The sequence below is a fragment of the Trachypithecus francoisi genome, unplaced genomic scaffold, assembly GCF_009764315.1.
Source record: "Trachypithecus francoisi isolate TF-2019V2 unplaced genomic scaffold, Tfra_2.0 Lachesis_group5, whole genome shotgun sequence".
Taxonomy (NCBI): domain Eukaryota; kingdom Metazoa; phylum Chordata; class Mammalia; order Primates; family Cercopithecidae; genus Trachypithecus; species Trachypithecus francoisi.
Genome location: NW_022681470.1, coordinates 80,192,835 through 80,481,192, shown reverse-complemented (window position 1 = coordinate 80,481,192; position 288,358 = coordinate 80,192,835). Strand labels below are relative to the sequence as shown.

The 288,358-nt window shown below is 39.7% G+C and overlaps 1 protein-coding gene and 1 non-coding gene across 10 annotated transcripts; one reads left to right on the top strand and one right to left on the bottom strand.

Annotated features, from left to right (window-relative positions):
- Window positions 1-52,478: 52,478 nt before the first annotated feature.
- Window positions 52,479-259,185, bottom strand: DISP1 (dispatched RND transporter family member 1). 9 transcript variants are annotated; one of them, XM_033195279.1, is made up of 9 exons: window positions 259,002-259,163; window positions 250,004-250,065; window positions 113,324-113,849; window positions 75,680-75,709; window positions 68,062-68,185; window positions 67,157-67,284; window positions 66,687-66,784; window positions 63,798-63,895; window positions 52,479-56,086 (listed from the first exon to the last, which is right to left on the bottom strand). In XM_033195279.1, the coding sequence occupies exons 3-9, from the start codon at window positions 113,830-113,832 to the stop codon at window positions 52,502-52,504; spliced, it is 4,572 nt and encodes a 1,523-aa protein (XP_033051170.1). In that variant the 5' UTR covers window positions 113,833-113,849; window positions 250,004-250,065; window positions 259,002-259,163; the 3' UTR covers window positions 52,479-52,501. The 9 variants fall into 9 exon arrangements, 5 of the variants coding, with proteins under 5 accessions (XP_033051170.1, XP_033051174.1, XP_033051171.1 ...); XM_033195281.1 differs by having other exon boundaries at window positions 52,502-56,086; window positions 259,095-259,171; XM_033195283.1 differs by lacking the exon at window positions 250,004-250,065 and having other exon boundaries at window positions 52,501-56,086; window positions 259,002-259,087.
- On the top strand, window positions 145,593-145,696 carry LOC117077096. The gene has a single exon (XR_004434680.1). It is a non-coding gene; the product is annotated as a small nucleolar RNA U13 (small nucleolar RNA).
- Window positions 259,186-288,358: the final 29,173 nt, after the last annotated feature.

Sequence of the window (288,358 nt, the reverse complement as noted above, 5' to 3'; positions counted from 1 at the left end):
CGAGACCATCCTGGCTAACACGGTGAAACCCCGTCTCTACTAAAAATACAAAAAATTAGCCAGGCGTGGTGGCAGGCGCCTGTAGTCCCACCTACTTGGGAGGCTGAGGCAGGAGAATGGTGTGAACCCGGGAGGCAGAGCTTGCAGTAAGCTGAGATCCACTGCACTCCAGCCTGGGCAACAGAGCCAGACTCCGTCTCAAAAAACAAAACAAAACAAAACAAAAACACCGTTTTGGAGATGGCGATGTGAGATACTATGATTACTAGTATAACTCAGGTTTCAAGAAATCAAGGGAATCATTATTTTGTTAGTGTGTCAGTTGGATCTCTCTGGGAGGCAGACTCTAAGAGGAAATTAGAAATGCAAATTCACTGGGGTAATGCCTGCAAAAGGTACAGATTGTGATGGAGGGAGGAGACGGAGAAGAAAGGAGGATTGAGTAGGAAAAGCCTCAGACTCAGATGCAGCCCCAAGAAAGCCTTGGCCAGTCCAAGGGGGTACTCCAACAAAAAACTGCCCTTAGTGGGGTCCCAAGTTGGACAGAAAGAGTCAGGCCCTAAGACCCTTACCCTGTTCTGTCCTTGGCTGGAGTCTTCCTGGGAAGAACCTGGCCTCAGGTAAACACTGTGCCTGGGGGAATGACAGCTTATTGCACTTCTCATGGCTGATTGGCAAGTTCCTTCTTGGAGGGAGATCCAGTGGATACATTTCCATGGTTGTTGCAGGAAGCCTACAAGCTCTTCTTGAAAGATGAAATTTCCCACTATGAAATTCTACAAAGAAAGCATTACATGAGCCTCTTACAAGAAGCAGTGAAAAATACAGGAAGAGATACAGGAAGAGACATGGGAGCAAGGCATGATTTGGTGGTTTACTGTAGCCTTTGTTTTCATTTTCTAATCCATTTTGTGAGTAAGCATATTGAGTAAAGGGTTTCCTTACTATTAGCTAGGGTATATCCTGTAAATTTCACATTAATTTGATAAAGTCCATTTTTCCTACAGACCCTTCGGCACCCACAAGCCCTCCTACAAATACAAAACTAATCAAAGAGGACTTTTTTTTCTTTTTTCTTTTTTTTTTTGAGACAAAGTCTCACACTGTTGCCTGGACTGGAGTGCAGTGGTGCAGTCTCAGCTCACTGCCATCTGTGCCTCCCAGGTTCAACTGATTCTTCTGCCTCAGCCTTTCGAGTAGTTGGGATTACAGGCACCCACCACCACGGCCAGCTAATTTTTGTATTTTTAGTAGAGATGGGGTTTAACTATGTTGGCCAGGCTGGTCTCGAATGCCTAAACTTGTGATCCACCCACCTTGGCCTCCCAAAGTACTAGGATTACAAGTGTGAGCCACTGCACCCACCACAAGGAGGACTTAAATAGCAGGGCAGCTGGCCACATAGGGTCTGGGTCAACAGTGGCTTCCTGATATCACAGCTGGGAGTAAATAAGTCCATGGGAGCCTCATGGGTTCTCCAAGCCCTGCACAGTCTCCAGTCTCCCCCACACATACACATAGGGCCACTGACTGTCTGCAGCTTTCCAAAGGAAGCATCTAGAGTCCACCCTCTCACCTCTGAGTTCCATCCTCTTTCTGATGAAATTTGAAGAAATCCATGGTCTAAGTCAAATTACCTATGATAACCCATCAATTATCAGCGCTATGCACCTAATTTGGAGAAACAATTGGTATTGAAGAGGATATAAGTCTAATGTTAATTAAGCGTGGACTCATGGAGAACCAGGACAGCCACATTGTTCTTCCTGAGTCCTTAAAGCTTTTGTTATTAAAAGTTCTGCATTCCATGATTCATCATGGGAAAGATAAAATAATCCAAATTAAATATATTGGTCTAGTAACTTATAAATTGCTAAAATAGTTTATAACCAATGTTTGGTTTGTCATATCCATATTCCTGGGAAAAACAATCAAAGCTTCAGGTAAATTTGGTTAGGATGGGCCATTTAAACATTTTATAAAACATTTTATCAAAGGATTTCATTCAATTGTTATTTTCAGTGCATGTTTTCCGGTTGTATAAAAGCTCTTCCATGCAAGAGTGCTGATATTATTGAGCATATTATTATGCTACATATATGTAATAATATGTACATATGTGTAATAATGTATAATAATAATATGTAATTATAATAATAATAAGATGTAATAGATTATTATGCTACAGTGTATTTTCACCAGGTAAAGTGAAAATTTTTATGAATTTATGAGATTCACCAGTAAAGTGAATTTTTATGATTCACTGAGGACAGTCAACCCCTTCATAATCTACAACCTGAAAACTGGATCTTCCGAAAACATCAGAGAAAGACTGTCCTTGCCATCCACACTGCAACAAAACTTTAGGATCTTGAAACTTGGGTTCATAATCACACAACTGAGAAGGGTCCCTCCACACTCTTGGAACTCTACACCCACTGGAACCCTGAAGGTAAAGCTAACCAAGGAAGTCTCTCCCCAGACGAATATGGCAGCCTTGATGTGAACAACGTTTTCCTAAGATTGTGGATGAAGACTTCTACTGTCATGAGACTCTTATCTTTTAATATTTTTTCCTTGCTTATGCCTCTATGAACAATAGAAATGAAGAGGGGGTCTGCTGCATGCACTTATGGGTATACTTTTATTTGTGAAGGATTTTGCAGATAGCCTTATACATGGATAACCTTATACTTTGAGAGACAAAAGATGAAGGCCTGATGTAGGTAAGAAATGTTAATGGTACATACATTGCCTCATAGTCAGCCAGAAACAGTATATTGGTTCACTCTTCTTAACCCACATCATGGATTAAAGAGAACATTGCCAGGATGCCTTCACTCTTCTAAAAGGGCATCATTTGTTAGGTGTTTTTTCCATGTTTTGGAATAAAAGAGGCAGTGATCAGAGATGTATCCCTTATGATAGGTTCTGTAGCAGATTTTACTGTAAAGGCTATAGTTAGAAGACTTTCAATTCTCTTGTGAAAGTTAAGGTAAATAATAGAACTAGCTATACAGAACAGTGTCTATGTTTCTGCTGGCACTTCTGGCCTAGGAAGAAATATATCAGGTATTACAGAGATTCAGTTGTAGGCGATTAACCAAAAGACCACTTAGTTAAGTGAGTAGACTCTATCTAGCTCATTCATTGATCTATTTGATTTTAGGTGGTTTGATTTTTGGGAAGCCTGGGTAAGGAGCATATTCCAGACTCTTGGTATTATCCTCTAGACAGTCATAATAACAGTCTCTCTGGTGCTCTGTGTTCTCTCAAAGGTTTTAATGTTTGCGTGCAGCCATCTCTAGAATGTTAAATGGTCTCTATTCAACTGGAATGACAAAAGCTGAAAGAAATGTGTGACCAGGAGGACACTGTAAGCTATGAATGACATGCTGAGACGGGAAACCCAAAATGGTGGTAACCGAGAGTGGCGCTAAAGCCCTAAGTTTTGGTCGCACTCTCACCTAAGTGAGAACCTGGCCAAAAAGGGGGAATTTTTAAAAATAAAATTATGGGAGTCCATTGTTTTGGACTGAACTCATGCGCTAGACCTCAATAGACCAAACCAGACAAAACTGGAGTCACTCATAATAAAAATGACATAATCAAACTAAGACTTTAAGGAAACATAGATCCTAGGCCAGAACAGACCAGGTTTTGTTTTTCTCCTGTATACAAGACATTCCAACATAAGGAGGTACTCTCTACTCAATCCTTGTTCCTGTCTTTGCAAAACTCACTGTTCTACTGTTTCCTAGGGAGCTTCAAGGCCAAACAAGTACATTTACGATGGTGATAGTAACATCAAGCATAAAAGTTTTGGTCAATCTCTCAAAATTGAGAAAATGACCAAAATGGGGGAATTGTCAAAGCAAACTAAATATGGCTTGAGAAGGACTCCCTACTTCTAAATTTCAGTCCTCGTGAATGAACTTCAGCCTAATAGGCAGATAGAATTGAAACCCTAATTTAGGATTTAGAGTATGCTCCTGTAACAACTGCTGAGTCTTGGCCAATCCCAGCAGCCATACTTCAGTCACTCATACACTGCTGAGTGTTCAGACTGTGTTCAAATAAGGCAAATATTGATCTGTAAACAACCCAACTGTTTCTGTACCTCACCTCTGATTTCTGTATGTCACTTCCCTTTTTTTGTCTATAGATTTATTCTGACCATGAGGCATCCCTGGAGTCTGTGTGAATCTGCTGTGATTCTGAAGGCTGCCCGACTACTGAATCGTTCATTGCTCAATTAAACTCTTCTAAACTTAATTCAGTTGAGGTTTTTCTTTTAACACATTTCAGGACACCACTGAAAGAGAAAAATCCCTGAGGGGTTTTCAGGAAGAGAACAAAAACATAACAAGAAGTCCACCACAAAGAAACCAGAAACTTACTGGCACAAGACTTCCTGTCTCCAAGATGAGGCAGTAATATAGTCCCCAGAATTCAGCACCTGGCAAAAGACCATTCTTTTTTTCTTTTTCTTTTTTTCTTTTTTGGAGACCAAGTTTCACTCTCGTTGCCCACACTGGAGTGCAATGGCATGATCTTAGCTCACTGCAACCTCCGCCTCCCGGGTTCAAGTTATTCTCCGGCCTCAGCCTCCCGAGTAGCTTGGATTACAGGCATGCGCCACCACACCTGGTTAATTTTGTATTTTTAGTAGAGATGGGGTTTCTGCATGTTGGTCAGGCTGGTCTTGAACTCCCAACCTCAGGTGATCCGCCCACCTCAGCTTCCCAAAGTGCTGGGATTATAGGCGTGAGCCACCTTGCTTGGCCTAAAAGACCATTCTTATGCAAAATAAAAACTTTAGACAAATAAGGACTCAAAAAGTTCTTCACTGGAAAAGTAAAATTTCTAAGAGTAAATAGAGTATCTTTCAATTTATAGAAAAGTAAATAAAAAATGGATAAAGAAATGGCACATAGTAAAGATAAGAAAGTATGGGTAGGCATGGCTAGCTGTAAAAATAGTATTAGAACGTCTAATGTACCTGGTAAGAAAGAACCCTTAAAAGAAGCATAAAGGAAGAACAAGAATGATAGAAAAATAAGGAAATACATAAATTATAGACAAATAAATAGAGCATTTGGAATGGTAACTCAGCAGGCTGAGTAGAATTTCCTTAATTACAGAGGCAAGGGTGTGAAATGTTTAGAAGAATTTATTCTGTTAAATGTAGAACGAATGGACCATGAATTCAAGAACATGTGATTTTCATTTCAACACCAAATTACCTAATATACTCCCCAAACAATATGGTTTGCTTATTAGAGTTCAAGGATTAATCCAAGGTAGGCTCCCAAATGTACATTCTGGAAAAACTGCATATTAAGGAAAACCCAATAAACTATAAGTGTTTCTTTGCTGGCACAAGACATAGGAAAATATAGCCATGGCTGGAAGGCACTAAATAAACTAAAGTCTCCATGAATTCCACTACCCATAAATAGTCAGTGTTCCCATTTGGACGTATTTCCTTCAGGGTGTCTTCAGGGTACATGAGGTCCACCCATGCACACATCTGACCAGGCTGAGATCCTGCCAGGGGCACTGGGCCACATGATTTCTCATCTGTGATTGGGTGGTCACCTTCTGCATCTGCAGGGACACCTGCTGACTGTCCACAACGCTGCCACTCTCCTGAAGTGTTCGTCTAAGGTCCAGGAGAGTAGTTGCCTCTCAGGGTGGTGATGAGCAGATATTGACCAGAAGGAGCAGGTGGGAGCCTTCCTGAGAGCTGGCATTGTTGGATGTCTTGATCTGGGCGATGACCACGTGGGCATATACATCTGTAAAATGACATTGAGCTGTACACTTAGGATTCATGCACTTTACTGTATGTATGTGACTACCAAAAACAAGCAAACAAACAAAAAACAAAACCAAAAAAAAAAAAAAAACAGAAAAAGAAAAAGGAAAGAGAAGGGGAGGAGACGAATGGGAGGTGGCAAGTAAAGGCTCTCTTGAAGAGTTTTGCTATAAGGGGGAGCAAAGAAATGGGTCAGTGGCTGGAGGCAGATGTAAGATCAAGGGAAAGTTGATGAACATGGGAGCTATTCCAGCACATTTCTGTACAACTGGAATGTTTCAGAAGAGAGCAGATATTGATTATGAAGAATAGAGTGGTATAATTGCTGAGCAGGGAGTCTAGCAGAGAAATGCAGCTCTTGGTCTTTGATGGGCAGTTCCTCCATAACAACAGAAGGAAGGCTGAGAAGTAGGGCATAAATGAAGGAGGGGTCTAGACAGGATGGTGACAGCATGTGGCATCCTCTTCTGATTGTTTCTCATTTCTCATTTGTTAATAAGCTGTCCACTGAGAATGAGCACAGTGAAGGAGGTGTGACGGAATGAGAGAAGCAGAGGTGCAACATAATGCTCTGGAGGGTGGGAAAGTGAATGGACTGGGCTTGCCAGGCAGCACTCAGGGTCCACCTGAGGTTAATGGACATAAACTTGAGATGAGACTGCTCTGCATGGTGGGTTCTTTCTTCAGCCCTGTGCTGTTGCTGCACAGAGTAGGCTGGGATTTGGCTTTCACCAGATGACTAACACACAAGGGAGCAAGGGAGTTCCAGGTGTTTGGAAAGGAGGGAATTCTACTGATAGGCCATGGAACCTCAGCTGGAAAAGGGGGTAACTGAACACAAAGGTGGGTGACAGCTGTGAAAAGATGGTGGAAGGAATGGACTATAATCCCAGTACAGCCACAAAGAGTAGGTACTAGACGGAGTGATCAGGAAAGTGGTTGGAGAGAGATAAAACTTTCAGTTGAGACACAATTGAGATTATGGAGGGGGTGCTTTAATTGGTAATAAATGGCAGGGTCTAGGATATGCCCACTGGAGCCTGGGACTGAAGCTCAGTGGAGGCCAACATGAGTAAGGAGAGAAGTTCAAGGAAGGAAAGGTCACAGTCTAAGAAAAATCCTCCCAGTGCTCAATCAGGAGTGGTGTTGAGATTGATGGCAATCTAGGCACTAAACATCAAGGAATGAAAGGGGAAAGCTCAGGGCATCTATAAATGACTGTTGGGGGCATCTCAGAGAGTCTCTCTAATGACACAAGATTAACTTCTAGGTGTTTTAGGGAGAAGCAGCAGCAGAGTGGAGAAAAGAAGACCCCCACCTCTCCTCTAGGTTTAGCAGGATGATCTCATTGAGTAGAAAAGATTCACCATATGAGGGAGTTTTAGGGAACTGGTGATCTCGGGGGAGAACAGGTTTCCATCAGAGCAAGGAGAAAAAGAGACTGCTCAGAGAAGAACATCTGGGATCTAGGGAATGCTGGATGGTGATTCCCAGAAGGCACAGTATTGAAAGTGTGGGAGATGGAGTCAGATAAGGGATTGTACAGTGCTTTACGGGGACAAGAGTCCTGGGCTGAGGGATGTCCTGGGAGCCACTGTCCTCTGAAGTCCTGCTCCACTCCCAGAATCTGGCCTAGGAAGCAACAAGATATTCTCAGTGACCCTGGGAAGACCCCCAAGCCCCTGCCCGAGTTTACAGACCTTCCCCAACCCCACCAGGCTCCACTTCCCACACCACCCCCATTCCTGCAGCTCTTCCCTCCATTCCCCCCACGCCTGGGAGAATGCCAGGCAATCCTCCTATATCAGTCCATTCTCACATTGCTATAAAGAAATACCTGAGACTGGGTAATTTATAAAGGAAAGAGGCTTAATTGACTCACAGTTCAGCATGGCTGGGTGGGCGGGCCTCAGGAAACTTACAGTCATGATGGAAGGTGAAGGGGAAGCAAGGCAACTACTTCACAAGGCGGCAGGAAGGAGAAGTGTTGAGCAAAGGTGGGAAGAGCCCCTTATAAAACCATCAGATCTCATGAGAACTCACTCACTATCACGAGAATAGCATGGAGGAAACCACCCCATGGTTCAATTACCTCCACCTGGTCTCTCCCTTGACACATGGGGATTGTGGGGACTAAATTCAAGATGAGATTTTGGGTGGGGCAGAGCCAAACCATATCACTTCCCTTGTGACTTTGAGCCATAGGCTGCTGCTCCCGGGAGCATGGGTCAGGAGCCTGACTCAAGTCCGTGTCTGTTCTCACCAAATCCCTCTCACACAAGGATAGAGTCAGCTAGAGAAGATTCCATTGCCCAACGCTTCTGAGGTTGACTGGCATAAAAACAGCAGAAATCCAGTATTAAAACCTTGTTTTAAGTGTGACGATGGACAACTTACTTCTCTCAGTTTCCCCTTCTGTAAAATGCGGTGATTTCCGAGGTCTTTTCAGCTCTGATCTTCCAAGCCAGTGAGTCCCAGGACCAGCCTGTTTGGGTGCTGTGGACGCAGCCTGCTTCGGTGGATGCCTGGTGCCTGGCTGCTTGGGACTCACAGCCCCCGGATCAAAGTCCACAGCCACCAAGTCTGAAAACCAGTTTATAAATTAAGAACAGAAGGCAAACAAGCATTTGTGAACAAGACAGGACACTGGGGCTGATGTTGGGGCCTGTGCTGTGGACACAGCCAGGCATAAGACAGAAGTGGTGCCCCAGAGAGGGGCTGGCCTGCAGCAAGCTCAGAATACACACCCAAGCCAGCGGCCTTGTCTGCCAGGTGGGGAGGAAGTGTGAGAAGAAATTCAATGGGGACTTTATTGGGTATTGGGCTTAGGGACTGTTTTCATTTGGAATCTAGTCATAAATTAAAATCCTACACATAACCGTTCCCGAGGAGAAAACCCAGGAAAAATATTTCAAATTTAGGAGAGATGGAATAATACTCTGTTTCCAAGGCCCAACAGAGTTCTTCTTGCTCTCAGCCTCTGTCTCTCTCTCTCTCTCTCTCTCTTCTCTCTCTCTCCATGTCCAGGGCCTGAAGACAGGACCTATTCTTCCAGGAGGGAGAGGAGGAGGGAGCAGGAAGGCCGGCAGTGATCACGGCCAGGGAAGGCAGATGAAGCTGTGTGATTTGGCTACACTTGCCAGGCCTTGGTCCCTGCCCAGACCTTCAAAAATAGAACCTGCCAGGCCTGTGGAAGGAAGAGGACAAATGTAGAAACGCACATAAACAAATTTTAAAGAGAAACGTGAGAGAGAACAGGCGGCCCTGGGAAGGTGGCTGCTGCACGGTTACTCCCTCCTGCTCTGGGTCCCCCTCTCGCAGGGCCCAGGCAGCACCAAACACAGTCCTGACAGCGCATGAAAGAGGTGTAAAGAGGAGTACTGTCAGCCAGGCGGCTTGAGGTAGAAGTGGAAGTGGAAGAATTTTGTGAGTGGCATGGGACCCCAACTAGGGGGCTCTGCACTGCTTCCAGTGGAAAAACTCTGCAGAGACCCTAAGCCACGGCCCACAGGGGTCACTCCCACTTTTTCTTTGTGCTACGAAAGGCCTAGGGGGTCTTCCCTTCCACCCTTCCACAAGAGGGGGTTTCTGCCTGAGACCCAAGCTTTACAAGGCCCCCCTTCATCCTCCTCAGGCCACAGTCCTTCTCAGCAGAAGAAGAGTCCATAGGACCAACAGGATGTTACTACTAGAACCCAGGCTCTGTTTTCTAGAACCTAGACCATGGTTGGTGGACCCAGGACCCCCAAATTATCTATCCAAAGGGCCCCAAGTCAGCTTCCAGGCCCTGCATGAGACTCTTCTCCAGGCCTGTCTCTCCCAAGTGATGGCCAAAAAGCAGTATTTGTGCGGATGTGAGCAGAGCTGAGACATGTGGGCCCAGGGTGCTGGAAAGAGAGGCTAGGAAGATAAAGAGGGGCTGTGGCCAGTGCTTCTTGCGCCTCTGGCTTCTGACACAGAACTCCAGAGAATCGACAAGTCTAACCTCCAATCTGGCTTTCCAGGTTGATACAAAAGCATAGTTGAAGCCGGGCATGGTGACTCACACCTGTAATCCCAGCACTTTGGGAGGCTGAGGCAGGCAGATCACCTGAGGTCAGGAGTTCAAGACCAGCCTGGCCAACATGATGAAAACCCATTCCAAGAAAAATACAAAAATTAGCCAGGCATGATGGTGGGTGCCGGTAATCCCAGCTATTAGGGAGGCTGAGATGGGAGAATCGCTTGAATCCTGGAGGCAGAGGCTGCAGTGAGCTGAGATTGTGCCACTGCACTCCAGCCTGGGCAACAGGGCAAGACTCCATCTCAAAAGAAAAAGCATATTTGAGCTAGGTGCAATGTCTCCCGTGTGTAATCCCAGAGATTTGGGAGGCCAAAACCAGAGGATTGAGGCCAGGGTTTCAAGACAGCACGGGCAACATAGTGAGACCCCATCTCTATGAAAGTAAAATTTAAAAATCACCCTGGTATAATGGCACACTCCTATAGTTCCAGCTACTTGGGAGGCTGAGGTGGGAGGATCACGTGAGCTCAGGAGGTCGAGGCTGCAGTAAGCCGTGATTGCACCACTGAACTCCAGCCTGGGTGACAGAGCAAGACCCTGTTTCATTTTTTTTTAAAGTGTATTTGTGAAGGATGGAGACTAGAACACATTATATGTAATGGTTTGTTGGCTTCTTATAACTTTTAAATATTTAGACATATGGTATGGGGGCCCCTCTGTGAGCCCTTGCCCTGAATCCCACAGGGGAGAGCAAGTCTGCTAGAAATGAGTAAAAGAAGGGCTCTTTCTGGAGAGTTGGCGCAACCCTCTGTTAAAAGAAAAACTTCAGCCGAATTAAATTTAAAGGCGTTTAGTTGAGCAATGAACAATTCGTGAATCGGGCAGCCCCCAGAATCACAGCAGATTCACACAGACTCCAGGGATGCCTCATAGTCAGAACAAATTTATAGACAACAAAAGGGAAGTGACGTACAGAAATCGGCGGTGAGCTGCAGAAACAGCTGGACTGGTTACAGGTTGGCTTTTGCCTTATTTGAACACAGTTTGAACACTCAGCAACGTATGAGTGACTGAAGTATGGCTGCTGGGATTGGCCAAGACTCAGCAGTTGTTACAGGTGCATATTCCTAAGTTAGGTTCTCAATCTTGTCTGCCTATTAGGTTACAGTCTGTCCACAAGGACTCAAATATAGAAGCACGGAGTCCTTCTCAGGCCACCCCTTTGCATTGGTTACTCCATGAGCTCACTCAAAGTCAGACTAAGAGAAAGCAGATTAGCGTGTGACCAGAGCAGATGCAAATCTCATGGTGTCATCATGTACTTAAAACCCTTCAATGCCCCTGGCTTCCAGGTGACATGCTTTGGTGTGGCATTCAGGACCCTTTCCATCCTCCTTGTCTCCTCAAATTCATCCCTCACTTTCCACCTACACCCACCCAATGTTCCCCACAACTTTCCTGTCCCCTCTTCCTCCCACGGTCCCACATTTTGGCCCTTCACTCCTGCTTCTTCACAGGCCACTTCCTATTTGTCCTTCCTGACCCAGCTGAAATGTCACCTCCTTCAGAGTGTCTTTCCTGAGTCGGACAGCCCTCTCAGGTTCATAGGACTGCTCACCCAGTCCTCCAGCGATTTCTTGGTCTTTCTCTCTCATAGACAGTGGGCATCTCCGGAAGATCCATGTCCTCTCTGCACTGCTAGGCTGAGGGCCTGCTTGATAAGGGAACAGACACGTAAATCTGTGGAGGTCTCTGACCCACCCTGTGGGCAATGTCCTTCCTCTCATAGCATTTGGGAACTAAGATTCCTCAGGGAAGAAAGATTCTGTTCCTAATGCACAGGAAGCTGCCTAGTCGAGATGTTGGGGGTTCTGGAATGTTCATGGGGTCTATCCAGGGGACATATAAGCACCAAAGGGATCTCCACTGATTGATGCAAGCTGGCTATGCCTGGAGTCCATCATGGATCCTCCACGCTGAGGAGCACAACAAGACCCCAGGTCTTTTGGATGCATAGAACTGGTCCTTGCTAGTCTCTCCCAACGTGTTTTACCCAGACCACAGCTGCACTCCTGTGGCCTCAGAAACAGACTCTCTAGTGTGGAAGGGGGGCAAGATCTATTAGGCTTAACCTGAGACAGTGCCATATTATGGTCAGAAAGCATGTTCCACATCCACAGCCTTGTGACCATTCCCAGAACCCCCTCTTCCACACGGTGGAGACCTCAGATATTCAAGTCCCATTGTGGAGATGCATGAAACAGGTAGGAATGCACAAAAATGAAAGAGAGCAGTGCTTGCCAGGCTCAGTGGCTCATCCCTGTAATCCCAGCACTTTGGGAGGCTGAGGCAGGTGGATCACGAGGTCAGGAGTTTGAGACCAGCCTGGCCAACATAGTGAAACCCTGTCTCTACTAAAAATACAAAAATTAGCCTGGCATGGTGGTGCACACCTGTAGTCCCAGCTACTCGGGAGGCTGAGGCAGGACAATCACTTGAACCCAGGAGGCTGAGGTTGTGGTGAGCTGAGATCACGCCACTGCACTCCAGATTGGGCCAGAGGGTGAGACTCTGTCTCAAAAAAAAAAAAAAGAAAAAAGAGAGCAGTGTTAAGGAATTCCAGAAAGAGTCAGGAAACATAAAGCCCCTCTGATGGCTGATTTGCCCAGGGCTCTGGATGGTCTTGAAGAGTCTTTCTTAGATGCACGAAGGTCTGGAAGGCTTCTATTAGAGGTTCCTTCACACTTTCCTTCATTCAGGGTCAGACTCACACTATGGTCTGATGATTCTTCTCTTCTCTTTCCCCTTCCCCTTCCCATTTTCTCTCACAGGTATTTCCCCTAATAAAATCTATGCAGGTTTAATCCCATCTTGGTCTCTGCTTCTTGGAGGACCCAGACTAGCACATTGACCTTGGGTAAGTAGGTCAATGTGTGCTGCACCCTCAGGATCCACATCCCTCATTTGTTACATAAAAGAGATTTAATCATAACTCTCGTATTAATACAATGAATGCAATAAATATGTGTCAAATATTTATTTAACTCACTAATTAATGAGGAAACCAATATGATGTTGTGTCTGTATGTATATACACACACATATACACAATTATATATTTATATTTTATATACATACGTATATAAAGAACGCCGAAATGAATTTACAGAGAGATCCAAAACAGGTCAATAATCAGTTGCATTCCACTGTTTTAATTTGCTTCTTTGCAAGCAAAAAACCATTTGCATTATTGCCAATTTTCTACAACTTAGAGTTGTAAAATAGCTCTGAGATAATGAAAGGCAGATTCCTTGGAAAGTACACTACATAGGATACTCAGTCATCTTTTTTTGCACATGTCATCAGTCTTTCACAATTTCTGACGGAAGGGAAGGGATTGGATGAGATGATTTCTGAATTTTCTTCTAGCCCATGTGACCATGCCCCCAAGGCTCACCTGTCATGCTGAAAATCTGGTTTCTCTGCCTACTGCATGCATCTCCCCACCCCTCCCCACCCCAGGAGAATCAACCCATAGCCTGCCTTTGAGCACTGCCCCCTTGATTAGGAATTGGCACTCTGTGGATTCTAAGTCAAATGTTAGCTGATACTTAAAAATAAAAAGCAGGCTGGGTGCAGTGGCTCACTCCTGTAATCCCAGCACTTTGGGAGGCCGAAGCGGGCAGATCACTAGGTCAAAAGTTCGAGACCAGTATGACTAAAATGGTGAAACCTTGTCTCTACTAAAAATACAAAAATTAGCCAGCCATGGTGGCACACACCTATAGTCTCAGCTACTCGGGAGGCTGAGGCAGGAGAATCTCTTGAACCTGGGATGCAGAGGTTGTGGTAAGCCAAGATTGAGCTACTGCACTCCAGCCTGGTGACAGAGCAAGACTCTGTCTCAAATAAATAAATAAAATAAAAATTATAAAAAGATAAAATAAATAAAAATAAAAAGCATGGAGAGTATTCATCCTTTACAGATTGTAAAGCACTAGTCAGTGTTCTGTTCCAAAGAACAGAAATTGGCTCTGGTTAACATAGTAGAGAAGGGTCAGTAGCTCATAGAATCATGGGAAGGCCAGAAAACATGCCCAGGCAGGAAATAGTTGGGAGCAGGGGAACGGTGTCAGCTGGAATGTTGCTACAGCAGCCAGCAGGACCATGCTAACTGTCCTGGTGACACTGCAGGGCACCAGCTGCTGAGCCATCAGACTGTCCACTTTGCCACAGTTACTATTTTAAAAAGTCTCTAACTAACCTGGAGGCTTGGTTTACTTCCTCCAAATTCAGAAATAGTGGCAGGAATATCCAATTGGCTGTGTTTAGGGGACATCCTCACAGTCAAGTTGCCTGGAGTTGGGAAAAGAGTATCTAGTCCTGTGATGCTTACTATTGGGGTCAACTTGAATGGACTGAAGGATGCCTAGACAGCTGATAAAGTATTGTTTCTGGGTGTGTCTGTGAGGGTGTTGAGGTTGTTGCCAGAGGAGACTGACATTTGAGTCAGTGAACTGGGAGAGGCAGATCCACCCTCAGTGAGGGTGGGCACCATCCAATCGGCTGCTAGTGCAACTAAAACAAAGCAGGCAGAAGAAGGTGGGATAGGCTGGCTTGCTGGGTCTTCTGGCTGCTTTCTTTCCCCCATGCTGGATGCTTCCTTCTGCTCCTCCTGCCCTTGAACATCAGCCTCCAGGTTCTTCAGCCTTGGGATTCTTGGACTTTGCCGGAGGTTCTTGGACCTTCAGCCACAGACTGAAGTCTGCACTGTCAGCTTCTCTGCTTTTGAGGCTTTTGGACTCATACTGAGCCATCAGTGGCTTCTTTCTTCCCCAGCTTCCAGACAGCCTCCCGCGGGACTTCGCCTAGTGATCATGTGAGCCAGTTCTCCCTGATAAACTCCCTTTTGTATATACATACATCCTGTGTCCCATGGGACAATTCCATGTCTCATTTTGACAATCAGAAAAGCTCACACCTTCTTCTCATTTTTTTAGAGAAATGTTAAGAGATTCAAAGTCACACATGCCCACTGTGCTCATTTCTGAAGACTGCTATAACTAGGTACCACAAACTGGGTACATAAAACCAAAACCAAAGAAATTTATCATCTCACAATTCTTAAGTCCAAAGTTAAGGTGTCAGCAGGGCCACACTCCCTGATACCTATAGGGCAAGTCTTCCTTTCCTCTTCCTAGTTTCAGGTGGTTTACTGGCAATCTTTGACATCCCTTGGCTTGTAGCTGCATCACTCCAATCTTCAGTCTTTAGAGATGGTTCTCCCCGTGTCCCTGTCTTCTTGTAAGGACACCAGTCGCATGGAGTAGGGGTCCACTCTACTCTGGTATGACTTGATCTTAATATAACTAACTACATCTGCTGTGATTCTATTTTCCAAAAGATCACATTTTGAGATGCTGAGGGTTAGAACTTCAATATATCATTTTGACTCACTAATATGGTTTGGCTGTGTCCCCACCCAAATCTCATCTTGAATTGTAGGTCCCATAATTCCCATGTGTTGTGGGAGGGACCCAGTGGAAGGTAATTGAATCACAGGGACGGGTTTTTCCCTTGCTGTTCTCATGATAGTGAATAAGTCTCATGAGATCTGATGGTTTTATAAAAACGAGTTCCCCTGCACAGGTTCTCTTGCCTGCCTCCAAGTAGGACATGCCTTTGCTCCTCCTTTGCCTTCTGCCATGATTGTGAGGCCTCCCCAGTCATGTGGAACTGTGAGTCCTTTGAACCTCCTTTTCTTTATAAATTATCCAGCCTTGGGTATGTCTTTATTAGTAGCATGAAAACAAGCTAACACACCCATCAACAAGAGCTTCCTATTCTGTGTTTTTTAACCTTTTCTCATCCATGTCCCATTTTGACAATCAGAAAAGCTCACACCTTCTTTTCATTTTTTTAGAGAAATGTTAGATTCAGTGACAACCTCAATAGTAAGTTGGAAGTCTTCTAGATCACTTTTAAACTATAATCACCCCCCACTTCCAAGGACACACACTGCTCCTGTTAGAAGCAACCTCCCTCTTAAGTAAACAAAGCCCAGTATGAGTCCAAAGGACAAAACCAGAACCTGACCCATAACTTCTGTTTTTGCCCACTGTTCTTTCATAACACACCACAGCCAATGGCAGAAACCACAGCCACACCAACATCTCTCAGAGAAAGGAAAGTAAGAGCAAAAGAGCCTTACAACTGATTCACTGGCTGAGTTCTTCCTTAAGCTAAAGAGGTTCTTCCACAGCCCAGAGTCCTTCCCCAACTCAACAGCTCTTTCTATCCAAGACAGGAGGCATCTCTAGTTTTCTGAAACTGAGGGCAAGTTCTGATGTAATCCGCCTTGTAACCTGGGACCCTCCCCATATCAGGAAATTGTCTCTTTCCCAGACCCTACTTAATAGCCCCTAATGTGCAGCTGTCTCTGTCATTGGAAGCAGCTTCCAAGGAACTCAGAAACTTTTTCGTGGGAGCACAAAGCGGGAAGGGTCCCAGTTAGCAGACCAAGCACTGATGCTTTAATCTGCTGCCAAGTGAGCTGGCCTTGAACTAGGTCTCCTAATCTTTGACATGCATCTCCTCATCTGTCAAAGGTCTTACGTTTGATATATTTATAGACTATAAAAGACTTCATACAACATAAAATGCTAAATGAAAATAAGGTATCCTTATTGTTGCTGCTGTTACTGAATTTAGCACAAGAATTTAAAAGGACACGAGTAAGGTGGAGGGGTCCTTGGCTGGCATTTGGCAGATCTCCATAGTGCTCCCTCCAATGCATCTTGATGTAAATTTATTTATATTTATCCTGCTGATGATTCATTATTTCCTGAATCTCAGAATTCATGTCTTTCATCAATTTGGGAGCATTCTCAGAAAAAAGCAAAAATATCATTGAACATTGTCCCTCTCCCAATCTCTATTGTCTCTTTCTGGCACTCTAGTTATATGTATATTTGATCATTTTATAATATCCTCCATGTTATTCATTTCTTCTTCATATTTTCCATCTGCCTTTTCTTCTTCTTTTGTTTGCTTTTTTTTTTTTTTTGAGACAGGATCTTACTCTCTTGTCCGGGCTGCAGTGCAGTGGCATGATCATGGCTCACTATAGCCTTGACTTCCTGGTCTCAAGTGATCCTCCTAAGGAGGAGCAAAGGCATGTCCTACATGGAGGCAGGCAAGACAGCCTGTGCAGGGGAACTCCCTTTTATAAAACTATCAGATCTTGTGAGACTTGTTCACTATCACGAGAACAGAATGGGAAAAACCCATCCCAGAGATTCATTTACCTCCTACTGGGTCCCTCCTACGATACATGAGAAGAGACCCAGGAACTACGGGCACATGACACTATGCCCAACTAATTTTTGTTTTTTGTGTTTTGGGTTTTTTTTTTTTTTGGTAGAGACAGGGTTTTGCTATGTTGCCCAGGCTGGTCTAAAACTCCTGGGCTCGGCCGGGCGCGGTGGCTCAAGCCTGTAATCCCAGCACTTTGGGAGGCCGAGACAGGCGGATCACAAGGTCAGGAGATTGAGACCATCCTGGCTAACACGGTGAAACCCCGTCTCTACTGAAATACAAAAAAAAACTAGCCGGGTGAGGTGGCGGACGCCTGTAGTCCCAGCTACTCGGGAGGCTGAGGCAGGAGAATGGCGTGAACCTGGGAGGTGGAGCTTGCAGTGAGCTGAGATCCGGCCACTGCACTCCAGCCTGGACGACAGAGCGAGACTCCGTCTCAAAAAAAAAAAAAAAAAAAAAACAAGCAAAAAACTCCTGGGCTCAAGTGATCCACTCACCTCAGCCTCTCAAAGTGCTGGGATTATAGGCACAGCCACTGCACCAGCCACCATCATCTTTCTTCTTTGCACCAAGTTTTGAGTAATTTTTCAGATATATCTTCCAGGTAATTAATTATCTTTTCTGTTATTTACTCTTTCTGTTGTGTTTTTAAATTCCTCTGGCTACTTTTCTTAATTTTTAGAAGTATTTTATTTTTCAATTGACCTGGTATTTTTTTATAGAGAGAGTAAGCTTATCCTTTTCTTGTGTTTTTTGTTTGTTTGTTGTTTAGTTTTGTTTTTTGTGAAACGGAGTCTCACTCTGTCACCTGGGCTGAAGTGCAGTGGTGCAATCTTGGCTCACTGTAACCTCTGCCTCCTGCTTCAAGCGATTCTCCTGCCTCAGCCTCTCAAGTAGCTGGGATTACAGGTGCCTGCCACTACACCCAGCTATTTTTTTTAATTTTTAGTAGAGACAGGGTTTCATCATGTTGGCCAGGCTGTTCTCGAACTCCTGACCTGGTGATTTGCCTGCCTCAGCCTCCCAGTGTGCTGGGATTACAGGCATGAGCCACCACGCCTGGCCTTTTTCTCGTATTTTCAACTTTACTTTTAAGTTTCTGTAGTAAGTTTAGGCATATCTATTTTATAATCTACATTTGATAATGTGAATATTTTATTTTCTTGGGAATTTAATTCTTAGTTGTTGTTTTTGCTGGTTCTTGTTCTTTGTAGCTTATTTTTCATTTGAAATTTTGAGCTCATATATATATTTTTTGACACAAGGTCTCACTATGGTTTCCCAGGCTGGAGTGCAGTGGTGTGATCTCGGCTCACTGCAACCTCTGCCTCCTGGGCTCAAGTGGTTCTCCTGCCTCAGTCTCCCGAGTAGCTGGGACCACAGGCATATACCAGCATGCTCAGCCAATCTTTTGTATTTTTTGTAGAGACTGGGTTTCACCATGTTGCTCAGGCCAGTGAGTTCATACTTATAGGCTTATGAGAGGACTCCTAGCCTGGAGTAAAGTCATCACCTGTCAGAAGGGATATGAGTCTGTTTCTGTCAGGCACCCCAAGAGCATTGCCAACCACTGTTCATCTTTTAGTTTTCATTCTTAGAGGTTACAAGGCCCCATCTTACTGGTTCTCTCATTTACTAATGAGTGAAACAGTCTTTGTTCATTTTACTTTTCATTTTTTATTTATTTTTTATTTTTTATTTTTTTTAAGACTGAGTCTCACTGTCACCCAGGCTAGAGTGCAGTGGTACAATCTCGGCTCACCACAACCTCCACCTCCTGGATTCAAGCGATCCTCCTGCCTCAGCCTCCAGAGTAGCTGGGATTACAAGTGCCCACCAGTCCCAGATAATGTTGGTAATTTTAGTAGAGATGGGGTTTCACCATGTTGGCCAGGCTAGTCTCGAACTCCTGACCTCAAGGGATCCACCCACGTCGGCCTGCCAAAGTGCTGGGATTACAGGGGTGAGCCACCGTTTTACTTTTTAATACTTTATGTGTGGTTTTGTGTGTGTTCATTGATTTGATTCTTGCAGCATCAAAGAACTAGAAATAACCTAACTATGCATTGTAGGGAACTAGATAAGAAAATAATAGTATAGGCGGGGTGCGGTGGCTCAAGCCTGTAATCCCAGCACTTTGGGAGGCCGAGACAGGAGGATCACGAGGTCAGGAGATCGAGACCGTCCTGGCTAACACGGTGAAACCTCGTCTCTACTAAAAAACACAAAAAACTAGCCGGGCGAGGTGGCGGGCGCCTGTAGTCCCAGCTACTCGGGAGGCTGAGGCAGGAGAATGATGTAAACCCGGAGGCGGAGCTTGCAGTGAGCTGAGATCTGGCCACTGCACTCCAGCCTGGGCGACAGAGGGAGACTCCGTCTCAAAAAAAAAAAAAAAAAAAAAAAAAAAGAAAATAATAGTATATCCGTTAGATGGAGTACTTGTCAGTCACTGAAAAGAAAGGTGATTTATGTATGTTGATATAAAACATTCTAAAAAGTTATGTAAAAAAAATAAGAAGATGCAAAAGAGCCTTACAATTTGCTGGCATATTCATTTTAAAATACTTATTTTATATATATATCTATGTGTATATTTAATTATGTATAAACTATGATTTTTTTTTTTTTTTGAGATAGGGTCTTGCTCTTGTAGCCCAGGCTGGAGGGCAGTGGTGTGATCTTGGCTCACTGCAACCTCCACCTCCTGGGTTCAAGCGATCCTTGTGCCTCAGTCTCCCAAGTACCTGGGATTACGGGCATGTGCCACCACACCTGGTTGATTTTTATATTTTTAGTAGAGACAAGGTTTCACCAAGTAGTCCAGGCTAGTCTCGAACTCCTGGCCTCAAGTGATCCTCCTGCCTCGGCCTCCCAGAGTGCTGGGATTACAGGTGTGAGCCACCGTGCCTGACAACTATGATTTTTTATCCATCAAAAATGTCTAGAAGAATGTTTTTGTCACTGGTAGTTAACTCTGGGTAATGAGACCAAATAGTTGTGGGACATTTGAACTGTTTGAATTTTTTAAATGAGAATTATATTGTTTAACCTAGGGGTTTTTGTTCATTTTGTTTGTTTGTTTAAACATGATAAAGTAAGAGGAGAAACATAAAAAAGACCAGTTTACTGTATTATAACTACGTCATGTATTGTTGCTTCATTCCCACATTCAAAGCCAACAGCCAAACATAGGAACTGGTATCGAAGGAACAATTTTTTTTTTTGAGATAGAGTCTTGCCTGTTGCCAGGCTGGAGTGCAGTGGTGCAATCTTGGCTCACTGCAACCTCTGCTTCCTGGGTTCAAGCGATGCCCCTGCCTCAGCCTCCCGAGTAGCTGGGACTACAGGTGCATACCACCACGCCTGGCTAATTTTTTGTATTTTGGTAGAGACGGGGTTTCACCATGTTGGCCAGGATGGTGTTGACCTCCTGATCTGGTTGGTGATCCGCCTGCCTCGGCCTCCCAGAGTGCTGGGATTACAGACGTGAGCCACTGCGCCCGGCCGAAAGGAACAATTTTAATATATCTTGGCAGAACACCTCTTACCCATGCTCCTAACCAAGTCTGCCTCTCCCCACCCCAGCGTCTTTACCCATCATTTTATTAGTTCTTTAATCATTCTCCCCACAAGGTCTTGAGAACAGGAGTAAGAACAGGTATTCTCCCTCTTGGCAAAGAGGAACCTGAACCCAGGGTTAGCCCTAAATCCTTAGGGAGCAAGCCAGGCACAGCTGCTGTGCTCCTCAAAGCTCTGCCCAGACAAATACCTCATTGGGGGCTTTAGGAACTTCTAAGAGCCCCCTTTACCCCTGTTGGTCAGCCTGTGGAGTGTCCAACGACTTTGAGGCCAAGGCAAATCCTATTTCTAGTGTAGCCTTAGGAGCCCTTCCACTCAAAACTGGACATCAGAGAGCTCTCAACATGCTCTAAATTCTTGCATAGATGCCAGGCATAATGCCTGCCTTCAGGGCAAAATTAACCTCCTGATCTTCTCCAGCTTGATCAGATGCCAGTAGAGACTGTCAAAACCAACAGTCACAAACCACAGCCTCTGGGCATGCGGTGGGAAGCAGACAGGTGAGCTCTCCCTCTCCTCCTCCTCCCAACCCCCAACCCTTGCCTCCCACAGACTCATGTGGACACTTCTCCAGTCAAAAGAAAAAAGAGTGATGAGGGGGGACAAGAGCCTCAGGGGCCCGGTGTCCTACCCAACTTCATGAAGAAAGACCTCTCAGGAAAACTGAGAGGGAACAAAATCTCTTGCTATTTCCATTTAGAGATTCCACTGCTGTCTGGCTCTTCATGACATTTGGACTTTCTCAAGGTGAAAGCACAGGAGTTATTCTTGATTGCTCTGGCGTCACCTTCCACAAACAATTCCTTTTCAAGCCTCATCAGACGCTACATCCAAAGTACTTCCCAAATGTGTTTACTTCTCTCCCTTTCACTGCCACATTCCTAGTCAAAACCATCACTCTCTCTCTCTCAGTCCTATAGCCAATTCTACCAATAGCCAATGGGTAATCAGAGGACGTCACTGCTGTGCTACAAGCCCTCTAAGAACTTGCCAACATGGCCTGGCGCGGTGGCTCATGCCTGTAATCCCAGCACTTTGGGAGGCCGAGGCAGGCAGATCCCTTGAGATCAGGAGTTTGAGACCAGCCTTGACAACACGGTGAAACCCCATCTCTACTAAAAATGCTAAAAATAGCCAGGCATGGTGGTGCATGCTTGTAATCCCAGCTACTCAGGAGGCAGAGGTGGGAAAATCGCTTGAACTCGGAAGGTGGAGGTTGCAGTGAGCCAAGATTGCACCACTGCACTCCAACCTAGGTGACAGAATGAGACTGTCTCAAAAAAAGAAAAAAAAAAAAGAAAAAAAAAAAAAGAACTTCCCAACAGCACTTAGAAGCCATCCCAGCTGTGTATGTGGTCCCCATGATCTTCCCTTGCTGCTCCCTCCAACCTTCCCCTCCCCCTGCCCCTTGCCCATGACACTGCAGCAACACACAGGACCCCTCTCTGTCCCTCAAGCATGCCAAATGTGTCTTAGCCCTGGGGTGTTCTTCTCCCTCCTCGCCTGGCTGACTCCTTATCCTCATTCCATTCTCAGCTCAGGAGAGGCCCTTGACACCCCTCTGGTCTCCTGTCACCCCTTCATGTGCACTGCTCAGTTCTATTTTCATCAAAGCACTCCGCGCCATCTGCAATTAACACATTGTTTTATTTACTTGTGTGTCTGGGTCCCCCAAGGAGGTAGGCTCCAAAAGAGCAGGACCCTCATTGCTCGCCTGTTTTGTCCACTTCGTGTCCTCAACAGCTGGGATGCTGCCCGGTAACACAATGGAAATGTTGCCAGTGAATGAGTTCTCTTTCCAGAAGTGGAAACGGCATGATTGAAGCCATCCACATCCTCTTGCTGCTGACCAGAATCAGCGTCTCTGCTGGAGCGAGCTTTGTGCCTGTTGTACAAAGTTAACTGGCCCAGCCAGGAGGCTCATCAGGGGTTGTGCCTGAGTCTCTCCATGCAGAGAATTTCAGGGGCAAGAGGTCTTGCTTATATCAGACACAGACATACTCTCAGAGCGGGAAAAGAGCACATGGAAAATCACACACTGGCTCTGGAAGCCTCTGTCCAGTGAGGTGACACACATCACCTCCACTGAGCGTTCATTGGCCAAGCAAGTATTGTGGCTGCGTCTGGTTTCATAGGGCCAAAATGAGTAATCCACCTCTTTCTATTTTTCTGTCTTTCCTTGTGTTTCCTTAATTATTAATTTTAGAGTCAGAAAACTAAGCAATGTTCAATGAAGAACTGTATGGCACCCCTTTATAGACTGGGCCATGTCCTCTCCAAGACTCATGGGAGAGATGACATTAGATCTGAGTTTTAGGAAGGCCAGGAATGGATTCGAGGGGCAGGGCTGGAGAGAGGGAGACCAGTTAGGAACCTGGCCCAGCTGTCTCAGTGGGAAGGAAAAAAGAGGAGGAACTGAGTCCCAAGGATCTGTTTTGGGCAGCTGGATAAATGGATGCCCTTCCCTGACCCAGGGAAGTAGTTGTTGAGAACGTGTTGAAAGATCCCACCAGGAAGGGTGCCTAAACCCAGGTAGAGACCCCAACCACCCCCAGAATCTGTGAACTCAGCCCGTCGGTGCTGTTATGTGGAACCAAAGGGGCAGCCGTCTGGGTTAGCAAAGGCACAACCTGCAGGGCTAGGGTTGAGGGGAGGTGAGGGAGGTGCCAAGGTGCAGAATTGAAGGAAGCTCCTCTCCTAGGTCTCAGGGCCATGCAACGGCAGGCTGGTCCTGGGAGTGATGCCTCCTTAGAGTTGACATCCTTGCTCCTCACTCGCCTCATCCTAATCTTGGCCTGATCACAAAATATGTCAGGCCTGAGACATTCTTCCCAGGGGTCCTGTGAGCACAGTCTCCTACCTGCTGGGCTGAGACTCTCCAGGACCCCTTGTATGAAGGGATGGTGGACACTGACTTGGCCTTTCTGGTCCAATTTCCCCACCACCTGCTGCTTCTTCTGACCCTGAGATCTTGCCATCTGGATTCCTGTGTCCCCTGCGTGGTCTGTAATAAGCAACCTGGACTTGACAGCCCCCCACCAGACTCCACACATTCCTCTGTGCCCCAGGGACCCGGCCTTGCAGCTGCTTTTGGGTCCCTGCTCCGACCTGACTCCATCATGATCATGGCCTAGAGAGCTCTGTGCATGCTGCTGACCGTACAAAGGCCCCTCTGCGAATGCCAAATAAAGTGAGCAGCTCAGGGGCAGCCGATGCCAAGCAGGGCCCTGGGGCCTTGGGCCAGCCCCAGTGCCAATCCATGTCAGGCAACCATGGCATTTACACAGGCGGGCTGCCATCCTCTACGAATCTGGAAATGGGTCTGCCTGGTTACAGGAATCCCATAAACAGCCATGCAGAGGCAGGCAGGGCCAAAGGCCCAGAAGGCTCCCAATGTTGTTTGAGAGGAGAAACACCCAGTCCCCAAAGCCACTGAGCAAAACATGTTATCCCCACCTTTAAACACTGCAGAGACTCTGTCTCAGTGAGGAGGAGGCGCACACATGGGAGCTGTAGGGAGACTCAGGCGCAGAGCCCAACCATGCCCCGGGCCCAACCACATCCGGAGCCCACCACGGCCAGAGCCCGCCCTCCCTGAGCAAGAACTGTTCTGCCCCAGGATTTGGGCTTCACCTTTGCCGGCACAGTGCAGACAGGAGGTAAAGTCACCAATGGTCAGTCTCGACAGTCCAGAAGTGATGAGATGTAGACACACAGCCTCGGGAGCCCCACACCCCGCACTTCTCTGTCCCCAGAACTGCTGCTCTGGACAGAAGGTGTGAGGCCAACAGAATTCCTGGGTCCTCCTCCTTTGGATGGCATGAATTCCTGGGCCTACCTCAGAGCCTACACTGCAGCAGAGAGCACCAGCAGGAATCTCCCCTCCTCTGTCCTCTGCCCTGGAGGATGGCCTCCTGGAGGCCTGGGAGGAGGGAGGAGGCACTATCTTCCCATCTTGAGATTCCTCACCACTGGCTCCTGAAAACAGCCTGGACAGCTCAGGGGGAAGACCCAGTAGTGCAGACACAGGGGCAGGGAAGTGCTGGATAGAGAAGGGCAGGGTCCCTTGCCAGGGCTCCGCCCTCAGGCCTGTGCCTGCGGACCTAAGTGAGAACAAGCACTCCTGTTTTTGTGCCCAAATGTTGCGTTTTCCAAGACCACTCTGGCCTGCCATGCCCCCCATCCTGTGCCCATATAAACCCCAGACCTTAGCAGGCTCAGACACACAGGCTGAACACAGAGAGGAGCAGAGGAATAGAGCAACAAAAAGCAGTGGGGCAGCACGGCAGAGAAGGACGGAATGGGCCGAGAAGAGCTGGACTTCAGGGGAAGACCACCTTCCCACTCCGTCCGTGCCTCCTCCCAGCTCTCCATCCATCTTGCTGAGAGGCACCTCCACCACTCAGTAAAACCTTGCACGCATCCTTTGAGACCGTGTGCGATCCGATTTTTCCAGCACACTAGGCAAGAGCTCCAGATAGAGAAAGCTGTCACACTTTGTCCATTGAGCTGATTAACACATAAGCCATCTGCAGACGGCAAACCTGAAAGCGCCTGTAACACATGCTCACTTGGGCTTCGGGAGGCTCGGACATCCGCCCCTCGATGCTGCCTGGGGTGGGAGCCCAAAAGCACTCGCCCCGGCCTTTGTACCTGCCTGTCTGCATGCTCCCCGCAGTGGTTTGTCCTGCAGGGTGACCAAATAGGCAACACCCCTGTCGCACGCCCTGCGAGGGGAATCAGAGAACTCTCCCATTTCACCAGCAGCCACATGGCCCTCCTTGCCCATGATTTGCTGGTGGGGTAGACACAGGAGGAAGGTGGTCAGTGGAGTGGGGCTTCATGCCAACCATCTGAGAAGGCCAGGACTTCTTGTGTGGTTTTGGGAGATGAGAATCCAGCTGCTCTCTGGTCTGTTGGGCCCTGGGCAGTGCCTGGACCTGAGATGGAATGGGCAGAGGTGCAGGAAGGTTGAGAAGCACACCTGGCCTTGCTGGTCCAAAGCGGGCCCATTCCTGTCTCCATTGCTCGCAACTTCTCGCTGACAGCCTTTCTTGCTGCTGCTTCTTGGCTGCAGCAGCTATAATTTCCCCATATAGCATCTAATTTGAACTTCTACAAGCCTCCTCCCCTTAAAATGCTTAATTATTATGTTCTTCTAAAATATCAGAGGGAATCTTCCCAGCCATAAGAATTTCCTTGGAGGAGAAAAGGATAAACCAGCAATTAGTGCCATGAACTCAGATCCTGGAAAGTCCACGTGGGTCCAGGGGATGTGTTCAGCCCCGACTCCACCTGGGAGAGCCCCTGGAGTTTCCCAGGAAACCAAGGGCATGCTGACTTGCCTGAAAGGCTGTTAGGGTGGCAAGCATGGCATGGGGCTAAAGTGCACCTCTGCCTTCACTTCCGCTGCTTCTTACTCATGATTCTCCCTCTTTCTCTGACAGCACAAAGCCACTCTCGCCCCCAAAGCCCGCCAAGCCACAGTGCTTGAAGCAGGATTAGTCCTTTACTGCTTTACTTGTTTTTCCAGAACATTACCTTTACCTTCATTCAAAAATCTCGTTTTTAAAAAAATTCTAGGTCTCCTGGTTACATCATGTCATGCCTTGAGTCACTTGTCCTTGGAATGACCCATGGCCCTCTGCTTCCCTCTCAGCCTGTTGACTTCCTCCTTACTTATGACAGTCCCATTCCATCTTGGCCACACTGTCCCCTGAACATGCCCCAGGTCATGTCATGACTCACCAAGACCACCAATGACTTCTCCAAAACCAAAACATCGCCCTCTGGCTCTGAACACAATTCCCATCTCCTCCTTGTCTTGCACCCTCAATTTCACTATTCCTACTCGGGGACGTCAGTGAGTCCTGTGCACGCACGCGCACACACACACACACACACACACCCCTCTTCCACTTTCTCCCCATGTAACAAGCCTTCTTTTGATGAGAACAATGCTCTCATGAACATGTCACCTACCTCATGTCCCTAAGACTCCCAACCAGCCTGGGCTGGTTTTGATGTTCTCCAGAGAATTAGATGCTCTGTCCCAGCTTCTGTGCACAAATGGCTTTCTCTGCCCTTCCACCTTCTGGCTGAGTGGGAGAAAATCTAACCAAAGCATGCACTAGAGCAACTTCTCACTGCAGCGCCACTAACCAATCCTTTCATTCCTGTTTGTTTAGATACCCAGCATTGGGCCCTAGTGGTAGAGGAGCTAGAAAGAAATTATTTAGGCAGATAGTGAGGGTAAGAGTCCTTGGCAGAATTTCCCTTTTAACAAAAACCAGCCCCCAAATAATTTATTTTCTAACAAAAAGCAACCTGAAAAATTGAACTGCAGACATAGATAAGCAAGCTGGAAGCTTGCACGAGCGAATGCCGGCAGCTGTGGCAAAAGGGCGACCCGGAAGCCAGGCGTGTTCAGTTCGGAGGCTCCATCTTCCCTTTTCTTTGTCACCACATGTATAGTAAAGAAGCAGGTAACATGGCTCCTGCCAGGTAGAGAACACACCCGCATAATAAAACATCAGAGTAGGGCGGCCAACTTTTTCATGCCCTATGCAAATGGCACACCGAGTCCTAACCAGTTTTTTGTGCCTTATGCAAATGGCACACTTGGTCCAACAAATCTTTCATGCGCTGTGTAAATCAGACACCACCTCCTCAAGCTCATCTATAAAATCCCTTGCATTTTGCCACAGACCAGAAAACCCCCTCAGGACCCCTCTCTCTGCGGGAAAGAGCTTTTCTTTTTCTTTCGCCTATTAAACTTCCACTCTGAAGCTCGCTCCTTGTGTGTCCGTGTCCTAGTTTTCTATGGCTGTGAGATAACGAATCTTGGGTATTTGCCCCAGACAATGACACCACTTCACTAGGACCCTAGGACAACCTGGGCTGGCCTCCTGTATGGGCAAGCAGAGCAGTGCAGGGACCCACCAAATTCCCACAGAGATTTGATTCCCAGGCTGGCATCTTTCGCTGGTACAGGCTTGTAAGAGCAGAATGTGAGTATCCTGTTCCAACCTAGGTCAGTGTTGTCACTCTGGTGACCTGAAATCACTTTGGTGGGAATATTTACACCATGGAAATGGGCAGATGCTATGAATTGGTCCTGTCTGTATTCCAGAGGGCCACTAGCTAGCACACCACTGCCAGTACCTGCCACAGAGGCCAGAACCCAAGGCTTTGCCACAGTGATTGCCTAGTTTTGCTGCGGACAAACAGCTGCTATGGGCTGCGAGGTAACGGAGACTCTCTCTCTCTTAGGGAAAGAGATTGCACTAGGTGCTACAGAGTGAACCAATCACTTTTACTTATTTTGTTTTAATTTTTTTTAGAGACAGGGCCCACTCTGTCACCTAGGCTGGACAGCAGTGGCATAATCATGAAACCACTTTTGCAAAAATCATAGCAGTGAGAAAATTATGACAGTGAATGAGATCTCATCTAACCAACTCCATCTTGCCTTTAATCTTCAAACTGCCCTTGGTCATTCCTGGGCATAAGCCAAGTTAACTTGTTGAGAAATTTAGTTTATAGTTTAAATGATAATAGCCCTGTCCAAAATTAATTCGTCTTTATAAAACTAATAAAAGATCACCAGGTTAGGAGGATGAGAGGGGCTTGAATTCTGCTAGAATACAGATGTAGTTAAATAATTACCAACCATTATTCCAGAAGTCACAGCATTTGTATCTTCCCCAATTACTCCTGCAGATAACATCACTGTTGTAGAACCTAAGATGGGCCTTTTGAGATGTCTTTTCAGGCTTTTGCCGATCGCCTCACCTGGACCAGACCCTCCTCTGTGGCTCCCGCCCAGAAGTGGTTCAGTGCTCACCAGGGCGGTTTTCCACACCCCTGATTCCATCCCCAATGAGTCAGCCTTCCCCTTCCTTCGCCCTGTGCCTGCCAAACTACACTTCAAAAACCCTAGCCTCTGAATTGCTGGGGAGGTTGATTTGAGTAATAATAAAATTCATCTCACATTTGGCTAGCTCTGTGTGTATTAAATGCTTTTCCTGTTGCAATTCCCTGTCTTGATGAATCTGCTCTATCTAGGCAGCAGGCAAGATGAACCCACTGGGCAGTTATACTCACAGCTCAATGAAGCCTCCAACTCTTGGCCTCAAGCAATCCTCCCACCTCAGTCTCCTAAGCAGCTAGAACTACAAGCACAAACCACTACACCTGGCTAAGTTTTTTGTTTTTTGTAGAGATGGGGTCTTGCTATATTGCCAGGCTGGTCTCAAACTCCTGGCTTCAAGCTGTCTCCCCACCTCGGTCTCCCAGATTTCTGGGGTTATAGGTGTGAGCCACTATGCCTGGCCTTAAATATGTTAATTCTCTCTGGTGACCAATATAATGCAAATGCTTTAGATATTTCATTTTTTCTCATTGGTAGGTACTTCAGACAGCCCACCAAAATGCCCAAACTCAGAAATACTGTCTTATAATCAGATAAACTGACTGCATTTGAATAGTTAATTTCTGATGATAGCACAACTTAAGTCAGTACTTTGAAATACTCTGTTTATAAGGCCTATGACATGTCCCCTTAAAAGTGTTACAGGAAAGGGGTCCTCATCCAGAGCCTAAAAGAGGGTTCTTGGATCTCGCACAAGAAAGAGTTCAGGGCAAGTCCATAAAGTGAAAGCAAGTTTATTAAGAAAGTAGAGGAATAAAAGAATGGCTACTCCATAGACAGAGCAGCCCCGAGGGCCACTGGTTGTCCATTTTTATGGTTATTTCTTGATTATATGCTAGACAAGGGGTGAGTTAGTCATATCTTCCCTTTTTAGACCATACCGGGTAACTTCATGACATGGCCATGGCATTTGTAAACTGTCATGGCGCTGGTGGGAGTGTAGCAGTAAGGACCACCAGAGGTCACTCTTGTTGTCATCTTGTTTTTGGTGGGTTTTGGCTGGTTTCTTTACTGCAACCTGTTTCATCAGCAAGGTCCTTATGTCCTGTATCTTGTGCTGACCTCCTATCCCATCCTGTGACTTAGAATGCCTTAACCGTCTGGGAATGCAGCCCAGTAGGTCTCAGCCTCATTTTACCCAGCCCCTATTCAAGATGGAGTTGCTCTGGTTCAAACGCCGCTGACAAAAGCAATAATGCAGTGAGGCTTATAATGTCCCTTGTCAGGACACACTGGCCTTTCTACGGGATTTTATAGAACCCCTGGATCTGGGCACTGTGGCAGACCAGAAGCTGAGGCCTAAGCACAAGGTTAAGTGTCTCATCCAATCCTCTCAGCAAGTCTGTGAGGTGGGCACTATTATTATTCCCACTTTACAGATGAGGAAACTGAGACCCAGAGAGGTTAAGGAACTGAGGCAAAGTCACACAGCTTGTAAGTGGATGAGCTGGGTATGAGTCAGGCTGTCTGTCCACAGAATCTGCACTAGAATCCACAACCCAGGAGGATTAAGGAGGGGAGAGCCTGAGCAATGCCTGGACCAGGAGGCCTGGAGGGGTGCGGATCTTGACTTTCACTTTCCACAATAGGGTGAGAGCATTTGCTTCCAGGAAGGAAGGGTCAGGATGTGAGGTTTAGGAATACAAGGACTTTGCCCCCGTTCCTAGGGAGGAAGAAAGATGCAAGGAAGTTACAGGAAAAGAGGTGATCAGACCCTGCTGGCCACTTGGATTTTTTTCAGCAACTGCTGCAGGATGGGGCTTATTCTATCCCCAGGGCCATCAGCGGATTTGATGACTTCCTAAACATGTGCCTCAGAAGCGAGGCTGCCTGAGGATCCAAGAGATGACTGCTGCGAGTGACTCACTCCCAATAACTGGAGGCCCGCACCTCCACCCAGAACTGATGAAGGAAACAAACCAACCCACGCGGACGCCATCGTCAGCCCCAGGAATGGAAGTCAATGCCAGGGAGGACTTGGGCCAGAGGAGGCTGTCCAAGCTGAGGATACTTCCACACCCTTCTCTGCTGCTTTTTAACCAATAAGATTGAACATCTTTGGTGTGGAAAGGACACTTTTTGTCCAACTGTGCCCAGAGGCAGAGAAGTGAGCCCTAGGGCTTCCAGCCCGGACCTCTTCCAGACCGGGATCCCATTGCTCCACTTACTCCAGGCCAGCCAGGTCTCAAGGCATTTCCCATGGGGAGTTTCACTCCAGTGCCCATTTCCCATTCACCACAGCCTAGAAGGAGCGGTTATCAATCTACCCTAAGCAGCCTGCAGCTTCCCAGCTCCCAAATCTTCCGCTTCTCTTTTTGCTTCAAGGCAGAGTCTCCCCTGACCTCCCCACTGACCACCATCAACCCACAGAGACTACTGCATTGCTTTGGGGGCTTTACTATTTCTGTGAATTGTGCCATAACATCTGTCGGTTGCTTCTGTTCTCTAGTTGTTTTTGTTATGCTTGTTGAATATGCATGAGAAGTAAAGGGTTGAAGTGTTCTGCTCTCTCTGCCTCCTCTAAAAGCTTAATCAATGGTGGTGGTGTTTACATGAAAGAGTGAGAGAGGGCATGTGTGAACCAATGAGCTTGGGTGCCATTTCCTCGTCTAGACCAATGGTTCTTTCCTTGCCTGCATGTTAGAATCACCCCAGAACTTTCAAAAACCCTGATGCCTGGGAGCGTCCTAAACAATTACATCAAAATCCATGGGGAGGGACCCAGACACCTGTATGTTTCAAGCTCCCCAGCCGAAGCTGAAAAGCAGCACACGGGCCCTGCTTCTGAAACCACCTTTGCAAAAAGCATATCAGTGAGAAAAATTGTAACAGTGAGCTGAGCTAAGCCACTCCCCATCTTGCTTTTCCCTTAATTATTCCTGAGCTTTTGAGCTGAGCTAACATTGGAAGACATTTAGGTTATAGTTTAAATGATAATAGCTCTTCCCCCAAATTCAACCAGCTTTGTAAAGGTAATGAAAGACCGTCAGTCTAGGGGGCAGAAAGCAGCCTGATCCTGCTGAGATGCAGACATAAATTGCCAGCCATTCCCGCAGATAACACCACTACTGCAGATTAGCCTTTGAGATACCTTTTCAAGTGTTTTTGCATGTCTGACACTGATGATTGCACCTGAACCTGCCAAACTGCTCCTGTAACCCCACCCAGGAGTGATTCCGCTCAGGAGGACAGCTTCTACCCGCTGTGATTTCATCTCTGCCTCAACCAGTCAGTAGCAAGCCTAGCCACCCCCACCTCTTCCCCACACTGCCTTTAAAAAACCCTGACCTACAAATTTTGGATAAGATTGATTTGAGTAGTAACTCCATCTCCCATGTTGCGTGGCCAGCCTCTTGTCTATTAAATGCCTCTTTACTGCTGTGACAGGAAAATAAACCTTGGGACCCCCAAGTCACTAAGCTAAAGGGAAAAGTCAAGCTGGGAGCTGCTTAGGGCAAACCTGCCTCCCACTCTATTGAGTCATCCCTCTACTCACTGAGATAGATACGTATCTGATTGCCTCTTTTGGAAAGGCTAACTCAAAACTCAGAGGAACACAACCATTTGTCTCTCACCTACCTATAACCTGGAGGCTCCCTCTCCACTTCCTTTACTTCCAGTTGTCCCACCTTTCCCTACCGAACTGATGTTCATCTTACATATATTGGTTGATATCTCATGTCTCCCCAAAATGTACAAAACTAAGCTGTACCCCAACCACCTGGGGCACATGTCGTCAGGACCTCCTAAGGCTGTATCATGGGTGCACATCCTTAACAGTGGCAAAATAAAAGTTCTAAATTGACTGGGACCTGTCTCAGATATTCGGGGTTTGCACTGCAATGCTGCAGTCTTTATTTGTGCAGCAGGCAGGAAGAACCTGTTGAGCGGTTACACTGCTCCAACATTACTTTGTATGTAAACCCCACACAGATCGTATTGAAGGGAAGATTGTGATTCTGCAGGGAGGAAATGGAGCTGAGATTCTGCATTGCTAACAAGCGCCCAGGTTGGGGGCCTGCTGCTGGCCCCATAGGCCTCACTTTGAGTGGCAAGACACTAGATTTCTTGGAACTTTTTAGAACTGCCCTGCGTACCACCCCATCTTGGCCCTCTCACACGTTTTGTGGTTGCTTGATTAACCTCTCACTAGACTGAGGGCAAGGATACTCTCTGGCTCTCCACTGCATTCCGGGGTTGATAGCACAGGGTAGCGTTTCATTGTTGCATGCGTGCATGAAGTGATTAAATGAATAGAATGAATTTCAAAATGCCCCCAAAGCATGGTCTGTTAAATGTCCCCAGCCCAAACAGACCCAAGTGCCTATTGCTTGTGGACTGCACCCAGTATTCTCTCCTTGGGACTGCCCAGAGCCCACCTGGTTGATGCCTGAGCTGCTGACCACCTGAGGCCAGGAGCTTAGAGACTCAGAAGCCAGATAGGTATATCCTGGACTGAAATAGAAACCAGTGAGGCTGCCTGAAGCTTCCTAAGGAAGGGTGGGCCCAGCCCAGATGGGAAAGGAGAGAAGAGCGGAAGGTTAGACTAGGGGAGGAGGAAAGGGCAGGGCAGGAGGGCTGGCCCCAGGGGAGAAGGCTTCTGATGATGGTAACATCTGATCTGCCTCTCCTTCCTGCTAATCCTAAATCACAACAGTGTGAAATCTGAGCAAGTGTGAATGCCTCAGGCTCCAGCTGTTTTTCATATCAAGCCCCAGTTCCAGCCTGTCACAGAGAGAAGCCCCCATGCTGAGGATGCAGCAGTGAGAGGCTGCAGGGCTGGGGACTAATCCCTGCAAAGTGGTGGGGAGACACCACAGGCTGCGGGGACACCCGTGGGGAACCTGGCCAGTCTCTCTAGTCCAACTGCCACTGTGGCTCTGGGTGAACAGCCCCCATTTCTGCCCCTGGAGACAACTGGTTCTGCCTTCCTGCTCGTGTGAGTGTCTCGGGGCCTCTGGGATGCAAACCAGGCAGGCAGGGGATGGGCAGGGGATGGGCAGAAACAGCTGCCTCCCTCGGAAGCTGCAACCCTGGGGGAGTCAAACAGAGACAAACCCCAGCCAGGGCTAAGCCACAGGCCAAGGAATCAGCTGGGGGCAGCTCAGTTGCTGGGGCTGGATTAGCCAGAGGAGACAAACAAAGGAGGCTTCAGAGGGATTACCGGGCACATTAGATGGGCTGGGCCATTAACCCAGATGGAATTGCTCTCAGGGAGGAAGCACCTGGGGCTGGAGGTGTTGGGGAAGTGCCTGCTGGCACTGGTGTCTAACTGTGGCACTGTGCGGAGGCTGGGGCTCCTGTTACCTTCTCTGGAATTCGCTCCTTGAATAAGGGCCTGGGTGGGACTGAGGGAGCAGCAGGCTGGGGCAAGAGTTTCCTGCTGCCTGTAAGGAGAGACAGGACCCAGCCACCTTGTATTTTCATTTATCACACCTCAAGCCCTGCCAGGGCACTGACAGGTAAATGTAGGGACGCGCTGTTCGGCCTCAGAGCTGACGGGAATGTTGGTCTTGACCTGCGACAGATGCCTTTCCGAGGTGTCTTCTCCACCTTCCTTCGGCTGCCCAGGGAGAAGCCAGCGTGATGTTCTCATGGCTCTGCTCCTCCTTGGCTGTAATGGTTGAACATCATCCTGCAGAGATCTGACCCCGGGGAACTGACCCAGAGGCCAGACTGGCCCAATCAGATTGTCGCTCTTGAAATTTGCAACTTGGACTCTAAAAGCCTGGGTCAGTTTGCTGCTGGAGCTGGGTGATGCGGACCCAGGGCTGAAGGCACCATTTTGGAGTAGCCCTGACAAGCCAAGTGCAAACTGAGCAAAGGAAGCCAAGCCAGGAGAGGGAGGAGAAAGAGAGACAGAGAGAGAGAGAGAGAGAGAGAGAGAGAGAGAGAGAGAGAGGGAAACAGACACAGAGACAGAGAGAGACAGCAGAGACAGAGACCGGGGAGAGATTTCTTGCTTTCAGCCCCTTGGGAAGCCTGCCCGTGGGTTCCATGAGCCACCCAATTTTTCTCACAAAAATCTTTTACTCTGCTTAAAATAGACCAAGCTAGTTTCCGTTCCATAAAAGCCCATCATTCAGGGCCGAGTGTAGTGGCTCACGCCTATAATCCCAGCACTTTGGGAGGCCTAGAAAGTCAGATCACTTGAGGTCAGGAGATCAAGACCAGCCTGGCCAACACGGTGAAACCCCATCTCTACGAAAAATACAAAAATTAACCGGGTGTGGTGGCATGCACCTGTAATCTCAGCACATGGGAGGCTGAGGCAGGAGAATCATGTGAACTTTGGAGGCAGAAATTGCAGTGAACCGAGACTGTGCCACTGCACTCCAACCTGGGAGAGAGACCAAGACTCTGTCTCAAAAAATAAAATGTCCGTCATTCAAATAAAGTTCATCCATGGAGGTAGCTAAGGCCAGGCCGCAGGACAGTGCTGAGCCCAGAGACCAGGTCAGAACCAGGGATGTCCAGCCTGGATGGTGCTTCGTCTGTCTCCAAGGAGTCCTGGGAGCTGAGGGGAGCACAAAGATCACAGACTGGCCTTGACTTTGGTCCTGATGTGGGTGGGGGCATATGTAGATCCTGTGAGGACTACAAGCCGCCTCTTCCTTCAGGAGTCCATGACTTCGTCCAGCCCATTAGCCTCCAGCACTGCTCCTGGCCATCAGAGGAGATTTTGGGCAATGAGACCTGCTACCCCCACCCCAGCTCCTTCCTGATATCAAGGAGCAATTGGCCAGGCAATAGCCCAATATGCAGTTTCTGGGAAAGGTGGACAACATTATTTGAACCTGAAACATGCCAGAGGTAATCAGATCAGTCACAGAAAACTGAGAAGCCTGTAATTTATGGAGAAGAGCTTGGAGACAGGAACCACCAGCCCTCTCTGGTTGTCTCCAGGGGGTGGGGAAGGTGCCGAGATGAAAGAGTCACCTCCCCCTGGCAGAGTGACCCTCTCTCACTGCGGGAGCATGGGTCTGAGCCGTAGGCAGGGATGGAGGGCTGCACGACTTCACGAGTTTCTGCTCCCACCAGGCCAGATCGAGACTGGCTCCAGGGACAGATCCTAACTAAGTCTCAGCGGTTGTTTCTGAGGTCCTGGAGTTCCAGATGGCTGCTCGGGGGTTCTGAGGATCTTTGTCATCCCAGATTCCCCTGTGATGCCCATGTTAAGTGACTGAGCCACTGGGCTTCCCAAAGGTCTCTGGGCTATTTCTGGCTGTTTTAATCCACCATGATGGGGGCACCTTCTCCTCAACTCCATCTCCTGGAGAAAGCCCTGGTCAGGATTTTCCCAGCCCAAACCTCAGTTTACTGGCCAACTACTTTCCTATGAGAACTCCAAAAGTTCAGAATTCAAAGATGTTGAGGGACAAACAGAAGTTGTGTTTATAAGGAGGGAAAAAAGGATGCTGGTGGTGGATCTTTGGTCCCATCACAGAGATGAGGGGAGACGGGTTACTTGCAGGCCTCGTCTCTAGGTGCTGGTTTACTGGAAGGGAACAGGAGAGCGTGAGGGATTGAAGAATGCAGACAGGAACTCACCTTTATTGGATTCCTACAAAATTCCATTTAATCCTTGAAGTCTTCTTATAAAGCATTACTGCATTCCCTTTCAGATGAGGAAACTGAGGCTTAAAGAATTGAGTAATACGTCTATGCTCACGGGTGTGTCCTACTCTACCACCATAGGCAGACATACCCGGGTCTGGCCTCCCCACCTCACCCCTCACCATCAGCCTCCCATTGAAGTTTGGCAGCACTCATTAAGCCATTTAATAAGATTTACATACAGTCATGTGCATAGCAGCATTTCTGTCAATGACTGGCCACTTATATGACGGTGGTCCCATGAGATTACAATGGAACCAAAAAACTCCCTGCCACCTAGGGATGCCACAGCACAACCCATTACCTTTTCTATGTTTAGATGCACAACACTTACCATTGTGTTCCAATCACCTGCAGTATTCAATACAGTAGCGTGCTGTACAGGTTTGTAGCCTCAGGGCAATAGGCTGTACCCTATAGCCTACGTGTTTAGTAGGTGACACCATTTAGCTTATGTAAGTACACACAATGATGTTTGCACAATGTAAACCCAATGTATCTGAGACAGGTCTCAATTTAGAAAGTTTATTTTGCAGCCGGGCATGGTGGCTCACGCCTGTAATCCCAGCACCGAGGAGGGTGGATCACGAGGTCAGGAGATCGAGACCACGGCGAAACCCCGTCTCTACTAAAAATACACACACACACAAAAATTAGCTGGGCATGGTGATGGGCACCTGTAGTCCCAGCTACTCGGGAGGCTGAGGCAGGAGAATGGTGTGAACCCGGGAGGTGGAGCTTGCAGTGAGCTGAGATCTCGCCACTGTACTCCAGCCTGGGTGACAGAGAGAGACTTCGTCTCAAAAAAAAAAAAAAAAAAAGAAACGAAAAGAAAGTTTATTTTGCCAAGGCTGAGGCCACGCCTGTGACACAGCCTCAGGAAGTCCTGATAACATTTCCCCAAGGCTGTGGGGTAGAGCTTGGTTTTATTCATTTTAGGGAGACATGAGACATCAATCAATACACGTAACAGGTACATTGGTTTGGTCCAGAAAGGCAGGATAACTCAAAGCAAGGGCTTCCAAGTTATAAGTAGATTTAAAGATTTTTGGATTGGCAATTGGTTGAGTTATTATCAATAGAAGGGAATGTCTGGGTTAAGATAAGGGGTTGTGGATGCCAAGGTTTGATCATTCAGATGAAGCTTTCAGGTAGCAGGCTTCAGGGAGACCAGATTGTAAGTGTTTCTTATCAGACTTAAAGGGTCTGTTCTGTCAGTAATTCCAAAAGGGAGGAGGGAATGATGAGGTATGTCCAGCTCCCGCTTCCCGTCAAGACCTGAACTAGTTTTTCAGGTTAACTTTGGAAGGCCCTTGGCTGAGAGCAGGAGTCCATTCAGATGGTTGGTGGGGTCTTACAATTTTATTTTTGGTCTGCAACAATATCAAAATTACCTAATGACACACTTCTTAGAACATACCCCTGTTGTTAAGTGACACATAATTGTAGATAGATGGAATGGAATGGAATGGAAATAAAATGATGAAGGCCAAGGCTCAGAATGAGAAGAGAGTAAAAGAGAAAGCTGGGCTGGGAAGAAAGAAAGGAGGAGGAGGAGGAGGGAACAGATGGCCAGGTGGCCCCTAAATCAGAGTGTGGACTGCCTATTAAGGTGGGACTCCAGAGCCTCTCCCCTGACCGGCTGAACCCAAATCTTTGAGTCCGCTTTTCAACAAGCTCCTTGGGTGATTCTTATGCTCATGAAAGTTTGGGAACCACTGCAGCCTAGCCTGGGTTAGCCAAGGCAGCAGCAACTAAGTGTGGCCATTTAAATGGGAATAAGCTAAAATTAAAGATTCACTTCTCCCCTCACCTGAGCCCCATGTTAAGTGCTCAATAGGCGCATGCAGCCGGGGCTATCAGGCCCCGCCGTCCATGTGCTGTGTTGATTCCCGGCTCTCTCCAGGTACCTGACACAGGAAGGGATGACTGTCCCATCCTTAGTCAGGCAGTTCTCTCTGCATCCTCAGAGGGCTCCCGCAGGCCTGGTGACTATAGGATTTGGCAGGAGTCTTCCATGTGTCTAACAGTGATGTGGGTCAGACTCCCAACTGTATCCCCAGCTCCACCCAAGCCCCAACCCAGACCTATGGTTCCTGATCCGCTACAGAGAAGGCAGGTCATTGAGTGGCCACAACATCTTCTTAGGCCCTGTCCTGCAAGGTCTCTGCAGAGAAGGGGCCGGTGTTGAAGACTGAGCAATTTGGGCAAAGTCTTCTCTTATTCTTGTCCCCACCCACACAGGCAAGCTGTGGCTTCAGAATGACCGAGTGGAACCAGGCTGTGCAGTTTCCTAGCAAATGCCCACCTGGGGCCTGAATGTGGTGTGTGGAGGGTATGCACACTGTCACAGGCAGCCCAGGGAGGCAAGCAGTGCGACATCCGTCCACAGATGAGACTCAGAGAGGCTAAGGTGTGGGCTTAGCTCACACTGGTGAGGGGTGGGTCTGGATTTGAATCCAGGCCTAGCTGATCCTCAGACAGTGCTCCTATGATCCTGATTTCTCTCTGCTTTGTCTCCCAAAGCCTGGCCTCGAGGGGCCTCGGGTCCTGGCTCCAATCCTGAGAGCATCCTGGCCATCGGTCCCCAAAATCAAATGTGCATCTCACCCCTTCCTACTGTGGGTCTGGAAGGATTCCTGACTGAGACCATCTTGATAATCAATGTTAAGATAATATAGTTTGGCTGTGTCCCCACCAAAATCGCAACTTGAATTGTATCTCGCAGAATTCCCACATGTTGTAGGAGGGACCCAGGTGCAGTCATTGACTCATGGGGGCCGGTCTTTCCCATGCTATTCTCATGAATAAGTCTCATAAGATCTGATGGGATTTCTGCTTTGGCTTCTTCCTTATTTTTCTCTTGCCACCACCATGTAAGAAGTTCCTTTTACCTTCCACCATGATTCTGAGGCCTCCCTAGCCATGTGGAACTATAAGTCCAATTAAACCTCTTTTTCTTCCCAGTCTCAGGTATGTCTTTACCAGCAGCATGAAAACAGACTAATACACAGGATATCCCTTCCTTCCAGTTAAAGAGGAACACCTCATCCAGGAATTCCCAGTGCTGGGACAGCCTCCTGTTTACCCCTCGGCCTGCTCTGTCCCGGCAGTAAGGAAGAGCCACCCATTCTCTCCGTTACACCAGTGCAGGTTTCCTGCCGGACTCCAGGCAACTGCTTCCTAGCCAGGCTTTTTCCCAGGGGCTGGGGGTGGAGGCCACAGGCTCTTCAGCTTGTGAGAAAGTAGGAGAGAGGGAGCTCTAGAGAAATACCAGCAGGTGGGGAGGTGGCGAGAAGGGGCCCCAGCCTGCCTGTGGTGGGCTCTGCATGGCCCATGGGCCCTGCCCTCTAGCACACACAGAAAGTCCCTTGGCTTTCCACAGAAGACTGACCGCTTTTCTCCAGCCATGACCCCTTTGCCCCTGCACCTGATGGAAAGCCAGAGGCAGAGCCACACAAGAAGCAGACTGACCCCACTGACCACCTGGCTGGCCAGCACTGGGCAGATCTGCAGGGCTGGCTCCCCCTGGATGCACCAAGATCCAGCAGTGGGCACCGTAGGGACTGCCCACCAACAACAAACCTCCAGCCAGCCTGGAGCCTGCCTTCTCAGTAAGGCTGATGTCACCAGACAGCCACTAATCATCTCAGAAGCCTTGCTTCCAAAGAGACAGGGTGCACATTGTTGGCTTGAAAAGCTTGCCCCATTTCTCTTCCTCCAACCTCATCTCCCAGATAGGTGCAGGTCCCTGTCGGGCAGTAAAACTTCCCTACCCAACATCCACTTGTTGGTCTTCTAGTCTTTATTTCTGTTTTCATAAAGCTCTGCTTACTACATGAGGAAGAATAATTCTTCCTCTACCTCCAAAGATGACAGAGAGCTAGGAAATCATTATAACTATAGACTGGCCTCACATGGCCTCAGTGAGCAAATCCCAACTCCAGGCTCCCCAACTAACTCCCGTGCTAGCATCTCAGCAGGAAGGCCCAGTTCTCCTAAATTCCCCTGGGCAGATGGGAAGCTCTCCCAGGCCTTTTTCCTTAAGATATGACTCCTCTAATGCACAACAACCTGCACGAGAACCTCTTTGTATGTTTAGTCCTCTGAATCCACGTCCCATTATTAGAGTGGGCAAAGAGCCTAGGACCAGCCCAGCAGGCTGCGTGTACTCCAGCCATACTTCTCGGTGATGTCCTTCCCCAGTGCCTGCATCAACAGGTCATCTTCTCTTAAGAAATCAAAGGTCCTAGTCATTTTAGAAAGTTTGTTTTGCCGCTGGGCGTGGTGGCTCATGCCTGTTGACACAGAGACAAACAGAGAGAGACAGCAGAGACAGAGACCAGGGGAGAGATCTCCTGCCTTCCAACCCCATGGGAAGCCTGTCCGTGGGTTCCATGAGGCACCCCAATTCTTCTCACAAAAATCTTTTCACTCTACTTAAAATAGCTGAAGCTAGCTTCTATTTCATCAAAGTCCATCATTCAGGGCTGAGTGTAGTGGTTCACGCCTATAATCCCAGCACTTTGGGAGGCCGAGGCGGGTAGATCACTTGAGGTCAGGAGATCAAGACCAGCCTGGCCAACATGGTGAAACCCTGTCTCTACGAAAAACACAAAAATTATCCAGGTGTGGTGGCATGCCCCTGTAATTTCAGCTACTCTGGAGGCTGAGGCAGGAGAACTGCTTGAACCCGGGAACGGAGGTTGCAGTAAGCAGAGATGGCCCCACTGCACTCCAGCCTGGGCAACAGAATGAAACTCTGTCTGAAAAAAAAAAAAAAAAATCAAAGGACTTGAAAGCTATCTTCTCACCTGTCTGCCTCCCCTCCTCGGTTCTCAGTCTTCTTTTCAGATAGGTGGGCATTCTAGGGAACTCCCTGCAGGAGTTAGGCATAGCCCCTGCCTCTCTTCTATCAGTTATGCATTTTGGCTGAGTTGTTTCCATGGTTAGCATTTGCTGGGGAAGTAAATGTTTCAGAGGCTATGAGGTCAAGACATTACTACTAGAGTATTTATAAACAAATGAAAGATGTAATTGCCTTGGGGCAGAATTTAAAGCTAAGGGAAATTCTGAACATGATTAGAACTCATTAACCTTAAGGAAGTGAAGACAAAGTGTTAATAAAGAGGCCAGCACACTTTATTTCATAGCTTTCTCCATTCCTTGTTTGAAGCTAAGACCAGTAGGGTGATAGGATGGCTCTTCCTCTCCCCTTAGAGTCCTTAGAGTCCCTGTGTTATGTTGGTCATGGTCCTGAGTTGCAGACAATAGAATCTATTCTAGCCGGTTTTCATCAGAAGAGCATTTATTAAGGACATTAGAAAACTCACTGAAATGTTGCGAGGACTGGAGGCACCCAAGCTTCTAGAACAACTTCCAGCACGGCACTGAAGAATGGTCCTGGTAAGGGAGCTACTGACATCGACAACCCCCAAATCACATGCATTTGCAAGTCTGAGCCCTGGTCCCTGCTGGTTTCATCACCTTTTTTTTTTTTTGAAACAGAGTCTCGTTCTGTCAACTGGGCTGGAGTGCAGTGGTGCAATCTCAGCTCACTGAAACCTCTGCCTCCCGGGTTCAAGCGATTCTCCTGCCACAGCCTCCTGAATAGCTGGGATTACAGGTGTGAGCCACCACATCCAGCTAATTTTTATATTTTTAGTAGAGACGGGGGTTTCACCATGTTGGCCAAGATGGTCTCGATCTCTTGACCTCATGATCTCCTGCCTTGGCTTCCCAAAGTGCTGGGATTACAGGCGTGAGCCACCGCGCCCGGCCTGTTTCATCACTTTCAAACCAAAGACTAAGTCACATGTGGGCCGCCTTACGGCGAGTGAGGCTGGGAATCCATGTCTGGCTGCCATGCTGGGAAGGTAGATCCACAACATGAGGGAAGCTTTTGAAATATGGAGAGGCTGTTGAAATGTGGATACCCAGGAATGATCACAGTCTACCACACACACAGAATTCCCCTTTCCACAAATCACTGTGTGAGACAGGAAGTCTAGATTCAGATCTGCCTTCTTTCTAGAAGCCCCTGTTCAAGCCCTTAGTTCTAGAGCAAATAAAGCTGTAGAAAACAGATTTTAATTTTAGTGTGACTTGAAGACTCTTTTATAGTCTTCTTGTTATCAGGTATGAGAAATTTTTACAACTTCTCCCTGTTGTTAGAAATGTTCCTGTGATGGGCTAAATTCTTTGAAGTCTCTGACTTTTATCTGCAGTTTCCTCTGCCTGGATTGCAGCTCTGGCCTCTGGTCACATCTATAATACCTGGCCTAAACATTCAGGTGGGAGCTTGCTAAACAGGCCTGGGCTAAAATCTATCTCTGCTGCTACACAGTTGTGTGACCTTAGAACTGTTACCTAATTTTTCTTATCCTCAGTTTATGCATCTGTAAAATGGGGTAATACTACTGACTTCCTAGATTGTCCAGGGATTAAATGGATAAAAGACGAAAAGAGACCACATAAATAGTAAACACACAGGATTCTGTCCCTTCTTCTTTTTTATGACGTTTTGTACACTCCTGGGTTACAATACTTACACTAAACTGTGCCATTTGGACGTTCACCTATTTTTTTTTTTTTTTTTTTTTGAGAGGGAGTCTCACTCTGTCGCCCAGGCTGGAGTGCAGTGGTGCAATCTTGGCTCACTGCGAGCTCCGCCTCCCGGGTTCACGCCATTCTCCTGCCTCAGCCTCCCGAGTAGCTGGGATTACAGGCGCCCGCCACCTCGCCCGGCTAGTTTTTTTGTATTTTTAGTAGAGACAGGGTTTCACCGTGTTAGCCAGGATGTGCTCAATCTCCTGACCTCGTGATCCACCCGCCTCGGCCTCCCGAAGTGCTGGGATTACAGGCTTGAGCCACTGCGCCCGGCCGGATGTTCACCTATTTTTAAAATATCGGGTAGACAGCCCCTTCTCTGCTGTGTGGCCCGTTGCTTTCTTGCAATGTAAAAAAATACACAAAATACAATATTGAAAAACACATGAAGGAAAGCTAAAATCACCTATTTTCCAAGCACATTAAACAAATTATGAAATAATGTTAAATTACTCCATCATTTGCAGGTAGTCTTATATCTGGCTCTATTCGCTAGAGGAAACCTTGCTAAAAGTTTTGTTGTATCATTCTATTTTATTTGCAACTTATTTTTTTTCCTTAACGATGTACCATGAATATCTTTACAGGTGAGTTCATACAAATCTACATCATTCTTTTAAAGGGCTACCACGTATTCCATAGCTTTCTTTAACCTTTAATAGTATTCCAGGGCTCTTCTGGTGGACAGCATTTGTTTTGAATTCTTGTGATGAGCACTCCCATACATACACATGGCACACACATATGCCCTCATTTCTGGAGGGGAGATTTCTAGAAATAAGACTCTTCTATCACAGACTGTAAACATCCACAGTGTTGTCAGAAACTACCCTTTCAAAATATTGTGTTGATTTTCAGCCATCCAAACGGTATCTCTTTCGCCCACATCCTTTCCAACACTGGAAGCCATCTATCTAAAATTCTGGACAACTGTGTAAGTTAAAATGGTAAGTCAACTAGTGAATAGATTGTCCATTTGTATCCCTCCTGTCGAGTGCCTGGCTATTTGCCCACTTTTCTACTAGTTCTCTTTTCTTTTACATTGCATGATAGAGATATTAATGCTTTGTTTGTGAGGGCTGTTGTAAAACTGATTTTTCTTCCGAGTAGTCATTTATCTTGTAATGGTTTGTTTACTACACTGCACTTTTGGAATGGAGGGGCCGTGTCTTATTCAGGCTCTAGTAACTAAGACAGTAGCTGGCTTATTGCAGGCTCTCGGCAGTGTCTGTTGGATTAATGAGTAAATCTATACATGGATGGCAGACAAATCAAGGAAACTTCAGTGTGCATTAGCAAAAGCACCGAGTTAGGGGATTTTAAAATAAAACGTGTACTCTGGAAAATGTCCATTGTGTCTACCCATTTTCTCAAAGATTCATCTAAAGTTCAGCTTATTGTAGCAGAAACCACTGCAGATCTTGGGTTTCGCTTTTCAATTTCTGAGTATTATGAGACCCTCAAAATGAACATGAAACTAATATTATGTGACAAAACCCATTAGCATAAGTAGCAAATAAAAAACTAGAAAAATATGTATCTACCTTGAATAAGAACTAAGTCAAGAGAAATAGACTAGTGAATAATTCTATCAGAAGAGGGGTCATGGGATGGTTAAAACTAAAATGATATCAAGGAATCATGAACCATTTTTTTAATGACTTCATCATGGTAGGATTATATTGTGGAAAAAACTCTGGACTCCTACTTTAAAACTTGTCAGGCAAGTGATCAAGTCCCTTCACCTCAAGTTCATCTGTAAACAAGGGAAAACTATTTGCCCCGGCTACTTCAATAGTCTGTCTATCCTTTCATCCATTTACTCATTCATTCCTTCAAAATTTTTTGGCAGACAACTTATAGTGAAGACCGACTTAATTAATTTATTCATTTATTTTTGAGACGGAGTCTCACTCTGTAGCCCAAGCTGGAGTCAATGGAGCAATCTCGGCTCACTGCAACCTCTGCCTCCTGGGCTCAAGAGATTCTCATGCCTCAGTCTCCTGGGTAGCTGGGACTACAGGCACGCACCACCACGCTCGGCTAACTTTTTTTTTAATTTTAGTAGAGACAGGGTTTCACCGTGTTGCCCAGGGTAGTCTTGAACTCCTGAGCTCAGGTGATCTGCCCGCCTTGGCCTCCCAAAGTGCTGGGATTACAGGCGTGAGCCACCGCGCCCATCCGAAGACTGATTTAATTTAGATAAGTGTGCATGGAAAAGGGACTTGTAAACTATAAAAAAAAAATGCTACAACCAGAATATGAAGGATATCCTTAACATTATTTAGCTTATAAAGTCAGAGTAGAAAATGCCTCTATGGTACCCCAAGAATATAGTGAATGGATACACTGATACAGCTTCTGGAACATAAATAAAAACACCTTATTTAAAACACAGCAGAGGTCACAGTGAGACAGACTAGAGTAGAATACAGTTTTTATTATATTGAAGTATTTGCAGCAAATCTATACATTGAAAATATGTATGTACATACATTTACATACTATATATATGTAATGTTTGCAATATAGGCAAATACATATGTAGCATCTATATGACAGGGAATCAGCTGACAAAGGATGGCCTGCTCGAATGTTTGCAGGATGAGCTTTAATGAGTAGAATCGAATGACGTGATGACGAGCATAAAAGCTATTGGATAGTAATAGTTACACCACAGCCTCTTTAATGCGTCGCATCTCATTTAACCTTTGCAACCCTGTAAGGTAGGTCTCATACATTTCATAGATGAGAGAGCTGAGGTATTAGAAAGTGGCTGGTCTTGCTCTTCAACCCAGGTCTTTGTTGTCAAAAACAAAGGGATTTAAAAAAAAAAAAAAAAAAGCCCTCAATTTTTTAAAAGACCTTGGAGTTGCAAACAGGAGTGACTGTAAAATGTTCATGACTATCTGAATCCCAGTTTTGTTTTCGTTTTTTAAATTTTGTTGTTGTTTATGAGGGTCTCATTTTGCTGCCCAGGTTGGTCTCAAACTCTGAGCTTCAAGCAATCCTTCTGCCTCAGCCTCCCAAAATGCTGAGATTACAGGCATGAGCCACAGCACCTGGCCATGAATTCTAGTTTCAACATATTTGCCTCTTATTTTTAAAAGTCTTACTTGTGCAATATGTGCTTTGCAAATCCTTTCTTTTTGGAGGTCTTTGATCTAGCTTTTTCAGGACAGTAGCTTTCTTGAAGGCAGAGGCTCTTGGTCATCAGAGGCCCTGCAAAGGGAGGCACAAAGTGCCCTGAATGCAATGGACTTTCAGTTGAATTTTGTCACTTCAGTGCAACAAGGTGCTGACGAGAATGCCTCCTCTCTAGGAGTTAGTCTAGTGAGGGAGACGGATCAATCATCGAACAGTTATCATATGAGGCAATAGATGCTGATGGTGAAACCTGGTGTCGGAGCAAAGGCCTAGGTAGTTTATCTGCTCCCTTCTCTAAAGGAGTTTGGAGTGCAAGCAGGTGAGGTTACCTGTAGTTTCCTTCAGGATGGCCCAAACTGCTCTAAAAAAAAAGACCTATCAACCCAATTCACCCGAGACCCAAATATGACATCAAAACATAGAGAATAGAAAACTGTCCCTCCAGCTCTGTGGGGCTGAAGGTAAATACTTCCACTCCCACGTGGTTTGTAATGATCAACCCACAGATGAGAAAAATCAGTTTTTGTTTCCAGGATAGGAGATGTGCCTAAATGTTTTCTGAATCACAGTGACTTAGAGGAAGGATTGAAGTTTTGTCTCAAAATTGGCTTTTCTGACCTCTGCTTCCTCTCGGTTGGCATCGTGCAGATATTTACTAGAGAGCTGTGTAATTTGTCATGATTGGCAGGGAAGCCATTCACTGAAGGGAATTCCCCTTTATCTGCCAGAGCCCAGGGTCCTTTTCAGGGCAGGGCAAGGCAAAGAAATTCAAATTGGGATCTGTGACAGAATTATTCAGCAATTCAAGATTATTCGGTATATATCTACTCCCACCCCACATATATGACGAATAACACATGCACTGTTGAGGAAACTAAAAGTAAAGAGAAGAGATCGCCGGGCGCGGTGGCTCAAGCCTGTAATCCCAGCACTTTGGGAGGCCGAGACGGGTGGATCACGAGGTCAGGAGATCGAGACCATCCTGGCTAACACGGTGAAACCCCGTCTCTACTAAAAATACAAAAACTAGCCGGGCGAGGTGGCGGGCGCCTGTAGTCCCAGCTACTCAGGAGGCTGAGGCAGGAGAATGGCGTAAACCCGGGAGGCGGAGCTTGCAGTGAGCTGAGATCTGGCCACTGCACTCCAGTCCGGGCGACAGAGTGAGACTCCGCCTCAAAAAAAAAAAAAAAAAAAAAAAAGAGACGAGATCAAGCTCTAGAAAAGAACAAACACTGGTGAACTTCAGTCTGAGTGAGGATATTGTCAGAGATTTGCTTGTTTCACAAAGCCTTTCCTCAGATCTCTTTACAAACAGAAATTTTACTGGAGGGAGAGGAATGCTTGTGGCTTCACACACCCCATGGTTTAAAGCTCCAGTGAATTAAGCTCTTGATTGCTGCCACAAAAGAGAGAAATAGAAGTCACTCTGTGGGTGAGAGTTTCCCAAGATAGAAGAATGCAGCTGGTGGGAGTGGGGAGAATCTCAGAAAGACCACATTGAGGACCATCTGAAAACACATGCTATTTTCCCATTCTCACCTAGTATTTAAAACATCTGGTAAAGTTTTGCCTAGAGATTATCCCACAGGACCCTTTTAAAAATTAATAAGATTTGTAATGATCATGTTATGTTGCAAAGACAGTAACACAACAGTTTTTTAAACTCTAGAGGTTGTTTTCTTAGGCAGGCTAAACAGGTTCTTTGTAATCCTGTTTAGATTATTGGTTTATTTAGCAAATCCTTTCTCCTTTAAATAGTGGAAAGTTAAAAATCCAATGCATTGATCGAAAATGGCCAATTAGTGGATAGAGATTGAGCCAATTTTGTTACTTTGCCTCAAATTAAAACCGGCTCTTATAAGAACCTTATTGGATTCCAAAGAAAAATATTTTTCTTTTCCTTTTCTTGGAGATGGAGTCTCACTCTGTTACCCAGGCTGGAGTGTAGTGGCACGATCTTAGCTCATCCCAACCTCCTCCTTCCATGTTCAAGTGATTCTCCTGCCTCAGCCTCCTGAGTAGCTGGGATTACAGGCACCATCACGCCTGGCTAATTTTTGTATTTTTAGTAGAGACAGGGTTTCACCATGTTGGCCAGGCCAGTCTCAAACTCCTGACCTCAAGTGATCTGCCTGCCTCGGCCTCCCAAAATGCTGAGATTACAGGTGTGAGCCACCATGCCCGGCCCCAAAGAAAATTATTTCTTGCTAAAAATAATCTGCCCTTAATTTTTTAGGAAAGTGTAGATTACATTACAGAAAGTTATGTAAAAAAAAAAAAAAAGAGATTCGAAAATGTAAATGTTGAAGTTTAGCTATTGCAGTTGATTTAAGAACATGGAATTGAACTATTTCACTGTGATTGTCCCAGGGTCGTGAATATCACAGTCACTAAAGGAAGTACAAAGTCAAGAAGTGTAGTCACTTTATGGGTCAGATGAGAGCAGCAGAGGTGTTGACTGTTATTTCAAATGTTGGCTTAAATCCCTTCAGAAGGGAAACTGTTTTCTACAGCATCACTTTGAATAATTTGGGCCACTGATTGATCTTCTTATTGGAAAAAAAAGTATATGGTTCTCAAGGTTACCTAAAACCATAAGAATAGGCAAGCTAGAAAGAGCTCCTTCTTGGACTGACTTCTGAATGCAGACCATCATTGCTGTATTTCCTGTCCCCCTCCCTAAAACTGAAAACAGCACTCACGGCCCCAGAATCTCAGGAAAGCATACTTATGTGCAACAAATGCCCATCAGGCTCCACTGAGTGAGTGAACTGTGTCCTAGTTGTCCCCTGTATTGTCAACTTCATGTTCTAACTGATGGTTTAGGGGATCTGATGGAAACTCTTGTTGACCCTGATTACTTAGTTGTTTTTGGGTGAGCACCCTTTGGTTTACAAAGCTAACAAAAAGAGAAGTGACATCTTTTCTTTACACACACACACACACACACACAAGCACACACGCACATGCAAATCCAAAATTAAGGCAATTAAAACACTGTTAAGAACAAAGGGCACAAGATTCCACTAATCAACCTTCCACATTCGTTACCTTTTTCTTTATATTTAATGCAAAGATATGAAACCTTAGTGTACAAAACCAAACATTAATGAAAATGTCTAACAAAAAAAGTAGGTTAATGTAACAATAATTAGAGATAAACTAAATGCCAGCAAAAATTTCAGGACGCTCCACTATGGCATCCAGCGAATTTGGAAGTGATAGTTTCTTCTGCATAAAAAACAATCCCCTTGTGATTTAAACACATTTCTATTTTTGTGGTTATGTTTGAACCTTATGAAAAAATCCCGAGTCTGGATTTTTTAAAACACAGGTTTAATTTTTCTTCTAAAATGACTCTCCTCATTAAAGTGAAAAGATGCAGCTGTTTTCAAAGACACTGTTTGCTGCTATTTCATTCAGAAACTATCCTAACTGCTGGTGGAAAGATGGTTCCCATGTGAGACAATGGGAACCGGGAACATTTTCTAATCTCCTGTAAGATCACATTTGTAAACTACTCTTCACATCACCCCATGCAAAAGTTTAAAAATTTAGAATGATTGAAGCTCAGGCATAGATTATTACAATAACATTTAATAGCAGCTTAGTCTACCTTCAAAGAATATTGTTCTAGGAGGATGTGCATTTTACAGCAATTACACACAAGAAATGAATACACACAGATGAAGCAGTGTGGTTATTTCAAACACAGCTTGTCTCTGTGAAAAAATCCTTGCTCTTGGCCTCTTCCACTTTTCAATAAAATAGGGGTTTAAAAAGTGACCTTGCAGGGAAGAAGTCAGGAACAAATTTGATAACATAGACTCAAACCTCAGAGATGTTCTCTGTTGTAGTGAGTCTGCAAATTCTTTCCATAACCAAATACCTTCCAAGTTACAAGTATTTCACAGACAGAGGAAAGGGATCGTTTCCCTATGTATAATGTAACCTCTTATCTGTTTTGAAAATTACCTAGAAGATTGGATGAATTTTTTTGTGAAACACTACTAGAAACAGTGATCCTCTGCTGCCCAGTAATTAAAAAAAAACAAAAAACAAAAACAACAGCAACAAAAAAAACTTTCTAGCCCCAGCAAATGAACACTTTTTTAAAAAAAGAAATCCATTTGCGAAAAACATAGTCAATTCAAAGTCCCAAATCTGGAGATGAAATAAATGTGAAAAGGGTTCACTGCTGCATTCAAAGTTCAGGGTAATTAATCAGAGATGGGGGATGGGGGATGGGGGAGGCCCCTCCAGCCCCCTGGAGCCAGAGCAGGCAAGGTGCACCGTAACCATGCCTCCCTGATGGAACCCAGGGAGAAGACATAGGATGTTCCCCCTCCTCCCTCTAGTCTTCATTTTCAAATCAAATGACACTTAGCTTACCTGAAAGTCTTACAGGTTAGGTCATCTGTAAACAAATTGTTTTTTTTTTTTTTTTTTTAATGCCTTTAAATTCAATCTGTGTGTGTGCCCAAGAAAAAAGTGCTTTTGGGCCACTAAATTTTCACGTAACTTTGTGATTACACATTTCAGAGGGAAATCAAAGACTCTAGTGTTGGGTTTGTGAGTCCTGTTTTCAAGTGCTGCTTCTCCTCCATGTCCCCGTATTTATCTAACAGAATTAAGTGCGATGGGAATGGACATAAATTCCTGAATGTCAGTGTTAAAAAAATCTAACTGGTTTGGAGAGACAGCTTAGCAACAGAACATGTGAGACACCTAGAGGGTCTAGTTCCCTGTACGCTGCCTGAAAGTTGGCTGTAATACTTGAGCAAAAGTTATTTCCATCCCTGTGTGAACTAGCGGGAGTGCCATCCACGCTCCTGGGGGCTGGTCCCCCTTCTTGCGGTGTAATCAGAGTCTGTGTATTTCAGCTACACAGTGTGTAGATGCTCAATCCGTGTTCACGGGATGAACTCAGTGAACTGCGAATGTTAGCAGGAGGGATGTTTGCTTTCACTTCAGAGAACAGAATGAGGGCAAATTGGTAGAAAAACTACAGGACAACAGATTCTGGTTCAACCAAGGTAGACATGTAGTGAGCTACTGGTCACTGGAGTGTTCAAGCAAAAGCTGGAAAGTTACTTAACAAATCTGTGGTTTAGTGGATGTGGGCTGGAGTCAATGCCCCATAAGATCCCTTCCTGCTCCTGACAGCTTTTTTTTCAGGCCCTGGAATAAGATGCAGATCTAATTTGGAAAACTATTCTTAGAAAATAACCAATATAACGTTTGGAGGGAACATTGTATTTACAAATATTTCCACTGTTTTCTTTGGAGGACCAAATTGGAGGTAGAACTCCAGAGGGAAGCAGAATGCAGAGGAACACTTCCAGGATGGGGCTGGAATGCACAAAGGATCAGATGACACCCTATGATGACGGCTGTCATCTGAAGCCTTATCCAGAAAGCATACTCCAACAGCTCAATTACTGTCGACTGATCTAACATGAGATACATAAGTGTCATTTAAGATGCTGCCTGAAGGCTCAGTATTTCCAGGTGTTAGCTGCACAAGAAAATAATCCTTAAGTGTCTTGAGACACTCTTTAACAAAGAAGAAAGAAGCCTTCTAAACATGGCCCCTTAGGGGCAGAGTTGGAAGCAAGACTTCATCCACGTTCCCTTGCTCTGAATGCTCACCTGACCTGGATCTGTCTCTGGCATCAGGCAATGTATCCTGGGAAGTGCAGCACTGTTTTGTGTGATCACATCTCTTCATTCATGCCCTTCCTTCTGTGCCTCTAACATAATTGTGGCCTGACACAGATGATGCTCATGGCTCCTGGGTTAACAACTAAAATAACTGAACAACTGTACATTTTGGCTAAAGTGGAAAAGACACTGGTGTGGATATGTGTGTTCTTGGCTTCATGTAAAGTCTACTGAAGCAGACATGTGGGATGCATTATTAAGGTGCTTGGCAATTGATTTTTTTACATGAGGCCTCACCAAAAATGTAAATTTTAATGTTGTTTAGTTCTTGGATCCCAAATGAAGTGGCTCAATTAAAATTAGAGCAATTCCTAGTATTCGTGTTGAGTGATCCAAAGTCCTGATCACTGCCCACAAAATACACTAGAATGAGGATACCAGGTGAATATGATGGCCCAGGAGAACAGAAACTTTAATTCAAACTTTAAACCTCCAATTCACTGCAGTGGGAGGTTAGAAAGAGATATAAATATATAAATATTTATATATTTCTATATTTCAAGCTGGGCATAAATGTAAAAAACAACTGTACTTTTTGAAAATATAAAATCCAACAATTATCCAATCTAATAACGTAACGCACTCAGATTTATAAGTTTATTGTTCCTACGGAATGTAAAAATATTCTATAATTGTTAATGTGAAACACGCTTGTTGCTGTATTTTTGGGCTTCTTTTCTAAACTTCTGGATTTTACTTCCATGTTAAAAGAATAATTGAGGCACTGGTTCTGAATTGAATGCTGTATTAATTATAGTGTTTTTATTAACAAACTTTCACCAGAAAGTTCCGAGTGTGTTAATACAGCAGGCACATTGGCTTCCATGTTTGGCATTTGACAGTCCACAGAATTGCACTTCACTCTCACAATTCCGCCACAGCTTTGTGAATTATTTGGGCAGGACCTACAACCAGCCTCCCCCATTAAATGATTAAATATGATTTTTGGTTCATTCTGATTGAAATGTTCTGAGTTCACACTTGTATCCATCTGTGACAAGCTCAGCTCCACTTTCCCTCCTGCCTTGTTTTCAGTCCCTCCACTGCTCTCCATATTGCTCATGTCTCTATTTTTACAGAGCTCCTTTTGTTTATTCTCGGGGTCGCAACACGTTTTGAGAAATGATCCAGTGCTTCTGCAGACAAGTGATGATGGCTCTGCCATCTTTGGAAGATGCTCTTCTATGCTCCTCTGAAGACTGTGTACATTGGTGTGGCCAATTTTTTCTTGGGCCTGAATGTGCTGCACTGGCTGGAAGAAAAAATTCCTAGGCAGAGAATTCTGCATTCCAGCTGGCTTTACTCTGCCCTGCAGGCAGGGACAGTGGTGGATGTGTGTGATGGGGTGCACAAAGCCCTCGGCAGCTTGGTGTGTGGCCTTCAGAGGTGCCATGCTGTTTTGGATCTGGACAAAGCTGCTAGCGGTAGGAGTGCACTGGTGGCACACGCAGTCCCCCATCTGCTGGCAAGAGTGTGGGCCATATTTCAAGCGTTTGTAGGCATTTGGGCAGCCACATCTCTGATTCAGAGAGAAGAAGTGACACATGGTGTGCTGCTCAAGAGAGGGCTGTAACAAGGCAGAGCCAGTGTCATTTTTAGTGCTTTTGCTGAGTTCACTGTTGTAAGCTGCATGCACAGGCATCCCTAAATTCTTTGCTTGGCTGTTGAAAAATTGAGAGCAGATGTGGGTCTCTTCATAAGTGGTCTTCTCAGAGGCAGTGCAGTTGTGGGAAGCCAGAGGTTCTAATTCATAAAACTCATGCTCCAGTTCAGATTTGGGGCCCCTGGGATCTAAATAAGCATTTACGGTATGTGTTTTGCTTTGTCCCTTGTCACTAGGACTTGTAGACAGGGCATGGGAAAAGGCACTGCACTGTAGTTTTTTAGGTAAGGGAATCTGACCACAGGTCCCCTGTGGTCCAAGGCACCGGCACATGCACTGGAAAAAGAAGGTGGCGAAAGCCCAGCTGATACACATGATGAGCATCATGAAGGTGCCCAGCTGGGTGTATGCTAGAACTGTGGAGGGCATCATCATGGCCCCTGCCACGAAGGTGGTCAGGGCAGCCATGGCAATCGCTGAGCCCATGCGACTCAGAGAGAAGATCACCTTACCTTCTCGGTCGGGATCTGGAGCCAAGCGGTAGGCAACCCCATAATGGACGGCAAAGTCTACAGACAAGCCAACGGCAACGGAAATGGTGACAGATTCCAACACATTTAGTTCCCAACCCAGCAGGACGAGAGAACCAACAGTGACAAATATCGTTCCAGCAATTGAAATGATGGCATAAAGGCTTATGATGATGTTCCAAGTTGTCAGCAGCATCACACTAAATGCAACAGCAACTGAAAGCCCCATGGCAATGAGGGTGCCATCAGAGAGGCTATCCTGGAGGTCATAGAACTCCAGATTGCTGACAAACCAACCATTGCTGAGGCCTTCAGGGGCCGAACTCAGCTCATTGGATATCCATGAGTCCACCTCTTTATAAAACTGATGCATCTTTTCATAAGCCAGTGTGAAGAGGTAGGTACTCTGGAACTCTAACACCACTGCCCTGATAGTATCATTAATATCAAACCTCGGCCCTGGGGTTTTGCTATCCAAATGGTACCCTGTACTCCTTTCCAGCTCCATGATAGCTCTCTTGATGCACAGTTCAAAAATCTCTTGCTTGTAGGGGAAGCTCCAGTGGCTGCAGCATGGGTACAGGGCAGGCTCATCACAGTCCTGGTTCTCCATCCACTGTTTGAACGTCTCAATGAAGCAGCTGGTGAAGTCCTGTTCATCAGTCTGGTAAAAGAATGTTTGGTTTCTCAGTTTTTGACAGAAGTGCAAAATCCAGGCCTGGGAAGCTGGGCTGGCGATGTTAAAACTGCTATCTAATGTCAACTTCCCTTTACTCTTGGGATTTAGTGGATTGCCATTGTCTTCTGGGGACACGCCCCAGATTACTGTGATGGGCATGTGGAGCTCCTCACCATGGTGAACACGTTCAAACATGAAAAGCTTTTTGTATTCAGCATCATAACGCTCAAAAGGATGAGACGACCTGAACACCTGAAACTCGGATAACTCCAGTGAGGGCAGTTTCATCTTTGGATTTATACATACAATGTAGGCCCCACCTACAGTTAAGGCAAGGAACCCAAACAGCCAAAGGTAGCGAAACTTAATGACAATGCATGGCAATACTTTTTCAAAAAAAATTCGAGATGCTTCTGAAATGGCAAAGAGTACTTTGTGGCACTTCTGGCAAGCCACTGTCCAGCAGCTTTTGTTATCATATATTTGGGGCTGGGGCTTTTTGAAGCAAGTGAATATATTAAGAAGATACCGTTCATGCAGCACAACAACTGCTGGAAGCCATGTGACCATCAAAACATAATTCACCAAAATAGCTGTCCCTGCATAAACTCCAAAGCATCGGATTGCTGTAATGTTGCTAACATAGTTAGCATAAAAGGCAGCAGCAGTGGTAAAACTGGTGACGAACATGGAGAGGGCAGCGTGCTGCAAGGTGATGCTTACAGTTTCTGAGGTTTCAGCATGAGGCTTATCAAATTTTGTGTAGTTCCAAACATCACACAGGACAAAAGCATCATCTGCTCCAATTCCAACCAAAATAATGAGGGCAGTGAGGTTCATAAAAGGAAAAAATTCGAAGTGAAATACTACACGATAGAGAAAATAGGAAACAATCAAAGAACTGATTATTGCAAACATTGTCATCAGAGTGATAAACATGGACTTGGTGTAGACACACATGACTAAAAGGACAATCACAATGGCTATGGCAGGATACACAGTATCCATTAGAAGATAATCCTGAAACAAACTGTGTTTGATACCAAACTCAATCCCGGTGATGGTAGTCACGCCGTCAGAAGAGTTCCAGTTTTCAAAGTTGTCCAAGTAAATGTTCATCATGCTCTCCCCTTTCTCTGTGGGAGAGAAGAGCATGCTGTATTTTAAAGCTGGCGTGGCATAGTCAGCCATCTTTGGGGTCATAAAGTCTTTGTCCACCAAGTAATGGAGGATCTGGTACACGGCATTGTACTTGGTACATTTGCGTGGCACATTGGTACACTTGAGCTGGTCCTTTCTTCTGGCTGCCATGTCCCAGCAGTCTGGCCCGAGAGTGCCATTTTGGTAGTGTTTGGCACAAGTCCGAAGCAGCTTCAAGGTATGAGAAACGTCTCGCTCGACTATCTTCTGACAGGACGATCTATTGTTCAGAATGGCGATGTAGTTTCCCAGCGTCCAGCTGGGGCAGCAGGAGGCAGCAGTGGTCCTCTGGCAGAGATCACCAAACTGGGGGTGAGATCTGATCTGCAGAGACAGAGACAGGCAGAAGGACTACAGTTTAAGTTGGTTCACAATCGTTCACAACTGGAAAGATCTGCACTAAGGTGACCTTGAGGGACAGGGAAAGTTACAAAAGCTAAATAATTATGCTCTTCAATTAGGAATCAGTTTGAAAACAGGGTGAAATTTCCCCCTAAATGGCCTCATGTTACAGGATGCCCTTTAGGTTACTTTATTTTGAATTAAAAACTACAAACAACATGCAAGTGTGAAACAACTTCAACCAGTGCTAGTTTTGTTTACAAAAGGAGATCAAATGAACACCGACTTAGTCAACAAGACTTTTTAAAGTCACTTTAAAAAGCAATGAAGTGGACAGGTTGTGAAACTCAGGTATGTACCTGTATAGGATGAAGAAAACAACTGTATAATTGACAAATTTGTGGTTTTGCCTAAAATTCTGGTTATCAGCATGAAATTGTTGGTGACTAAAGTACTATATTTCAATCAACAGTTAGAAGCAAAGATGATATTCCCTAGAGAACTGCTTTGGCCTGAATGTTTGTGCTTCTCCCAAATTCAAGTTGAAACCTAATCCCCAGTGTGTTAGGGGGTGTGGCTTTTTTGGAGGTGACTAAATTATGAGGGAGGAGCCCTCATGAATGGGAGTAGTGCTTTTATAAGAGTCCATGAGGACGCATAGAACGCCCCGTCTATGAGGAACAGGTCCTCACCAGACTGAATCTGCTAATTCCTTGATCTTGCACTTCTCAGACTCTAGAACTATAAGAAATAAATTTTTGTTGTTTATAAATTACCCAGTCCGAGGTGTTTTGCCATAGAAGGCCAAACAGATTAAGACAAAAACTGCTTGGTGTATCAAAAAGTGACCACAGTAATATCAAAAGTGCTGATGTCAAGAAGCATCAACCAGGCACGGTGGCTCACGCCTATAATCCCAGCACTTTGGGAGACCGAGGCGGGTAGATCACCTGAGGTCGGAAGTTCGAGATCAGCCTGGCAAACATGGTGAAACCTTGTCTCTACTAAATATACAAAATTAGCTGGACGTGGTGGGCGCATGCCTGTAATGCCAGCTACATGGGAGGCTGACGCAGAAGAATCGCTTGAAGCCAGGAGGCGGAAGTTGCAGTGAGCCGGGATTGTGCCACCGCACTCCAGCCTAGGCAACGGAGTGAGACTCCATCTCCAAAAAAGAAGCATAAAAGTCTGGAATAAGATTGTTTCCTGAAGTATGAGTAGAAAAGGGTTATGTTTCTAGATTAAAATATGATTTATATCTGATTTTTAAATTGGTATATGCAATAAAATAAATGCTGAAGAATTTAATTATTTCTTCCATAAAGTTTATTCAAATTGGCAAAAATCCTTTTTTGGAGAACTTTCTCTTTTGGTAAATGAGGGTCTGCTGCATATTAGCAAGTATGATAATTCTGGATTTGGTGTGGAAAGTATTTCATTTAAAACACTATTCCTGGAGAAGGCTTTCCATCTTATGGCTATTGTTGTAAAAAGCTGAAAAATTGTTCCATCACTGGTTTGCTAGATTATGGTAAAGTCTATACCATTCCATTCTGTAAATTAGTTGAGTAGCCCCTCTTTTCTGAGGTGAGAATAAGAAATATTCCTCTTCTCCTGAGCCTGACCAGAGAGTTCTCTTTAGGAGAACTAGAACTAAAGATGACCTGGTCCTATCAGTTTCCCTCATCTCTATTTACCAAAGGCTGTTACAGGCAAGAAACTCCAAAGTTCAAAGAGGAAGTGAATATATATATTTTTTCTAGTAGGATTAAAACACTCTTTACCTTGATTAAACTAGGCTTTATCAATCATATATTGAAATGTCTTCTCAAAGTAGAGCAACAGCTGGCATGAGTCACCTCTTTAGAACTTGGACTTACCCAAGAACCAAGTTACCTATGATCCCTGAACTCTGTTTATCAGGATACTTTCCTGGGATTAATCCTGTGGGGGTGGGGTGTAGATGAAACAGGACTAGCCACGTGTTGAGAACTGTGGAAGTTGGGTGACCTATTCCGACAGTCCATTACACTATTTATCTACTTTTGTATATGCTGGAGAATTTACATAATAAAAAGTTGTTTGTTTTTCTAAAGATAACGCTATTGAGGGTAAAGAAAAATGAACCCAAAAAGTTATTGTTCAAATGTATTAAAATAATATTTACTTTAACAAAGGCTTCATTTTAAAGCTCATTTTTGAGGAACAATCGTAGACATCCCATAAACTAGGATAACTCATACTTGACTGTTTCCAGGTAAAAACATTCACATATGCTAACTTAGGGAAAAATGAACCACCTAACAACAGGAAACCCTGGAATGGCATCTCACTGGTTTTCATGGCAGATTACCAGTTTTACTTTACAAAGAAGTAACATACAAACCACTAGGGTCAGCTTGATGAACTGAATGAAAGGTAATGCAACCCCAATGTCTGACAGTTTTCAGATGGAAGAAAATGAACTGTATCCATTGTGAAAATCCATTATCAGCTAGAAGGAAAATGACCTGTAGTTGCTGAAATAATCAAATGTCAAAGATAAAGGACATGGAGTTGCCAACTAAAACTGGGAGAGAAAGCATAGAATTCTGTCCTTGAATAATCTTTTCAAATAATAGCACATTTTTAGATGTGTATAGTTGACCAAAGATTAAGAAGTTAGACATTATAAACACAGACTAAATACTATTTTGATGGCTGCTATTAAAAACAAGTGCTAGTAAGTCACTGGGGAGCCAATTCTCCAATTGAAAGATGGTACTGATTGATGTTCAACCTTTGGGAAACCAGTTTTCGAGAACGCATACGGGGTAAGAAACAAGGACAGAGAAAAGACATCATGACTGGTTTTCTCTACCCTGAGTTGGACGCCAGCACTCTGAATTTAAAGGAATGGAGTTCAAGGAATTGTCTATACTTTTAGGGAGTAAGGTCATATGTTCTTGATCTATTCATCCATTCAAAAGCAAATTTACTGAGCATCTACACAAGATGAGTAAGGCACAGTTGTCCTTCCTCTCAAATGGTTCACGGTGTGGCAGGGAAATCAGACACAAACATAAATAACTGTAATTCAAAGCGAGAAGTATGGTATTATATGTAAGGGCTTATGGTGACCTACAGAGAAAGTACCCAAGTCTGTAAGCGTGATGTGACAATGGCACTACCTTAGTCACATGTGACTGCGATACAGAAACACAGAAGCATGTATTATATTATGGGGCTTAAAGAGACTGGAAAGCAGGTATGTCTTCACACAGAACACAGATATGTTTTTGCCATATTTTTGGAAGAGGGATTCATATGAATAATTTCAAAATCTTTGAAGTTTATAAAAATAAAAATGGAGTTAGTGGAAGCAACTTCTTATAACTCTCATGAGGAATATAGCCCTTCTAATTCTAGCTATTCACAAGATCGGTGCTTAGGGGAACCACTGTGCTTATGTGGTTATAACATGTCTTTGCGCACTTCCCTAGTTAGATAGTGGCAGGGGTGGAGTTGACTTAAAATAGAGGGTAAAGGAAGAGAAGAGAGAAAAAGAAGAAACCAGCAGAGAGTTTTAAATGATACCTTAACTTTTAAAACTATTGGCTAAGTTGAAGATATTTTAAGAAGCTGAGAAAAGAACAAAAGGGAGGAAAATTAAGCCCTTAATACCAGGTTCAATTGATTGCTGGATCCTCCTCCCTGCGTAACAAAGTTCCCTATGTATTAAACATTTAAGGGGAGCCTAGGGAGAAAAGAAAAAGCAAGGGCTCTGTAGCCCTCTTTAAAACAAGAATAGGAAAACATGTTTCTGAGATCTTCTAAGCTTCAGGGGTTTTCCAGCTGTTCGCAAAAGTCACCCTAGTAAACAGTCTCTGACACCAAATTTCAAATCCCTTTACAAGCTGAGTCCTCAGAGCTCCAACTTCTACATTGTACAAAGACTACAGAACAAATAAATGGTTTCCAGCAGTCAAAATTACAGAGACTCACTTCTGGTTACTAATGACACCAGTCTGTCCTTTAGGATGTCAAAGGGTAGAAAGAGGCAATGAAGAAGAGTAGGGGAATCAACTGATTTCCTTTTGAAAGTGTGTAAGAAAACAAGCATTTCTGTTAGGAGGTAGAAAACAGGATCAGAAACAGAAGCACTTCACTTTGGAAATCAACGCTGTCTGAATTATGGGTATAAATGGCATGTAATTTAAAGAAAATCTAGAGTTTGAACTAAATGTGCTGTAAACACAGGCAAGCGACAGTTGAAACATCTGGTCTCACTGGGATATTATACTAATTACCAGACGTTTTCTGGAGTCAACCCCCCAACAATTAAGGTCTTCTGCTTGCTATCACTTGGTTGTGCCCCATTTAACTTCAGAGTTGTTAATAATCAAGTGCTTCCATATAACAACCAGGATCTGGGGGCTGGGGGAGAGGAACAACTGCCAAGTAGTCTTAGGACAACTCGGCTCAAACCACTGTAACAAATAAAAATCCTAACAGTGTCTTGAACTGGGAGACTAAAAAAAGTACAGTAATAATCTGAAAGCTGAACTGTTAACCAATAGTTATTATTTAAGATAGCAGATGAATATATCATCTCTATGAGAAAGGTATATTATTCCAGGTTCATAGAGTTTGAGACTAGAATACAAAGGTGTTTATAATTGGTAAAAATAATATTTAACAAGTTAAAATGATAACCATACTCTTTCAGGTAGACTTTTGGGGCTCTGATCACCTATTTATTCATTTGTTGGTATGGATTTATAATTGGCCATACCAACCATTCATTTTGACATGTGTCTTGAGTCTGGTTTTCAAATTCTCACAAGAGGACCACAATACTACTCTCTTTCTAATTAACTGCCAAAGCATATAGATAATGCTCTTAGTTGGTGACTTACAAAGTGTGTACTAAAAACATGTAGTTGTCCTGTTCTTGCCAGGGATTACAAACTTAAACTCACAGCTGTCCAATCCTTACCATCAACTCAGTAGAAAGACAGACTTAGACAAGCAGAGTACATCTGTTCCTTTAGATAGTCTAAATTATGCAAATGCAAAAAGCTAAACCATTAGAAAGCCACATACTTAGACTCCATTGCTTTGATCTCTTACAGAAATGCTTTTGCTATAATGTTTTCTTGCTACCAGCCTACCTATGTTTTGCAAATCAGCTGAACTTTAATATTGTATCTCTTCGAAGCATGCTGTTAACAATTTTGTATACAGCATCATATTTCTTTTACGAAGACTATGGGGGAACTGTCTCCTCCTGTCTTAGCAGGAGGAAAAGCTGGGCTTCTAAAAAACAAATTTGTTACCCTATTTATATGACTTGTTACTGATTGTGAAATTCTTTTTGCTCTGGCTGCTGGGAGGTTAGAGATAAGTTTGCAGCTCCCATGAGCAAATGTACAATATTGTGGGGTGTGCATTATTATAAATCTCATCTTAGCTTTATTATTTTCCTCCCATTGTTTTCCCTTCATGTAATTCATTCAACTTATGTATCCTGTCCTTTGCATATGCTTTTCTGTAAACTACCTCAACATGATGATTTTTATCATCCATCGATCTACATAAATCATGTTGAGGTAGTTACAAATATATATATACAAATACATACATATATATATATATAGAGAGAGAGATGAAAGAATATACTACTTTTGTTTATGAAACCCACCATGGCATACTATTGCTTACTAGCTTTTGAGTCTCAGAGTCTAACATGCACTCATGGAATAAATTGCTAGCTCTTTAAGAAAAAAAAGGATATTTATTCCGGACCACAATGACTTTTTAAGCTTCATTTCTGTGGGAAATGGCACTGTATAAGGAAACAAAATAGGGGAGGTATCTTCCTCACTAGAAGCATAAAGCAGGGTGGGTAAAGGCAGACTCTGGAGTTCAACTTGGCTGGGTTCCAATCCTGGAAGTGCCCGACCACAGATGTAAACTTTCCTCAACTAAAAAACGGGCTATTTAGTATTTAATTCATAACACTGTCATTGGGATTAAATGAAATAATGTATTAAAGTATTTAGAACACTTCCTGGCACACGATAAATACGCACTAAATATCAGCTATTAATTAACTGAGTGAATTCAATCACTTCAGAGTCTTCAGGAAAGGGAAGGTCTAAAGATCAACCAAAGGTAGAATAATGAGGACAAAAAGGGATAGAAGTTAATGAACTGCACTCATCCAAGGTGTGATTATAAAGTAACCAGACTGGCTTAGCTTCTCTAAGCTTAATTTATCATCCGTGTAAAACACATTATAAATTCCAAGGTCATAGATCCATTGTGAATGATGTACAAGTACCCAGCATAAAATCTTGCACATAGTAAATATCACTACACATTTACAACTTTAGAGTTAACTTTCTGTATAAGAAGTATCCTAATGCATGACAAGGAGAAATAGGTTCATAGCCTTCAAATAAGGAACTGATAGCTGTAGAAGAAAATATCGCAAATAAAGATTGATCACCAACTAAGAAACTTTGGTCTGTTTATAGATCTTTTGTGGTTTTGTCTATGTGAAAGGAAGATGGCACTGACAGAAAATCCCAATACCTCAGTCGATTGGAAAGTCATTTTCAAAATGTACCAACAGCCTCTTAGAATGAAGGATGGGGTAAATCTGGGAGATCTGGGACCAACTAACTAGGTTACCTGGTGATACGTATTTCTTAGAAGGTACTCATATTAGCACAATGAGACTGCTGGTTTGGGTGATCTCTTCTTTCCTTTCTACTGCCTATTTCTACTGCCTATTTCATTAAGACATTTCCCTGTTGATAGAACTGGTGATTGCATCAGGTTGTCAGGCTAGCTCTCAGCAGGGCACATGATTCGATTTTTAACTAACCAGTTATTTTACATTTTAGAGTTATGTGAGAACACAAAGTGTTCCTTTTATGCCAGTTGCTTTGCTTGGACAAGTTCATTAGTGACATGAGATAGCAGTTTCTATTTAGAGAAACTATCTCTGAATATAAGAAATTGACAGCTCTTCCAAACCCAGAAGCTCACTACATTTTCTGATGCTGACATGTTTTTGGCTCTAGAGAAGACTGAGAGACAAAGCACCTGTCTTCTTGCATTCTGGTGTCTCCCAAAGCAACAAGGTGTTTAGCATTCAGGGCAGTCTGGATTGGATTACTCTGGCCATTTACATAGATACTGTATTTATGCTCTTTGATGTCCCCTTTCCCAGCCTGCTCCCTAAATTTCCCTTTGAGGTCACTGGCCCAAATGACCCAGTGACTGCCAGAGAGGCAGACATTTCATTGCACAATTAAGATGCTGACAATTGCCTCAGGGCAGGAAATAGGGACCGATGAAACTAGGTTAGGAAATCAAAAATACAACAAAAGAAGAAAAACAGTCTTAAATATTATACCGAAAAGAAATATTCTGTGAAATAACAGAAAACACCACCAACAGCCAGAGACCATGAATGGGAAAGAAAAAGGAAGATGGTATGTTTTAAAGTTAGAGAAGGAAACGCGGATACTTTGATCCTGGGATCTGAGAGAATGCAAAGCTGGCCTGCTGGAGCTCACTCCTCAGTAGGTAAAGCCTCTTCAGTACTCTCATCTGATCAGACACCAGGGTCAGCAGTAAAAGGACTTTCAATAATACAACCTTATTTGTGCTAAGGAGATTTTAGTTTTATTTTACATACCCTGGAATTATCTACATTGCACATCGATTTAATTGCAGGTAAATTCCATAATGTCTCTCCTCCAGATGAAGTAAATACCACTCTGGAATATCGGTCACCTGGTGATATGAAAAAAAAAAAAAAGGAAAGAAAAAGGTTTACAAATTATTCATTTATTTCATAAGACTCAGGATTCGGAAATAACTCAAACTGGGAAACCACATGGACGATTCATTAGCAGCAGGAAATTCTTTCCTTTGATAAATTCCAGGAGAAAATGTTAAAAGAAACCAAAAAAAAAGCAATGCCATAATATTGTCTTAGCGCAAAGCCTTTGTCTACTCACTACATCTTAAAATTGTATGAAATATATAGCAAATCTATTTTTGGTCAGACTATAGGAAGAAAAATCCATAGGAATTTACAATAGGAAACTAAATGAATATATCCCTTTTAATTTCACAACACATCACCATAATAAAAAAAGATGCACTAGGGAATACCAAGAATGGATTATAGGGATGTTCTCCCTGGCAGCTAACTAGAGAGGAAAGATGGTGGGTGATCTATTTAAAATCACTAAAAACAGTCAACTAAGTACAGAATGCTGGCCATATTCCGGTTGAGTACATGGTCTCTCTGGTATACCAGAATCTAGAAAAAATATTTTGAAAATCAGATTAACAAAAAATATGTTTCTGAATAAGGGAGGTTGTATGATATACCAGAAAGAGCATGCATGGTCTTTAAAGTCAGATTAGGATATAACCAGGTCCTGTCATTTACTAGCTATGTGACCTTAGGCAACTAACAACTTCTCTGAGCCTTGGTTCCTCATTTGTAAAATGCAGACAGCAATATCTATCTCAAATAGCTGTGAGAATTAGATGATAACAGATGCCCAACAATATTGTTTCTGTATCCTTAGAACAGAAACAACATGAACCACATATTAAAAAATATGAACCACATAAAACAAAGAAGATTAATTTCATGTTAGTTAAAATGCCTAATTGTGCTAACAAATCAGCTGGTAAATTTATGAATAAAGCTTTATTAGAAAAGGTTTTATCTATGATCATGAAGTTTTGGCTATTATCTTATGTTGACTAATTTTGGAGAGCAAAATCAGCCTGGTGGAAACTGAAACGTTTCATTTACACAGAGTTGGTAATGGCTTTAGTTAAGGCAGAATCTACTTATGAGACAATATTTAGCATTGACTATTGAAATGTAATGTTTTTCCTGGTTAAGAGCATAACTGACAGATGTTGGTTAAGCAATAATATATAGTAACACTTTGATTGAGAGAAATAAACCAGCCAGAACATGCAAGTAACCAGAGTTCAACTTCCTAACGTTTTTTAAGAGAAGAGACAGAAAAGGAAACATGTATTGCTTTCTGGGATCAGTATAAGATTCTGCCTAATCTCCTACTATCTATTACTATACAGAGTAAGAGATCAAAATAAAGACCCTGAGACTTGGTAAGCTCCAGAAACATCAATGATCCAATCAGGTCATCTAGTGTTCTATTAAGTGTTCTAATAAGACAGGAAAACATACATTTAAGAGGGATTTTCAACAACAACAGCAAAAGCTGAAATCAAAAGAGCTTTAATGTTAATATTTACTTAATTAGAAATTACACTATCCACAATTCCTCAATCCTAATCACTATGGCTAATCAATGGCTTACATACTTATATTCATGTCCTCTAGGCTGTGCCTTCCTTCTTCCCTGGCAGCTGCAGAGTAATCAGGTTGACTCCATGTTACAGCAAATTTTGGGTAGTGAATTTGTTGTCAACATTTAGAGATCTGATGATTCCACATTCAAATCTGGATTTTTGGCCAGGTGCAGTGGCTCATGCCTGTAATCCCAGCACTTTGGGAAGTCGAGGCGGCAGGATCACCTGAGTTCAGGAGTTTGACCTGAACCTGGCAGCCTGACCAACAAGGAGAAACCCCATCTCTACTAAAAATATAAAATTAGCCAGGCATGGTGGCACATGCCTGTTATCCCAGCTACTTGGGAAGGCTGAGGCAGGAGAATCACTTGAACCTGGGAGGCGGAGGTTGCAGTGAGCTGAGATCGCGCCATTGTACTCCAGCCTGGGCAACAAGAGCAAAACTCCATCTCAAAAAAAAAAAAAAAATCTGGATTTTTGACCTCTGGCAAGTTCTTGCAACATCTGGGTCCTCATTTCTAGAACCCCACCTTTTGTTGCAGCTAAGTAGCAGCTGATTTCTTTAGACAGGGCAGATGTTCCTTAGTGTTCCACAATCACCATCACTTCTCTTGTCATACCTAGCTAGCTTTATTCACTTGTATTATATGACAGGCCCGAGGTATTCAAACTTTGAATCTCTAGACTTTATTTTTTTCACCTCTCTACCTCTACTGCCTAGTGATGAGGCAGCACACAGATGGCTCTTAATACAGTATTGCTTTTTGAATGAATCAGAACTTTAAGTCATTTTCTGATTCATTTTAGAATGAATCAAAACTTTAAATGATTTTTAAATAATTCAACAGATTATTTCAAGGTTCAATCCAAAAATATGTACCTGTATTTGATCTAGAAATAAACAGTACAAGGAATGTTTAAAAAGACTTCAAATGTTGGGCGAGGTCGAGAATTTCATTAGATTTATATCTTCCTTAAAATAAGAACACTCAATCATTACTTTTTTCATTAATTTTAATAATATAATAAACTCAGACTAGTAGTTGACTAAACTAGAAAAGTAAAAGAAAAAGTTAATTAGCCAAAATTTCTTTAGGTTCAACAGCAACAGTGAAGCTGTGTGACTAGCCACACATGACTATCAGTCTAGACTGTGATCATGTTCAATTTTAAATGCCAGCAAACCGCTGAGCGTTTGTTCATCTACGATGCCACTCACTTGGAACGTCGCAGAAAAAGCTGTCCTTGTGGAAATTCCAGTCAACTTCTCTTTTTTCTCTTTCATAATGATCATCTGACCATCTATCATCCCGATGGCTGAAATGGAACGACAATTTGATCTTCAATAAAGTTCTTGCTATTTCAAGGCTGATAAGCATACTGGAAACAGTACTTCCTCAAAGCCATGACCTGCTTAGTTCTTGATATTAAGGATTTCTTGAAAGGATTAAAAGAAGCAATCAACATTAATTTTCTCACTTCTAAAAAAGAAAAAAAAAAAGAAAATCTCACCTTTTCATCCTACTACAACAAAATCTTCAAACACAATGACAAATTAAACAAATTCAGTGGCAAAGATTTTGAGCCACACATTTTATATTTAAATTTTTTGTTCAGGCAGTATTTTAAGAGGAATTCAGTAAGCAATGTTTTATCTTAAAAGTTATATAAAAATAAATAATTGATTACCTTTTAGCTTGTTCATCTGCATATTTAAAGGGATAATTTGCTAATGTTGCTTTGTATCCTGTATTTTTCACCATATTATTCCATGTGACCAGTCTCTGGCCTATTGCTGTACCTCTCGGTTCAAAACCCTAAGGCAAAATTACAAGTGCTCGTTAGTGTATTTCATTTCAGGCTAAGTATAGTTACAATGAAAGCTTGGGAAAGCAATGTCAAAGTGATGTATAGCTTTCAACAGAAAATATAGCTGTTCCTCACAGCTACTCCAGAGGTGACTGCATTAAAACAAGATGCCTTGAGATGATAATCATCACCTATTTGCTGTGACAAAACAGTTTGATTCTTTGGTATGTTACATGTCTAAGGAAAGTTTATCTTTTCAACTCATGCCTAACTAAGCATTTAGTAAATACTTATTTTTATCTTATAAAAATTATGATAATATTAAATCATGTTACACATTGTTAGTATTTTTACAAGAGTGTTTCATTATCCTTGATCATATTTTCCTCATAATTCCACTCCAGAGAAACATTTACTTAAAAACAGACTCCGCTATCTGTTAGTAATACTGAAATTCCTTTAACTTCTTCGGGAGAAAACAGAGACAGTGTTAAAGACTTTATGAGAATAATTTTATAGAAGGCAGATTCTCCAATTTATTGCTTTTTAGCTTAAACATGGGGACCAAGAAGCAAACCTTCCAGATTTTTGAGGGTAAGCAAGTTCCTTGATCTTTTAACAAGCTGATAATACAGATAAAGTAATGTCTTTACTTTTCAGAAAGAGAATTGTTGCTTGAGAAGTTTTTAAAGAAATGGGTTACTAAATAACATAAGGCAACTTGTATTAAAATACACAATATTTGAAGATGATTTTAGGCTAAAGAAAACACAAATGCTACTTACCAGCAATGGATCGGAGAAGTCAGGAAGCTCTGGCACTAATACTCCAACCAAGGCACAGACCACGATGAACATGGTGCACATGCCCAAGACCACCACTGGCCAGTCAGCTATCAGGGCTGCATAACTACAGAAACACAAAGAAGGCCCTTTGCAGAAATATTTTTGGTACCTAAGAGAGCAATTTATTAAATCCTCATATTGTAGACCAAATACAGGTATTTATCAATACAATATCTAACGAGGTTATAAGTATTTGTATGTAATTGTAGAAGAAAGTTACAAGATCATTCTCCCTTCATTTTTGTGATCAAGTAGCACTTTATGCCACAGGCTACTGAGAGTCAGAATAATGTTCATATATGACAAGTAACATTTTATATCTACATCTATGCCTGTAAAAGATATAAAATACATACTTCATTAGTGGAAAAAAAATAAATTTTAACAGAGGATCCATTCTCCATGCAGTGTCTTCCAGAACTTTTGTTTCTCTAGTTATTCCCTTTCTCCACACCTTTACTCTCACAGTTCTTAAAGAAGAACTCAGTCTATAAACAGGTTCATATAGTGCAAATCTTAAAAATAACCAAACTGAGGGCCAAGCACGATGGCTCACACTTGTAATCCCAGCACTTTGGGAGGCCGAGGCAGGCGGATCACAAGGTCAGGAGTTCGAGACCATTCTGACTAACATGGTGAAACCCTGTCTCTACTAAAAATACAAAAAATTAGCCGGGCATGGTGGCACACACCTGTAGTCCTAGCTACTTGGGAGGCTGAGGCAGAAGAATCATTTGAACCCAGGAGGCGGAGGTTGCAGTGAGCCGAGATCGTGCCACTGCACTCCAGCCTGGGCGACAGAGTGAGATTCTGTCTCAAAAAACAAACAAACAAACAAATGAACAAACAAAAACAAACTAAACATTTCCCACAAATCGGTAACTTTCCTTCTAGCTAAAACTAGTGAACATATCAACTAGATATGTGAGTTCCATGAGGGCAGAAATTCTTGTCAGATTCATTTAGTGTATTATCGGTGGAAGGTGATCAATATCTATTGACTAAATGAACAAACACCTGGTGCTTGTACTCTCCAGCTACTACAATCTGGCTTTAGTCTCTTCCCACATGTGGGGAACTGTCTCTATTACCAAATCCTACCACCAGGCCCTTTCTTCCAGATGTGCTTTCCACACCCTCATTTGTTACCTCAAATTGGAAGATCTGTTTCTGTATTCCTTCCATGAGGTCCTGGATCACATGTTATTATTTTGACACTTTCAAGTCTTGATATGAGCTGAGTACCCAACAGCAGCTGACTAAACTGAACTTTTTCTAAAATTCAAAATGCATCCTGCAAACTTCTGGTTTCTTGAATCTTTATTAGAAGAAAAGCAAGACAAAATATTTAACTTGTGGACCACTACTCTCAAATTCTCAGCAATGTTAGCTCATTTGGCTGCTACAATGGCTACTTCTGGCTCATTTGAGATAGGATTCTTACTCATATATTTTTGAGTTATTTCTTCAAAATCATGCTAGTAGTTACAAATAATTCTGGTGGCTCTAAATGTCAGTCTGAAAAAAAGCTACTATATATCTCTAAGAATAGACTGCCAATTTTTATACTCTGATGTCTTAACTTTATTGATCTGGCTTTGTGGGGATATTTGCTTCAAATTATAACTCTAGTAAGGATATTAAAATATAGTGTAATTATGCTTTAAGGGAGCATGTGCACAGGCACTTTTCACTGCTGCTCTTTTAAAGTAATCTTATAAGGCCAGACGCAGTGGCTGTATAAGTGGCCTGTAATCACAATACTTTGGGAGGCTGAGGGAGTCAGATCACCTGAGATCAGGAGTTTGAGACCAGCCTGGCCAACATGGTGAAACTCTGGCTCTACAAAAATACAAAAAAAATACAAAAAATACAGGCATGGTGGCACACGCCTGTAGTCCCAGCTACTTGGGAGGCTAAGGCAGGAGAATTACTTGAACCCAGGAGGCGGAGGCTGCAGTGAGCAGAGATCACATCAGTGCACTCCAGCCTGGGTGAGCAACACTCTGTCAAAAAAAAAAAAAAAGAGAAAGAAAGAAAGCAATAAAGGAAGGAAGGAAAACGAAAGAAAGAAAGGAAAGGAAAGGAGAAATCTTATAAAAATAAACAAATAAATACAAGCTCGTCCTTATTCAGAATACCAGTTGCTCTTATGCTTTACATAAATTATCATCTCGTTCAATTCTCACAACAACCCTTGGAGATGAAACTGAGGCACAGACAAGTTATAGAACTTATTCAACGTCACAAAACTAGGAACCTAGATAGTCTGCTTCTAGTGTCAGGCCTTTTAATCTCCGGGCTGTCATTTCTTTCTTCAGACACAACAGTAACTAGAAACATTAGGAATAACTACACTTGGCACAAATGTCTGCTTCCCAAAACTTACAATTAAACATTCCTAGCCCTACTTATAGTTAATTTCTCTATGCAAAATCATATGGGTTCTAAGTTTGAACATTATTCACTAGACTGCAAATTTTGGATTTAAAAACTCATTCAGGAAAAGTGATGCTAGATAAGACAGAATAACCTTTTAGAATAATTCTGAATATAATAAAAACATATAAGTGACAATAAGCTGATTGTGGTTGTTCAAATGTAAACACCAAGTGGCTAGAAGCTTTCACGCTTCTAGGACACACCCTGTGCAAAAACATTCTCCTTACTTTATTTCCTCCTCCACCAAATGCAAACTAAGATGAAAGTAACTAGTTTTGAAGCCATAAAGTCCTCTGTGTCAATAGCACATTTGAGACTACATTCATTGCTTCAGACTTAAAAAGAGTCCTTTACATTTTAGACCATTAAAATATCAGCCCTGTGAAATGAAAATGGCCCCAGGCTTATACAATTATTCATTACACTTTATTTTAAATGGATTCATTTTCTCTCAAATGAATCAGAAGTTATGCATTTTTACCTGCTAAAGTTATCAATAGAGGGCAATAGGCCCCAAATTGCTTAGTATTCATACTGTGGTTTAATTTACCCATATAATGATTTTTTATTTTGTGTTCTTGAAAATCTGCACACACATGTATAGCAACCTTAAAAGCCTCATTCAATAATTGCTTTTCTTCCCTTTGAAAACATTTGGTTTTGATTTTACAGCACTGCTACATACCATATATGTGCACTGACTACATATGGAAACTTTACGGCATTAGTGATTTCAGCACATTTCTTCCAAACACGTTTAACCTTGCTTACTACAATTCCACTTCCTTACACGCCTGATGTTTCCCATGCTAACCTTTCTTAGAGACAACTGTTCACATTTAAGTAATGGGATCACCATCCTGAGTATATAACACACCATGGGGGAAAGCCCAATCATTCTGAGTAAATTTTACTCAAACAAGTGTTTCTCCTCAACACCACAAAGTTGCTGAGGCTAATTCTACTCCTCCTGCTATCTATGCAAAGATACAGTATAGCTGTGGGTACCACATGGGAAACCGAGTTGCATGCGCAATATGAAATCCAGACAAATGGTTGTAATATGAAGATAAAAATCCAATAAAGTAGGAAAATTGGAGAAGTAAAGGAAATTAAAAATGGCCTATAAATCTCACATATATATATATATATATATCCATATCCTGTGCATTATTCTCTTTGAAAAGTGGACCACATGTGCAGTAGAAGAATTTTCAAAGGAACCATTCTTTTAACTATCATGTATTCTTCTCCATATCAAATAATATTTGTCTTTCATCCACCTGCTCTAATATTGAAAATCTTTAGACACCACAATATAACTGTAAATGTGGCCCACCTCTGTAACACCTGGCTTAGTCATTTTCCAATGAAAGATCGTTTTCCCGGAGGCCCTATTGCTGCACGAGCTGCTGAGGTTAGGGCCCACAGCTCTTTACAGGGCACTGCTGTATAAAAGTTCACATCATCTTCTCAATAGGTTAAGTCTCAAATAGGAGACAGATCTGAAGGGCTCGTTCTCCCTTTACAGAAGAAGAAACAGAAGCAGCAGAGGTAATGAAACGTGTTTGTGGGTGAACCGTGGATCTGAGTTAGCAGGCATGCTGCCTGGCATTCTGGTCCAGGGTGTTACGGCCATGCTGGAGTTTTCACTGCTACTCAGTGGAAGCCCCTCAAACATAGTCAAGAGATTTTCAGTCACCTTATTATTGGGTTCACTCTAGAAACAGATCAGAAATAACTGTTAAAACAAATAAACGAAGTATCTTATAGAGCCAACTTATGCTCAAGTGACATTAAAATAGGGGCCAATTTTAAGTGGGTCATTTATATTATAACATTCCCCCATAATAAATTTTCCCCTTAGCTTACAAAGATTTTTTTTCTCCCTTGCTCTTTGCTGCCTTTCTCAAAACACTCGTCTTTTTTCTCTTTCCTCTGAGCAGAAAGTCATGTTTCAGATGGTGTAAGTCAGTCCCCATGCCAGAGGCTTCCTTTTCGTCACCAACCACCGGATCTTTAACCCCTTATAGCCTGGCTTTTGCTCTCATGACTCTTCTGAACTGCCCAAGTCAAGTAACTGTTCTTGGTTTTTATCTTTCTTGACCTGAGCAGAATTTAACACTGTTAGCTACCTCTTTCTTCCTAAAAATCCTTTCCCCTTTGGTTTATTCCTTTCTATTTCCCTTAATAGCTCTTTCTTATTTCTCTTGTCCCTTAAAGACAGACATTTCAAAATATTATTAAGTCATAACTTTTCCAGTGGTATCAACTATCAACTTACTGGGAAGAGTGATTGAAGTTTGAGAAAATTAAAAAAAAAATATATATATATACAACTCTTTTTTTCTTGTGAAGTAACAAATTCATCCAACAATTAGCTTTAAACAGTAAGTAAGGATGCAAGGAATTCTGGGAATACAAAATGGCAGACTTGGATCTTGCTCTAAGGGAATTTACAGCCTAATACAGAAAATAAGACAGGCACATGAATATCTACAAGACAGGTTAAAAAAATATATATGTGTTTGTGTTTTTTTTTTCTTTCCCCCCTGAGATACAGTCTTGCTCTGTCACCCAGGCTAGAGTGCAGTGGCATGATCTTGACTCACTGCAAGTTCCACCTCCCGGGTTCAAGCAATTCTCCCACCTCAGCCTCTGAGTAGCTGGGATTCCAGGCACCCACCACCACACCCAGCTAATTTTTGTATTTTTAGTAGAGACGGGGGTTTCACCATGTTGGCCAGGCTGGTTTCAAACTCCTGACCTCGTGATCTGCCCACCTCGGCCTCCCAAAGTGGTGGGATTATAGGCTTGAGCCACTGTGCCTGTCCAAAAATATGTGTTTTTTAGAGGGGTACAGATGAAATGTTTTGTGAATTCAATAAGGGAAGCAATAAGTTCCAGCCAAGGTGGGAAAGGGGAATCAGGAAAGGCTTTGTTGAAGAAGTTATAGTTATATGCATATATACTTATAAGAAATTATAACTGTTTTAATAATACCAATTTAATAACAGAGAAAGAAATGAATTTTTTCAAAGTAAAATTTTTAGTCATTTGAGAAACCCTATTTATAGAAAAGTAGAAATTCATTTTTTTAGTATGCCATATTTACTTGCATACCTCTTTCCTTTATTCTTTCTTTCTCTCTTCTTTTTTTGCAAAAACGAAAAGGGAATTGTTAAACAAAATGTGGTATATACATACAATGGAATATTATTCCAGCCTTAAGAAAAGGGGGTTCTAATACATGCTACAACATGAATGAACCTGGAAGACATCATACTAAGTGAAATAAGCCAGTCACAAAAGGACAAATACTGTAGGATTCAACTCATACAAGGTACTTAGAGCAGTCAAACCCATAGAGACAGAAAGCAGAATGATGGTTGCTAGGGCCCAGGGGTAGGAGAAAATGGGGAGTTAATGTATAATGGATAAAGAATTTAAGTTTTACAAGAGAAAAAAAGTTCTGGAAATGGATGGTGGTAATGGTTATACAACAATATGAATGTACATAATGCCAAAGAACTGTACTCTTAAAAATGGTTAAAAGGCAACATATATGTTATATATACAACAAATATAAACATGTTATATATACAACACATATAACATATAAACATGTTATAACATTTAAAGTATGCCAATATTTTTAAACTATCATATAAACCTGTTTTATATAACATATAAACCTATGTTATATATAACACATAAACCTATGTTATATAACATGAATGTGTGTGCTCTCTCTCTCTCTACATATATATATATATATATATATATATTTTTTTTTTTTTTTTTTTTTTTGAGACAGGGTCTGGCTCTGTCACCCAGGCTTGAGTGCGGTGGTATATTTCAGCTAAGTAAAAACTCTGCTTCCTAGGCTCAAGACATCCTCTGACCACAGCCTTCTGAGTAGCTGGGACTACAGGTGCAAACCATCATGCTTGGCTAACTTTTTGTAATTCTTTGTAGACACAGGTGTCCCCATGTTGCCTTGGCTGGTCTTAAACTCCTGACCTCAAGTGATCCGCCTGCCTCAGCCTCCCAAAGTGCTGGGATTATAGGCGTGAGCCACTGTGCCTGGCCTATTACGTATATTTTACCACAATTTTAAAAATATATTTTTTTAAAATAGAAGGATAGTTTACTAATTAATATTTATGTAGTAATTTCACTTCAAAGAAAGGATAACTCCCTTGAGGCAGGCATCAGTGTTATCAGCATCTGAGCTTCTTTGGCAACTGAATTTCAAAGATCGCTTAGAATTTCTTAAGTGTAATGACATTGTATCTGGAATTACAATGTGTAAGAACATCTGGTGAGAAAATGCTTTTTTAAGGAACTCTTATCTCGTCAAAATTTTCTCTGTTGAAAGACAAGCCTTAAACATTTCCACATAAAGAAATACTTCCATTGGTAACAAGATTTTTAAAAAGAAAGACAACCCCTCTGAAATAAATTGCCATGAATTCAAGTCCTGGTAGTTGGCAGAACAGTATCTCTCGCCTCACTAAGTAAGCCACTGAGAAGCCAATCCATTGCAGGAAGGAATGCAAAATAAACAAATATAAATGTTTACGCACAAATATAATTTTTTTTTTTTGAGACAGAGTCTCACTCTGTCCCCCAGGCTGGAGTACAGTGGCACAATCTTGGCTCACTGCAACTGCTACCTCCCAGGTTCAAGTGATTCTCCTGCCTCAGCCTCCTGAGTAGCTGGAACTAAAGGCACGTGCCACCATGCTTGGCTAATTTTTGTGTTTCTGGTAGAGATGGGGTTTTGCCATGTTGGCCAGGATGGTCTCAAACTCCTGACCTCAGGTGATCCACCCACCTTGGCTTCCCAAAGTGCTGGGATTACAAGCATGAGCCACTACACCTAGCCCTAGACACAAATAGAATTTAATACGGTCAGAAATCTACCTTAAGATTAAAACCACTTTTGGAGATATGGAATTCCTCAAGCAGCCAACTCATGGGAATTTCTTTTTCTTTCATAAAAATATGAATGAGGAAAGTGAAAAGAACAGCAAAATATGGAGAAAATACTAGACTGGAAAAAGCATGCAGGTAAGTTTATTATTTAACAAGATGACCCAGATTACTTTACCTTTTTGGCAACTTGAAAGGTCTGGATGGTCTGGAAAAAAAAAACAACAAAGGAAAAATGATCAAAAACAAAGCATCATAACATAAACAAAGGCTTTACATATGTATTGAACATTTTACTTGTTATCTCTATTACAAAGAATCCTGGAAGCATAAAAAAAAAAAAAGGCAATCTATTTGAGAGATTTTAAACGATGAATGTTGGCTACTTTACATACTAGTAGAGACTGCTCAAGTGGCTACTCAGGAGGCAGAACCTTCCCAGACTCCGTATTACCGTCTCCTGATGGAATCATAGTCACACTGCATAATATTCTTCTCTGAGATCTACAGCTACCAGATTCAGTCTTCTCTCTCATAGCAGGAATCCACATCCCTAAGCCTCCAATCTAAGCTGCTTCCTTACATAGCAAAGATCCTAACACTTAAAAAAATAGGATATTAATACCTTCTTTTAGGTATTCTATTCCCTCTTCAAGATACCAGTTGCTTCTCCAGTTTTCAATTTCTTAATATCTAACTTTGCAATCCACTTCAACAGATATGGGCTTGTGTTTCCAATCAGCTCTTTCCCATACTCTGTTTTATTATTCCCACTCATCCTTTATACCTTACCTCCCAGATATAGGATGAGCTTGCTAAAGAAACTCCAAACTCAGTCTCAACCTCCAAACTCTGTATTCCTATCAGATTATTTTTTTCCTATTTACTGGAAAGCATTTAATAATTTGTTGAACAAACAAAAGTACACTGGTTATCACATCGTGGTCTAAAGACAGATGGGAGTTCCTGAGACTCTTTCATGGGGTTTGTGAGACCTCCCTTTTCCAACTACAGATCTGTGTAAAGCCAGATTTTCTTCATATACTTCATATATTTCAACCAAATGGCATATTGCCATAGATTACAGAATATGAGAATCCTGCTATCTTCTAGTAAGTCACATGTCAAATAGATTTGCAAAAATGTAAAACAATGATACTTACCTTGCTAAACTTTTTTGTTTTGAAAAATGTAATTATTATTCACAAAAAGTGTTATTTATGTTCACATGTAATGGGCTTATTATTAATTTTAATGAGTTTCATAATTGAATATTTGTCAGTTCTAATTCCGATATGGTACATACAGCTATAAGACATAAACAAAAGCTCTTTGAAGATTCTTAACAATTTTTGAAACTGAAAGGGGTTGTGTGACCCAAAGTTTAAGAACCACTACACTAATTTATTGAGGATATATAAATATTTGCTGACTGAATAATTGAATTGCCTAGCTACATACTCTTTCTGAAAATGAAATATTTTACCAGACTGTACCATACTTGGAGGGAACAAAACAAAATGTAAAATCCTGTCCTCCAAACTTTCTATTTTAAGCTATTACTCTTCCAATAGTTGGAACCCTACCTTGGAATTTCTTGAAGATCTAAAGTTCTCTTTCCTATTTTCTCTCTCTGTTTACGTTTCTCACTCAGATACATGTATGCACTCTTACAAAGAAACATTTATCTAATTCCTAGTATATCCATGAACAAGACAAACAGGGTTCCCAACTACACAGAGCTAACATTCTAGAACGCACTTTGTATTAAACTGTTGAACAAAAGAGGCATGTGTTCTAAATTTCAAGCTTTATTTACATGCCCTCATTATGGATTCTACGCCCATTAAAATATTAAAACCAAGGAGATGGAACAATCTCAGAAGTTGCAAGCACTGAAAATAATTTTAGGGAATATATATTCGAATTCCACTGCAGCCTCATTTTCAGAGATGGGCCTCAGTTTGCCTTTGGTCTCTCAGCGTCTGAATAATGGAGCTGTAGTGAGAACTCAAGTCTCTTGATGCCTAATTTGCTGTTCTCTGTACTGTGAGTATTTGTCTGTAAAACCAAGGAAGAAAAGCCCATAGGGAAAAGAAAAAGTATTAATCTCTTATACAGAAAATAATTGTCTTTTCTTTTGGCAGATGTGGAGCTTAAAGTCTGAGTTTCCACTAAGAACAGCATAAGATAACTCGTTTTTGTTTTGTTTTGTTTTTGAGACAGAGTCTTGCTCTGTCGCCTAGGCTGGAGTGCAGTGGCTCAGTCTCTGCGGGTTCCAGTCTTCTCTGCGGGTTCCAATCTCCTCTCGGGTTCCAGTGATCCTCCTGCCTCAGTCACCTAGGTAGTTGAGACTACAGGCGCATACCACCATGCCCGGCTAATTTTTGCATTTTTAGTAGAGCTGGTGTTTCACCATGTTGGCCAGGCTGGCCTCGAACTCCTGGCCTCAGGTGATCCACCTGCCTGGGCCTCCCAAAGTGCTGGAATTGCAGGCCTGAGCCACTATGCCTGGCCGAGAACTTGTTACTTTAAGAAAAAAGATGGGACTGAATATTTACAGCATTATAAAGGACACCAAAAATGCATTCTTTTTATATATATACAGTAAAGATAATTCATTTTTAAAAATCTAAAAAAAGACATTAGATACATAAAAAGGAAACATATCTTATTTGTATTCATATCTCCATAACTAGTATAATGTATGGACCTTAGTGGATGTCAGATCAGTGTGTGTTGGATTAATGAATGGGGATATTTCATTACTTTTCTCATACTCAACAGCTTTGAAATCAGTAGACAAGGAATTAAAAAAAGCAAGAAGCTAGGGACATAAATATTAACATAGGTACATTTTATTTTGTTTTTTTCTCTTAGACACACACACACACACACACACACACACACACACATACGCTTTGTTACATCAGCCCATTCCTATCTGTCAATCCTAAACTCTTTCAATATTTTACTAAACTTTGTAAGTTTCTCTTTGTGCCTCTGTATCCTATAGTATAGGCTCTCTGTTCAATGCTGCAGGAACCATTAGTTTGTTGGTTAATCAGAAAGGTTAATTAAAGAGAAACATTTTTTGAAGTTCTACATACATTCCTTAAATATCTAATAGTAACTTAAACATAAATGTCAATCTGTTCTTACATAAACCATAGAACTGCTACATTGTCTATGACTGAGTTTTTGAGGACTTAGGATACTTGTGAGTATCCTGGGTATACTGACTCCAATACACATCTAAATTTTGATGATTTTTTCCCAAATCTTTTACAATTTTTTCTCCTGTGCCTAATTCAACAGTATACATTTTTTGTAGCAATTAACCTTTTTTCCCTAAGGCTACAATTTTCTTTTCATGAAAACAACTTTTTCTTTTAGCATCTATATATAAGTGAACTAAAAAATTTAATCAGATGATATAATTACCAAAACAAGCCAACTGGCATGCATGGGTTTGGTAAGCACACTTGTCAAATGCCGGGAGCAGAAGTGTGTGGCTGCAGGAGAGAGCAGCCTCCTGACCTGCAGCACTCAGCTAGTCAGGGCCATCCAAGTGTGCAGAGAGGGATGGAGCGCAGGGCCACTCCAGTGAGCTGGTGAGGGCTCAGCAGCTTTACACAGACTGGGCTTTCAGTGAACACGTTCACATCTGAAGAAGCCACGAAGCATGCTTAGTTTTCTGGTGAATCTACAAAATACCAAAAACCCCCAAAACCTGTATTTTCAAATACAATTACATATTGATTTTTCAATATGAGTTTTATAGGGATATAATTCATATACCATATAATTCACCCAATTAAAGTGTACAATTCCATGGTTTTTAGTACTCTCATGAGTTATGCGACCATCACTACAACTATATGTTGATTTTATTTAAAAAGTTTTTAATTTAAATTCTTTTCTTTTGAGATAAGGTCTTGCTCTGTCACCCAGGCTGGAGTGCAGTGGGCCAGCTCACTACAGTCTCCATTTCCTGGGCTCAAGTAATCCTCCCACCTCAATCTCCTGAGTAGTTGGGACCATAGGTGTGCGCCACCACACCCAGTTAATTTTTTAGATTTTTTATTTGTAGATGTGGGGTCTCCCTATGCTGCCTAGGCTGGTCTTAAACTCCTGGGCTCAAGTGACCCTCTCGCCCAGGCTCCCAAAGTGCTGGGATTACAGGCATGAGCCACTGTGCCTGGCTTATACATTGATTTTAAAATAATATGCTGACTGGGCACGGTGGCTCACGCCTGTAATCCCAGCACTTTGGGAGGCCAGGGCGGGCAGATCACCTGAGGTTGGGAGTTCAAGATCAGCCTGACCAACATGGAGAAACCTCGTCTCTACTAAAAATACAAAATTAGCCAGGCATGGTGGTACACGCATATAATCCCAGCTACTCGGGAGGCTGAGGCAGGAGAATCAGTTGAACCTGGGAGGTGGAGGTTGTGGTGAGCTGAGATCGCACCATTGCACTCCAGCCTGGGCAACAAGAGCGAAACTCTGTCTCAAAAAATAAATAAATAAATAAATAAAAAGAATATGCTATCTGAACATCAGTGATGAAACTATTAATGAGCTATGAAAGCAAATGTATTTTTCCAGAGAGTAAGGCACTGGACAAGGAAGCAAATCACTTGTCTACAAAAATCTTAATTTTTCACTTATGCATCCTTAAAAGTACATGTCGAATTTCCAAGAGAAATCACGAGATTTTGCTATCTTTAGAACTAAAATTATCCTCACAGCCATAAGTCTGGAACATGTACTGAGCAAAGAAATGGTATTATGCTATAGACATTTGGGTTGTAACAAATGTAAACCCTCTCTCTGCCACTAACTTTTTCTTTTAACTAAATAGAAATTCATGTATCTATGACTAACTTATTCCCTAGAGAGAAACAACTAAAGATCATCATAGTCTTTCTGCTTGAGTATAAAGATTTCATTTTATGTTAAATTTGAGTAAGTAAGTAGAGATTGTCAACATCAGTTGGAAAAGAAAAATTGAGGTTACCACAAAGAAACCTCCTGGGAAAACATTAGATCCCTCTGAAGTTTCTATACTAATGGACAGGACAAACAGATGATGGAAACACCAAAAACACGCTACAGGAAAAACATGAAACCTGTTTGATTTACAGTGGTGCCTTCTTTAACTCTGCTTTTGCAATCTCTTACCAGAAACACCTGTGAAAGGAGGCTAGCAAGGGAGTCTACTACATACTTTCATAGATCAAAAGCAGTCTTCCTCCATTTGTAAAATCCTTTGGATTTGCTATTTTTAATATCTACCTAATAAAACCTGTGGATGACTTTCACCCTAACTTCAGTCTTGTGTTGATAAATAACTAGTAAAAACAAACAAATCTAACCTCGGAGAGAGAAACTATCTTTTTCCAACATTCACCTTTTAATAAAAACAAACCCAAATAAGCAACAATAATCTTCAGTGGGAACATTTTCCTCTTCTTTGATTAGGTTTTTAGCCTTTTTTTTCTGAAGGGAATAGGCCCAAGGAAAGATGACCTTTGCGTGTCCCACCACACACTCCCACAGGCTGTGGTGTAGGTAAGCTTCGGTCCCCAGAGAGTCCATCAGTTGCAGTGTCATTCTCTCCCACTCAAGAAAGCATTTCTGTATGCAAGTGAGTGACAGTGACATTATTTTAGGGCTAAACTCACATCTGTTTTTTGAAAAAGCAAAGCATGTACAAACTGGGGTACTCATAATTAGTAATAAATTGCCCTTGGCACTTCACACTTGAGAACTGTAACAGCAGTTGAGAACCTTGGCTATAGTACTCTGATGACCAGTGAACTGCGGTATATGTACATATATCGGTCACGAGGACAACTAATGAGACTGTAAAGTTCTCAGAAGGAGGAAGAGTGGGAGGTACCAAGTGGAGTAATCAAGATAATGGGGTAGATACAGAGGCAAGGAAATTTTTTAAAAAGGTAATAGAAAAAAAGGAGTGTGAAAGGGGTAAAGTCAAGAAACAGAAAAAAATGTGGAAAAGCTCCAAATCGTCTATTTCTTTGTTTTGCTCAACTTTTCCCTCTTTTAATAATTTTTGGAAAGAGAAGGGGAGCTTGTAGAGTAAAGGAAATGAGAATACTGAAATACAAAAACTTTCCCATCAGTCTAGAGAATTCTATTCTAGACATAACTGCAGAATTAATACCACAACTTACAAAGGGACAGTTTCAGGCGGGTGCAGTAGCTCACGCGTGCAAATGTCAGTACTTTGGGAGGCCAGGCAGGAGGACTGCTTGAGGCCAGGAGTTCAAGACCAGCCTAGGCCTGATAGTGAGACCCTATCTCTATTAAAAAAAAAAAAAAAAAAAAAATTAGCTGGCCTGGTGGCATGTACCTTTAGTCCCAGCTACTCAGGAGGCTGAGGAGGGAGGATTGCTCAAGCCCAGGAGGTCAGTGCTGCTGCGAGGCAAGATTGCACCATGAAGAAAACATACTTTCAGCTTTATGATAAACTTTTTTTTTGCTTAAAAACTTAAAATTTTTAAGCAAAAAAATGCTGTAAGTAGCACATTTTAACCTCAAAAGTCACATTGGATTGTGTTATATTCTCTTTCTGTGAGAGGCTATTCTGCAAGTAGTAACTTCAGTTCAGCACTGGTAGGTTAGGAAGAAAGTATTTGAAAATAAAAAAAATCCACCCTTTGATGCATATTCTTTAAAAGATTCCCAACAAAAACAAAGCCATTCTTCATATTAAGTATTTCCATGAAACATCACTGGCACACTTGGGTTCTATCATGAAGATGAAACAGATACCCTGCAGACAAGCTAAGCTTGGCCTCTAACTCATTTTTCATGCACCAGAGCTAAATGTTTATGGTCTGTGTCAAGTGATTTTAAGGATAACAAAAACCACAACTACTTGTGTGATGTATTTCCTAAATGCTTACGAGATGCTGACTCAAAAGTGTTGGTCATCTTGATGTCTAGAACTGTTAAAACTGAACAAAGTGCCAGCTTCTATATAAAATAAACTAGGAGGCATGAGAGAAAGGTTGGGAATGGCGAGACTAACATTTAAAGAGCGCCTTATAAATACTATGCACTTTATAAATGTTAAAAAAAGAAATATAGTATATATTGAATAACCATTTTGAGTATCAGAAAAATACTTTTTTTCTCTTTAAGAGAACAGTGAACTTAGAAATGAAAAGGTGTGAAGTTAAAGTCTGGGCCCTGAAACTTATTAGTTGAATGATCTTGATGATCTTGAGCAATTCCTTTAAGTACTCAGGATTTGTGAGAATGAGATAATACTTTAAAATGAGCTGGTGTGTGTAACAGTTTTCTACAAACTGTTGAGAATTATCCAAGAGAAAAAAGGTACTACTACCACACTTTTATTTTTTCATCCAAACATGGCATTCAAATATCAGTTAGGAGTAACGCAAAGACTCATTTAGAGTAAAGCATAAGGTCCCTTTATTCGTCAGCACTGTACACTTTTATGATTTACTTAACAAGATCAACTGATTCTTGCTACTAGCTGAATGTAACATAAAAATCAATGTCACACCCATAAGCCTAATTAGAATAAGAGACTGTCAGAACTGCAAGAAACCGTAAAAGTCATCCCACTTAATACCTTTATGAAACAAAGGAGAAAAGGGTCCAAGATCATAGAGCAAGTCAATGGCAGAGCCAGGTCTAGAATCCAAATATCTTGACTTGAACCTGTGCTTTATTGGCCACATACTGAAAAGGAAAACCTGCACACTGACGCAGGCTATGAGGTATTGCTTGTGAACTAAAAATGAAAAGGAACGCAGAAATGGGAAGAGCTTCCTAAACAAAAGCAAATGGCACTTGTGCACAAGAGGGCATATGCAACGATGTCCACTGAAGTGTGATTTACAACAAGGAAAATATGTGAGAGCAACCTTAATGTTCACTTATTAGGAAGAAGATTCTTAAATAACCTTAATGTTCACTTATTAATAAGAAGATTATTAAATAAATGGTGGCACATCCATGTAATGGGGCACTACACAATGTGAATACACATTCATATACAAACATATACATACGCATATACTGATATGGAAAGAATTTTAAAACAAAATAATAAGTTTCAAAACAACTCATACTGTATTCATATGAAAAAAGAAAACTAAATACAAAATACGTAAATGTATTTTAGAAGCTCAGAAGGGAACTTGGCAAATCAATAGACCTGTTTACCAGAGGAAAGAAAAGGATTAGGAAAAGAATCAAGAGTGACTTTCATTTTGTATTTTTGAATTCCTCATGAGCATATGTTCATAAATTAGTCATATAATTAAAAAGTGAACTGAATTTTTGTAAAGGGTAACTGCATATGTATTCATTTATGTACATGTGATAGAAACATTTTATTTGAAAATTTCTCACTTCTACATAATTTGAGGAGAATGGGGTATCCTGGCTAACTCTAATTTAGATGAAAAGAAGTAACATACATCATACATTTCCAAAAACTTAAAATACATTTAATACAATCTATAGTTAATTCACTGCCAGTTTAAGTGACACCAAGTAATTTGATGACCACCGGAATCACCTGGGTAGCTAACTAACTAGAGATTGCCAACACCCTCCCCAGGGATCTGGTTCAGTAGGTCTTGAAATAGAGACTACATAGTCAGAGCTTGAACCACTGTCTTGGACAATCTGCCAGGAAAATATGACCTCCAGACAAGAAACAATTAGAGAATAATACAAGAAAGTAATTATAACATATAGGTATAGTACAAACATTAAGTGAATGGGAAATAGGAAGATAATATTGGACCAGAGTAGTCCAAAGACTAGCCCCTGAAACTTGACCTAAGAAACAGAATTTGAATTAAGGTTTGACAGAAGTAGGTTTCAGATAGAGAAACAGAAAGCAGAGGGAAAGGAAACAAACCTTGTGTCAACACCTATAAGCAAAGTCAGTGAGGATTTACTATGAAGGAACAGTGAGGATGACAACTTACTGGATTAGGGGTTGTCTGAGGGGAAGCAAGAGACTGAAGCAAGCGGCTAAAGTTGCTTGAGTAACAACTGATAGGATAAAACCACTATTTTCAGAGGACTGATTTGGTAGTGATGTGCAGGATGAATTAGCCAGAGGAAACGCTAATGGGAAGGAGAAGCAGGTTAGGAGTTACTGTAGCGACCTAGGATAAATAGAGAGAAAAAAAGGAAAATAATCTTTTAATAATTCAGAAAGCCTCTGACAATCTTATCAATATGTGAATCAAAATTATAAGCATCTATTGTCATAAATATGTATGGTATTACAAGAAAATAATTCTGGTGACATTTTGGATAAACCAAAGTTTATGTATCCTATGCATGTTATAACAACATATTTTTATATTCACTATTATTTAATATTTGATATAATTATGTAAGTACAATTAGAAGTGCCTCAAACTATAATTGAAAATAATATCAGTGCCTACTGGTGAAGTTAGTGATAATTTGAGTTACAACACAAATAAGTTGTTCAAAAGATTAGTCTACAGATTGAGGGTACGGTTGTATAAGCATATTTTGGGACTTACATTAAGCCTAATTCAAATATATTTTATTACCTTCATTAAGATAAGGTACACACACATTTCTCACTTTCAAAATTTTATGGATCTTACATAAAATACTAAAACCTTTCTGCATTTTCACTAGAAACTATACAAATTGCATAAAGAGCTTGTGTGTTAATTATAACCTCAGTGAAGGTATGTTTGCATTTCTGAAAGTAAGTTTAAATTATGTATTTTATATCTAAGATTCCATCTCAAATTTGCTCATTTATTAACAGGACAAGGCCTTTATCAATGAAACCACACATCAAAAGTATAAACACAATCATAATTCATAAATGTGTGAATTCTCTTTTCCTCCAACATTTGCTTAGTTTCAATTTTTAGTTTGTCTGCACTGTTCAATGTAAGAACTGTTACTTGAGCTCAAAATTACAGAAACATTATTAATCTTTCTTAAGTTCATTTCTCACATATCTTGGATCATTTTGCCCCTACAAAATTACTCAGTATTGTACAAGGTTGAGTTTGGAAGTGTAAAAGTCACACCTGCTATCAAAAAAAAAAAAAAAAAAAAAAAAAACCAAAAAACAAAAACGTGGGGGGGGGGGGGGTGGGGGTTAAAAAATAATAAAAAATCCACTATATCAAAATGAATTCCAACGGTGTAACCAATACCTTGCAGCTGTTGTGATATCTTCATTTTACAGGCTGGGAGGAGAGACACTTCCCTCAAACTTGTATAGAAATTCTTTAGTTATGCTTCTAAGGACAAAAATATATGGTGAAATTGATTTTTCTTCCTGATCTAAATGTTCTCATGCTTAATCTCTAACTTAAAATTTTTGTAACTCAAATCATTGTCAAAAACTTTAATAAGGGTCAAAGCAAAACTCTAACAATCAGCGTTAATAAAAATAATATTGATTTAGAAAAAGGTTTTCTTCTCAAAATCTGAGATTAGAAAAGAAAAAAAAATCAACTAAACTTAAAATAATTAAACTGAGGAAATAATGAGACTTTTCTGAAGAAAAATAGGGAAAGCCCCAACATGGTAGGGCTGCATGATCTCAAACTGTAGTAATGTCCTTGTTACACTTTGGCACTAGGGCAACCAGGGAAAACTTTAAATTCATTGTATTCAATTTGTCACGGCATAGATTCTGTTTGCAACTCCAGAGTCTATTATATATGCCAGTGACACCCAAATACTATGTGACAACTTTTAGAAACGAATTCTAAAGTATAATGTATTTTTTAATAGATGGCAATGAGAAATCAGAGGACCAGTTTCAAACTGGGTGTTAATCTTGGGTTTTAACCTCTTTGGCTTCAATTTCATCTGTAGAACAAGGAGAGTTGGATTAAATTATTTCTAAGGTTCTTTCCTGCTGTGAGATTGTATTGTATTTTCCTGTGGAATTTTAGATAATTCAAATCACCACATATTTTAGTCTCCTAAAGTATTTCAACACTCTGGCATGGCTAAAGCTGGTGAGCCGGGTTCCTGTAATCTAAATTTGATGGTAAAATATTTCACGTGAATAGGCAATAAAAATGATCCCTCCATAAGGTAGGCAAGAACTAGTATTTTAAAATGCTTTGAAATATAATGCTGGCTCTTTATGTGAACGGCTAGAGACAGACTTTTTAAATGACTAGATAAATGGCTTAATAATAAAAAAAAGTGTTCAAAAATGCTTGTTAGGAAGACAGGGCAGAATTCTCCATCTGTTTGCTTTAGATGAAGGTGGAGATTGATGAACGGGTGACACCAGTAACACATCTGTGTTGGTGCATGTCACACTGTAGGAATTAATGCCAGGTTACTAAAGACGGTCATGTTGAGATTGCTCAGGAATCATCCAGTTTACCAACCAAGTGAGTTTTATCAGAAGAGCAAATATGAAAGAGTGCTCAAATTAAAAGGGGTATTTAAAAATTTCCCAAAGTACTTTTCCTGAGTTTCTCATTTACTATCTCAGAAAGGCAATATACACCCCTCTTTTTTCATTCTAAAAATTTTCCTTTAGTAGACTTTTTCACTTAATGTTTTGTCTCTTCTAGAATGTAAACTTTAATTTTTAAAGGAAAAGGAAAGCTTTAATGAAGGATATATTTTCTGTTTTAATGTTGGTTTTGTTTTCTGATTATAAAACTAACACATTCATTTTCTTGAAATCTAAGAAAATGCAGAAAATTATACAATCACCCATATTCTCACTACACAGATAAAACATTGTAACTCTTTTTGATATATTTTCTCTGAATAGTTTTTCCTTTTTGCCTAAATATAGAAATTAAATATAAACAAAATTAGGATCATACTAGATGCATAAAGTATTATCACTTTGGATTAGCATTTTCCATGTAATTAAAATCTTCTGAAAACATGATTTTTAGTAGCCATATATTCCATTATATTTGCCATTACTTATATATCACACGATTGTAACCATACTACTATGTTATGTTAGATCTCAACTTGTTTCTCATTTATCTATAAGAATCTTGAAATTAAAGCTAGGAAACATAACATCCCCAATTGTGGCAAACAGTTTTCCTTGTTTGTGGTATTTTTTAAGACAGTTTTCGGATAGGCATTAAATTTTTTTTCAAAACTTGTAATTTTTCTTTGCAGTTTTTTTTTTTTTTTTTTTTTGAAACTGAGTTTCACTCTTTTTGCCCAGGCTGGAGTGCAATGGCATGATCTCGGATCACTGCAACCTCCACCTCCCAGATTCAGGTGATTCTCCTGTCTCAGCCTCCTTAGTAGCTGGGATTACAGGCACGCACCACCACGCCTGGCTAATTTTGTATTTTTACTAGAGAGGGGTTTCACTGTGTTGGCCAGGCTGGTCTCGAATGCCTGACCTCAGTTGATCCGCCTACCTCAGCCTCCCAAAGTGCTGGGATTATAGGCCTAAGCCACTGTGCCCAGCATTTTCTTAGTAATTTCTATGGCTGTTTTCACAATTAAAGAGTCATCCTTGATCCAGATGTTAGTTTTTCTCAATTCCACTTACTTAATAATCTAGGTCAGCTCTATTACTTTCTGATGCTTCAATTATCATCTTTGGTAAAACTCTTTTTTTTGAGATGGAGTTTCGCTCTTGTCACCCAGGCTGGAGTGCAATGGTACGATCTCGGCTCACTGCAATCTCTGCCTCCTGCGCTCAAGTGATTCTCCTGTCTCAGCCTCCCAAGTAGCTGGGATTACAGGCATGCGCCACCATGCCTGGCTAATTCTGTATTTAGTAGAGACAGGGTATCATTATGTTGGCCAGGCTGGTCTCGAACTCCTGACCTTAGGTGATCCACCTGCCTCTGGCTACCAAAGTGCTAGGATTACATGCATGAGCCACCATGCCCAGCCAAAACTCTGTTTTAAGGGGAAAAAATAATCTAAAAATTAATTTTCACAAAATGTACAGCACCCAATATTGTGAGAATAGTAGCTAATCATGGCACACTTGTGCAGTTATGGGATTGAATTTCCAGAGTCTGGCTGAACTGTCCAAATTGGTGTTGGTATGGGCTATAGCTTCATGCAATCTAGTAACAGTTGTTCACTGAGGTTTAATTAACAGTGGGGATGAACGTAGATTCTGAGTCGAATGGTCTTTCTAGAACTACAACAGCGGTAACAGAAATCTCTCAGTTAACTGGTGCTCATTTTGTTAGCCAGGTTTTGGGAAACTGGGCTAGGAGAATAGTGAGAAAATGGGGATCTATTTTCTGTTTCCTCATTTCCTGAAGGGGAGTTGCATATGGTTTCTTGGCTTGTAAGAAGAAAACAATTTTAGTCTGACCTCATTTGAGAATGGGAACTAAGTGGAAGTCAGGAGCCCACTGAGTTATCAAAAGGTTTGACTTTATGGAAGTTTTATATGTGCTGTGCAGTCTATTTCATTTTTCCTAGAGTATCCATTGACGTGTCTACCAGTTCCTTTCGCAGAATCACATTGTTTTATTTTGGCTTCAACATGGGCAAGTCCCAGGGCAGAATACGTTTAAAAAATCCTAATGCCCTTTTTGAGAATGGGTTTACAGTGTTATTCTTGCATCTGTAGCTTGAAAACAATTCTAGTCAGTGAAAGACTGGAGGATTAAATGGGCCCCAAACCAAATATAAGAACTATAATTCTCTACGGTATGCACATGCTAAATTCTAGTCTAGAACAAAGATCCTGAAGGGGCTTTCAGTTCATTCAGAGCAACTTCCTAACACGACAAATGCATGAACACCAAGAGCCCATATGCTCTCCTTGTGCATACAGATCTTTCTTACAAAGCAAACTCACATTCAATGCCAAGTCAACTGAGCTTACTAAGTTTTCCCAGAACTTGACTTACATCATAGATTGAAGTATTTTGGAGGGAAAAGGCTTAATATATGTAGAGTCCAAGGGCTCTCTGTTGTCATAAATGTTCAAATCACCCTTTCTATTCCTTCTTCTGGCCTTAAATCTGGCTTTTTCGTATGGAAAACTTAAATCTTTCTACAATCTTGGCTTGCTTCTAGATACCATCTTTGACAGAGAGATAGAAAAGATGTGTTACTACCTTTCCTAAGAAGGGTTGCCTAAGGACAGCCCTTTATTTTCTCAGCATTATTAAATCATTCCTTTTGTCATCTCTTCTCCACCCTAAAATGGAACACTAAGAAATAAAAGAGACAATTTCTACTCTTAAGTACCAAACTAGGAAGATGAGAGGCTAACAGAGATGCAAATAAGAAAGCAAATAAGGGAAGACAGGTGCAAGAATGTGATCACGTCACAAAGTCCTCCACTTCTCGGATTCTGAAATCAAAATGCTGATTAATGTTGCCATCTTCAAATCAAGGGGGAATATTTCTACATATATATCTATTCCCCCTTGATTTGAAGATGGTGACATTTTGAAGATGGCGAGGTGGCAACTCAGAGTGGAATTGGGTTTATTAAGAAACTCTAGTAAGAGCAGACCTGAAGGGAAATCATCTCTCTCTTCCTCCAACTGCATAGATCCTCCCTCCCAATCCATACCAGGAATACAAAAATTAATAGAGTATTGTCCCTGCCTTCCATGTATACATGGACTAGTCAAGAGGGAGAAGGAAATTTTAAGACTGGTGGTGGGGGGAGTTCTTAAATCCCTCACGTCATTCTTTTAAACCATTCTGATTTCACTTAAGTCTTCAGTGAAAGGCACTAAGTTAAAGCGTAGAGTTTGATACATTTTTACCTGTGTACACATCTATGTAACCACTACCTAGATCACGAGATGCAACTTTCCCCAGCACCCCAAAGGCTCACTTGTGCCTCTTCCCAATCGATAATCATACCCTGTCCCCAGAGGCAATCAACATTCAGGCTTCTATCACCACAGATTAGTTTTGCCTAAAGGATCACCATTTAAAGACAGCCAAAAATAAAAGTTTAAGCAAAACCTCACATAATTAAAATTCAGGTTAATTCAAGTTTATGAAAATACATAAAAATGAAGTCCTAGTAATGTTTTAGTCTTAGTAATGAGTGACTCCAAATGAGATTTAATTGATTTTTTTTCTCTTGACGTTTTAGAAATACCTTTTCCAATGACTTATAAGGTACAGATCTTATATAACCTATAGAAGGCTTCTGATGAGCAACAAAACTTCACTGATCTACAACAAAACTACTACTGGTACTGTTATTTGTCATTACATTATTTTTACTAGGTTATTACTTTTTAAATTCATACTATTCTGCCTCCCTACATTTTAGTTTCTTTCCAAGTTTGAGTTCTCACCTGAATCTACAATATCTAGTTACAATAAGTGCATATACTTACTGTAATAAACAAAGAAATGCTTCAGTGTAAAAATTACAAAGTATAATCTTTAACTCTGATACTTTGGTTTGACAGAATATATCTATTTATCTATCTATCTATCCATCCATCCATCCATCATTCATCCATCCATCTATTTATTTAGAGACAGAATCTTGCTCTGTTCCCCGGGCGTGCAGTGACCCAATCATGGCTCACTGCAGCCTTGACCTCTTGGGCTCAAGTGATCCTTCCTCCTCAGTCTCCCAAGTAGCTGGCGCCACAGGCATGTACTACCATGCCCAGCTAATTTTTTTTTTTTAAGAGACGGGTCTCACTATGTTGTCCTGGCTTGATAGAATATTTAAATAAAGCTGTCCTGCAGGCTAATGTGAATATAAAACTAACCATAACAGTGATAAATACAGATAGGAAATAAAGATATGAAATTTTAAAAAGTTGATGGGGGTAAGAAAAATGCTGAGTGAGACATTATGGAAATGACAGTCATGTGAAAGGGTGGAAGAGGAGGCTCTGTTAATTGTGAAGGAGGGCAGAAATGGTCACAGTGCACAAAATAAAAAGAAGAAAAGCATAAGATCATGGAATGCAAAAAAAGAAAACTTTAAGAAGAGGTGGTAAACAGAGATTGCATGCTATAGAACTAAACAGGAGAAGAAATCAAATGAGTTTGTCAAAGGAGTCACTGACCTGGCATTGCCAGGAAAGTAATGGTGATAGAAGTTAGACTCCAAGGCACTAGGAAGAAAAAAGACCATATGAAGTCAAGGTATTAAGTATAATAATACATTTAAAATAACAACAGTCGACATTTACAGACTTTACTATGTGCCGAACACTGCCCTAAGCACTTGACATATATTACAATATCCTAAAATTCTTAAAATAATCCTGTAAGGCAGGCATAGATTTTATAGATGGAGAACTAAGGCACAGAGAGGTTAAAGAAGTCACCCAAAGCCACATAGATAAAGAGGCAGGATTCAAACCCAGGCAGCCTACTCTGGAGCCTACATCCTTAACCACTAGGCTATACTGCAGCAAAAAATTTCTATTGTTTTCTTAATGTAGAAGGTGCTGCTGCCCATGTATGGGTGCTGAGAGAGTAAACTATGATTTAAGTTAACAAGGGATAGAAGAATACTTGAAACAAACAAACAAACAAAAGCTACTGAAGGAAGTGTGCTTGGGAGTTAGCCATTAGAACTAACTTGTGACAGAAGCATGAAACCAGAATGGGTAAAGTCTGCACTGTTTCCATTTTCTTCCAGCAAGCAGCGTTTGTTAGCCCGGGAGCTGGAGCAAAGGCATCAAAATTCCTGAAGATGACAACACAGAGCTTTAACATTTAAACTAGAAAATTCAGTTCAGATAATTTCTCCAATTACTACTAGCATTTCCAAAAACCCACTAAAAAACCCACTGCGTATCCTGCACCAGGTAAGGTGTTAAAGTACAACATGATATAAACAGGCTAAAGAAATTAGGTGGAATTCGTCTTCAGGGTCTGTGCAAGGTAGCACTGTGAATATGCTGTTTCTATGACCTAAAAATGACCAGGGCAGCCTATGACACATCACCTATACCCTCATGATTATTTGTGTGATTTCAGTTCTACGATCTCAAGACTGAACCTGTACAGCACCTACTACATAGTAAGCACTTGTTAACTGTTTCTCAAGCTATTACTGAAATGAAAAAAAAAAAAAGTTATAGCAAGAAAACAAAACATTTCATTCTCTTGTGTTTGCACAGCACAGAGTGGTGATTAAGAGGAAGGCCTCGAATCAGACACACTTAAACTTCATTCCAGATTCTACCACTTATTACTAACTTTCTAATTAATCTTCCAAGCACTTTTTTTTTTTTTGGAGATGGAGTCTCGCTCTGCCGCCAGGCTGGACTGCAATGGTTGCAATCTTAGTTTGCTGCAACCTCCACCTCCCAGGTTCAAGCGATTCTCCTGCCTCAGGCTCCCGAGTAGCTGGAACTACAGGTGCCTGCCACCATGCCTGCCTAATTTTTATATTTTTAGTAGAGACAGGGTTTCACCATATTGGCCAGGATGGTCTCGAACTCCTGACCTCGTGATTCACCTGCCTCAGCCTCCCAAAGTGCTGGGATTATAGGCATGAGTCACTGTGCCCAGCTCTTTTTTTTTTTTTTTTTAAATTAAGGCTCAAGATAATTTATTTAGGTAGAGGACCTGAAAGAGACAATCCCCAAGTTAACTTGTAAATGAGATTCTAAGAATTCTTCTGAGTTTTATAAAACTTAAAATTATTTTTTTCTCTTCTTTAAAATTTAAGTTCCAGGATACATGTGCAGAATGTGCAGATTTGTTACATAGGTATACATGTGCCATGGTGGTTTGCTGCACCTATTGACCCATCTTCTAAGTTCCCTTCTCTCACCCCCCACCCCCCAACAGGCCCTGGTGTGTGTTGTTTGCCTCCCGGTGTCCATGCGTTCTCATTGTTCAACTCCCACTTATGAGTGAGAACATGTGATGTTTGGTTTTATATTCCTGTGTTAGTTTGCTGAGGATAATGGTTTCCACCTCCATCCATGTCTCTGCAAAGGACATGATCTTTTTCCTTATTATGGCTGCATAGTATTCCATGGTGTATATGGACCACATTTTCTTTATCCAGTCTATCATTGATGGGCATTTGGGTTGGTTCCATGACTGTGCTATTGTAAATGGTACTGCAATAAACCTACGTGAGCATGTGTCTTGAATGATTTATAATCCTTTAGGTATATATCCAGTAATGGGATTGCTGGGTCAAATGGTATTTCTGGCTTTAGATCCTTGAGGAATCGCCATACTGTCTTCCACAATGGTTCAACTAATTTACATTCCCACCAACAGTGTAAAAGTGTTCCTATTTCTCCACAGCCTCTCCAGCATCTATTGTTTCATGACTTTTTAATAATCTCCATTCTGACTGGTGTGAGATAACATCTCATTTTGGTTTTGACTTGCATTTCTCTAATAATCAGCGATGTTGAGCTTTTTTTCATGTTTCTTGGCCGCATAAATGTCTTCTTTTGAGAAGTGGCTGTTCATATCCTTTGCCCAATTGTGATAGGTTTTTTCCTTATAAATTTGTTTAAGTTATTTGTAGATTCTGGATATTAGACTTTTGTCAGATGGGTAGATTGCAAAAATTTTCTCCCATTTTGTAGGCTGCCTGTTCACTCTGATGATAGTTTATTTGGCTGTGCAGAAGCTCTTCAGTTTAATTAGATCCCATTTGTCAATTTTGGCTTTTGTTGCAATCGCTTTTGGCATTTTCGTCATGAAGTCTTTGTCCATGCCTATGTCCTGAATGGTATTGCCTAGGTTTTCTTCTAGGGTTTTTATGGTTTTGGGTTTCACATTTAAGTCTTTAATCCATCTTGAGTTAATTTTTGTATAAGGAGTAAGGAAGGGGTCTACTTTCAGTTTTCTGCATATGGCCAGCCAGTTTTCCCAGCACCATATATTGAATAGGAGATCCTTTCCCCATTGCTTGTTTTTGTCAGATTAGTTGAAGATCAGATGGTTGTACAAATGTGGTGTTATTTCTGGGGTTTCTGTTCTGTTACAGTGGTCTATATGTTTTGGTACCAGTACCAAAACATGTTTTGGTTACTGTAGCCTTGTGGTAAAGTTTGAAGTCAGGTCATGTGATGCCTCCAGTTTTGTTCTTTTTGCATAGGACTATCTTGGCTCTACAGGGTGTTTTTTTATTCCATATGAAAATTAAAGTAGTTTTTTCTAATTCTGTGAAGAATGTCAATGGTAGTTTGATGGGAATAGGATTATTGAATCTATAAATTACTTTGGTAGTAAGGCCATTTTCACAATATTGATTCTTCCTATCCATGAGCATGGAATGCTTTTCCATTTGCTTGTGTCCTCTCTTATTTCCTTGAGCAGTGGTTTGTAGTTCTCCTTCAAGAGTTCCTTCACATCCCTGTTAGCTGTATTCCAAGGTATTTTATTCTCTTTGTAGCAACTGTGAATGGGAGTTCATTCATGATTTGGTTCTCTGCTTGTCTATTGTTGGTGTAAAGGAATGCTTGTGATTCCTGCCCGTTGATTTTGTATCCTGAGGCTTTGCTGAAGTTGCTTATCAGTTTACGGAGTTTTTGGACTGAGATGATGGGGTTTTCTTCTTCTTCTTTTTTTTTTTTTGAGACGGAGTCTTGCTCTGTCACCAGGCTGGAGTGTAGTGGCGTGATCTCAGCTCAATGCAACCTCTGCCTCCTGGGTTCAAGCGATTCTCCTGCCTTAGCCTCTTGAGTAGCTGGGACTACAAGTGCACATCACCACGCCCAGCTAATTTTTGTATTTTTAGTAGAGACAGGGTTTCACCATGTTGGCCAGGATGGTCTCTGTCTCTTGACCTTGTGATCCACCCACCTCAGCCTCCCAAAGTGCTGGAATTACACACATGAGCCACCGCACCTGGTGATGATGGGGTTTTATCAATATAAAATCATATCATCTGCAAACAGATACAATTTGACTTCCTCTCTTCCTATTTGAATACGCTTTATTTCTTTCTCTTGCCTGCTTGCCCTGACCAGAACTTCCAATACTATATTGAATAGGAGTGTTGAGAGAGGGCATCCTTGTCTTGTGCCGGTTCTCAAAGGGAATGCTTCCAGCTTTTGCCCATTCAATATATTGGCTGTGAGTTTGTCATGAATAGCTATTATTTTGAGATACGTTCCATCAATACCTAGTTTATTGAGAGTTTTTAACATGAAGAGATGTTGAATTTTATCAAAGGTCTTTTCTGCATCTATTGAGATAATCATGTGGTTTTTGTCTTTGGTTCTGTTTATGTGATGGATTATGTTTTTTGATTTGCGAATGTTGAACCAGCCTTGCATCCTGGGAATGAAGCTGACTTGATTGTGGTGGATAAGCTTTTTGATGTGCTGCTGGATTTGGTTTGCCAGTACTTTATTAAGGATTTTCGCAATGATGTTCATCAGGGATATTGGCTTGAAGTTTTCTTTTTTTTGTTGTGTCTCTTCCTGGTTTTGGTGTCAGGATGATGCTAGCTTCATAAAATGAGTTAGGGAGGAATCCCTCTTTTTCTGCTATTTGGAATACTTTCAGAAGGAATGGTACCAGTTCCTCTTTGTACCTCTGGAAAAATTTGGCTGTGAATCAGTGTGGTCCTGGGCTTTTGTTTTGGTTGGCAGACTACAAATTACAGCCTCGGTTTCAAAACTTATTGGTCTATTCAAGGATTCAACTTCTTCCTGGTTTAGTCTTGGGAGGATGTACGTGTCCAGGAGTTCATCAATTTCTTCTAGATTTTCTAGTTTATTTGTGTAGAGGTATCTCTAGTATTCTCTCAGGGTAGTTTGTATTTCTGTGGAGTCAGTGTTGATATCCCCTTTATCATTTCTTATTGTGTCGATTTGATTACTGATTCTTCTCTCTTTTCTTATTAGTATAGCTGGTGGTCTATTTTGTTAATTTTTTCAAAAAACCAGCTCCTGGATTCATTGAATTTTTGCAGGGTTTTTATGTCTCTATCTTTTTCAATTCTGCTCTGATCTTAGTCATTTCTTGTCTTCTGCTAGTTTTTGGATTACTTTGCGCTTGCCTCTCCAGCTCTTTTAATTGTGATGTTAGGGTGTCAATTTGAGATCTTTCTAGCTTCCTGATGTGGGCATTTAGTGCTATAAATTTCCCTCTTAACACTGCTTTATCTGTGTCCCAGATATTCTGTCATGTTGTCTCTTTGTTCTCATTGGTTTCAAATAACTTTTTTTTTTTTTTTGAGACGGAGTCTCACTCTGTCGCCCAGGCTGGAGTGCAGTGGCCGGATCTCAGCTCACTGCAAGCTCCGCCTCCCGGGTTCACGCCATTCTCCTGCCTCAGCCTCCCCAGTAGCTGGGACTACAGGCGCCCGCCACCTCGCCCGGCTAGTTTTTTGTATTTTTTTTTTTTTAGTAGAGATGGGGTTTCACCATGTTAGGCAGGTTGGTCTTGATATCCTGACCTCGTGATCTGCCCGTCTCGGCCTCCCAAAGTGCTAGGATTACAGGCTTGAGCCACCGCGCCCGGCCTCAAAGAACTTCTTGATTTCTGCCTTAACTTCATTTACCCAGGAGTCAATCAGGAGCATGTTATTCAATTTCCATGTAATTGTGTGGTTTTTGAGTGAGTTTCTTAATCCTGAGTTCTAATTTGATTGCATTGTGGTCTGAGAGACTGTTACGATTTCAGTTCTTTTGCATTTGTTGAGGGGCGTTTTACTTCAAACTATGTGGTCGATTTTAGAATAAATGCCATGTGGCACTGAAAAGAATGTATATTCTGTTGATTTGGGGTGGAGAATTCTGTAGATGTCTATAGGTTCACTTGATCCAGAGCTGAGTTCAAGTCCTGAATATCCTTGTTAATTTTCTATCTCATTGATCTAATATTGACAGTGGGGTGTTAAAGTCCCCCACTATTATTGTCTGGGAGTCTAAGTCTCTATGTAAGTCTCTAAGAACTTGTTTTATGAATCTGGGTACTCCTGTATTGGGTGCATATATATTTAGAATAGTTAGCTCTTCTTGTTAAATTGTTCCCTTTACCATTATGTAATGTCCTTGTCTTTTTTGATCTATGTTGGTTTAAAGTCTGTTTTGTCAGTGACTAGGATTGCAATTCTCCTGTTTCCCCGCCCCCCCCCCATTTGCTTGGTAAATTTTCCTCCGTCCCTTTATTTTGAGCCTCTAACAGTAATTTCTCTTTTTTTTTTTTTTTTTTTTTGAGACAGAGTTTTGCTCTTGTTGCCCAGGCTGGAGTGCAACGGCACAATCTCAGTTCACTGCAACCTCCCCCTCCCGGGTTCAAGTGATTCTCCTGCCTCAGCCTCCCGAGTAGCTGAGATTACAGGCATGTGCCACCATGCCTGGCTAATTTTGTATTTTCAGTAGAGATGGGGTTTCTTCATGTTGGTCAGGCTGGTCTCAAACTCCTGACATCAGGTGATCCACCTGCCTTGGGCTCCCAAAGTGCTGGGATTATAGGTGTGAGCCACTGTGCCCGGCCAACAGTAATTTTTCAAAGCTTAGTTTCTTCATCTATAAAATGAAAATGACAGTAATAGCACTGAATTCCTTGGGTTGTTTTCAGTATTAAATCAGAGAATGCATGTAAAATATAGCACAATGCCTGGCATATAGTAAGGATTCAATAAAATAATTAATACTATTGTTATAAATTTTAATTGCAATTTTATGCCATTAAAGTCCACTTACTTCACTAATGACACAAGTTCAGTTCACAATCAAGTTCCATGTCATAATTTTAAAAAATTCTTTATACTCAGGGAAAAGTGTTCATAATTACAAAATATTTTGGAATATTTATAGTAATCATAAAATTTATTAAAATTCTTAGAAAGGTCATTTTGTTATAAAAATCAGAAATTACTAAAAGGAGATAATAATGTGATGAGAATTAGAAATAATTGAAATATTATGCAATCTAAATTGCAAGGTTGATAAAAAACTAAACATTCTTAATTGTTTATATGACCTGATATAGTCAAGGACATCATTAACGTGGAAGCCATCTATAGCTGGTTACATGTTCACGCAAAGCCTATATATCTGCAGGTGAGATAAAAGGAAATATATGACTTCAAAATGTTCATCTTTTCCCATTTTGAAACCTTTATGGGACACTTATAATGTTCTAGTTAAGCATATTCTATAATATAATCTAAATTTTAAAGACTTAATTCATAGGCCGGGCGCGGTGGCTCAAGCCTGTAATCCCAGCACTTTGGGAGGCCGAGACGGGCGGATCACGAGGTGAGGAGATCGAGACCATCCTGGCTAACACGGTGAAACCCCGTCCCTACTAAAAAATACAAAAAAACTAGTCGGGCGAGGTGGCGGGCGCCTGTAGTCCCAGCTCCTGGGGAGGCTGAGGCAGGAGAATGGCGTAATCCTGGAGCTTGCAGTGAGCTGAGATCCGGCCACTGCACTCCAGCCTGGGCGACAGAGCGAGACTCCGTCTCAAAAAAAAAAAAAAAAGACTTAATTCACAATGATGAAGAATTGCTTTTCTTTTAAATCATGATTTTTAAACAGAATCTCTTAGTTTAACTAAAGAAGACTATAAATATATAATTTCTAAACTATGCAATACAAAATCGTATTTAAAACCATGTTGAATTTACCTCTCTTCAGATATATCTAGACATTGATGATTATAACCATTTCTACCTTCAATAATGAATGTCCACACCTTAAATTTACAAATGTATATTCTTTTTATAAATGACAGGAATATGCCAGTCCAAGGGAAAACATAAAGCATGTGTTTCAAAATGACTAAAGGAGCTGCTCAAATGTCTATGGATTATGGGCAATCCTACTGATTAATTTTCTTTGCTGTCTTTTACTTTTGTCTACTTTAAAGTCCATTTAAGCATTCAATGGCTATTGATTAGCTAAAAAACAACACACCTCTAATTCAGTGGTTAGATAATTTACAATTTCCCCCCGGAAACATTAAGAATATTGCTGAGAAGATGTGTTAAAAGACTGCAGTGAACAATGACAGAAATGTGCTGTGTGCATGTATTTATAAACCCCAGTGCCTACTCAACCGAAACTTTTTGGTAAAAGAAAGATATCTGATAATTAAGTATGTCAATCTGATGGAAATGCCACAGAGCAAAAATGCACACTCATTGGATCTGCTTAACAGTCATCTCAATTAGAAACTGAAGAAGGCATTTCTACATGATGTTACCTTCAAAAATAGGTTTTCTGCATAATGTACATGGTCTCTGCCGATTCCCTATGAACTCGAAATCCTATAAACTGGAACAAATCTAAGCTGGAACAAATCAGACTTTCATGTAACAGCTTCAGTTCCAACTTAGGTTAGAAAGAAACTTTTCTCTTACTATATAGCCTGGTCCTAAGTAGAAAGCAAGAAATGGTACTATTTGTTATTTCAGTAAACAAGAAAGGAATTGTGTTTTCCAAGACCGGGCAGGAATGGGGGAGAGATCTTAAGGTGTCATATCCTCTTATTAATCAATTATTTATTCTTAAGATGAGTTCCAAGGCCTAGCCGATCACTAGTTAAAGGGCAGCTAGGTGCCCTTTAGAAAGGTGAAAGAAGCAGGGTATGGGAAATCCCTTTATTTTCTTTTTTATTTTTTTATTGAGACAGAGTCTCATTCTGTCACCCACACTGGAGTGCAGTGGCATAATCTCGGCTCACTGCAACCTCCACCTCCTGGGTTCAAGCAATTCTCCTGCCTCAGCCTCCCAAGTAGCTGGAATATACAGGTATCCACCGCCGTGCCTGGCTAATATTTGTATTTTTAGTAGAGATGGGGTTTCACCATGTTGGTCAGGCTGGTCTTGAACTCCTGACCTCAAGTGATCCACCCACCTCGGCCTCCCAAAGAGCTGGGATTACAGGCGTGAGCCACTGCGCCAGGCCTGGGAAATTCATTTTTAAACACATTTTTCTCTGCCACTTATCAGGGGGAGAAGAAAAGGGCAGTACTAAAGGTCAAAATATAATGTGGCTCTGGTCCTCCCATACAATGCACACCCCAAAAGAGGAATCTAAGAATGCCTTTTTTTTTTTTTTTTTTTTTTTTTTACAATAGTAAAGAAAATAGAGCAATTAGAAATCTGAAAAGGACGATAGGTTAATTCAAAGTATTTTTAAATGACTGAAAAGTAGCTTTGGTTAAAAGGAAACATTCTTCCTTAGTCTATGAAGTTACAATTGCATGGTTTAGTTGGAGGTTATAAAGCACAGTCCCATGTGTTACATTTTAAAGTTACACTAAATTATAAAGTACTTACCCTTAAACTCAAGCCTTTTCATGCCAGACTGTTGCTGTGAGCCCTGTACAAAACATGCTTAATAAGAGTATAATATATAGTTTTCTTAATAAGATGTGAATAATAATCATTAATATGAGATCCAAGAAAAGCCCATAAGAAAGCCAGAAAAATCTTATTAAACTTAACTAACTTAAGAGCATGGAATACTGGAATGAAGTCTACAATCCTCAAGCCAAAACACTCACCAAACACTGATGTTGCTCAGTGAGAATTTTAAGCTGTGGGAGAAGGAGGTCAGGGGTAAAGAGGTTAAAAAACAACAACAACAACAATTTGGAGCTCAGTGTAGAGTTTCACCCCATGCATTAGGGAGAAGCATTTTAACAATCAAACAATACTTCATAAATAAATCTTTACTAGGGATTGCTTTATAATGAAAAAAACCAACCAACCAAAACAAAACAAAGTTCTAGACTAATACCTAAAAAACAAAGACCCAGAATATATAACCTCGTTAGATCCTCATCATGTATAAGTGGAAACAAAGACAGAGTCATTAATCTGATTTCTTTCTAAACTTCTAAAGTGCTGGGGAGAAAATCCGCCACAGTAGTATGCACTGAGATCTGTCACCTTGTTCCTTCCTGTCCAGGGCTAGGGGACTCTTCCTCCATGAAGTACCCTTTCCTCACCCACAACACACTCCATCCCTCAAAGGGAAACTTGCAATGCCAGGTCAAGGAATTTGGGGAAACTGGAAGATTTCTGAGCAGAGGAGTGATATAATGAAAGCAGTGTTTTAGGAAAGAGGAGGTGGGCAGGCCCAAGTGACCACAGACACACAAATAGGGTCCGAAGGAATGAATGTACTAACTGTCCATCCTTGCTTCTTACTAGCACAACAAAATAGTGCTTGGAAACAGTAAATTGCTTACATTCCTATAGAAAGCATTAGGCTTGAATCTCAAAGTATTTGGTAACTATTAGAACCCTGTACCATTCAAATGGGGAAAAGAAACTGATTTCACTAAATTAACTCAGCAAATTCACATAGAATAAAGGTATCAAGTTTGGCCTTGAAGTCTTTCATTTTATTCTGCTTTCTAGATTCAGAAAAATACATATGAACAAAGAAAAGACAAAAGTCTTATTTAGGAACTGAGGGTTCATCCACCAGTTTTATAAGCTACTGACTCCTTTATGGTTACTTCCACTAGATTGGTAAATGTCCTGAAGATGGTTAGAGTTGAGCAAACAGAAAGGTTATTCCCTGACTGACTATCCCTGGGGCACAGTCTCCTGGTCCCTCTCCATCTTCCCCTAAAGTATGGAATATCTCATGTAATTTATTAAATACTGTACTGAAAGTGAAAAACAGAATGGTTGTATAGGTACACACTATCAACACACACAGCTGAAAGCACACTGGGCCTGGGCCCAGGAAAAGATCAAAATTCAAAATCGGAAGTACAGTTTCTACCAAGTGCATATTGCCTCTGCAGCACTGTAATGGCAAAAAATCATAACTCAAACCCTAAGTTGCAGACTATCTGTATTGAATAAATGCTTCAGGCTGGGTGCTGTGGCTCACACCTGTAATCCCAACAATTTGGGAGGTCGAGGCGGGTAGATCACTTGTGGTCAGGAGTTCGAGACCAGCCTGGCCAACACGGTGAAATCCTGTCCTACTAAAACACAAAAATTAGCTGAGCATGGTGGCATGCATCTGTAGTTCCAGCTACTCGAGACGCCGAGGCAGGAGAATTTCATGAACCTGGGAAGCAGAGGTTGCAGTGAGCCAAGATTGTGCCACTGCACTCCAGCCTGGGCAACAGAGCGAGACTGTTTCCAAAAAAAAAAAAAAAAAAAAAGGCTTTACAATGATTACACAGCATTCAGAATTCATTTTATGGGCGCAATCTTCTTGGACTAACTAGAGTGTATCGTGATGCCTTCTCTGGCCCTTCTCCAGACAAAGGGGACTGCTTGCATTCCCCAGCCCCATACCCCACCCCACCACTTATTGCCATGTTCTTGGTGCTTCCAGGCCTCCTGTTCCCATATTTCAGGCAGTTGCACTCTTGTTCATTTATTTTATTTTATTTTTTTATTTTTAGTATAAACAGGGTCTCACTACGTTGCCCAGGCCTAGTCTTGAACTCCTCGGCTCAAGTGATCCTCCTCCCTTGGCCTCTTCAAGTGCTGGGATGACAGGTGTGAGCAGTCTGGCCCGGCCTCTTGTTCATTTTTGAAAAGCCCCTCCCCTCTCCTATGACACTTTCTCTTAGCTCTCCTATGATTCCATCTCCTTCTTTAGGACTCACATAACGCTCTAAACCCTGATTTTGGCATTCAGAGAGTTGGGTTATTTTTGCTGAAATCATCCTTCTCCTTCTAGACTATAAGCTGTTTGATGGCAGTGACCAATCTAACTTCATGAGGCTTTTGCTGTTGCTAAGTTTTGTTAACTTTTTACAGAAAAAGATGTATTTTGAGAATTTTTTTGGTAATCATTCATTCATTCAACAAGTATTTATTGAACCGTGAATGGGTCCCAGGCCTTAGGCTCTATCTCAAACTCCAAAATACCAAGTAATCAGTTGAATATCTGGTTTGTGTTTAAAAAAAAAGAGACAATTTTGTAGAGTCAATTTTGCTGAAAAGAACACAAAATATTACAGCAATCAAAATTGTCCTTTAAATGTTAAGTTCTATAAATTCTTTTAAATTACACATAACAATCCATTTAAGTTTGAAAAGAAGATGCAATAGATCACAAGTGCCTTTTCCCTGGAATTAGACGTGTAACCGATCCATAACAATGATTTTTTTAAGTCTCACTGTTTGCCAAATATTTTACAACCTTTTGAATTTTTTTTTTTTTACCAAAAAGAAAAAACCTAAAGCATTTCTTTTTTTCCCCTTTACTCTCCAGTATCTGCTAAACAACTAGCACTAATATGGAAAGGGGATAAAGAATATATTTGCTTCATTCCAAAATGTTCTATTAGTTAATTTTACGAAATAAAGAAAGCATTGTTTTCTGACGTTCGTTATTAAAGTAAAAGATGACCAAGACTCATATTCTAAAATGTATTACAGAATGTACAATGTATTCCTTGAGGCATAGCACACTCTAAAAATCTGTTCATTTATAATAAAAGAAGAACTCTCTCAAAGAAGTCTTTCTGAAAAATAGGCCTTCACTCCGTCTGACTGCCAAGCTGACTTACTTTGGCAAGCAAGCCTGGAACATTTTAAATTTTATAAACATTATCCCTTTTAAAAAGTTAATTTGACTGCTTTAAGGAATGTCAAAATAAATCCTGGTTTCAGTGAAATCAAAATTAAATCTTACCAGACTTCTTCTAAAATCAAATATCATAATCAGATTATGTAATCAGTATAAAGTGTAAAGGCTCTGAGTTTGGGGGGCTAAAGAGACCCATTTATTCTTCATGACCCCTTTTCCTCCTCCAGAAGGCAAATGAGTGACCATCTTTTCCTATAGATTGATGGTGTGAGGTGTGTCATTTATGAGTAAGAATGAAAAGGAACACATCATGTCTTTATTTAAACCAGGATTCAGTAATAGCTTCATTTCTAAAACAATACCAACAGGATTAAGCACAGCCATGAAACAATACAACAAAACTTAAGAGAAAGTGAAAGGAACAAAAATGGAGAACAGAAGGGAGATTATAATTTGGTACCAGACACTGTGTTAAGTGCAAGATAACTACTGTTACTCCCATTTTACAGAGATGCTCTTACTACTTAATGTTGTACAATGAGGAAAGAATTCAGAAAAGAAAAATAAATTATAATGTAGCAACAATGATTGCTTCTAGAGACTAGCTATACTTCTCTATCCTGGCGAAAAACTACATTTTTACATTTATATTTTAGATCTACTTACAAAATGCCCGGCAACTATAAACTAAATAAGATGATAGTTTTTGACTCAAAGATATGCAGTAGCTTTTGTGGAATGTAATTGTGGCCTCTAGAAGATTCTGAAGGATATTGCCTACTTGTTACACAATTTTTGCTAATATAGGGCTTTTAATCCTTCAGATTTTTTTTTTTTTAGACGGAGTCTCACTGTGTCACTGGGCTGGAGTGCAGTGGCGCGATACCAGCTCACTGCAACCACTGCCCCGATTCAAGTGATTCTCCTGCCTTCCCAAGTAGCTGGGATTACAGGTATGCGCCACCACGCCCAGCTAATTTTTGTATTTTTAGTAGAGATGGGGTTTCACCATGTTGGCCAGGATGGTCTCAATCTCTTGACCTTGTAATCTGCCCACTTCGGCCTCCTAAAGTGCTGGGATTACAGACTTGAGCCACTGCACCTGGCTGTCCTTCAGGTTTTTGAAGGGATTTTTTTTTTTTTGTCATTTCTTTGTTATTTAGTAAACAAAACACAAGCAAATACTAAGTAGAATTATGTCAACAACAACAAAGTATTCACTGTCAAATACTGCTGTTATTCTGTATCATATAAGTTTCATTTGCTGCCGTGGACTTTGAAAAGGGATCTCAGCTGTTTTAACAGAGCCAAGGAAGGTAGTCCTGTTCAATAAAACTCTCTGCAATGATGGTAATATTCTCCATCTGTGCTGTCCAAAATGTTAGCTACTAGCCACATGTGGCTACTAAGTACTGAAAATGTGACCAGTGCCAAATTTTTAATTTTATTGGCTTTATTGAAAAACCAATGGTTTATTGAAAAGCAAATGTCTAAAGAATGCAGTTTAGCTATTCCTTCTTGCAAAAGACACTTGTCCAGCAGTTCTAGAGAGGTAATAATTTATATAAAAAATAAAGAGAAACGATTGTTTCACTATTAGTAATCTTTCAATGGTAAGAGAGGAAAAGAGGGGAATATGAATTTGTAAAACTGTATAGTCTAGTTATCTTTTTGTATTAATACATAATAAAACTTGCCTGTGCCTCTGTAAAAGCACTGGTATTTAACTTCTGTGGTCCAGAGAATACAACAGCTATTCTGTAAACACTTACCAATCAAAGATGACAATCTACCTATGGTCACCTTATGCTAAAATCTAAGTGTCTTATCTTGTCCACTTCTACATCTTTGAAGTCAGGAACCAGACTTTGCCTTTTCCACCTGTCTCCAGCACCTAATGCTTATTAAATACTCATTAAGCACTTGTTGAATAACTAACTCAGAATTTCTCCACTCATTGCTGCAACATCTTAGAGAAGCATTTGAATGGACTCTGGGTGATCTGGGTAAAGCAGAGACTGTGGGATCTGTGTCAATGGGCAGGTTCATGCCACAATGTTGATGAAGTGTTCAAAGTGATTTCTGGCTCAATTTTTCTGGCTAACAAAATAATACAATCACCAGGGCTAAGGAAAGGGGAAAGGGTGGGTCACCATAGGCTATGTGCGGTGAAGTAAGACACTTTGGGAAATGATGCTCAGAGCTGTAGTTCTACCCCTGGATGTCATGATACAGCACATGCCAAGAAACAAGAATTCTGGTGGTAGAATACTTGTCTTTTTAATATAACAAGAGAATTCTCATTTCTTACTTTTTTTTCGTTTTAAAAGAGGCCCCTTCACAGAAAATAACAAATGTCCTAAGGGGAAACAAAAAGAAAACCTCTGAGAAAAGTGAGTCAGAAATCAGAAAATTATTAAAGAAATGAAGAAAGGAAATGTAAGTTACAAAAATTATACAGTCATAACATATGGGGGTGGCAGGGACAATATTTAGTTAACCTTAAGGGGCTAAGCTAGTCCCAGGGTTCCTCAGTCCCCTCTATGCCAAGCATTCTTAACTCCATATAGCTCTAATTCCTCTAGTGAGTCACTTGAAACATTCAAAATGGCCATCTGTCTATGAAATCACCTTAGGTAAATAAAAATGCATTTGGCAGGTACCCAAAAATATCACAGGTTCCCTATCATGATAATGAGTCTGTAGCATTGCCAAGTATCATTTATGGAGTCCTCCGTTACAATCAAGAATATTTCTTTGCAACACCAAATTAAAAGGTAAGTATAGTTTAGATTAGAACTCTAGTGTGCTATTTTTGGATGCAGAACCCCTTATTAATTGTGCAATAATACCATTACTCTTTCACTTTAATACAGCAATAAGAAGATCCCAAATGAATAACTCAAAACTTGCTTCAACCAGCACACGTGGAATGTAACTGGCTTTTGAGAGGCATTTTCCAGCTCTCTGGAGGATAAAGAGCAGATCATCAAATGGACTGTTCAGGAGGTAGACTGGGGACACCCACAATGACCCTCCGCTCCCACAATCTTGTTCTCTTTACCTTTCTTACATGTTTTAGTCCCAGCTACTCAGGAGGCTGAGGCAGGAGAATGGCATGAACCAGGAGGCAGAGCTTGCAGTGAGCAGAGATCAGGCCACTGGACTCTAGCCTGGGTGACAGAGCGAGACTCTGTCTCAAAAAATAAATACATAAATATATAATAAATATATATTAAATAAATATATATATATATTTTAAAGCTTTTGCTTTTGAAAGCTTTCCCTTCACAACTTTCCTCCACTTTCCATGTTTTGCCTCCTCAAGTCCCTTCATTAATTTCTAGTCATCTTTCAAGGGCCATTCATGTTCTGCTCTTCTTAGACCGTCCCTAACCTCAATAACCTACAGGGATCCTTCCAGGGGATCCTTCCCACCTCTCAACTCTTAGAGTTGTTTATTGTTTCTATTGCAAGCGAAATATCTTCTTCTTATTATTCTACTTATTTTATATTTTAACTCCCCAGGTGACTCCAAAGACAATCAGCTAGGTATAGGACTTGTTAAAAATAAATAAAATAAAATCTTTTAAAATAAAATCTATTTAAGCTACTTAATATTTGGCAATAATTAAAACAGACATATTAAATGTGATCCTTGCAATAGTCTTTATTTTATTTTAATTTTTTTTGAGAGTCTCCCTCCATCACCCAGGCTGGAGCGTAGTGGTGTGATCCTGGCTCACTGTAACCTCCACCTCCCGGGTTCAAGTAATTCTCCTGCCTCAGCCTCCTAAGTAACTGGGACTACAGGTGCTCGCCACCACCCTGGGCTAATTTTTGTAGTTTTAGCAGAGACGGGGTTTCACCATTGCTGGCCAGGCTGGTCTCGAACTCCTGACCTCAAGTGATTGGCCCGCCTCAGCCTCCCAAAGTGCTGGGATTATAAGCTGGAGCCACCACACCTGGCCTTAATTTTATTAATCAAAAGACTAAAAAAGAATTTAAAAAACCACAGATGGTTGATATAATGAATCTTTTAGAAAGATTTATTGGAGTTTAAAGAATCAAAAGGGGATGAAAGAGAGTCTACTATACAAAAGGTGGTAAGCAGTAAATGGTCTAGACTAAAATTATATTTTCTATCTGATTCTTTAAAACATTCTCTATGGCTTAAGTGCTTTATAAACAAACAAACAAAAAAAACCTTCAAAAAACACTTTCAAATACAAACAGGTGGGCCCATTTGTGGTACAGGTGCAAATAGCAATAAAAATTGATAGCACTTAGGATCTTCCATCACCATACAATTTTACTCTAAGGCAGTCAATGTTTAAGATATCCTTTAAAGTAATGTGAAGTCATAAATACATCTTAAACATTAATTGAATAATATTTCATTAAGTACTTACTTGATGTTATCAATTTAAAAAGAACTTGAAAATTACATAGCAATAAACCACAATAAAGAAAGCTAAAAAGGCTTGAAGTTTCTGGTAGAGATCAACCTCTAGAACCTTTGTTACAGTAAGTTCCTGAAAGAGTTGTGTAGAATAATGAAAGGCAGTAAAGCATTGTACAGCATCCTCATTTTCAGAATTCCATACCAAGAACATCCTGTGCAGACTTTCCCAAACTGCCCTGTTCTCCCATACATAGCAGCTCTATCCAAGAACACATTTGCTTCTGCGGATATTTTATTGGTTGGGGAAAGGACGAGACAGCACCTCACTCAGTGCCTTGCCCATAGCACAATTCTGCAAATATAATACCTGCTGGCCTGAGTCAAAGTGCTTCAGTGTTCATTCTAAGATAAACCCCACCAGTATTGCTCTCAGTGCATTGTCATGTATTACCCAGCAACCTCATTCTTTCAAAGAAGCTCAGGGGACATCACTCTTTCACTGTTACTGTTACTCTGTAGTCCTCTCTGGAAGCTCAATGTCTCAGCTCTGTTTACTTAGTCCCCTTCTTCTGTCTTCCCCCATTTTAGTGAATGGAATTACCATCTACCCAACCAGTTGCTCAAGCCAGGACACTGAAAATCAGTTGTGATTCTTCCTCCCTTTGCCCCTCCGATATCCAATTATCCACCAAATCTAGTAGATTCCACCTCCTAAATCTCTCTAGAATGAATTTATTTATAAATCATGGTTCAAGTTATCACATTTCTCACTTGAACTACTGCAGCAAGCCTTCTAGTGTTCTTCCTATCTACAATGGTCCTGATCCAATGCAATTTGCTCTCCACAACGCAAATGATGAAGTTTTCTAAAATGTTTCTTACTGTGTGTGTGGTTTTCTTTTTTTTTTGTTTTGTTTTGCTTTAAAATTTATAATCTCACATCAATTAGGATGCCTATTCTTAAAAAAAAAAAAAAAAACAGATAAAATAACAAATGTTGGCAAGGATCTGGAAACATTGGAACTTTTTGCACTGCTGGTGTAAAATGGTGCAGCCACTATGGAAAACAGTTTCTCAAAAAGCTAAAAACAGAATTACCATATGCTCCAGCAATTCCACTTCTGGTCTGAGCATATACCCCAAAGAATTGAAAGCAGGGACTTGAACAGAACCCAAGTTCATAGCAGCATTATTCACAATAGCCACAACACCCAAAAGATGGAAGTGTCCATCAATGAACTGATACAATGTAATATGTAATTGATAAAATGCTATAATGTAATATATAAATATGCAATGGAATATTATTCAGCCTTAAAAAGAGAGGAAATCATGACGCATGCTACAACATGAATGAACCTTGAAGACACTATGCGGAGTAAAATAAGCCAAACAAAAAAAGGCAAGTACTGTAGGATTCGACTAATTTGAGGTATCTAGAGAAGTCAAATTCATGGAGACAAAAAGTAGAATGGTGGTTGCCAGGGGCAGGTCGATTTATAATTTAGTGAGTATGGAATTTCAGTTTGAGAAGATGAAATAGTTCTGCACAAAGGTAGTAGTGATGGGTGTACAACAATGTGAATGTACTTAATGTCACTAAACTGTATACTTAAAAATGATTAAAATATTAAATTTTCTGTTATGTATATCTCACCACAATAAAAAAATCACAAACACACACAGATCTACAATGGGTCCTCCTTAGCCTCAGGATGAAGTCTGGAGATTGCCTTAATGTGGTTTACAATGCCTTTCAGGATTTAGTCCTAGTATACCTCTCCTCTTGCTACCATTCTCTCTTCCACTAGGGTCCAGCCATATTGACCTATGCTGGAGCTGAGCACACACCACCTTGTAAAAGTATTTGCATAAACTGTTCCCTCTACCTAAAAGACAAGCCTCTTCAGTTCTCTCTCCATCTGTAACTTTTCTTCATCTTCAGCCCTGTGTATTCCTTCTTGATAGTACTTACCACAATACTGTAGCTGCCTATTTGCTTTACTGTCTCCCTTCCTACTAAAGAATGTCTCAACTTGTTTGGAATTACATCCTCGGTGCCACATTGCAGATTATATAACTAATGTAGAAAATAGCAAAGTAATCATTGAGGCACAATAAAATATATAATATACACAAATGGACATATACTATTCCTCTGCAGGCATCTTTAAAATATTTTATGTCTATTACAAACAAATAACAGAAAGCTCAAATTCTTGAGATACAATTCTAAATATAAACAATTTCCCTCATACTAATCTACTTTCTTCTACAACTTTTTTTGACGGACAATTGTGGCAATTTTTAAGTCAGCGTTTTTCAAATTAAGTATGAGAGTGTTTTTATTTCTCTCATAACTTTTAAAATGTAAACATTATATAGCTCAGTCACAGCCTTTACTTCTAAGCAACTTCTCCGTGGGTCTCAATTTCCTTTTAAATAACATACTTTTTTTCCAGAAAGCAGTTAGCTTTTCATCATTCTTTCTCTTTAGATAACATACAAAGACAAATCCTATACGGACAAGTCTGTGGACCCAGTGGTCATACACAGTCGTCCACCATGATTGCAAAAGCCCCGGTTCTAACAATGACTCCACAACCAAGGGTAGTGACAAGCTCAGCCACCTGCCTATCAGTTTGTTTTTTAATGCCATTCTATTTAAAGTGTACACAGGGATCTCATTGCTTTTGAATTAGGTCACTGAGAAATGCTAAGTCAAAATCCTGAAACTCCTGGCACAACCTTCCATATTGAAAGGATTGGTTATTTGTCCACAGTTTTACTATGTTGTGATTTCTTTAAAGGAGGTGTCAGCTTCAAAATGCAGAAATATCTTATTTCATACTTTGCAACCATATAATTTATTATGTGAAACATCAATATTTATGATAATTTAAAAATCAACTGTTCACACAGTTTGATTCAAAATGGAAAGAGTCTAAAACTAGTCATGTAGCACAACGTTGTCATGACAAATCTTCTAAGAAATGACTTTGGTAAATGTGAATTCTTATCATAGCCTATAACTAAAAGACTCTCAAATCCAATATAGAAAGTGTATTCAGAAACTGCAGAAACATGCTGTGAAGGACTCTCCTCTTTTCCCCTCCCCACTCTTTCTTTCTGCTTTATTACCACATTTCCCTTCCTCTCTTTAAAAAGAGTGTAACCAGATAATCTCAACAATGTTCAAAACCTGATAAAGGTCAAAAGTATTTATCTCTTAATCCCTTTTTGGATCTGACTTTTTTCCCCTTTTTTTTTGCAGATACAGAGTCTTGCTGTGTTGCCCAGGCTGGCACTGAAGTCCTGGGCTCAAGCAATTTTCCCACCTTACAGAATCTTACAGGGATTCTGTAATTCCTGCAGCCGTGAGCTGCAGCACTCAGCCCTGACTCTTTAATCAAAAGTGAATTTGCTACATGCATACAATGGATTACTACTCAACAATAAATGGAAAAACAAATACATACAATAATTAGATGAAACTCAAAAACATTATGCTGAGCAAAAATTGCCAAATATGAAAGAGTACATACTGTATGATTCCACTTATATGAAGTTCTACAAGCAGGCAAAACAAATCTATAGTAATAGAACTCAGCAGTGATTGCTTCTGGTGAAGACAGAGGTAATAACTGAGAAGGGGCACGAAGGAACTTACCTTCTGGGGTGACAAAAATGTTCTATATCAGACCAAAATGTGGGTTACACTTTTGTACACATTTGTCAACACTGTTCAAACTGAATAATATCTGTACATTTCCCTGTGTGTAAATTATACCCTAATTTTAAAGAGAATGCTCTTTTTCTAGCTAATTAAACTTTTTTTATCACTTAAAAATATGAAATAATACTAGGTCTTTACAAAGTACTTAGTATTTTATAAAATATATTATCATTGCTAACCTATGCTGAATGCAACTTAACTTACTCATGGAAAAAATAGCTGAAAATCATATATATGAGAAACTATGGGCTGAGGTGGAAATAAGCACGGACAATGATATTGATTTTTCTAATACTTTTCAATCTACCAGATCTAAAAATGCTTTACAAAAAAATATTTTTTAAAGTCCCATGCTACAATTTACAGGTTTCATCTGCTATGAAGGCAATTGCTACTTTCATTTGATCTCAGCGTACTACACAGTCACCAAAACACATGAATAGAAATTGTCGAGTACAGTCATAAGGCAGCATAAGGAAGCAAGGTTTTGTGTGTGTGTGTGTGTGTTTTTTTCCTAGGAGATGGAGTTTCACTCTTGTTGCACAGGCTGGAGTGCAATGGCATGATTTCGGCTCACCACAGTCTCCACCTCCCAGGTTCATGTGATTCTCCTGCCTCAACCTCCCGAGTAGCTGAGATTACAGGCATGCACCACCACGCCCGGCTAATTTTTTGTATTTTTAGCAGAGATGGGGTTTCTCCATGTTCGTCAGGCTGGTCTCAAATTCCCAAGCTCAGGTGATCCGCCGGCCTCGGCCTCCCAAAGTGCTGGGATTACAGGCGTGAGCCACGGCACCTGGCCAGCGAGGAGTTTTTTTACTTCTTTTTCATAAATGCTCACCACTATCAATAACAGCAAATAAAGGATGGCTGCTTAGGTAGTCTCATCATAAATATGCTTCCCATGTACAATAACAGAAACTGCTAACAATAAAACTTTTTGTTGAATTTTATAACAAGGTCTAGCAGAAATTCCTAACCAGTTTGCAGACAGGGAAAGGGGAAGGGAGGATTTGACTAAGAAGTGAGTGGATACAATAGATATATTGTATTATTTGCGTTTTTCCTGGCTTCACACAATCCACAGAATATGCATTTTCATAAGTTTTCTTTCTGTGCCACATTTTTCTCCTCCCCTTTCAGGAAAATAAACACAAGTTGTCATAGTTCATGTGGAATTAGTTGAATGCTAAAAGCAAAACTTTCAGACCACTTACCTTATGTTGGCTATGTGCTGTTGCACAGGCTGATGCTGAAAATGGTCAGGCCACGGATGATGCAGGCAGAAGGATGGAGAGGGCTGAAGACAGCACGTAGTCTGATACACAGGTGAATGATTTGGACAAAGAGATGCAGAATACTCGGAGTGTGGCTGCATGCAACACGAGGCCAAAGCAGAGGGTGCTGCAGGGCTAGCCTCAGGATGGCACTCTTGGTGACTGCTATGACTAGTCAAAGGGTGATGGTATGGGCAAGGATGGCAGCATTGGGGTAACATCTGAGGCGTTCTTTGGTTGTCTAAAGGCAGAAAGGATGATTTAACTGTGCCATTAAGTTGCAGGCATCCATTTGGACTCACTTTTGTTCTTGTTGCTTCTTTGGGTGTGAGCTGCTGGGCTGCATGGTCTCCATCAGAGGGGGTAAGGGGACTCGGGTTAGCAGCACTGGTTGTGATGCTGCTGTTGCTCAGAACCACAAAATCATTGTTTCCATTGCTCATAGCCATGCTCCAATTTCTTGACCCTAAGAAAGAAAATCACATAAAATCACCCAGTTATAGTCAGGCAGGCAAATATGTAGGGAAGACAAGTATGATATTTAAAAACAGCTCTTTGAAAATGAGGGTTCTTGCAGAGTTTAAGACAGTGGTGGAAATTCAGCAGCATCTGTGATGGAACCAGCCAACACAGTGGCACTCCTCTTCTTTCCACCAGCTATTTTATGCACCTTAAGAACCCTCTTCTGTTCCCACTGATCACTTTCCTCCTGCCCACTTCTTCTTTCAGTGCCTTTTTTCTCACCTCATCCTAGATGCACAAGTGATCAGTTAAGAACTAGACCATTTTGCATATGAGAGAGGAGAGGATACAAATAGCATCCTTCAGCTTTTCAACAATATCATGCTTGGCTTGTATGTTCTGATCTAGGAGTGATGGACAAAATGAAGGGCCACTCTGAGGGTAATTAGTTGTACAAGGTTAAAATAATTTGAATAATCTTAAGAATGTTTTATATCTTAGAAAAATCTCAAGAATATATGACTTTTCCTTTTAGTCATTCAAGTCTGAGGATAATAAATTAAAACCAGTTAGGAAAGCTAAGAATTCTAGCAACCAAAATATCAGATGCAAAATTCTATATAATATACTACAGGTAACAATGCTTGCACATGAGAAAAATAATACTATGGGTGGGATTTGCTTCAAATGATTTTTTCTTACTTTTTTTTCCTTCCACCAAAGGGTTCAGGCCTTCAGTATAAAGGAAGATCCTTAGATGCTCAAATTACCAGCAGCAAGTGTGTCCAATCAGCAAACGGAAAAACAGACAATCTCCCTATCCCTTTGCCCACTACACCTGCCCTCTGAGCAACACACACACAAAATCTGGGAATTCACAGTAAAAAAAAAAAAAAAAAAAAAGTCATCAAATGCTATTAGTCTATTCAACATACACATGAAAGCCAACAACAACAAAAAAGAAAACTGTAATTTGGCTCACTAACCCTTCTAGCATGCCATTCTCTAAGTAGACAAAACGGCTTGTGGGGGGATCTCTCTCCAGTCCTTCCCCACCTCTGGCAGACACACAGGTAACCAGAAGAAATCCTCTTTTTCAGTCTGAGTACATCATAATCTCACTGGCAAACCTGGATCTCCCATGAGGATTCCTGTGTACATTTTCACCCAGTATGTAAACTGCTCAGCAGGGGCGTTTGTGAGCAGAGCATGCCCATACTAGGATGTAAATTTAGCATATTTACCTTTCACACAAAATTCCTCAAACACACCCTACCCCACATACACAAATTCAGTTAAATAAACATCATGCAGTAGGAATTTCTTCATAAACTGCTTAGTGGGAAGACAAAGCATTTAAAAACATCAATATATATATAAAATCAATTAGATATTACTTCCCTCATTTAGTCTTACATCACTTTTGAAAATGGCTTGCCAATCCCAAGCTTCCTTTTATAATGACCATTGAGAGGGATTCTGAACTGTAGTAAATACAGTTGCTCTCTCCTTCATTAAATCACTTTCCAATGTATCCAATGTTAAACAAACATCCACTGTAAAGCATTCAAATCATATACCCAACACAGAGTAATAGTAGTTAAATGTATTATGTAAACTAGCAGGAGGTAGGGTAGATATACTGACTGGCAAGAGCACTAATCTGATCCAGGAGGCGAGAACTCATCTCATCGTTTTCTGAATGTGCCATCTCAGCAAAATCTGCTCATTTACGCTTCAGTTTACTGAAGAATATAACCTCCCTTTTGTTATTAACAAAAGAAAAAGCCATATGCAAAGGTTATGAAGATAACAAAACATAAATTAAAGGACCTTTAAAGAAGCACTGGACTTTTCTTAAAAAGCTAATTGAAATGTAAGATGTTTAATTGTGTGTTAGATAATGTAGGAAACAATCACTAGATGAGATCAATGCAATTATTTCCCAGAATTAGAAACTCTCATTGTACAAGCACTCCATTCAAAGAAATCACTGAAGGCACATGCTTTTCTCCAACCTCCACCTGTACCTCAGTTAAACTAAAACAGCTGATGGGATCTGCCGGGCTAACTGGGAAAGTCAACAATTCCTCCTGCCCTTTCTATCAGGAGGGTTGAAGGAAGGAATACTTCTAATTTGTTGGTTTGTTTTTACCATCCCAGGTTAGTTAATATATTATTTCAAATAGTCTACTTTTTCCTAGGTATTTAATTCAATCAATTCTACTGATTCTAATCACAGACACTGGGTAAATTATGCTAGTGAGAAGCATCTAATAACAACAAATGACTTAAAAGTTTGAAGGTGCAACTGGCTGATAGGGTTTGGATCTGTGTCCTGCCCAAATCTCATGTCGAACTGTAATCCCCAGTGTTGAAGGTGGGGCAGAGTGGGAGGTGTTTGGATTATGGGGCTAGATTTCCCTCTGTGCGGTTCTCGTGAGATCTAGTCGTTTAAAAATATGGTACACACGTCCCCCTCAACTTTCTCCTTCTCTGACCAGCTTCCCCTTACCTTCTGCCATGATTTTGAGTTTCCTAAGGCCTCCCCAGAAGCTAAGCTGGTGCTGCCACATTTCCTGTACAGCCTGCAGAATTGTGAGCCAATTAAACCTCTTTCCTTTATAAATTACCCAGTCTCAGGTTAATTTTTTTCTTTTCTTTTTTTTTTTTTCTGAGACAGAGTCTTACTCTGTCGCCCAGACTGGAGTGCACTGGTGCGATCTCGGCTCACTCCAAACACCGCCTCCTGGGTTCATACCTTTCTCCTGCCTCAGTCTCCCAAGTAGCTGGGACTACAGGCGCCAGCCATCATGCCCAGCTAATTTTTTTTATTTTTTAGTAGAGACGGGGTTTCACCATGTTAGCCAGGATGGTCTCAATCTCCTGACCTCATGATCCGCCCGCCTCGGCCTCTGGAAGTGCTGGGATTACAGGCGTGAGCCACCGCAGCCGGCCTTTTTAAATTTTTTTTTTTTTTTTTTTTTTGGAGACAGGGTCTGGATCTGTTGCCCAGAGTGTAGTGAAGTGGTGTAATCTTGGCTTACTCACTGCAACCTCCGCATCCCGGGTTCAAGTGATTCTCCCACCTCAGCCTCCTGAGTAGCTGAGACCACAGGTGTGTGCCACCACACCCAGCTAATTTTTGTATTTTTTGGTAGAGACAGGGTTTCACCATGTTGGCCAGGCTGGTCTGAAACTTCTGACCTTAGGTGATCTGCCCACCTCGACCTCCCAAAGTGCTGGGATTACAGGCGTGAGTCACTGTGCTCAGCCCAGGTATTTCTTTATGGTAGTGCAAGAACTGAATACATTGGGCTTCAGACAGAATCCCATCAACCTCTAACTCCCTTCAAAGAACCCTGAAATGCCCCCTAGACCTTTCTCAATCTTCATGTTGCCCTATCTTCTAATTAAATCTGCTTATCCTCAGAAAAAAAAAAAAAATAGTTTTCTTTGTAACCAGAATCACAACTATCATTCTCTTTTAAATTTATTACAAATGTATCATTTTGTAGTTACACAAGAGTTAAATAGATTCTTATATGCCAGCCAGGGACCTAATCATCATTTATAACATTTTTTTCCCACATGGTAAAATGCAGTTCAAATGCCAAATAACTGACTTACAAATGAATTTTTGGAACACAACCTATTTTGTAACTTGGGAGACTTCTTGTAATGAAGTAGGAACTAGTAAAGAACAATTTGAACTCTGGCTTGTATTTGAAGCAAGTCACATGAGTGTTCTCTGATTCCATTTCTTTAATCATAACATGGGACCAATCAATTTGACCTCATAAATAAGTAAAAACTACAGGTAAAAAAATTTAGAAGTAAAAACAGAAAAAATATTTTATGAAATGTCTATAGATTATTTAAGTTCAATGGATGCATTTGAGTAGGTGTTCAGATGACCAGCCAGAATAGGAAAGGATTTCACTCTGACATCAAGAGTTGACCCTAAGGCCCATACAGAGAAAGATCATCCCTTCCCCCCTTCATCCCTTCTTTCCTTCCCCACCTTTTTTTTTAAGACAGGGTCTTGCTCTGTTGCCCACGCTGGAGTGCAATGGTGCGATCATGGCTCCCTGCAGCCTAGACCTCGCAGGCCCAAGCAATCCTCCTGCTTCAGCCTCCTGTGTAGCTGGGACCATAGGCATGTACCATCATGTCATGCTAATTTTAAATTTTTTTGTAGAGATAGGGTCTCCTATGTTGTCCATGCTGGTCTCAAACCCCTGAGCTCAAACAATCCTCCTGCCTCAGCCTCCCAAAGTGCTAGGATTACAGGATGAGCCACCATGCCCAGCCTCCTTTTTCTTTAGAACTGAGATACATGAGGAAAAAATCCAGTCTGAACCTAAGATGGAGGGAACTAATAGGAAAGACATGATAGAGGACGCATAAGTATAATAAAAAGGAGTGGAATAAGGAGTTCCTGAAAGAGAGTGTTAATACCTTTACATTTGTCAAACTATTGTGATAAGTGTAATGGTACATGATTATGAATGCAGTGATAGTAATATTTATAGTGAAAGTTTAAAATTGGTTTTGGGTAAAATATAATGAGTAACTTTAAAAGACATATTGAGGCTGGGCACCGTGGCTCATGCCTGTAATCCCAGCACGCTGGGAAGCTGAGGCAGGAGGACTGCATGGGCCCAGGAATTTGAGATGAGCCTGAAAATATAGTGAGACCTTTTCTCTAAAAAAAATTTAAAAATTAGCTGAGCATGGTGTTGCTTACCTGTAGTTCCAGCTGCTTGAGAGGCTGAAATGGGAGGATCACTTGACCCCAAGAGATGAAGGCTGCGCTGAGCTTGAGAGCATACCACTGCACTCTAGCCTGGGTAATAGAGTGAGACCCTGTCTCAAAAAAAACCACACACAAAAAACAGCTATTGTTGAAATCGCCTGTTCTCCCAGGGCCATAACACACAGGAGAATGCCAAAAAAAAAAAGCAAGCTATTATTGAAGCATTGGCTTGAGATGTGATGGGCCCACACCAAGATATTTTAGTGCATTTCCTGCTGTTCATGAATATAACACGCCAATATTAATAAATTCAAAGCCTCTAATCTCATATCCCCTATTTTACCTTTTTAGCCAACATTTTAATGTCCAGAATGATTTAGCAGTTTTGGGGCCAAAAACCATCTTTTGATTAAATTTTAAAATATACATTTCATAGGATTACTGTGAGAAGGTAGAAATGTTTTGAAAACCATAATGGGCTATATAACACAAGAATGTTAATACCCTTGTATATATAACACTATGTATGTATACATACATATATATATGTATACACACACACACCCCTTGTAATACCCTTGTATAATATGTAACAAAAGTAAATTGATATATTGAAGTATAGAGAGGGGCCCATGGCTCATGCCTGTAATCCCAGCACTTTGGGAGGTTGAGGCGGATGGATCACGAGGTCAGGAGATCGAGACCATCCTGGCTAACACAGTGAAACCCCATCTCTACTAAAAATACAAAAAAAAACTAGCCGGGCGAGGTGGCGGGCGCCTGTAGTCCCAGCTACTCGGGAGGCTGAGGCAGGAGAATGGCGTAAACCTGGGAGGCGGAGCTTGCAGTGAGCTGAGATCCGGCCACTGCACTCCAGTCCGGGCGACAGAGCGAGACTCCGCCTCAAAAAAAAAAAAAAAAAAAATACAAAAAATTAGCCGGGCGTGGTGGCGGGCGCCTGTAGTCCCAGCAACTTGGGAGGCTGAGGCAGGAGAATGGCGTGAATCTGGGAGGCGGAGCTTGGAGTGAGCTGAGATCGCGCCACTGCACTCCAGCCTGGGTGACAAAGCAAGACTCCGTCTCAAAAAAAAAAAAAAATATATATATATATAAAATATATGTGTATATATATCTGTATATGTATATATGTGTGTATATATATCTACATATGTATATATGTGTATATACATCTCTATATATGTATCTATATATCTATATATGTGTATACATAGAGAGACATTTCAATCATACTGAATTGTAAAGAGAAAAGTATCAGAGTTCATGTGATTAGATGGTTCAAAATAATGACATCGACTCTTGTTTGGAACTCAGGAAATATACAAATATATAATAAATGGAAATAATAATGCTTCAGACAAAAAGTTGCATCTCATTGAAAATGCTGTCAGGATTACGATACTTTCATTTGTCAACAGACAATCACATATCACCTAAGGATGGGGACATGTCCTGAGACATGGGTCATCTGGGGATTTCACCATTGTGTGGTCATCACAGTGGACTTCCATAAACCTAGATGCTGTAGCCACAGCTAGGCTATATGGCGTGGTCTATTGCTCCTCGGCTACAAACCTATACAGCATGTTATTGTACTAAATACTGTAGACAACTGTAATGCAGGGATTTGTCTACTACACATATCTAAACATAAATAATAAAAAATGACAAACATATCTAAACATAAAAAGGTAATGTGCTGCACTCCATAGTGTTACCATGGCTAGGCCATAGGAGTTTTTCATCTCCATTATAACATGGGACCAACATGGAATATGTGGTCTATCACTGACCAAAATGTCCTTATGTGGCACATGACTGCATCATACACCAAAATATGTTAATGACACACAATTTGTACAAAGGATGCAATCAAACTAGATGGCTCCCAGAATACAAATAGCGTTAAGAAAACCTCATAGCAGCTACTTCGAATTGGCGGTCAGAACTGCTAGTGGGGCCAGAAAACTGCCAATGTGAAATCTAAATGTACTGTTGAAGAGAATACACAGATGTGTTCCAATTACCACAGTAACCACTTAGCAAAGCCATCACTATCCTTAACAAACACAGGGATCATATAGCCTAAAGGAACACCATTTTCATCCCCATCAACTGTTACAATTGTACACCTCTTTGCTATTTCCAAAGCACTTTCTCACAAATGATCTCACTTGAGTTGATCCTCCTAATAGCCCTCTGGAAAAACTGGGGGCCGGGAGGCAGGCATTACCACTCCATTTTGCAAGAGAAAACAACACAGAGATTCTAAGTAAGGTGCTCAAAGTCACACACTGATGACAAATGGTGAAGCTAGGAAGCATGATGTCAAGGTTTTGAGAGCTTTCTGATAAACTGTATTCTGTACACTCACATGATGTATTTTAGAATAACTCTTTGCTTCACCAGATTCCTAATAGCAAACAAGAATAAATACCAAGACTGGATCACCAACAAGATCCCTTGTTGTAGCCAACCATCTTTTTCAGAAGAGTCATGCTCCCTATAGCAGTTTCATTAGATAAATACAAAACACCAAACCAGGGCTTCCAAATATGAGGATCACCTAGAGATGCAGTTAGAATAAAGATTTGATGCAGTACATCAGGGGTAGGGCGACAAGTCTCCAACAACATGTCCATACTGCTGATACCTGGAACATATTTTGCATAGTAAGAGAAAACCACAAACTAGGTGAGGAGACTACAAGAGAATTATACCTCAGGTATGGCAAGATACGCACAATTAAATCAGAATGAACAAAAATAAGTAGGGAATGTTAACAACTGACAGAAATAAAGGCCAATTTTTCTATTTAAGGCAGAAAAATGTAACAAATTTAACAATAGAGGTTCTAATCGATAATCAAGTTTAATCATGGCTTGTATCATGACTCCCAAACTGTTTTTCGTACATGCAAACAACAGCTGTTAGGATTTTGATCTCTTTAGTGCAACTCATATACACGGACTGAAGCACCTGCCTAGTTAACTGAGACACACATTTTTCCCTCTCAAGTGGCACTAGATATTAAAAGATGGATATATAAAGAGACCTTAAGTCTTTCTTTACATCAGGTATAAAGGCAGTCTGGGGATACCTGTATCCATTATTTACCAAACCTGTTTTAATATGAAATGGTTCCTCTACAGTTGCTTCATGCTTATTCTAAAATGATGGACTAATTTCTGATTACTGGTACCATGTTGGCCTATTAACATTTAGTGTTATGGCCAGAGAAATAAGTAGCTGCTCTAAATGCCAACAGAAATTGATAAAGAACTGTAAGCATTTCTGTAGAGGGGCTATGTAGAAGCCAAATCAGGCAAGTTTTGTCTCTAGGAATATTTTTCCCTTCAAAGGGCTATTTAGATTTTTAAAAAATCATCTCACTATATCAAGTCACTTTTTTCACAATACCCCTATGAATTTATTATTAAACCCATTACAGAGAAAACTGAGAATCAAAAATATTAAAGTAACTAATCCAAATCACATGATTCAATCTCAGACCAGTATGACTCTAAAGGTAAGGCTTTTCTACTACCTCAAGATGCCTCTAGAGCAATGCTAAGTCCAACTAGCTTTTATAGGACCACAAGAGGCTACTGATGTAAAATTCTGTCTGAAGGTCCACATGAAAAGTAGCCTATGAATTTGATATTTCCCAAGATTGTTTTAAAAGGTACAATTCAGCAATCGAGAGTGTCAGAGACATATTTCACTAAATTAAGGAAAGGTGTTATTCATCCATATATCATATTATGCAAACTTGAAAAAGCGAGGCAATGGATTGATCTTTGTTGTTATGTAGTATATTGACTAAGAATAATGTAATTGTGACGTTACAGCAAAATCTGTATCTTTAATGAAAGAATCAGACACTTGTAAGGAACTAGAAAGGACGGTCTTAAATAAAGAAATATAGTCTTTTTCCCTTCTGAGACAAATTACATTTTCTTATTTTCCTTTAAGTTTGTAAACTTTCTACTGTTAAACTCTCCTTCATGAGAATACTTATAAATAGCTTCACCAAATCACTCGTAAACATTTTGTATATTGCAAAGGACTATACAAAAATAAGGTGTTAATTCTAGTATTCTCCTTAAGCATAAACTGCAATAAGTTGAAAGCCATTTTCCCAAAGAAACAAACAACATTATATATTTGAAGATCTATACCACTAAATATGTATTTCATAAAAGCCTACTAGGTATTAGTTAGCTTTCTGCCACACTAGGAGAAAGCAAACTGAGTTCCAGGAAATATGGAAATGAAGGTTAGCATTCTTTTACAATGAGAACATACTGTTCTCACTATTCAATTTATGGGTAGCTTCAACTTCTGATGATAAGCACCACCTTTGAAAATGAAATACACCTAACGTTTTTAGATAACCTCTATTAATATAATTACATACATGATATATATTGATAGAGGCACTAAGATATATGGATAAACTGTAAATGTTTTGTTTCAATATTCATGGTATTTACAAACAGCTTAATGATACAGAAGAAAAATTAAAGTTTCCAGATAAAGTTTCCCCCTAGAGTTACAACAAAAAATATGAAAGTAAAATAACCTTAATGATATTGCAGTGCATCTGCCATAACAAATCTGAAAGCCCTACATCTGGAAAGCAGTACTACTGCTAGAAATGAGTTAGGTTGTCAAAGCAGAAATTTTCATATATAGGGGCGAGTGATAGAAATTTCAGGGTTGTAGAAACATCAATTTCATTTTTCTCATTTTGTTTTACATCCAATGTACCTTTGGTCTATGTGGGAACAGAAATGTGGGTATAAAATGAAGTTTACCTCTTTCAATCTCAGATAAGTGATATCAGTGATATTCTCCATTTAGCATAAACACTTATCTTCCTAAATACATATTTCAAGAGCACTCTCACAATATTGCAATTATGAAAGCACTTTTCAGAGATCTCTTTTCCAGGTTCATCCACAAAAATTATCATTCCATGTAATATTCACTACTTCTCTCCACACTCAGTTATAAGTACCGTACCCATAAGCATCAATGCTGGAAAGAAAGAGGTAGGGGAGACTTCTTACAGCTTTGCACTTCTATTTCAGATGAGTTTAAATTCCATTAAGCTGCACTAATTTCTTTTGAACCCTAAGTTTGGAGAATTATGTGAAACTGTATAACCAAAAATATACAAAATAAAACTAGAGAAACTTTCCATAATCAGGGATGTCAAACAATGGTCACTTTAAAAAAATTCTACAAAGTTCTCCTATATAAGCAGTTATCTAACCCCAAAACTAGCCAAAACATTTAACTAGGCTCTGCTACAAGTCTTAAGGTATGCATTAAATATGAATATTCATAAAATTACAAGTCTATCACAGTAGTCTCATCCCTGGCTGCACATCAGAATCACTGCAGTAATATTTAAAAATTATGATAAAAGGGTCCTGGCCCCAGAGATTGAGGTTCTGATTTAATTCATATTGTAGCGAAGTGTGGCCATTAGCATTTTTTAAAGCATACTGGGTAATTTTAACGTGCAGTCAGAGCTGAGAGCCACTGATTTATACTTTACATAATTAATGCTGATCAACTTACAAGAGCAAGCAACTGCCACTCAAAATATTCAACATTCCGAAAATATTGCTTGAAATGCAGAATATTGTTGCATATTAGAAAACAGTTGGACTTGGCACTCTAAGTTTATGCTATTTTTACTTTTTTTTTTTATTGCTCTTGTTACAATGAAAAGAGATTTCATCTGCAGTACTTCTTAAGCTGGAAGGGTGGGGACAAGGGTGCAGCAAGGAGAAAGCCTTAGTAAGATACTAGCTCAAGCAAGACAACAGTGCAGACATGTGGAACAATGTTGTGGAAATATGAAACAAGTTGCCATAAAGCCTTTATTATTTATTAATCTTTTGAAGAAAATTTGGGAAGTAGCTAATTTGACTAATGAGTTTATTTAACACTCAAGAAAAAGTATGTCCTCAATGTCTGGTCAGTCTCTAAAATGAAGGCTCAAGATCCTCTAATAAAAGAGCATGTTCCCTAAAGTTCCATGCCAGGAAAAAAAAAAACAAAACAAAACATTTTTGGTGGCATTTTAAGCATCTTAAACTTTCCAATTCTAAGGTTAGACAGTCGGCAGATACCAGGACTCTTATTTAGCCTCACATACCCACCAAATAAGAATTACAAGATGGTTTGTTAATAAACAGGATTCTTAAGATGTGATAGGTGTGTCTTTAGGCCATGAGATTTCATTTGAAACTATTTTGTCTCAACTAAAATCACAAAATGGGCAGCTTTACAACTGAGCAATCTATCTGTATCACTATAGCTCTTCCCCAGTAGAAACAGGATCATATTACTGAGCTTAACAAATGTTGTTGGCCGGGCGTGGTGGCTCAAGCCTGTAATCCCAGCACTTTGGGAGGCCGAGACGGGCGGATCACGAGGTCAGGAGATCGAGACCATCCTGGCTAACACGGTGAAACCCCGTCTCTACTAAAAAAATACAAAAAACTAGCCGGACGAGGTGGTGGGCGCCTGTAGTCCCAGCTACTTGGGAGGCTGAGGCAGGAGAATGGCGGGAACCCGGGAGGCGGAGCTTGCAGTGAGCTGAGATCCGGCCACTGCACTCCAGCCTGGGCGACAGAGCAGACTCCGCCTCAAAAAAAAAAAAAAAAAAAAAAAAAAAAAAAAACAAATGTTGTTGAACACATCACAAGCATGTCTAAAAGATACCATGCATGTTTAATACTTCACACATCTCAAAACCTCAAAACTTAGCAACCCAAAGGGGGAAAAAAACATCACTGAGGTAAATCAAACTAAGAAAATTTTACTCCCACACATTGTTAGGCAAAAGAATGTGAGAGAATTTTTAAAATGTCCTTCATAAAGCCAAAAACTGAGATCAATCACCATAAAGCACTTAAAAATTGTTTGATTTAGACAGTAGTGTGTTGTTTTTTAATACCACACTTAGAATTATCTAAACTTTTCCCACAAATGTTTAGTATCTAATACCAAGCCCCACTCCCTGCTGTTTTGTGAAGTTTGAGAAGTAGCAAATCAAATTTCCTAGAGCAGCTCTCCAAATGGGTTCTTCCCTGCAGAGTCCAGCAAATAATGTCTTATGAGAATCCTTTAGTCTACTGAGCAACTTGGGAAACATCACTCAAGGTATTTGTATAAAACACAATTAAAGAAAACTCTGAGATTTGCTTCAAGCTTAGAAAAACATCAAATTTATAAAGACTTTATTCTTACTTGAATTGAATCAGTAAATTAACTCTTAATAAGAGCCTGGGTGCAACTTTTATAAATCTTTCTCTATTCCTTAAATTATTACTATAAATGCTCATGAGTTCTGCTGTTTGCTTTCTTGTATATATTAGATAACCTGAAATTACATTTACTATTGTGTGGGATTCTTGTTTGCTTACAAAGGTAATTAAATCATATTTTTCAGTTAAATGTCCTTATTTAGCAATCATTTTGGTAAGCACCTACTAGGTTCCTTATACAGTTTTCTTGGAATCTAAATATGAGCCTGTAATACATAAGCCTGTTTAATAGTGATTAAAATAAGAGAATAGAAATCAAGAAGGAGAGAACAAAAAGCCACCATCTTTTCCGAGTCTAGCTTTTCTAATTTATTTTAGTTGCTCTGTCTTATATTTTTTCCAAGAGGCTGATAGACTAAGGAGCTCACATGTCTTGATCCTAAACAACTCGGTTTTGCTTCCTGTGTTAGAATGTAATCAGGAATTGCATTTTTTCAAAAACAGAAAATGTTCATATCATCTGTATGTCAAGGCTGTCCATCATCCACACTGAATTATAAGAATCATACAGCAAGAATGCTCAGATCCAGCCCCAGTACTCAAAGCAGTTAGAACAGAAGGTAAAGAAGTGATGCATAGCAAATACTGAAAAGCAGATTTCCCCCAAAGGCTCAACCGGTTCAATATAAACTGCAAAGCAAGTGAGATTAGATTTAAATTTTGGATGAATCCACTTTATAATACATATTTCCCAGACTGAATTAAGGTAAACATGTATTTTCTAAACTACTTTGTAGGTCAATCATTTCAGACACTGAAAACATTACACATTTTTTCATAATGCAAATAGTTCATGATAACAATTCTAAAATTGAGGTCTAAGATGTGAGCTATATGATGCATAGAAGATACATAAAAATATCTTTTTTAATACTAAAACAAAAAGTTCCAAATAAAGTAAAATCAATAAAATATCCCAATATTTGATATGTTGGCAATAAAAGCAATCTAAGATAATCTATTGGAGATGCAAGACTAAAAAAAAACATGAAATAATGCAAAAAGAGTTTTAACATTTTAGAAAGTAGAAGTGTGTCACCAGATATTAAAACCACGGGAAGTAGAAAACCCACTACCTGCAAGTGAAACACTCATAAATTTAGAGGTTATTTACATAGTTTAGTGATTTCCCAGCCATCAAAGGGAACTGTAGTTTTCTTAATTATAAATAGTATGATCTAAAATAACCTTCTTGTGGGTAAAAAGGACACGTTTCATTCTTTTTCGTTCCACAAGAATACCTATTTGTAAAATTTTTTAGCAAATTGTAAAGTATGTTCTCTATTTCTTGGATTATCATTGAATAAAGTCATTTGTGATCAGTGATATGCAAGAAATACTCTGTTTTCACTAAATTTCTCTGTTTAATTTTTAATGTATATTTTACACCAAACATAAACATATTTCACGTTAAACTAATTTGAATTTTTCTACCAGTTGCAAATAAATTATCCATTCTCATTTTAAGCAAAAGTCAATACAGCAAATATATTTGACTTGTACTTTAAACAGTAAATCCAGTCATAATGTAGTCACTATTGTAGTTACCATATAATGCATGAAACATTTAAACAACTAAAACATAGCTTGAAGGCCTTTACCAAGCTGTGTATCTGAAATGAACTCTGATAAGAATTACTTGCTGTTGAAGTTTAGTTCACAAGAGGGTATCTTCACCAAACTACTCTCTTTGCAGGAGGGAAGATGCTAATAATTCTCTATTTTATTATAACATTTAATTCACAAAAGTGACTAATGTGATTCCTACAACGCTACTTTTATTTTTCAATCATCTAGTAATGGCAAGCACATATTTTCAAAATTTTCTGATTTAGATAGTAGTTAAATAAGAATCTCAAAGTATGAAACAAACTTCTTTAAAGCTTAGGTTTCCTTCCAGCTTCACAAAGACATGACATTTTAATAAACTTAAGAAATGGCTGGCCTTACCTTACGGTGTTAGACTACAATTTAAATAAACTTCACAAGATTTTAATGTGTTAAAATGCCAAATGCCGTTCAAAGTTTACACTGGGAAAAAAAACCAGTGAGCTGGAATTTTAAATACAATCCTAGAAACAAAGTTCAGTTTTTAAATAAATTCTCCTAAAATAACAAATTCACACGCATTTCTCACACACATATTCACAGAGCAAGAGTAAATGTATTACCTTTATGTTAAAAGAGGGAACTTCTCTGGCTCAGTTTGGTGCAAATGATTGCAGTAGCAACAGCGGCAACTGACTGCAGGATCACAGCACAGCAGAAAGCAATGAGTTGGCAGGAGCAGCTCCACAGAGCGGCAGGACAGACTGAATGACAAGCACATGCAGATTGCTTTGAATTAGGCATGTTAGGGGCTGGAACTTTCAGTGTTTGCTCTCCAATAGGACAGGAGAGTTTTTCTCCTACTTAACCCCTTGGGGCAAGGTCTTAATAATGGTAACAGCTGGCATACAGAGGGGCTTGATCTGAGCACAAGGTCAGCAAGCCAGGATATGAAGGTGACATGTAATTTCTAGCCTTTTCCTGCTTCCACAGGGAAATTGCATGAAGGACTGTTTTTAGTTAAAACTTCCTTTGATCTTTTGGATTTTAAGTTACTTAGTAGATTAAAGCCATGTTAGCTGATATTATTTGCTTGCTTAGCTTGACTTAAGTGTTACAGATTCAGTTTTCTAACACACAGTGCTACTACATTTAAAATAACATAAATAAACACCAATCTGCATTTATTTCCAAGTTCCAGGGATTCCTGTGTTCTTTCACAAAATAGCTTGAGACCCTACTTTTAGGACAGAAAGTTCATGGTTTTAAAAAGAGGCGAATCTTCTTTTAAAATGTTAGAGCAGTTTTAAGTATTTTTCTTCAATTTTCCAAACAAAAACAGCAGTTTGTTAAATAACTTTGACACTGCTTTTTATAAGTGTTGGCCCTCATGATGCCAGTATTTAAAATCTCACAACCACAACATAAAAATCTCTTAAATACTACAAACAAATGGTTTAAATTTACAAACGACATCCCTTAGCAAGTAAGTTATAATTTATTGAAACCGTGAAATCTAACTCTTCATGACTTTGGTAATAAAAATGTGTATGCAATTCTTTTAGCAGGATGTACTGAGTAACTACATGAGGATAGCAGTTTCAAAAATTTCAAAAGCATAAGCAATCAAAGAAAAAATAGATAAAATTGGACTTCATCAAGATAAACTTTTGAAGATCAAAAGACATGATCAAGAAAATGAAAACACAGAATGGGAGAAAATATTTGCAAGTCATTTATCTAAGAGTCTAGTATTCAGAATATATATTTAAAAGCTCTTACAACTCAACAATAAAAAGACAAATAATCCAATTTAAAAGAGGTAAAGTGTTTGAATAGACACATCTCTAAAGAAGAAATACAAATGGCCAATATGCACATGAAAAGATGTTCAACGTCATTGGTGATTTAGGGAAATACAAATCAAAACCACTTATAAGTGGTATCTTATTAGATACCACTTCACATTCACCATTCTGTTCCAAACAAACAGAAAATAACAAGTGTTGCCAAGGACATGGAGAAATTGGAATCCTTAAACACTGATAGTGGGAATATAACATGCTTTAGCTTCTGCAAAAAAAAAAAAAAAAAAAAAAGCTTGGTAATTCCTCAAAATATTAAACATAGAACCACCATATGACCCAGCAATTCCACTCCCAGTACAGTTGATCCTCATTATTTGTGGATTCTGTATTTGCAAATATGATTATTCACTATAAATTATTTGTAACCCCCAAATAATCCTCATGGTGCTTTCACAGTCATTCAGACATGTGAATCGGCAGAGTGGTAAAAAATGTGAGTCACCCAAACAAGACTACCCTCTCGTGTTTGGCTCTCATACTGTAAACAAGTCTCCCTTTTCCGGTTGATTTAGTGCCACGTTTTTCATATTTTGTGCTTTTTTTGGTGATTTCACTGTTTCAAATAGCCCCCAAGTATAATGCTGAAGTGCTGTCTACTCTTTCTAAGTGCAAGAAGGCTGTGACAGGCCTTGTCACACACAGAAAATATACCTGGTTAGGTAAGCCGCTTTGTTCAGGCATGAGTTATGGCGCTGTTAGGCATGCACTCAATGTTAATGAATCAGCAATAAATATAAGATGCCTTTAAAAAGAAACACACATAAAACAAGGTTATATATTGATCAATCGATGAAAATGTGACCAGAATCTTACAAGAACCTAATCCTGTATTTCTCCGAGAACCAGTAATTCAGTATTCACTAATTCAGTGTTTGCAGTGACTTTATGAACAAAACTACCACAAATGAGAACTGCCTGTATATACCCAAGAGAAAATATGTTCATATGGAAACCTGTACATGAATGTTCATAGTGCCTTATTCATAACTGCCAAAAGTAGAAACAACCTAAATATCCATTAACTGATGAGTGGATAAACAACATGTGTACATCTATCCAATGGAATATCATTCAGCCATAAAAATAATGAAGCACTGATACATGCTACAACACGGATGAACCTTGAAAACACTGTGTAAAGTGAAAGAAACAAAAGGCCACATATTTTATGATTCCATTTATATGAAATATCCAGCAGAGGCAAATCCATAGAGACAAAATGTAGGTTAGTGGTTGTTGGGCGCTGAGGGGTGGAGACAGGGGTGGAGTGACTGCAAATAGGTATGGAGCTTATTTTTGGATGGTGAAAATGTTATAGAATTAGATAATGGTGATGTTTGCGCAGTCTTGTGAAAACACTAAAAACCACTGAAATGTCTACTTTAAAATGGTGAATTTTTTGGTATGTGACTTATATCTCAATTTTAAAAATTAGGAAGGTATAAAGTCCTGGTCGTTAGACCAGTGGTTCTTAACTTGAGTGTGCAGGAGGATTCCCTGGAGGGCTGCTGAAAACAGATTCCTGAGTCCCATCCCCCAAAATTCTGATTCTGAAGGTCTGGGGTAGGGCTTGAGAATTTGCTTTGCTAATAAGTCCTCAGGATGCTGCTGCTGCTGCTGTTCTGGGACCCACATTTTAAGAACCATCGTATGTCTGAACTCCTAGAGGGTAGGAAAGGTAACTTTCATCCCTGTATCTCCTAATTCACCTAAAACAGAGCCAGTCTTGGGAGGAAGAGGACAGGGAAAAGGAGCAGTGAAATATTTACTTGAGGAAACATATTAAAGGAGTCAGTCCCTAAAATCTTAGGGTATGCTGATTTCATGTCATATGTATGCCAAATGTTATAATACCAAAAATTCCCATGACAAAAAGGAATTAAAGAATTAAAATAAAAATGAAGGTATTTTAACACTCTTTGATCATCTGAACAGTATTTTGGTTCACTTTATTAAAGCAGCTAATCCTATTTCACTGTGCTTTTCCTTTCAAGAAATGCAAACAAAGGTTCTAGAGTTGTTGATCCTATAAAGAAATCCCTTAAATTAAATAAAGTGTCACAAAAACCAAAGACCTGTATTCTCTAACTCAGAACTTGTAAATTCTTATTTACATTTTAATCAAAATTACAGATTTGTATGTCTAATCACTTCATTTAAACATTTGGGGTCCATGTAAAAATAGACAAGTTAAAGTACACTTTTGGTATTGTCACATGGGACACAATTATTTTATAAATAAATATTATTCCCAATTACTTCAATATGTTTCTCAATATATTATTCAAAGTGAAAAGTACTAGTGACCTTACAGTGTTCTAATATTTTCTGAAAACAGTATCCTTTTTGTCTTAGATCCTACTATTTAGGTATCTTTCTTCATTATTAGGAAGACATGGGCATGGGGGAGGGAAAAAGAGACCAGAGCCGGCCAGAGACGCACAACACTTGGTACTTTTAAAAAAGTGATACGGCCGGGCGCGGTGGCTCAAGCCTGTAATCCCAGCACTTTGGGAGGCCGAGACGGGCGGATCACGAGGTCAGGAGATCGAGACCATCCTGGCTAACACGGTGAAACCCCGTCTCTACTAAAAAATACAAAAAAAATTAGCCGGGCGAGGTGGCGGGCGCCTGTAGTCCCAGCTACTCGGGAGGCTGAGGCAGGAGAATGGCGTGAACCCGGGAGGCGGAGCTTGCAGTGAGCTGAGATCCGGCCACAGCATTCCAGCCTGGGCAGAAGAGCGAGACTCCGTCTCAAAAAAAAAAAAAAAAAAAAAAGTGATACAACAGCTGCTGATTAACAAACTCTCCCAGCTGCACCTAGTCAAAAATGCAATTCCGGATTCTGTTACGTTTATTAACATTTAAAAGTCTTGTCTGTTTATCTTTTTTCTTAGCATTAAGTGTCAAACAGTTATGAATAAGTAAACTGTGGTATATTGTAGATACTGCTTCAGCAAGATTTTTCTTTCAGTATGGTCAGATTAATATTTTAGTAATTTGGAAGTATAGGTTCAGAAAAACTAATCATACAAAAGTTCTGAAGATGTTTCCAGAGTACAAATAGTTCCATACCCACTGAAAACTTCAGACCAGAGCATTATGCTGCCCAAGTCATGGCCCAGTGCAGGGAATCACTGAAGACTTGAAGCTAGTCTCAGCTCTATCACTCACTGGCTATGTAACCTTGAACTAATCACTGAATCAAGAGATTACAGTCTCCTTATCTACAAAATCCAAACATTAGATGAGATGATCTCATAGGTCCCTGCTGGCTCTGAATTCAGTTTTTATGAATTTGGATATCACTGCAAATAGATAAGATAAATCCCGGCCGGGCGCGGTGGCTCAAGCCTGTAATCCCAGCACTTTGGGAGGCTGAGACGGGCGGATCACGAGGTCAGGAGATCGAGACCATCCTGGCTAATACGGTGAAACCCTGTCTCTACTTAAAAATACAAAAAACTAGCCGGGCGACGAGGCGGGCGCCTGTAGTCCCAGCTACTTGGGTGCCTGAGGCAGGAAAATGGCGTGAGCCCGGGAGGCGGAGCTTGCAGTGAGCTGAGATCCGGCCACTGCACTCCAGCCTGGGTGGCAGAGCAAGACTCCGTCTCAAAAAAAAAAAAAAAAAAAAAAATCCCAACTTTACTACTCAAATCTGGATTATTTAAGAAAAGACCATGCATTCAAAGTTGAGTTAGCAAGTCTGGAGCAAAGACCATATTGCAAGCAAATTGGAGGGGAAAAAAAAAATCAAGGGATGCTGAAATTCCTCCCCAACAATTTGGAAATATATACATGTCTTATATATTCCTCTTACCCAACGACAAACATTTCTTTCTTATCTCATTTACTGTTGAAAATTCTACCTCTAAAATCTACCATTTTCACAACAGAAAATTTTATGGCCTTGATCATCTTCCATAGTCTGACATCTTCACCCTTGTCTTTATCCATGTCGTTTCCTATTTTGACTTCCTTTGTGCTTAGTTAAGGGCTCATCGTCAGCATTTATTTACTTCACCGGCATTCCAGCCTTTCAAAGAGCTCCACTAAACTTGCTCTCCCTGCCCTTCTTTTTTTCCTTTCTCTCTTACATTTAGAAATGTTACTGAAAAAAGTCACCAGACAAGGAAGCAGAGACCTAAAACAAATGCACACTCTCAACTCGGAGGGCTTACAATGAGGCTGTGATTCATCTATCATAGATTCTCCACTGGAAATCTCCACAAGGATGGCCAAAAATCTTTCCCATGCTCCCTACCTTAACCTTCTCAGCAAACGATGCCACCTATTTTATGGGAAAGAATGAAACTATTTGACTATGAGTTCCTTTAAACACTACCACCTGTGCTTCAAACTTTTTCTGGAACTTGTCCCTTATCCCTAAGTGTCCGACCCTCTTTCCTGCTATTAATTACTGTATTTATACACTGTATGTTTGCTCCCCAATAAGGTAGCCACAAGCCATATGTGGTGACTTAATTTTAAATGAATTCATATTAAATGAAATTTTAAAATCTCAGTGTTCCAGCTGCACAAGGCACCACATTTCAGGTGCTCAGAAGTCATATGCAGTTCACGGCTTCTGAATTGGGCAGTGCAAAGAGAGAAGATTTTCATCACTACAGACAGTCTCACTGGACACAGGTGCTCTAGATCTTGACCACTATGTTTCTTTATTGTGTCTCACTTTGCCTCCCCAAGTCCATCTTCAGTTTCCCGTCTTTGTCAAATTGTTATTTAATTACTCATAAAAAATGTTTAGTTTTCCCCTAGCCTGAAAAATTCCTTCCCTTGGCCTGCTAATCCTCAGGCTACTTACCTACCTTTTCCTTTCCTTTGCCAGACAATACTCAAGCCTCACCGCATCTCGTTCCCTCACTTCCTACAATCTTACCTACCATCTAATAAAACTGTTTCTTCAAAAATGGAACCCAGTGGTCCTTTCTCAATATTCATTTTCTTTACATTTCTTCATTTACCAACTTTGTTGGTAAATATTCTTTTCTCTTTACTCAGTTTCTATTATCCTAACATTCTCTATCTCTTTAACCTCTATTCCGTTTTCTTGGTAGATCCTCTTAATTCTGTTATTCTAAATCTTGAGCAATATCCAGTGGTCTTGTCCTTTGAACTTTCTTCTTTATGTTTCCTGCCTATATTGTCACACTCAATTTCTATAACAAGTTCCATTTCTGCAGCTTCTACTCTCTAAGGACATTTCAATGTATATATCCTGCCAGCTGCTCAAACTCAATTTAAAATACAAATGATCTTATCATCCTCAAACAGCTTCTTGATTTTCCTATTTCTGTCCATCCTTTCAGTCATTTAAGCCCAAAATTGTCACTTAAATATTTATTGAACACCAGATCTGTGCTGCATCCTGAGCTAGGGAAGGAGTCATCTTTGACCTTTACACCCTGTATACCCTTGTTCATTCATTCCCAATTCCCAGCGATTGCCACATATACCATCCTTTCCATTTCCTCTGCCACTTTCTTAGATTAAATTTCCCTTGAATTACTACAACAGCCTAATAGATGTGATCATATCTATGGTCTCCTACCTTTTCTTCCTTATCTAAGCAACATAGAGCTTCTAGATACATCATATAAGAAACGGATCTGATCAAGCTGCTCTTCAGTCCAAAAAAACACTCATGGCTTCCCCATTAATTTAAACATCTTAGCTGGCACACAAGATTCTCCATTATCTGGGCCCTTTCCCCTCCCACTCACTGCTCCTGCCAAACAGAATTTGCTTTACTCCAAACAAGCCTTCACACACACCCTCACACCCTCAGTGCTTGTGCTAGTCTTTCTACCAGCAATGTCCTTTGTTCACATTTCCAACTTCCATAATCCCATCCATTCTTCATAACACACAGCAAATAACATGAAACCTTCTCTGATTACCTAAGCCAGAAATTCTCTCTTTCTATTCCAAGTTATATACATGACCTGAGATCTCTTATGGTACTTAGCACATGTCTTTTTTTTTATTTTATCGTGGTCATTTATATATCTCTTTTACCCTCTTAATCTATATGTAAAGGCACAGGTTCTATTATAATCATTTTTATACTCCTTAAGAAGGGATATAAAGTATATTGTACCATGTACTAGGTCAAATATTTATACTCGACAAATATTTATTGAATAAATGACATAACTTGTTATTACATATATCCTTTATTAAGCAGAATACAGTATTGAAATGTAGCCTGCAAAATAATATTCAGCATACAAAATCCTATTGTACTGCTGATCTATATGGGCCCCACAATATGTTGCACTATTCTCAGCTTTTAAATTCTGAATACTAAACTGCTACTGAATAATAAGGAACGATAGTAATTAGCTTTTCACCCTTTTCTCAGTAGAGGTTGCTCCAGAAGCTAACATGCAAGCATATTCTTGGGTAGTTTTTATAATTTTAGTTTTTGTTTTTGAAGGTAGAATTTTCCCATGGCATTGACAGAAATATTTTTAAACAAGGAAAAAAAATAAGAGTTTTCACCTATAGTGAGCCAATAACTATAAGTCTGTAGCTTAATTGCCAATTACTTTTTTTTGAGATGGAGTCTCACTCTTTATCCCAAGCTGGAGTGCAGTGGCATGATCATGGCTCACTGCAACCTCTGCCTCCAGGGCTCAAGTGATTCTTGTGCCTCAGCCTCCCGAGTAGCTGGGACTACAGGTGTGTACTGCACCCAGCTAATTTTTGTATTTTTAGTAGAGACAGAGTATTTCACCATGTTGGCCAGGGTGGTCTCGAACTCCTGAGCTCAGGAGATCTGCCTGCCTCAGCCTCCCAAAGTTTTGGGATTATAGGCATGAGCCACTGTGCCTGGCCCAATTAATCTTATAATAGCAAATATGATTTCTGTGATAAAGTGTCTTGGAAACAAGTGAATCTGGGAAATCTTAGTTTTTATTCATTATGATCTTTCCTTCATTTGATTATAGACTAGAAAACCATATGCATTTTATCACTAATACAGAAAGCATTTTGGTCATCTAGAATGAAATTTACTTAACATTCATTTATATACTACCAAAAATGTTGATAGCGATCAGAAACTGGGGTACATATTTTAAAGCAAAAACCATAAAGATCAGTAAATTTCAGAGAAACGTAGTTTTTCATTTTTCTGTGAAGAAAAAAGTCTGACTAATGCTAAAAAATAGGCAAAAATTCCAACCCTCCTTAATGTAACCAAAAAATTACTATTAAGAAAACTTTTTAAATGTGAAAACTAAAGTAGGTTAGTTTATTACAGATTTCATACTGGAATTCAAGGAAATATTTTGTCTTTAACAAGACCTTTTCTCCCACACAAAGTATAGTGTTATGTTTTAGAGGACAGAAGGCTCATATTTGATAGTTTTATATAAAAAACAAGCTGAATCACTTCAGCCATAACAAAATAAGTAGACTGTAGATCATCTAAAAATACAATCTGTGCTGCACTATGATTTAAAAGCAAAGCACAATAAATCCATGTGCTCTGGAGAGTTTCCAAAATATTTTTGGTTTGTGATACAGTATTTCAAAATGTAATATTTTACTTTTATGATAGAAACTCTTGGCAGGAGATCTACTCCTTGAATGAAGACCACTATGTCTTGACTCTGATCTAATCAGAACATTCTCTTTAACTGTTTCAGTTGTATTTTGTTACCAAACTCTAAATGAATCTACATGAATGTGGTATGCATATATTAAGAGAGGTTATAACTAATAAACTGAAATTTTCTGTGAGACATCAAATATTTATAGAGAAGGTTACATTTACTGTATGTCATGAAACAAAAATACATGCAAGTTAATTTTCCAAAAGTTAGACTTTGTAGGACTATAAATATCACCTGCATACAAATACCTGTCATCATTGCTAAAGGCTTAGATTAAGTATAACTTAGATTATAGCAACATTAAGAAAATGATACATCACATTCCCAAAAATAAAATGAAGTTGTATGGAAAAAGGGAAATGAAAATTCAAATCCCATTTTATTTATACTTTCCGTAATATCTGGTAATATTTTTGGCAAGGAAAGAACCTTAAGCTACCCAAGCTCTAATGTAGAAAACATTAGGGTTAGTAGGGTTAGATATTCCACTAATGTAGAGGGAGTTGTTTTATATGTTGACAACATGTGCATTAGTTATGCAGAAGTTCAAACAGTTCAAAATTATGTCATGCTATATCTAGCTTCAGAAATTTGTTTATATGAAATAAAGTGCTGTGGTTTGCCACAGTTACTACGGTTACCACAGGACTGAATGAAGGGAGACGAATGCAGAAATGAAAATTTAAAACAAAAGAAACTGTTTTAAAGAAGAGGGCCCCTTGCTTCTAGTGAGCAACGGCAGCAGCCCTGAGCTGCTACAGCCCTTCATATTTACTGGGTAGACAGAGCAGGGAGGAGCAGGTAACGATTGGTCAGCTGCTTGATTGATCACAGGTTCACATTATTGCTAACAGGCTTCAAATGTGCCTAATCACAGGAAACACTGCACTTGGGGCATGGCTGCCCTCAGCATTCCTTCTGGGCGGCAGATGCAGTTTGTCAGTTTGCCAGCATTCTGCATTTATGAGAACAGTTTGCTGTTTACTCATATAGCCTCCAGTGGTATACTGAGTTGATCATGATCCCCACTCTTTCGGCCTGCAACCTCTCTCCCTTTGTTTTTTAATTAATTGAGAAAGGCAATTGCAGGCTGTGCAGCCCTTAATTGCTGGTTGGTGGTTCCTTCAGTCTTCACATTCAGATTCAACTGGCTCATGGCTCATACCAGGGGAACCAAGACCGTGATTGGGATCCATGAGTCCCTCCAGTCTCCTGTTCCGTGGTTGCACACATCTTGAGGGCACCCACACGGTTTGTACATTTCCTATAAAAACACAAGCATACCCTCATCCCCACATGAGTAAATCAACTGAAACAAAAGCAAAGGCTTTTGTAGCTGCAGCCAAGAGGCATGCCGTTGCTGAAGCATCTGCTTCACAAGCTGTATCTCAGCTTCTGCCTCTTTGGTTAATTACCGCGGGGTAAAACTTTCCATTGATAACAAGAGGCAGGCTCTTTCTGATTAACAGAAGGCACAGAGAAAACAAATCAAGGCTTATTCTTCTCGTGCAACAGCACAGTAAAAAAAATCAGTCCTCAAGATCTATTACCATGAGAGACCAGTCTCTTGCTCCCATATCCACAAGCCCACACAACTTCTTTTCTTCAATCTGCACTGCACAAGTGGGTCTACTAGATACTATGGGTTGTGATAAACTTCCCATGTAGTTGTATTTCCAAATCCCTGATTCCCTCATTTCTCCTTTTGTGGAGAAGGGTGTAATTTACAGGGAATAAACAACAGTTGAGCAATATATTTTCCCAGTTCAAAAACCCAAAGATCTTGTGCCCTTACCACTACCTGAATTTCTCCTTCACAATCAGAATCAACACTCCTGGGACCACAGTAATGCCCTATAAGGTAAGATGACTTTTGCCCAAAATTAATCCCATGTATCCTGTTGGCAAAGGTCCCCAAATACCAGTGGGAATCTTAGTGGGTTTGTTTCCTCCAATTAACGTAACCCGTTCTCTGACTGGGACATCCAATCCTGTGCGTCCAGGTGTTCCTGGGGAGAGGGAATCAATGTGCCTCTGGAGACCCACCCCTGAAATGGAATTGTGGCCTGGACAGGGAATGTCCTCATTGTTTGAGGTGCCCGGGTCCAGGCCCCCTTCTCATTTCCCGACAGAGGGGTGCCGTTTTGATGACATTTTGAATGGCATTGATTAGCACAATGATTTTCCTTATTGCAATGAGGGCAAAGTCCTGGCATTTTTTCTGTTGAGAGGGGAACTGTGTATAAGATCCCTTCTGCCCAGAGGTCTGACAGCATTCTTTTTTGAAATGTCCAATTTTTCTACACTTACAACATTTTCCCACTTTAGTCCCCTTAGATCAACTACCAAATTGGCCATTGCTTGAACCAGCATTGAAGAGCAATGAAGCTCAGTTCCCATATCTTGACAAGCTCTGAGAAAACCTCCCAAGTTTTTTGTACATCTCACAGGTGCCAGTGTACATTTACAATCCACATTTGCTTTCTCAAAAGCCAAAGTTAAAGTCAGCCTTCCTGTAGCCACAAAAGATGGTACAAGGCAATTTTCATCCTCCCTCTTCTGTTCACCACCCTCGATAGGTGCTGTGGGTGGGGCAAAAAATTCTTTCAAATTTTGAAATAATGACAAAAGGACAGTATGAACCAAATTCCAAACAGAAAAGTGAAAAGAAATAGTCAAATTCTTTCCCATGTTACCCTGATTCAAAAACTTCCCGTTCTCTGTACCTCTTTAGGGCACTGACCTTATATTGCTGCCGGCAGACTCGTAATGGGGTTTCTCAGCCGTCTGGTCAGTCTTACTTTCTCTGTTCCAGCAGGCCTTCCTCGTTCAAGTCCCTATAGGACCCTATCTGTCCCTGTCTGTCCCTCTCTGTCCCTGCAAGTCTCTGCTAGTCTCTATCTGTACCTGTGCGCCCCTATTTGGGTGCCACTTGCCACAGTTTGCCACAATTATGACGGTTACCACAGGACTGAAGGAAGGGGGACGAATGCAGAAATGAAAACTTTAAAGAAACTGTTTTAAAGAAGAGGTCTGGGGAAGAAGAGGGCTCCTTGCTTCTAGCGAGCAAACGCAGCAGCCCTGAGCTTCTACAGCACTTCATATTTACTGGGTAGAAAGAACAGGGAGGAGGAGATAACAATTAGTCAGCTGCTTGATTGATCACAGATTCACATTATTGCTAACAGGCTTCAAATGTGCCTAATCACAAGAAACACTGCACTTGGGGCATGACTTCCCTCAGCATTCCTTCTGGGCGGCAGACGCAGTTTGTCAGTTCGCCAATATTCTGCATTTATGAGAACAGTTTGCTGTTTACTCGTATAGCCTCCAGTGGTATACTGAGTTGATCGCGACCCTCACTCTTTCAGCCTGCAACAATAAAATTCTGCAAGACGGTTGTGAAAAGATAAGAAATAAGGTAATGACAGATGGGCAGGAGTAAGGATATTTATTTATATCAGAATTTAAGAGTATGAGAAATATGCTAGAATATTTTACTTAGGCCTCTTAAAAAACCCTTGAAAATATACCAATACAGATGTGTTGTTATGCTCAAAACGTAGGCCTGGCTGAAAGAATATATTTATAAATGACATACATTAGAAACTACAATTAAGTCAGAAGGCAAAAGGGTATCCTAACATATTTAAGGGCAGCATGTCACTAAGCTCAGCAAATGCCATTTCAAAAACACTGAAACAAAACTCATTACAACTGATCGGCATGCTCCACAGTCAGGCTCTTCAAGACCAAGGCATCTTTTGCACATTTATTGCAAACTCCAATGCTGAAAGCCTAGGCAAGTCCTAGCTGACCATTACCATCCCTAAATGGTAGACTTTCCTGGGCTGTTAGCCAGAATGAGCCTCCTGGGTGTGGATCAGTAAATGCTCCAGTTCATGTTGTGAAGTGTGAACACAAGAAGGCAGCTGTCCCAATGCCCATATCAAGCGACCAGATAGGTGCCATAAAATATGCTACTATGTTGGGGCACAACCAAAAGACTCAGAATGCTGTAACTGGGGCTAGATAATACCCATAGCAGTCATCAGAGGTACCTTTAACCTTAAATATGTTAGAGAAGAAAAATCCACAGGTTAACCTGTTCCAGGTACTCAACCCAGGATCATTACACTTTTGGCAAAAAATGAAGGGGGTAAATATTTAAAGTGAATTCTAGCATTTCTATTTTTATACAACAACTCACTACCTAATTTTATAATGAAAATTGCGTGACAGGTTGTAAGTGTTGGTTCAGGCACTGAATTTGCAAAGAAACACCAAAGGAGATGGGCATTCTAACAGTTGGGTTATAAAGCATCAACAACAACAAAAAGTAAGCGTACACAATCATTGATAGCGGGAAAGTATTTTATTTAGTAGCAGGTCATGGTGTCAGAGTTCTGAGTTATGTTAGCAACAAGATAACCTGTGCCTTAAAGAGAAACAGAAGAGACATTAATGACTATGCTGTTAGTAATATTCAGTATTAGACCTTGCAAAGATCTGTCACCGACAATGCCTTATACTACAAGAGAATGAAAGATGAAAGAAAAAGTTGAGGAGCTGGAAAAATGAAAACTAGTAAGTTCTTTGTTGCATTCCTAAATTAAGGCATCTGCCCTGGTTAATCACCCAACACTATTTGCTTTCCTGGATATCTTGGTCAATGACCAAGAATTCTAATGATCTAAGTATGGACTCTACTTAACATCTTCAAGTCACATTGTCTTACTCACACAGTCAACACAGCCCTCAATCACACTGAAGGAATGTTATGCACTCCTCCTTCCCATCCCTATGGGATATTAGGCAATGCAGTATTCATTCCTTCCTTTGCCAAGTGTAAGGCCTTGGTAATACACACCTACACCCTTCTGGCTTTGCAGGGAGTTAGTCAAATCCAGCATCAAGGATCAAGCTCAGATCCCCTAGGTAGGAAAAAATGGAATTGTCATAAATCTCTGAAATAATCCCTAATCTTGCATAAAGCTACAATGTACCATTTATTTAGATCAAAGAAGCATAACTTTTGGAAACAATTGCTTTTCCCAGTCTCTGATTGTACTTGCAATGATGGTTACTGTTAATACTGATATACTGACAACGGCTACTCAGAGACAGTGTCCAGGACAGCCACAGCTGAACTCAGATTTTAGAAAGCCAGGAGCATATGAAAAATGCTCAGTCATTGTTATTATGATCTTTTTTTCCCTTTCCTTCCTTCCTTTTTAATGAATGAATGAATGACAGAGTCTTGCTGTGTCACCCAAGCTGGACTGCAGTGGTACAATCATGGCTCACTGCAGCCTCAAACTCCTGGGCTCCACCAATTCTCCTGCCTCAGCTTTCTGAACACCTGGGACTACAGGTGCAGGCCACCATCCCCAGCTAATTATTTTTATTTTAATTTTAATTTTTAGTAGAGATGAGGTCATGCTGTGGTGCCCAGGCTGGTCTCAAACTTCTTGGGCTCAAGAGATCCTCCTGCCTTGGCCTCTCAAATTGCTGGGATTATAGGTGTGAGTCACCGCACCTGGCCTATGATGTTAACTTATTCACACCTTTTGACATTGCCAAAAACTAAGTTTTACAAGATCTCTCACCATATCTCTGGGGATGGGAGGAGGGAAGGAAGGATAATGGTCTCATATTCATAATAGTATTTGCAGTGCCTATTCTCACAGTGATAAATGACTATCACCTTTTCAAGAGGATGAGTGAAAGAAAGAGGGAGGTGAAAAGAATGAAAAAGGAGGTAAGGTCCTGGTAACATATCATCTTGTTTCTAAAGACAAAGCCCCTTGAACTGTTCCAAAGAAAACTTACAATCCAAATTAATAACAATGTACAGACATCACCAGGTCACACAAAAAAAATTTTCTGAACCCAACTTCAAAGCATAAAATGAATATCCCTTTGGTGTAATATATTTTGGAAGGCAATTAAATTTGTATATAGTAATACACATTTATTTCTGGATATAAGTACTATATTTGAAAAGTTCAAGCCGGGCGCGGTGGCTCAAGCCTGTAATCCCAGCACTTTAGGAGGCCGAGACGGGCGGATCACGAGGTCAGGAGATCGAGACCATCCTGGCTAACACGGTGAAACCCCGTCTCTACTAAAAAATACAAAAAACTAGCCGGGCGAGGTGGTGGGCGCCTGTAGTCCCAGCTACTCGGGAGGCTGAGGCAGGAGAATGGCGTGAACCCGGGAGGCAGAGCTTGCAGTGAGCTGAGATCCGGCCACTGCACTCCAGCCTGAGCAACAGAGCGAGACTCCGTCTCCAAAAAAAAAAAAAAAAAAAAAAAGAAAAGTTCAACTGAGTATTATTACACAAGTCTCCCTAAAACAGTTTTTATTTTTAAAAAGTTTCCTTTAAAAACTTAAATCCTGGTCCCTTTGATCCAGACTAACTTCAAATAGAGAAGCAAGGAATTTCAAACAACCCAAAGATTTTAATGATTTCCTTCGGATCACCTAGCATTAGAGAAAACCTATGTAAGCTTGGGTAAAAACAAAAAACAAAAAACAAAACTATATATATATGTATATGTATATCAGTATGAGGTATATAAGCAGACCCTACCCATTTTTTTTTTTTTATTTAGAATGTATTTGAAAAAGATGAACTATTCCCACACTTAAGTACAAATTTGGAAATAAAACAAGTTACCCCCACTTGGATTTAGAGTGTATCAAACACGGAGTTTGAATCTCAAATTTTATGAAAGTTATTGCAAAGATAAATAATACTTAGAGATTCCTATTTACTCCTTTTTTTTCTTTTTTTGTAGAGATGTAGTCTTGTTATGTTACTGAGGCTTATTTCAAACTCCTAGTCTCAAGAGATCCTCCCATCTTGGCCTCCCAAAGTGCTGGTATTACAGGCGTGGGACACCGTGCCCAGCCTTATCTACTCCTTTACTGAATGTTTAGTGCTAATACCTTGCAACTTTTTTTAAAGACAAAAAGTTAAGGAGTAAAAGCAGAGAGTAAAGAGAAAAAGGAAGCCCATCACAGATAATATCTTATTGCTAAGCAAATAGAAGAATGATTACAAGGGAAATATAATTCAAGTAATTTAGATATTTTATGATTCAACTTCTTTTGCAAATAAACTCTAACTTGGAAGTTCATATTCTATATCATTTGAGTTTAACAGTAACATCTCTATATTGATACATGCAAGCTAGCATTTTGATATATAAAAGTGAATGGTCTTATCTATAAAAATAAAACCTAATTTATTTGCTTAATTTGTTAATATTCTATAAAATAATTTGGTCTTAATATTATATTTCACTTCTAACTATTGTATAGGTACATCTTTAAAGAGAATACAAGCAACTACCAAGTACCAAGAAGGTGGGGTACCGGCCATACTTCTCACATCAAAACAAACCTTTCTAATTTACTAAGTTCCAGTCACTATTTTTTTTACTATATTCCAAAACTTTAAAGTCTAATTAGAAGTTTTTTCCAGTACAAATTTCTTGTTTTTGTTTTCATTTTAGCATTCCTGCTAAAAATATCTAGTCATGCAGGTTGAGAGTACAAATTGTCTCATATTCCAAGATCACATCGCTGCATATGGCAACTATGCTTCATTCTTGTTCCCACTATATCACAGGTCAATATTCAGACATGAAAGCACACCCCTATCACTCTGTCATTTTTCTAGCTCACATTCTTTAGTGAAACCTCAAATAACCAAATAAGTTCAACAAAAATAAGAATATATTATGACTGGCTTTATTCTTCTGCTGGCTAATAAGGCCTGACAATAAACTAAAGTTAAAAAGAAACACTTTGATTAATCCATGAGTCAAGCCACGACAATTAACCTTTAAGAAACCCCTTTAAGAATAAGATTTCAACAGATGAGGAAACCAAGGCAAACAGAAATAGAGGAGGAGAGAATGAAGAAAGGAAGTAACAGAAGGCAGACTGTAAAGGAAATGTGGGAAAAGGAAAACAGCCATAAGTAGTATCAAGGTGATAAACGTATGACATACACTTCAAATACTGGGAAGAACATAAGCAAAGCAGAAGCTAAGGCAATCTGAGGGAAAAGGAGGAAACTGAGGGGAGAGGACAAAATACAACACTGGAAACAGGTAAGTCAGAAGAAAAAGTAGGTGCTTTATGCTGCAAAGTAATCTGGCTTCTAAAACAATTTATTGAGAGAAAAATATATAAATGGTGCAAATTGCTACTCTATGCAAACCTACAGATGACTTGCAGAGATATGAAGATATGATTAAGCCCTCTTGCAAACAGTGGTTATTCTTTAAGTTCCAACTTATTTTTTTTCTTATTACTTCAAAAGATTCATTACAATTCTGGACACATAGCAACTTGGTTAAAGCACATTAGTAAGAGCTTATGAAAAATAAGGTACTTCTGGGAATTCCAGAGACAAGAGTCAGTTTCATCCAGCCCATGGTCAAAGATCACATGAGTGCTGGCTGCTGCAACCACATATTCAATTCCTTGCTATTCTTTAAGTTGGCACCCACCATCTCACTCCCTCATTAAAATAATCTCTTCCTAGTCCACTCGTAGTTCATAAGCAAGATGATTTGGTTTTCATGCTGGTGTGTGAGATGTACCTCCCTCAAACCTTGTTACTATGTTGGCACAATACCAGTCTGACATGAAAACAAATGGGCCAGGGATAGTGGCTCATGCCAATAATTCTAGTGCTCTGGGAGGCTGAGGCGGGAGGATCACGTGGGGCCACGAGTTGGAAATCAGCCTTGACAACATAGCAAGACCCTGTCTCTACAAAAAAGTATACATACAAACAAAAAATTACCTGGATGTAGTGACATGCACTTGTAGGCTCAGCTATTTGGGAGGCTGAGGCAGGAGGATTGTTTGAGCAATCCCAGGAAATTCCTGAGAGTTTGAGGCTGCAATGAGCTATGATTGCACCACTGCAATCCAGCCTGGACAAAAGAGCAAAAAAACTCTGATTCAAAAAGAAAAAAAAGTTAAAAAAAAAAATCTCTTCCATCTGTAAAAGAGGGAAAAGAAGGGTACTAAAAGGCACCCCCCTTTAAGAGTTCCTTAACCCTTGCTCTACAGTTTTATACTTGAAGCAAAGTAAATCCCAACTTCTCCCAGTCTCTTTGGTGCAAAGATACCCTTTGTTCTCTAGACAATACAAATCGGAAGCAGCAACAGGCTCTGGTTTACAGAAGATTCTCTCTGATGCTATGATATCACTTACTTTATACTAATATCTAATTGGCCTTCATTCAGTCTAAGGATTAACCAAGGAACAAAGCGAAAAACAGGTTTTAACCAAAGCTGATATAACACAAAGAGGTAGAGCCTTTCAAATTATCTAAGCTAATCATCAGAAAAAAAAAAGAAAACACAACTTGAGAATATGGCATTTTACCAAAAAAAGAAAGCCCCGAAGACAATTACTATGAATTTCCTAAAGATACATATGTTGCTCATTTAGAGAAGACAAATTACTAGGGCTTGCCTAGGAAAAAAGTCAGCTAAAAAGGATACCATCTCATTTATCTCAATACAGATACCCCAGTGCCTACTCCAAAAGGTTCAAAATAACCTCCCCAATCACTCTCTTCCATAAACCCTGGTCAAACTACCCTCAAAATGAGTCATAAACATCACTACCTAAATGCAATTTGCTCATATTGCTCCTATTCACTGCACAGTCTCCAATGAGATTGACAAAGGTAAATCCTACATATTTCTTCAAGGTACCCTAAATTTCCTTTTCTCTGTTTAAACTGCTTTGACTCAGAAGTCATTCTCTCTTTTGCTTACCTAACAACAAGGTCCTATTGGACATATTGGACATTTGCATTATCTTAAGAGCTTATTTTTTGTAGTTTAATTAATCCTATAATTGAACAAATCGTGTTCACACATTCTTAAATACAAGAAATGACTACTTACACCTCTAACATTTCAATTTCATTATTATTTTCTAAGGTCACCACACCTTCCCTCTGGGACATTTTTTCCTACTGAGTGCACCATTTAGTAATTCTTTTAGAAAGGTTATGTAAATGGTAAATACTCTTATACTCTTATGCTACGTATTTTTAAATGTCTTCATTTTGCCCTCATCCCTTTTTGTTTGTTTTTTGGAAACAAGGTCTTACTCCGACCCCCAGGCTGGAGTGCCATAGTGCGATCATGGCTCACTGTAGCCTCAACTTCTCCAGCTCAGGTGATTCTTCCACCTCAGCCTCCTGAGTAGCTGGGACTACAGGTACATACCACCATATCTGCTAATTTTTGTATTTTTTTATAGAGACGGGGTTTTGCCATGTTGCTCAGGCTGGTCTTGAACTCCTGCGCTCAAGCAATCCTCCCACCTTGGTCTCCCAATATGCTGGTATTACAGGTGTGAGCCACCGTGCCCAGCCTCATCCTTGAATAATAGTTTAGAAGGATGACCTTAGGGATATTACAGAATCAGCAGACCACTTTTTCAGTTTCTGGTCGCTAAACTGTGTTTTTATCCTACTTTTGCCCCTTAGTTCATAGCTTACAGTAAGACCACAGCCCCAGGCAGAGCTGGCAGCTAACATTTTAGTGTCAATGATGGAAATCAGGCAAGGGGAAGGATTCTCCTGGCTTCCATCCCTTCCTTCAGGCAAGAGCTCTCCCATCTCCTGAGAAGCGGCTGACGAGTAGTTAAGCAACTTCCTGCTTCTGGCCAGGAGCGTGGCAGTCTCAGAGTTCCAGGGCTACTTATCACTTTCTATTTCTGGTCACCTCCTGGTCCTTAGAGATATTTGTCTTGATTTTGAGACTAGGTATGTCCTTTTAGTTTTATCTTGTATATCCTTTTGTTGCCATGTGGGATATGGTGTTGAAACAAGACCTTCATGGAGCCACCTGACTGGAACTCTCCTGTGTTCCTCCTTGACACTGGGGTGCTCAGCATGGTGCTGACTACAGAAGAGTTGATAAATGCTGATAATTTTTACATAAGTTCAAGTAAATGTGCATATATGCAAACATGTCAATGGGATCCTGAATAACAAGAGAAATAACACATTCATAAACAATCCTAGTGGCATATAGGTTTTACTTGCTTTGATTTGTAACAACCATACTGTCCATCTTATCCAAATGAATGTAATAATCCTGGGTTATTCATAATGAGCTTCAGTTACAATTTTAAGAAAACCAGGGAGCTGACAGGTATAAATCATACACAGTGTTGACACATCTCTTTCTGACTTCCTCTGTTCTCTACACACATTATTGAATTATAGAATTCAATACATTTATAGATATAAATGTGTATCTATATATACAATATAATTTAATATGATTCAGGATATAATTCAATACAATTATAGAATTCTAAAAGATGTTTATCTTGAATCAAAAACTGAAATGAACATGAATCAACTTGAATGGTTTTGACCCATGCAGCCCACATCATCCTCAGAAGTAACCCATCCCAAGTCTTTTTGTAGAAAGTGCGTATTCTAAGGAAGAATAAGGTGTATCCCAAACAGTACCACGATACAATAAATTTGCAAAGTGTAGTATATCAACATCACAAAGAGAAAAATAATAATCTCCATGAATTCTTGGTTTTTTTTAAAGCAAAGAGTCAAAAACTAAAAATCAGGGTATCTTCTGTAGTGATCAGAAAAAAATTGTCTTTGCATCTGGAAAAGGCTTCTACTTATTTTACACTGACATATTTATGCTATGAAGAAAGTAAATTCATTAGGGTATTGATTTCAAATAAAATATTGTTTAAGAACATCCAGGCCAAGCACAGTGGCTCACGCCTGTAATCCCAGCACTTTGGGAGGCCAAGGTGGGCAGATCAAGAGGTCAGGAATTCAAGACCAGCCTGGCCAACATGGTGAAATCCCATCTCTAATAAAAATACAAAAATTAGCTGGGCATGGTGGCGGGCATCTGTAATCCCAGATACTCAGGACGCTGAGGCAGGAGAATTTGGGAGGCAGAGGTTGCAGTGAGCCGAGATTGCGCCACTGCACTCCAGCCTGGGCGACAGAGCAAGACTCCATTTCAAAAAAAAGGATCCAACTGCCTTTGATTTAATTATCTGTTCCTCACATAACCTTTTTAAAAAAATTTTTTTACAGATAGGGTCTCATTCTGTCACCCAGGCTAAAGTGCAGTGGCATGATCATAGCTCACTGTAACTTCAAACTCCTGTGTTCAAGTGATCCTTCGGCACACAACCTCTTTAATAACTTTATCTTCTAAGAGAATCAACATACCAAATGAAAGTGTACTGTTCTGATTTGAGCTAGTATTTTTAATCTACTATACACAATAAATTGACATTGTACTTTCCAGTTGCTTTTGGGTAACTAGTAAAAATTAGTTCTTCCACCCATGAAACTGAAAGCCTAATGGTTCTCCACCAAAGCACAAACGTCTCTATTGTTTAAAAAAAAAAACTCTGTACATCCAATGATTAATCATCCCTGCACAGCCATACTAAATAATCAAATCTTTATTTTATTTTATTTATTTATTTATTTTGAGACGGAATCTTGCTCTGTTGCCCAGGCTGGAGTGCAATGACACAATTTCAGCTCACTGCAACCTCCGCCTCCAGGGTTCAAGCAATTCTCCTGCCTCAGTCTCCTGGGTTGCTGGGATTATAGGCTTGTGCCACCACACCCGGCTAATTTTTGTATTTTTAGTAGAGATGGGGTTTCACCATGTTGGTCAGGCTGGTCTCAAATTCCTGACCTCATGATCCACCCACCTTGGCCTCCCAAAGTGCTGGGATTACAGGCACGAGCCACTGCACCCAGCCATAATCAACTCTTTAAATCATTCAATTTACAGTTGGAAATAATCTTAGTAATGATCTCTTCTATAATCTCTAATCTCACTGCTTTTACCTGGTACCTGATTTTCCTCCTCCAGCCCAGTGGTTCTCAAATGTTAGCCTAAGGATATCAGAATCCCTTGAAGGGCCCACTAAAACACAGGATGCTGAGTCTCCCACCTCCTTGCTCCTCACCGGGAAATTCCCATTTAGTAGTTCTGGGTTGGCCCTAGAATTTGCATTTCTTTTTTTTTTTTTTTTTTAATTATACTTTAAGTTCTAGGGTACATGTGCATAACGTGCAGGTTTGTTACATATGTATACTGATGCCATGTTGGTGTGCTGCACCCATCAACTCGTCAGCACCCATCAATTCATCATTTATATCATGTATAACTCCCCAGTGCAATCCCTCCCTCCTCCCCCCTCTCCATGATAGGCCCCAGCGTGTGATGTTCCCCTTTCCGTCTAACAAGCTCCCAGATAATGCTAAAGCTGCTAGGTGTGGGACCACACTTTGAGAATCTCTGCTCTAGTTTCTTCCCCGTTTTACTCCTGTAGAGTTAATAAAACTAATTTTACTTAGACTAGACATTCATGACCCAGGGCTCTCATACTAAAGTGAATTGAGTTTAACATGGAAGCCCTTCTGATTATTAGAATCCTCATTTATCCTGAGCTCATCTCTTGACAAACCTAGCAAACCGATTCACAATTCTTGCCTCTACAACGATCCTGCCTCAATTCTCCCTCTGCTAGAAGGCTCTCCTTTTCTGCAAATCAGTGGCCACTATTTTTTTTATCAATCTTTATTTATTTACTCATTCATTCATTCAATAAATATTTATGAAGTACTTGCTATGTGTTAGTCACCATGCTAAGTGGTGTGAAGAAAGACCAAGGTCAAAATCTTCCATGACTAACCTTAAACCAACTCCAAACACCTCATGACTTTGTTACTCAACGGGGTACTGATCCAGACCCTAAGGGAGGGTTCTTGGGTCTGAGCAAGAATTAGAGGCGAATCCACAAAGCAAAGTGAAAGCAAGTTTATCAAGAAACCAAGTTTATTAAGGAATAAAAGAAGGGCTACTAGGCAAGGAGCCCAGAGAGCTGCTGGTTGCTCATTTTTATGGTTATTTCTTGATTATATGAGAAACAAGGGGTGGATTATTCATGCATCCCCTTTTTAACTTCCTGATGTTGCCATGGCATTTGTAAACTGTCATGGTGCTGGTGGGAGTGTAGCAGTGAGGACGACCAGAGGTCACTCTCATCACCATCGTGGTTTTGGGAGGTTTTGGCAGGCTTCTTTACTGCAACTGTTTTATCAGCAAGGTCTTTATGACCAGTATCTTGTGCCGACCTCCTGTCTTATCCTGTGACTAAGAATGCCTCAACCTCCTGGGAATGCAGCCCAGCAGATCCCAGCCTTATTTTATTTATTTATTTATTTTTGAGACAGAGTCTCCCTCTGTCGCCCAGGCTGGAGTGCAGTGGTGCTATCTCGGCTCACTGCAAGCTCCACCTCCCGGGTTCACGCCATTCTCCTGCCTCAGCCTCCCGAGTAGCTGGGACTACAGGCGCCCGCCACCACGCCCGGCCAATTTTGTTTTGTATTTTTTAGTAGAGATGGGGTTTCACAGTGTTGGCCAGGATGGCCTCGATCTCCTGACCTCGTGATCCACCGCCTCGGCCTCCAAAGTGCTGAGATTACAGGCGTGAGCCACCGCGCCCGGCCCCCAGCCTTATTTTACCCAGTCCCTATTTAAGGTGGAGTTGCTCTGGTTCAAACGGATGGAGTTGCTCTGGTTCAAACGCCTCTGACAACTTTGTATCCACCTTAGAAGTTAAATTGTTCAAACAAGAAAAAAGTACCCCCAAAGCACATCAAACTGTTTTTTCCAGGAGTGGAAATAAATATGCCACGAATCTGTTATATTTTCTTTCCTGGTCTTCTTATAACTTAGTATCCATTTTAGAGAGCTCTAAAAAGAGCTAAGGGTCTAATAAAGATGCCACTATTTATATGTTGAATACACTTGCAGGATCTTCCTCTCAAGCAGTAGGTTTTAAAAAAAAGTAACTGCTGGTAGTTAAAAGTTGATGCTCGGTAGGAGGAAACTAAAATACTTGAGGGCAGGAAACAAGCCTTCCTTCTTGCTGTTTCTGGAGTTTACCTAGCAGGTGCTCCAAAGTTAGACGAATGGATGAAACCACCCACTGCTTGTTAAACTTTTTAGACAGCATATTTTTACAGATAGCACTACAGCAATACATAGTTCATGGTAACATTTTATGCACTCTTGAGTAAATCTTCAAAGTCCTATGACAATATTTTAAAATTTGCTTTTACTAATGCTTAATTTTTAAATAATATTTATTCATATTCTAGAACAAGTTTGAATGAAGTCATACAAGTTATCCAAGACTAATAACCCCATGGAATAAATAAAATTTATTAATGATAAAGGAAGCTTTCAGATAGACCCAATTAAGTCAGTCTTATAATTTTATTGAAGCTTGACAGAAGAGTCCATGTAAGTGCAATAAAGTTTAATGGAAACTCAGTCTGGTACTAAAAGAGTAGGCATTATATGCAATGAAAGTATAAATTATAAATAAGAAATAGTCTTATAAGAAGTTTGAATTTCCTCGAAATTAGCCAACATATACTTACAATCAAATTTATATGTTCAGTTAAGAAGACAGCTACAGTGATATTATATATTGTTTGTACAGTCTGCATTTGAAAAATGAAGTTATTCTTTAATTAGCCATTTCTAAGCCAAAGTTAATGGTTGTTTGAAAATGAGGCTCATTACATGATTCTGCAAATGTACTCTGTAATAACTAACATTACCACACAGCTGTATAAACATATTTACCATGACATATTCTTTTACCACAGGTGTATGTTTTCCATTCTGAGCATTACTAATATGCATCTGAGACTAGTCTGATGTAGAACTAACATTTAAGGGAAGAAATATTTCTTAAATTATTTAACTGTTTATAAAATAATATTTTAACTGGAGAACACTTAATACATCATAATCCATGTTATTTTTAGTGTTTTTATGCTCCAACTTGTTCTTAAATCGGTTTATGATAGTTACTTCTTTCTTATTTTAGATCTATTAATAATAGAATCCTCACCTAAAGAGTCAATAAAATCAGTCCCGAAATAAATGATCTGATTTGTATTTACCAGCATGCATGTTTGCAGCATGAGTAGTTTTTATGTCTTTCTGGTAACAAATACAGTTTTTGAAAGTAAAAATATTCCAAAAATATAATCGAATGACTGGAAATTATTAGTTAAAATATGAGGCCAGGGGCAGTGGCTCACGCCTGTAATCCCAGCACTTTGGGAAACCGAGGCGGGCAGATGATGAGGTCAGGAGTTCAAGACCAGCCTGGCCAATATGGTGAAACCCTGTCTCTACTAAAAATACAAAAATTAGCCAGGCATGGTGGTGTGCGCCTGTAGTCCCAGTTACTCAGGAGACTGAGGTAGAAGAATTGCTTGAACCTGCCAGGCAGAGGTTACAGTGAGCCGAGATCGTGCTACTATGTTCCAGCCTGGGCAAAAGAGCAAGACTTCATCTCAAGACAAACAAACAAAAAAAAGAGTCTCTGAATAAACTAAAGATAAGTTACCGTTTCTAAATTCATATAGTATATCATATTAAGAGAGAAGCTATCAGAAATAAACTTTAGTCTCTTTTTAACATCATGAATACTAATTAATGTACTAAATGATACTGAAAACATCTGTAAGTATGTTTCTATATAAATAACATCTTCAGTATAGCTCAGAACAAAAGGCTTAGTAATGACTTATGATGTAATAGTGAAGACTGAATGACTACTTAAGCACAGAGGCTTCAGAAGCTCACACAAATATATTTTCTATCTAACAAGAAGTTCAGACAATCTTGGAGATTACTTTTTAATTTTGGAAATGTAAAATACATTAAAAACCTCACATTGGCAGGTACTGGTTTTAAAAGATGTCTAAACCTTTACATAATGGACATGAGAATATTTTTTCAGCTTTTGTCCAATAACTATTAGCTTCATCCTTCCCGATTAGGGAAATGAATAAGAAGACTATCTTTCTCTTCCATAAAAGGAATTTGAATGGCAGGAGTACACAACTCATATGCTAGGTTTTATTTAATCTAAGTAAGGCTGCCACACAAACACTGAAGCAGATTAAAATAAAAATAAAATGTATTTAAGCACAAATTTGATGTTTATGCACTCTACTGCCTCCTTCTGAGGAAAGACCCAAACATAAGTCTTCTAATGCACAGAAGTAGTTCTCTTCCCTAACCTCTGAGTAGACACCTCAGAACCTAGGAATGGCTTAGGTATCTGATTCGTAAAGAATTTAGACTAGTAATCTTTAGTGTACTTGGAAGGCAATGTCAAATATCTATGATACCATCTAATTTTACATAGTGTAGATTAAGGTCACACTACATCTAAAGTTCTTAAACAGTGATCAGAAAGCCAGCTTAAAAAATCTGAGCTCTTTAAAAACAGTCGGCAGAACTTTGTTTTCCCTCTCATCACAAAGGGAAAGAAAAAATAAGCAATTGGTTATATTAAAACAGCTATCCCAAGTTATCCAATATCCTAGTAAATATATTTAAATATATAAATTTAGCATTTATTTTTTATAATATGTATTTAGACATACCAAAATACCCATTTCTTTGCTCATTTTGATTCTTATCTCTCACACTTTCCATCTGGGTTCAATTTCCTTTTAGTGAAGTATATGCTTCTGTAGCATTTCCGACAAAAATCTATGAGTATTGGCCAGTGGCTCACACCCATAATCCCAGCACTTTGGGAGGCCAAGGCAGGTGGATCACTGGAGGTCAGGAGTTCCAGACCAGCCTGGCCAATATGGTGAAACTCTGTCTCTACTGAAAATACAAAAATTAGCCAGGTGTGGTGGTGATGCCTGTAATCCCAGCTACTCAGGAGGCTGAGGCAGGAGAACCGCTTGAACCTGGGAGGTAGAGGTTGCACTGAGCAGAGATTGTGCCACTGCACTCCAGTCCAGGTGATAGAGTGAGTGAGACTCCATCTCAAAAACAAAAACAAACAAACAAACAAAAATCTATAAGTATTACATCCTCAGCCTCTGCAGGTCCCCAAATATCTTTGTTTTTCACTCTTACCCTTAAATTATTTCCCTCAGTACTTTAAAGATATTATTCCATTGCCTTTGTCATCTATTAGAAGTCAATTTTCAATCTTCATTTTCATTCTTGGTAGAAAACCTATTTTTTGTCTCTAGTCACTGTTAATACTTTCTCTTTTTCTTTCAGATATCTATTTCATATGCTTTCCTGGCTCCTCAAATCTCTCACGAATCCTTCATCCTCAAGCTTGGCTCATGACCTACTTCACTAAGAATACAGTAAGAGTGTACAAGCAATCAGAAGAGAACTTCCACAATCTATCACCACCAGAGCGATTCACTCACCAGCATCTGTTCGTGGGTTAGTTTTCTGCAATGCTACATGTTTCTAGAGATAATCTGTCCTTACTTCTAAAAATAATCTATTTGTGTACTATATTCCACTTCCTCTCATCTACTCAACAAGACCATCAAATACTTCTCATCTTCCTCATTTTCCCTCTGTGTTGGATCATTCCCAACAGCATACAAATATGCTTTTTTCTCATTTTAAAAACAACACAAAACAAGTAAAATACCTTTCTCAGTCCTACAGCTCCTTAGAAATAGTGCATAGATTTCCCCACAAAGTACCTAACTTTAGCTCCCACTCATCACTCTGTTCATATACTAGTAAAAATAATAGTTAACTTGATGGGGATCATACTGCAATCAACTAAAAACATCACTGACTTCACCACCTTCATCTTGATCTCCTATCTCTAATTTGTCAGATGAGTTATTATCCTGCCTTAAAAGTATGTTCTGGGTATTTTGGTTGTTGCTATTTTAATTTAAACCATAAGTACAGTTAAGTTTCAGTTTTTCTGATTATCCAAGTGTATAGTTTACAAATGTGTTGAGGATCATTACTTTTCCATATCATAAATAATTCATTACTCAATAGGATCTCCAACAGAAAAAAGAAAACAGAAACACTGAAAATCCACAAATTAAGTATGCAGTAATGTCAAAACTACCCATCAACTGGATTTTCTTTTTATGTATCTCATCTACTGACACAGACAATCCAAATTAACTGTATCACATGAATGGGTATGTATGACATAAATGGTTTCACATATATCATTTTAATCCTCATTCTTAGCAAAGAGGCAAGCACTAAGATTATCCTCATTTTATCAATGAGAAAACTAAGGCTTAAAAATGTTGTCCCTAGTTATACAATGAGAAAGTGATAGAATTTACATTCAAACCTAGACAGTCTGAATCTAGAGCCTAAATTCATAACTGCTGTACTATATTCAATCTCAATTCTACTGATTAATGTTAATAAGAAAATGTATATGATGATTTTAAGAACTAAACTACCTGTATTTTACTTGTTTTAATCTTACATAATTACACAGCATATCTTATGCCTTTTATTAAATTTTACAATAAAATTATTTGAACTCTTGAAGTCAGAAGCATTTTGGGGTTGCTAAAAACAAAACCATGATTTTTTAGAAATTTTTCATTAAGGCAACAGTCAGTTCTACATAGTACTTAACATTAAACTTCCTCTTGCTGGCCAGGCATGGTGGCCCATACCTGTAATCCCAACACTCTGGGAGGTCAAGACAGATAGATGGCTTGAGCCCAGGAGTTCAAGGCCAGCCTGGGCAAGAGTGAGACCCTGTCAAACAAAAAAAAAAAGAAAAATTTGCTCTTGCTGAGGTGGGTGTGGTAGCTCACGCCTGTAATCCCAAGTATTCAGGGGCCTGAGGCAGGAGGATCCCTTGAGTCCAGGAATTTGAGGCTGCAGTGAACTATAATCATGCCACTGCACTACAGTCTAGACAACAGCACAAGATCTTATCTCTTAAAAAAAAAAATTTCCTCTTGCTCTAGGTTAAACAATCTCAACCCCGTAAGCCAGACAAAATCAAACAAGACCCTCACCCTTGGCAGTGAGGACATAATTAAGATGGAGATTTTATTTTGACTACCTGATGCACATAAAAGTTAGCATTTAATGCCCAAAATAACTCTCAACCATTTATTTAATTACTCTTAACCATTTCACCAACTTGAAAATCACCCATGATAATTCATCAACTAAGAAGACGTGTTCTGATGATTTCTCCGGCATATACTGAAAACAAGCAACTTTAAAAAATGTTTTAAATATCCTATGTTAGAACCTGAGACTATTTTCTTGCTTCCCTCACAACCCCTCCCCCAAATTCAAACAGGCTGAAATTTGGGGGAGGCAGCACAATGACATGGGAAGACTATATTAAACATAATTTCTGTGAGCCTTGGTTTTCTCATGGCCTTGCTATAGGAATCAAAAAGATAAAGGACTATCTATATTCATACAAAGTATTCTTACATAAGAGTGTTATATATTCCTATATTTATATAAAGTGTTATTTCAAATAGAAGCTGCTTAAAAGGTATTCATAATTTATTTTGTAAAAAGGTATTTAATTCTTTTCTCCAGAAACATTAAAGATTAAATGTCACAAGGTTAAAATAACTTCATGTTAGGTGTGTACACAAGTAAACCAGATCAGGGCCCAAGTATATCAACTAGATAGATAAGTTAATTTAAACTAGTCAAGAAGTTTAGCTGAGATATACAGTAGACATAAGGCAATGAAAGTAAGTAATATAACCAAACCCTGAAAGCAGCCTCATACATCATTATCTATTAAACACTGAAAACAGTATCTTCCTGCCAAGTGCGGTAAACTGTCGTGTGGGTCATGTGAGTGACACATTTGAAAATGTTTTAAACCATTAGGCATCTTTTAATTCAAAAAAATTCTGTTATTATTAAATTCCCCAAGCCTCAGTTTACCCAAGTAACAAACCTGAATGTGTACACTGTAATCTATAATAAAAGTGGAAATTAAAAAAAAAAAAAACCAATGGTACATGGCACATAGGTACTCAATATGTAAAATGGTTTAAGGGATAAGTATATTAATATATTCCTGAATGTGAACAAATGAGGAACACTTCAAAAAATTTTTGGCAGGAAGTTTCAAGAAGTTTCAAGAGTTACAAATTAAGAATTTTCCATTTGTTTTTCAACAAAATCACTTTTACTCTTTAAGAACACTCTATGCCACATAAAAACAAAGTTGATACTTCAGGAACTGTGTTCCCTCTGCAACAATTGGCTTTATGATCTCAGTGTTTAAAAAAAAAAAATCTATTACCACTTCTGAAAAAGACATTTTGATACTGGCTTCAACTTTTATACTACATCTGCTAGTGCAGGCTTTCTCCACCCAAAACAATGTTTATATCCCTGCAGTTAAATTTCTTCCACATACTGTAAGACATAATCCACATTCTAAAAGCTAAAATCCCTGACCAAAACTTTACAGATAAGTGGATTTAATAAGAAAGTGTATGTTTTTCCTCAATGAACATGACTAGTGAATATCAGATGTCACCAGTTCATTGGGAGAATATCAAGATACAAAGCAGGGGAAAAAATTACAGTAAAAATGTACTACTTACTGGGAAGATTTAAGACTTAAATATTCCGATGACTCAGATTCGATGGGGAATATCTTTTTGAAAATAAATCTGAAATGGACATGTACATGTTTTTACATTACATGTATGTTTAAAACACCAAGTACTTTAGCCTCTGTACATACAGAAAAGTAAATATAATAAAACTGGTATGTATTTTTTAAATAAAAACATTCAAGTGAAAGTGATAGATGTTAAGAAATGTTTCCCTGAGGGAATAAGGCTTAGCTCATTATTTCTAGATTTAACCACAACTATTAGGTGCAAAATGAAATTATTAATGACAAGTTCATTGAATTGCTACCTAGAAAGCTTAATAAAGTATCCTAGAAATACAGTACAAATCCCCATAAATTTAGCTGACAAAGGCTTTTAAAAAGGATACAAAACTATATGCTAACAATATTTTTCATTATTTTTTAAAGTTTCATGTTTTTATTTCTAAACAACTTAGAGGTATAATTTATATACAATAAAATGTACAAATTTTAAACACACAGTGCAATGAGTTTTGACAATGAATAGATACATCCATGAAACCACAACCTCAATGAAGTTATAAAATATTTCCATCACCACCAAAAGTTCTCTTGTACCCCTTTGTAGTAATCTCCCCACTATATCCCATCCCAGACAACCTCTGATCTAATTTCCATCCTCATAGTTTTGCCTGCTCTAGAACTTCCTAAATGGAACTATATAATATATATAATACATACTCTTTTGTGCCTAGTCTTTTATTTAAGTGGATATCTATAAGATTCATCCACACTGTCTTTTCATTGCTGAGGAGTATGCCACTGAATGATTATATCAAATTTTGTTTGTCCACTTCCCTATTCATGGATACTTAGATTGTTTTCAGTTTGGGGCTATTACAAATAAGATTGACATGGACACTCATAAGTAAGTCTTTTTGTGGGCACATGTTTTCATGTATGTAGGGACTTACTGGGTCATAAGGTACATGCATGTTGACTAAGAAACTCCAAAACTTTCCAAGTGGTTATGCCGTTTTACACTTGTTCTTCATTCTCTCTGATACTTGAAATCTTTGGACTTTTTCATTTTAGCCATTCTGGCAGTTATAAATGGTGTCTCATTGTGGGTTTTAAATAATTCCCCTGATGACTAATGATGATACTCATCTTTTCATGTGCTTATTGGCCATCTGTACATCTTCTTTGTGTGTCTTTTCAAGTCTTTGCTCGCCTTTTAAAAGTTGTTTGCCATGTAAGAGTTCTTTCAACATCCTAGATACAAGCCCTTTGTCACATATTGTATTACAAATATTTTCTCCTACTTTGTACCTTGCTTTTTCCTTTTACTTTTCTTTCCTTTTTTTTTTTTTTTTTTTTTTTTTTTGAGACAGAGTCTCACTCTGTCACCCAGGCTGAAGTGCAATGGTGCTATCTCAGCTCACTGCAACCTCCACCTCCTAGGTTCAAGCAATACTCCTGCTGGAGTAGCTGGGATTACAGGCACCCACCACCACACCTAGCAAATTTTTGTATTTTTAGTAGAGACGGGGCTTCAACATCTTAGTCATTGCTGGTCTCAAACTCCTGACCTCAGGTGATCTACCCGCCTTGGCCTCCCAAAGTGCTGGGATTATAGGCATGAGCCACCGCACCGGGCCTCTTTTTTTTGAGACAGGATTGTGTTCTGTCGCCCAGGCTGGAGTGCAGTGGCAGCATCACGACTCACTGCAGCCTTGACTTCCCAGGCTCAAGATCCTCCCACTTCGGCCTGCCAATAGCTGGGACCACAGGCATGCACCACCATGCTCAGCTAATTTCATTTGTAGAGATAGGGTCTCCTCTCCCTATGTTGCCCAGGCTGGTCTCAAATTCCTGGAGGTAAAGCTATCCTCCCACTTCGACCTCCCAAACTGCTGGGATTACAGGCATGAGCCACTGCACCTGGTTGCCTCGCTTTTTCATTTTTTAAATGGTATATTTTGAAAAGCAGAAATTTGTAATTATGCTAAAGTCCAATTTATCAAAACTTTTAAAAATCTTATGAATAGGTTTTCTAAAAAAAATCTTGAGAAATCTTTGCCTTTCCTAAGGTCACAAAGATTCCCTATGTTTTCTTCTAAAAGTTTCATAGCCTTAGGTTTATAGCATTTAGGCCTATAATCTCCTTTTAGAAAATTTGCTGTGGGATAGAAATCAAGTTTTCCTTCTCCATCTGCAAGAGATCCAGTTAACCCATCATATGTGGAAAAGACTGATCCTTCTCCATTGAATTACCTTGGCACCTTTGCTGAAAAATCAATTGGCCATATATGTGTGGGTCTTTCAGGACTCTATTCTGTTCCACTGATCTGTTTATCAATCATGTTCTTTTAAAGAGATAACATGTACATTAATTCTTGTGTTTGTTATAAAGAGTCAGAACTGGACTACTGATGTATTCCCAGCATTCTCTCACAAAGAAAAAGAAAATCACAGATTGCAAAAAATGATGAGATAAATGGCAGAAATTTGTATTTCATTATTTTTAAAAAATCAGTTATTCTTAATAAATAAAGCCAAATTAACAGTAAAATGTGTTGAATTTATTTTCTAAGTTGACTGGTATTCGGTTAACTACTTGGAAGGAGTACAGTGGCAAAAAAGCACCAAGGTCTATAAAAAGTTCCTAATGAGCCTTTCAGAATTTCCCTGATACACTTCAGCTGAGCCTTCAACTGGACAGTATCTCCTTAGGTTCATCCCTGGTCAGCTGTTCCAAACCGTAACAACCTACCTCTGGTATCCTGGCCTCGCCCTTTGTCCATCACAATTAAGGAGTGTCAGTATACTCCTTCTTTGGAAAGAAAACGGAAACTATTCTCTAGATTTTCAAATTCATCTGTATTTCTACCCATCCTGAAATCCTTCCTCCAGAAAAAGGAAAGAAGAAAGGGTGTCCCTACTCAGATGCTTATTTTTCTACCTGTGGGTCCTTAATCCCAGCCTTTGGGTCAAATCAGTCTCAAAGGTGGTGTTTCTAAATCTTTAGGAAATAAATTGGAATCTACAAGAATTCTCAACCTCATAACTTATTCTGTATTTTTCAAAGATTTATGTGTTTTTAAATAATAATGATGGCAGCTGCAGCCCGTCTGGGGCAGCCGCTGCAGTGTCGCCAGCTGTAGCAGGGGAGGCACAGCCAGGCTCGGGGTGCCTGTTCCAGGGAGCCAAAAGGAGCCGGGAACAGGTGGGAGCCCCATCCATTTCTGAATTGCAAGGCAGGAGCCCCATGCTCCCAGGCGCAGCAACAGCTACCCAGCCATGGCTGCAGACCCAGGCATCTCTGCACTATTGGGGGCCCGGGAAGCCCCCTGCCCCCACCGGCTTGGAAGTGGCTGCTCCCGCTGCCTGGCCTTTCCCTGCTCCCAGCACCCGCTCTGATATCAGAGCAAAGTTGAAGCCAAGTCCAGACGCTGTCGCAACCTGGCCGGGTGTGCGCACCCTTGAGGCAGTGCTGACACTCCAGCCCCCTGCTGTCTCAGTCCCCTCTGGACTTGGGGTGCCTACGTGGATAGGAGGGAGCCCGAGGGGGCACTGAGGGTGGCTCAGCCATTGGCCTACAGGTGCCCCTCTGCAGGAACAGCCTGGGCATGATAGACTTAAGTGACTGTGGTGTCAGGAGGCAGACTGGCTCCTAGGTGGAAAGGGATAGGTCCGTGGTGAAGCACCACCTTCAAGCCAGGGACGGCCTGAAGCCTGGGGGCCGGGCTGTCAGTTCTAGGTGAAGTCTGCACTGGGGGTGAGAACTTAGGGAGCTTTTTCTGGGCCCACCCATGGGTCAACCAGCACACACTTCCTGCCTTATGAGACCCATAACCACCCACCCAGTGTGTCAGACTCGCACAGACATAGGGACTACCAGCTGGGAGAAGGAACTACTCACTTCACCTCCCGCAGGATGACCTGCCTGCAGGAGGGCGCTACCCACTTCGGGTCTCCTAAGAACTGTTCTGCCACTCAATGAAGCTCCTCTCCACCTTGCTCACCCTCCAGTTGTCCATAGAACTCAGGACCCGCCGAATGGCAGGACTGAAAGAGCTGTAACACAAACAGGGCTGAAACATACCGCCCCTCCATTAGCCACATTGTGGGCCACAAGGAGAGAAGGGAGCCCACACCTAGGGGCTCCCGGAGCCAGGGCTGTGACACTCTCTTTCGGGCTCTGCAGTTCCTGGCGTCTCCAAGCTTCCAGGCACCACCACATTCCCCTCATCCAGACATGAATGCCCGCAGTGGAAGCTGGATGCAGTACATCTGGTCCAGCTGCAGCCTTCCATGGAGTCAGTGCTGGCACCTGGAGCTGCCCGTCCTGCCATAGCAGCTGATGTGCCTAGCTGTGCACAGTGGCCAGACCTCATGCTCACTCGCCCACACAGCCCTCACCGCTCCGGCCTGGCTTGCCTTTGGCAGGTGTGGCATCCGGGCCGGTAGCATAAGCCAAGCACAGCCTGCCAGGTCGAGTGGGCGGACAGGCACAAGCAATGCTCAGGAAGAAGGCTCCGCCAGCTACAGAGGTTTCCAGCTGGCAAGTAACACCCCAAGGATCCTGTGACAATAATGAGTGACAGTAATTATTCTATACAGTGAATAATTTTTCCGTGATAGGGTTATTATCCATTTAGTAGAAAACCACTAAAGTTTTAGTAGTTTTCTGTAACACAAAAGATTTAATAATAAAGGCATGGTTTATAATTATCAACCAATATATTGTGGTATTGTGATAAGAAAGATATTTTCATAACATACAAATGATCTCTACCTGATATAGACATCTAATAATAGAAAACATCAAGTGAAGTAAACATTAACACATGTCAAATAGAAATTATTTAAAAATTCACGGATGATATCACAAATATTTGATATTTAAAAGCCACCAATTTTTAATAAAAATTAAAAACACATAAAACATTAATTGCCTTATTTGAGACTTGACTTTGGTTTCATGACAAACATTCCAGACACAGAAAACTTTCTTTCGTGTTGCATAGATGTTGTTGTGATCACCAAGCTGGACATTCAAACACATTTTGCTTCATTTAAGCTCATTTTCTTTTTTAACAATGAAAATATTTTCTATGCTTGCCCTGATTTTGGTTTTGTCATTAAAATGAATACTGCTTTGCTAATCCAGATTACAGATGTTTCTGATTTCACATCAGAGTGTTCCACAGCCACACTGTGATCATCTCTTGCATTTATTCTGTCAAAATTATTTACGAATACTTGTAGCCTGTAGCAGATACCAAACACTGGGAGCCCTCAGCAAACATTATTAGGTATAGTATTCAAGTAATGTAACATTCAGATCTCCTAGCAATGTTAATAGCACTACAAAAAATCACATGTCCAAATGACCAATTTAAGATTTTGCTGTCAAAACTTATTATTTCTTGGGATACCACTCACTGGAATCATATACAAAATATACTATGTGAATAAGCTTATTAATACTTGTTATTTGCAAGAATGATTCACCATTAGCAGTAGTCAGGGCTACGAATACACACTAGTACATGGCAAAGCCACAATAAGACGTAAAGCTTTCCATCCTGTGTTCCTCTCCAGCTTCCCAGAAATAGCCATCTTAACCTTTGACTCTCTGTGTCATGTTTCCTGCTGTTGCTGCAGACTTGGTGTCAATGAATTTAATCAGTAACCTCTGCCTTGACTGCTAAACTTGAAGGAAAATTATAATTCCCTGCCTGTTTTCCTGCTTTCCTCACCAAATTTCTCAGCATTTGGAAATCTAGAAAAACAAAATTCCTGAGAAATGCCAGGAAGCAAATCCTGAATGGGAACACTTCTCTTAGGTACCTTTACCTAAGGTATCACTCCCTCCTCTCCTCTCCCCACCCCCATTAATTTTCTTGCTCTTGGCTTTCAGTCATACATGTTCTTCCTAAACTCTGTACCATCTTCTAAAATTTGTATGTGCTTCCCTGTATCACCTTCCCTTCATTGCCAATTCTTAAGATAGTCATTTATATTTACTCCTTCTGCTTCCTCATTGGCCTTTTACTCCTCAACACACACACACACACACACACACACACAAATCTTGGCTTCCACTGTCGCCATTCTATAACCTGTTGTACTCACTAAGGACCTCAAACTGGCAAATGAGATCAGATCTCTCTCCAGGTCTCATCCTACTTTACCTTCATGTAGCATTTGATGCCATCTACCAGTCCCTCCTTCTCAAAACTCTCTTCTAGCTTGGTTTCCCAAGCAGTAATCCATCTAGTTTTTCTTACTGCATATTGCTTTTCCTGCTTTTTTGATTTTTTTTTGTTGTTGTTGTTGTTGTTGGCTTTTTGTTCTGGCCCCCTCTTTAAATATGGATTTTTTTAAGGTTCTAGGTCCCGGCCCTCATCTAAAGGCATTCTTCCTGAGTAATTTTAGCTAACTTTTGACCAATAACATAGTTTACTTCCAAATCCTTATTTCCGGCTTCAACCTTTCCCTTGATTTCAGGTAGAAATTTCTGTCTTTCTACCCAAAAATGGTGAAAATACTTTCATCACAGCTATAGGTAGGAAATTATCTTTGATTATTCTTTCCTTCACATCATGTTCAGCTGGTCATTAGGCCCCATCTATCTATTCTACCTTTAAAATGTCTCTGGAATTGTGTCACTTCACTCTTCCTCTCAGTTTCTATGCTTCAGCTACACTTCGTTTCTTAAATGAGCCATGCTTTTCCAACGCAATACCTTCACACACGCTGTTCTCTCTTCCTGAAGTCATCCCCTCTTCTCTTCATCTAGCTAACTCCTGGTATTATGGGTTGGATTACGTCCACCTCAAATTCATATGTTGAACTTTTAACCCTCAGTACCTCAGAACGTGACCTTATTTGGAAATAAAAGCTGTTGTAGAGATAATTTGTTAAAATGAGTTCATACTGGAGTAGGGTGGGTCCCTACTGCAGTATGACTGATGTCCTTATAAAAAGAGGAAATCTGGACACAGACAAGCACACGGGGGGAACACAATGTGAAGGCAGAGATCAGGCTAATGTGTCTACAAACCAAGTAACACCAAAGATTTCCAACAAATCACCAGAAAATAAGAGAGAGGCATGGAACAGATTCTCCCTCATAGCCCTCAGAAGGAACCAGCAACCCCACCTACACATTGATCTTCTAGCCTCCAGAACTGAGAGACAATAAATTTCTGTTGTTTAAACCACCCAGTTTGTCCTACTTGTTATGGCAGCCCTAGAAAACTAACAACTAGTTGTAGCTCAGATTTAAACTCAAAAGTTACTTCCTCCAGGAAGTCTTCCCTGATTCCCCTAAAAGGAACTATTCCTCATCTCCCTCATTTATTAGCTCTCATAAACACTCATTGCTTTTCCTTTACAGCGTTTATCATATTTATCTATATGATTAATTATACTAAAATTATCTCCTCTACTAGTCTGTAAAGTAGATCAGCTCAGGTACTTCATTAGTTCTCCCTGTATTACTGCCTTTGAAGTACTGATCCCTATCTGAAATGATCTTAATCATTTACCTAAGCACTTACTGTATTTATTACTTATTTCTCCCTCCACAAAGCATAACCCTAAATTATAGAGCAGTGTCTGGTACATAGTTGGTGCCCAACAATTATCTACCAAATGAACTAATGCATAAACTCCAACAGAAGAACCTATCAATGTTTGCTCACTAATGATTATATATCCAGTTCTTAACATATGGAAAGCTGGTCATACAGAAAGCAATAATTATACATGTTGAATAAATGAGCCTACTTAATAATGACAAGTATTTCATTACAAGGAAGCTTATCACTTTAAAAAATCACTTGTAAATATTAACAGTTTAGAGATGATAACCTTCCATATGCTAAAGTAAATCTTTTTTTTGTTGTTGTTTTTTTTTTGAGAGGAGTCTCGCTCTGTCACCCTCGCTGGGGTGCAGTGGCCGGATCTCAGCTCACTGCAAGCTCCGCCTCCCGGGATCACGCCATTCTCCTGCCTCAGCCTCCCGAGTAGCTGGGACTACAGGTGCCCGCCACCACGCCCGGCTAGTTTTTTGTATTTTTAGTAGAGACGGGGTTTCACTGTGGTCTCGATCTCCTGACCTTGTGATCTGCCCACCTCGGCCTCCCAAAGTGCTGGGATTACAGGCGTGAGCCACTGTGCCTGGCCAGTAAATCTTTTTTAGCTACATCAATTTACTTCTACTTTCCAGTTAGTATTTAATATTTAGAAACATATGCTAACAAAACAGCTTGAAAGGCACAGCTCTAGGCTATGACTGATTTCAAAATCATTTAAATTCATAGAATAAAAATACAAAACTTCACTACTTCCTTAAGGTTTCTGCTCTGAAACAACAAAATGGAAAATACAAGTTTAAAAGAAGTTTTCAAGATAATGAAATCAGAAATTGTCTTCATTTTGTATTATATATTACTACAGTAATGCTGACAACATTAAGTAATTTTTAGGAGATATTTTTGCCCATTATCTCATGTCTCTTAACCTAACAGGCATTTCCTGTTTCTATGTTTTGTGTAGTCTTTGCCCAAGGCATATATAGTTCATGTAGTTATAATAAAATGTGGCTCTGTGAAAAAAAAAAAAATAGTTGCATGGGGAAAATGATAAACCAAACCAATGAAAAATTTACATTTGGAAGAAAAACTGCATCACAGAAGCCAAAAGATATTATCCCAAGTGCTACTGTTTACATTCTCTCACCTTTAATCAGAAAATCTCTTGAAAGAGTTCCCTTTAAATAGGAGTGTTAAGGAATTGAGGAAAAGCACTTACTGGAGGAAAACAGAATCACCTATCATCAATCAGTTCAGCAGACAAGGTATACAAGGTAACTAGATACCAAACAAAACCCTGGCTTTCAAAGGATTAAACATCAATTTATTTAATACTAGCCTGCTTAGATTTTGAGGGGTTTTTCTTCTGTTCTTAACATAAAACTTCTTGACCTCAAAAGAATCCAATACCTTTTCCCAAAATATGCCATATATTGTAATAAAAAATATAAAATATATGCCACCCAAATTATAAAGTATATTTTTAAAGAGTTGGAATCTTAAGGGGAAAAAAAACATTTATCTTAAATGTTTCAAAGTAACATTCCCAACACACACAAAAAAATGATAAATGTTTGAGGTGATGGATATTCCAAGTACTCGGATTGATCACTGTACACCAGATGTATAGAAACATCACTATGTATTGTACATATCCATGGATATGTACAATTATTATTTGTCCATTTAAAAAAGTTTTTGAAGGGAGAGAAAAAAGTAAGCAACTAAATAAACTAAGAAATCTCTTCGGAGACATTCAAATATACACACACACACACGTGCTCACGCACACACACACACACACACACAAATGACATAACCAGTCACTCAAGATAAAGTTGTCACTAAAATAACAAAAAGAAACCTTGCATTTTAATTGTTCTATAAAAGGTAATATTGTTGATATTTAAGAAGATGTAGTTACTCTCTCAGTATGTGGGAGAAAATACGAATTTTCTAAATACTTTCTGGTTTGCCTTTTATCTTCAATGTGCAACAGAATACATTCTGATAAACACACTACATAACTCAAAATTTAGTACAGCCTCTCCCATTACTTTGGGCATTCTAATTTCACAATTTTTATACTACCCCACCCTCAGCATTCCCTTGCTCCAGAAAAAAATTTACTTAAAGTAAAACTTTTTACTCTTTTCACCCAATAAAAATACCAAAGAAAATTTTACTTTAAAAAAAATTTTCCTTAAGATTGGTTTCTTCAATTTATGTAATAGCTTTAAATTTTTAACTTTTTAAAAGATGGTTTGTTCAATATATATAATGTATTTAGAGATTTGCTCTGTCTCATTCACATGCATGCAGTAAGTAGCCAGCATATATTTCATGTGTGATACTCATTATGATTGGCTAGTATATCTAAATTTAAAAATTACTAGCGAGTCTTTCTTTCCATTACACACTGATCACTTAGAAGTGAACCCAGGAAACTCAAGTAGGACTGTATTGTGATATTTCAGGTAATTTTATAAAGCTAAACTATCTCGTGGAAATGTTCTTAAATGAAACAACTAGTATGAAATGCAACCTGCTCCTAAACGGTCAGGCAGATCAATTTTGAAAATCCACCCAAAATTATGAACTGAAACTTCTACAGTCAATATTTCAGGGATTTGAAGCCAAGAACCCAAACGGTCCCAACCTGAACCCAGATTTAATATCAGTGGCTGAAATAATGAAATTATAATGGTTCAGCAGTGCCACTTCTCTGCTATTGTGACCTCTATACCCTGTTCCAATTGGTCAAATTAGGACAAAAGATCTATTTCCATTCTCAAAGACATCAACATTTTGAACATAAAAATATTAAAAACAAAAACAATGTGACATTTATAAATTACCTAATTCAGGAAACTATTATGCTTAAAACTAACAAATATTTTGAACTATGAATTTAAGAGTAATGAAGAAGAAAATACTGACAAGTTTCTTTAATCTCAACTGCCTGAAAAATGCCCAGATATTCTGGCTACAATCAGAACAGCCAATCAGAAGGATGACAAGCAGGCAGGAAAATAAGGGCTTGTACTTCAGGTATTCAAACAAGTATTTTAAAAATGTATCTGCCTTAACAAGCAACATTTTGAAGTGTAAGAGGGTAACACACACCAGCTTTCAGTTTCCAATTTCCCATTAATCTGACATTGAGAAAGAAACCTGATAACTTGGTATCTCTGAAACTGAACCTTCAGCTTCTGTGATTATTTTTCTCCCACTCAAAATCTTTTTTAGCTGGTTTAAAAAAAAAGTCTCAATCACATACTCTGTGTTTATGTAAAGTTGTGCATTTATCTATAAACAAATCCAGAAATGACTGCAGTTAAACATGCCAGTGCCCAAAAAATTCTGAGAGATGCAATACATCAAACTAGAAATTCCTATAAGGAATCATTTTGAGCAACGAATCCTCTGCCTCTAGGTAAACCAGATTAATTCCAAATGATCTCTCTCAAAACTCTTAAGTAAATATGATGTTTCAGATCACTTATAGCTACTTTCAACTCTTTTCTGGCAAAGGATTTTTGTTTCTAGGCTTTCTAGGTGAAATCATTGGCCCTATGTAAGGAAAGATTGCCTTGAATCACTCTTCTTCAAAGGAAATACAACATAAATGGTCTCTCAAAACAGTTCTGACATCAAAGTACAATCTGGCTTCCTATACCTTCAGAATTGACAGGGTTAGTCTACGCAAGTTAAGGAACTTCAAAGAGCTGGCACCTAGCCAGCCACATTTGTGCTCAGTTGTCTTCTTCTATACCAAGTTAATCCTCCTTAAGGAAGAATGTAGGTATTATTACCAGGGAGATCTAAACTTTATCTTCATAGAGTCAGTGGAGCTTTATCTCAAAATAAGTTTGGCTGGCTTTTGCAGTGTGATTTTTAAGCACATAGTAGATGCTCAATAAACATTTCATGACTACATGAATGTCTGAACCTGACAGCATATGAAACAAGTGCAAACTAACAGGTGTGGTAGCTACTCCTATCATTGGTATTATTGCCTAATAAACCTCAAAGCATTGCTTCTCTTGCTGTCTCTACCATTCTCTCAACACTCACTGTTCAGATTTTCTATAGCCTACCTCTCTTTGCCATCAGCATCAGAAAAATGTAGAAGTATAAAAGGAATTTGTGTATAAGCTCCATCATCTGAGTTGGAAAGGTGTCGCTGAAAGGTCTTTTCCGTCATCCCCTTGTCTCCCCATGACTGACATGGAGGAACTCTGAATGCTATATTACATACATCAGTTTAAGCCTATACATCTCCTTCCAAGTTGCCCTATGAAGTAGTTTTCAAACTTATTCACACTGCAAAGCACCAGAAAATCATGACACTTTTATATTTAATTCTGTCATACAAATTAGGAATAATCTCAGTAGGAGAAAATACTACTCCATGTGTATGTGAGTGTCTGTGCGTGTGTGTATGTATACATATATACTTTTTTTCTAAAAAAAAAAAATTGAAGGTAACCAAGGGCCTGTGTATCACAACAAAAGACAATCTTAGAATTGTATAGGATCATTTCAAGGTCTTCTATCAATCACAATACAATTTAATTGTTTGTCTTGTTATTGATGTTTACTAACAGAAAGTAACAACAGATATGTACAATTTATAAAAGAAAAACTAAAATTGAGCAAGTTCTATCCATCTAATTTATTTTTCAGTCCACTTGGAAAAGACTACCTTTATTAGAATTAGCAGAGACACAGCCGAGGCAGCTTGTGGGATACCACAGTGTCACAGATGCTTAATTTGACAATCACAGCTATGACAGAATCAGGAAAAGAGAGGGGTAGCTGCACCCCAAACACAGCCCCTAAGTATACGCCTGCCAAACATCTGTGGAGAAGCATTTTGGAGGCCATAGACAGCTATGGCAAACCTTTTTTCCTTAGTTTAGGAAGAAACTCTCCTAGACACCCCAGAGACCCTTTCAGGGGATGTAAAGGTAAAAAAATATTTTCATAACAATATAAAGTCATTATGTGCCTTTTTTCACTCTCATTCTCTCACAAGCATTCACTGGGTTTTCCAGAGGCTACATTATGTATGATACTACAACAGATTGAATGTAAAAGCAAATAAGAAAATCCAGCTGTCTTCTATTAAGTCAGATATTAAAGAGATTTGCAAACAATGTAAAACAATACACCATTCTAAACTTTTTTATTTTGGAAAATAGTAATTTTTCAAATGTTCTTTACATTAATGTGCAATAGGTTTACTGTATTTTTAAGAATTGATGAATATGCTTTTTTAAAATTCTGTTTTGGCCAGGTGCAATGGCACACACTGTAATTCTAGCACTTTGGAAGGCTGAGGCAGGCAGACTGCTTAAGCTCAGGAGTTTGAGACCAGCATGGGCAACATGGCAAAACCCCATCTCTACCAAAAATTCAAAAAATTAGCCTGGCATGGTGGCATGTGCCTGTAGTCTCAATTACTTGGTAGGCGGAGGTGGGAGGATCACTTGAGCCCGGGAAGCGGAGGGTGCAGTGAGCTCTCATTGTGCCACTACACTCCAGTCTGGGTGACAGAGCGAAACCCTGCCTCAAAAAAAAAAAAAAAAGAAAAAGAAAAAATTATATTTTAATTTCTACTATTATAAATATTGATATATATATAACTCACAAACAAAAGCTCTTTGAGGCCCTCAATCAACTTTAAGAGTATGTGTAAACAGTTCATTCTAGAGACAAAAATGTTTGAGAACCACTGGCTTAGGAAGTCTGAAATTACTATAAGACTGAAAGGACAATACTAGGAAAGCCACATAGATGTGGCATAGATCAGACTTCTAGATGTGGGCCTAGAGTGACACCTAAGCAGCCCACATTTCCACCGTGCCTGGGTGAGTTAATCACTTATACTTAGAGCAACATCACTATAATAATTTTTTAAAATATATTTTAAAGACCAGACCTTTCATTAATTGGGACTAGATCAATTTACCTAATGTAATACACTAATTAATCACTTAAAACTTGAGCTCCCTTATATTCTGTTGTTGAGAGGAAGCGCGGATCTTTTGTTGTCATAGACAACTAATCCCAAATGAAGGGCCTCCAATTCGAGCTAGATCACAAAGCTTCTAAATACCAGATATCCTGGAAAATACCCTGAAAAACACATTTTTACTTAATCCAGGTGCAAAACTATCAACATCTGCCCTCAACACTTTTTCCAAAAGAAAATCATCATTTCTATGCTACATAGTAGTAGAATCTAAACTTTTGTTTTCTTCCCTTCATGAGCAAAGTATTCATGAGCACACATCCCCAATATAGGTTATACAAAGTATTTCACTATCAAGAAATTACGTAAATTCAAATATGCACACAAATTAGAAACTTCAAAAGGCTAGATGGGTGAAGCAAAAAATATTTTAAAATATTCTAATTTATTAAAGTTTCCAAAACTTTCAATAAAACATGATGTTAATTAATTGTATATTAACATAGTGAGAGCAATGTTATTACATGTTTTCCTTTTCTTTTCTTTGTTTTTTGAGACAGGGTCTTACTCTGTTGTCCAGGCTGGAGTGCAGTGGTGCGATCAGAGCTCACTGCAGCCACGACCTCCCCGGCTCACGTGATCCTCCCATCTCAGCCCCACAAGGGGCAGGGACTACACAGGCACACACCAACATACCCAGCTAATTTTTGTATTTTCTGTAAAGATGAGTTTTTGCCATGTTGCCTACGCTGATCTCAAACTCCTTGGCTCAAGTGATCCTCCCCCCTCAGCCTCCCCAACTGCTGGGATTACAGGCGTGAGCCACTGCTCTTGGTCTTCTTTTTAAATCTTGATTTAACCCTTAATGATGACGTGGTTTCCAAGTTTGACTCTAATTTCAGTTAATTTAGGTACTTAGTTTTAGTGGTTGTCACGGTGGAAAAAAAAAAAAATCTCACAAATAACATATAGGTCCAAAACAGAAGCAGCACATCTTTAGCTGCATTGCTAAGTCATGAGGTTTGTCTTCACGTGCTAAGTGTTAATTTAAAATGTTTCATCTGCTATTAGTAGTGACTTCAATAGTACTTCAAGGTACAATATGCACACTGAGTGAAATTAATCATTAATAATGAGCACATATTTCATAACCGGTAGAACTGGGATTGAAAAGCAGAAAGTATGATTTCAAAGTCAGTGCAGTAAAGACCCTGAATACTCAAAGTGTGGTCCACAACCACTGTGCCTGCTGGGAGTGTTATGAATGCAGATTCTCAGTTCCCTTTCCAGGATCTACTGACCCCCAAATCCTCTTTTTCATAAAATTCCCAGATGATTCACATGTACATTAAAATTGAAAAGCACCATTCTAGGACATTTATATACAGGCTTCCCTCTGTATCTGTGGGTTCCAAAGCCATGTATTCAACCAACTCAGATCAAAAATAATTGAAAAAAAATTTTGTCTGTACTGAATGTGTACAGACTTTTTTCTTGTCATTATTCCCCAAACAATACAGTATAACAACTATTTACATAGCACTTATATTACACTGGGTATTATAAGTAATCAAGTGATTATTTAAAGTATGTAGAAGGATATGTATAGGTTATATACAAATACTATGCCTTACCAGGGCCTTGAGCATCTGCAGACTTTAATATCCCAGAGAGGTCCTGAAACCAATCCCACACAGATAGTTAGGGATGACTGTATATATTGGATATATGAATCACCTGAGTGTCTGGTACGTAAGAATACTAAACGCATGTTTACAGGCATACACTAGGAAATTCTATTTCAAATGGTCTGAGATCTAGACACTTCTAAAAGCCAAAAATGACTTATATTTGAGAAAATCAGAGACATACATTTCTTTCCCTAGATTTTTATCATAATAGTTCACTAGAGAGATACAGTCTGTACTGGTTAAGCTTTCTACAGAAAAGCTTTAAAAAATTATGATTTTTTATAATGTTAGCCTTTTATGTTGCATTTCAATGTAAGAAATGGTCACTGTATTTTCTACAAAACTGCTAGGTGCCCCCCAAAATGTGAACTATTTAAAGGCACGAACTATGTCTTAGTTATTTTGAATCATTAGGAAAGAGTACAGTGCCTCAGTACATAGTAGCAATGCAATTAATATTTGCTAAATTAGTATATGAACGAATACAGCTATCACTTTGGCTCTCGCTTTGTGCAGGCATTGTGATAGACATTTCATATATATTTTTTCTCGCCCCCACAACAATCCCTAGAGGTAGGAATCAGAAGCTCAGAGAGGGAAAGTAGCTTACCCAACATTACATACCTGATAAGAGGCTGAATTTAAATTCAGGGCTGCATGACTCCAAAGCCCATGGGTAGTTCTCAGTGTTCTGAAAACAGGTGAAATGTCAGAATCATCTGGAAAGCTTTTAAAAAAGAGCTTTCCACTTTTCTGAGTACAACTTTTTTTTGTACTGCTCTGACTCTTAACACTGTGATGTTTCACATACTCACAAAATAAACAAAGAAGTAAAACCAGGATGAACCCAAAGCTGAATACAAACAATAACAAATGATCCCAACTGTATTAAAAGTGAATAACCCAGCCATACTGAAGAGGGGGGATAAGGAAATAACTAACCCTAATTAACTTTAAATAACAATCTTTGACGATACTATAACATGAAAGAAAAAAATACCTGTACACAAGTATTATCTTCTAGTTAGTAAACTTATTTCTCACAGGGATACAGGCTAGCAATTTTGAAATTGTATATATACACACATACACACAAAACAAATATATATGTATATATGGACATGTTAGCACATATATGTATATTTCCTCTCTCTGCCCTTTCAAAGGACCTAGAAGCAATGACACCAAGGAGCAGGAAGCACGTCTAGCACTCAGACTTGGTTTCTAAATACCATTCTTCAATAAAAGAAACCAGGAGCCCGGGCAACATATCAAGACCCTGCCTCTACCAAAAATTAGGAAATTAGCTAAGTATTGTGGTATGCAGCTGTAGTGCATACCACAACACTTGGGGAGGCTGAGGCAGGAGGATCACTTGAGCCCAGGAGGTAGAGGCTGCAATGAGCTGTGATTGCAACACTGCACTCTAGCCTGGGTGACAGAGCGAGATCTTGTCTCAAAAAAAAAGAAAAAGAAAAAAAGAAAAGAAATCAGGGCTCCTTGGAGCTCTAGGGTGGGTGCAGGGAAAATATAAAATGAGCCTGGAATATCTCGTAGTACTTCAAAGTACGGAAGTGCTCAAAAACATGTGGAACAGACACAAAAGCCAATTCAAAGGAACTTCCAATGGCCAAAGATGGAACGATTTAAGCAAAAATATAAATTAATAATCGTATTGGATTATAACCCATGGAATGAAATAAATATTCATGAGGCCATACTTACATAAATAAATGAGGAAGAAGAAATGGTTCTCCCTTACAGTAGCTTTCCAATTACTGAATGTAGAAGAAATGTAGAAATTTAAAAGTCATCATTAGACAGGCCGGGCGCGGTGGGTCACACCTGTAATCCTAGCACTTTGGGAGGCCGAGGCAGGCGGATCACGAGGTCAGGATATCGAGACCATCCTGGCTAACATAGTGAAATCCCGTCTCTACTAAAAGTACAAAAACAAAATTAGCCGGGCATGGTGGCAGGCGCCTGTAGTCCCAGCTACTCGGGAGGCTGAGGCAGGAGAATGGCGTGAACCCGGGAGGCGGAGCTTGCAGTGAGCAGAGATCGCACCACTGCACTCCAGCCTGGGCAACAGGGCAAGACTCCGTCTCACAAAAAATAAAAAAAAAAATAAATAAATAATTAATTAAAAGTTATCATTAGACAAATACGATAGTAATAATTGTAGGCAAGAACCATCAATGGATGCTAAAATCAGTGAGCAAAAGATACTCATTAATCATGAAGGGAAAAATAGTAACTTTACAGAGTAAAAACGGGGCAGACACCTTAACCAAGTGGCCAACGTTAACATCACCAATAAGGCATATGGACACCATATACCCCCGATATGATGCGTTAAGACTTATACAGCATCCCTTCTGTAGGATGCATAGCCAAAACTGCATAGCCTCCATCTAAAACATAAGCTATACCCAAGCTGAGGAACATTTTATAAAAGAAACCTACAAAGTGCTCTTCAAAATTGCCAGGGTCATGAAAGATAAAGCCAGACTGGAGAACTATCACACACTAACAGATTGGAAGAGACTAAGGAGACACAACAGTTTAGTACAGTGTGGGATCCAGGATTGGATGTGGACCAGAGAAAGGATATAAGTGAAAAAACAGGCAAAATTTAAATTAATAGAAGTATTATAATAATGTTAGTTTCCTTGTTTTAATAATTGTGCTCTATGGTTATATAAGATACTAACATGAAGGAAAGCTGAGAACCCAGGAACTCTATGTAAGTTTTCTGAAAGTTTAAAATTATTTCAAAATAAAAAGTTAAAAAAAAAAAAAAAGAGTTCCTGGGCCAGGTGAAGAGATAAGAATTTCAAGGCAGAGAGCCCAAGTGATTCAAATTCAGTCATCTGGCAGGAGTTTGGGAACCTTATTCAGCAGCAGTGGTTAAAGAGAATAACAGATCCAAACAGTAATTATCTACTGAGAGTCAATTATAGGACAGGCACTCTATTAGGCTACCAAGATGAATAAGAAAAGATGAGTCCTGGTCTTCAAAGAGCTGTCAGTCCAGTAGCTTTCCTTACAATCAGAGCCCCTCTCACCTTATAAAATGTAAATGGAATGCCTTCTATTTTCGCACAGGTAGGTGTATTTTGCATTTTGTCTACTTGCGAGCAAACACAGTATACTGTCAGTTTTCCTTGTTTTAAGTACAGAATTGTAACACTACACAGTGTACACCTCCAGAGTCTAGTATATATTTTAACAGACCTTTTTGCAAGCACACTTACCACCATGTGTATAATTAACAAACCTGTGTATGCTTATGCCTGTGCAACTCTTTCTTAAAATTCTTGAACAGCTTGTCTCTAAACAACGTATAACCTTTATTTGTTTATTTATTTATTATTATTTTGAGACAGAGTCTCACTCTGTCGCCAGGTTGGAGTGCAGTGGCACAATCTCGGCTTGCTGCAACCTCCGTCTCCCACGTACAAGCAATTCTTCTGCCTCAGCCTCCCAAGTAGCTGGGACTACAGGTGTTTGCCACCACGCCCAGCTAATTTTTGTATTTTTAGTAGAAATGGGGTTTTGCCATGTTGGAAAGGCTGGTCTCGAACTCCTGACCTTGTGATCAGCCCACCTTGGCCTCCCAAAGTGCTGGAATTACAGGCGTGAGCCACCGTGCCCAGCCATTTTTATTTTGAAAAATGTGGAAATTGAAAAAAATAATGCTTCTTTTAAAACTTTGTATATATGCACATCGTTGGTGGTGGTGGTGGTACTGTTACTTCTTCTAAATTTTTTTTTAGGATTAATTTTTATGCCTAGAATTACTGGGTTACTAGGTTTAACATGTTAAAATGTTAAACATGAACATTTTTACGATACTTAAATTGTATTACCAAAATGCCCTCTAAATCCTACACCCAGACTAACTAGGCCTTAACATATTTAAATACAAAAAATGTTAGTTAAAAACACATTAAATTATTTTCCTACCTTATTTGAACTGGCATTTCTTTTATGACTAGTACTATCTCATAAGTTTCTTCACTATATGGAAATTATGTATATTCTAAAGGTTGATCTAATCATAATTTACATGTAACAGATCTCAAGATCCTCTCTGAAAAATTTCTTTTGCAAAAATTTCTTTTTTAGCTTCCCTAATACTTTTTAATATTTTTTCAGTGTATATTAATTTAAAAGCATTTATACAAATACACTCTGCAGATATTTAATATAATCTTAATTGTCATCAACATTTATTTCCAGTAAGTTTAGCCTGTCACAGAAGATAAAGAATTTATATAACTCCATCATTAAATGCTTTCTTTGTTCTGTCAAATTCCATGTAAAACCAAGTCAGAAAAATGGGAAATAACCTAAAAGTAAAACATATAATAAAGGAAAATTTAAAACTGGAACAAAGGAAGCATACAGAGAATATTTTTCTTATTCATTCATAAAGTTACAAAGAGAAAAATGTCCCTTTAAATTAACCTGCAAATTTGCAATATTTCTAGACAAAAATACTTTTAAATCTAACACAGAGAAGAATTCACCAAACTTTAATTTCCTTCTCCTTCTGCCATTGTATTAGAGTTCCTCTAAATATTTGCCATTCCCAGATTACTAAAATAGAATGAGAAACCACTCCTTTGTAGTGCAGATGGCTGGAATAACCCTCTAGTAGTGAAGAAAAATTCTCACGCCTTCAAGAAGGAATTAAATTGAGAGGATGAACGATAAAAAATGAGATAAAATCATTGAAAAATAAAATGATTGTTCTTTGTAGTGTACAATTATTTAATTACACTATTATTATTTATTTTTACATTTATACATTATATTTTTTGTATATATATATATAATGTAATGTATATATATTTATACATTAATTATTTAATTACAAAACCTAAAACATCTCCAGGTCTATTTCATATTGAAATTAGGTAATTTCTTGTATGTTCATGGCGTATTGCTTTAAAGCTTTGTCAAAGTTCCAAATCTACAGAAAAGAAAATATCTGCTATTTTTCTAAATTTTAATTGTTAAAATCCATACTCCTCTCCATCTCAGAATTTCCCTTTTGCTGGTCCAGTCTTGTTAACTGCCTTTTTAAATGTTTCGATTCAATGCAATGGTATTAAGTTATGTGTACATGTCAAATACACAAACGCACACAGACATACACATAAATATACATGAAGGTACTTAGCAACTGTTCTGGCCCATTCTTTTTAGTATAAGAATATCTTTATGTCCTTTCCAAATTTAGAATTAAAGACTGTCAAGGCAATATTTTTCCTTTAAACCAGAATTAAAGGCAAAAATGACCCGTAAAAACCTTCAAGCAACTGAAACAACTGAAAATATTATGTTACTAATTTTACAATCTCAAACTCTACCTGATGCCAGTAGGCCCTTGCCAATGAATCCACTACAAAGCTGCAAGTATGGCTCTTATCTCATAATGTAAAGAGAACTGAAGGAAGAAAAAACAAAAACACCCCATCTGAACATCTTGTTATTAATACTTCCTTAAAATCCATTAATGTCAGCAACTAAAGCGCTACTTTATCAACAATTCTAGGCCAGCCATGCTGGCTCACGCCTGTAATCCCAGCAGTTTGGGAGACCGAAGCGGGTGAATCACCTGAGGTCAGGGTTTTGAGACCAGCCTGACCAACATGGAGAAACCTTGTCTCTACTAAAAATACAAAATTAGCCAGGCGTGGTGGCACATGCCTGTAATCCCAGTTACTCAGGAGGCTGAGGCAGGAGAATCGCTTGAACCTGGGAGGCAGAGGTTGCAGTCAGCGCAGATGGCGCCACTGCATTCCCGCCTGGGCAACAAGAGCGAAACTATCTCAAAAAAACAAAAAAGAAAGAAAAAAGAAAAAAAAAACTCTACAAGATACTGACAAGTTCTGCTTTAGAGATATATAGTAGGCCTATCAAAGTCAAGCAAGTTAAAATTAATTTTCCTATATATAACACTTTTCTAAAACTCTTCCAGACCTTTGTTTTTTTTTGGAGACAAGGTCTTGTTCTGTTGCTCAGCCTGGAGTACAGTGGTGCAATCACAGGTCACTGCAGCCATGAACCCCTGAGCTCAGGTGATCCTCCTGCCTCAGCCACCAGAGTAGCTAGGACCAGAGGTGCACACCACCACACCCAGCTAATATTTATATTTTTTATAGAGACAAGGTTTTGTCATGTTGCCCAGGCTGGTCTTGAACCCCTAGCCTCAAGTAATCCTCCTGCCTCAGCCTCCCAAAGCACTAGAATTACAGGCATGAGTCACCATGTCTGTCCCAGAAATTTTATTTTAAGATGACTAACCACCAAGTTACATGTCGTCTTCTCTCTCCACACAGGAAATCAACACTTTCCACCAGAACCATCTTTATTCTTAGGTGATTCATTCAAAAAGGAAAATGTTGCCCACTCTTTGAAAGACCTAAATTTTTACCTATGATAAACAGCTTTCCGTGAATAGAAATCTGCAAAGGCCTGTGCAGGCTGTACTCCCTAGCATTGAAAGGTCATTGTAGAAGGGATTTGATTTTACTTTTATTTCACTATTTTATTTTTTGAGAGGTGGTCTCAATATGTCACCCAGGCTGGAGTTTAGCGGTGTGATCATAGTTCTAGAAGTAATTTTACATAACATTCACATACTTTCTGATTACAAAAGTAGTACATGCAAACTGAAGAAAAATTAGATCACACAGAAAAGCACGATCTTAATGCCCAAAATACCCTCTTAACATATTGATGTATATATTTCCAGACTTTTTTATATGCCCATGTCTGTTTCTCTTTGTAAAATATAACTGAGGTTGTACATCCTGCTTTTTCTCCACTAATATCATAACAATCACTTTCTCAAGTTAATTTAATCTCCATAAATGTAAATTGTAATGGGTACAGATCTCATAATTTATTCAAACATTCTCCCCACGAGTAAACATTTTGATTGCTTCTGATTTTTGTTATTATAAAAAGGTATTTCAGTCATGAATTATCATGAATGGTAATACCTTTGATGCAAGACTTTTTTTTTTTTGCATACTTGTTATTTCCTCAAAAGTCGTCAAAGTGGAGTTTTCATACATATTGTAAAGTTTTTTTCTTTAACATTATGCTCCTCTATATTCCACAGGCAATTTTCAACAATTTTTCAACAATATAGTGTTAAAATATATTTTGTTAATCTTAACAACAGTATTTTATTTTAAACTTACATTTCTTTGATTACTAGAGAAATTAAATTCTTTTTAATGTAGTAACATATGTCTTGTTGAGTGAATTGGCTTTTTGCCCATTAAGACTTTGGTCTTTTTCTTGTCAATCCGTGTTTTTAACAATTTATATTTACATATGTTAACTTTATCTTTCTTAACCCAACTACAGTATTACTAACTTGGCTTACATCTTTTTTATTTATGTTTTGTCTTAAAAATGACAAAGATTAAAAGATATTCTTCATAACCTACAGAAATGTACACAATCACATTTTATTCAAATAGAAAATTCTATTATATATGAATATTCTTTATATAATTTCCAAAATATCTTTGCCATCCTTCATGACATCACATAACATCACATGAAGTTACTGAAAAAATGAACAGGACATATTTCATTCACTTCCTCATTACCACCTCCTTCCTTCACACCGCAGTACTCCTCATTTTTAACAGCCAATGCTAAACATTCCCAAGAGTCATAAATAGGTATACCATGTTCTTTAGCTTTAAAGAACTCAATATATTTTGTGTGGCAAAGGAAATGGAAAAGTAAAAATATTTCACACACAGAGCTAAGCCAGGTGTCTCATTGCCAGAGAATGGACTGTCACTTAAGATATTAAATAACCTTGTTTTTAAAACAAACGTTACACTAACAAGCACAATTTAAAAACTAATAGTCTTCAAAAGTCCTAAAAGGGCCAATTTCAGTATAAGGTAAAACTGTTAAAGCCCCTAACGTATTATAGGACAGACTGTCTAACTGCTCAAAAGAAGAAACGAAGAACCAGACAAAGAACCAAGCTGCCAAATAAAGAAACATTAATTAAAATGCTTCCTTTATTTATACCTCCAAAAGCAAGTATTTACACTTAATCTCCTTACACATAAAATTGCTATTGCTAGAGAGCAGACCTCGGGTTTCCTGAAATTAATTTTTAAGATTACAGAAGCTCCCTTAAAGATCTTTTTAAGAATTAAAAGGAATATTTGAAGGTGCTGCTTTCAAAAGTAAACTTGCAAAACCTAGAAACATGTCATATTTCTACAATACTTTAGGTTTGCAAAAATGCTTTATCCATAAAGTGTTGTAGTTGATTGTTATTGCCTATCTTTCACATAGGCACCTATACTGAGAATATTTTATGATTCACGTTAAAGCTAATCCCTGAGCAGACCTCCTTCCTGGAGATCTTATCATATACAGAACATGGGGCCTTGGAGATAGTAAACCCTCAACAAGTATTTAATTCATCAATATACAAAAAACACTTAAAACATTAACATATTAAGCACTTCAGTTGGGGGGTATACTGTTAAAAAAGGAATTTAACAGTATTCTAAATAGATTCCATTATGTACAACCAATATTACTAAGTTCACCTTAGTTCACCATTTTAGGCTTTAACTTAGAATCTGTACTACAACAGGATCTCATATTTTTAAAAGAATCATTAGGGTGAACAGTTATTGGCAAAAAAGAATCAATGGGTGACCAGTACTCCAGTGGATATGGTTTCTGCATCTTCACTCTCATCTTCTTTTGAAAAGCTATCAGTACTAGCTCTGATTGCTCTGCAGTAGTTCACCAGATCATTTTCAAGGACTCCATAACAATACCTCATTGTTTAAAGCTGTTTTCAAACAGTCCTTGAAGCACTGCTTCTGTTCTCACTGATATCAGCGAACTTTAGCTTACTATAATAGTCAGTGGCTTCCAATGGTTCTTTCCATATACCCCAAATTACCCAATAGAGACTACAGAGTTCTGTAGGATCTGACTCGTATCACTTCTCCAGCCTTATCTGGCACCACCACTCTCCCACTGGAACTCGCTGCTCCATTTCAGTGGCCTCTCTTCAGCTTCTACTGGCTGTGCTCCTTCCTACATCTCAGGGCTGTTCCCTTGGGTTGGACCATCCTGCCCTCTCTTCTTCACCGAGTTCCTGCTCTTTTCCTTAAAAAACCAGTCTCAAGGCTTTTCTCAAGGAGCATTTCAAGACTTCCCAACCAACATGAACTTCCCTATTAGAGGGATTCACAGCACTTGTCCTTCAAGACACTAATAATACATAAAATTTACATTTATTTAGGTGATTAGTTGATCATCTGTCTGCCCTGCTAGACTCTAAAGTTATATACAGGCAGGACAATGCCCATGTTGCTCACATTTTATTCCCAGTGCTTGGCACTTCTGGATCCTAAACACTACAAAAGGCTGATATAGTTTGGCTCTGTGTCCCCACCCAAATCTCATCTTGACTTGTACTCCCATAATTCCCAAGTATGTGGGAGGAACCCTGTGGGAGATAATTGAATCATGTGGGCATTTTCCTACATACTGTTCTTGTGATAGCGAATAAGTCTCATGAGATCTGATGGTTTTATAAAGAGGAGTTCTCCTGCACAATCTCTCTCTCTTTGCCTGCCGCCACGCATGTAAGAGTGACTTGCCCCTCTTTGCCTTCTGCCATGATTGTGAGGCCTCCCCAGCCATGCAGAACTGTAAATCCATTAAACCTCTTTTTCTTCCCACTCTCGGGTGTATCTTTATCAGCAGTGTGAAAACAGACTAACACAAAGGCATTTTGGATAACCTGTTTATTCCTCACAAGAAACTGGGATAAAGACATTATCATCCCCATTTTATAGATGAGGTAATAAGCTCAGAGAGGTAAAGCAGCTCTCCCAAAGCCAGAATCAGGAAGAAGCAGAGACAGAACAAATTCATGCCCCTCTGACTCCAGAAGCCTGGTTCTTTCTCTCTCTTTGCTGTTTTCACAACATGTTCATTTACTCATCTTAATTTGCGTGCAATATTTCAAACATAAGATAAAGAGACTAATATGAATACCCATGTATTTTCCTTTCAGATTTATAAAATCTTAACATTTTGTCTCATTTGTTTTTTTTTTTTTTCTTTTTAAATAAAACATTACAAGTACAATGGATCTCCCCAAGGAATGTTCTGGAATCCTATTCCCTTTCTTTCTTCTAAAGAGGTTATCATTATCCCAAATTTGTAGTTTTCATCCTATGAATGTCTTACACTATTACTACCTGTGTATACATAAACAACGCATGTATTCTTTTGCATGTCTTCCAACTTTATACAAATAGTATCAGATGATATCTATAGTTCTGCAACTCTTTTGCTCAATGCTGTTTTTGAGATTTATGTTCATACACAGCTCTACTTTGTTCTTCTGAACTGCCCAATTTTATTCCACAGTATAAAGACATTAAAATTTCTTTACCTCTTCTTATTTGATGGGCATTCAGGTAGTCTTGATATTTTACAATTATAGACAGTGCTGCAGTGAACCTCTTTGTCTCCTTGTACATATGTAGGAATGCCTCCTCTGTATTTCACTAAGAAGTGAAATATCTGGGAAGAAGCGTATGTGAGTAGAAAATGCAAAACTGTTCACCAAAGTGCTGCTACCCTGCTTCATTTATATTTATCTTTATTGAAGATTTAAGAGATATCACAGTATATACTCCAGAAGCTGCATCTTACTCTTCTTTTCCTCCACCATGACTGACCACAGCCATACCTCACCACACACAATTAATGTTTATGAAATAAAATGAATATCCAAATCAGGGAAGTAAGACTAGCAGTTAAAAATGTATTAAACATTTGTCTGTGGCAGATGTCCTAATAATTTTAAATAAATAATACCTTTTAAGCCTCATGACAAGAGGCAGATACTGTTATTATCCGCATTTTGTCCTCTGATAGATCAAGTTTCCCTCAGCAATTCTCCTTTTCAGAATTTCCCTGTCTGTTTGTACATTTTTTTTTTTTTCAGGAAAACTTTAGAATCAGGTACATATCTTAAATACAATAGTGGCAAGAGACTAAACTCATTTAATGTTAATTCATAACAGGCATCTGATGCTATTTTCTTCTTCTATTCTTTTCTTTTCTTTTTTTTTTTTTTTTGAGATGTGGTTTCTCTCTTGTTGCCCAGTCCGCAATGCAATGGCACAATCTTGGCTCACTGCAACCTCCACCTCCTGGGTTCAAGCAATTCTCCTGCCTCAGCCTCTGAAGTAGCTGGGATTATAGGTATGCGCCACCACACCTGGCTAATTTTTTTTTTTTTGTATTTAGTAGAGACAGGGTTTCACCACGTTGGGCAGGCTGGTCTCGAACTCCTGACCTCATGATTCGCCCACCTCAGCCTCCCAAAGTGCTGGGATTACAGGCATGAGCCACTGCACCTGGCCTTTCTGATGCTATTTTCTATCCAAAATTCTCTTTGTCCCTTTCAGAAGTCAAGAGAGGCTCTGGTTCCCTACATATAAAAGGAGGGAAGAAAAGCCAAAATAAGAGTTACAATAATTTGTAGTATATTTTATAGTTTAATGTCTTTAATACATATACAAAAAAAATACAAGTGTATATAAAAACTGAATTGGGGATATTTAAAAATTTTTGTTTTATTATTTTTTTGAGACAGAGTCTTACTCTGTTACCCAGGCTGGAGTACAGTGGCGCGGTTTGGGCTCACTGCAACCTCCGCCTCCTGGGTTCAAGTGATTCTCCTGCCTTAGCCTCCCAAGTAGCTGGGATTACAAGCAAAAATTTAAATTTAAGGCACATCATGAATTTAAGGCCCAAGCTAAATGACTCACCTACCCCATCCCGTTATAAGCCCCAAATTCTCTCTCATTTTCTATCCTCTACTCATCTCCTTCCCCAAATTGGTAAACTAATGGTTTACCAATTCGTTTACAATGGTAAACTAATGGTTTCCTTTGACCTAATAATTATCTAATTTTCACTAAGAGTTGTAATAATAGTAGGTATTAAGAAGTGGTAAGAATTATTCATGAATTCTTTAACAGTCTCATTTAAAAAGCTAGAAAATATTAAGAAAATAAAATCCCTCTATTTTTCTTTATAATTATCTTATCATCTACAATTTATTTTGTTCTTTGGTAGCCTGCATCAACTAATCCTTAAAGTTATCATCGGCTTTTAGATCAGATGCTCATGGTTTCTCCAAACTTTGCTAGCTCCTCAGAGTGAAAGAATTCCCATGTTAAAATGTAGTGCTTGAATCAAGTCTTGGTTACAAACTAAAGATATTAATTTGGTGGTGTCATAATGAAAAAAAATAGAAACTTATAACAAGATCAGCTGACTATAACACACACACCTAAATTGAGAAAAGGGCTAGTATTTTGTTTTCTCCATTCCAAAGACACTCAAATTGTTACTGGTATTTTTCTCACAGGTTTTTAAATGACTGCTATTTAAATTTTATATAAAGAACAACTTTGTTAGTGCTATGTGAAACCTATGACTAACAGGCTTCTAGTAAATATTTACATCCAAAAATATTTTTCTTTTATTAGTACCTGTGATCTAAAACAAACAAATAGCCTCTTAAGACCATAGACATCCCTAATGTTGGAAAATTACAGGAGCATTTACACTTATTTGGGGTTACTGAAGGCTCAAGAGCCTTAAAACTTCACAAAATGCAGGAGTTTATTTTTTCCTCTTTTAAATAAAAATTATAATTACACTAAGCAATTCATTTCTTGGCAAAAGGAAGGTTTAAGTCTTAACTAAATCAAAGGCATGATGAGAATTTCTTAACTTTGTTTTTGCATGGATACAATATTCATCTTTAACTGAATATATTAACTTTAATTAGCTTGCTGCTAAACATGATATAGTTGCAAAAATCTATATATGAATCTTTTAAAAGATTTCTAAAATAAAATAAATGAAATCTTTAACATTATGTGAATCAAGAATATAGGCAATTGAAACTTTTGATCTTAGGGAAAGCACCTCTAAACATTGGCTTCAATATGTTCCTTTCTGCACATATGTTATTATTGAAGAATTTCAGTATATTAGAAACACCAGAGTAGAGTCAATTCACAGCCAGATCATCTGTATTTTTCTTCTATGGGAAGCTCTACTAACTGACATCACTGTTGTAAGTTCATTTTAAAAAGTCATAAATACAAAAAGCTATAAATGGATTTATTAGATTATTAGATATAACAAAATAGATGCTTCATGTAACAAATTAAATAATACAACAATAAATGAAGAAAAAGTAATAATTCCTCTCCCAAATTCTTCAATGATATAATGAATAATTCCTCTCCCAAACACTTTATGATATAATGAATGTTATTAGCCTGGTTATTTCTCCAGGCTCACTCAAATATATACAAATATATCTATAAATATATACATATATAATCATATATACACAGATATATATACATAAGAGTTTTGTTTCTTTTTTTATGGGATAACACATATTACTCTGCAACTTGCCTTTTTCACTTCTGTCATCGCTATGCCTTCAATCAGTAAATACAGAGCTACTTGAATCTTTTTTTTTATTTTTAAGAGATGTTGAGGGTCTCACTATGTTGCCCAGGCTGGACTCAAACTCCTGGGCTCAAACAATTCTCCTGTCTCAGCCTCCCAAGTAGCTGGGACTATAGTCAAACACTACCATGCCTGACTAATCTAGTCTCCTCTTAATACCTGCAAAAAATTACACAGTATAGACATAACATAATTTAGTATCCTCCTAATCATTCGCCCTCCTCTTGATAGAGGTTCAGACCCTTTCCATGTGTTTGCTCCAAACCTGACACTATTAAAATTCCCCTTTTTCTTTAAAACTTCCTCTCACTAACTCCCTCTGCAACAACCAATTGGCCTAAGCATTAGGAAGTAGAGAAAAGCTTAGTTTAACCAATTTTATATTTAAGGCTGCCCCTCAAAGCCCTAAATTTTAATATATATCATTGCCTATATAAATCTACACCAAGACATTGACATATAAGGCAGTTAGAAGTCAATTATTTACAACAAAGATACACCTGACAGAGAACCATAAAACCCAGGCTCTATTTCTAGCTTTGACACTAACTATTGATGTGACATCGACAAGTTACTTAACTGGAGGTCCATTTCCTCCTCTAAACAATAAATTGCTTGAACTAGATACTCCCTAAAGTCCCTCCACACTGAATTCAATAATATACTGTTTAACAAATGCAGACTTTATGACAGTCCAGAGAGGGGAGTTTACTAAAAGAACCTTTGTGCACCTTGCACAAAGGGTTTCCTAACAAATTAACCACATGAACAATATTAAAAGAAAAAATATTTTAACAACTCAAGAAAGCAAGCCACTTAAGTACCTCCACAAGAACATTATAATTACCTATGTACAGACAAAGAATATGCTAATCACAACTATAATGGTCAATTCATTGAAGCAGCATGTCTAAAAATTTCATTTTTATACATGTTTGGCTTAGTTCCGATTATTACATATCTTGAAAATAATAAAAAGATTTCTTTTAAAAATGTAGCAAATGTTCAATGACCATCAAGAGTAAGTTGGGCTCTGCTTCTGCCTAAGCCATTCAGCCTTTAGATTAAGCTTCTTCATCTCTAAAATTAAGAAGTAAACCAAAAGCTTCTAAGATTCATTGATTCATTCAATAGACCTTTACCAAGCATTTAAAATGCGCCAGTTGCACATAATAGATGCTTTCTACTAGGGATACAATTGTGAAAAAGAAATATGAACACCACCCTAGGCATTGCTAGGATGGTATAATTCTAAACCATTCTGCACTTCAGATGGTTTTCTAATCTAAACTGGTCCTCTTCTTCATTGGATTGAATTTAAATTTTACTATGCATCTTTTAAAAGATTCATGTATTTTTTTTGCAAATATTCTGCTGCATTCTTAAAGACAGAAGGGAATATTAGTTTTCACTTCAAGTGGCAAAGAAGCTTGCCAAACTGCAAATTTATAGGAAAGGAGTGGCAATGAGTTATTTAATATCCATAACTACCTTTAGATCATATGTGACATTAAAATATACCTGGATTTTATTTTGTTTCATCTTTATCTTAAAAACATACAAAGAAGAAGGAAATATAAAACTATCCCAGGAGTTTGACACGGTGTCTCATGGCTGTAATCCCAGGACTTTGGGAGGTCAAGGGGGTGATGGTTGGGGGGGGGGGCGCAGATCATGAGATCAGGGGTTCGAGACCAGCCTGACCAACATGGTGAAACCTTGTCTCTACTAAAACCCCTGTCTCTACTAAACCCTGTCTCTACTGTCTCACTTAGCCAGGAGTGGTGGCACGTGCCCGTACTGTGCTACTCAGGAGGCTGAGGCAGGAGAACTGCTTGAACCTGGGAGGCAGAGGTTGCAGTGCGCCGAGATCACGCCACTGCACTCCAGCCTGAGCAACCCAGTGAGACTCTGTCTCAAAAACAAAAAAACAAAAAAACAAAAAAAAAACACTATCCTAGGAATATCATGTACTGATCATATTTCTGAGGTTCAATTTTCCTATAAAAGGCAAGAGGGAAAATAAAAGAAGCCATAGAAAAGGCTGAGGGTGAGGATAAAGGGAGTGACAGCAAGAAAATGGCATTTGCTCCAGCCAAAAGAACTAGAAAAAGAGTACCTCAACAGTTCCTCTGCCACCCTCTCCCCAACATTCATTTTTTTTTCTCAAAGGAGGAAAAGAGTAAGCAGGGAGAACTAGACATCGACCTACTGAGGTCAACACTGACCCTCAGTTACCTGAGGTGTCCAGTTTCCTCTCTTAGTTACTTTTACCTCATCTGGGTTATTGTGTCTGTACTTCTACGAGAAGATACTGCATGACTGTAAAACCCAACAGGGGGCCGGCCCCTAAGGGAAAATCCAAGGGAAAACAAAAACATAACTGGCTAAAAAATGCAAAGACAATTTGGGAAATATGCCAAATATACCCACCTCTTATAGTTATTATTCTGTGTATATGTGTGTGTAGGTATAAAAATCAGTAGTACCAGACTAATGTTAGCATAAATTCTATTTATAGAAAAAAGGAACAGGTAATCTATGATATGACAAAACCACTCTGCCCCACAGAAAAGTACTTTTTAAACAACAATTTTTAGATTTTACCTTTAAATGTCTACACTTAAAAGATACAGAGTATATCTTTGCTTATATATACAGAACTTTGCTTTTAAAATTTAATCTAGGAAAAGAAGACTATTTGTATAAATTGCAGCATTTCAGCTTTTCTTTAAACAGGAAAGGCTTTTAAGATGGAAGTGCTTTAAATGTTTTGATTTTTCTATTAATTTAAAAAGACCCACTCCCTCTTCTAAGTATGCGGGGGGCAACTTAAATGTTTCTACACGGGGCTAAAGATGTTATCTTGGAGAACATTTTCTTTAAAACAAAAAGTCATCAATTCTCAGCCAGTTTTGTGAAAAAGTCTTACTAATATAAAAATAACCACTTTTCCAACTTTTCCTACTTCTCTGGTAGTATGATTCATGACAAATTTTACATTTTGAATTCTATACCATAAATTATAATGCATATGATACATTTAACATAATTTAGGTAACTAGAAAAAGCAAAGAAAGAAAAAGATAGGGCCCTTTTTAAGCAAGTTTCTAGGAACAAAATATCAGTTTATGAGCAAGGAGTTGTTAGTTTTAATTACGTCGGAGAGAAAAATAGACCACGTTTCCTGAGGTTTAAGGGAAAAAAAACACAAAACAAAAACAAACAAACAAAAAACCTATCTCAAGAGTTAGTGTCATTAATGGCTGTCCTAAATTGTAACTCTATAACCTTTGAGGGCACAGGCAAATGAAACCCTACTGTTTTTCCCCAAATTACTCACAGAGTTAATAATATAATTTGGGAATGAGTCTTAAGGTTATCAGAAATTTCTAGTCATTTGCTCATAAGTTACCTTCAAGCATTCTTGTTTATAGCAGCTTAATAACAAGCAGCAGTGAAGTGAAAATTCTTTTTGCCTGACAGCAGGGTATGTATAGGAAGAGAATTCAAATGAAGAACATATTTCACATTGCTAGAGCTGACACATGTGAAAAATGTGCCAAACTCTGCAAGGTACAATTTTCATAACTAGAAATTCTGAAATATTTTCAATGATGTTGCCCATATCAAAGTTTTTTTTAAACAAAAACAAAAGAATTATTTTTAATAGATCAATTTGATTGTTACTTATGACTTTTTCTTATTGAAAAAAGGATTGTTCATATTAACTGAATTTACAAGGATTCATATTTAAATGGCAAAAATATGAGAGTACTCCTACAGAGTCGCTTCTCATGTGGTTCAAAAATATATAATAAATGTATTGGCAAGAAGAGAGCTATTTGCTCAACAAAGTTTTATTTAGCATCTATTAATACCTAATGCCAAGCATGGGTCACAGCAGTGAGAATACATACTGAGATAATACCATAACTATGTATTCACTCATTCATTCAAATGCTTATAACATATATCAATTACTTAATGCCAAGGCTTGAACAAGATACTTGGGATACAAAACAATACCATGGAGCCAGGTTTCTCACTGCTGGAAATGGGAATTACGAATATGGAGAGAAACTAGACTGAACCCTGGAGTGCTGTATTTGAACTAAAAGAGTCAATATGAACTTTTAGTTTAGCTACAAAACTTTAATTTAGATGTACATACATTTCTGAGCTTGGTCCCTGAGAGATCTGAGAGAGTCTAGAGCCAATGCTATTAGTAGCAATGAGCACACTCAGCACCTAGATCTTGGTTTTAAAATACCATTCTCCATTAAAAGGAACCAAGACATCCCAGAAAAAAAGTTGACTCCAGGGCTTGGACAAGGAAAAGTACAGGAAGGACCTAGAATACCTTATTACACCAAAAAAGATAAAAATTCTCAAGGAACATTGAAGACAAAGCAAAACAACAAAGGAATAGTTTGCAGGGACTCCCACTGACCAAATCTGGAATGCCTTAAGCATCAAAATAATTAATGACAGTAATGGATTACAACTAATTGAATAAAATAAGAATCTATGAATTCAAACTAATATAAATAAAAAATAAAGGGAAGGTCTTTCTTATAGTAAAATGCCAACTAATAAATGTGGAAGAATCGAATGATGGATGCTAAAATTATTGAGTGTAAGTTTCATAAATGAAGGATGAGATATTTACAGTTTCAAAGTATCTCCCCACAGATTTTTTTTTTTTTTTGAGATAGGGTCTCACTCTGTCACTCATGCTGGAGTACAACGGTGGAATCATGGCTCACCGCAGCCTTGAGCTCCCCCACCCCACCCCCGTGCTCGGGTGGTCCTCTCTCCTCAGCCCCCCTCCCAAATAGCTGGGACCACAGGCACATGCCACTATGCCCAGCTAATTTTTGTATTTTTTGTAGAGACAAGGTTTCACCATATTGCCAGGCTGTTCTTGAACTCCTGAGCTGAAGCAATCCGCCCACCTCAGCCTCCTAAAGTGCTGAGATTACAGGTATGAGCCACCGCATTCAGCCCTCTCCCCACAAATTACACCAAGGAAAATATGGCAACTTTACAGTGGAAATACCCTGTGGATACAACTTAAGCAAGTGATGAGTTGCTAATATTTGTGCAAAGTGGCCTCATGTGCCTAAAGATACGATGTACTGAGAACAGCACAGCATCACTTCTGTGATTTTCCAGCCAAAACTGCAAAACCTCAGTCTAATCAGGAGGATACATGATACAAACCCAAACCAGGAATATTCTTCAAAATTATTTTTTAAACTCTTCTAAAAATGTTAAAGTCAAGAAAGAAAGAGAAATACTAGAGTACTGTTCCAGATTAAAGAAGGCTAAAGAGACATGAAACTTACATGGAATGTGTGATCCTGGATTGGGTACCAGACTGAGAAAAAATAGCTGCAAAAGATAGGATTGACGCTGAGCGCAGTGGCTCACACTATAATCCCTGCACTTTGGGAGGCCAAGGTGGGGGACTGCTTGAGCCCATGAGTTGAAGACCAGCCTAGGCAACATAGAGAGACTCTATTTCTACAAAAAATTTAAAAATGAGTCAAGCGTGGTGGCACACACTTGTAGTCTCAGCTATGTAGGAGGCTGAGGTGGGAGGATCACTTGAGCCTGGGAGGTGAAGGCTGCAGTGAGTCATGATAGCACCACCGTACTCCAGCCTGGGCAACAGAGTGATGTCCTGTCTCAAAAAACAAAAACAAAAACAAACTATTGAGACAACTGATGAATTTGAAAACAAACTGGATTAGAAAATATTGTATCAATGTTAAATTACTAGATTTTGATAAGTTTACAGTGTTTTATTATAAAAGAGAATGTTCTCATTCTTAGGAACTAAATACTAAAGTATTTAGGGGTAAAAGGGTGTAATGGCAACAACTGATTCTCAAATGACCCCGAAAAACAATATATGAATATAAAAACTTTAAACTTAGTTAGCAATTGATAAATCTGGGTTAACAGTATATGGGATTTCCTTGTACTAATCTTGTAAGTCTTCATTAAGGTTTTTTTTTTTTTTTTTTTTTGAGACGGAGTCTCGCTCTGTCGCCCAGGCTGGAGTGCAGTGGCCGGATCTCAGCTCACTGCAAGCTCCGCCTCCCGGGTTTACGCCATTCTCTCGCCTCAGCCTCCCGAGTAGCTGGGACTACAGGCGCCCGCCATCTCGCCCGGCTAATTTTTTATATTTGTTTAGTAGAGACGGGGTTTCACCGTGTTAGCCAGGATGGTCTCGATCTCCTGACCTCGTGATCCGCCCGTCTCGGCCTCCCAAAGTGCTGGGATTACAGGCTTGAGCCACCGCGCCCGGCCTTCATTAAGTTTTAAACTACATCAAAATAAAAAGTTACAAACAAATAAAGCAACACAACGGTTAATTCATTCATGCATGCAGTCATTCAGTCAACAGTTAAGAATTTACTATATGCCAGACAATAGACAAGGAGGTGATGAGCACAACACAGATTCCTACCCTTGATGACATCCCAGTCTTAAAAGGGTTGCTCAGCCTTTCAAAAAAACAGGTCGCAAAATTATCTTATTACTACTCCCTTAATGCAGCCAATGTCTCCATGAGAAAAATGTACTATAAAAAACACATATTTCTCATGAAGTAGTAAACATTTTCCCCACTGTACCAGAAGTTATATAATAAACATTCCTAAAAATAAATGAATCTATCCTCTGAGAAACATGTTTTTGCTTTAAAAAATGAGTTGTTAATATGACCTATAGTGTAATTACATTACTAGAGAATTCAGAAAAAAAGTATAACTTGCTTTATTAATGTTACATATTATTTTTAAATGCAAGTTTAATCATTTATTGTGGTGTTCTGAAATATGCTAATAATCAGAAATAACAAATGATAAATGGTGAAAACGTTTGTGAGGTAGAGGGCCTTTAGGTGTTAATTTGAAACAGAGAATGACAATACTTAGAAAAGAGGGTTTCAGAAAAGATGGTTAAGTGACATGGCTAGCAAGTGATAGCGATGGGATTCAAATCCAGGTTCGTCAAACCTAAAAGCCATGTTCTTAAATTTACATAATTTCCTTCTCAAAGAAATATGAGGATAATTTCAATCATATGCACATACTAATAGATAGCACTGAATAAACAGTGAACAAAACCAGCAATCCCCGACTTCACAGAATTTAGCGTCTAGAATATGTAACTGACTGGAACAACACTGAAGCATTAATAGCCTTATCGTGGAGGCTGCAATAAAGTAACTGTAACCACAAGTGACTTAAAAATCTCATAGAAAGGAACTCAGAGTTAAAACAGGAAGTCACCACAAAATAGACAAGAAAACTTACAGGCTAAGTATTTCAAGCCACATGGTTATGTCTGAAGAACACATCAATTTCAAAAAGAGGTGAGTCGGCAAAGGAAATAGAGAAAAAGAGAAGGACCATCCCAAAGAGAAGATACCCTGGCCCTAGGATAGCCATATTCTGGTTCATTGATAAGTATGGCCTTAATATGGAAAATGATGTGGCCTGGTGCCATTAAATATCTTAAATTTCTATTTTATCAAAACAATTCATTTAGTTTTAAAATTAGTTCTACAAGGCATATAATGGGGACAGAAAGTGGTCCCCTGCCCCACTTTTTTCTAGCAATCACTTTCTTTCTTTCTTTTTTTTTTTTGAGATGGAGTCTCGCTCTGTCCCCCAGGCTGGAGTGCAGTGGCATGATCTCGGCTCACTGCAACCTCCACCTCCTGGGTTCAAGTGATTCTCCTTCCTCAGCCCCCAGAGTAGCTGGGACTACAGTCTCACGCCACCATGCCCGGCTAATTTTTCTATTTTTAGTAGAGACGGGGTTTCACCATATTGGCCAGGCTGGTCTCAAACTCCTGACCTCATGATCTGCCTGCCTCAGCCTCCCAAAGTGCTGGGATTACAGGCATGAGCGACCGTGCTCGGCCCTAGCAATTACTTTCAACTATTTCAGCTATCTCTAACATGCCCGTAACTGCTTTTTAAAATTTAGTATCTCAGGCATTACGTATTGGCTTTCTACTATAGATGATGCGGATTTCGCTCTCCTGTAGCATTCCTCTTCCCTGCTTTCTCAATACTGTCACACCACGATTGTTGGTTAAATCAATATTTAGTGTTTTACATTATTATGACTATCTAAATATTATTCCTAAGTGAATCACTTAAAGAATAAATGGGGCCGGGCTCATGCCTGTAATCCCAGCACTTTGGGAGGCCGAGGCAGGAAGCTCACCTGTTGGTTCAAGACCAGCCTAACCAACATGGAGAAACCCCGTCTCTACTAAAGATACAAAATTAGCCAGGCCTGGCAGCCCATGCCTTAATCCCAATACTTGGGAGGCTGAGGCAGGAGAATCACTTGAATCTGGGAGGCAGAGTTTGTGGTGAGCCCAGATCACACCATTGCACTCCACCCTGGGCAACAAGAGTGAAACTCCATCTCAACAAAACAAAACAAAACAAAACAAAACAAAACAACAAATGAATTTCCTTTATTGAAAAAAAAAGTTTCCTTCTGATTAGCTGCCTCTTTTTAAAAATTTGCTTAGTTTTTCTATGCCTCTTCTCAACAAGATACAAGAATAATTTCAGTCAAAATATCTGAAGACCTACTATGTGCACAGACTGTGACAATGAATAAATAGTGAACAAGACCAACAACATATTCCCCAACATTCCAGAATTTACAGTCCAGGTTATAGAATGAACTAGGAGAACTAATTCATCCCAAACTCTATCTGGAACTCCTTCTACTAGTCAAACATTGGAGAGCATAGTTTTCCTCTAATTGTATTTTCTTTTATCTTACATCGCCACTTTATTTTCTATCTCTTGGTCTTTTTAAATTTGCTTTTGGGAAGATAGTCTCAAATGTATCTCCCAACCCTTCTACTGAATTAACAATTTTTGAAATACCCCAAGAGACTTTATTTATTCTTTAAATGATCCCATCTAAATTATCCTGTTATTCGTTTGTAGATACAATATCTTCTCTTATCTCTGAGAATTTTAATTACCACTTTTTTAAGTTCTGGGGTACATGCACAGGACGTGCAGGTTTGTTACATAGGTAAACATGTGCCATGGTGGTTTGTTGCACCTATCAACCCATCACCTAGGTATTAAGCCCAGCATGCATTAGCTATTTTTCCTAATACTCTCCCTCCCCCAACCCTACCTCCCGACAGGCCCCAGTGTGTGCTATTCCCCTCCCTGTGTCTGTGTGTTCTCATTGTTCAGCTCCCACTTAAAAGTAAGAACATGCGGTGTTTGGTTTTCTATTCCTGTGTTAGTTTGCTGAGGATAATGGCTTCCGGCTCCAACCATGTCTCTGCAAAAGACATGATTTCATTCCTTTTTATGGCTGCATAGTATTCCATGGTATACATGTATCACATTTTCTTTATCCAGTCTATCATTGGTGGACATTTGGGTTGATTCCATGTCTTTGCTATTGTTAATAGTGCTGCAATGAACATATGTGTGCATGTAACTTTGTAACAGAATAATTTATATTCCTTTGGGTATATACCCAGTAATGGGATTACTGGGTGAAATGGTATTTTGGTTCTAGATCTCTGAGGAATCACCACATCGTTTTCCACAATGGTTAAATTAATTTACATTCCCACCAACAGTGTAAAACTGTTCCTATTTCTCTGCAACCTCACCAGCATCTGCTGTTTCTGGACTTTTTAATAATCACCATTCTGAGTGGTGTGAGATGGTATCTCATTGTGGGTTTGATTTGCATTCCTCTAACGATCAGTGACATTAAGGTTTTTTTCAAAAGTTTGTTGGCTGCATGAATGTCACCTTTTGAGAAGTATCTGTTCATGTCCTTTGTCTGCTTTTTAATGGGGTTGTTTGTTTTTTTCCTGTAAATTTGTTTAAGTTCCTGGTAGATTCTGGATATTAGACCTTTATCAGATGGATTGCAAAAAAAATTTTCCTACTCTATAGGTTGGCAGTTCACTCTGATGACATATAATGGGGACAGAAAGTGGTCCCCTGCCCCACTTTTTTCTAGCAATCTCTTTCTTTCTTTCTCTCTCTCTCTCTCTCTCTCTCTCTCTCTCTCTCTTTCTTTCTTTCTTTCTTTTTGAGACAGAGTCTCACTCTGTCCACCAGGCTGGGGTGCAGTGGCATGATCTTCGCTCACTGCAACCTCCACCTCCTGGGTTCAAGTGATTCTCCTTCCTCAGCCCCCAGAGTAGCTTAAGTTTAACTAGATCCCATTTGTCAATTTTTGCTTTTGTTGCAATTACTTTTGGTGATTTCATCATGATATCTTTCCCTGTGCCTATGTCCTGAATGGTATTGCCTAGATTTTCTTCTAGGGTTTTTATGGTTTTTGGTTTTATATTTAAGTCTTTAATCCATCTTGAGTTAATTTTTTGTATAAGGTATAAGGAAGGGGTCCACTTTCAATTTTCTGCATATGAAACACAACTAGACTTTCTTTTAGGGCTAGTATAGATATTATACAAAATAGTAATCCCAGCACCATTTATTAAATAGGGAATCCTTTCCCTATTGCTTGTTTTTGTCAAGTCTGTCAAAGATCAGATGGTTGGAGATGTGCAGTCTTATTTCTGAGTTCTCTATTCTGTTCCACTAGTCTATGTGTCTGTTTTTGTACTAGTGCCACGCTGTTTTGGTTTCTGTAGCCTTATAGTACAGTTTGAAGTCTGAAGTCTGGTAACAGATGCATCCAGCTTTGTTCTTTTTGCTCAGGTCTGTTGTGACTACACGAGCTCTTTTTTGGTTCCATACAAATTTTTAAATAGTTTCTTCTAATTCTGTGAAGAATGTTGTTTAATGGGAATAGCATTCAATCTATAAATCATTTTAGGCAGTATGGCCATTTTCATGATACTGATTCTTCCTATCCATATGCATGGAATTTTTTCCATTTGTTTGTGCCCTCTGATTTCCTTGAGCAATGGTTTGTAGTTCTCCTTGAAGAGGTCCTTTATTTCCCTTGTTAGCTGTATTCCTAGGTATTTTATTCTCTTTGTAGCAATTGTGAATGGGAGTTCATGACTTGGCTCTCTGCTTGTCTATTGTTGGTGTGTAGAAATGCTTGTGATTTTTGCACACTGACTTTTGTATCTTAAGACTTTGCTGAAGTTGCTTATCAGCTTAAGAAGCTTTTGGGCTGAGACAATGGGGTTTTCTAGATATAGGATCATGTCATCTGCAAACAGAGACAGTTTGATTTCCTCTCTTTCTATTTGAATATGCTTTATTTCCTTCTCTTGCCTGATTGTCCTGGCCAGAACTTCCAATACTATGTTGAATAGGAATGGTGAGAGACAGCATCCTTGTCTTGTGCCAGATTTCAAGGGGAATGCTTCCAACTTTTGTCCAGTTCCAAAGTCTGCAATCTTTATTCTTCATTCTATATCACACTGTTTTTTTCTTTTTCTTTTTTTTAGATATGCAGTCTCACTATGTTGCCCAGGCTGCAATGCAGTAGCTATATACAGATGTGATCATGGTATACTACAGCCTCAAACTCCAGGCTTAAGGCATCCTCCCGCCTCAGCCTCCTGACTAGCCAAAAGTCACGCTGTTTTTAAGTGTCAATTAAGACAGTTTAAAATGCAAAATGAATCCATTCTGGTCTGATTTGAATAGAATAATTGGTGATGACATTTTGAATGTTTCTGAAAATTCTATTACTAATTGTAATAGGCTGGGCACAGTGGCTCACACCTGTAATCCCAGCACTTTGGGAGGCCAAGGCAGGCGGATCACATGAGGTCAGGAGTTCAAGACTAGCCTGTCTAACATGGTGAAATCCCATCTCTACTTAAAATACAAAAAGTAGTCAGGCATGGTGGCATGCACCTGTAATCCCAGCTACTCGGGAGGCTGAGGCAGGAAGACTGCTTGAAACAGGAGGCAGAGGTTGTAGTGAGCCAAGATTGAGCCACTGCACTCTAGCCTGAGCAAAAGAGTGAGACTCCATCTCAAAAAAAAAAAAAAAAAAGATTTATAATAAACATAAAAACATATTGTCCACTTAATTCAATATTCTTGCTCAAATGGCAAGTGCCATCAATGGATATCGTATGGTAGGGAACAGGTGCTTTCCATGACACCAGCTTCCAAAAATTAGGGGCAAATCCCTAATACATTCTTGTTTTTCCTTAATACCCTACCATGTGCCTGTCTCCCACTGTTTTATGTTTATCATCAAACTCCTATCTGTACTAGCCCTAAAAGAAAGTCTAGTTGTGTCAGTGTGGAAAAGGTCAACTATTTCCAGTTGCTGGAATCTAAGAACATTATCTCTGACTTCTTGTGGGAAAAGACAAACGCTGCCTTCAAGTTCAGAAAAGGAAAATTAAAAACAGTAAGCACCCATACCTGGATTAGTAATGAATGACAGCAACACAGCCTGGAACTATTAGTTTCATCTGGGCTGGAAAGAGTCTCAAAACAGGATTTTTGGTTGCAGCTGTGCTATTTGCTGAGAATTTTGAAAATTAAACACTGATCCACTGAAAGTGGAATGTGCCTTTGTAATTCACAGTAACATGTAGTCCCTTGCAGCTAAAGGTTTATATATCTATTAAAGGACTACATGTCAAAATAAAGTTCTCAATTTTTCCATTTGAACTCGATAAAAAATAAATGACAGTGATGGAGTTCAAAATATTCACACCCTGGAGCTGCCAAGCTAAATAGTTTAATATCTTTTTAAACAGAAGAATCTTTTCCCCCAGGACATATTTTTCAAAATATTAAACGTTCTGTTAGTTTAGCTCTCCTCTTGCAGGCAGCTGCATTCTTTTCTTTTCTTTTTTTTTTGAAACTGGAGAATGACGGTCTTGTCTCTCTTATAATTGGAGAAAAATTCCAGTTGCATTAGATAGGAAGCATTCAAATCACATACCTCTATGGCTTATAAATTATAGTACTCTTAAAATTATGTGAAATTTGAATTAGTCAAAATATCTTCAAAATTTGGGGAGAAAAAATGTTTTAAAATAAAGAGGAGGGAACCATTTCACACTGCAAAATTAAGCTAGTCAATTCTTCAAATTTCATTTCATTAGGCATGTAAGGCATTTAGCAACCAAGTAAGATTAACTGTGAAAATCAGAATGCACTGGTATAATGAAGAATTGGTCCTTGACATAATAAGTATGGTGGCATAGCTGTATCTGCTAGTATATAATAACGATTTCCATGTGCTAACCCTGCAAAGGTTAAGGCTCATTATTGGCTAAAATACGCTGCTTTCTAACTAGTTCAGTTTGTTGATTACTTTCATAAATATTCTTCCTAATGAAGATAACACATATTTCCATTTAGGTAGATTTAGGAACATAATTTTCAGGGCTTTCAAATATTGTTTAAATCTTTCTTTTCTAACAGATCTTAACTAGTTCCCAAGGCCTGGTACTTAAGTGTTTGTGTGAGGAGAGGGGTAGAGGAAATGGCAGAAAAGAATAAGAGAACACAGGTGAAAGGTCTTGATGTGGCTCCTCATCATACATGATGAAAGCCTCAAGAGTTGGTATACAAACAGTAACTCAGGAAGATTCTACGACAAAGAAGCAAAAGCTAATTTATTATCTTCAAAGTTATTTGTTTTCCTTTTTGTCTAGTAGAAGTTCCTTAATTAAAGGCTGTAGGGATGAGACCCCTGCCCTTCTTGGCAACTCTCTTCCCACTAGTAGTACTGAGGTTCCTCTGAGGAGCCCCAGAGCTCCCTGGGCAAGTTTGAAAATGATTCAGAATGAACTATCCCACTTCCCCAGGCCACATAAATAACTATTAGGTCTCTAAAGAAGCCTTTATCCTATTCCCCAAAATCTTGTTCATCCCAAGCAGTTAGGTATAGCCATTTATCTCCTTAACATTTGGGTTTCAAAGCACCATATTCTAGGTAGGCACAATATTTGCCATGTATGATGAAAAAAAAAAAAAGCAAAACACTGAAAATTTAGGCTCAACTATAGGATTCCCAATTAACCAACTGAAAGGAGGACACTGAAACCCACCAGTTCACCATCTTTAACATAAAAGGATCAGTGTCCAAATGGTACTCCTTAGTGCCCAGAATTCAGAACTATCTCCAAAATAGTGATTCAAGGGTCCTAGTGATATGGTTTGGCTATGTGTCCCCACCCAAATCTCACCTTGAATTGTAATAATCCCCACATTTCAAGGGTGGGACCAGGTAGAAATGGATCATGGGGGCAGTTTCCCCTATGATGTTCTCGTGATAAAGATTGAGTCTCACAGGACCTGATGGTTTTATAAGCATGTGGCATTTCCCCTGCTTGCACTCATTCCCTCTCCTGCCACCCTGTGAAGAGATGCCTTCCACCATGATTGTAGGTTTCCTGAGGCCTCCCCAGCCATGCAGAACTGTGAGTCAATTAAACCTCTTTTCTTTATAAATTACCTAGTCTTGGGCAGTTCTTTACAGCAGCATGAGAACAGACTAATACGCCTAGCTTCTATGATTCAGTCTTGTTAAGAGATCTATGAATCAAGGAAACAGTTATAAAAAATAAAGCTGTTTCAGTTTTCTTTCCCCTATATTTATAGTCTGTGGCCAACATCTTGCCATGGTGTTTTCTTTCCAGAGCAAATTTTATATGTTTCAAGGCACAAAAATCTCAATGAGAGCTTCTTTTTTTATTTTATTAATTGACAAAAAATAATTGTAAATATTCATGGGGCACACAGTAATGTTTTGATACATGTAGTGATCAGATGAAGGTAGTTAGCATATTCATCATCTCTAACATTTATCATTTTTTTTGTGTGTTGGGAATGCTCAATATCTTCCTTCTAGCTATTTGAAACTACACAATATATTCTTGTTAACCATAATTATGTAGAGTGATACAGAACACTAGACCTTACTTTCCCTATCTAGTTGTAATTTTGTATCCCTTAACAAACCTTTCCCTATCCCTCCCTTTCCCCTACCCTTCTCTGTTCTACTTTTTACTTCTACGAAATCAACTTTTTTAGTTTTCACAAATGAATGAGAACATGCAGTGTTTAATTTATTGTTCCTGGCTTATTTCACTCAACATAATGTCCTCCAGCTCCATCCATGTTGCTGTGAATGACAGGATTTCATTGTTTTCTATGGCCAAATAGTGTTCCGTGGTGTATATATACATTTTCTTTATCCATTCATCTGCTGTTGGACACCTAGGTTGATTCCATATTTTGGCTATTGTGAATAATGCTGCAGTAAACATGGGGGTGCAGATATCTCATTGATACATTATTTCCTTTCCTTTGGATAAATCCCCAGTAGTACAATCACTGGATCAGATGGTAGTACTATTTGTAGTTTTCTGAGGAAACTCCATACTGTTCTCCATCATAGCTGTACTAATTTACATTCCCAGTAACATATAAGTTCCCTTTTATCCACATCTCCACCTGCATTTGTTATTTTTTATCCTTTTCGTAACAGTCATCCTAACGGTGGGATGATACCTCCAACGTGAGCTTGGTAGTTCTTTTCTGAACAGCCAAATATCATGGCCTGCCAACAACTTCATTTTTAAAACACTGAAAACAAACTGAGACTAAATAACTCTCTTTTTTCTATGAAATAACTAATTTTTCTATGAGATAATTAATGGCACTCTAAAGCCACATTTACTCTCTCCTCAGACCCCATTCATTTCTTCATTGCACTTACTACTATTTGTACATGAATACATTTGGTTTATATACACAAATACTCACTATTCACTATTGTACACCCAGAGCCCTGCATATGCCAGACACTCAGTTCACTTTTGTTAAATATTTATTTGGCATTGTATTATCTATGCTCTACATGCTAACCCAAGGTTCATCATCAGTGGTTAAAAAAAGGAAGGGGGGATACACAAGGTTTGTGTTTGCTCATTTGGTTTGCTTATTCCCCTGTAGAGCCAAGGTCTTAAAAATGGGTATTTTATTTTTGAGGTCAGAATTATCAGTGCAAAGATTAAAGCAGTGCTATTTTCGGCCGGGCGCGGTGGCTCAAGCCTGTAATCCCAGCACTTTGGGAGGCCGAGGCGGGCGGATCACAAGGTCAGGAGATCCAGACCATCCTGGCTAACACGGTGAAACCCCGTCTCTACTAAAAAGTACAAAAACTAGCCGGGCGAGGTGGCGGGCGCCTGTAGTCCCAGCTACTCGGGAGGCTGAGGCAGGAGAATGGCGTGAACCCGGGAGGCGGAGCTTGTAGTGAGCTGAGATCCGGCCACTGCACTCTAGCTTGGGCGACAGAGCGAGACTCCATCTCAAAAAAAAAAAAAAAAAAAAAAAAAAGCAGTGCTATTTTCAAAGGAATAGCTTCCTTCTTTAGACATTTAAACATGAACAAGATGTGTAAAGAATGACTTACTGGGTTATCTCCTTTTCTTAGATGAGTTCTACATTTTTCAGGCTGTCATGATGATTCATGTGAATGATGATTTTAGTTATTAAGAAAACAACTTTGGTGCCGGGCACGGTGGCTCATGCCTGTAATCTCAGCACATTGGGAGGCCAAGATGAGTGGATCACTTGAGTCCAGCAGTTCAAGACCAGCCTGGGCAACATGGTGAAAATCAGCCTCTACCACAAAAAAAAATAAAAACCACTGAAAAACAAACAAACAAAAAAACAACTTTGGCTATTTGACCAACTAGAAAAAAAATGTACTAAAAGCCTACATGACTGTTTTGTTATAGAAGGCTTTTTAAAAAAAAAAAAAACCCAAATGCTGTCAATTTGCAATTTTTTCCTAGTAAATTTATTTATTTATTTATTTGTTTATTTTTTGAGTTGGAGTTTCACTTCTGAGGCTGGAGTGCAATAGTGCGATCTCGACTCACCATAACCTCTCCCTCCTAGGTTTAAGCGATTCTCCTGCCTCAGCCTCCTCAGTAGCTGGGATTACAGGCATGTGCCACCACGCCAGACTAATTTTGTATTTTTAGTAGAGATGGGGTTTCTCCATGTTGGTCAGGCTGGTCTCAAATTCTCAACCTCAAGTGATTCGCCCGCCTCAGCCTCCCAAAGTGCTGGGATTACAGGCATGAGCCACAACGCCTGGCCTCTAGCAAATTTATAACCAATTTTAAAACATTATTTTTCTACTGGACAATTAGCTTCTAAAATGCTGAATGCTTTGGTTCCAAGCTGGCTTGGGTATTTTACATAGAAATGGAAAAATAAGATAAAATGAAAAATATTTACCTTGTTTTAAATTGAGCTGACCATTGTTATGAATATTTGAAACTGGGAAAAAGAACTTTTAGGGAATGCACAATGCAAACAAAGTTTTAAAAACAAAGTTGTTACTTATAAATATTACAACATAACACAGTGATGCCACAATTAATGAATTACCTGGGGATGAAGTTCCTTTCTAATACTATGATGCAAATCCAGTACATATGCTGAGTAACACTTTTTCCTGTGTAGAAAGTTTCCCTGATACCAATGAGGCAAATGGCAGAGAGGCTCAACAAATCAGGTGGGAGGGAAGGGTTGCTACATCTTATCAAGCAATGGTTCTTAAACTCATAAAATTAGTGAAGTCCTCTGAAACCCTGTAAAGAACTATGGAACCTCTCCTTTACAAAATGCATATTTGGCTGGGTGCAGAGGCTCATGCCTGTAATCCTAGCACTTTGGGAGGCAGAGGCGGGTGGATCACTCGAAGTCAGGAGTTCAAGACCAGCCTGGCCAACATGGCGAAACCCCAACTCTACTAAAAATACAAAATTAGCTGGGTGTGGTGCCGCATGCCTGTGATCCCAGCTACTTGGGAGACTGAGGCAAGAGAATCACTGGAACCTGGGAAGAGGAGGTTGTAATGAGCTGAGATTGCACCATTGCACTCCAGCCTAGGCAACAAGAGTGGCAATTCTGTTTCAAATAAATAAATAAATAAATAAAAATGCATATTCATAAAATGTTGAATAATTTCAGAAGTTTGTAGGTCATCTGAAGGACATTCAGAGATCTCAGGTTAACAGCCCCTGTGGCAAAAATACAGAGATACAGGCCTATGAAGGAAAGAGTGGCCATTGGGCCTGTCAGATAAAAGAATAGGAGTTGGCACTATTCACAATAGCAGAAACATGAGATCAACCTAAATGCCCATCAATGACAGATCGGATAAAGAAAATGTGGTACACAGTAAATGTACATTTATTATACAGCCATAAAAAAGAATGAGATCATGTCTTTTGCAGGAACATGGATGGAACTGGAGGCCATTATCCTTAGCAAACTATTGCAGGAACAAAAAAAACAAACATTGCATGTTCTCACTTATAAGAGGGAGCTAAATGATGAGAACTTATGAACACAAAGAAGGAAACAATAGACATTGGGGTCTACTTGACAGGGGAGAGTGGGAGGAGGGAGAGGGGCAGAAAATATCACTATTGGGGACTGGGCTTAATAACTGGGTGATGAAATAATATGTACAAAAAACCCCCATGATACGTGTTTACCTATGTAACAAACCACATGTACCCCCAAATCTAAATTTAAAAAAAATTAAAATACAGTGGAAAAAAAAATATATAGCAGTTGGAGGATGGAAAATTTTTAAAGAATAATAAAAACATGGGGTAAAGTGGAGAAAACAGAGGGTTTAAAAAGAGAGAACAAGGGAGCTAGTGAAACAAAAAAAAATGGAATGGTTACAAAACTAAAGAGAAAGGCAAAAACAATAATAATCATAATCAAGAGGGTTAGCAGAAGAGAGAAAAATGGAGGGAAAATGCACAAGGAAAAAATGTCTACTTATGTTGAACTTTACTGCCAGCATTTATTAAGGATTTCTCATGTGCTGATAACATGCTAAGCATTTTTTTAATGTCACTCATTTAAATTTCACAGAAACCCTATGGGGTATATCTTATACATTTTACAGCTCAAGAAACTGAGGCAGAGAAATGTTTAGAATACTGTTCAATAGCCTAGAAAGTGACAGAGTTAGGATTTAAGCAAAGCCAGCCTCTCAATCTTTATTAGCCATGTCCACATAAAACCTGTCTAACACTCTAAAAGGCATCTCTAGACTTCTCCTGTTTGTGTTCCTTCTGAAGACAATTTGCTAATAAGGAAGGTGACACTAGAATAAATTGTATTTCTTAATAGATACGGTACCAGAATCTAAATTACACTCTCACTGAGATCTAAAACTGGTATGATTTTCATTTCAACCAAAATGGTACCTTTATTTGGGTTTTTACTTTTTTAGAAATTTCATAATTTCACTTGTCAATATACTTCATGTACATCAGAATATTTTCAAAAGTGTACACAGAAATATGGCTTGTAACAGTCTACTAGTATGTGCTAATACTCACTAAGGTGCTTCAAATTTCACAGCCTCCTGCTAAGGTGCATGTTTGTCAGATTGGTGGCCAGCTGTTTCGTTTTAGTTATTTTTGTACAATACTGTTTTGTTAAAGCTGCCTTCCCAAATCATGGATACATTTTTTTTAGCTACATTGATCTCGAAAGGTTTATGTTATACAGATTTGGTCTATTACATCTCAGTGTGGTTTTCGTTTAGACAGTCTTTTTTTGTATAAATACTAGGTTTAGAAGTAACTTCATTCTTCTCAGTTTCAGTAATTGGTATTTTTCACATGGTTATTTGTGCAAAAAATAGGATGTATGCTTCAAAGCGGGGTTGCCCCTTGACAATGTGTTTCTCTTTTATAAGTGAGTCTTTGAAATAATCTTGTCACAGGTGTGGAGCAAATAGAGAACAGATGCTTGGATTAAAAATGCATTAATTTGATCTTATAAAAATACAAATTCATTACCTGATAGTAGTCAAATAACTGAAAGAAGCATTCAGAGAAAATAATACTAGAATATTAGTGCTGAAATTACCATTTTATTAATATGCGGTATACACACATTCACTATTGAGGACTACACATGGAACACATATTAAAACCAGAAAATACAAAAGACACTCCAAAAATGTGACTTTTTGCCTTCTTTGTGGTTAGTATTATATAAAGATTTGGTGAGGTACAATCAAGCAGTTTGGGACATAGTTCATGGGAAGTCAGCATAAAAATACTATTTAAATATTCTCATCCCATCCCCATATTTAGAAAAATGCCTCAGTGAATGTGTAGAGCTCTGATATAAATATTTTCACATTAATGGAAGACAACTAAGTACATTGCTATACATATATTAGCCCTCTGCAAGTTATTTATATTTATTTGTTTATATGTCTGTTTCCCCAACTAGCCTGTGAGCTGCTCACGGTAGATATCATATCCCATTCTATGCTCAGACCCTGACGCGGTGAGGTGCTAAATAGGTATTTGTTAAATGAAATGAGACGTAGTCTCTGCCCTCAAAGAGCCTGCAATCCAGGACATCTGTAAGTCTAAATAGTTTAACTTTATCTAATATTGGACACATTTTTAAACATAATTTATCTGTATATAAAGAACATGAACTTTTGCCATTCCATACACAAAGTATAAAAATTAAGAATCCTAAAAGTTTTTATTTTTTTAAAAAAAGTCACTACTTACTTTAATTTTTACTTTTTTTGTAATGTACTCTCCTATTGTTTGTAAAGTTTATTCCTTTTATATTGAAATGCTAATGGTTGCTAATATGTGTTGACCATTTTATACTACATAACTGGTACCACACTGACCATTTTATGTGCATTCTCATTTAATGTTCACAGTCACTCTAGGCGACAAATACTACACTGTCCCACTATCAGGCATGCAATTTAAAAACAAACAGATAAGAAGAACAGAAGAATACAGTAACAGAACAATGTAGAACAGGATACAATGGAGATGGCATTTCAAATCAATGGAGAAAAGATAAATCAATCAATATTAATGTCGAAATAACTAGCTACCCATTCAGAAAAATAAAATATAAAACATTCCCCAAATAAATCTCAGGTGTACTAAAAATTAAAATGTAAAAAAACCAATAGGTTCACAGAAACCAAGAAAAAAAAAAGGCATAAAAAGTAGTACGAAGTTTATTTTCATAAGCTTTATTTGTGACATAAAAGCCAGAAAAAAGACATTAAAAAAGAGAAAGATGGACAAAACTGACTATTCGCAAGTTTAAAATTACATGGCTCCTTCCTTTCTTGTATTATTTTTAACCATGGGGCTAATTCAAAAAAAAATTCACTGGGAGGAACTTCCTTCCCTCTTCCTTCCCTTTCATCCTTCTCCCTTCCCCCTAGGTTGCACATGGCTATTGGGGGTGGGGGTTGGTGTGTCTTACAGCAAAATATATTGACTTAATAGGAGCCAGGTTTCCACTGCAAGTGGAGAGAATTGCAAACATGGAAAAGGAAAAGGCCAGAAAAAAATATATATATATTGGACTGGACTGGAATTGAAGGTATAGGTGTAAACTTATAGTTATTTTTAAAGATGGTTTGATATAGAAAATAAATATGGATATATGTGCACCATCTATATTCCTGTGTGTATATGCACATACGCATTTTTATATGTGTAAATACAATTTATAAGGTCTGTTCACTGACAAAACCTAAAAGAAATGATGTCTTCATAGCAATGAGCACACCCAGTGTTCAGATCTTTGTTTCTAAATACCATTCTCCACTAAAAATAACCAGGAACCTTGAGTGAAATGGCTGAGTACAGGGCTAGCCCAGGGAAAGTATAACATGAGCCTAGAATATCTTATTATGACAGAAGTTAAGAAAGTTCTCAAATAACCATGAGGACATGTCAAAAAGACATAATAGTTAGCTTAACGTATATCATTTCCACTGGCCATGCCTGGGATAATATGAGCATCAAAATAAATAAGGATAATACAATTTTACCTCTGTGGAAAGAATAATATGAGATGTCTGCATATCTAGACAAATACTGACAGAATATCCTTATTAGTGGTCAAGTTGTATTGAAAACAGAGGAGAGAAATACAGTAGAAACCACTTTAGTGGCATTTTTTAAACCATTATTTTATATCGTAGATATAATAGTTTCACAACAAAATTTAAATACTGATGAAAAGCTACAAAAATTATCACAATGGAAATTATGTAATAACGTAAAAAATTAGTCACAGTGAATTAAAGAAAAAATGTTTTCACTAAGAATCTGGCTGTTCCTCAACATGTATACATGTGGACAAGGACAGAATGTCCTGCTATCACATAAACTCAACAGTTCGAAAACAGAACTCTTCTCCATTCATCACAATGGAGAATCATAAAACTTCCGTTTGTCCTCTATTCCAGTTTTTGCCACAGGCCATACTACTTTCTGGAACCATAAGCCTTAGATTCATCTTTACTTCTACCTCCGTGCTCACTCCCCATCCAATTCATTCTGTCTCTAAAATGTCATCAAATCTCTCCTCTTCCCTGCTTTTTTGATATGCAGAACTGCTATCCTAGTTCTAGTCATTATGAACTCATATTCCCTGTCTTTTCACTCTTTCATTTTTTGAGACGGAGTTTCGCTCTTGTTGCCCAGGCTGGAGTGCAATGGCATGATCTCGGCTCACTGCAACCTTTGCCTCCCAGGTTCAAGTGATTCTCCTGCCTCAGCCTCACGAGTAGCTGGGATTACAGGCATGTGCCACCACACCCAGCTAATTTTGTATTTTTAGTAGAGACGGGGTTTTGCCGTGTTGGCCAGGCTGGTCTCGAACTCCTGAACTCAGGTGATCCGCCCACCTTGGCCTCCCAAAGTGCTGGGATTACAGGCATGAGCTACCACACCAGGCCTTTTCACTCTTTTCATTGCAACTTCCACACTGTCACTAAAGTTGTCTCTCTGTACAAACATTTTGAAAACAGAAAAAAATCCATAGTCAACATACATAAAAATTAACTCAAAATGGATTATAGACCTAAACGAAAAAGCCAAAAACTACAAAATTTCTAGAAGAAAAATAGAAAGAAATCTTCAAGACCTTAGGCTAGTCTAGGCAAAGATTTTTTTAGACCGCATACAAAAAGTACAAGCCTTGTAAGAATAACTGATAAAATGAACTTCATCAATCAAAACAAAAATGTCTGCCAAGGACATTGACTAGTCACTAAAAATCCAGATTCACTGTGAATTGTTTTGAATATTAAAGCATGTCAAGTGGCTAATACAGTTCCAAAAATTACACTCCAAAACAAATTTCTACCCCCAAAGTTATATATCATAGAGGGAGAAAAAAGTAAATTATCTTGTGATACAGCTGACATTAAATGGTCTTGTTGAGATACAGATAGAGCCAAAACACACAAATACACACACATAAACAAATCAGTTCACAGTCATAACAAAAATAATTCAAAATGACCTAAACATATTGTTCAAAACTCCAGAAACTCACAAAGCACAGCATTAAGAAATATGTATTGTGGTAACGTAAACTGCATTAAAAATCTACATAATGTTTCCAAAACACTTGTTGAAATGGATTTAATATTTGTGGGATTTTTGTCTCTTACATGGAAAAAATACCTAAGTCAAAACAATTTTGAATAAAAAAACATGCTGAGATTTTCTTTAAAGAGTCCTTTTAAGCAACAGTATCCATGGTTAAATGTCAAAACAACATATAAATCATTAGATTATATTTACTATCCATCTAATAATTGTCTTACACTTCCTTTTTTTCTTTTTTGCTTCAGGATGACAAATGAACTGAAGAATCGATTTTGAATGCACTTACAATACTTCACTGTGCCTTTCTTTGGTATTTACCAAAAGCAAAGTAAATTAATTTAAATATTCTTTAAAAGAAAAATCATTTTTGCAAAGCTCTTTAGCACTACCAAAAGCTAGCAATGGCAAAAACTGCAATTACGTTTGCACCAACCTAATATTTTAAGTGGAGATTTGACCTTTTTAACACTACATCACAAAAAGTCATTTTACCTTAATAAATTACAATTAGCAATTTTCCTGAAATATAGAGTTAAAAAGTTAAAGCATTCCCTTTTAGTAAATTCAGTTGGCTAAACCCTAAATGTTGAGTTTGAAGTTTTAATTGCTGCCCAGCAATTCCCATCCTTTTTTATACTAAAAACACTTCTTTCGTGGTCTACAACTAAATTTAAGCGATTGTTGAAGCTGCTAGGGGGTTATTCTTAATCTCACTTTGCTTCCCAGTAACTTAAACGACTCACACAGAAATACGATTATCAATACAAATCTCATTGTAATTGTTCCATTCTGTTTCCTTGTCACAAGGCATAATGCTGCATAATCCTTTTTTTGCATTCAGAAAAACTCAAATGTCTCACTAAGAAACAGCTTTGAAAATTGGCTCGTGTCCTATTTGCAAATGATACTAAGGCTTAAATACCTTTCCTGCAAAATTACACTAACTTCAAAATACTCTGGGATTAACCATTAAAATGTTTTTGTTTCGGTTACAACACTAATGAACACCAAATGTTAGAATTTGTTCTAATGGTGTAATACATCAAGGATTTTCTTAAAAGGAAAGGCTGGATCGGCTATCCATTATATAACTGAAGGCAGATTAGTCAGTACTGACATAGAGAATACTTGAAAGATTTAATACTTAAGCGTACAATAAAGCATAAGAAGTTTAATTCAGAAAACCTGCTAAATTAGCCATATTTTTTCCCTATAAAAATACCAAACTCCTGTTTTCTAAGCTACACTTGAAAGCCTTCCTTTCACTCCGTACACAAGACACTTAACCTTCAACCTGATTTCCCCATTCCTGTAAGATGAGGTGATGCTACTATGCTGTCTTACATCACAAAGGAATAAAAAGAAACAACGGAAGCAAAAAGGGAATTGAGGGAATCTCAACACATAAGGTCTATTAAAGCCTGGTAAAACCAACTGATATGATGGGATTTTAGGAAACAAATGTGTAAATGCTGTTTTAAAAATACAAAAACAAAGACTGGAGAATGAGCTACTCTGGATATATTCTAGAGATAAACATTTGGCATGTAAAAAGGTAGTACTTTAAGGACTATCGCAATTCCACGAGTCCCTTTCCTAGCCCCAACACCACACTTCAACCGAGGTGTAATGTATCTATATCTTCAGTGTAAAAACAAGAATGACATGATTTATCTACTTTTTCTGGGGCTTTTGCATCTTTTAATGCTGACTCTTCTGGGGGATGTTATCTGTTTGGGGCCTCCCCGATATCTAACCATCCTGGTTGCTACAATTTCATCTTTCTCTTCCACCATGTTTTCATTTTTCTTTCTTGTCTTTTGATTGCTATTGTGATTTAATAGTTTGCCCTCAATCTGGACTTTTACAGAACTCAAGAAGCAGATGCTTTTCCTTTTAGTTAATTATTAATCACTCCTTTCAGCGATAATAGTCAAATGTTTGTTCTTGTTTGCTATTTTTATCACTGCTCAAAAGAAATTTCTTCCCCTTCCTTCATTAGAGATCTCTCCCCTGCCTTATTTCCATGTTTTATTCTATTCTCAATTAGGATACAGATCACTCAGTAAATTTTTACGAGCCATACCATATTAGAAATTTGAAATAGACTACTCTATAAAGAAATGGTTTAGCAAGTAAATACTGTAAATAAGATACATGTAATAAAAGCTAAAACTTTTGAAAAAAAATTTTACATAATGTCATTTATTTCAGAAGTACCTATATATTTCCAACTGAACTAATTACAAGTCACTGTTATTTATTCTTTAAAGGATTTCCACTCAGAATCTTCTACTTTGGACTATTTTGTTGGCATAATTTTAGATACAGTATTTGCAGTGATAACACTGCATTTCTTTAAAAACTATTGTTTTTTTTTTAATACTATCTTGGATTTGCCTAGCTTCTCTGATTAGTCAAAAATAATGAGGTTTACCATTCTCTCATTATATATCAAGTGAGAGATTAAAGTCCTTGGTAAGTAATAGGTCTATAAATGCAAGGTCCAATGTTATATAAATTCAAGGAAGATGCATTGTACCTCAAATTTCTAATAACTTTTAAATGTCATTCCTAAAATCCATTTATTAACCATGAATGAACTAATAATGGCATATTTTTGATGGGCTACTTTTCTGAAACCTCATCAAAATAACAGATCTACTGTTATACTGTCACAGAATATAGCTTTATACACCAAAGAGTCATCTGTGGAGCACAAAGTGCATCAGACAACCACAAGATTAGGAAAGAAAAGGTTCTGAGATCAAACAATGTGGGAAATGTTGAGCTAAACAAAATTAAATCCATTTTTATTACCACAGGACTTCTTAGTACCATTAATAAATTATGTATACTGTGACTCTCCAAAGCCTGTGTGTTAACAGATGCATGTTTGTATGTTGGAAGGGGCAGTGTTTATGCAATTGTTCCTCTACGTATGATTATAAAACCATATTACAGCAAGCCACCTCCCATGGAACATACTTTGGAAAATACTAATATACATGGACCACTGTCACTATTGATTGCTGTTTTTGATATTTAACATAAATCAATTTCTGCCAGATACTATATTTATAAAAGTACTAATTATTTAGGGAAAGAGGGAAGGCATAAAAAGAAAGTGTAGCTATTATCTCCTTCTAAAACAGTAATATCTAAAAGGACAAATAGTGTTCTATCCATATTTAACCCTTCTGCTGTGGCTATAGAATAAAACAGACAATTCCTTTATTTTTTTTAAATGACAGGTTTTATTTAACAGATGCCTCAGTGAATTTGGACATCTCATTTTTAATTAGGCTATCTGAGGGCTTTAAACAATCAAAATGCCAAAAAATATCGCAAAAGGCTTTTAAAAAGAGGTGCATATAGCAGTAAATAAAATGTGAATTTAAGCACCTTGATTTGTAAACTAGCAAACACAAACTTAAACTAGACTAGAGTTTGAATCTTCAGACCTCTTTCCAAGACCACTAAACAAGGCAAAGAATAGAAACACTCCAGTTCCTCAGGTACCAAAATAGCAGATATGGGCATTACCAGGTTCAAAATTCATTAGGTACTTAACACAAATGACAAAAACAATTGAAAGATGTCTAAAATTCCAGTTCCTCTGGATTCCACCTCCCATTTTTCCTCTGATATTTCAGAGATGCTTCAGCCAGAAAGAATACTTTACCAATACCAACAGAAAGAAAAGCACTCCAACAGTCACCCATACATATTCCATCACATTTTGAAATAATGACAAATTTTCCCAATATCAACCTTTTATCAATATAATTATTAGCATACAGACATCAAATATGTTTATAATAAATATCACTTTTTAAAATAAAACAGTATACTCACTAAAGAGCTTGATGATAAAAGACAAGTACAGTGAATATTACCATTTGAAAATTTCAATTTTAATAAAATTTACTGTAAATAACAACAAAAGCCCCACTAGTAAGGGTGATCTTCTGGAGATGGAAATAATTTTTAGAGCTGGTACTTTTTTTTTGTTTTTGAGACGGAGTCTCGCTCAGTCGCCCAGGCTGGAGTGCAGTGGCCGGATCTTAGCTCACTGCAAGCTCCGCCTCCCAGGTTTACGCCACTCTCCTGCCTCAGCCTCCCGAGTAGCTGGGACTACAGGCGCCCGCCACCTCACCCGGCTAGTTTTTTGTATTTTTTGGTAGAGACGGGGTTTCACAGTTTTAGCCAGGATGGTCTTGATCTCCTGACCTCGTGATCCGCCCGTCTCGGCCTCCCAAAGTGCTGGGAAGAGCTGGTACTTTTTAAAAATAGGAGTCTGTCTAGTGTAGTGGTTAAACACATAAACTTTGGAACTCAGACATGAGTTCAAGTCCCAGCTGTGACACTTACTAGTGGGATAACCTTGAGCAAGTACCTAACTTCTCTGTGCCTCAGTTTCCTCTTGTAAATGGAATATTAGCAGTAACCACCTTATAGGGTTTTTATGAGGATTAAATGGTTTGAGAACAGCACCAGGTACACAGTAAACAATGTATAAATGTTTGATAAATATATCTTTGTTTATGTGTTATGAGAGCCTACTAAAAAATAAAACTACTTAAAATAATGTATAATGAACTTTTAAAAGAAGTCAAATATGTAGAGAAAGAAAATAAAATATGCTAACAAAAGAAAAATTTACAGATGAAAATGGTGTGTATCCCACTACACTAATTGGCATATACACACAGATTTAGTCATTAATTAATTCATTCTTTCAAACATATATTAATAGCATTTTATATGTCTGGCACTGTGCTATGTAATGGAATCACAATGATAAATAAGATAAAATCTCTGTCCAAGATTAATCAGGTGCTCTACTCACCTTTGCATTTATTATTATAATAATTTGATGACAGTTGTATATATATAGTATGTAACTAAATGGTATAACTATGCACAAAATTGGGGTTTTGTAATTATTTTTATTTTTTTAAGAACTCTTCTACACATACTACAAACAAAAGCTGACCACTAGTGATACAGAGGGAGAATAAACATATCTAATCACGTTTTTTATTAACTCTTGTCTCAGAACTCAGTTGCTAAAGAATGTTGGAAATAATAACCTAGCTTTGGTAGCTAATCTTAAACTAATACTATTTTTGGTTATCAAATTATTTCCTTATTCTGAGAAAAACAAAGAGTAATTTTAAGCATGTAGTTTGCTTCTTTCCTCTTAGGCAAATTGGTGGTTTTCCTCACATCCTCGAACTTCTGTTATGGGTAGACTGACACTTTTCAACCTGCATTGCAGCGCTATGACATAGGTATCTTCTTTTTAACTAGGCCAGTTACATCTTACAACTCTAGATTAGATTACTTAAGTATACACCATATACACAAAACTTCAGTCAATACAAATAAATGTTCAAGTGGTATTTGAAAGAAAACTTTTATGAATATATAAAAAGTATTAAGTCTATGTCCTTTTAAGAGCAGACAGTAATGACCAAAATGATCATCTCCCTCTTCAGGCTCTTGGTAGTTGACATTAGCAGCATATTCCTAAACTTAAATATTTAGGAAATGTGATAATACATTTTTAAGAATAGTCACTTAAACTTTCAGATTTCTCCATGCCTTGCTAGAACATCCCCCTAGAGAAAATTAGTTGCCTCTGTTTATCTTTAAGTAAATTGATTTTTCTTAGTTTTTAATTGTGGTAAAATACATATTAACATAAAATTTTCCATCTTAAATGGCAATTTAAGTGTACAGTTCAGTAGTGGGCCAACATTCACATTGTCATGCAAACAGTCTCCAGAAGTTTTTCATCTTGCAAAACTGAAACTCTATATCCATTACACAGCTCTCCATTTCTGCCTTCCCCCAGTCACTGGCAACCACCATTCTACTTTGTTTCTGTGACTATGACCACTCCAAGTACCTCATATAGGTAGAATCACACAGTATTTGCCTTTTTGTACCTGGCATGTTTCACACAGCACAATGTCCTCAAGGTTCATCCATGTTGTAGCATGTGTCAGAATTTCCTTCCTCTTCAAGGTTAAATACTATTCCATTGTATGTAATGTCACATGTTGTTTATCCAGTCATCTAGGAATACTTGGGTTGCTTCCACCTTTTGGCTATTATGAATAATGCTGTTACAGATACGAGTATAAACTGATTTTTAATTGATTCATCAAAGTTTATACTGTCAGCATTATTGAATGGTACATATGAAAGGCAAGAAAAATACAAAATAGATTTATCATATGGTTTTACTTTTTTTTTTTTATTTTGGAGACATAGTCTTGCTCTGTCACCCAGGCTGGAGTGCAGTGGTGCAATCTCAGCTCACTACAACCTCCGCCTCCTGGGTTCAAGCGATTCCTTTGCCTCAGCCTCTGGAGTAGCTGGGATTACAGGTGTGTGCCACCACGCCCAGCGAATTTTTGTATTTTTAGTAGAGACAGGTTTCACCATGTTGGCCAGGATGGTCTCAATCTCTTGACCTCGTCATCGCCCACCTCAGTCTCCCAAAGTGTTGGGACTACAGCCGTGAGCCCACCATGCCCGGCCTATCATATTTTTTTTTTTTAAAAGCATGTTCCCTTCCATGGAATAACATAAATAAAAGAAAATAACCAAAAGATAGTCCATTTTTTTATTTGAATTGTCATGAAGTTCTATTTCTTTCACAATTAAGTTTAAAAGTATATCAGGTCAATCAAATGGTATCTTAGTCCACTTTGTGTTACTATAACAAAATGCCATAGACTGGGTAATTTATAAAGAAAATAAACTTATTTATTTTTATTATTATTATTTTTTTTGAGACAGAGTCTCTGTCACCCAGGCTGGAGTGCAGTGGTGCGATCTTTGCTCACTGCAAGCTCCGCCTCCTGGGTTCACGCCATTCTCTTGCCTCAGCCTCCCGAGTAGCTGTGACTACAGGCGCCTGCCACCATGCACGGCTAATTTTTTGTATTTTTAGTAGAGATAGGGTTTCACCAATGTTAGCCTTGATGGTCTCGATCTCCTGACCTCATGATCCGCCTGCCTCGGTCTCCCAAAGTGCTGGGATTACAGGCATGAGCCACTGCACCCAGTCAGAAATGTACTTCTTACCATTCTGAGGCTGGCCAGTAAAAGGTCAAGAGGCCCATTCTGGTGAGGGCCTTCTTGCTGCATCATAACATGGTACACGGGCAAGCAGGCATGCAAGACAGAGAGACCACAAGAGTAAGCTGAGCTCATGTTTATAATAACACATTCTCTTGACAACTGACTTCCTAGAGAACTAATTCTCTATATAATGGCATGAATCCTTTTATGACGGTTCTGCCCTATGACCAAGTCACCTCTTAAAGTTCCCATCTCTTAATACTGTTATACTGGCAATTAAACTTCCAACACATAAACTTTTGGGGAACACATTCAAACCATACCAAATGGTAATTAATTTTTATTTCTAACATAAACATATACCAAACAAACACTCTTTTTTTTTTTTTTTTTAAGTCAGGGTCTTGCTCTGTCACCCAGGTTAGAGTGCGGTGGCACAATCACACTTCACTACAACATTGATGTCCCAGGTTCAAGCAATCCTTCTATTTTAGCCTCCAGAGTAGCTGGGACTACAGCTGTATGCCACCATGCCCGGCTAATTTATTTTTCTGTAGAGATGGGGTCCCACTGTGTTGCCCAGGCTAGTCTTGGAACTCCTGGGTCTCATGTGATCCACCCACCTCCACCTTCCAAAGTGCTGGGATTACAGGCGTGAGCCACTGCACCAAGCCCAGCAAATACTCCTACAATTTTATAAGAAAGCTTAAAACAATGCCTGGTACTTTCATTAAACACCCTTAAAACTTCACTAATTCACATTTTTTCAAGCTTCATATTTCAAAGAGAAAACCTAAGATATCTGTTATTTTAAGAAGCATTTAATCACATAATCAATGAAAGTTGCTTAAAGGCTTAAAATATCAAGGATGAGAAATTATTAAGTCTTGTACAATACTAAGCAAAAGCTTTTCTATTAGACAAATGTGCTTATGAAATGGACATAATACATATATACATATGTCAGAGCACTTGCTTCATCTTCTAGTTAATAACATGTTATTCTGTGTTCAATAATCCTAAATGCTTAAATTATACCATTTAATTTCCATACCAAACTGGTGCTATTGTATAGCATTAGATATGCTACCTCATAGTACTCTTCTCCGAGCACTACTCAACAAAAATGCACTATTGGTCCTCATATTTACCTAGTAATTCCTTCCTTTAAGAAGTTTCAAGATTGTTTACTATGCTGCCACTGGAAAAAAAAAATATGAAGTATCTACATGTACTTATATGGAAAGAAATCTAAAATTCATTGTTCATTAAAAAGCCAAACTGGCAAGACAATTCTAAAAAGACACACAAGTTTCTCAGAGGGGTTCGAATGGGAAGGTTAGTAGAAAAAGACCTGTTCTTTTCGCTTCAAAACCCCATAGGGGATTTCTAAGGCAGTGAAACTATTCTGTATGAACTGTGATGCTGGATACACATAAAAAAGATAACATTTGTCAAAACCCATAGAATAGTACAATAAAAGAATGAATCTTAAGGTAAACTTATGGCCTTTAGTTAATGTATCAATGTTTATTCATCAATTGTAACAAATGTATCACATTGATGAGGATGTTAATAATAGAGGGAAACTGGAAGGGAAGGAATTAGGGGGTAAAGGAAAGCTCAGTCCTTTTCACTCAATTTTTCTGTCAGCCTAAAACTGGTCTAAAAATAGTCTACTGATTAGTAAAAATGAAAGAAAAGTGTAGCTATATTTTTCAATGACAAGTATAAGAAATATCTCTCTCATAATATGGGAAATAAAATTTTTTAATGTTAAGAACTCTTGGCCTCGCACAGTGACTTACGCCTGTAATCCCAGCACTTTGGGAGGTCGAGGTGGGTGGATCACTTGAGTTCAGAGTTTGAGACCATACTGGGCAACATGGCAAAACTCTGTCTCTACTAAAAATACAAATATTAGGCAGGCGTGGTGGTACATGCCTGTAGTTCCAGCTGTTTGGGAGGCTGAAGTTGGAGGATGGCTTGAGCCTGGGAGGCAGAGGTTGCAGTGAGCCGATGATGCCACTACACGCCAGCCTGGGTGACGGAGAGAAATCCTGTCTCACACACACACACACAAAATAATAATAATAATACTTTTTTTGTTGTTGTTGTTGTTTTTTTTTGAGACGGAGTCTTGCTCTGTCACCCAGGCTGGAGTGCAGTGGCCGGATCTCAGCTCACTGCAAGCTCCACCTCCCGGGTTCACGCCATTCTCCTGCCTCAGCCTGCTGAGTAGCTGGGACTATAGGCGCCGCCACCTCGCCCGGCTAGTTTTTTGTATTTTTTAGTAGAGACGGGGTTTCACCGGGTTAGCCAGGATGGTCTCGATCTCCTGACCTCATGATCTGCCCGTCTCGGCCTCCCAAAGTGCTGGGATTACAGGCTTGAGTCACCGCGCCCGGCCTAATAATACATTTTTAAAAACCTCTAAATAATCATACAATTAATGTTCAGATTCAGGAAATGAAATCAATACATACTATCTAATTGCAGGGCTTTCATTCAATGAGAGCACATATTTTGCCATTTAAAGTAGGTTAGTATCCAGAATATTAAAATGCATAGTATATACCAACTAAGAGATATTTCCTATGCAGGTGGGTCCCGCTTTTACCTCTATATACCAGATACTACACTATAAGGATCTACACTCTAGATCATTTCTCACCTTTTTTCCCTAAAATGCCTTTTGAGACAGGGTCTCACTATGTTGCTCAGGCTGGTCATGAACTCCTAAGCTCAAGCAATCCTCCCACCTCAGCCTCCCCAGTAAAATGAGACTGCAGGCCCATGCCATTCCACCCGGATTAAGGTCCTTTTTTGACCTTTTTTTCTCTATCATGTTCTCCCATAAAGTTTTAATACCTGAGTTTCTCCTCGTTTAGAAAAATAATAATAAAACATTTTTAAAATTTTCGTATCATAGATATACAATTATTTTGTATTATTATGAATAGGCAATCCCTCCATAAACTAAATTGCAATCTCTTGTTTCTATATCTTAAGGATCAAAAAGACGTACTCAATTCTAATCAGCCCTTCTAAAATTTAATTGAGGATACTCTATATTGCACATAAGAGAGTTCAGAGAAGAGTTACTAAAGGTTTTGATAAATACTCCCAAATTGCTCATTAATGATTGTACTGTAAAACCCTACCCATCTAAAATATGCAATACCTATTTCAGAAAAAAATAGAGAACATGTCAAATATTATAACTTTTTGATGTATCAATAGTTTTTAACAGTATTTTCTACTTTGTTTATAGCAAATAGTACTTCTGCAATGGGAAAGCCTTTATAATAACTAGCTTGATTAAGCATTTGACACTTTTCCAATTTTCTTATTTAAATACAATTAATTTGCCATTCCATCAAAAGTGAAAAAGACAAGACTATGGCAAGATGATAAAATCGTCATCAAGTAGAAACATCATAGGAATGGAAGAAAAGACCAAGTTCACCAAAGAAAAGTAAAAATAACTATTATCAATATTCAAGGAGAGAGATCCAGTATAGCATAATGTTTTAAGAATGTGACTCAAGAAACAGAATGCATGGGTTTAAATGCCAGCTCTGTCTTTTCTTAGTTATATAACAAGGCAAGTAACTTAACTTGTCAAAGATTCAGCTACTTTATCTGGAAAATGAAGATACTAAAAGTCATTATCACACAGGTTGTGATCAAATGAGATAATGCCTCTAGCACAGAGACTGGTACCCAATAAACACCCAATAAATGTTAAAGACAAAAAGACAGATGTATCAATATGTGGCACTAAGTAGGGCCCTTATAGCTCCTCAATTGCTCTACTAGGTAGGAACACTGCTCTTGAGCCACAGGGCATGCAGGTACACAGCCCCACTGGTTTCCATGAAGGTATCATTTGAATGATGACCAACTCATTACACAGAAGCCTTGTTCACAGTATAGAAGTTAACACTAATATTATGGAATATAAAAGAATAATCAAGAAACAGACAGTCATACATGAATATTGAACTGTATGACACCAGGGTCAGCATTCTGATTGGGAAGGCACAGAACCCTGAGAGTTGGATGATACCTTTAAAAATCTTGAATCTCTGGAGTCCCAGAGTCCCAGGAACTATCTGATCCTGCAGAAATTAGCCTTTCCTTTGCTCAAGATGAAGCACATGCCTCTTCCTTACAAGATAACCTATGTCTTCCCAGATCTACCTCCACCTCTGGTTCTTGACCTCCAGACCAATCACAAATAACCATGTTTGGGAAGTGCTGAATCTGCTGAGGAGGAAAAGGACTATATGGCTGAAAGAGCTGCACAACTTAGTCAACATGTAAAGCAAGAGCTGGAAGAACAGACATAAGGCTGGATTCTGAAGACACTGGACCAAGGGAAATAGAATATGAAGTTGGATAAAAGAAGACTTACCTAACTGAGAGCACTCTCCCATTATACTGAATTTAACACCCTGACAAGACCCCTGGAAATGATACTACAATATTAAGATGGCTCTTGAAAGTTTGGAAAAAGTGGAGGCGCACAGTAAGTGAAGGAGAAATGGCAGAACTGCTGTGGCAGACAGTAAATTTAGGGAATGAAAGGTTCCAAAGAAGTGGACATGCTAGAGAGTATATATGAAGGAAGGCTGAAAACTGCCTACTGACTATGCTCTATGAGAGGGCTCAAAGGGCATTACATTTCCCAAACCGTAAGCAATACACTGATGAAAAGGGCAACCATATTCCTGAGCTCAGTGGTGGCTGTCCTCATATTAATAGGAGATACTATGAGAAGCTGGACTCCTTGAAGTACAAAGACCTGGCCCCCGTACCTAGATTTGGGACTTCTTTGCAGGTTAATCCCAGGTCTGGAGCTCCCCATAGGATCGACTGGTGTCTTGGATGCAGCTGCACTATGGATTAGCTTCTCCTTCTGTTGAATCTGCTTCACAATCCTTCACTTCCCCACAGAGGTTGGTTGCCAAGAGGGCTGCCGAAAAAAATCTCCTGCATGCAAATTTCTGCCTCAAATCTGTGTATTCCGTGTTGAACCAGATCTAGGGCATCCTCAAATATCTCAAAATGCTGGATTAAATCAAACAAACATTCCTTTAAATGCATAGTAAGAAATTAAACATTCATAGGCCAAAAACAAGACAGGAACTGTAATCCAGAACAGTAAGCAGAAACTGATTATAGTTACTCAGGGGAGATTTACCAGCCTCAATAACCAAGACATTTGAATTTTAATACCTATTAACTGGCTGGAATGAGCACCAACCCTGGGACACAGAAAGTTAGAACTAAAAGACCCTCATAAAACCAAATTCCCCAAGTAAACATAACTATCTTGGTCTAGGTTCTAGGTGAACAAAAAAAATCTACACCAATAACTTAAATCCTGGGCCAGCCTTTACAATGGTTTGAAGTTCAAGTTTATACTACCTGCATGATCCAAGAAATTCAAGGCTCAGAAATGTATAAAAAGGGTGATCCCAAGCTGATAATATTCCTGAGATAACTAGCAGAAGCAAATGTAAAACTATTCCGGACCTACAGAATTCCCATATTTAAAAAAAGCCTCACTAAAGATAAGCTCATAATCTAAAGCTGTAAAGCACAAGAAGAAATAATTCACCATAAGGGGACAGCAGACACAAAAATTAGTAGGATTAGACATCAAAAAATTTCAGCTGATAGTGCAGATGGAAATTATAAAATAAGTATATTTAAAATTATTAAACACATAAGAGACATTATAAAATATGAGAGAAAAAGAAAGACAATAGAAAATAAAAATAAAATAAAGACAATATCAAAAGACCAGGCAGATCTGAGGGAAAGGAAAAAACAAACAGAATTTTATGAGCATTGAAATAAAAAAAAATACACACTGGGTTAAACTGCAGATTAGATACAGATAAAGAAATAATTAGTTTTTAAAAGGAAAATAGAGTTTAGGAAATTACTTAGAATGCAGAACAGAGATAAGGAGACACAAAATAAGCAAATGGGACTAAGAAATACACAGGAGAGGATGAAAATGTCTAGCAACATCTTCTATCAAATCAAGAAGAGAATACAAAGGGGAAAAAAAGCAATGTTTGAACAGATAATAGTTGAGAATTTTCCAAAAATGATGAAAGCCATTAATCATCAGATTGAGGAATCACCAGCATAACATATCCCAACTAAGACACAAAGAAATTACAAAACACCAATGACTAACAAGGTATCTCAAAAGACCAGACAACACTGTCTCAAGATGAAGAAACTACAAGGTACACTAAAAACAAAAATTAAACAAACATAATAATAGCACATTAAGGAAAAGACTCTATGCTTGTATTATTGTCATTCAATAAGCATATGTGGAAAAGGGAAATCAGATGAAACAGTATATGAAGGAAGAAAACATAGAACCCTTCCTCTCAGAAAGAGGCATCTTGTCAGGCAACCAGAAACACAATTTTTTTTTTCTCAGGATTCATTAAGACAAGAGAAAGGAGGTAAGGAAGGATGAAAGAGAAACGGAGAAGAAAAGTTTCTTTAGGAGGGACTATCAAAAGGTAGAATTAAAAAGTCTCTAAAGGCCAAAAAAAAAAAAAAAAAAAGAAAGAACCAAAGAAAGGCTGGGCACAGTGGCTCAGACCTATAATCTCAGAACTTTGGGAGGCGGAGGCAGGAGGATCCCTTGAGCCCAATAGTTCGAGACCAGCGCAGACAACACGGCGACACCTGTCTCTACAAAAATAAAAATAAAAATAATAAAAATTAGCCAGGCACGGTGGTATGAGCCTATAGTCCCAGCTACTCAGGAGGTGAAGTAAGAGGACCACTTGAGCCCAAGAGTTCAAAGGCTGCAGTGAGCCCTGTTCGCACCTGGGCGACAGAGCAAGACCCTGTCTCAAATAAAGAAAAAACAAGAAAATTAAAAGCAAAAAACAATCACAACTAAAGGATATTGTGGTTACCTCCCCAACATCCATGTTCCCTATTTTAATTTCTGAGTATCACTCCTGCCACACACTCTACAAACTTTGGGGAAGTATTACTACCCTTGCTCTAGAAATGGGACATGAGACTCAGATACAAGTTACTCAGTGCAAATGCTCCACCTTACTGGTTCAAGGGTCAGCATGGACTTAATTCAAGCCAGTAGGTCTAGACATGTTTTCTAGAAATTTCTCGGAAAGAAACTCACTCTTCTACTGAATGATGTGATATGAAATATGATACCTGGAACTCCTGTAGCCATTTTACAACTGTAAGGGAAGTCAGACTAAAAACAAAGATTAGAGCAGAGCTGAGAGAACTGCAGAGCAACAGAGCCACAGACTTGACCAAACAACATGTGAAGACTGACCTCTCTCTAAACTTTCCAGTTAATTAATAAATCCCCTTTCTTGTTTTAGCTAGGTATATTTACTATTATTTTGCAACTAAAAGCATTCTATTGGATACACATGGCACAAGGCTAAAGCTCTATCTGATTGATCACAAAAATTTCCTCTGATTTAGACTCAATATTGAGCTATGAAGTAGAAATTTATTATGTTAATAAATACATGTTGTATTTCAGAAATGGCTTAGGAAGAAAAACAAGACTCTGCCTGACATTGGAGATTTCAGCAGACACACAACTGTAATTTGCCAGGTGCCAGGAAAACTGACCTTTCCCAACATCACAGGCCCTGTATGTGCTAACACAAATTGTGCAGAAAGGGGCAAAGATGCTGCAGCCAAATGGAAAATAGGACATTCTTAAATGAAGTTTGCTTCTGGAGAAATCCATATAGCACCAAACTCTTAAGTCTTTTTATTTTCAAGCTATTTTGTTTAAATTGTCTCAATTTTTAAAAATTGAAGGATTTCTAATTAAAAATCAAAGACTGGATACATGCATTTATCTTCACTTGCTCCCAAAACCCCACTAACATGACAGTAAAGAAATGTTAAAAATTATAAACACTGAAGATAATGGCTGGAAGAGATAAAAGAAAACAAAAAAGTTAACAAAAGCTTGGAAGATGCAAAGCAGAAGTATAGTTTCTGACTTAGCAGAACAGAGAAAGTTGAAACATAACGTGTAGTTAATAGAGAGACACCAGCCAGCCATGGTGGCTCATGCCTGTAATCCCAGCACTTCAAGAGGCTAAGGCAGGTAGATTGCTTGAGCCCAGGATTTTGAGACCAGCCTGGGCAACAGAAAAACCCAATCTCTACAAAAAACACAAAAATTAGCCAGGTGTGGTGGTCAGCATGCCTGTAGTTCCAGCTACTTGGGAGGCTGAGCTGGGAAGAACTGCTTAATCCCACAAGGTCAGGGCTGCAGTGAGCCAAGATAGCACCACTGCATTCCAGCCTGGGCGAAAAAGCACAAGGCACTGTCTCCACATGCACACAAAAGAGGAACACCAACAAAAAAATAATTCACAATAAAGAGGCCAGAAATGGGGCAGAGTTATGGGTAAGGCTAAAATCAGAAGGATGACAGAAAGTCCACATAAGGAACAATTAGATTTTAGATGCCCTGTTGGGTGTGGTGGCTCATGCCTGTAATCCCAGCACTTTGGAAGGCCAAGGCAAGAGGATCACTTGAGCCCAGGAGTTCAAGAACAGCCTAGGCAACATGGAGAGACTGTCTTTACAAAAAATTTTAAAAATTAGCCAGGCTTGGTGGCACATGCCCATAGTCCCAGCTACTGAGGAGGATGAGGTGGGAGGATCACTTGAGCCCAGGAGATCAAGGCTGCAGTAAACTGTGATTGTGCCACGGCACTCCAGCCTGGGCAACAGAGCGAGACTCTGTCTCAAAAAAAAAAAGAGATTTTAGATGTCCCTCTACAACTCTGTGACTTGCACTCTGGCAGGAGAAAAGCAGTTTACTCTCTACAAAAAAAAAAAAAAAACTGAATCAGACAGATACCAGACTCTGGGACTACAAGCACAACTGAGTGTGAGGATAAGATACCGTACTGACGGCCAGGCACGGTGGCTCACACCTGTAATCCTAGCACTTTGGGAGGCTGAGGTGTGTGGATCACTTGGGGTCAGGAGTTCAGGAACCAGTCTGGCCAACATGGTGAAACTCCATCTCTACTAAAAATATAAAAATTAGCCAGGCATGGTGGTGGGCACGCCTATAATCCCAGCTACTTGGGAGGTTGAGGCACAAGAATTGCTTGAACCTGGGAGGCAGAGGTTGCAGTAAGCCGAGATCATGCTGCTGCACTCCAGCCTGGATGACAGAGTGAGATTCGGTCAAAAAAAAAAAAGAAGATACTGTACCGAAAACAGGGAGATTAAATTTATACAGTGGTCCCTGATTTATAATAGTTCGATTTTACCATGGTGGGAAAAGAATATGCATTCAGTAGAAACCGTACTTTGGGTATGGTATGACCGTTCTGGTTTTTATTTTCAGTACAGTTTTCGATAAATTACATAAAGTATTCAGCTCTTTATTATAAAATAGGCTTTCTGCTAGATGATTTTGCCAAATTGTAGGCTAATGTAAGCATTCTGAGCACATTTAAGATAGGCTAGATTAGGCTTCATTAAGTTAGGTGTACTAAATGCATTTTTTTCTTTTTTTTTGAGACAGAGTCTCGCTCTGTCACCCAGTCTAGAGTACAGTGGCGCAATCTCAGCTCACTGCAACCTCCACCTCCTGGGTTCAAGCAATTCCCCTGCTTCAGCCTCCTGAGTAGCTGGGACTACATGCGCCCGCCACCACGCCCGGCTAATTTTTTGTATTTTAGTAGAGACAGGGTTTCACCCTGTTGGCCAGGATGGTCTTGATCTCTTGACCTTGTGATCCACCCACCTCAGCCTCCCAAAATGCTGAGATTACAGGCATGAGCCACCGTGCCCGGCTCTAAGTGCATTTTTGACTTATGATATTCTCAACTTCCAATGGGTTCATCAGGATATAATGCTACTGTAAATTAAAGAGCATTTCTATAGTAAGCAGTGAGATCACTCTCTACCTCTCAGTTCTCTTCCTTTGTTTAACTGTCAAAAACTAGTAGCAACTTGTACCTCCCAGGCAGGAGAAAGACTCTTCTTTGGAAAGAGAAAACAGCCCAAGAGAAAAGGCTATAGATAACTGGTCCCTAACCTTTTTGGCACTAGGAAGCGATTTCATGGAAAACAATTTTCCACAGACAACATGGGTGGGGGCGATGGTTTCAGTAGGAAACTGTTCCACCTCAGATCATCAGGCATTAGATTCTCATAAGGAGCGTGCAACCTAGATCCCCTGTATGCACAATTCACAACAGAGTTCACACTCTATGATAATCTAATGCCACTGCTGATCTGACAGGAAGCAGAGCTCAGGCCTGCCACTCACCTTCTGCTGTGTGGCCCAGTTCCTAATGGGCCACAGACTGTTACCAGTCTACAGCCTGGGAGTTGGGGCCCCTGCTATAGATATTAAGAGTCAGCAATGTCTCAATAAAATAAATCTGATATTCAACTAACAGCCCTCCAGTGAAACCCATGCACACAGAGTTTCCAAGATTTTTAGTATTAGCTAAATGTTTGAGAAACAACCAAGGAATGCTCCTATCATGAAATAAAGAAACCAAATCAAATAGAAAAACAAACAAAAATACAATACACAAAGAAATTATTTTTTTAAAACTAAAATTATTTGGACAGAGGTGAAATTATAACCACAAAACAGTAATAGACTATAAAAATAAATGCTCAGAAAAGAAGAAAAGGCTTTGAAAAGTTTACTTATAATATTTTTGAGACACGGTCTCACTCTGCTGCACAGTGGCACAATCATAGCTCACTGTAACCTCTAACTCTGAGCTCATGCAATCCTCCTGCCTCAGCTTCCTGAGTGGATAAGACTACAGACATGCACCAATGCACCATGCTATTTTTTTTTTTTTTGTAGATGGGGTCTCACTATGTTGCCCAGGCTAGTCTTTTTTTTTTTTTTTTTTTTTTTTTTTTTTTATACTTTAAGTTCTAGGGTACATGTGCATAACGTTTATATCATGTATAACTCCCCAATGCAATCCCTCCCTCCTCCCCCCTCCCCATGATAGGCCCCAGTGTGTGATGTTCCCCTTCCCGAGTCCAAGTGATCTCATTGTTCAGTTCCCACCTATGAGTGAGAACATGCGGTGTTTGGTTTCTCTTCTTGTGATAGTTTGCTAAGAATGATGGTTTCCAGCTGCATCCATGTCCCTACAAAGGACGCAAACTCATCCTTTTTGATGGCTGCATAGTATTCCATGGTGTATATGTGCCACATTTTCTTAATCCAGTCTGTCACAGATGGACATTTGGGTTGATTCCAAGTCTTTGCTATTGTGAATAGTGCTGCAATAAACATACGTGTGCATGTGTCTTTGTAGTAGAGTAATTTATAATCCTTTGGGTATATACCCAGTAGTGGGATGGCTGGGTCATATGGTACATCTAGTTCTAGATCCTTGAGGAATCGCCATACTGTTTTCCATAATGGTTGAACTAGTTTACAATCCCACCAACAGTGTAAAAGTGTTCCTATTTCTCCACATCCTCTCCAACATCTATTGTTTCCTGACTTCTTAATGATTGCCATTCTAACTGGTGTGAGATGGTATCTCATTGTGGTTTTGATTTGCATTTCTCTGATGGCGAGTGATGACGAGCATTTTTTCATGTGTCTGTTGGCTGTATGGATGTCTTCTTTTGAGAAATGTCTGTTCATATCCTTTCCCCACTTTTTGATGGGGTTGTTTGTTTTTTTCTTGTATATTTGTTTGAGTTCTTGGTAGATTCTGGATATTAGCCCTTTGTCAGATGAGTAGGTTGCAAAAATTTTCTCCCATTCTGTAGGTTGCCTGTTCACTCTGATGGTAGTTTCTTTTGCTGTGCAAAAGCTCTTTAGTTTAATGAGATCCCATTTGTCAATTTTGGCTTTTGCTGCCGTTGCTTTTGGTGTTTTAGACATGAAGTCCTTGCCCATGCCTATGTCCTGAATGGTACTACCTAGATTTTCTTCTAGGGTTTTTATGGTATTAGGTCTAACATTTAAGTCTCTAATCCATCTTGAATTAATTTTCGTATAAGGGGTAAGGAAAGGATCCAGTTTCAGCTTTCTACTTGTGGCTAGCCAATTTTCCCAGCACCATTTATTAAATAGGGAATCCTTTCCCCATTTCTTGTTTTTGTCAGGTTTGTCAAAGATCAGATGGCTGTAGATGTGTGGTATTATTTCTGAGGACTCTGTTCTGTTCCACTGGTCTATTTCTCTGTTGTGGTACCAGTACCATGCTGTTTTGGTTACTGTAGCCTTGTAGTATAGTTTGAAGTCAGGTAGCGTGACGCCTCCAGCTTTGTCCTTTTGACCTAGGATTGTCTTGGCAATGCGGGCTCTTTTTTGGTTCCATATGAACTTTAAAGCAGTTTTTTCCAATTCTGTGAAGAAACTCATTGGTAGCTTGATGGGGATGGCATTGAATCTATAAATAACCTTGGGCAGTATGGCCATTTTCACGATATTGATTCTTCCTATCCATGAGCATGGTATGTTCTTCCATTTGTTTGTGTCCTCTTTGATTTCACTGAGCAGTGGTTTGTAGTTCTCCTTGAAGAGGTCCTTTACATCCCTTGTAAGCTGGATTCCTAGGTATTTTATTCTCTTTGAAGCAATTGTGAATGGAAGTTCATTCCTGACTTGGCTCTCTGCTTGTCTGTTACTGGTGTATAAGAATGCTTGTGATTTTTGCACATTAATTTTGTATCCTGAGACTTTGCTGAAGTTGCTTATCAGCTTAAGGAGATTTTGGGCTGAGACGATGGGTTTTTCTAAATATACAATCATGTCATCTGCAAACAGGGACAATTTGACTTCTTCTTTTCCTAACTGGATACCCTTGATTTCTTTCTCTTGCCTGATTGCCCTAGCCAGAACTTCCAACACTATGTTGAATAGGAGTGGTGAGAGAGGGCATCCCTGTCTTGTGCCAGTTTTCAAAGGGAATTTTTCCAGTTTTTGCCCATTCAGTATGATATTAGCTGTGGGTTTGTCATAAATAGCTCTTATTATTTTGAGGTACGTTCCATCAATACCGAATTTATTGAGCGTTTTTAGCATAAAGGGCTGTTGAATTTTGTCAAAAGCCTTTTCTGCATCTATTGAGATAATCATGTGGTTCTTGTCTTTGGTTCTGTTTATATGCTGGATTACGTTTATTGATTTGCAAATGTTGAACCAGCCTTGCATCCCAGGGATGAAGCCCACTTGATCATGGTGGATAAGCTTTTTGATGTGCTGCTGAATCCGGTTTGCCAGTATTTTATTGAGAATTTTTGCATCGATGTTCATCAGGGATATTGGTCTAAAATTCTCTTTTTTTGTTGTGTCTCTGCCAGGCTTTGGTATCAGGATGATGTTGGCCTCATAAAATGAGGTAGGGAGGATTCCCTCTTTTTCTATTGATTGGAATAGTTTCAGAAGGAATGGTACCAGCTCCTCCTTGTACCTCTGGTAGAATTCAGCTGTGAATCCATCTGGTCCTGGACTTTTTTTCGTGGTAGGCTATTAATTGTTGCCTCAATTTCAGAGCCTGTTATTGGTCTATTCAGGGATTCAACTTCTTCCTGGTTCAGTCTTGGGAGAGTGTAAGTGTCCAGGAAATTATCCATTTCTTCTAGATTTTCTAGTCGATTTGCGTAGAGGCATTTATAGTATTCTCTGATGGTTGTTTGTATTTCTGTGGGGTCGGTGGTGATATCCCCTTTATCATTTTTTATTGCGACTATTTGATTCCTCTCTCTTTTCTTCTTTATTAGTCTTGCTAGCGGTCTGTCAATTTTGTTGATCTTTTCAAAAAACCAACTCCTGGATTCATTGATTTTTTGGAGGGTTTTTTGTGACTCTATCTCCTTCAGTTCTGCTCTGATCTTAGTTATTTCTTGCCTTCTGCTAGCTTTTGAATGTGTTTGCTCTTGCCTCTCTAGTTCTTTTAATTGTGATGTTAAAGTGTCAATTTTAGATCTTTCCTGCTTTCTCTTGTGGGCATTTAGTGCTATAAATTTCCCTCTACACACTGCTTTAAATGTGTCCCAGAGATTCTGGTATGTTGTATCTTTGTTCTCATTGGTTTCAAAGAACATCTTTATTTCTGCTTTCATTTCGTTATGTACCCAGTAGTCATTCAGGAGCAGGTATTCAGTTTCCATGTAGTTGAGCGGTGTTGATTGAGTTTCTTAGTCCTGAGTTCTAGTTTGATTGCACTGTGGTCTGAGAGACAGTTTGTTATAATTTCTGTTCTTGTACATTTGCTGAGGAGTGCTTTACTTCCAATTATGTGGTCAATTTTGGAATAAGTGCGATGTGGTGCTGAGAAGAATGTATATTCTGTTGATTTGGGGTGGAGAGTTCTATAGATGTCTATTAGGTCCGCTTGGTGCAGAGATGAGTTCAATTCCTGGATATCCTTGTTAACTTTCTGTCTCGTTGATCTGTCTAATGTTGACAGTGGAGTGTTGAAATCTCCCATTATTATTGTATGGGAGTCTAAGTCTCTTTGTAGGTCTCTAAGGACTTGCTTTATGAATCTGGGTGCTCCTGTATTGGGTGCATATATATTTAGGAGAGTTAGCTCTTCCTGTTGAATTGATCCCTTTACCATTATGTAATGGCCTTCTTTGTCTCTTTTGATCTTTGATGGTTTAAAGTCTGTTTTATCAGAGACTAGGATTGCAACCCCTGCTTTTTTTTGTTCTCCATTTGCTTGGTAGATCTTTCTCCATCCCTTTATTTTGAGCCTATGTATGTCTCTGCATGTGAGATGGGTCTCCTGAATACAGCAGACTGATGGGTCTTGACTCTTTATCCAGTTTGCCAGTCTGTGTCTTTTAATTGGAGCATTTAGTCCATTTACATTTAAGGTTCATATTGTTATGTGTGAACTTGATCCTGTCATTATGATATTAACTGGTTATTTTGCTCATTAGTTGATGCAGTTTCTTCCTAGCCTCGATGGTCTTTACATTTTGGCATGTTTTTGCAATGGCTGGTACCGGTTGTTCCTTTCCATGTTTAGGGCTTCCTTCAGGGTCTCTTGTAAGGCAGGCCTGGTGGTGACAAAATCTCTAAGCATTTGCTTATCTGTAAAGGATTTTATTTCTCCTTCACTGATGAAACTTAGTTTGGCTGGATATGAAATTCTGGGTTGAAAATTCTTTTCTTTAAGAACGTTGAATATTGGCCCCCACTCTCTTCTGGCTTGTAGAGTTTCTGCCGAGAGATCTGCTGTTAGTCTGATGGGCTTCCCTTTGTGGGTAACCCGACCTTTCTCTCTGGCTGCCCTTAAGATTTTTTCCTTCATTTCAACTTTGGTGAATCTGGCAATTATGTGTCTTGGAGTTGCTCTTCTGGAGGAGTATCTTTGTGGCGTTCTCTGTATTTCCTGAATTTGAATGTTGGCCTGCCCTACTAGGTTGGGGAAGTTCTCCTGGATGATATCCTGAAGAGTGTTTTCCAACTTGGTTCCATTTTCCCCCTCACTTTCAGGCACCCCAATCAGACGTAGATTTGGTCTTTTTACATAATCCCATACTTCTTGCAGGCTTTGTTCATTTCTTTTTCTTCTTTTTTCTTTTGGTTTCTCTTCTCGCTTCATTTCATTCATTTGATCCTCAATCGCTGATACTCTTTCTTCCAGTTGATCGAGTCGGTTACTGAAGCTTGTGCATTTGTCACGTATTTCTCGTGTCATGGTTTTCATCTCTGTCATTTCGTTTATGATCTTCTCTGCATTAATTAGTCTAGCTGTCAATTCTTCCACTTTTTTTTCAAGATTTTTAGTTTCTTTGCGCTGGGTACGTAATTCCTCCTTTAGCTCTGAGAAGTTTGATGGACTGAAGCCTTCTTCTCTCATCTCGTCAAAGTCATTCTCTGACCAGCTTTGATCCGTTGCTGGCGATGGGCTGCGCTCCTTTGCAGGGGGAGATGCGCTCTTATTTTTTGAATTTCCAGCTTTTCTGCCCTGCTTTTTCCCCATCTTTGTGGTTTTATCTGTCTCTGGTCTTTGATGATGGTGACGTACTGATGGGGTTTTGGTATAGGTGTCCTTCCTGTTTGATAGTTTTCCGTCTGACAGTCAGAAGGACTGTCTCTTGGTCTGTTGGAGATTGCTTGAGGTCCACTCCAGACCCTGTTTGCCTGGGTATCAGCAGCAGAGGTTGCCAAAGACAGAATATTGCTGAGCAGCGAGTGTACCTGTCTGATTCTTCCTTTGGAAGTTTCCTCTCAGGGATGACTCCACCCTGTGAGGTGTGGGGTGTCAGACTGCCCCTAGTGGGGGATGTCTCCCAGCTAGGCTACTCAGGGGTCAGGGACCCACCTGAGCAGGCAGTCTGTCCGTTCTCGGATCTCAACCTCCGCGTTGGGAGATCCACGGCTCTCCCCAAAGCTGTCAGACAGAGTCGTTCGCCTCTGCACCGCCCCCGCTGCTTTCCCTATTGGACCTCAGCTGTGGGCTGTCCCCAGAGGTGGAGTCTACAGAGACAGGCAGGTTTCCTTGAGCTGCTGTGAGCTCCACCCAGTTCCAGCTTCCCAGCGGCTTTGTTTACCTACTTAAGCCTCAGCAATGGCGGGCGCCCCTCCCCCAGCCTCGCTGCTGCCTTGCGGATAGATCGCCGCAAACGGCTGTGTTAGCAGTGAGGGAGGCTCCGTGGGCGTGGGACCCTCCCGGCCAGGTGTGGGATATATTCTCCTGGTGTGCCTGTTTCCTTAAAGCGCAGTATTGGGGTGGGAGTTACGCGATTTTCCAGGTGTTATGTGTCTCAGTTCCCCTGGCTAGGAAAACGGATTTCCTTCCCCCTTGCGCTTCCAGGTGAGGCGATGCCTCGCCCTGCTTCAGCTCACGCTGGTCAGGCTGCAGCAGCTGACCAGCACCGATTGTCCGGCACTCCCTAGAGAGATGACCCCAGTACCTCAGTTGAAAATGCAGAAATCACCGGTCTTCTGTGTTACTCGCGCTGGGAGTTGGAGACTGGAGCTGTTCCTATTCGGCCATCTTGCTCCGCCCCCCAATCACCACCCCCAGGCTAGTCTTTTAACTTCTGGCCTCAAGTGATCCTTCTACCTGGGGCTCCCAAAGTACTGAGATTAAAGGCATAAGCCATTGTGCCCAGCTGAAAAGTTTAAATGAGAGCAGAACATTTAAAAATATATAATAATAACATTGGAAGAAAAGGCTTAGAAAATCTCCCAGACACTAGAAAAGTAAAAATTAGAAAATCAAAATCCAGGAATTCAAATATTAGACAAAAGAAATTCTAGAAAAGAAAAAATGGGAATAAAATTTATCAGGGATATAATACAAGATAATTTCCCATAAACTCCAAGAAAACAAGTTTTAGAAAAACAGTAAATGTAATCATAATCACTGAGTGGCTCAAGTATGAATAATACATAATTTTAACAGTGAAGACACTAACCAAAAATAATGATAACTCCGTTAGGGAAAGAAAGTTGAGGGGGAAAGGGAAAAAACTTAAGTATAAAAAAGCTAAATCTTCCTTTGCCTTATTAGTAAGTCAACATATATGATTAAAATGGAAAAAATCTTAAATGGTAGCATAATCAATATTAAGAAATACTAGGAGAAACTATCGAGAGGATTATAAGTAGTTGCCTCTGGGGATAACCATTCAGGGATGAGAAAGGGTGGACCAGGGAACCAATGTTTTTCATTATATGCATTATGTCATATTTGAGTTTTTAACATTAATTAAACCTATAAACTAACCTTTGTGAGAAACAATGTTTTATAACATTAAGTAACAAGAAATAGCTCTCCATAAATTTTATGGTTTTTTGGTCTTAATTAAACTGTTTCTCATAAAGGTCTTCTTGCCCATTTCTTATTTTTTCATTCTAGATAAATTATATTTTTGGTTACCATTATGAATGACACTATAAAATTTTGTTCTCTAACTGGCTGTTGCTAGTTATTTTATATACTTCTGTTAAATTGTTAAGAATCCTTGTTTTAATTGTTCTTAAATCCACTGATAATAGAAACTATTTTCATGATCGTTACATTTAGCATTGCTCCCCACCCACAATAGATAGGAAGTAAATATTTAACAAATGATAGATAACACTGCTAGAGCACCTACTGATAATGTGTCACCCACTAAACTAGGCAATTTATAATCTCTAGCCTTCACAACTCTTTAAGGTAGCGTTTTGTTTAGGCCACTAGGTAGACTAATCAGCTGTAACAAAGAAATACCAAAAAAAAACCAAGGGCTTAAAGAAGATAGAAGTTTATTTCTCTCTCACATAACAGTGCAAAAGTAAATGGATAACCTAGGGTGGAGAGTCAGCTCTGCTCCAGGGAACCCAGACTAGCCAGTCAGTTCTGCCGTCTTCATCAATTGGCGTCCATCTCTGGATCCAAGACTGCTGCTTTAATTCTTGTCATTTCCCAGCCAAAGAGAAAAAAGAAAAGAGGACATCCAGGACACATGGGTTTTTCTTTAAGAAGATGACCCAAAAAGTTGCCTGCATCTCTTCCTTGTACATCCCAATGGCCCAAACTTATTGGGCCCAATCTACCAGCATCTACCTGGGAAACACAGTTGGAAACACTTGGGTAGTCATGGGCTAGCTTAAACTTCAGGCAGGACTAGAAATTTTATTTCTGAAAAGAAGAAACGCAGAATGGCTACTGGAGTATATCTGGCAGTCTCTGTCATAGTTAGGTATTATAATCCCTATTAAAAATAAGAAAATTGAAAATCAGAGTTATTTGCCTAAGGCCACATAGCCAGCAATGATTAAGCCAGGATTCAACTCCTCTTCTGTCTCTGGATCCCATACTATCTCCCCGCTAAATCATGCTAAATAACCATATATATATTCTTTTTAATTTCTTGCTCAACTGGATGATTCTAGTCAAATAGTCTTGGGTGTCCTCCTTAATACTATTTGTTTTATTACAAAATTTCCTTCCCTTAGGTGGAAAGGACCTTGATATTTAATTCTAATGCTCTCATTTTACACAGTAACTAAAACTCAGAGATTAAATGAGTTGTTTAAGGTCCCACAGCCAGTTACTGAAAAAAAGGGCAAGTAGAGACCCTGGGTTCCTGATTTTCACTCCAGTGCTCTTTTCACTATCCTATTCTATCTTCTAGTGAAAATAAAGTTTGTCTGTCATAATTATAGTCATTCCCAGATGTTAAATGGTTTAAAATGATAATTTTTTTTCTTCCAAATGATAAGAAAGCACTAGTTCCAAGCAGATATTAAAGTTTGGTCACACATTACTACTTCTGTACATTTACTGAGAATTCATGAAGTAATGTTATCTTTGGGCTAGCATAAAGCTACAGGAAGAAACCTTCACAGTCACAGTAGTTTCTCTGTGTATCTCTAAAACCTAGCATTCTTACTTACAAACATCATGAGAGTAAAAGAATTTAAGCCTGTTTTTTTCCCCCAATTATGTTTACCTTCATTTCATGGCCACTTAAAGATTCTGGTACCAAGTGTGCCCTCAGAAAATGAAACAACTTATTCCTCCTATCTCAAAAGTCAAAATTATTCGTAGTCCACTAAAAGCTCTATTTGCTACTACTATCTTAAATACAAAATAGAGATCTAGGAAGACTGCTGAATTAAGCTCAATTTTTTTAAAAATTTATTTTATTTATTTATTTTTTGAGACAAGAGTCTCACTCTGTCCACCAGGCTGGGGTGCAGTGGCACGATCTCGGCTCACTGCTACCTCCTCTGCCTCCCAGGTTCAAGCAATTCTCTTGCCTCAGCCTCCCAAGTAGCTGGGATTACAAGGCATGTGCCACCACACCTGGCTAATTTTTGTATTTTTAGTAGAGACAGGGTTTCACCATGTTGGCCAGGCTGGTCTCAAACTCCTGATCTCTGGTAATCCGCCTGCCTCGGCCTCCCAAAGTGCTGGGATTACAGGCGTGAGCCACCACGTCCGGCCACTTGATTTTTAAATAGATGTCAAGGTTGCCTAAAAGTAGTATAAAAATTTGTCATTGCATACAACTTCTTTCCAGCTTATCTCCTTCCTACTCAGTAACAAGCTCCCCACTGAGATGATTCCAAATGCACCTGGTATTTTGCATTTAAACAAAATACATTTAAAATCATTTGGGAAAAAAATTTTAAATATTTGCGAGGAAACAAATTATTTACATTGTTCATGTCATATAGCATGGTAGTGCTCATTGAGATTGGAAAATCAACTGTATTACCAAAGATTTTTTTTAAAAAGAAAAAAACTCCAATACAGAGTGAATATGATATAATAGGGATGTTCTATAGTCTGAATGAATCAAATTTAGTGTAAGAGAACCATTAATTATCTATGCCAAGTATACAAATATAATCCAAGTAAAATTAAAGAGTAAATGACCCTTTCAAAATTTGAAATTACCTTTTAAATGAAGCTGCTTCTGACAGCTTGGTATATGCCTTTTGAGTTACTAAATATAATTCAACAGAAATAAGATGGTGTGTGTTCTCTCAGAAATCTATGAAAGGAAAACATAATATATATTTAGTCTAAAAACAAATACGGAAACCCACAAGACCAACAACATTTGGAATGTTCATACTATATCAATAGTACTTACTGTCAAATGATATACAAATAATTATAAATTAAGCCTAGATCAAAAAATAATAATTCCCACCATTAACTGAATCCCTACTGTGCACTTAGTACTGCACTAGGTACTTCACATGCATTGTTTTGCATCCTAACAACAACTCTGCAAGGGAAGTATTATTCTACTTTAAGGCATGGGAAAAACAGAGTCAAGTAAGTTGGATAACTTGCCCAATATCGCACAGCTTATGTGTAACAGAGCCTGGATGAGTCAAATAATTCACTCTCAGAAAACTAATTTGAAGGGTATATTTAACCTACTAAAAAGAATTATAGGGATACTATCTGAAAATATAGGGATATATCTGAAAATATAATCTTATCTATCATCTATCACCACAGGAATGCTGATTTACATACATAAAAATATAAACAGGGTACCATTTTTTAAAGCAGTCTGAATTTCCATGTATAAGCTTAGTGTGCCCTACCTGGCTGTGACAGAATGTTTTAATAGTAAGACCTCGTGTACGCCTTTATGGTCTAGATCATCTTTCCCTGGACCCAACCCAAACTCCTATTCTGGCTTCTTCATTCAACTGCTATTCCTAAATTCCTGCCTATCTCTCTAAGTTTTACTGAAACATTTTTCGTTTCAGGTTCCCATCTATTATCTTGTTTCTTTTTATTTGTGGCAGAAATAGAACTAAAAGAGAATCCCATTGTAACCACCCTCCCTCTTTACTTTTAAGGACCAGCCCACAAAGAGTTAGCTTATCTATCCAACTACAGGACAGGGTGCTATGCTCTGTTAATATCTTTTTTTTTTTTCTTTTGAAGATGAAGAAAGAATCATCAAATTTCTAAGGAAAGGGAGTAAGCAGAAGAAAAATGTTTTAAAGTTTTGAAACTTAGAAATAAATAAACACCATTCTGTAAGATGCTGCAGATGCAGCAGTACAAAAGAGACAAAGTCTGTACTCACAGAGCTTACAACTTAAAAATTTGTGCCTAAGTGTTGTAGTTGCTCCAGATGATACTTAAGACACACTGCGTGCCTCCAAAGACTCACCATGTACCAAGGACACTGGGCATTTAAACAGCTCTTTAGAATTTTATAAAATGCTTTCTTGGCATCTCATTTAAGCCTTATTGCAACAATCTCACAACAACCTACAACGGTAATGGCTATTCCCTCTTTACTAATAAGAAAACAGATTAAGAAAACCTACATTTTGTGGCACAAATAGTAAGAGAAAGAGCCAAGGTTCAAGCCTAGGTCTTCTAGCTCCAAATCTGCTATACTAAAAGTCTCTGCATAAAAATGAATCTGGCTTCTGTCAAGTTAATTAGAGCTCAGTGCATAACATCTGAAATGAACACCTCATAACTCATACATCATACCATAGTTTTACACAGTCATGTCAAAGCAATGGTCATAGGAGGAAAGCAATTAAAGGGATGTAAATTCTAAAGAATAAGGCACAGCACCAAGCCTTTCCCTTCTCCTCAGGCCAAACCCCATTTCCTATACTCTCCACTGCAAGTCTTGCCACACAGTTTGAATATATAACTAAACTATTCCACAGTATCAGAGATCAAAAATTAGTTTATAGCAATAAATATGTAGGGTACTAGAGGGTGGTCGTGGGGCATACAAATATTAAATACCACTAAATACCACTGATCAGAACCCATAGGAATGTCCTTGAACAAAAAGTAGAGTATATGGAAGAACCTACTTAATAATACCCACACTTTTGCTACACTAATATGAACAGTAGTGAAGTTATATTTGTGACTTATCTCAACTCTTATCACTTTGTTAAAAGTCTATTCTCAATCAGATATCTATCCCAAACTGTCTATAACAGAGTGTGGAAGTTGTAATTCTGCCTACTCAGTATGCGTTTCTAACCTTCTTTTCTGATTTAAACATCAGCAGCAACAACAAATAAACATCTACCTTGTGTTCGCAGAAGTCAAACACAGAACCCCCAAGTCCTCAATTCCTTCCTCCAGTTGAAGAGATGGGTATAAGATTACTTGGGTTGTGATTTATTTAAGGTGTGTTTGGGTTTTAATTTTCAACTTATTTAAATTTAAATTTAATGTGTGTAATCTAATTTAACTTACATTTACTTTCATTTTTTATTTCTTTGAGACAGTTTCCCTCTGTCACCAAAGCTGGAGTGCAGCAGTGCAACCTCGGCTCACTACAACTTCCGCCTCCCGGGTTCAAGTGAGTGTCGTGTCTCAGCCTCCCAAGTAGCTGGAACTACAGGCATGAACCACCACACTTGGTTGATTTTTTGTATTTTTGGTAGAAACGGGTTTCGCCATGTTGGCCAGGCTGGTCTCGAACTCCTGACCTCAGGTGATCCACTCGCCTCGGCCTCCCAAAGCGCTGGGATTATAGGTGTGAGCCACCGTGCCCAGCCTTCATTTTAATTTTAAATTTGACTTAAAATTAAATTCAACAATATCCAAAAGAAGTCAAAATCGCTAAGTAATCCTGCATTTTAAAAGGTCTCAACTAAAAAACTTCTCTGTGAAATACTAAAATTTTTGATATTAATGATAAAATAGTTCTCTCTTAGACCAGTAACCAAAAATGAAAGTTCGTATAAAAATTTCTTAGACCTTAACATTAGAAATTTTTATAAAAATCAATGACTTGATGATTTAACAACTTTATCATCACAGATAGACTTAGACCTGTCTGAGAGGGTTAAGAAACTTACACAAGGTCATTAAGCCAACAAGTAGTAAATCAGGACTTAAACTTGGAAGTTTAGTTGCCCCAGGGCCTGTGAGACAAGTCTCACTCTGTTGCCCAGGCTGGCGTGCGGTGGTGCAATCTCGGCTCACTGCAACCTCCGCCTCCCACATTCAAGTGATTCTCCTGCCTCAGTCTACCAAGTAGCTGGGATTACAGGTGCCCACCACATTTTTTTTGAATTTTTAGTAGAGACGGGGTTTCATCACGTTGGCCAGGCTGGTTTTTGACTCCTGACCTCAAGTGATCCACCCACCTCGACCTCCCAAAGTGCTAGAATTACAGGCGTGAGCCACCATGCCCGGCTGCTATGTGATTCTTACCCACTCTACTTTTCTGCTTAATTGGTACCTGGCACACAACTGATACTCAACTGGTTACAAAATGAATAGATGATCAATCACCTCAGTGTTTCACAAACTTCAGAGTTTTCTCAAGATGGTACTCAAGGTCCTATATGTCCTAGCCCCAATCTTATCTTCCCCTACTCTCTAAAATGTATCTCATATATTATAACCAAACTGGTCCCTCAAACACATGCTGCAACTTCCCATCTTGTCCCAGGCTTCCTCTACTGGGTACTTGTCCCCTACACCTCTATGCCTCTACAAATCCTATCTTCAAGTACCAGTCCCAAGTCATTATGTATAAAGTTTTCTCTAATCTCTTTGCCTTGTGATAATGTCTCTCATGTGAACTACTATTGGGTTGGTGCAAAAGTAATTGCAGTTTTTGCCATTAAAAGTAATGACAAAAAGCTAGTATAGAGCTTATTAAATTCAGCAATTCTAAGCTATAGGATCTTTATGGACAATTCCTCATTCTATAAGAAATAAGAACTTACAGCTATTTATAAATCTACCTGGCATCAAACGTAGTTCCTTATACACCATAGGCATTTATTATATATTTAATTTACTGAATTTAAGATACACTTATTATTTAAAAATAAACCTACTACCTCTGAAATAATCTCCCCATTTTTTACATATCATTGTCTAATTTATGATTCCACATGTGTATGTGTGCATACATATGTCAAACTAATCAATACTTAAAATGGGGTAGTAACTCTTATCAGATAACAGTGCTGAAATTCTCAATGTTGACAGAACCCAGTTTTTAAAAGAACCATTAAAGAAGTATTTCACATTCGCACAAAGGTCAGCATATTAATGGTTCTGTACAACTAATCCATACACATATCCTACAGAAGAAAGAAGGAATCCAGGAACAATTTTAATAGTAAACATATATTTAAAACATTACAGGCATTCAGATCCAAAAGATCCATCAGTCACATGTGCCGCCATAACAATTTAGGCGGGTTCTTCACAAATTTAGATACCATTCTTTAGGGATTAGGCTCCTTTCCCATTATGCCTAAAACAAAAAGGACCAGATCTAAATAAAATGCAGCAGTCACAGTCACACAGACACTTGAGTCACTGTCATCTCTGAAAGACGGCCACCAAATGCCATATACACAAATTGATTTTATAAAATAAGTGAATGGCCTATCAGCCTTGCTAAAAGCTAACTGCTAATAGCAGAGACTATGTTGGGAAGACCAACCAAAAAGTACCACAGAAATCTCTGCACTGAAATTTGTTTTAAAGAGGATGGAAGGAGGCAGGCACTGTGGCTCATGCCTGTAATCCCAGCACTTTGGGAGGCCGAGGAGGGAGGATCACTTGAGGTCAGGAGTTCGAGACCAGCCTGGCCAACATGACTAAACTTTGTCTCTACTAAAAATACAAAAAAGTAGCCGGGCATGGTGACACGTTCCTATCGTCCCAGCTAATCAGGAGGCTGAGGCAGGAGAATCCCTTGAACCTAGGAGGTAGAGATTGCAGAGGGCCGAGATGGCACCACTGCACTCCAACCTGGGTGACAGAGCGAGACGCTGTCTCAAAAACAAAGGAAGGTTGAAGGAAGGATGGAAGGAAGAAAGAAGGCTGGAAAGAAAGATGAAATAAAAAGAAGGAAAGAAAGGGAGAAAAGTTCCAAAGCCCATACATAAATTGCACAATCTTATTTTCATTGAAATGACCCCAAAAATAAAAATAAAATATACTTTCAAAGAGTCCTTTGAAAGAGCTGCTTGATTTCATGGTCAAGTTATGTGGTTTGTAAACTTGAAGATATTCAAGTCAGTGATAAACACCAAATCACATGACCCACTTAAGGAACAGGCAGCGAAAAAATCATCTGGAGTTTATACTGGCTGTGCAAATGAATGTACTTAGTCATTACTGAACATCATGACTTACAAAGCAAGCAATTGTTTCCTTTCAAATCCTCATCTTTTCTATCAGTGCTAACAAAATTATTGCCAAAAACACTAAATCAATACCATCTGCTAAAAAAAAACTCAAAACATTAACCTTAACCCATTAAAAAATGTGAGTTAAACATCTTTTCAATTATTATTTTTAACAGTGTTCTATCAGGTAAGCAAAGCAAAACACAACACATACATCCTATGTAGGTAATCATATGAGAATATATGAAAAAAACATAGAATATAGAAAATACTGCTCTAAAGTTATTTTCTATTTCTTGGCTGGGCACAGTAGCTAATGCCTGTAATCCCAGCAGTTTGGGAGGCTGAGGTAGGTGGATCACCTGAGGTCAGGAGTTCAAGACCAGGCTGGCCAACATGGTGAGACCCCATCTCTACTAAAAATACAAAAAATTAGCCAGGTGTGGTGGTGCATGCCTGTAATCCTAGCTACTCAGGAGGCAGAAGAATTGCTTGAACCTGGGAAGGCAAAGGTCGCAGTAAGCCGAGATCATGCCACTGCACTCCAGCCTGGGCAACAGAATAAGACTCTATCTCATGAAAAAAAAAAAAAAAAAAAAATCAAAGACAACTGATGAAGTTACCATCTCTTTGAAAACTGATATGCTTTAAGAAGTTAAGTCCTAAGAACAAATTTTGTAAAATTCCAATACAAAGATGTTTTGGCATTTTCATGGTAATTTCAGCCTTAATGTTACAAATTTTCTTAGAGCATCTGCTACCTAAACTTTACAACATGGCATCCCATGCACAGAGCAAGTAATCCTTGGTTCTTGTTTATCCTAGAAAAAGATGCAAGGGAAAACATACTTAATGTACTATTAAAAGATCTTTCTCAGATTTTTTTCTTCCTCTAGAGGGCAGTTAATATAAACCTTCAGTAAGGGGAGTTTTCAAAAGTGCTTTTTGGAAGTCATCTGTTGCTTCTTCATCAAACAAATAGTTCATTTCTTATGACTCTAAATGAAAGAGTTTGATCAGTTACTAGAAATTTATTTTTAAATAAATTTTAAAAAATCCTCTACGCATCCCCCAGCCCACAGGTTCAATACAAAATACTCCCACGAAGCACAATGACAACGTGGACTTTTATATCTGGCAATGCAGCCCCATGGCTGGAGATCATCTAAAAATGTTGTATTAAGTGCTTAAAATTTTGTTTTAATGTATGGAAGAGCCAACAACAAAGTAAGAGAAATGCTCAAGGGCAGAAATAATTTTTTAAAAAGTACAAGTCTAGAGAGGTGAGTTAGTGCTGAAGCCAATGTTCCCCTGGGGAATCAACATATCCCTGGTGGAACGAACCTGATGGAGGACAGGAGCTACAGAAAATAGGATAATAGGCAGCAAAACTTGAGGGCCTGTACAAAATGGAGAGCCTGAGCAAAGACCGTCTCACATAAAGCTCCCGAGGGGGGTAAATTAAAAAACAGTTAATCTTACAATCCATACACATGAAGGAATGGTTAGGGGAAAAAAGAGTAAATGCATATGGGTAAATCTAAACACTGTTATTTCTGGGGCTGAAAGATCAAGTCCCAAAACTGTAATATCTGATAAAAATAGTTCTCGTCAGAAGGAGGTTCAGGAGAAGGATAAAGATTGCATTTACATTTAGACTTTGTTAAGTATGCATATTAACAGTTCTATGGTAACCATAGAGAAAAGAAGAAATAGAAAACTTCCAACACAGTTCAAGGGGGGAAAAAAACAAACAAAAGATGAGAAGAAAGTATATGATATGGTAGAAAGAATTCAGGTCTTGGAGTCAGATATTCTGGGCATAAATCCCAATTCTGCATATATTTCTTCTAACCACAGACAAGTCACCTACTTTTAAAATTTCAGTTTCCTCATCTTTAAAAGAGGAATAATATGGCCGGGCACGGTGGCTCAAGCCTGTAATCCCAGCACTTTGGGAGGCCGAGACGGGTGGATCACGAGGTCAGGAGATCGAGACCATCCTGGCTAACACGGTGAAACCCCGTCTCTACTAAAAAATACAAAAAACTAGCCGGGCGTGGTGGTGGGCGCTTGTAGTCCCAGCTGCTCGGGAGGCTGAGGCAGGAGAATGGCGTGAACCCGGGAGGCGGAGCTTGCAGTGAGCCGAGATCCGGCCACAGCACTCCAGCCTGGGCGACAGAGCGAGACTCCGTCTCAAAAAAAAAAAAAAAAAAAGAGGAATAATAATACAAACTTTTTAGCCTAGTATTTGAATTAACATGCAGGTACACTATACCTAGTACAGTCCTGAAACAAAGATTGTACACAGATACCTTTTCCTGTCCTGTTCATTTCATGACACTGAAGCATGCTCAACTAGTGAGGAGGTCATTATTTTAGGCTGCTGGATCAGACTATTTTCAGCTTGAGTATCACAACTATTACATAGAATTTTTCCTTGACTTTCTATGTACTCCTTCCTTATTCAGGATTAAAAAACTTCTAAATCAAATTATATGTAGTACCTCAAGTTTATTATTCCTAAACTATGCTTAAATATGTTTAGATTTTCACAAGGAAGATTAAGTTAAATCTAATGCAAATGCCCCTTCCACAGCAAAATGCCATGATTAACAATGCATATAAAATAAAACCCAGCTGTTGCTTTTCAGATAGCTAACTACCCCTGACCTCAGTTCTAGAAATAAAAAAGAATGATTATTAATTATATAAAGATGTATAACTCACCTGTTAATTAAAATTTGTCAAAGTTAAGAATGAGCATGTAATACCAAAATTTGATAAAATAACATCTTGTTGCATGAAGATTACATCATGAGTTTAGAAACTGTACTCCCAAAATTAAAGTGTCCAGTAAAAGCTTAGTAAGTCAAGCAATCCCAGTAACAGTATTATAAAAGTTGACTCTAAGAATAAAAAAAGTGATAAATGTAATTCAATAACCCACATATGGATGATCCATGCCCCTACCCCTTTTTATAATTCTCCAAGGTCAATTTTAAATTCTGAGTGGAATTTTTCTCTTCAACACAGGATGTTTCCAGAATTCCACCATCTGTACATTTACAGAATAAAAATTATGCATCTAAGACAAACTTCAAATGGCAAATCTGTCCCCCAAATTATAACATAATCCAAAAGAAGTACTGTACATGCTTTAACTGTTTGTCTCTACCGGTACAGAAGACTAACTTTAGAGCATATATGCCAAGAAGTCATCAAGGCGACACAATCCTTTTACCTGAAATAAAAATGCTAAAGGCAGAAAACGTCTTCCAAGAAACCAACTGGCAACCACTAAAACTAAAGATGAAAGTTTTATTAGAATGGAAATGGAAAACCTTGCATATATACACATACTCTAATAGAAAATGACATGGGGGAATGTTATATTTAGAAATCTTAAATAGGGGCTATATTATTTATAAAACAGGAGGCATCGGCCTTATAGTAAAAGAGTTAAGAGCTAAAACTCTGAAGTCAGATTGTCCAAATTCAATGGTTAAAGAAATTACATTTTAGTTAGTAGCTCCCTGATAGAAGTGGATAATCATAATACCCATCACACAGCATTCAGCAGATATATAATAACGTAAAGGCCAATACCAAACAACCACAAATCATTAAAAAATCATTACAGTGTAGGCCAGGTGCGGTGGCTCAGGTCTATAATACCAGCACTTTGGGAGGCTGAGGCAGGAGGCTCGTTTGACCTAGGAGTTTGAGACCAGCCTGGGCAACACAGTAGAACTCCATCTCTGTAAGAAGTTAAAAGACAAAAAAAAATAGCTGAGCATGGTGGCACACACCTGTAGTCCCAGCTACTCAAGAGGCTGAGGCGGGAAGATCACTTGAACCCAAGAGGTTGAGGCTTCAGTGAGCTGTAATCACACCACTGGACTTGAGCCCAGGTGATACAGTGAGATCCTGTCTCCAAAAAAAAAAAAAAGTATTAATGTGTAAAGGACACTACTAATCTGCAATTGAGCCCAGAGCTCTAATTACTAATAATCAGGTTATAGTCTTAAAGGACTAAAGGAATATTACTTTACTTTACTGCTGCTGAAGTCTTCTTGAGGGGCAACGATGAGGAATAATCAACTATACTAAGAAGAAAAACGCAGGATGGGCATGGTGGCTCAAGCCTATAATCCCAACACTTTGGGAGACCAAGACGGGAGGACAGCTTGAGCCCAGGAGTTCAAGACCAATGTAGGCAATGAAAGGAGACCTCTGTCTCTACAAAACAATTTTTAAATTAGCCATGCATGGTGGTGCACACCTATAGTCCCAGATACTTGGGAGGGTAAGTCAGGAAGATTGCCTCAGCCCAGAAGTCAAGGCTGCAGTGGGCTATGATCTCACTACTACACTCCAGCCTGGGTGACAGAGCAAGACCCAGTATCAAAAACAAACAAACAATTTGGTAAGCACAGCAATTCAATCTGCCCAGCACATAGTTTAACTGCTGAGGGGGTGAGGAGGCTGGGATAACAATGTATTAGAGATACAGGCTATTCAGCTGGGCACAGTGGTGGCTCACGCCAGTAATCCCAGCACTTTGGGAGGCCAAGGCCAGCAGATTGCTTGAGGCCAGGAGTTTGAGACCAGCCTGGCCAATATGGTGAAACCCTGTCTCTACCAAATATACAAAAAAAAATTAGCCAGGTGTGGTGGCGGGCGCCTGTAATCCCAGCTACTCAGGAGGCTGAGGCACGAGAATCGCTTGAACTTGGGAGGCAGAGGTTGCAGTGAGCTGAGATCGTGCCACTGCACTCCAGCCTGGGTGACAGAGTGAGGCTCCATCTCAAAAAAAAAAAGAGAGAGAGAGACACAGGCTATTCCAAATGGCTTAGTTCTCTCAGGTTCCAGTGAGTTAAAAAAGGATCTATTGCAGAAAATTATTAAAGCTTAGTTTGCATTTGATTTTCTTTTTTAAAAATTGTTAACTGACATAAAAACTGTATATATTTATGGTATACAACATGATGTTTTCATATACGTATATATCATGAAATGGCTAAATCAATATATTTGACCTTGACAGCCTATGAAAATCTAGGCAGTTTCTGAAAAAGTAACACCCATGTCTAAAACCTACAGTTGGGAATGAAAAAGAAAGACTCTGAAGAATGCTTGAATTCTTATACCACCACCCCCTCCACCAACATTCCCCACCCCTGGGGAGAAACTATTTGAGACCGAACTGTTAACTGGCAGCAACCACCATCAGCATCACCTGAACAGGCTTCTAGGGCAGCAATCTCATAACCACTCATTTGGTGGCCACTAATTTACTCTTCATTTCAAAGTGGTCTTTTTATCTAGGTTTAAAAAAAATGAAACTATCTAAAAATTTTTTGCAGCAGCAGCGGCATATGGAAGCACAGTCATCATTACCCTCCATTATCCTTTTCAGCTGGCAATAACTTGGGGTTGTAAAGCAAAGAAAAAAGAGTTTGGGTGATTTTAATCAAACCTTGGATTCTAGCCCTGCCCTGCAGCATGCTGTAATATGAGAAAGGTTCCAGCCTCACATTCCAACAGAAACGCATTTTTACGTGAAGAGCCCCCCTCCATTAACTGCCACCTCTCCTTTCGTTACTATTTTGAATCAATGCAGCAGATATTTTTAAAGTATCTGCTACTTTCAACTATGCTAGATGCTACATTAATTATGGTACCATCCTTGAAAAAAATGAATGAATTACATTTAACAAATGCTTAAAGTGGAACAAAAGGAAAATAAAACACTTTTAGGAGTATGAAGACATACAAAAAAAAAAAGTAGAATCAACATGCTGCTAACTCTCTCTACAAAGTACTTTAAGTATCAGCACCAAATCATTTAAGGTGCTTTTGAAATGTAGAAGAAAACAGTGTATAAGCAAAAGCAGAAAGGCTTTAAAATAAGCTCCACCATTTATAGGTAGCACAAGCTTAGACAAATTCATCACTCCAAAATTCAAATATAAACATCTACCTTATGTAAGGGTTGTTGTAAGAAATGAGTTACATTTCTCATTGCAGCGCAGTGTCTGGCACATATGATCAATAAATAGAGGCCAATATCATTAGAGGCATTTTCAACATATTTACTGGTGAATTTTCCTGTTTGGTGGAAAAAATTTATCATGTCAATAAAACTTATTACTGTTCTGAAAAACAAGGTAAAATAAGTTTCATAAATTAATATGTAACTTAATATATACATTAGAAGTATTTATCTTATAACAAGTTGGGAGATGGGAAACTGCAACTAAGAGGCATATAATATTTCATCAGGGAGCATTTAAATAAACAAACAAAAAAATGTAATGAGATTCTGAGGACCTGGAGAGGGAAAAAACGTATGAGAAGTAGCTATACCTATTTGTCAAGTTGAAAAAGGTCCTGTCTCCTCCCATTATTCTTCCTCCTCTTCTCAACTCCTATAGGGAAGAAATATGTTCTCAGATACTGGGAGTCAAAAAAAAAAAAAAGGAAAGAAAGAAATCTGAAGCAGAAAGGTAAACAAGGAAGCAATCTACATATATTAAAACACTTTGCTAATTCTTTAGGTGAACAGAACTTTTCAGTTTTACAAGCTTCACTTCAAAACACATACTTTTTTTTGCTTTTTACTTATATTTTTATTTATTTGCATAAATTTAAGGCGTCCAAGTGCAGTTTTGTTACATGGGTAATGGTGAAATCTGGCCTCTTGTGTAACCATCACCCAAAGAATGTACGTTGTACCCATTTGCAATTTCTCATCCCTCACTCTCTCCCACCTTTTCCAGTGTTCAATGACTATTACTCCACATTCTACTTCCATGTGTATGTGTTATTTAGCACTTATAAGTGAGAACATGTAGTATTTGACTTTCTAACTTCTTACACTTAAGATAATGCCCTCCAGTTCCATCTATGTTGCTGCAAAAGACATGACTGCGTTCTTTTTTAAGCTGCATAGTATTCGTGTGTGTGTGTTGTGTGTACATCACATTTTCTTTATCTAGTCATCCATGATGGATGTTTAGGTTGATTCCACATCTTTGCTATTGTCAATAGTGCTGCAATAAACATACTGAGTGCAGGTATCTTTTTGATATAATGATTAATTTTCCCTTGAGTACATACTCAGTAGTGGAACTGCTGAATCAAATGGTAGTTCTACTTTTAATTCGCTGAGAAATCTCCATATTGTCTTCCATAGAGTTTGTACTATTTATATTCCCACCAACAGTGTATAAGTGTTCCCTTTTCTCTGCATCCTGATGTAATTTGGAATTAGGTCTATCAGTCATACCACTATTTATTCTGAATTAACTCAGATAATTCAGACTAGCTAACAGGAGAGAAGCAGATTTCCTTTGGGAGAGAGGGTAAGGGACAAGAAAGAGAAATGTACGATTTTAATGCATGGACACTTAGGAGATGAGAAAGCATCATTTGGGGCCGGGCGCGGTGGCTCAAGCCTGTAATCCCAGCACTTTGGGAGGCCGAGACGGGTGGATCACGAGGTCAGGAGATCGAGACCATCCTGGCTAATACGGTGAAACCCCGTCTCTACTAAAAAAAAAAAATACAAAAAACTAGCCGGGCGAGGTGGCAGGCACCTGTAGTCCCAGCTACTCGGGAGGCTGAGGCAGGAGAATGGCGTAAACCCGGGAGGTGGAGCTTGCAGTGAGCTGAGATCCGGCCACTGCACTCCAGCCTGGGCTACAGAGCGAGACTCTGTCTCAAAAAAAAAAGAAAGCATCATTAACCAAGGAGAAAGAAACAGAGCAGAGAAAAGGAGATTTTAAGAAGGTGTGCACCAAAGGCTATGGAACAAATATAATGATCAACATACCACTCACTCTGATATTTTAGAGGCAATAATTTGCCAGCATGTCTCACTCAAAGTGAAATGCTGCTGTAGATTATCAACTTATCAACTGTAGAACCATGAAACAGAAAACCTTATAATTTGAAACACTGAGGTCTGGATATATGCAGCTGTCCTATCTCATGATCAAATTGTATTAAATCATTTATGAAAATCATTATCATTGAAAATTCAATGTTTATTTAATTACATCTTTAAAAACCGGTTGGAATGACAGGAAAAACATGCAAACTTACTTCTTCCCTCAAAAGCCTCTGTCAAGCTTTGCTAAACTCTTTCTGCTTATAAATGTAGAAATACATAAATTTCTCAACTTAAATTTAAAACCTAGCATACAAAATGATATAGAGAGGTTCTTGTCAAGCTTGAAGGGTTCCACAAAGAACCCTTCCTAATAAATCTTCAAGCACTGCAAAGGCTCTTGAGAATGATAGCTAAACACACCAAGTCACTCTGAGTCAAATGCAAATTCTACCAACCTTCTGAACACAAGTGAAATGGTTTCCAGGTCTGGTTCAGAAAGAATTACACTACAAAGTTAAGGCGGATACTCTATGCTTCCTACCTAGTAATCTCACTACTGGATCTTGAGCCCAAATATGTCATTCAATCCTGTATAGTCCATTTTCACACTGCTATAAAGATACTACCTGAGACTGGGTAATTTATAAACAAGAGGTTTATTTAATTGACTCACAGTTCTGCATGGCAGAGGAGACCCCAGGAAACTTATAATCATGGTAGAAGGTGAAGGGGAACCAAGGCATGTTTTACATGGTGACATGGTGGCAGAAAAGAGAGAGAGCTCAGGGAAAACTGTCACTTTTTTTTTTTTTTTTTTTTGAGATGGAGTCTCTGTCACCCAGGCTGGAGTTCAGTGGCACGAGCTTGGCTCACTGCAGGCTCCACCTCCCAGGTTCAAGGCAATTCTCCTGCCTCAGCCTCCTGAGTAGCTGGGATTACAGGTGCCTGCCACCACATCTGGCTAATATTTGTATTATTTTTAGCAGAGACAGAGTTTCACCATGTTGGCCAGGCTGGTCTTGAACTCCTGACCTCAAGTGATCCGCCCACCTCAGCCTCCCAAAGTGCTGTGATTACAAGCATGAGCCACTGCACCTGGCCAAAAATTGCCACTTTTAAACCATCAGATCTCATGAGAACTTCACTATCACAAGAACACCATAGGGGAAACCACTCCCATGATTCAATCACCTTCTACCAGGTCCCTCTCTTAATACATGGGGATTACAATTCGAGATGAGATTTGAATGGAGACACAGAGCCAAACCATAACAAATCCTTAAGTGCTTTCATATCTTACGATGCATCATCCCAGAAAATGTCTTTTTTAACCAATTATCTTTGGAGCTGGCATCTGTCAAAATAGTTTATTTTTATTCAAATAGTTGTTTACTCAAAACCTGAAGGGAAGAACCCTTTAAAGAAAAAAGTTACTTCAAATGCTTGTGCTTTCCACTCCTCTTCCCAACCCCATCTGAATAGTTACATTCCAAAGCAAAAAAAAAAAAAAAAAAGCAAGAAGAGAAATAAAATTAATTGGAGATAGCACTGTAGTTAAGAACATCATTTCGGTTTGAAGAGATGGAACCTGCAGTGAAATACAGCCAAAAGGTGCATTGTTCATTCAAAAACAACAGCCCTGCTGATCACAGAGGTAGAGAAGTACTCTACATATGGCCAGAGACATGCACCTGCTTAGAAATTATAAACTTGAAGGCAAAAGCATGCCAAAGATCCGTGGGATGGATAAGCATATTTCTGGAGTCACAAAAAATAAAATAAAATAAATTTTAAAAAATAAAAATAAAAAAGACCTGTGGGAGTAACATACAGCTAGCTGTAGGAGGAAAAAGGGATCTCATTTTAGTGATATTTTCTAATAACACCCTCAGCCAGCTGCCATGTAAAATAAATCCTACAATTTCTTGAGTACTATGTGGCAGGCATTATGCTAAGCACATTATATACATTATCTTGTATTTCCTATAAAGACTATGTACAGCAGGTATTACTATGCATATTTTGCAGGTAAAGCATAAAGTTCAGTAACTTGCCTAAGGTCTCTTTTAACTGTGCTGAGATTGCAAGTGAGCAACAAATGACAATTATTATTATTATCATAATTCAGCTCAAATTAATGCCTGAAACCTGGCAAGCTTCTAGAATATCCATTTATGTCCTATAATGTTCTATCCCCCAAAGAGTCCTTAAAATTCTCTTCTGGAGGGTTTCTAAGCACTTAGGTTCCAAAAGCACCATGCTTTCCTATCTTTAACTTCCTCCAGAAAGGAAGTCCTCTCAGTAACTTCTCTTGGTCCATGTGTTCCCTATCCTTAAGGTCTTTTCAAATATTCCTTGTGAATCACCCAATGGCTAGCTTGCAAATCCCTTCAAGCCCCATGGGTATCACACGTCACTATGTGCCCCAAGGAGTTATGTAGTCTACTTAGGTATTTTATGATGTATCTACTCTCTGCTCATCCTTCCCCTAATATAACTGAATAGCCCGAATATCACCTCCATTCTCATAAATCAATTCATACTCCCTTAAATACAGACTCAAAATCACCCTCCTTACAGAAAATTTGCCCTTGATTAGCTTCACTTAACTATAACTACTTTTGTAACAGGGCACTGGATTGGAAACAAAGAGATCTTGCCTCAAATTTTGGTTCTTTTACTAGGTATGGTACCTGGGTAAATCATCTTTCTGGGACCCTTTTGGTGAACATAAATGAGAGGAATCAGGCTAAATAAGCACAAAACTAATTCCCAAATCTAAATATTTAGGCAGAAAGATTAGCAAGAGCATAAAATTTAAAAACAATAGTTACAAAATTTAAAAACGTTTTTAAACACCTTAAAGTAAAAATACATATATACAACATATTAGCTGGGCGCGGTGGCTCACACCTGTAATCCCTGCACTTTGGGAGGCCAAGACAGGTGGATCACTTGAGGTCAAGAGTTCAAGACCAGCTGGGCCAACAGGGTGAAACCCCGTCCCTGCTAAAAACACAAAAATTAGTCAGGCGTGGTAGCCAGTACCTGTAATCTCAGCTACTCCAGGAGGCTGAGGCAGAAGAATTGTTTGAACCCAGGAGGCAGAGGTTGCAGTGAGCCGAGATTGTGCCATTGCACTTCAGCTTAGGCAACACAGCGAGACACTGTTTCAAAAGCAAAAAAAAAACAAAAAAACCCACAAAGATGCATGTGTGTGTGTGTGTGTGTGTGTGTATATATAACATATTAAAACCACAAAAAGCGAGTAACTTTTAAATGTCAGAGAGTGGAGGGGCCATTACATTGTCCATTTTCCATTCTTTGGCATGATGAAAACCCAGGTTTTCACTGCTTTTAAATCCCTTAAAAAGTAACTGGGCTATGAATTTCGATACTTTTATTAGTCCAGTCTCACACAGCTATAAAGAGTTACCTGAATGGATAATTTAAAAAGAAAAGAGGTTTAATTAATTTAATTTCATGATTCCACAGGCTGTACAGGAAGCATGGCTGGGGAAGCCTCAGGAAACTTACAATCATGGCAGAAGGCAAAGAGAAAACCGGTGTGTCCTACATGGGTGGAGCAGGAGAAAGGACCAGCACAGGGGGAGATGCTACACACTTTTAAACAACCAGATCTTGTGAGAACTCTACCATGAGACAGCACTAGAGGGACGGTGCTAAACCATTAGAAACCACCCCCATGATTCAATCACCCACCACCAGACTCCACCTCCAACACTGAGAATTACAGTTCGACATGAGATTTGGGTGGGGACACAGAGCCAAACCATATCAATAATCTCCTATTGACTACGCAATATTTTATATGCCCATATTAGTTTAATACACCAAAAGTATTTTAAATGCTGTCATGGTTAGCCTTATGTGTCAACATGGTTAGGTTATAGCACCCAGGTATTTAATCAAACACCAATTTAGGTGTTGCTATAAACATATTTTGTAGATGTAGTTAATGTCTATAATCAGTTGACTTTAAGTAAAGGAGATTACCTTCCATAATGTTGGTAGGACTCATCTACTCAGCTGAAGGCCTTAAGAGCAAAACCTGACGTTTCCCAAAGAAGAAAGAATTCTGCCTCAAAACTACAGAATCAATTCCTGCCTGAATTTCCAGCCTGCTGGTCTGACCTACAAATTTTGCACTTGCCAACTCCCACAATTGCATGAGCCAATTTCTTACAATAAATCTCTTTAACAAATACACATATATATGTGATAATGGTCTGTTTCTCCAGAGAACCATAATGATACACTAACACAGTGAAAATCAAACTGGTACTATTTTGCTTCAAGAGGCTCCACCAGGTCATTCACACAAGAGGTGGGAGGGATTCCCCTCCCAGCCACCTGCAGGTAACCAAGGAGTGCATCATCTGTGTGGTATTTAAAAACTGTAATAAAACCAACTAAAAGTCTTTCTGCTGTATTATCACCAGGAGCTGGCAATTCTAAACCTCAGTGCTAAAATACTCTTTCCAACTATAGCAGACAGCTCCCACCATCAAGACCCCTAGTATGTCACTGGTAGTGGTCAGCTTCCCCCACCTCCCATGCAAATCATTTATCCAATAGTTCTTCTATTCCTTAGGCTCTCAAAATTAAAAACAAAACTAATAATAACAACAAAGGTTAAGGGCAATCAGTGTGTTTTCTACAATATTTGCCATTGTGAGTTACAGCCTATCACTTTAATAGAAAAGTTCATCTATAGTGTCACGTGATGCCTCACTCAAAGCAAAACTGAGTCTATTTATATAATCCAACAAATTATGATTTAGTGTTAAAAGTATTTTTAAAACAACAACCTAAACAAGAGGTTCACAGTCATAACTACATGCCTAGAGGCCGGAAAATGTGCCAAGATTTATGGGATCACATTCAGCAGAATGGACAGGGCCCTACTAACAGGACTGCAGTGACTCATCCCCTTTTGAGTCACTCTGAGACCCAAGTCATCTTGGTCACTATTGGAGAAAAGGTCTAACTCACCAGAGGAAAAGGACAGAAAGTGATACTAAAAGCAGTCAACCCTGTGTGAGTTAACCTCATTAAAGGGCCATGCTTTTCATCAGAGGCAGTGCAGCAGCTGGACCATAAGTTAGCAGATCAGCACTCTTTGGTAGCTCCTTGTCCAAAAACTGTACTTCCCCATTGTAACAAATATTCTTGATTCTATCAAGTGGCGGGAAATGGCTTTCTAACTAGGGTATGCAGATAATTGAGAACGTACTATACAATAAGAAAATTGATAACCAAAGAGCACAGAACCAATGAGCTCAACTTAGCAAATTACTTCATATTTCACAAACTAAAGATTAAGGAAGACAAATGTATGTATATATGAAGACAGTGTTTTGGTTATACCTATTTTGATAGTTCTTCCAATACAGACACTGTACATATTTCAGATATAAAAAGAAATAGTGAATCTATAAAATAGCCAGCAGTTCACTGTACTTAATCGAAAACTGCCATTATTGGTTAAACTGTAAAATACATCTAAATCCTATGAAATAACAAAAATAATTTACCTAGACAGAAAGCTAAATGTACTAAACAATTAGAAGAAAGAATACAATTCCAAAGATTTTCCAGAATACAGGGCAATCAAACCTCAACATACCATTCATATATATAGCTAGCCCAACTTGCCCAAGAGGGCAAGTGCTCTGTGTTTCAACAACGAGCACTTCCTCCAACCATGAACTAATGTCTAAAGACTTGCATGCTTTCTCAAGTGCTTTATTTCTCAAAAACCGTGGGAAAAGGCGGAAGAAAATTAAAATCAAGCCTTATCAGATAAACAATATTGTCTACTTAAAGAAATAAGAGTAAATTGAGACATATACAGAAATTAACATGACAGTTAATTCAATTACTTTAGAGATCAGTGTTATCTCTTCATTTTGTAATTTGAAAACTTATTCAATATGCTCATTTACATATTAAGGCACTGTTTATGTTTAGGCCTTGCTTTGCACTTGTAAATACCAGCAGTCCTCCTAAACATAAGGACATTATAACTGTGTATTTCACTAAAGCATAGATATTCAAGGCCATCAAGAATTTACAAGCTAGCAAGACATCGCAGTACCAATAAATAAAAAATGTTCTAGTTTTCCTGAATTAGTTCAAGTCAGACCACCAAATCAGATCTAAAAATTACCTGTAATAATACAGTAATTTTTAAAACAAAAACGTCTAACATTTGAAATATGAAACACCCGAAACACGCAAAGCAATCATCAGCTCTCACCCTTCACCAATGACAGTGTTATGATTCTTCCCACTTTGTGGCAAAAATCCAATTCCTTTCTAATTATATTGAGATACTATATTATGTAGATTAGGAAGCACATATTAATCACATCCAATAAAACATAAATACAAGATAAATAATAACTAAATAATTACCTTTGGTAATAATAATGAGCCCACATACCAAACACTGGCCACTGGGGAAAACTAAATGTGCTAATGTGTGTGTAACAACAGATCTTGGGTTATCAATATTTTTTAAAAACACTGATAATGGCAAATATATATATATATTCTCCTTATAGCAGAAATAAAAAGGAAGAGTAAAATCTTAAGAACTGCTAGTAATTTGCTGCACCCTGATGTAAAATTGCCTTTACTGGTTAAACTAAAAGACTAAACCCAACAAAATAGCTTTTAGGAAAAATGTGGGCAGAAAAACAATGAGTTGCAACTGCAAACATTGACAGCACTGGCTTTCCATGTCATTATCACCATAATTCTAAAAGCATTTAGTTCATCCCATGACAAAGGAAATAAGACAAGCTAAACTCTGCAGGGTAGAGAAGAGTTCAAAAGGAAAACTTTGGTTGGCTTCCTTGGGTGAAGAGAACTTTTAACTACTATCAGTTTGACAAAGAAACGCAGAATCTGGGTGAAGCAAGAGTTCAAGCGGTCCCTAGGAATATACAATATTTTCCCGAAATCCACACGCGCGGAGCGGGATATATTTCTTAAAAAAAAAAAAAAAAGGGCATGAATTGCAAATGAAGCAGTAGGAGTTCAGCATCCAATAGGTGGCTGGTCATCTTTCTGGTTCGTAAGGTCAAGACGCCCTTCTCATCTACGACCCGCAGAGAAGAACTGACTCCCTCCTCTCTAACCTCTCCCTGGAAGCCAACCTTTGCCATCTCATGCCACCCTCGCAGACAATCCGCCAGGACCCGGGACACGCCCCCACGAATGACTACTTTCCTCCGGGATGCATCTCTGCCCCATGTCATCCGCAACCTCCAGTCTGAGGGCCGCTTTGGCCTCAGGGTCCCCGGTGCCTCCCTCCCAGCCCCTCACGGCTGCCCTTAGGGCTCTCCTGGTTCCCCGTTCTCAGTCCTGGCCCTTCTCGCACGCCTGGGGTCCCGGCTTTCCCTCCACACGCGCGGGAGGTGCCGCCTCTCCAGTCCCTACCCGGTCTCCCAGTCCCGCGGCGCCGGGCGGCTGCACGCCGAAAAGCATCCACTGAGGAAACAAGTGCCTGCAACGCTCCGGCTGCGAACTCACCTTCAGTCCGGGCTCTCAGATCCTGGCCCGGAGCCGCGCTTCCGCCTGGCGCGGTCCGCGTCGCGAGCGGGACCGGAAGTCCCGCCCCCCGCCCGCTCCCGGCCCGCCGGCCTCGCTTGGCTACTGCTCCCCGGGAGAGGGATCACTGGCGGCGGGCGGCGGGCGGCGGGCAAGGGGCAGAGGACAGGGGAGCCTGGCTTGAAAGGGCGAGGCAGGCGCCAAAAAAATTCCCTTTCGCGCTCCTGCTCTTTCTAGTGTATCCATCGACCAGTGTGCAAATGCTTGACCAGGCGTCTATTCTGCTCAAGCCCAGGGAGGCACAAGATGACTCAGACACTGACCTCTGTCCTCACAATCTAGTTAAAAGTTGATATAAGTAAAAACAGAAGTAAATCACTCCGCAAGACAGTGCGATAATTCACATTATTATCACCTGCTGTATATGGCCTGTGAACAACCAGGCACTGCTGTAGGGACGGGGGATAGAGTGAACAGAGGACCGCCCCAGCTCTCCTGGAGCTTACACTCAGGGCAAGGAACTAGCTATAGAATAAATCTAGCTATAGAATAAAACTAGCTATAGAATAAATGAATAAATAAATAAAACTAGCTATAGAATAAACAGCGGCGGCTCCCTGGGGAAGCTTATGCACAGAAACACAAATATGTAAGCAATGAAACCGTCAAGTGTTAGAGGCACTCTGGTGGTGCTGCAGGGAACGGTGCGATGTAGGGAGCTGGGCAGAGAAGGCTTTCTAGAAATAATGACTCTTCAATTGAGACTGAAATACATGATGAATAAGAGTTAAAGGACAGTCAAGGTGGAGAAGAGCATGCAGAGGAGAAGAATGGTATGGAATGAGAGCTTGGCTTGTACCGGTAGCTGGCCAGGAGTTAAGCAAAGTGTCAGATGGCGGATGCAAGAGCAAGCATAATGAGAAAAGACAAGGCCAGATCACGAAGAACGTTGTGCCTTATGCTTAGAAATTTTGGACTTCAGAGACTCCGAGCAACGGAATCCGTGGTGTCATCTAAGGGAATAGACAAAACAGTGAGTCATGGGATTGACTGGGGGGATTGTCCTAGTCATCAAAGAAAAATAAATAGATCATAAATAGCATGTTTTATCCTTGAGGATGCTTTCTCGAACTGCCATACCCAGATATAAAGGCAAAAGATGGCTACCACAACCCTATAAAGGCAGGACCACAAGGGATCATACCCCACAGGTTGCTGCATTGAGCAAATCACCCCAACCAAATGAGATGCTAAGTGAAGTCACAGGGAACTATGGAATGAGCCCAGAAGAAAGAAGCTTCAATACCAGCTACAGTAATGAGGACTGTTGCATTTATTGTTTGTTTTCTTTGCTCCATTTCCTTCCTAATAAACACCAAGCCCTTTCTTTGCCTTTTTAAAAAGGAATGGTATAGTACATAAATTTTTCTTTTTTTCTCCTTTTGCCAGCAAAAGGCCATACGTTGCAATATATATGGAGATAGGATTACAGTAGAAGAAAATGAGGAATGGATATCATGTAGAAAGTCTGTACTTAGACGACATTGCATTAACTCTAAATGAGGTAAAAGATTACACCTTTGGGTTTTCTCCCATTGGTAAGGTTAGTAGTCCATTTGTGGTGGTACGTGAAATAACCGATTCACATAGCGGCAAAGTATGTTTTTGAAAGGAAGGGAAAAAGAGAGTGTGTATGTGATGTGGTGTGTGGTGTGTGTGTGTGTGTGCCCACGCTGGGTGCCAAGAAGTAGAATGTAATAGACGCTCTGTGAAATGTTTCCTTATAGCTTCCCACAATTCCTTTTTTTGTAGGAATGGCTGAAATACATAGAGGCGGTCCTTTTATGGGCCACATATGCACAAGCGACCATGTCCTAGTGTGACCAGCTACGGGTTTGTTAAAGATTGAGGGGGATACCAGGATGCTGGACTTCCGGTGCTTAAACTGTGATAGTTTTGGGAAAACTGAGACAAACTGGTTGCGCTACCATGTCCCCTGTCTACATAACAGATTAATTCAAAGGTAGGCATATCCTAAACCAGACCATTTAGACTCTTTGCCCCAGAAATTTTAAATGAGGCATTGAGAAACACAAAGAGAATATAGTTACTCAGTAGAACTGAGTCACAAATGGCAGTTCCCTAAAGAAAAAAATTTATTAACACCCTTTGCCAAAGACCCAGGACCTGCCCAGTTTCCTTTGGTTATAGGAGATACCCCTGTATAATTCCAAAACTTTTTTTTTTTTTTTTGGCTAGTCAAAGAAGATTGCTGCTGCTTGCAACCAGAATAATCTTAAGGAGGTATTCATATCCAATCCTTGTTTAAGATAATGTGCTCCAAGAGTCCCTTCGGAATGGGCACTGAGCTGAATGCACCATAGTCATTGCCACAGCAAACCAGACCAGGTATGAACACTGAACTCAAACAGGCCTAGAAAGTCTCACATCATGGATTTTGCAATGCACAATACAGGGCTCCACTCTTGCAAGCTAAATTAGAAATGTTGTCCAAATCTATAATTAGGTTAGGCATGAGTAAGATGTTCAAAACTGATGGGAAAAGGTGGAGAGCAGCAGGAATAATAAGAAGGAAATAAGGATAAGGAGAGAAAGATGGAAAAAGAGAAGACTTATCTGAGAGCTGATCATCTTAGTTCCCTTCTTTTCAGTTTTTGATTCCCCAGTCCCTTATGAGATCCAGCTAAATGTTCTGCCCTTAAGTTCTATGAAAATTCCATGTCCTTCCAATAAATCTCCCATTTGGCTAAGACTCGTTTTAGTAGGTTTCCCCTCTTAGCAATCAAACCCCAAGACATCAATTCACAAGACACAAGGTTGCCCGCTCATTCTATAGCATCCACCAGCACTCTAGAGCCACTTTCTCTCCTCAGGCTCAAGAACAGGAGAAGGATTTGCTGCCTGGTCCATTCAGGAAAGCCGTCACAATTACTATGGGTTTGATGACTTTACTATTAAAATCACACAGGTGGGGAGAATCACGCAATCGGAGTGTAAAGCTGGAAGGAGACTTTGGAAACCATGCATGTCAACAGAGGAAGGAACTAATGCCCTTCCAGCTAGGCATAGTGGTTTTCCTAAGGCCAAATTGCTCAGTAGTCCCAGAGACAGGACTAGTTAACAATCTCCTCTCTCCCAATCCTGGTCTTCCCAGTTAACTAACTGATCTTTGAATGTAGAAAGAGTGCAACACTTGAGGAAACTACCGTGAAATCCTTAAAAGTGCACTATTCAGTCTCCTCCCACTCAGCTCCTGATCTTTGGAGTTTACCCACGTCTGTATAATGGCATCAGCCTGACTGCAGAACTATGAGAGCTATTCAAAAGCTATGTGTGGACCGGGCGCGGTGGCTCAAGCCTGTAATCCCAGCACTTTGGGAGGCCGAGACGGGCGGATCAAAAAATAATAATAAAAATAATAAAAAAATAAATAAATAATAAAAAAATAAAAAATAAAAAAAGCTATGTGTGGGTGACAGTAGATAATGGACATATGAATCTGAATCAGGAGGGAAATTTTTCCTGCTTTTTTTTTTTTCCCGTACTCACCAACTGGCTCAGACAGGTAGATGGGTTAATTAACAGAGCTAATAAGGTTAGTTATTCATAAAGTTTATTTACACATTCTACATTCTCTTTGGTTCATACATGGGTATATGTCATTTCCTTACTTTTTTTTTTTTTTACCACCAACATAAACATCGATATCATTTGCAGTTATGTCTGAAACTATATCCTCATCCCTTTGTAATTTAGTGGCAATTTACTAAATTACTACTAAATCCAGTAATTTAGAAATTTGTGGCAAAATCAACTAGTGTGCACTTGGAAGCAATCACAACAGCATACTCTCTGCTATATTAACCATTTGGTGTAAACTTGCATTAATTACAGATTATGAATTGGGTGATTAATAAGGTCAGCCAGGGATCTCCAATTAATAATTCCTAACTCTTCTGCAGCTTATTAAAGGCAAGATATTTTCTACGAAGATCTTAACATCTCTTAGATAAAGTGAAAAATTAATTACTAAATGTAAAGTGCTATTTCCTTCCTAATGATGTGAAACTATTACTCACCATCATCTCCAGAAATTTGGCACTGTTGCCCAGGCTGGAGTGCAGTGCTGCGATCTGGGCTCACTGCAATCTCTATCTCCTGGGCTCAAGCCATCCTCCGACCTCAGCCACCTGAGTAGCTGGGACTACAGGCATGCACCACCATATTTGGCTAGTTTTTTTTTCTTTTTTTCTTTTTTTTTTTTTAGAGGTGAGGGTCTCCTTATGTTGCTCAGGCTAGTCTCGATCTCCTGGGGTCAAGCGATCCTCTTGCCTCAGCCTCCCAAATTGTTGGGATTACAGGTGTGAGCCACTGCACCCAGCTCAGAAATTTTTCATCTTCCCAAAATGATACTTTGTATCCATTAAACAATAATTCCCCATTTCCTTCTCCCCTCAGTGTTTTGATCTAATTTTGTTTGTATATCCTGCAAAAAAATTTTTAGCACCGATTCATATCTTCTTGAAGTAAATACATTTCTAATAGAAATAATATTTTGCCTTATTCAGCTCTTTACTCCTGTGGAATCCAAATAAAACGTGATTTCCACAGGGATGCCGTTCTGCTTCAGACCTCTTTAAGATCTAAACCAATGGAAATTCCATGTGTAAAAGAAACATAACAGGGAGACCTGGCATGATACTCATTAACTAAAAACCTGGGTGGATGTGTTCCTAAGGATTTTTGTACACGTTAATACTTTTGAACTCCAATCCTGCTTGTTTCTCTGCAAAAGCAATGGGCATTCCACGTGTTTGATTGGTGCACAAGCCTCACTTTGTTTTCCTCCCAGGAAAACCAAAACTAAGCAGAGATACTCCCACCAGAGAAAGCTTCACCTGCTAAATTCCACAGCAACTAATAAAACAAGCCTTTGTTTTCCAATAAAAATTTCACTCCATGGTTAGTAACTAAAATAGACCCACAGCTCTAATCCTAACTTGGAAATCTCACCAGTAGGTAAGTAACAGAATGAATTTTCAGTTCTGCATCTCAGTGATAAGAAACATTTCCTAAAACAGAATTAACTACAGGCTGGGAATGTTGAGGCAAAACTTTTCCTGTAGAAATAATGGATTCATGCCTTAAAAGGGGATACACCTCCTTTACATCCTGATTAGTTAGTGAGAAGTCACTTCTTTTATTTTTAGCATTCTCTTAAAAACTTTTAAAATCAAACAATAAACCACAGGTTGATTATAGTTGCCTTGAGTACACATGGTAGAACCATAGCAGGTTCTTTTCTTTTCTTTTCTCTTTTCTTTTCTTTTCTTTTCTTTTCTTTTTTTGAAATGGAGTCTTGCTCTGTCACCCAGGCTGGAGTGAAGTGGCAAGATCTCAGGTCACTGCAACCTCCGCCTCCAGGGTTCAAGCGATTCTCCTGCCTCAGCCTCCCGAGTAGCTGGGACTACAGGTGCCCACCACCACGCCTGGCTAATTTTTGTATTTTTAGTAGAGACGGGGTTTCACCATGTTGGCCAGGGTGGTCTCAAACTCCTGACCTCAGGTGATCCACCCACCTTGGCCTCCCAAAGTGCTAGGATTATAGGCCTGAGCCACCATGCCCGGCCAGCAGGCTATTTCTGATTCCCCTGTATTTTTGTGCTGAGAGGGACCTTCTCCACACTGCAAATACTCACTACCCAGAAAAATGCCCTGCACATAGAGTTGCCAGATAAAATATAAGATACTCAGTTAAATTTGAATTTCAGATTATTTTGTAGCGTAAGTGTGTCCCCAATATCACACAGGATATACTTATAGTAAGAAATTACTCATTGCTTATCTGAAATTATATTTAACTGGGTGTCCTGCATTTTTATTTACTCAACCTGGCCAAACCCTACTTACACACAAGTAAGGTTCTTTAAATATTTCTAAAGGAAAGTTTCCTTAAATATAATTAATGCAATCCCCTAACCCCACTAAAAGTGTGAAAAGAGCATTTGACTGTCAATATACTATATAACTATCTAGCATTGTATACTTTTATTATTTTGTAACGCAAAACAGAAGCAAGACCAAAGGTCTGTGACGAGTATTAAGAATTAAACAGAAAGTGGGCCAGGTGTGGTGGCTCACACCTGTAATCTCAGCATTTTGGGAGGCTGAAGCAGGCGGATCATGAGATCAAGAAATGGAGACCATCCTGACCAACCTGGTGAAACACCGTCTCTACTAAAAATACAAAAATTAGCTGGGTGTGGTGGCAGGTGCCTGTAACCCCAGCTACTCGGGGGGCTGAGGCAGGAGAATCTCTTGAACCCGGGAGTCGGAGGTCGCATTGAGATGAGATTGTGCCACTGCACTCCAGCCTGGTGACAGAATGAGACTCCATCCAAAAAAAAGAAAAAGAAAAAAAAAAGGAATTGAACAGAAAGTGTGTAAGACTGAATCAGAGAAACTGATCTGATGTCCATATGGCTATAAGATTAATAATTTATGGATCGGGTGTTATTTAGTATGGTAATCTAGGACATTGCTTTCTTAGAGTGGACAAATGCTATCCAACAACCAATATCTTCATGTAATTACTCTTGAAGTGCTTTTCTGTGGATTTTTAAGGTCACATTTTATTATTTTTATCAATTTTTTTCTCATGGCAGTCAAACAAGAATTTTGGTATTGGAGGAGTACAACCTAAATAATGTTGGAGGGATTTATGTGGCATTTATGGAAAATGGAACATTGAGACTACATTTACAAATAAACATGCAGAAATTGCTGACTTTTCTCTCCACACACACATCAACATTCACTCCAGCAGAGCCAAACTGCGTATAGTTTCTGAGACATCACTGCTGCCCTGACTCAAAGTCTTGTCTACATATGTCCTCTATGCTTCCAATCCTTCAGGCCTCAAAGTGAAGGTCCTTGCAAATGTCCTCTCTCCACCCCAGGTCATGCTTTTTTACCTAAACACAAAGGGTCACTGCTGAAACCCAATTCCACAAGTTCTGTTTGTGAAACACCTCCTTCGGTTTCTTCCTGCAGCCCCTCTCTACATGAGAGAGAGATCGATATCAAAGACAGACACCATATCATCCTTATTAGTTTTATTAGCCTCTTGCCCAAAAGAACATTCTTATTCTTCCTCAACTAAGCATCAGCTCATCCATCTGGTCATTTAACAAACATTTAGAGAGTGTCTACTTCTAGATGCTGGGGACACATTGGTGAACAAAAGACAACTTCTGCTGTGATGGTTAGTTTTAGGTATCGATTTGATTAACAAATACCTACATAGCTGGTAAAGCATTATTTTTAGGTGTGTCTGTGAGGGTGTTTCCATTAGTGTACTGAGTGGTGAAGATCCACCCTCAACATAGGCAGGCACCTGAGGGCCTAGAGTGAGGCAGAAAGGCAGAGCAAAGGTGAATTCACTGTCTCTCCTGAAGCTGGAATACCCTTCTTCTCCTGCCCTGGAACATCAGAATTCCAGGTTCTCTGGCCTTTAGACACCGAGACTTGCACCAGCAGCTCCCTGGGTTCTTAGGCCTTTGGCCTCAGACAGAGAGGCCGTTGACTTCACTGGTTCTGAGGGTTTCAGATTTGTACCCAGCCATGCTACCTGCATCCCTGGGTCTCCAGCCGGCAGATAGTCTATCATGGGACTTCTCAGCCTTCATAATCACGTAAGCCAGTTCCTCTAATAAATCCCTTCTCATCTAGCTAGCTAGCTATCTCCTGTTTGTTCTGGCTATCTAGAAAATTAGGGCTAATATACCTATTCTTGCAGAGTTTACATTCTAATTGGAGGAGACAGAAAATAATAAACCAAAAAATAAATATGTTATAACTAAATATATGCATGTATCTAGCATGATGATAAATGTTTGTTTATTATAATTTAACAGGCTTAATTAACATAATGATAAATACTTTAGAAAAAATAGAGAACGATAAAAGGGCAGGGGTGGGAGTAGCAATTGCAGTCATCAAGAAGTGACATTGAAGCAGAGGCTTGAAGAAAGTGAAAAAAAAGTGACCGGGTGCGGTGGCTATGCCTGTAATCCCAGCACTTTGGGAGGCCAAGGTGGGTGGATCACCTGAGGTCAGGAGTTCGAGACTAGCCTGACCAATAAGGTGAAACCTTGTCTCTACTAAAAACACAAAAAGTTAGCAGGGTATGATGACTTGCACACCTATAATCCCAGCTACTCAGGAGGCTGAGGCACAAGAATCCCTTGAACTGGGGAGGCGGAGGCTGCAGTTAGCTGAGATTGCACCATTGCACTCCAGCCTGGGCTACAGAGCTAGACTCAGTGAGAAGGGAAGGGAAGGGGTGGTACAGGAGGGGAGGGGAGGGGAGGGGAGGGAACAAGGAAGGAAGACCAGGGCAAAGACCCTGAAGCAAGAGCACACAAATCAAATTCTGGATATCCAGTTCTCTAGAATGCAACATGTTCAAACATATTTCACTTTCAGCTTAGGCCTAGACTGAACCTCCTGCTAGAAAGCTTGAGCTGCTTGCATTTCCATCTGCACAAGTCAGTCCAATGGACATTTCTTCTTTACCAGTTGCTGTCCAGTAGACTTTGCCAATAGGGGGCAAAAGAAGGATACTGAAAGGAGATAGAGAAGGGACATTCTCTTTCCTGTCTGCTTCCTATTTCCTATCAGTGTCACCTGGAATGGTCCTTCTCCTTGGGAATGGCTGTCAGGACCAGTTTCCAGCTTTTATCCTGCTTCCAAAACCAACTTCATCAGTTCCCCAAGAGTATCTGCTACTGAAAGGTGGCCCCTCTTTGGAGTCCCAGGCACCACTTCTGCAGCCCCTGCTCTTCCCTTTGTTCCTCCAGCCCTAGAGATGTGAGCTGCTTCCTGCAACTTCTGTCTCTCTATGACCTCAGTGCCCCCTCTTGCCTTTTCAGTTGTCCATCACCCACTTAGCCAATTCCCAATACTGAATTCACTTTGTTACAATAACTAATGTGGTTTCCTTTTTTTTGATATGGGGAGCTGGGAGGTAACCTTCCTGAAGTCACAATGTTTTCTTTGTCTCTGACTCTAAGCAATTAGCATGAAACCTAGCATATAATAGAGTTCAATAGTGATTTGTTGAATAAATAGTGAACAAATGTCATATCTGTTCACTGGCAAAGTAAATTCAGACAAATTCCTGGACACTTAACACCCAACCCTAACTTTCCCATTAAGTATTCAGAAAATTGCCTTGGCTTGCCTTGTCAGAGCCTTAATGTGAACAGCAGCCTCCACCCCTCACTCCCATCAACCACATAGAGGGAGTCTGTGCTAGTCAGGAGGGAACACACTGAGAATGCAGGCAGGAACAACCACGTCCTTAGGCAGACCACCGTTAGTCCGTGGAGGTTTTAAAATAAGAAGAGAGTGTTTGGGTTCAAATGATTTACTCAAATCATTAGAGATTGGCCCACTGCCCACCCAAACTCTGGCAAAACATGAGCCACTTTCTGACAGGGATTCATAGCAAGACACTAGTGGCTTATTTTCGTTTGGTCAGAAAATATGAAAGAACATCTCTCTGGGAATACCTGTGCATGAAGGAAATACCATGCCAAATTTTAAATGCTAGATTATATTTCTACTAGGAAATTTAGTTGTAATAAAAACGAAGCAAATGATACTTGAAAGTAGAGCAGAATTGCACCAGGGCTTGCGTGAATGAGCATGCAATAAATATTTGCTAAGTTCTTCTATAGCCACTCTTTATCAAAGTTCTGATTTATGATGAAATCATTCGAGAGAACTCAGAGTGCTTTGCATCCCACAGCAAGCATATAAGAGATAAAATTTTGACACAGTATGTTTTTTGATGTACTTTTCCATCCTGGCCACTGTCTCAATACAAACTCTTCTGTTTGGATTATTATAACAGCCTCCGGACTGGACTTCCTGCCGCTAGCTCTGGGCCACACTCCACATTGCTATCAGTTATTTTTCTAAAACTCCCTCACTTAGTTCAAATCCCAGTTTTGTCCACTACTATCTGTGTGGTCTTAAGTAACTTACCTAACCTCTCTGTGCCTCAGTTTCATCATCTTAAAATGGGGATGATAATAGTTCTTACCTCATAGGGTTGGTACAAAGTCTAAGTTAATGTATCTAAAATACTTAGGACAATGCCCACCACATTGAAACTGCAATATAGGCCGGGCGTGGTGGCTCAAGCCTGTAATCCCAGCACTTTGGGAGGCTGAGACGGGCGGATCACGAGGTCAGGAGATCGAGACCATCCTGGCTAACACGGTGAAACCCCGTCTCTACTAAAAAAATACAAAAAAAAAAAAAAAAACTAGCTGGGTGAGGTGGCGGGCGCCTATAGTCCCAGCTACTCAGGAGGCTGAGGCAGGAGAATGGCGTGAACCCGGCAGGCGGAGCTTGCAGTGAGCTGAGATCTGGCCACTGCGTTCCAGCCTGGGAGACAGAGCAAGACTCCGTCTCAAAAAAAAAAAAAAAAGAAACTGCAATATAAGTGATAGCTATTATTATTACAGTTAGAAGCACTAGTTGGCTTCATGTTGCTTATGGGATAAAATCCAATTCCTTAGCAGACATGGGTTTTCCTACTCAGAACCGCCAGTTATCGTTCCAGACTCATCCTCTATCTTTTCCTTCGCTACCTCTCCCGCAAATTACCTATCTTCTCACCCCTTCTGACAAAATCTAGTTTTCTCTTAAGAGGTTCCATGAAACAGACCTCCAACTACCCTGTCTTTCCAGTCTCTTCTTACTGAGTTTCTTTGCATGTGTTTTTCGTTGTACCTGGAATGTCTTCCTTCTGTCTCTTCAACTGTTACATCTTCAGGACTATCACAAATGTGACCCTATGAAGCCTCACAATGCCCTCCAAGAGGAAGTAATGAGTCTTGTCCTCAGGCCTCATCCACGGCTTCATATCTGTGTAGTGTTAATGACCGTACTACATGCTATCATTTGCGCATTTACATAGCTGTCTCTTCCCACAGTAATTTACATTCCTGCAGGGCAGGAAATATACCCAAAAAGACGACTGTGCTTTCCAGTGACTGACATAGTTTGAGTCTGATAAATGACAAAGAGATAAACAAATCAACACATGAATCAATAGGGGAAAAAAGCCATTTAAAACAGGCAGAAAGAATTGTCCATTATTTGAGACCTCCAAACAGAAGTGAATGATGATCTTCCACCATTGTGTTTATGAGAAGTGGGTGAGTTTGGGCCAGATGACCTAACTTCTGACTCTAAGATTCCAAGAGAATCTGGAATAGAGCTTTGGTATGTGTGTTAGTGTATTTTGCTTAATATAAATGAAGTCAAATTGGACTTTAATGTTATTATTTTATTTTACACCATTCAATTTTTTAACTAAGAAGATATATTTAAATACACACAAACACACACACACAGAGCATATGTAATATACCAAAAATTGTTTTTCTGGCTCATGAATGGTACAAAAGTTCACAGAAGAAAGAAAAGTTCACAGAAGTTCACTCATCTTCACTTGCATTATATGTAAAGGGTCATTCCCCAACTTGGACAATTTGAAAAATGCAAATTTAATCTGTTTCTTTTCAAAAACAAAGTCAAATACAGAGAAAGAAGAATGATAAAATGGTAGGTAAAGAAAGGTAGGTGCTATAAGGAGAGAGTTAAGGAACTGCCATGAGACTAGAAAAAAAAAAAGATAATTGACAGTAAGGTGAACAGAGAGTGGTCTTAGATGACTCAGGAAAGCTAACTGTCCAAACAGTTCCAAATCTAAAATTAATGTGTTTATTTAAATAATACATGAAATGGAAAAAGTCAAGCAGCAAAACCACTAACAGTTTTTCCTTGACAAATATGCAGCATACATAGCTAGAAAAATATCTCTTTTCATTGAAGAAATTTCTCCCTATTGCAGGCTCGGGTACTTTATATGTCAGTGTAACATGAATCATTTCATAGAAGCAGAGGTGAAAGAATAAGCCTGAAATAAAATCACTTCTAGTTACTTTAACAAAACAAATATATGTTTAAAGTATTAAAATCATTCAGTCTTGATGTGAAATGTAGTTTTTAAATAAGAAAAATAATTGTTTTCAGCAAATCAACATGAAACACTTAAAATAGTCCATTACCCAACCAACTCAGTTTTCACCTTCCTCTTCCTGTGTATTCATAGTCTAAAGAGAAAGATAACTCTCTTGCTTTTTTTAAGGTCCCAAAGAGATCTCAGTTTACAAAGGTAGGTAACATTCTTTCTATACATTCTAAGCATCAGTTTATCTTAAAAGCTAGACTTCCCTCAAACACTCCCAGAATGCCAGCACTCAGATGTTCTTAAAAACATCAAAAGCTATTTACTGTGGACTTTTTGAATAGTTCATCCCTAGCTGCCCAAATAAGTTTGTTATGGTTGATAATAAACTTTTCTTGACAGCTAAAACATATGACAATAAAATATACAGTTTTAAACAATAAAAGTCTTTAAACCAAAGTGTCCAAATAAAAAGTATAATATTACCCAAAGCTTTAGACCAGTAATTTTTCTACAATTTTTAAGGGGAAGAAAAGTTTACTTTACATTTCATGTGGCATCTAGCCAGCAGATCTAATTGTAGGTTGGGAAGGGTGTAACTCTTAAGTGAAATGGGAGTCAGCCACCTTTGGTAAAGCTCATTATAATCTCAGGTATCCTATTCTATTATCCATGTAAGTATACTTATACTTGTCAGTTCATTGGAGGAAAGTTTTATTTCAAAAATTTGATCCCTGAACCTTTGACATGTAAGCCAATAATAATTTTAAATACTGCTGGGACAGGAACACTGAAAAAGGTAGGTTTCTTAGCAAAATTATGGAACATAATCATCACCCTCTCATATTTCCTCTGTGTTCCCACTCCTTGTTATGGTATTAACTAAAATTTGAGGTAGAAGCTGAAGAGGTCTTAAGCATTGATCCTCCCAGAAGTATTCTTTTATTTCCTTGGAAAATATTCATTTTAAAAAAAGGCTTTCAAGAATTAATGAAATGAAGCATTAATAGTGGATTGACATATGGAACAGGAGGGCCTCAGTTTACCAGAACAGTGCTATGATCCCAGGCCCTTCCACTCTTCCTCCTGGGAGGTGTGAAGCTCTGCAGAACTGCTGTCCCTCTGTCCATGTGCCCTTCCCCTTGTGTCTCTCCATTCCCACCTCCCTCCTGTCCCTGCATCTAACTGCTCCAGTGTCACCATACATCCTGAATTCCTAGCTAAGAGCGAATGAATAAAAACAGATGTGCTATTTTGGAGAAAAATGACCTCTGGCCAAATCATAAACTAACTGAAAAGACCTGAAAGGAACCACCTATATGATGAGTCCTTTGTCTGGTCCTCAGTTAAGGTCTAAGCACACGAACTCAGCCAGTATACTCCCTCCTCCTCATCAAATTCCTGCGTGTTTGCTGAAGTAGTTACCCACCTATGGTTCACATCAGACATCTTTCCTCTGTCCATTAGGGCTTGGCTGGAGAGTCTTTTGACCTGAATGATTTGTGTGAGCCTGTCTCAAAAAAATCAATTCTGGCAAATGAACTCAGAGTATTTGCAATAAATAAACCCTATCATTCTGGGATGGATGGCTTTCTGTTCTTGGACAGCTATTTTCTAGTTTGATGCTTCAGAACCATTGCCTGTGCCATTCCTTCCACCCACCCCTCCGGCTATCTTGTACCAGCATTAGACTTTGCTCTTGGGCTCCTTGTTTTGTTTTTTTTGTTTTTTTTGTTTTTTTTCTGGTTCTCACCCAGGGGTCAGTGCTTTTTGCCCTTATTTCTTTTTTTTTTTTTTTTTTTTTTGAGACGGAGTCTCGCTCTGTCGCCCAGGCTGGAGTGCAGTGGCCAGATCTCAGCTCACTGCAAGCTCCGCCTCCCGGGTTTACGCCATTCTCTCGCCTCAGCCTCCCGAGTAGCTGGGACTACAGGCGCCCGCCATCTCGCCCGGCTAATTTTGTATTTTTTTTAGTAGAGACGGGGTTTCACCGTGTTAGCCAGGATGGTCTCGATCTCCTGACCTCGTGATCCGCCCGTCTCGGCCTCCCAAAGTGCTGGGATTACAGGCTTGAGCCACCGCGCCCGGCCTGCCCTTATTTCTATCATGAGACTGATTTCCATTCTGAAAATATGATTCACAATCTACACCAATTCTTCCAGGAAAAAGCACATGCTCCCACACACAATTTTACATACAATTTCAATATGCTCATGGATGATCCTGTTAGGTCCATGATCCCTTATCTTGGGAAACTTTGACAGATTACATAGGCAAAGTTAACCCAATCTATTAGAGGCAAAGTATATCCTGCATTTATAAATGCATGTGGTTCAACATAGCACAGTTCATTAGGGAACAAAGTCTGTGGGACTCTTCTTTTTTTTTTTTTTTTTTTTTTTTTTTTTGAGACAGAGTCTCACTTTGTTGCCCAGGCTGGAATGCAGTGGTACAATCTCAGCTCACTGCAATTTCCACCTCCCAGGTTCAAGTGATTCTCATGCTTCAGCCTCCTGAGTAGATGGATTACAGGTGCCTGCCACCACATCTGGCTAGTTTTTGTATTTTCATTAGAGACAGGGTTTTGCCTTGTTGACCAGGTTGGTCTTGAGCTCCTGACCTCAGGTGATCTGCCCACCTAGGCCTTCCCAAAATGCTGGGATTACAGACATGAACCATCGCACCCAGCCTGTGGGACTTTTCTTGAGAAAACCACACTATCAGAACTAACCCAAAGTCTGCTCCCCTTAGGATACTTTCAAGATGTATAGGGTCAAAGATTCAGTCTTCACTTATTGTAGCTAGAGGAATGCCAACTAGTCTACAATTTTTGCCTAAGGCTCCATTTTTCTATTACTCAAAACATAATTTGAATTATCATTTCATTTGAAAAGTGTCATGAACAGTTTATATTTCCTTCTCCATGCCTTTACCTTCCCTACATCATTTTTTTTAGAGGTGAGGAAAAAGGAAACATGATCAGGATAAGAAAATCCAACAGCATTTGTTAAGTACCTGTGGTGTCCCCATTCGTGAGTTTCCGAGAGCAATTATGTGACAACTCAGGTTGCTGAAGTATAATCGAGTTAAGATCATTCTCATGTAGAACAAATCCTGAGATGTGAAGAACTTAATGGTGTAATTATAATTACTGAGGATTATAATTAATTTTGGATTATGAGTGTCCATGAATTTGAAAATGACAGTTTAAGTGCAGTTTGGCTCTTTACGGAGACATTTTTACATTTATAGAGTGAAATATAAGGAATATAGTGTTTTTTAAAGTACTTTCAAAGCCTTCTTGATAAAATCTATTATAAATCTCCAAACCACTAGTTAAGTTACTTTGAATCTGCAAATTCCCGAGTAAAAGGAGAGTAGATGGAAAAGGAGAGAAATAAATAGAAATGTTGCAGTTGTTAAAAAGCGGTATTTCTGCTATTCAACATTTTTGAGCATGCATACATTCTTACTACAGAACATTAAAAAGAGCATTAACAGCATGTTTGCAGGTTCAACATGTAGCCAGACAGAGTACAATGAAAAATACCACTGTGGGACATAACTCTGCAACCAGAGAAGGGATGAATTCCTGTCCCTCACATCTGCCTCATTGGACCATCTAAGGCAGGGTGAACGGGCTGTTGTCTTAGGGAATGAGGGACCAAGGACCCAGGGGCTGCTCCAGATTCGGTGTTAAAGGAGGGATGTCCTGGTTAAGAACAGGGCTAAGGAACATCTCCTGAAGCTGTTTTCAAAGCTAGCTTATGATTTTCTCTTAAATTATAAAAAGTACTGCCCGTGGATTGCACTTATTTGGGATAGCTTGAGGAAGGGTGATGGAAGCTATCATGTGTGGGGGTGTCCTTGAAGTCCCACTCTGGAGGTTCTATTACACCTGCTTTCCTGTTTCTCCCACCCTCCCCATGCTCTTCTCAGAAATACCTTGCTAGCCACTCTTCTCTGCTTCCTGCCCTTCAGTGAGCTTTATTTTACTGCTAGCATCGCCTCTGCCTGCAAGTCCTGATGGAGGTGACCAGTCTTCTGAGTGAAGTTAGCTTACTGGAGGTTTCATCACCGTGTCATCAGGGCGGCTTAAGATTCTTCATTAAGACCACTTAACGTGGCCGAGTGTGGTGGCTCACGCCTGTAACCCCTACACTTTGGGAGGCTGAGGTGGGCAGATCACCTGAAGTCAGGAGTTCGAGATGAGCCTGGCCAACATGGCGAAACCTCGTCTCTACTAAAAGTACAAAAATTAGCTGGATGTTTTGGCACACACCTGTAGTTGGGAGGCTGAGGCAGGAGAATTGGTTAAACCTGGGAGGCAGAGGTTGCAATGAGTCGAGATTGCACCACTGCACTCCAGCCTGGGTGACAGAGTGAGACTCTGTGTCAAAAAAAGACTACTTAATGAGTACAATTATTTCGGAGGGGTTTCAGTGACCAACCCTCATGGTGATAAAAGTGACTAGTTTCAATTAATCTATTCATTCAAGGGCTTTGCATGAAACTACTCATTTAATCCTTACAATAACTAGATATTAATTTTGCTCATTCTCAAGCTTTGTAATAAAGAAAGAGTATGTATTCTTTTTTTTTTTTTTTTTTTTTTTTTTTGAGACGGAGTCTCGCTCTGTCACCCAGGCTGGAGTGCAGTGGCCGGATCTCAGCTCACTGCAAGCTCCGCCTCCCGGGTTCCCGCCATTCTCCTGCCTCAGCCTCCGAGTAGCTGGGACTACAGGCGCCCGCCACCTCGCCCGGCTAGTTTTTTTTTTGTATTTTTAGTAGAGACGGGGTTTCACCGTGTTAGCCAGGATGGTCTCGATCTCCTGACCTTGTGATCCGCCCGTCTTGGCCTCCCAAAGTGCTGGGATTACAGGCTTGAGCCACCGCGCCCGGCCGAGTATGTATTCTTTTGAGTAGTTTCATTCATTCCACATTACTTTCTTCCATTTTCTGTGTAGCATTCCATTGAGCAAATGAGAATAGGATTTCCTAGCTTAGGTTTATATGAAGACTATTGTGTTAACAGGTCAACAGAGCAAGAAAGGTTTTTTTTTCTGTTTAATTACAACATGACTCATGTTTGAATTACCGAAGTTCTTTAGACTTTTTTTATTTTTTTTTTGAGACACGGTCTCACTCTGTCGCCCAGGCTGGAGGGTGACAGCAACCTCCTTCCTCCGGGCTCAGATGATCCTCCCACCTCAGCCTCTGAAGTAGCTGGGACTAGAGGCGCATGCCACCACACCCAGCTAGTTTTTGTATTTTTAGTAGAGACAGAGGTTCACCATGTTTACCAGGCTGGGCTCGAGCTCCTGAACTCAAGCTATCTACCCACCTTGGCCTCCCAAAGTGTTGGAATTACAGGCATAAGCCACTGCACCAGGTCAGAAATATTTTCATTACACTTTTAAAATTAAGGTTTAACTGAAAGAAAATAAGAGGAAAGCATTTAGGGTTAAGAATACTTGTTTGTACTGAGAGTTAGTGGGGGAATTCTGAAGCTATTCTGTGAGCCCTCTGAAGTTTTAAGATGAGTGCTAGATCTTAATAAAATTTAGCAAAGGGTATAGAAGAAAGGGCTTCAGAAGCTGAGGACATAACTTAGGGGATGGGAAAAAAAGAAGGAGTTAAACGTTTAGGTCAGAGTTCTCATTCTCTAGAAGTTAAATTTCCAATAACTCTTCAATCCCAACTGGTTTCATACCCACAGAGAAGTGTGCTAGAGATCAACTCTGAATGTGTGTATTTAACCCAAACTTCTAGATTTGGATATACTGACGCTTGAAGACATAGAAACTTGGATGGTCAGTTTCTTTTAGTTACCCCTTTCAAGTCCATAATTTGCAAGAGAATAGAAAATAATCCCATCATTTCTTCTTCAGAAAAGGAGAAAGTATATATTTTTGTTAAAATGTCAGCAAAAATGTATAATTCTCTTTATTCTTGCAGGAGTTTCCCCTTGTACAGATTAAATAAATATTTATTGAGCATCTACTGTGTGCAAGTCCCAGTAATAGGTACAGTAAGTACATATAAACGAGTGACAGACATTTCCTTCTATTGAGGCACTTAAAATTGGGAGAATAGGTGAGTTAAAAATACAAAGAATCTGGACAGGCACAGTGGCTCATGCCTGTAATCCCAGCACTTTGAGAAGCTAAGGTGGGCAGATAACCTGAGGTTGGGAGTTCAAGACCAGCCTGACCAACATGGTGAAACACCATCTCTACTAAAATTAGCCAGGCGTGGTGGCATATGCCTGTAATCTTGGGAGGCTGAGGCAGGAGAATTGCTTGAACCCGGTAGGCAGAGGTTGCAGTGAGCCGAGATCGCACCACTGCACTCCAGCCTGGGAAACAAGAGCAAAACACCATCTCAAAAAACAAAACAAAACAAAACAAAAAAAAAAACACAAAGAATCAAAATTAAAGCTGCAGAAAATGAGGACCATCAGAAAGGCATGCGCACACCCAAAATGTGGTAAGGGAACCAAGAGAAAAGTGATAAAATCAAGTTTGGAACAGAGGAAAGACTTTATAGAGAATTTGGTAATGGCATTGCCTTTAAAAGATGGGCTGATTTTGATAGTAGAGAGAAGACAGGGAGCTGCATTTGCCCAGTGAAGAAAACAGTAAGGGCAAAGCTATGGAGACTGGCATATTAGGAAAACAATGAATAATGCAGCACATAATAATGCATAATAATAATACAAAAGAGAGATATGTTGACCCCTCCCTCCTGTGGTCCCTGTGTTATGCCCAACACCATTTCTCCAAACATTTATTGCATTTACTTACTGTCTTTGTCTGCTAGGGCTACTGTAACAAAATACCTACAGGCTGTGTGGCTTCAACAACAGAATTTGTTTTCTGATAGTTCTGGAAATCCAAAATCAAGACTGTGTTATGGGATCTTTGGGGTGCCATTTTTCTGGCTAGAAATCTCTGTAGCTGGTGGTACCTTTGCCCAAATTTTGCTCGGGCCTGCTGGGCTCTTTTCTCCCATTTGGCTATAGGCAGGCTGCACTTGTCTCACACTACTGGCCTGGGCCCCATGCTTGTCAAGGATGAGCCAGGCATGGAATGGTGAGGGGTGTGTGAATGAGTCTGGGGTCCAGCCACTGCACCCAGACAGACATGCTGGCTGCTGCAGTGGGGTGGGCAGCTCCAGGTGCTGGCATGGGTGCTAGCTCTCTGAGAAGCTGCAGCTGAACCAGATGCAACACAAGTAGCTCCCATGGCTGGCACTGGGGAATATGGTGACACCTGGAAGCTTGGAGATCCCAGGAACTGCAGGGTTTTAAAGAGGAAGTCACAGCCCTGGCTCAGGGAGCTCCAAGGTCTGGGCTCCTTGAAGGGCCACAGCTCATCTCTCCTTCTCTTTGCCTGCAACATGGCAAGCAAGGGGCATGTTTCAGCTCTGTTTGCATTACAGCTCTTTTAGCCCCGCCATTCAATGGGTCCTGAGTTCTTGTCCTGTGACAAGAACTTCTTCTCAGGAAGAATGAGGTATGCAGACAAGTGGAGAGTGGGCAAGATGAAGAGGAGCTTTATTGAGGAATAGAATAGTTCAGTCTCCCACAGAGGGCAGTTCCTTTCTGTAGCCAGGGTGTCTCAGTGGCAAGTGTTCAACCCCTAGCAGAGACGAGATCCTGGAGTAGGAAGCTCCTTTCTACCGACAAGTTATGCCATTGTCTCTGCAGCTCTCAGCAGAGAGGAGTCCCTGGAGTGGGTAGCTCCTCTCTGCAGCTGTTCATCCCAATGTCTGCTCAGCTCTGGATGAACCCAGGACTTTTATGGGCCTCCGAGGGGAGGAAGTGTGTGCGATGGGTCCATGGGTGGCCATGGGTGAGCCTGGGAAAGGCACCATGAGTTCCTACTCTGGTCCATAGGACTGGCAGTCCAGCCCACAGTCTTCAGGCCCTCCCTAGCCTGAATGTGGAGCCTCACCAGGGATCTGCCCACTTCCGCCCAGGAACCTGTCTGCTTCCAGGTGCCGTCCATGGTATCCAGGCTGTAGTTGACAAGGGGCACCTGCAGGCCAGCATCGAGCTGCCCTCAGCCCCCCTTGGCTTCCTTCCTATGCTTGTTAGTACTGAAAGTCCAGAAGTGGCTGAGATGGCAAGGACCTGGCATGTCAGCACTGCCCCAAGTGTGTGCACACTTGGCTGGGCTCCAACAGTACCTGGGCTCAGCCTGACTTTGCTTCAAGATCGAAGCAGGTGCCTACAGCAGGAAGAAGCCAGGCAGTAGGAGCAGGCACTTCCAAGCCTGTGAGGGTAGGAGGAGGCCTTCCAGGGCCCCTAAGAGTGCAGAGATGCATGGGTCTGCAGCCATAGTTTGGGAGGCTGCAGTTGTAGGGGTGGAGGAGGGGCGGGAGGGGAGGTGACTCCTGCCTGCTCCATGGAACAGGAGGCCTGGGTCTACAGTCCCGGTTTGGGCAGCTGAAGCTGTGCACCAGAGGTTGAAGCTCCCACCTGCTCCTGGGCCCCAAGAGCACAGGGATGCCTGTGTCCGCAGCTTTGGCATCCACGAAGCTCCTGTCCCAACTCAAAAGGGGTGGGGCTCCCACTTCTCCCCAGCTCCTGCTAGCTTCATGGAGCATGCAGCCCTGGCTAAGCCTCCCTGCTGCAGCTGGCATGTTGGCAGCGGTTGCTCCAAATGGCCTGCCACCGCCATCACCTGGAAGTCCACGATCAAAGTGTTGGCAGGTTTGGTTCCTCCTGAGGTCTCTTTCCAGACTTGCAGATGACTGTCTTCTTTCTCTCTGTGTCCTTACGTCACCTCTCCTCTGTGTGTGTGCATCCCTGGTGTATCTCTCTCCTTTTACAAGAGCACTGTCCTACTGAATTAGTGTCCTACCCTCATGACTTCATTTAACTTCTTTACCTCTGTAAAGGCCGTATCTCCTAATACATTCTAAGGTACTGGCAGGTAGGGTGTCAACATATGAATTGGGAATGAACACAATTCAATCCATAACACTTATTTAGTAACCTTCTGCTTATCATGAGGGAAGGGCTCTGGTCTTATTCATATCTCTACTCCATGTGCCTTAGTCCAATGCATGGTACATAAACATTTCTTAACCCACTTTTTGTTGATTTAGAGGTAGAGTGCAGACTATGGAGGTTGAAGTCAGGTGATGGAGAGATTTCGATGCTAAGAATAGGAGTTTAAATGCTTAGAATAAAGAATGGGGGTGGGGGTTGTGTGGTGAGAAGTATTCTTCAAGAGAATTACTCTGTCAGCAATATAGAGGATTTGTTGGAGGTAAGAGGAAAAGCAGGCAGGAAAGTCTATCACTGTGGCCCAGGCCAGGGGCACTGAAGACCTGTTCCAAACCTTGGATGTGACAATTAATTAGGAATGGAAGCAAAGGAGAGAAAGCAGTTAAAAAAAAAAAAACACGTTTGGGTTTTTAAACTTTATTTATTTTTAATTGGCAAAAATAATTATGTGTATTCATGAGGTACAATGTGATGTTTTGATCCATGCACACATCGTAGAAAGATTAAATCAAGCTAATTAACATATCTATCACTTCATCAATTTATCTTTTTTCTTGTGAGATGTTAAAAATCTATTATTTTAACAGTTTTGAAATACACAATACATTATTATAGATCACTTAAACGTATTCCTTCAGTCTAAACTGAACCTTTGAACCTTTTGATCAACATTCCTTCCCTTTTCCCACTCTTCTCCCCCCGACCAGCCTATGGTAACCACAACCATCTTTCTGCTGACTGTTTCTATGAAATTTACTTTTTTAGATTCCACATATAAGTGAGATTACCCAGTATTTGATTTTCTCTGCCTGGCTTATTAGCATAACTGAGGTTTTTGAGCTTGATGACTTAAGAGAACAAGTGATGTTTCCATTCAAATCAAAAGGTGGTGCTGTGGATGAATACGATGAGTTTGAGAAGCAGTTCAGCTACATGGATGCTACCTGAGAGATTTTCAATATGGGAGATGCAAAGATAAGTTTAGTTCCTATCGCAATAGAAAGTTGAAAATGTGGGTCTGTTGTCCAAGAAAGAACCGTAAGAGTAAGCTGCATGGTGGCCAAAACTTTGTCTGTTTTATTCACTTCTGTATACTCAGCTCCTAGTCAATGTCTGGCTCATATATAATGTTCAATAAATATTTGTTGAATAGATGAAATAGGGATTTAGGAGTGATCTGCATGGCAGGCACTGCAGTGAGAGAGATGGTTGTTAAAATCGAGAGCCTGAAAGAGGAGAAAGAGAGGAAGCAAGGAATAAGGCCAGTTACTCCTACCTGACTTCAAATTATTTCACTGCAAATTATGTGAAACACAACAGGTAATTCTCAAAATCAAATAGAGAAAAATCAATCTCGGTACCTCTGCAAAAAAATACAGGCATTTGGGGGTGGGCAGGGTGTTGACAATGTGTTATCAAATAGCAACACCTAGTGATCATTCCCAAAAACAACATGGGGATTTTTCAATAAGCTTCTTCGTGAAGTTTTTCATAGAACTCAGACATGCAAAAAAGGAAACATCAAAATTGACCAGTTTTGCAGGTGGTAGTAATGATGAAAATAATATTTGCATGACACTTAATAACTTATAAAATACTCTCCTATACTTTATCTCGTTTGATAACCGATGGATATTGTTGTAGAATAAAGGTGAGGTTGATGTAGAGAAGATGGTTGGGGTCTGGGCTACTTGTTATGATTGAATCCAGCACAGTGGTGGGCAGCCAAAGAGGAAAGTTTGATTTCTGAACAGGTTTTACTCCAACAATTTATCATAGAGTGTACGCAGGTTCTCATCTCTGCTTTTTGTTGCAGAAATGGTGAGATATAAGTGGTGGTAGGCAAGAAAAGTGGGATTTAAAGAAACATCTCTAAGGAGAGCCATGCAGTTACACACACACGCGCGCGCGCGTGAATACCAACACATACACACATATATATGCGCACACACACACATACACACACACACATACACTTTCCCCCTCTACCCACAGGTGAAAACTTAATCCAGTTTGTCAGTCCCTCTTGTTGATTTCCATTTGAACCTCAGCAATCTTTTTAAATTTTCCTGCTCTCAGTCCTTGAATCCTGAATTGCAGAGGCTGACTGCTCTGGGACTTGAATGCCAGTTCCAATACTTCCTTACTGCCTGACCTTGAACAAATCGCTTAATCTTCTGTGTCTCAGTTTCACCACCTATAAAATGGGAGTAATAACAGAGCCAACCTCCTAGGTTTGTTATGAGGTTTAAATGAGTTAATATATCTCAAGCTAATTAAAAATGCCTATCCTATAATAAATGTTAGCAATTATTTTTCTATCATCATATTCTATTTGTTTACATTTTATGTCTTTTTCCCCGAACTTCAGTTTCCTTGAGTATAGAATACTTTCTCTCCTTTTTTTTTTAGAGATGAGGTCTCCCTGTGTCTGCCAGGGTGGCCTCTAACTCCTGAGCTCAAATGATCCTCCTGCCTCAGCCTCCCAAAGTGCTAGGATTACAGGCATGAGCCACCATGCCCAGCCCCTTGAGTAGAGAATCTCGTTCACCTCTGAAACCCTAACACTTAGGTATGGCACGTAGTAGGACTAGGTAAGCAGTTAGCTTCAGAGATTTCAGAGGAATAGCAGGATGTCTGAAGAGTTTCCTGGAACATGCTGCTATTTAAAGCAGTTCATATTAGGGGAACCAGGCAGGCTGTCTAGTGTAGCGTTCTCAACTGTCATCAACTTGTGAATGGGCAGTCTTGGGTAGTCTAAAAAGTCAGGCACAGCAATGGAAATTGGAAAGAGGTCCACTTACAAGAACTAAGGATAACATGGGTAAAATGACTCAGGATTCAGGAACAGGACAGAAACTTTGATGTCAGAATTGGAGCAAACCCAAGGCTGGACTCTCACTGCATCTTTCCTGGATAGATTTGATAGTCTCCTAAGTCTCGCTTTTTTCAATTATTTCTCACACTGCCACAAGAGTTAGCATTCTAACACTCTCATTATGCCATTTCCTTGTTCATAAATTAAATGTTCAGTGGCCCACTGTGTCAGCCATTGTCTCATTTTCAAACCCCTCTTCTATACTCAGCTTGGTGCTGCTGGGATCAGGACTTTGCAAACCACTTTTCTGTTTGCCAGCTGGTTCCAAGCTAGACTCTGCCAAGAGAGGTTGGTAGAGGGAGACTGCAAGGCTGGAGAAGAAAGAAGGAATTTCTTTCTGCTTCTTGTCAGTCTCACCCTAGTAATTCTTCCTCACCAGGCAGCAGCAGTTCCTTTAGTCCCAATATCAGCACTTGGTTCCGGTTTGCAGTTTTTCCAACACTTACAGAGGCAGCCTGATCATTGTGGCTCCTTCAGAGACACCAGTAGCAGTCAACCCATCCCCACCATGCCCAGAGGTCCAGGTCCCAGCCCCACAGGGCCTTTCCTCTGAGCTCAGAGACACCAACACTCCAAGGCCTGAGTTTTAGCTCTGCAAGGTTCTTCCAAACTTGTAAGTGTTTTTGTTTTGTTTAAATATTGGTAAATATGTAACATGAAACTTACCACCTTAACCATTTTTAGTATGCAGTTCAGTGGTGTTAAGTACATCCACATGATTGTACAGCCAATATCCAGAATTCTTGCAAATATCATCTTGCAAAATGGAAACTCCATACTCATTAAGTAATGACTCCCCATTTCCCCTTACCCCGTATTAGTCCATTTTTGCACTGCTGTAAATAACTGCTTGAGACTGGGTCATTTACAAAGAAAAGAGGTTTAATTTACCTAGAGTTTTGCATGGCTGGGGAGGCTTCAGGAAACTTACAATCATGGTGGAGGAGGAAGGAGGCATGTCTTACACGGCAGCAGGTGAGAAAGGAGAGCGGGAAAAACCACCACTTATAAAAACATCAGATCTTGTGATAACTCACTCACTATCACAAGAGGAGCATGGGGGAAACTGCCCTCATAATCCAATCACCTCCCACTAGGTCCCTCCTCCACACGTGGGGATTACAGTTGGAAATGAGATTTGGGTGGGGACACAGAGCCAAACCATATCGCTCCCACAGGCCCCTGGCAACCACCATTTCTGTTTTCTGTTTCTATGATTTTGACTACTCTAAGTACCTCACCTAAGTTGAATCACACAATATTTGTCTATTTGTGCCTGGCTTATTTCACTTAGCATAATATCTTCAAGTTTCATCCACATTGTAGCATTTGTCAGAATTTACTCTCTTTTTGGAGTTGAACAATATTTCATTGTAGGTAATTATAACATTTTGTTTATCCATGTATTCAATGATGGACACTTGGGTTACTTCTATCTTTTGGCTCTTGTGAATAATGCCTCTATGAATATGAGTGACATAGTTTGGCTCTGTGTCCCCACCCAAATCTCATGTTGAATTGAAATATTCACTTGTCAGGAAAAGGGCCTGGTGGGAAGTTACTGGATCATGGGTGTGGATTTCTCCCTTGCTGTTCTCATCATAGTCGGTGTGTTCTCATAAAATCACAAAACTTTAAACCACAAAATGGTTTAAAAGTATGGCACTTCCCCCTTCTCTCTCTCTCCACTACCACCATGTGAAGACCTGTCTTGGTTCCCCTTTGCCTTCTGCCATGATTGTAAGTTTCCTGAGGCCTCCACAGCCCTGCAGAACTGTGAGTCAATTAAACCTCTTTTCTTCATAAATTACCCAGTCTCAAGTAGTTCTTCATAGTAGTGTGAGAATACAACATGTGTACAAACATCTCTGAGTCCCTGCTTACCGTTCTTTGGAATATATACCTAGCAGTGGAATTGCTACATCGTAGGTAATTCTATTATTATTTTTTTGAGAAACTGCCATACTGCTCCATACTTCCAAGTTTTAATAACTCCATATTCTCCTATTAGTTTCCTAAGCCCTAAGGAACAAAGCTTCTCCCTGAAGCTGCTTCCTTTCTGATACCTTAGTTATTTTTAGTTCTTTAATACCTTTTTTTTTTTTTTTTTGAAATGGAGTCTCACTCTGTCGCCCAAACTGGAGTGCAGTGGCCTGATCTCAGCTCACTGCAAGCTCCGCCTTTCGGGTTTACGCCATTCTCCTGTCTCAGGCTCCCGAGTAGCTGGGACTATAGGCGCCAGCCACCTCGCCCGGCTAATTTTTTGTATTTTTTTTAGTAGAGACAGGGTTTCACCGGGTTAGCCAGGATGGTCTTGATCTCCTGACCTTGTGATCCGCCCATCTCGGCCTCCCAAAGTGCTGGGATTACAGGCTTGAGCCACCGCGCCCGGCCGCTTTAATACCTATTTAATAGTTATTTGTATTAAGTTGCTGCTCTTAAAATAACAGTTATGGTTAGTCTTTGTTGGAGATTAATTTTGTGGGAGGTAAACTTTACAAATTAATATTTAGTTATAGAGTATTCAGATTACATTATGATTGGATTTGAGGAATAATTAACAGTATTCTGATTGGATTCGGATAACTGTGTCCACTATTACATGACAAATCAAGGACAGGCTCTTCAGCACATCCTCCAAGTGCTTCTCATGCACTGGGCCACTCCCACTTGGCCCCAAACCAGCTTTCTAGCCATGTTCTTCATTTACCCTACCTTCCTCTCCAATGAGGCCTCTTCCCATTCTCCCCACAAAGTCTTCAGCCTGCTCACCCCATTTCCTCCTCTAACCTAGGAACAGCGGAACAGATGACTGGGTAAACCTGTTAGGTGCTGGACACTGCGGTAAGTACTCTCATGCATGTCATTTCGTATTTTACTCAGAGCAACCTTGTGTCTTAGACTGTTCAGTCTATTATAACAAATACCATAAACTAGGTGGTTTATAAACAAATTTATTTCTTGCAGTTCCAGAGACTAGAAGTCCAAGATCAAGGTGCTGGTAGATTTGGTGTCTGGTGAGGACCTGCTTTCTGGTTCATAGTACAGCACCTCCTGACTGTGCCATGATGAAAGGGGCAAGCAAGGAAGCTCCCCTGGACCTCTATTGTAAGGGCATTAATCCCATTCATGAGGGCTCTGCCCCAGTGACCTATCACCTCCCCAAAAGCTCCACCTCCTAATATTATCATCTTGGGGGTTCGGATTTCAACATACAAATTTATCAAGGGACAGAAACATTCAGATGATAGCACCTTGTGTCATAATTTTCCTAATTTTAATCACAAGAGAATTAAAACTCAGAGAGGTTAAGTGACTTTCTTACAATCACACAGCTAATTACTTTCATAGCCAAGATTCCAGCAGCCTCAATATCTTTTTCCAGTGCTATTTGTCAAAACCCTATCTATTTTTCAACACTCTGTGAACATTCTACCTGTTCCATTAAACCTTTACCAGTCCTTCTATGTGGAATAAAATCTTCGTTTTTCTGTTCACCAATAGCACTGTGTCTGAATCATTTTTAGAGGCGTTACAACATCATCTTACTTAGGTGGAGTTTCTGTTTACTATATTTTTGTCTCCTTGAGGGCAGGTATCATGCCTTCTTCACCTTAACACACCCACCACTGGCACCGAGCAGAGTGCCTTGTATATTATAGTACTCAATAAATGTTGATGGGCTTGAACATCTAGGGAGCTTTGCACCACCAGAATTCATCTCTTTGGAAAATGGCTAGTTGGTTACCCTGTGACCCAGTGTTTGACTCGGGGTTTTGTAGGAGTCCGTATCAGTACAGACAGATATTCCTTTTTCAGTGCTACAAACATATGCTGTTCACAAAGCTCACTGGAGGATCTCACATCTGGAATATAACCTCCCTTTGCTCCCGGGGTTCGGCTGCCTTGAAGTGGGAGGCGTAAGGCAAATAATAGTGTTTAAGTCATTTGTTTGGTGTGGTTTCTATGTTTATTGGGATTCACTTGATCATCTAACATGGAAGAGGTTGAGATACATTATAATGACTGCTATTTATCTCCTTATGTGCATCTATGGAGCACTTTGAAGGGATGTGAAAAAAGTGCTTAGATACTGTTTCAGGGGCATCCAGGACAAAACCACTTGTAAAATCTAAGCGTTATGCCCTTTACAAGGGCTTCCAGATGAGGACGGCAAGCAGAGTGCACCTGGCCTCCACAAATCAGGCCATGTGCCCACTGATGGTATCCTTCCTTCCGATGGGGTGCCTTTTTCTCATTCACACGGAGGCACCAAAGGGTCTGGTGGAAGGGCCCTAACTGTGACCACTCCATCTGATGACGTTTTGCCCCTAATTACAAAAAGTTCCTAAAGTTTAGTCCATGGTCCATCAGAATTCCCTGAGTCACTTATGTCAAGAGATCCCTGGACCTTCTTGATGAAAACCTCTGAGGGAGACCAGGAATTTGTATTTTTAGCAAGTCCCCTTGGGTGATTCCAATGCACAGTCAGACCTTTGGATGCAGGTGTGTTGGCCATCTCTCACCCAGTTTTTTATACTAGTATTTGGTCTTTTGTGCATTTTAGACTTGCCTCCCTATTGACAGCATAACTCCTGGAGGGTGGATATTCCACCATATAGTACATAGCCACTGAGCACCTCACATGAAACAGGGTGTCAAGGAATGCATAAACTATGAGGGGCCCAATTCCTCAACAACAGGAATTCATGACCCATATAAATGTCCATTTGATAAATACTGCTTGAGCACCTACTATGGGCTGGTGCTATGCCAGGGACTGAGGAGACATAGCTCTACCCACATGGTCTCTACCATCTGGGCTACAGGCAAATAAATGGGCAATTACAATATATTGTGGCAGTGTACAAAGGAGAAGGGATGAGTGATGGGAGCCAGGGGAGAAGCAGCTTAGGCTTGGGAGGCCAGAGGTGCTCAGAGAATGCGTCATGGGGAACCCTGGGAGTGAAAGGGTAGAAATCGTCATCTGGGCAAAAGAAACATGAATGACAGCCTAGAGGTCAAAGAGAACTTTGTTAAGGGAGGCTGGAGAGTAAGTTCTAAGGAGAGGAGGGAGATAAGGTTGGAGAGATAAACAGAAGCCAGCTCATGAAGGGCCTTGTATGCCACTGTAGGTAGGGTGGACTTGGCCTTGAAATTAAGTGCAAATGTCCCTCCAGCACAGTAGACCTTTTATGTAGGAGCAAGTTTGGAACCAATGTCCTACAGCTTGAAGATTCCTGGCTCATCTGCTCAGGGTTAAAGGAAGAACATTGCTTTCC

Bases quoted from the DNA above. Each gene is read 5' to 3' on its own strand.
- DISP1 (XM_033195281.1), bottom strand. From the start codon at position 113,832: ATGGCTATGAGCAATGGAAACAATGATTTTGTGGTTCTGAGCAACAGC. The intron at 75,710-113,323 runs GTAAGTGGTCTG...TTTTTTTTCCAG, and splicing joins CAGCACATAGCCAACATAAG to ACCATCCAGACCTTTCAAGT. The intron at 67,285-68,061 runs GTAAGTAGCATT...ATTTTGCCTTAG, and splicing joins ACTTCTCCGATCCATTGCTG to GGTTTTGAACCGAGAGGTAC.